The sequence below is a fragment of the Bos taurus genome, chromosome 18, assembly GCF_002263795.3.
Source record: "Bos taurus isolate L1 Dominette 01449 registration number 42190680 breed Hereford chromosome 18, ARS-UCD2.0, whole genome shotgun sequence".
In the NCBI taxonomy this organism is placed as follows: domain Eukaryota; kingdom Metazoa; phylum Chordata; class Mammalia; order Artiodactyla; family Bovidae; genus Bos; species Bos taurus.
In genome coordinates this window covers 19,082,549-19,370,906 of record NC_037345.1, presented here as the reverse complement: position 1 = coordinate 19,370,906, position 288,358 = coordinate 19,082,549, and the positions used below count along the sequence as shown (strand labels likewise).

The window sequence follows — 288,358 nt, the reverse complement described above, 5'->3', positions numbered from 1 at the left end:
CTTTTAATTCAAATTCTGTCTTATATGATAGACTTTTTAGACATTATCATTTAGGACAGCAACTGTCAAACCTTCTTGAAGGAGTAGTCTTCAAGGGAAGCATTTGGTGAAACTCTCATATATATTGGAGAGAGAGAACAGAACTGTGGTCACACTGGAGGCAGAAATGCAGAGCTCATCCCTGCCCCTCTCTGAGCTCAGAGGCATTTCTGAAAACTCTTAAAGGTGCCTTGAACCCAATTTGGAAACCATTCACCATTCCTTTGAATACTCATTAATACCCAAATAAGACAAATATTCATATTCTCACTCACCATAGATGACCCTTAACTCCATGGCCCAGGATGATCAAGGACACAGCAAGGGGTCTGCAAAGGTTATGGCAGATAGGTTAGTGGTAAGACTGGTATTGTAGGCATCTGTGAGAAGATGGGCTGTGAGAGCAGGCAAGCTGAAGAGGAGTTGGTGAGACAGAGAGGCCCACAACTTACAGGGGAGTTAGAGTCATACCAAATACACCTGTGGCTTGGCTTCTCCCCTTGGCTCCTGTGTGGCCTAGCAAAGCTCACTCAACCTCTCTGAACCTCAGTGAACACTGTGTAAAAAGGGGCACCAAGCCTTATTTAGGTTACTAGAACTTTTTTCTTGTTCAGATGAGTGGGAGTAAAGATGCTTTGTCCCTCTAAAGCAATGGTTCTCAACTGGGGATGATTCTGTCCACCCCTGGGGACATCTGGTAATGTCTAGAAACATTTGTGGTTGTCATAACTGGGAGAGGGGAGATGATGCTATTGGTATCTAGTGAGTGGAGGTCAAGGATGCTGCTTCAGTGAGTCATAGTCCCCAGGATATCCCCCTACAAGAAAGAATGATCCAGCCCAAAGTCAGTAGTGCTGAGATGGAGAAACCCTGCTCTAGAATCTTTGGAATGTGTGATCTAGATGGAGCCAGCTGTCAATAAACACCTGAGGCAGAGGATGGATGATGGTGCCCTGATCTTGCTTGAGTCAGGGGGTAGAGGGTGGGCGACAAGGAAAGATCCCCATGGCCAAAATTTCTTTGGAGTTTGAGCCCGAGAGAACCTGTTGGCTATGGGCAAAAGAAACATGGCCCCGGTCACTCAAAGAAATGCCTTCCCCAGGGCAGAGGCAGGACATGTAAACATGAAGAGCCTTCTGCAGAAATTCATTAATCACGGGGGATCTCATTACCCACACTTCCCCACTCAAATTCTCCCTCCTCCCTGGATGCCTACATACCTCACCGCTAAGTGTCATGGCTTCCCCTTCGAGTTTTGATTAGACCTTATCAGCCACATGGGGACCAATCAATGGCAGATCACTGGGAGATCAAGACCCCCGATACCTCATATGTCCTGTCCCCAGCCGCCCCACTTCTTGGCCACAAATCGAGCAGATCTGGCTTTGGGTGATATCATTCCATGCCCTCAACCAGAGACATTGAGATAATAACTTTCCAAATATTGTCTTACGAGATGCTTATCATTGTAAAACAATATTTTGTCACCGGGCAGTCAAGGGGCAGTATCGTTTTGCAGAAACACACAGCTTGGTGAGTGGGCGGGGGGAGATCACTGAACGGTGGGAAGGGTTAGAGGAATCATCAGGTGGGGTGAGATGGTGGGCTTCCAGGACCTTCTAAGGTCTTCAGAACAAGTAGGGGGGAGGGGCGGGCTTGGCCAGAGGAGCTGGTTTTCAGGCTGTAAATGATGAATGCCAAATCAGAGGGGAAATACAATTTTCTCTTAACTTAGGATACAGTGGGGAATGTGGATATGAAAGACCTCTCCCCTATTCTCAGGGAGTTTCCAGTCTAAAAGAGAAGACTAGATTATGAGCCAAAGCAAGCTTATCACGTAGACTTGTTTCATCGTCAGATTATTATCAACAGGTTTTCAGCAAAAATAAAGTAAATAGCATTGGTTACGAGGCACACTTTCCTTTGGCCTCTGACTTCCTATTGGTAGCAGATGAGTCTTGATGGAGGGGAGCCTCAGTCCATCCTGTGTCTGGATTCTGAGTCTGGAGGTGGGGAGAAGGGGCAGAGCAGGTAAATGATGATAGAAGATGGAAAGGAAAAAGGCAAACCTTCAGTCAATGTGGCCATAAACCTGCACCCAAGGCTGAAGTCATCAAACTCCTTTCCCCTGCACCCACCCCTACCATCAGACTCCCTTTAGGGAGTTCCATTCTTCTGTGGGATCATTTTTAGGGAGATCTCTGGCAGGCAAAGGCAGATGGAAGAGAAAGGGAAAGGGAAACTCAGTGTATATGTGTTTGTTTTGTTTTGCTTGGGGGTTGAGAGAAAGGTGGCATGAGGATCTAGTGCTGCTGTGACATAGTGAGCCAAGCCCTTCGTGCACCTGGAGTGAACGCCAAGTTATGAAGGGCAAGGCGTCTGGAGGCTGACTGGCTCAGTTCAAACTCCAGCTCTGCCTTCTTCTACTAGCTGTGTGATCTTGGACAAGTTCCTCAAACTCTCTGTGATTCAGTGTACTTATCTATAAAATGGGAAGATCCTTAGGGCTGCTGTGAGGATTAAGATAGAACCAAACCACCGTAACTGGTAGGTTTTGTTATTATCTCAGAGTCTTCATGAGGATTAAATGGAAAACTGCATGGAGTCTACAATATCTGTTTGATTGCCAGCACTATACACCAGGTCTAAGCAAAGACCCCTGTCAGCAGGAGCTTATATTCTAGTGGAGAAGACAAATACTGAACAATGCTTTAAAAATAATTTCAGGCAGTGATAAGGGCTAGGAAATGATAATGGCTATGGAAGAAGAAAAGCAAAAGGCTAATAGAGCTGCAAGCTGTTTTAGACAGGGTGGCTGGCAGAGGTCTCCGGCTAGGGCCGATACGTGAGCAGAGATTTGCAGGAGGCAAGGGAGCAGAATGTGAGCCCTAAGATAGCCGGGAGCAACAAGCACACACGCCTCAGGCAGGAAATAGGAACTGGAACTAGGAGCAGTGTGTCTGGATGGGAGGGAGAGGAAGGTTGCAGGAGTTACGTTGATAGGTGGGAAGGAGCCGATTCGTGAGATGAGGACTTCAGATTTATTCTGGGTCCATCAGTTCCCTAGAACTACCCTAACAATGTACCCCAAACTGGATGGCTTAAAACAATGGAAACTGATTCCCTTGTAATTCTGGAGATGAGAAATCTGACGTCAGGTGTCAGGTGGAACACAGTCCCTCTGAGACTGAGTTGCATCCTCCCTAGACTCTTCCCGATGGTGACCATCAGTTCCTGGTGTGCAACTGAACCACTGCCCACCCCTGTCTCTGTCAACACATGATGTTCACCTCGTGTGTCTGTGTCTTCTTGTAAGGACACCAGCCATATTGGATTAGGTGTTCCCCACTGCACAACGACCTCCTCTTAACTAATTACATCTGCAATCGCCCTATTTGTAAATAAGGTCCCATTCTGGAGTACCGGGGGAGTAGGACATCAACACAGATGAGGGGAGGGGAGATGGGAATACACCACAAAACTGGGTAACAGAGGAAACCAGTGAAGGGTTCTGAACAGTGTCCCAAAATAATCCGCTTTCTTTTGTAAGAAGATCGTTCCACTTGCTATGTGCAGAGAAAACTCTGGAAGGCAAGAATTGGTAGGATGACTCCTTGGTTTCTTTTTAATTTTTAAATTGATTTCACTTATTTACTTTTGGCTGTGCTGGGTCTTCGTCGTTGTGCAGGCTTTTCTCTAGTTGCGGTGCGCAGGTTTCTCATTGTGGTGCTTCTCTTGTTGGGCAGCACAGGCTCTAGGGTACATGCTGCTGCTGCTACTAAGTCACTTCAGTCGTGTCCGACTCTGTGCGACCCCATAGACAGCAGCCGCCCAGGCTCCCCCGTCCCTGGGATTCTCCAGGCAAGAACACTGGAGTGGGTTGCCATTTCCTTCTCCAATGCATGAAAGAGAAAAGTGAAAGTGAAGTCGCTCAGTCGTGTCCAACCCTCAGCGACCCCATGGACTGCAGCCTACCAAGCTCCTCCATCCATGGGATTTTCCAGGCAAGAGTACTGGAGTGGGGTGCCATTGCCTTCTCCATCTAGGGTACATAGGCTTCAGCAATTGTGGCTCCCAGGCTTTAGAGCACAGGCTCAATAGTTGCGGTACACAGGCTTAGCACGATCTTCCTGGATCAGGGATTGAACTCGTGTCTGCTGCATTGTCAGGTGGATTCTTTACCACTGAGCCACCAGGGAAGCCCGACTCATCAGTTTTTGCCCTGAGTATATGGGTAGAATTATGTGGCCACTTACTGAGATAGTGGCCAAAAGGGCAGGGGCATGTTCGTGGTGGGATGGGGGACTGTGATTCCAGAGTCCTGCTCAGTACAAGTTAAGTTGAAGCTGCCTTTAAGACATGAAGTGGATGTGCTGTGGACAGAATGAAACCCTCAAACTCAACACATCCAAGCCCAACCCATCACTTTCAGTCTCAAACCAGCTCCTTCTCTAGTTCCACATCTCATAACCAAGATGGTCCCACCATCATCCAGATACCCAGGCAAGATCATGTTGACTTCTAACGTGTCATCAAGTTCAGGGGATTCTGCCTGTTAAGTGTGCCTTCCACTGGTCTCTGGTCCGCGCCCCCATCCTCATCCCGCCAACTTCCTTTCATCCCCAGATGACCACCATGGCCTCCTTGACAGTCTCCATGCTCCGAGCCTTGCTCCCTTCTGACCAACTGCCCACCTTTCATCTGGAAGTTGTCACTAAAGATAAAAGGGGACATTTCTGAGTGTCTTCCTTCAGCTGATGGTGTCAGGTACAGAGGCTCACTCAAGGAAATTAGGTGGTATTTTCACATCCTCACATTGCTCAGAAGGAGTTCCACATTCATAGTGCAAAAGCCCTGGATCTTGAAAACCCACGGTCCCAGGTTCAAGTCCTGACTCCCAGCCACCTTGCTGATGACTGCAGCTGGGGTGATCACAGCATGTGTTGTCCTGACTGATGAGAGGGCTGCTCTGGATGGTGATGATAGAACAATGGGCAGGCATCTCAGTGGAGTGGGCTGATCACGATGTATAGCGATCCGAGAGGGTGGGCAAGTTACTAAATGTCTCTGAGCCTCAGTTTCCTCCGGGGTGAAGGAGGATAATGACACCTAACTAACCAAGTTGCTTGAGGGTGAAACAAGGCAATGTGCGGGCAGACACCTAGGACAGCATCTGATACAGAAAGAGATGCTCACAGCTAACCCCACAAAGAACTGCTTGAAAGACAATGTCACACACACCCATGCCCACTGTCCTCTTCACCATTTTCTATTGGAAGAAGAGCCATTCTGAAAACTACAGTCATTTGAAGTCCCCCTTCATTATTAATTTTATAGAGAGTTATTCTGTCTTTCTGGTTTTTTTTTTTTTTTGGTAATTAGATGCTGTAAAAAAAATTTAGTGATTTTCTCTTCTTTGTAATTAGAAATAGCGATTAGAGTATCTTTTATATTACATGGCATTTTTCCTTTAAACAATTGTATACATTTTGTATTCTTTGCTTTTCTCCATACAGACTTTAATGAGAATGGATTCATTGTGTACCATAATTTGCTATTATTATAGTGTGTCATGAAAATGAGTTATTTCCGTCACAGAAATATAATGCCCAGTGTAATGTATTTTTGCTGGTGGGTTTTTATTTTTTTTCCCTCTAGGGACAGGGGAAATGTGTGTGCCAAGTTTAGAACCCATTTGAACCTGAAAGGCTGGGGAATTGCAAGAGGAACTCAGGCTTTCCAGAGTCTGAAACCACTCTCCTTTCTCTTTCTCCACACAGAGGAAAGTGTGAGGCCCTGGGAAGATGGTTTTTCACATTTCAATAAAGAGCACACAGGACTCTAAACTGCTGATTCCCAGCAAATGGCATCTGTTCAAGCCAAGACACAGAGAAGCCAGGAGCAGGTCACTTCTTAGGACTTGTACATGCTAGGTAATTGCTGAGGTTTCACAGGAAATTCAAAAGCACCTCTGGGAATCTGCCTGTGTTTCTGCTGCCAATGCAGACCGCATATCGGGGAGATGCCTCATACTCCGTGTTACAGGTGACACAGCCTGCTGAACCCACAAAATGTGCCAGCGAGTTTCAGGCTGGGGATGATGGTCTGTCTGCTCTGGCCTTCCAGCTGCCTATGGGTGTCACAGCAGGAACGAGGAGGATGCTAGCCCTGCCTCTACAGTGAGATGGATGGTACCCAGCGGCTGGACTGCCTCTATGTTCCTGCCTACCAGTTAGAGCATGCTCCACTAGAGGTCACTCCCCAGGGCAAAGATGATATGATTCAGACATCACATCCAGATTTTAGGAAGGTGGGGGTAGACAGGAACAGACCAGCCGCATTTGTCCCAGAGGGCTTCCCTGGTGGCTCAGTGGTAAGGAACCCACCTGCCAATGGAGGACACGCAGATTCAAATCCTGGGTCAGGAAAATTCCTTGAAGAAGGAAATGGCAACCCACTCCAGTATTCTTGCCTGGGAAATCCCATGGACAGAAGAGCCTGGAGGGCTACAGTCCATGGATCTCGAGAATCAGACACAACTTAGTGAATAAAGAACAACAACAAAATTTGGCTCTGGGGAGTTCTCTGTGCTGTGACACCTCAGAGCCCTGGTTAGAGTGGGCACCATGGACCTGGAGCACGAGGGCCATGCCAACGGGCAGTGGGCGCCATCAGGAGGCACATTCCTAAAGGGTGACTGGAAAGCCTGTGACGGCCCTCCTCACACAGGTTTGGGAACCAGCAGTTCTGGGAGCACTCCAACCTCCAACATATCAGTGAAGCACTGAGCTTCTAGGGGCTCAATGTGGGTGTGGAAGAGGCAGCCCTTGGAGCTGGCCGTTTTCCTATGGAGCAACAGAACTCGCCTTTCCTTGGAGAGAAGCTGGCCCAGAGATGCTACATGATAACAGCCTGCCCTCTGCTCTAAGGTTTGCAAAGCCCTAGTTTCATCTCACCTCCTTCAACTCTTCCCAAAGCCCTAGGAGACAGCCCTCATGGAAAATTCTTCCGATTTTACAGAGAGGAGATGGGAGGGTCAATAACTGGCCTGACACCAGAGCTAAATGGAGGGTGGGGGTAGGAGCTGGCTCAGGGGGGTGGGAGGGGAGGAGCATGTGGTCAAGGGCTGCTGGTGGTTAGGGTGGATCCTCAGAGTTGCCTGTGTGCATGCATGCTCTGTCGCTCAGTCATGTCCATCTCTTTCAGATCCTGTGGACTGTAGTCCACCAGTCTCTTCTGTCTGTGGGATTCTCTAGGCAAGAATACTGGAGTGGGTTGCCACACCCTTCTCCAGGGGATCTTCCAGACCCAGGGATTGAACTCACGTCTCTTCTGTCTCCTGCATTGGCAGGTGGGTTCTTTACCACTAGTGCCACCTGAGAAGCCCAGAGTTGCCTACCTAATGCATTCATCCCCCAGGCAGCCCTGATCTGGTGCATCCTGGCTATGAGAACAGGATCTGACAGCCAATTGCCAGAGTTCAAGTTCCAACTCTGCTATCCGTGACCTGGGGCAAACTAGCTAACTCTGCGGTGCCTCAGCTTCCCCTCTGGAATCAGAGACAATCCCTGCATCCACCTCCCGGGACTATTATGAGAATTAAATGAGCTCTTTCCAGGAAAGCCGGGTGGATCACCCTCGGGTACAGTTGCCCCATTGGTGTGGAGCACTAAGTGCCTGATTCAGGGAGAGGGGGCTGTGAGTTTCTGAAAGCCTTGCACATGTGAGCCTGCATTGGCCCAGAGAAGGTGTCTTTGCTAATTCATCCACCTGGACCGGTGCCTTTGTCTAATTCCTAAGAAGATTTGCATTGGCTAGCAGTGGCCTGGAATGCCAATACATCCCAAGTGCTCAATTAATATGTTACTATGGTTTTTGGTCCTTCAGATGCTACTCTGCCTCCTGCTCAAGGTGTCCTCTGGGAAGGCAGGAGCAAAGCCACTTGCAGTTACTGATTCAGACGCTAAGGGTGGGAGGTGGCCCCTGCTGAGTCTTCCCAGTAAACCCCGGTAACTAGCCCAGAGCTTGGACCTGGGTTCCCTGACTCTCAGCTACCTGGGGTCCCACCTGGAGTGTCCTGATTTCCCACCCCTCCCCACAGGCAAGCAGAGCACAACACTTAGATCTCAGAACAATTCACTCCTGCTTCCCGTGTGGGTTTTGCCGCTCTTCTTCCCAGCTGAGGACTCGCACTTAAGCAGGGCAAAGTGACATTCCATCATTAATACCTAATGCAGTTGTATCGAGTAGTGTAAACACGCTTCCCGGTGCAGAGTCCTGCCCCCACCCCCTCTCGCCCGGTGCCCCCTCCCCAGTATAATTGTTTTCGCTCCCCTAAATTCAGATGTAATTCAAGCCAGAGAAATCGTGGCTGTATTACATCTCCAGCCAGGGAATTATTAGTATGACTTTTTGGCGGCGTGACAGTGATGTTTCGACAATCTATACATATTGATTTAGGTCGATAATAAACAATTTGATTAGCCTCCCCATCCATGGGCTGTCATTTCAATCACTGACAGGGCCCAGCAGAGTGGAAGGGAGGTGGCACACACAAGTGGCAAGAATTCTCAAAATAAGAAACTCCGTCCTGATTAGAGGCCTGGCTTCAGTGAATTGGACAAGACAGCTCAGCTGCCACGTTATTAACTCCCTGGGAAAATACTTGGTCGGTCCCCAGGGCCAGCCCGCGTATTCTGATGTGGATCGATAAGCAATCTCCGGTGTATATGGAATTCAGACTCGAATCATTTGTCTCTGGCTCCTTTCTCCAAAGGGAGCCCCGTGGTTGGACCTGGTCTGCCTTGCAAGGACCCCCCACCCCACCCCACCACACACTCCCTTTTTAACTAATGACCTGCTGTGGAGGAGGCCAGAGAGCAGACACCTCTTCCATCATCAAGAAAGGCTCTCTCAGGTGGGTCTAATGATGGTAATGGGCTCCTTTCAATTTTTTAAAAATGATCCCCAGCCTGACATCGTGGAGTTGAATTTGTGTAAGTGATGGGCACGCCCCTCAGTGGCAGATAGACAGATGGGTGATAATGAACACCCTCCCATCAGTGGCCACACCTGAGGGTGATGCTTTGACAGAGCAGGAAATTTCCCTCTTTCTGACAGGTCTTTGTGAGGGAGACAGAAGGGTGGGTGCCACCCAGGGGTGCTGACAGCCTGGACTGGAGATGGTTCAGGAGAGGAGAAGCTACACCCAGGAGGCTCCAGGCTTCCCTGTGAGCTGGCTTCTTTGGCTGCTGGTCACCAACTGATGGAGCTCCCTGGGCTGCAGGACCTCCTCCCGACCATCAGATGCCATGCCCTTTGCTTATAGGTGGAGACTCCAACGATGCTAAAGGCAGAGGACCTCGGGGGACCACATGGCAAGCCAGGTATTGGCAGGGACCCAGCTCCCCTCACTCCCCACAGCTGGAAAAGCAATGTGTTTAGTGCTTATGACAGTCTTTGGATCAGGCAAATCTCGAGGCCATGTCTGGTGCTTTGAATGTCAGTTTCTCCTTGGGTAAAATGAGGCTGCTAACACCTACCCTGCATACTGTGGAAAGAATTTAATGAAATAATATGGAGAGAGAGCCTAGCACAGTGCTTGTGGTAGAATAGATACTTGATAAATGTGGGCTTCCTAGCTGGTGCTAGTGGTAAAGAATCTGCCTGCCAATGCAGGAGATGCAAGTTTGATCCCTAGGTCAGGAAGATCCCCTGAAGGAGGAAATGGCACCCCATTCCAGTATTCTTGCCTAGAAAATTTCATGGACAGAAGAGCCTGGTGGGCTACAGCCCATGGGGCTGCAGAAAGTCAGATACGACTGAGCACACAAATAGTCATGAAGTTTAGAATCAACATGAGATAACAAGTGTAGAGAGTTTATACATTTTTATTTACAAGTTTTTGTGATTTTTATCATCAGATCCTCGCTTTTTCAAAAAATGAGGTCTTAGAAATCCCTGTTTCCCCCAGCTGCAAAGTAAGTGTGGGCGGGGCAACCCCCAGAGTGCACCTCACCTCCCAGATCCTGTACCCCCGGGGGAGGGAGAAGCTCTATAATCTGTAGAGCTCTGTAACACTGACTAGTTATAACACCAGAGCCACAGAGCTGTGGTGTTCGTCATGGGCTTCACACAGAAGTACCTCAAGGGCTTCCGGGGCTGGAGGAGGTCGGGGGAGGGCCCTGGGGCCCCTATCCCCACAGAGTACCTGGACCTCCACTCCGGGAGCCTGTGTCCCAAAGAAAAACAAGCAAAGAGTAGTATCAGAACTGGATTTGGCAGTGAGAAACAAAACCTGAAATAACATGACTTCAACACGATCAGACTTTATCTCTCTTCTACATGAAAGCTGGGAAGTTGGCTGTCCAAGCCTGGTGTGGCTGACTGCTCAGCTGGGTGACGTGCTCAGGGAGCCGGTTTCCTTCCAGCTCACTCTCCAGCATCCTTAGGGGCCCAGATGTTCCAAGATGTCAGCCCATAGATCCATATTCAAGGAAGGAAAATGGAGGAAGGGACAAAAGAGATTGGGGTAAACAATATAAACCAACTCTCTCTCTTTTTTTTTTAATTAACACAGTTTTAATTTTTAAATAGCTTCAGCTTTACAGAAAAATTGCAATGGTAATTCAGAGAGTTCTCATAACACTCACATCAAGTTTTCCCATTATTAACATCTTGTATAAGTATGGTATATTTGTCCAAATGAATAAACCAATATTGGTACATTATTATCAACCAAAGTCCACATACTTTATAAAATTTCCTTTGTTTTAACCTAATGTCATTTTCCTGTTCCAGGATCTCACCTAAGACACCACATCACGCTTAGTTGTCACGTCTCCTCCGGCTCTTCTTGGCTGTGACAGTTTCTCAGACATGCCTTGTTTTTTTCAGTTTGGGGGAGTGTTGGTTGGACATTTTACAGAATGACCCTCTATTGGAAACTGTCTGTTGCTTTTCTCATGATTAACTTAGATATATGAGTTTTGGGGAGGAAGACCACAGACATAAAGTGCCATTCTCATCCTATCCGAAAAACATCTTGGTTGCTTCCAAGTTTTAATGATCATGAATAAAGCTGCTATAAACATCTGTATATGAGTGCAACATATCAAGTCTTTTTTACAAACAGCTTTCAGAAACAGCTCTGCAAAATTTCACCTATACCGTAAGGTAAATTTAGTCACCTGGCACACCTACCTGCAAGGGAGGTTGGTAAAAGTAGGCTTCTGCACCCAGCTAAAATGGAAGAGTTCTATGGAAGAAGGGAGAGAAGAGACATGGCCGACTACCATCAGTCTCAGCCCAGGGATACAATCAAGGCCTCGGAAGCAGACAGGATGGAGGAAGTATAAAAACAGTGAACTTCTGGTACTCAAACGCTGTTACTGAGAGAATCAAGGAGAGGGAGGTCAGCTGCCACTGAACTATGAAAAAGAGTCTTGTGCTGGGGAAATGTTCAATAATTCACTCAAAAAATAATTCACTCCAACAAATGCATTGATGGTACATCCAAACAATGGGATATTATTCAGTACTGAAAAGGAAATGAGCTTGTAAGCCACAAAAAGTCTTGGAGGAAAGACACGAAGGAAACTTAAATGCATATTACTACATGGCAGACGTTTTTTCAGGCTCCAAAATCACTGCAGATGGTGACTGCAGCCATTAAATTAAAAGACGCTTACTCCTTGGAAGAAAAGTTATGACCAATCTAGATAAAATATTCAAAAGCAGAGACATTACTTTGCCAACAAAGGTCCGTCTAGTCAAGGCTATGGTTTTTCCTGTGGTCATGTATGGATGTGAGAGTTGGACTTTGAAGAAGGCTGAGGGCCGAAGAATTGATGCTTTTGAAGTGTGGTGTTGGAGAAGACTCTTGAGAGTCCCTTGGACTGCAAGGAGATCAGACCAGTCCATCCTAAAGGAGATCAGTCCTGAATATTCATTGGAAGGACTGATATTGAAGCTGAAACTCCAATACTTTGGCCACCTGATGCACAGAGCTGACTCATTTGAAAAGACCCTGATGCTGGGAAAGATTGAGGGCAGGAGGAGAAGGGGGTGACAGAGGATGGGATGGTTGGATGGCATCACCAACTCAATGGACATGAGTTTGAGTAAACTCTGGGAGTTGGTAATGGACAGGGAGGCCTGGCATGCTGCAGTCCATGAGGTTGCAAAGAGTTGGACACGACTTAGCAACTGAACTGAACTGAACTGAAGTGGAAGAAGCTAATCTGAAAAGACTATGGACAGTGTAATTCCAACTATACGACATTCTGGAAAAGGCAAAACTAGGGAGGCAGATAAAAACACCAGTTGTTGCCAGCCAGTGGGGGAGAGAAGGATGAACAGATGGAGCATAGATTATTTTTAGGGTAATGAAAATACTCTATGATGGTGGATAAACTTGTGATGCTCAAACCCATAGAATATACAACACCAAGACTGAGCTCTCATGTAAGCTATGGACTTGAGTGTTAATGGTGTGTCAGAGTAGGTTCATCACTCATAACAAATGTACCGTTCTGGTGGGGGATGTTGATAATAGCAAAATTTATGTATATGGGATATCATATTCCTCTCAGTTTTGCTGTGACCCTGAAGTCTAAAAAGCTAAAGTCTTTTTTGGGGGAAAAAAAAATGTATTAAACAATTCAGGAAACAAAGTGGGAAAGCGCCATGGCCCTCCTCAGGTTTACAACCCAGGGATAAGAGTTTAACAATATTTGGGGATAAGAAAAAGTGTGATGCCCTGAGATCTCTAACAGTCCAGTGAGACAGAGTGGAAGTCTGCTGAAGTGAAGTGACTCAGTCATGTCCAACTCTTCGCGACCCCATGGACTATAGCCTACCGGGCTCCTCTGTCCTTTGGATTTTCCAGGCAAGAGTACTGGAGTGGGTTGCCATTTCCCTACAAATTCCAAGATCCACGAATCATTGTCTAAGTTTGGTCGGATTTATAATTGCCGATTTCAGTGGCTAATTCTCTGTGAACTGTGATGGCACAGGGCAGCTCTTGGTTAATGAGGCTGTCCCGTGGTATCTAAGCTTCCCGCACAAGAAGCCATTTCCTTGGGCCTAAGAACCTGACCTTCAGCTCTTTGGGTTTGGGGAGAGGCTCTCATGGAGGTGACAGATCTCTTTTAGATGAGGTTCTGCCTCGTGTTTCCCTGGTTCATGAGAACTTCCAAGAATTTGCCTGGGAAATGTGTTTGATGCCAATTCTGAGACAGATGCAGATTACCTGCAATTACCTCCAAGTGAGGGCAAAGTTTTATGTAGAGTGAAATTAAGGACTTTGGATTATTTGTCTGTTTGTCGTCATTTATAAAGCCTGCCCGTGATGCCAAGTGGTATTTCTCAATAAAGGAATGAACAGGTTTGAGTCTTCCTAAAACCCCATGTTCAGAATGGCTGTAACGTAGATTATGACATCAGAGGAGTTTCTTCTAGAAGTCCAGGGCCCCGGGATGAAGATGCCCACCAATATAAAAAACAGATTGAGGATAGGCCCTCTCAGGCATGGCTCAGGGCTGAGGAGCATAGGGGGGGATGCCTCAGTTCTCAAAGGAGTTGGTAGCTCCACCATGTTGCGTATCAATACAAATAAACACATGCAGAGATTCTACTTAATGCCTGAAAAAGTTGGTGCCTAACTAGCTCTAGACAGTTCAAAAAATAATCTGATGTTTCTGACTCTCCATTCCCTAAGTTAAAGTTTATTCTCTCTGCCTCCTTTGTGTGCCGTAATAACTCCTGGCCCGCAGGATAATAGCACTTATGTCATGCTGCTTTGTCTCACTATGAACTGTGTACAGGCTTGCCTCCCAACTAGATGTAAGCTCATCCAGGGTTTGAATCTGGTCCCTTTGCCTTCTCCTGGATGCCCTGCATTGAGCACCTGGCTGTGGTGTGCAGCCCAAAGACCCAGCTTTCCTACTTATCCAGCCACGTGATCTGGGACCAGCTGCTGAATTCACCTGAGCCCTTACTTCCTCTTCTGTACAATAGGACTAACATCCTCCTAGGGTATGTCGAAGTGTGTGCTGTGTGCTTAGTCACTCTTCGAAATCCCATGGACTGTAACCCACCCGACTCCTCTGTCCATGGGGATTCTCCAGGCAAGAATACTGGAGTGAGTTGCCATTCCCTTCTCCAGGAGATCTTCCCAGCCCAGAGATCAAACCCAGGTCTCCCACATTGCAAGCAGATTCTTTATAGTCTGAGCCACCAAGGAAACCCATATCTAAGTACCAAATCAAATAGGGAATCAAAATGCCATGCCCCATGACTGTTCCATAACAAATGTCCAGAAAGCATTGGATAAAAATAAAAACAGATACTTCTGAGTGTTGAAGGGGTGAATTAATGAGTGTGAAAATGTTTCTCTCTGGGACCGTGCAGGCAGTTAACAAGAAAAGGCTGGCATTATGTTAATTCCCATTAATATCCTCTGAGGGTGCAGGGGAAGAAGATGGACTGGCTAGCCTTGAAACACAATCAGATCCCATTTTTATCTCCTTTGCTACAGCTTTATTGTAGTGAAATATGTTCACTTTAGCAGAGGGCAATCACCCTCAATAGACAATGCAAGAGGCATGAGGTGCCAGGGGGAATTTTCTGAGCGTCTGCCCTGGACGCCCAGCTCCAGGCTGTTATGGTTTATGTATTAAAACTGCCCAGAGATGTGATTGTGTGTAGCCCCTGATGGATATTTGCTGCGGTTAGGCTGCATTAGACTCGATTTATCCCCCAGCACTCATTGTTGCTATTGATTGATTTTTAAATTAGATGAAGGCAATCAGTAAATACCACCCAATCAAGTTCTAAAAACATACAGGAGATTAGACAATTTAGGGTAATCAATGGAAATATTCTTTGATTTGCTACCACTCAATTTTGACCATAAATTACAACTATAACTTGCAAGTTAGTAAGCTATAAAGCAAGTGGATGTGACAAGAAAAACTATAAGAAATGAATTAAGGGACTGAGGAAGAACCACTGATGTTGTTCTATAATGAGGCAAAATGACTCTTCATATCTGGGCATTCCTGTGGGACCTCATCACCCGTGTTAGGTCAGGACACCAGGGAGAGCTCAAGGTTTGCCCGGCTTTTTAAACAAAAAGTTGGGGAGGATAGGTGGAAAAATTTTGTGTGGTGGAAATAAAACACAGTAGTCATTCTTCTAACAGATGAGCTTGAACAATAACTGGTCAACCTAATTTTGTGGTTGCAAATACATGTCATATAATTTTAGGCTCAAACCCCACGGTTTGTGAAAACCCTCACCTACCTCACAGACACTTTCAAATGCTAATTTCAAAGTCACACTCCTGTACTGTGATTTCCTACAAAGTCTAAAATGTAACAATAATTAAATGTAATTTTAGACCAGAACTTCATACTCTTCAAAAGATATATTTGCCTGATTGTACAATCTGTACATCTTTCATACTTTTAAAAGAAGCACATTCAGACTCTAAATTTTCCTATTCTTTCTCTATCCAATGGGCATATGATGCAAAAGACATAAATTTGTTTTCATGAGTTCATGATTTCATAGCAAAGGCAAAGACCTCACAGCAGCTTGAGTTCATCCATCCATCCATCCATCCATTCATTCATTGGTTTACATGAACATTGAAGACAGGTTGCTTCAAGTTTTCTCATCTCTCTCTCTCTCTTCATTTTTTTTTTTTTTTTTTTGCTCCTTAGGGCTTTGTAGAATACACAGAAGAACAAAAAATATCTGAATGACCCAGATAGCCACGATGGTGTGATCACTCACCTAGAGCAAGACATCTTGGATTGAAAGTGGACCTTAGAAAGCATCACTATGAAAAAAACTAGTGGAAGTGATGGAATTCCAGCTGAACTCTTTCAAATCCTAAAGGATGATGCTGTGAAAGTGCTGTGCTCAGTATACCAGCAAATTTGGAAAACTCAGCAGTGGCCACAGGACTGGAAAAGGTCAGTTTTCATTCCAATCCCAAAGAAAGGAAACGCCAAAGAATGTTCAAAGTACTGCACAATTGCACTCATCTCACACGCTAGTAAAGTAATGCTCAAAATTCTCCAAGCGAGACTTCAACAGTATGTGAACCAAGAACTTCCCGATGTTCAAGCTTGATTTAGAAAAAAGGCAGAGGAACCAGAGATCAAATTGCCAACATCCATTGGATCACAGAAAAAGCAAGAGAGTTCGAGGAAAACATCTACTTCTGCTTTATTGACTATGCCAAAACCTTTGACTATGTGGATCACAACAAACTGTGGAACATTCTTAAAGAGATGGGAATACCAGACCACCTGACCTGCCTCCTAAGAAATCTGTATGCAGGTCAAGAAGCAACAGTTAGAACTGGACGTGGAACAGACTGGTTCCAAATTGGGAAAGGAGTATGTCAAGGCTGTATATTGTTACCCTGAAGGCAATGGCACCCCACTCCAGTACTCTTGCTTGGAAAATCCCATGGATGGAGGAGCCTGGTAGGCTGCATTCCATGGGGTCGCTAGGAATCGGACACGACTGAGCGACTTCACTTTCACTTTTCACTTTCCTGCATTGGAGAAGGAAATGGCAACCCACTCCAGTGTTCTTGCTTGGAGAATCCCAGGGACAGGGGAGCCTGGTGGGCTGCCATCTATGGGGTTGCACAGAGTCGGACATGACTGAAGCCACTTAGCAGCAGCAGCAGCAGCTTATTTAGCATATGGAGAGTACATCATGCGAAATGCCTGCTGGATGAAGCATAAGTTGGAATCAAGATTGTCAGGAGAATTATCAATAACCTCAGATTGGAAATGACACCACCATTATAGCAGAAAGTGAAGAGGAACTAAAGAGCCTCTTGATGAAGGTGAAAGAGGAGAGTGAAAAAGCTGGCTTAAATCTCAATGTTCAAAAAAATTAATATCATGGCATCTGGTCTCATCGCTTCATGAGAAGTAGATGGGAAAACAATGCAAACAGTGACAGACTTTATTTTCTTGGGCTCCAAAATCACAGCAGATGCTGACTGCAGCCATGAAATTGAAAGACTCTTGCTCCTTGAAAGAAAGCTACGACAAACCTAGACAGCATATTAAAAAGCAGAGACATTGCTTTGCCAACAAAGGTCCATCTAGTCAAAGCTATGATTTTTCCACTAGTCATGTACGGGTGTGAGAGTTGAACCATAAAGAAATCTGAGCACCAAAGAATTGCTGCTTTTGAACTGTGGTGTTGGAGAAGACTCTGGAGAGTCCCTTGGACTGCAAGGAGATCAAAAAAATCCTAAAGGAAATCAGTCCTGAATATTCATTGGAAGGACTGATGTTGAAGCTGAGACTCCAAAACTTTGGGCACCTGATGCAAAGAACTGACTCATTGGAAAAGACCCTGATGCTGGGAAAGATTGAAGGCAGGAGGAGAAGGGGACAGCAAAGGATGAGATGGTTGGATGGCATCACCGACCGGATGAACGTGAGTTTAAGCAAGCTCCTGGAGGTGGTGATGGACAGGGAAGCCTGGCATGCTGCAGTCCATGGGGTTGCAAAGAGTCAGACATGTTTGAGCAACCAAACTGACTGAGGGCTTTGTAGAAGTGGAAAATGAATGATCAAACTGTAGTAGCCTTCTTACACTGGCAAAATACCCGGGGACTTTCTGAGACATCAATCGGAATAAGCGGACCAATTCTCCTACCTCTGTCCTGGGTGGTCATTGGCCAGGAAGGGCCAGGGATGGGGCTTCTCTCTCTTCTGACTTGTGACAATCCTGGGCTCTCATTGGACCCAGTGACAGGAAAGAATGGTAGAGCTTGGGGATTGATTTGGGAGACACGGACTCTCCCTGCTGCTCAGGGATCCCAGAGGGGTCTATTCTTAAAACAGCCTTGGAAATTCAAGACAGAGGGGGACTTCTGAGCACAGGGGGTTCTCTAGAAAGCAGTTGAATTGGCAGAGCAAGAAAGTTTAAAGTGAAAATGTTTTTTCTGGAAGGTTGGGAACTTAATTTAAAAAAATAAGTTATCCTGCTCTGATTTATAAATTAATACATGCTGACTGTTAAAAAAAAACTTTTCAGAAAATTGGAACTACCCTGGTGGTCCAGTGCTCCCGCTGCAGGGGGCACAGCTTCAGTCCCTGGCCAGAGAACTAAAAACTCATGTGCCTCACAGACAAAAAAGAAAATTCAGAAAATTATACAGGAGAAAATTAAAATCACCTATAATCCCAGTATTCCAAATTACTATTGTTTTGATACATCTTTCCAGCCTTTAAGCCTATATATAGAAAAATAAAGCTACCCTCTCTGGTGCCTGCTTTTGTATATCATAGACATTGTCTCTTACCATTTAATTTTCCAAATAACACAATCTCCACAGATGCAGAATTCCCTTGATAGTGACAATACTTAGTGAGTGCTGTGAACAAGAACATAAGGGTATCCTCTCGGCATGTCCTTGCCACAGCCCTGGGATGTAGGCGCTATTTTCATCACTGTCTCCATTTTGCAGATGCACTAACCAAGACTAGTAGGATTTGAGAAATATGCTCCTGGTGGAGCAGCAGACGCAGGCTCCGGACCTGGCTTGTGAAGCTCTAGGCCTTGACTCCAACCAGCCATTATGGGATCTATGTTCAGAGCCTTGCAAAGACAGAGAGAGGAACTCTTCTCAATACCTAAAGGAATCTGAGCCCTAGTCCCCATTCTTTCCATTTTTCCTATTCACACCATGTTTGAGCTGCCAAACTTGCCCTTGCATCAGAGAATGCCCTTCACATAGCCCATCTCAGAGAGTTCATTGAGAGAATATTGGGTTGGCCAAAAATTTCATCCAGATCTTTCCCAAAATGTGTACCCAAATGAACTTTTTGGCCAACCCAATATTTAGTTGACAGTCTTCTTCTGAGGGTCATTATGAGCACCAAATGAGGTCTTTCCTGGGAAAATGTTGTACACATTGTAGAATCCTGTACACAAGCAATGCGTGCGTGTGTGCCAAGTTGCTTCAGTCGTGTTCGACTCTTTGCGATCCTATGGACTAGAGCCCACCAGGCTCCTCTGTCCATGGGATTCTCCAGGCAAGAATACTGGAGTGGGGTGCCATGGTCTCCTCCAGTGGATCTTCCTGACCCAGGGATTGAACGTGCATCTCTTATGGACCCTGCAATGGCAGGCAGGTTCTTTACCACTAGCACCATCTGGGAAGCCTATGAAGGGCCAGTCAATCAACTAACAGTGGTGTACAGTGATGCTCTAAATTAGAGATTGCTCTCTGCCAGACAGTGGTGCAGATCTAGCTAATAGATGGGTTTCACTTAACCTATGTTGTGTTGAAACTTTTTCCAATTAATGGCTAATATTTCAAGGTCAGGAGATTTTAAGGGAAAAGAAATCCAGATTTCCTCCCCATTATCTTGGAAAGTCCAAAGACGCAGCCAATGGGCCCACATTCTCACCCAGCAGCCGCTGGCTGGAACAAAGAAACAGCTGATAGACAGGAATGTGCTATCCGGGGCACCCCACTCCTCACCACTCCCTGTGTATCATGCCTACGGCTTCAGTCATTGATACTGCTTGCTTGCCTGTGGGGAGACTGTATTTACCACCCTCACACTAAGTATTTCTGTGAGATACAGGTCTGTTCCCTTCTCCTCTAAGCTCTGAAATACATGACTTATCTCTAGTTTTTTGTTGTTTACTCACTATATCTGACTCCTTACAACCCCATGGACTGTAGCCCGCCAGGCTCCTCTGCCCATGGAATTCTCCAGGCAAGAATACTGGAGTGGGTTGCCATTTCCTTCTCCAGGAGATCTTCCTGACCCAGGGAATGAACCCACATCTCCTGCATCGGCAGGTGGATTCTTTACCATTGAGCCACTTGGGAAGCCCCGATCTCTGTTTACTCTATTTGAGTGAAGTCGCTCAGTCATGTCCGACTCTTTGCAAACCCGTGGACTGTAGCCAACCAGGCTCCTCCATCCGTGGGATTCTCCAGGCAAGAATACTGGAGTGGGTGGCCATTTCCTCCTCCAGGGGATCTTCCCAACCCAGGGATCAAACCCAGGTCTCCTGCATTGCTGGCAGATGCTTTAACCTCTGAGCCACCAGGGAAGCCCCACCACTCAAATAGAAACTCGAGGACCAGGGTCCATTTTGTTGCATTCTTGCTGCATGCACTCTGGCCTGAGCAGGAGAAGGCACCCAGGAAGTGTTTGTTGAGTGGGTGAATGACTAAGAAGGAGGCTAACGAAGTCTGTGAGAGGCGGGCAGTTTTCAAGGTGACACAGGTGAGAGTCTGGCCAGCCAGGTAGTACCAACATGATGGCAGGTGAAGGCACCTGCATGAAGGTACATGTGGATGCCAGTCAGGTAGCCTGGGAGTCTGGGTCAGGTGGAAGATGGAATGGGCCAGGAGCCTGCTGCTCCCCAGGGCCTCTGCCTTTCAGGAACGAATTTCTCTAAGTTTTCTTGCAGCAGGAAGGAGGGTGGCTAGACTGCAGATAAGGTTCTCCCCAGACCCAGGGTGTCAGGGATAGTTAGTCTTACCTGGAATCTGCTCTTGTCTTTGCAGGTCACAAAGCGCCCTCTTGCCTTCTCTTATTACTGTTTTACCACCACTCTAGGGGGATGCAGAAGCATAGGCCAATGGCTTGCCTGGTCTCTCAGTGAGTAAGTGGCAAGGTTGAGCCTTCCACCTGGGTCTCCTGGCCCTGGTCTGGCCCACCGTGCCACCAGGTCACAGCCGTCTCCAAGATGAAGATCCGGGATGGCGGGGAGCTGGCCTTCAATGAACAAAAGGTGTCAACAGTGCAGTCTGAGTGCAGGCCCAGAGGCCCTTCCTGCCTCCGACTTTAGAATTGCCATCATCTATGACCAGAACTGGGCTTCCCTGGTGGCTCAGATGGTAAAGGATCCACCTGCAATGCAGCAGCCCTGGGTTCGATCCCTGGGTCAGGAAGATCCCCTGAGGAAGGGAATGGCTACCCATCCCAGTATTCTTGCCTGGAGAATCCCATGGACAGGGGAGTCTGGTGAGCTACAGTCCACAGGGTCACAAAGAGTTAGACACAACTAACACCCATGTGACCAGAACCAAAGCAGCCATTTCTTCCCAAGGAGATGGCAGTGGGGAGCCCATTGGTTGAAGGTTAGAGATCAACCTGTGTGTATTTAACCTTGATCCCACATTTTCACGGGCACATTAGCAATTTACTTAACTCTCTGTGCCTCATCTTTTCCCACCTGTGAAATGGGAAGATCAATGGTACCTACCCCTCAGGGCTGCTGAGTGTTGTCAACACAGCCAACACAGCAAGAGCTAATATTTACTGAATGTTTGTTTGGGACCTGTGCTGTTCTAAGCCCTGGACATGCATCCAAAGTGCCCAGTAAATGCCAAAAGCTCTTGTGAAACAAATCACCTTCCTTGGATCCTTCTATGACTTCATGAGGTAGGTCTCCTATAATCCCCCTTTTATCTATGAGGAAACTGAAGCATAAAGAACTTCTACAGCTTGCCCAAGATGGTACAGCTGTGAAACAAGGAGCAGCGATGCAAACTAGACAGCATGGCTGCACAGCAAAATTCCTCAGCACCACCCACCTCTGACTCACAAAGGCTTCTGCACACAGTATCGGGTTGAACTGTGTCAAACTTCAATCCTTGTCCAATATCAGCTGTTTCATGTGGATCAAAGCCCTAAGGGCTTGGCAGACTCCCTGGATAAAGATGATGCAGATGAGGACGAGGACAACTTGGGTCCATGAAAGAGGATATGAGGGCGTGTCCCAGGCTGCAGGTTGGACTCTTCCAGGGATGAGGGGGTGGTTGGGGAGGGGGGTCCATGGAGGGCCAGGGAACTTTAGAGGAATTGCCTGGGAGGTGACCAGGAGAAGTGAGCTTTACTTTATCATGGTACAGAACTAAAAGGGCAGACCAATTAATCATGGAAGTTTCTAAAAGTGCTTTTATTTTGCCATTTAGTATGCCAGCGAGATCATTTCCCTTAATGTATACTCCTGGTATTAACACGCCTTAATCCATCACAGGCTGTATTATGAAATTACTGTGTTTTACTCCCGGGTCCTGCGGAAGATCATTAACCCTACTCTTCTCTGGGCCATACATCATCGGAGGGATTACCTCATGGGTCCAGAGACCCCTCTCCTTGGGCTACACAGTGGGGCTGCCCCAGTCATTTTTCCTCACCTCGCCTGACAGACAGGGCTGTTTGCATTAGTGAGCAGATGGTTCCTGGGTGAGAAGCAGATGTCACCTCCCACTTGTCACCTCTCCTTCCAGTGACCCAGGTTTCCATGGAACACAGTGTTCACCCAAAGCTGCCCTTCCCCTACCTCTCCCGATGCCCTCAGGCAAGTCAGGGGCTGTGTTCTTCTGTCCTTAAGCCCATCAAGGACTTTGGCTGTCAGATCTCCCCATCCTGTGACTCATCTTCTAGGGAGCTCTGCTCTGGGCTCAGGGGGAAGCAGACGGTGGCCAAAGGTATCTGGCATGAACCAGTTCAAGGGACCATCTTATGTCATCCGACTGGATTGCCCCATGCCATCCCCCTTCTCTTTCCTTCCCCAGGCTGCCCCATGGCCACATGATCTACCATGTCCTTTCTTTTTTTTATATATACTGTGTATAGTTGATTAACAATGTTGTGTTAGTTTCAGGTATACAGCAAAGTGATTCAGTTATACATCTATCCATTCTTTTCCTGTATAGGTTATTACAGAATATGGAGGAGAATTCCCTGTGCTATACAGTAGGTTCATGGTGATTATTTCAGCAGTGTGTACGTGTCAATCCCAAACTCCCAGCCTATCCACATTCTTAAATCCAAAAACTGAGATGTCATCTCAATTCCTTTCTTGCTCTGACTCACCCTTGTCCCTCCAAGAGCAAATGTTGTTGATTCTTCTAACAAAAAGCATCCTGACTCTTGCAGCATTTTTCTGTTTCAATGTTATCTACCTTGATCCAAGCCTGGATGAATATGGTCACCTCTAAGGTCTCCCTCTTTTGACTCTCACCCCCACTGCAATGCATTCTCCACTGAGCAATAGAAGGATCTTTTAAAAACATAAATGCTTGGGGTTCTAGAACTACCCTGTATTTTTACAGGTGTGCATGTGAACATTCATTGAGACATTCACTAGGGTGTGTGCACACTGATGCACTCCCTGAATCCAGTTTATACCTCAATTTTTTAAAAAAACCAGATTAATCCCCCTGCTGAAAACCCTCCTGTGACACTTCCTTGTCCTCACATGAGTCTGTAGAACTCCCAGTCTCGGTCCTAAGTGACCCACCATGCTTCCTTCCTGACACCATGTCTGGCGGGGGCCTTTGATTCCCACCTCCAGACCTTCTGTCCTCCTCTCCAGACCAGGAGCACACGGAGCTCAGGCCAGCCTCACCCAGCCTGCTAATATAAAGCCTTTTTCCTTCACCAACACTTTCTCTCACATGACCCTGGCTTATCCTCTCTGTGGCACCCGCCACTACCTGATATTATCGTGAACATTTTCCTTTATTCCTTGGCTGCCCTGGGTCTTCGTTGCTGCACGCAGTCTTCCTCTAGTTGCGGTGAGCCAGGGCTACTCTTTGTTGCAGTGTACGGGCTTCTCACTGCGGTGGCTTCTTTTGTTTGGGAGCACAGGTTCAGTAGTTGTGGTGCACGGGCTTAGCTTTGTGGCATGTGGGATCCTCCTGGACAAGGAATTGAACCCCTGCCCCCGGCATTGGCAGGTGGATTCTTAGCCACTGAACTATCAGGGCAGGCCCATTTGTTTGTTCTGGACTCTCATTAGTCTACAAGCTCCATGAGAACAGGTAGCACATCTGTCTTGTATCCCTGACCTCCCAGGGCCCTGCCCATCACTTCCTGGGCTGGCAGAGGTGTGGCACCCTACCCACTCTGTGTCTGGGGTGATCATACCATTATGTTCAGATCCATAGAATAAAAGGGGGCGGTCTGTGGGCAACGCTGGCCATGGGAATAATCTTGGAGAGCAGCAGCTGGACCCACAGGTGTGGGCTCTTGCTACAGAAGTGAAAATGCAAGGCCCTTCCAGCTCTGGAAGCCTCAGTGTCCCCAAGCTAAGCCCTCCCGAGTAACGCGAGGCCTGGACTCTGCTAGGTGTGAATGTGGGAAAGAGGCAGCGGGGCTGAGGATAGCTCTGTGTGATTCAAAACACTTCACGTAGGCACGACTGTCCTTTAGAAACCCAGGATTTGGGGGCTTTTGAGACTCTGGTCTAATTACCGGAGGGAGGGAGAGGGCACAGGTCATCGAGGGGGCAGGGCATTGCCTTTGGCTGAGCCCTTCACCAGGAGAGGGCGGAAGACGCACCTCCCATCCGGGTATCTGCAAACTGCGTCAACACTTAGGAGCTCAGGCGAGTCATCTGCTGGCAGACGGGGCGGGGCGTGATGGGCTGGGGCGGGGCGTGGTGGGCTGGGGTGGGGGTCGAAGGTGAGGCATTCAGGCCTTCTCAGAGGAAGCGAGCAGACAGTGAGCCTCCGGCACAGCACACAGCTCACACGATGGTGACTTCAGAGCCCTCAGAGGAAGCAGGGCACACTGGGTCCCAGAAGCCGGAAGCAGATATTTAAGGTCAGTCTTCATCTGAAGTGAGGTTAGTCCTTCAGTCATGTCCGACTCTTTGTGACCCTATGGATTGTAGCCCACAAGACTTCTCTGTCCATGGGATTCTCCAGGCAAGAACAGTGGAGTAGGTTGCTGTTTCCTTCTCCAGGGGATCTTCCTAACTCAGGGACCTAACCCATGTCTCCTGTATTGCAGGCAGATTCTCTACCATCTGAGCCACCAGGGAAGCCTAAGAACAAATCCCAGCTGACACAGAGAGTGTATTAGGGGGCTGATCCTGGGAAGTACAAATGAGGCAGTGGAGAAGGAAAGAAAGCCAGTGTAGGCTTTGCCAGTGAGCTGGTACAGCCGTGGGCAGTGGAGACTCATTTCCACTGGGCCCTCTGAGCAGTCATGGGGAAGACACCTTTGACTAATCGCCCTAGGAGGATGGGGGCTGGGCCATTTACCCACTGAGTCTCATCCCGATTGACTGAAGGTGGTCCCAGGGCATGTGCACGTGTGCACACAAACTCTCTCTCTCTCTCTTACACACACACACGCACACACACTCCTGACTAGTTGTGCTGCCTTGCTGACAAGCAAGCTCCCTTGGCCTCTGAGAAAAAAAAAGAAAGAAAAAGATTGATGGTTGGGGTAGGAGGCTGCCAGCCTACCGGGAAAGTGAAAGTGTTAGTTGCTCAGTTGTGTCTGACTCTTTGCAACACCATGGACTGCAGCCCGCCAGGCTCCTCTGTCCATGGGGATTCTCCAGGGATCGAACCCACATCTCCTGCATCTTCTGCACTGCAGGAAGATATTTCATCACTGAGCCACCAGTGAAGCCCCTCCTTTGTACATGCTGCTGCTACTGCTGCTAAGTCGCTTCAGTCGTGTCCAACTCTGTGCGACCCCATGGACTGCAGCCTACCAGGCCCCTCCGTCCATGGGATTTTCCGGGCAACAGTACTGGAGTGGGGTGCCATTGCCTTCTCCCTCCTTTGTACATACATGAGAGTAATTGTGATAGCTCAGTTGGTAAAGAATCTGCCTATAATGCAGGAGACCCCGGTTCAATTCCTGGGTCAGAAAGATCCACTGAAGAAGGGAAAGGCTGCCCACTCCAGTAGTCTGACCTGGAGAATTCCATGGACTATGTAGTCCATGGGGTCGCAAAGAGTTGGACATGACTGAGCAACTTTCACTTTCACACATCACTAACAGGGCAGGAAAAGGAAAGGAGGCATTTATTCCTCTCAGGTGACATTCAGAGTGAATCTTTTATCCCCAAAAGGCGTCCAAACTGATCTTTTTTTTTGTCCAAGGTCACAGAAGTCTCTTAGTTTTGTGCAGGATACCCTGGAGCCATAGGGACCAGTCTTGATTTCCTGGCAGTGACCCAGCTGTGCAGCAGGGACCCAAGCTCAGACACTCTGGGCCATTTCCTGGCCCAGGGCCTTGAGCTCACATTTAACCTTCTGTGTGTGACAAGCAAAATCTAGCAGAGTAGCTCTGCCTCCAGGGGATTCCAAATGAATGGATGATGAAAGAAGGCAATCATCTGAGCTGTCCGCACTGCAGGGCCTTTGGGTGTGCTCTCCATTTGCTCCTTTGCCTGAAATCCCCTTCTTCGGGGTCCTCCCCTGGCTGACTTTTCTTGTTATCCTCAGAGAGGTCATTGTTGACCACCCTCTCCAAATGGGGCTTCTCCGTTGTTCTCTCTCCACACCCTGTTTATTTCTGTCACAAAACTTGCACCGTACCATAGCTATTTGATTGCCTCCTCACCTGCCTGTGATCTGTCTCTCTCCTGGGTCTCTAAGCTTTTAAATGTGAGCACTTTCTGCATGTTTTGCTCACTACCGTATAACTAGCTGGTGCCAATCACAAGATGGATGGATGGATGGATAGATAGATGGATGAACTGATGTTTGGACAGATGAGTGGTAGATGAATGGATGGACAGATGGATGGATAAAAAGTTACCATGAAAAGCAAATGAGACAGCATGTTTGGAAATGCTTTGGAAATAGTTAAGCATGATATAACATATCATTCTGAAATGCTAGCACCAGGCATTCTGATTGAGGCTTTACAAACGTCACCGTCACCAGTCATCTGACTGCTTCCTGGATGCTACGCTCCCATCTTTCGGGTGGAAAACAAGCTCTGTTATTAACCTGAGATCACAAGGCTGATGAGGGATAGGATTAAACCCTAATTAAGTCACCCTTGAAGCTTGCACTCCTTCCATTATATCCCAAATTTCTCATTATTAAAGAAAGTGACTGTGTAGTGTGGTCCCGTGGTTACCAGCAAGTAGACAGCTAGACACCTTAACCGAAATAGCCCCAAGGTGGTTCTTGAGTTACTTTGTCCTCTTTTGGAAACTGAATCTGCCTCCTCTCACTGTCCATTGTCCTTTCTCGCTGTTGTCCCCCAAGAACCTGCATCCATACCCATCCATCTCTAATGAACTACTTCCAATTACTTTTATTTTTTTGGTTTTGAATTTATTTATTTTTTAATTGAAGGATAATCACTTTACAAAATTTTGTTGTTTCTGTCAAACCTCAACATGAATCAGCCATAGGTATACATACATCCCCTCCCTCTTGAACTTCCCTCCCCCTCCCACCAATTACTTTTAATACAAAACCTGTTCTTGTGAAAATTACGTATAAAGTGGGAATGAAGAGTGCCTAAGCAAAGAAAGCTGTTTGCAATTTAGTCGCAATCTCTATTGATTCCTTTAGAGATTTTTTTTTTTTTTAATTCTCTTTCAGGAAGTTACTCCAGAAAGTTGAACTTCAGGGGATAAGTAGTATTTAAGCAGGCTACAAGTCCATGGGGTCTCAAAAGAGTCAGACACTACTTAGCGACTACACAAACACACACAGATAAACAAATACACTTGTGTATTTCATAGGGTTCTTAAAGAGAACCAAAGGAGAGGATCAATGTGGCAGTATGCTGGGGGAAAAATATGTCAACTTGAAGATGTAGATATTTAAGAAGATGCTACTGCTGGTTTTGCTTTCCAGCTTTATTATGATGCATATGACTATACTGCATTTTCTTCATTTATCCTCACATAACATTTTACAGAAATAAATCCAAGTCAGAGGAAATCTCCAGGCTGAGCAGCCATCACGTTGACCAGGAATATTGGAAAATGCAGATTCCTAGTCCCTAGTCTAGACTTACTGAACTATAATCTCTGGGTGGGACCTAAGAAATCTGTATTCTCAACAAGGTCCCAGGGGAAATGGGATAACTGGCCAATTTTAGAAAGTTACTGAAGAGGGAGAGAGAGAGCCAAGTTGGGGTCTGTACTGGATGGAATAGTATCCGCCTATCAAATCTACAACCACCCAGAACCTCAGAATGTGGCTTTATCCAGAAGTAGGGTCTTTGTATGTATAACTTCAGTCAGTTCCGTCAGTTTTGCTCTAAAAAAGTCACAATGAACACTGAATTCAAGAACACTGAACCACTGCTCCTGGGAATATAGGGTTAGATTCCCATGAGACTTTGGTCACGGTATTTTCATCAATCTAGCATGTATGTTTTTTGCGTCTTTCCATCTAAAGACAACTTATTTACTGTATATGAGTCAACAGTATACTGTTGACTCATTAACATTGAACCCAAGGCCCCCGCCCTATAACTGATTCCTGAACGAAGCTTGTCTAACACTCACATTTTCTGCATTTTCTCTGTAAGGTACATCACAGTCTTCTTGCTCATAGGAATGACTTGGTGCCATTTTATAGAGCAAAATCACCAACAAAAAACACAACACTGAGCAAAGTCAAAAAGACACCTGTTTAGGAGAGCGGAAACAAGAAGGCAGAGCTATGAAGCCTCAGCCAGGAATGGCAAATCAGGCAACTCACATTTTTCACCATTCTGTGCATATCTTTAATGACCGTGGGTATTGACTCAGGGGTCACAGATAAATTTTAGCAAGTAGGTAAATTTAGCCAATACAGATACATGAATAGTGAGTGTTAGTTGCTCAGTCATGTCCAACTCTTTGTGACCCCATGGACTGTAGCCTGCCAGGCTCCTCTGTCCACAGAATTCTCCAGGCCAGAATACTAAAGTAGGTTGCCATTTCCTTCTCCAGGGGATCTTCCTGACCCAGGGATTGAACACAAGTCTCTAACATTGCAGGTGGACTCTACCACCTGAACCACCAGGGAAGCCCAAATGAATAGTGAGAATCTACTATAATTAAGATGAAGTCTTTCTGGATTAGAGTGGGCACTAAATCCTAGCCAGGACATACAAACAACCTGAATGTCCATTGAAGGAGGAATGGATAAAGAAGATGTGGTACAGATATACAGTGGAATATTAGTCAGCCATAATAAGGAACTAAATTGGGTCATTTATAGAGACCTGGATGGACCTAGAGACTGTCATACAGAGTGAAATAAGTCAGGAAGAGAAAAAGAAATATATTAACACACATATGTGGAATCTGAAAAAAAAATGGTACAGATGATCTTATTTACAAAGTAGAAATAGTGACACAGATATAGAGATCAAATGTACAGATCCCAAGGGGGAAAAATGGGTGGGATGAATTGGGAGATTGGGATTGGCATATATACACTTCAGTTCAATTCAGTTCAGTCACTCAGTCGTGTCCGACTCTTTGCGACCCCATGAATCGCAGCACGCCAGGCCTCCCTGTCCATCACCAACTCCCGGAGTCACCCAAACCCACGTCCATCAAGTCAGTGATACCATCCAGCCATCTCATCCTCTGTCATCCCCTTCTCCTCCTGCCCCCAATCACTCCCAGTATCAGAGTCTTTTCCAATGAGTCAACTCTTCGCATGGGGTGGCCAAAGTATTGGAGTTTCAGCTTTAGCATCATTCCTTCCAAAGAACACCCAGGGCTCATCTCCTTCAGAATGGACTGGTTGGATCTCCTTGCAGTCTATGGGACTCTCAAGAGTCTTCTCCAACACCACAGTTCAAAAGCATCAATTCTTCGGTGCTCAGCTTTCTTCACAGTCCAACTCTCACATCCATACATGACCATTGGAAAAACCATAGCCTTGATTAGACAGACCTTTGTTGGCAAAGTTATGTCTCTGCTTTTGAATATGCTATCTAGGTTGGTCTTAACTTTCCTTCCAAGGAGTAAGTGTCTTTCAATTTCATGGCTGCAATCACCTTCTGCAGTGATTTTGGAGCCTCAAAAAATAAAGTCTGACATTGTTTCCACTGTTTCCCCATCTATTTACCATGAAGTGATGGGACCAGATGCCATGATCTTAATTTTCTGAATGTTGACTACTATGTATAAAATAGATTAACCAATGAAAGCCTTCTACTCAGTGCTCTGTAGTGACCTAAATGGGAAGAAAATCCAAAACAGAGGGGACATATGTATATGTATGGTTATTATTATTATTATTATTTTTGCTGTACAGTGGAAGCTAATGCAACCTTTTAAAGCAACTACACTCCAAAAAATATTTTTTAAAATAATGAGGTACTTATAAGAAGAGGAGAGGACACACAGATATAGACAGACACAGAGGGAAGGTCAGGAGACAATGAGAGCAGGAAGGCAAGGACTTGAAGCCATGACAAGGACTGCAGGTAGCTGCCCCAGCAGGAAGAGGCCAAGAAGCATTCTTCCCAGGAAGAGCGGTCCTGCCAACACCTTCCTTTCAGAGTCCTAGACTCCAGAACTGTAGAGGAATACATTTCTGTTGTCTTAAGCCACCCAGTTTGTGGCATTTTGTTCTGCCTGCCCTGGGAACGGGACTCAATGTGCTGGTATCAGCCGAGTTTCAGGACTGCAGGACCATGGGGTGCCGGGGAACCCCTTCCATTGGGCAGCCAGCCCAGATCTCAACGCTATAGCCTTAACTCGAATAAGAGGATGTTTGGGAAGACAACAGAGGACAAGAATGTGTTCCATCAGTTCAGCAGGTTATTATTTGAGTCCTCGGAGCCCTACATCACCTTCCAGCGGCCTTGTAGCTGCCTTTGCAAGCACTCTGGTCCCCAGCAGGACTAGACCCTTCCACCTTCCAGGAAAACATTTGGTGCAGGACCACACCCACATATTTGTTGGGTGTATTTTCCTACACCAGGAACCCCATCTTCAAAAGCTACATCTTTGAACTGCAAAGAAAGTGGCATTTTCCTCGTCTCTGAAAACTCAACAGCTTAGAGAATGCTTCTCCCTGACATCACATCAGTCTTGCCATCAATAATAATGTACATCCATGAAGCAATTAAAATCCTGCGAGGTGGGAAATTCATGGTCAAGGTGTCTTGCTCAGGCCTGGCACGTGATGGGTGCTTAATAGATAAGCTGGAGTTGTCCAGACACTCCAGAAGTAGACATCCCCCAGTAGATACACTGGGGGGTGATTCTCAAGGATAAGACTCTTTGGGCCAAAGGACCTTCAAGGTCCCTCCTTAGGACTCCAAGTATGTTGGATAAATGAAGGAGTGGTCAATTTCTAGCCCCTCCCACAACACATGAGAAAACAATGGCTCTGAGGCTTACCCAAGATCAGACAGCTCCAGAGCTCTGAAATCAAGAAGGAAGGAACTTGTTCTGATGCTGCTTCTGGAGGCTGGTTTGAGCCTCCTTGCGCACCTGCATCAAGGCCCTGGGATCCCCCTCAGCCTGTCCTGGTGATGCCAGTTTGTAGACCCATTGGAAGGGCAGGGATTCACAGCATTCATTCTGAACTTGGGTATTCTCCAAGTCCCTCGGCTGTGCATTCGTTCACAGGCTGGAGGAAAGTGAGCAAGGTGGCTGGGAGTCACTGAGCACCTCCGGGCATTGATGCCTCAGAAACCAGACTGAAGGAGTGGACAGCTGGACAGGTTCTCAGAAGGTTTGGGGCTGGATTAATCAGAGTTCTCCAAAACCAGTGGGCTAGAATTAAATAAAAATTATGTGTGCTCAATCAGTTTAGTCATGTCCAACTCTGTGCAACCCTGTGGACTGTAGCCCACAGGCTCCTCTGGCCGTGAGATTCTCCAGGCAAGAATACTGGAGTGGGTTGCCATGCCCTCCTCCAGGGGATCTTCCCAACCCAGGGATCAAACCCTCCTCTCCCGCATCTCCAGCATTGTAGTGGATTCTTTACCAGCTGAGCCACCTGGGAAGCCCAAGTATAACTAACAAAATACATATAAAAAGAAAGAAATACTGTGAGAAAGAGAGAGAAAAGGGGTGAAGAAGGAAGGGAAGGAGGGAGAGAGAAAGGCAGGCCATAAGATTGTGTAAGTCCCAAGGGGGGCAGGAGAACACTGATGTTCCAGCTTAAAGCATCAGACAGAGAGGACAAATTCCTCTTTCCTCCACTTTTTTGTTCTATTCAGGCCCCCAGTGGATTGCATGGTGCCCACCCACACTGGGAACCCTCAGAAATAAACCCCGAAATAGCGTCCTATCCGGGAGCTCCATGTCCCATCAAACTGATACAAAATTAATCATCCCAGGGGCTCTTCCCAGAAATAGAGCCCACTCTAGGGTGTCCACAGGTCCACAGCCCTCCCTTCCCCTTCCTAGATTCACAAGATGTCAGAGGAGGAAGGGCTCAGAGGGATGGCTAATCTGAGATCACACACTGAGGACCAGACAGGGAACCACTGTGGGTGGCTGGACCAGGTGGGGGCCTCCAGGGAGGTGATGACCTGTGGACCCACCCAGAGAGCAAGTGCATCAGTCATTGTCACCTTTAATGTTGCACCAAATACAAAACATCTGGAAGGCCAGACTCAGTCTTATATCCATCGAATCTGATTTTCGGGTTGTCCTGCTGGAAACTCTGACCCATAGAGAGAGGCGGGGCTGCTATGGGCCATGTGGTAAGAGATGAGCAGCATGAAGATGAGAACCAGGCTCCACCCCCACTCTGACTGCCACCTTTTGTTAATTCATCAAATCAGCAAACTCTCCACCAGCCAGGTGGGGACGAGATAGTTTCTGTTTCTGAGGAGCTCTGGAGATCTGAACTGAGCAGAGCTAGAAGGACCACAGAGAAAGCCCATTATACAGATAAGAAAACTGAGGTCCATGGAGGGGAAGAAACTCTCAGAAAAATGTACGGTGTCAGGCAGAACTAGGACTCATATAAGTCCTATATAAGTCCATATAAGTCACAGAAATGTGACTCATATAAGTACATACAAATGAGTGTGTGTGTGAGTGTGCTGGGAGTGGTTGTGCTAATTTCTTTCCAACCTTCTGTGAGGACAGAAGAGTACCTGGCCTAGAGCAGGTACTTGATCGGTATATGGTTTGAGGGTGATTACAAACTGAAGGATCCTGCTTTGGGAACTTGCAGGCTGAGAATGTGTTCTCCTGGCATCCATTTCTCCCAGAAGGCCTCTGAGCTATCTGCATTTCCCCCCAAATTCCTGAGCATTCCCTTTGGGCACCAAGTTTGACATGCCCTCTTCAAATTCATAATGAGTATGAAATAAACAGAAAGCAGCTCAAGGTGAATCATTCATTAATCATAAACAAAACAGTCCCTGATTGAGGATACATCAGCACAAACCATAAAAAGAAAGGGGGGAGGGTTGCCCAATCTCTTTATTTAATATTAACCACATTATGTTTTTTCATTTGAGTTCTAAGAAAGACTGCTCCCCACTCCCGGGTGCTGTATGAACCCAATCCAAAGTCAATTTTTCTTGACTACATGGATGCCTGCCTCACAGGTGCTGAGAGAGAGATGAGGGACTTTGGAGCCATGGTCACTCATGCTAGATGGATCCCCAACCAGCAGGACCATCTCCTTGGAGCATGGTAAGGTCTCATCCTCAAACCAGTTTCAGCATTGCCTGATATACATGGAGGGAACACAGCCACCTAGCTGAAGATCTGTCCTTGGGAGATGCACACATCACTAGGGTGGAAGCAATAAGCACCCAAGGCACTGGGCAAATAGCCATCTATTGACATGGCTGGGCTGTGGCCCAAAGGGGTATGGCCTTATCTGGGGGGTGAGGGAGATACATAAATATCAAGTGGCTACAGACTGCTCAGCTACAGTTACATTTTTTCTCTTTTGCTTCTGCTTCCATGATGGATATAGGTTAAGAGGTGTGATCCCATTTTATAGGTGGATAAACTGAGGCTCAAGGTGTGGAGTAATGTTCAGTGCAGGGCTCTTCCCCCTGCCAACACCACCTTCAAAGCAACATTGCAGGCTCCTAAGGGAAAGCTGTTACTTCATGACCGAGCATCTGTCCCTCCCAGGAGAGGAGGTGTCTTTTGACGGAGGTGGGAGACGTTGGGCCCTTGGCACTGGTGGTGATGCCCGAGTGTCTTCTCCCCTCTCTGGCACTTGCCACCTGCCAACCATCAGCTCCACTGCCTCCGTCTGGCTGGGGAAATGCCTGAGCTCTGCTGAGCTCTTCATGAGAGTGTGCAGTGCCTGGTGGGCGTGGGCACACCCCCCAGGCCATTTGCACAGCATGGGGGTACTGTGATCCAAAGGTGAAACTCAGGAGTTTACTTCCCAAAAAAGCCCAGAGATGGAGGGCAAGGATTGGGAAGTCAGAGTAAAATCTGACACAAATTACCTGGTGCTTGCTGGAGTGGAATCAGGCAGTGAAGCTTCCAGGGCCAGTCTGGTTTGGTGCCATCTCGGCGGAGCAGAGAGGCTGGCCAGGGAGGTGGGGTGCTGACGTGGACGTCGAGTGGGCTTCATGTGGAAATCCAAGGCCATCAGAACTGGACAAGTTCTGAGGGGTTTTCTTGCCTGGGAGTTCCAGACGCCAGGTGCCTAGCAGGCTGCAGTAGAATGGCTTGGAAGCTTTCTTTAAAAAGCAGATAATTGAACTTCACCTTCAGAGATTCCAAATAAAAAATTGGGGATAAAATAAATAAGTCCTTGGAATTTAAAGTACAGCATCCTGACATCATGACTATAGTTAATAATACTATGTTGCATGTTTGAAAGTTACTAATTAATTTACTAAGAGAGTAAATATTAAAACTTCTCATCACAAGAAAGACTGTAACTATGTGTGGTGAGGGAACTTAACTACACTTCTTGTGTTGAGCATTTCACAACACATACAAGTATTGAATCCATATGTTGTACACCTGTGTGCATGCTAAGTCACTTCAGGGTGTCCAACTCATTGCGACTGTATGGACTGTGGCCCACCAGGCTCCTCTGTTCATGGGATTCTCCAGGCAAGAATACTGGAGTGGGTTGCCATGCCTTCCTCCAGGGGATCTTCCCAACCCAGGGATGGAACCCACATCACTTATATTTCTTGCATTGACAGGCAGGTTCTTTATCACTAGCGCCACCTGGGAAATCTAATGTACACTCAAAACTCGTGTAATCAAAAAAAAGGACAATTTGGAGTGCAGCTAGGGTGTCCATATTATTGTTCAGTGCCAGACATGATCCTGATGCAAAGCCTACTGGTAAATCACTGTTTATTGATACCCCTCTCATTTGACAGGGGAAAAATTTCAGGCCAGAAATGAAAAGGGTCTTGGCCAAGGTCTCACAGAAAGTTAGAAGCACATCATTCTTTTTTTCATAATTTTATTTATTTACTTATGGCTGTGCTGGGTCTTAGTTCCTGTGCAGGCTTTTTTCTAGTTGCGGTTAGCAGAGGCTGCTCTCTTAGATGTGGTGCACGGGCTCCTCATTGCAGTAGCTTCTCTTGTTGCAGAGCTCAGGCTCTAGGGTATGTGGGCTTCAGAAGTTGTGGCTCCCAGGCTCTAGAGCACAGGCTCAATAATTGTGACCCATAGGGCTTAGTGACTCCCTGGCCTGTGGGACCTTCCTGGATCAGGGATTGAACCAGAGTCTCCTGATTGGCAGGCAAATTCTTTACCACTGAGCCACCAGGGAAACCCAGAAGCACATCTCTCAATGTCCTCTTGAGTCCTCCTTACCTCTGTTTCTTCCTTCCCCTTTTCATTCATGCAGTCATTAAACAAACGTTTGGTGCTTGCTATGTGGCAGATACTGTGTTAGGTGAAAAAACAGCCCTGATCCCTCCTCTGCTGAAGCAAAGACCCTATTGGGAAAGATTGGAATTAATCAAATAATCCCACACTGAAGTAAAATGACAACTACGATTAAGAGAGGCAGAGAGGCTGTGTCAGGGGCATGTAACACTGTCCAGTGTCCTCGTATGGAAAATGGAATTTCCTCCCTTGCCCTGTCCCCTTCTCTACCTATACAACTCACACAGGATCTTAGCAGAGAACAGATACTGCAAACATAAAAGTAACTGTTCAAATGCTTGGCCTATCCTGATTCTGATATTGGTGGTGGTTTAGTTGCTAAAAGAGAAGCAAATGGCAACTCACTCCAGTATTCTTGCCTGGAGAATTCCATGGGCAAAGCAGCCTGAGGGACTACGGTTCATGGGGGTCACAAAGAGTCAGATACAACTGAGTGACTAGTTGCTAAATTGTGTCTGACTCTTGCGACCCCATGAGCTGTACCTTGCCAGGCTCCTCTGTCCATGGGATTTTCCAGGCAAGAATACTGGAGGGGTTGCCATTTTGTCCTCCAGGGGATCCTCCCAAGCCAGGGATCAAACCTGCATCTCCTACATTGGAGGCAGATTCTTTAACACTGAGCCATCAGAGAAGCCCCTCCTGACTCTGGTAGGCACTCAATAAATATTTGTAGAATTGAACTGCTGAATTGAATTATCCTGCAAAAATAAAGCAAAGATTAGCAAGCATCCCCAGCACCAACCCAGGGTTCATTCAATTTTCCTGTTAGTGCTGACCAGACGCAAGCTAAGTTTTCCAGATCTGAACAAAGATGGCCTTCTGCAGATCCCTGAAATGTCCAAGCTGGTGGGACTCAGCTCTCACCTGATTCATCCTTGTCCTCAACTTCACAGAATGAGATACTGGGGCTCAGGGAGGGAAAAGGCTATTCAAAGTCACGCACAGGAAGAGTGACAGAGCCAGAGCCAGGCCTCCCAAATCCCAGGAAAGCTGAAGATGGACAAACAGAAAAGTGGATGTGTCTGGGGCACTCAGATGCTAGGCCTGTGACTCTGCGTGTGGAAAATGCCACAGTTAGGAACATCCTCCATGTATTAAGTAACGCTCTATGATGGGACCTGTCCCCAAGTGCCCACGACCATTTCTCCACAGGCCGCAGCCAGGAGTAAACATCTACATATGTTTGATAGACAATGATTGCTTCTTTGTTTTCTGTTCTGGTAAAACACTCATATTTCTCTTTGTGTAACCACCTGCTCCCTTCCTGCTCTCAGTTTATGAAGTCTAGGTAGAGTTGCCTCCATCTGCCTCCAGGGATGGTGAGCACATGTCTCAGACTTAGCCAATCACCTTATTTCATCTCCTGCGCCATAGTGATTGGTTCAGAAAAGGACATGTGATTCAAGGTGATCCAATAAGATTCAGCCCTGGGGTTTTGACCAGCACTCTCCCCATTGTTTTTGCTAAGCTGGTGAAATGTTATCCTGGAGCTTCTGGTTGACATCCTGCATTAAAGCTGAAGACCTTTTCTATAAATGAGTCAACAACATGGGGTGGGATGTTGCAGGGAGCCAAGAAGTTTAGGAGAAACAGGCTACATACATAGATGTAGTCATTCCTGTGACTGAATACTCTGCAGTTATGGAGGCAGTAAATTCCCTGTAACAAGTTAATCCAGAATGGCAGAGACCGCCACCAGAGATCTGGGAAGTTTCTGCTGAGAAACAATTACCCAGTGTGGAACTCTGCTTTGCATCCTTCTTTACAAGTCCCACACAGGTGAGTTCTGGCCAGTGAAATCAGAGACAGAATTAAAGAACACCACTACCACCAAAACCTTCCATGCCATCTTTCACACTCCTCTCTTTCTCCATCAAGGGCTAAATGGCAAAGCACCCAGGAAGATTTGGGAAACCATATACTGAAGATGGCATCAGGTAGGGTCCCTGAATGACAGTATGGATGAAGGTGCTTTCTCATTCCACTGCCAGTTGGACTGAGGTGAATGAGAAGTAACCTTCCATTGTGTTAAGCCACCAAATTCCTTGGACTTCTTTGTAATAATGGTTATGTCATCTTAATGCATTCATCTGGTGTTGCATGATAGACAATAGAAATCAACTCTAGCTAACTTAGACTAAAAACGATGTATTAAAAGGATGGTAGTTGCTCACAGACACTCATCAGGAAAAATAGAACCAGGACTCGGAGCTGTCCTGCTCAGAACTATGCCCAAATTCATGCCACAGAACTGGAGCCAGGAGGACACCACTGGGTGCCAGTCTCACGTTGCCTCCTGCCAGTCCTGATGCCAGACCTTAGTGCTGCCCTAGCAATACTCTCCTGCTGCCTTTGAGAATCTGATACAGCTGCCACCATAGCCATGATCTTTTTCAGCATGGATTCTGGTAAGTCCCTGCTTCTCCATGTCCAGTGGAAAGTCCAGGGCATGTATTGGTGGAGCCTGGATCATGTGACCGTACTGTAGCTGCAAGGGAGGCTGGAAAAATGGACAGATGGCATTTTCCCACCACAATAGTGCAAGATGGGCTCTGCTACAAAAGGTGGGGAATTCTCCAAACATGAGGAAATGCTTCAAATACAGGAGAGCCTGATGGATAGATAAATACATGCTGTAGCCAACTTGAGATGGATTTCTGCCATTGAGAGAGCCTAATAGCATAGTACTCAATAGTACTCATAGTACTTAATAGTACTCATATATGCTCCAAATTTTGTACGAAATAGAACATAGGGATTTTCTTGGTAGTCCAGTGGTTAAGAATTCACCGTGTAATCTAGAGGACACAGGTTTGATCCCTGGTTGGGGAACTAAGATCCCACATCCCACAGGGCAGAGCAACTAAGTCTGTGCACCTCAATGTCACATGACATCACTAAGATCTGATGCAGCAAATTAATAAAAAAAAATTTAAAAATAGAACATAGGTACGTTCTAGAGATTGTGTTACTAAGTATGTGATACATACTATCTTACATAATCCTCATAATGACCCAACAGAGATAGAAACTATTATTCTAATTTTGCTGATAAGGAAATGGAGTTGTGGGGAAGGAAATTACTTGCCCAAGGTCACACAGCAAAGATGTGATGAAATCTTCTAACTTAGACACCTGCATCACAGTTATATTTCCCAAAGATGCAAGTCTCTCAGCTTAAAACCACAGTGGAATTCAGATGAACTGGGAAAATGAGTGGGGTATTCATGGACAACTGCAAGAGTCCTTTTGGGTGCAAGACTCAGCCTCCTGGGACAGGCTACCCTGAAGAAGAAGCCCAGGTGTGGTCAACTTGGCCAAGGAAGAAAACCTTGGCTATAGGATGTTAGGGAAGGATTTGGAATCTGAATACAATGGAGGAGCAGTTGTTTCTGGTATGGTCAGCCTTGGGGACTATCATCAGAGTCCTGAGAACAAGAGAGATGAAGGTAAAAAGTGAGAAGGCAATTTCATTCAAAAACTTGACGCAAGATGCTTCAGTCCACGTCCTTGCTTTGGGACCCCTCTGATGGGGGCTGATCCTCTTCACTACCGTGAAGCTTTGCAGCACGAGGCTGCAATGCATCGTGGTGGTGTCCAGAGCAGCGCTCACACCCAGTGTCCTGGAGAAGACTTGTGAGCACCTGTGAGACTTACAGGAGCTGGGAAGTGCTGTGGCAGTGAGTGGGGACAAGAGACAGTGGAACGTGACATTTCAAGGTCAGGGTGGACCTCAGTGCTAACCCCCAGGCTGAGTCAGGGGCACATGTGCTGGCTGTCTTCCGCTTGCTGCTCCAGATCCTCTCTCCATCCTTTCTGCCCTGTTCTGCAGACCTGGATTATGAGCTACAGAAGGGGGATCCCTGGTCCTTTGGCTTTTGTTTGGGTTCAACCAACGGGATGCACTGGCAGGTCTGCCCCCAAGAGTCACCATGACTGACTGCCTCCTCCACCTCCCCCACCCTCCAAAGTCACGACTCCTCCTAGGGACCCTCTCCATACAGCCTTCTGTCTCCAGGATCTCTTCATTGACCCCATATTGGGCTGTTTTAGGCCTGCGTACATGCATGCTGAGCCACTTCAGTCTTGTCTGACTCTCTGAGACACGATGGACTGTAGCCTGCCAGGCTCCTCTGTCCGTGAGATTTTTCATGGCAGGAATACTGGAGTGGATTGCCATGCCCTCCTCCAGGGGATCATCCCAATCCAGGGATCAAGCCCATGTCACCTGCATCTCCTACACTGCAGGCTCATTCTTTACCACTTTTTAGGCCCAAAGGAAGGTTATACTACTGCTATTCGTAGCCCCCCAGGCTGCTCCATTGCAGGTGGATTTTCTACATCCTGTTCACATCGTTGTAGAGTCCCAGTATCAAACCTGCCTCTAGTTCCCCAGTGTGCAACACTCAAGTTTTGCATCTCTTTCCAGATAGGACTCCAACCAATATAAAGAAACTTTGATTCCACCGAAAGATAACCTGCATCATGATACTGAGGAACAGTATCATATAGAATTTTGCATCATCTTTTTTTTAAGATAAACACTCTTGTACAAGAATGTTGGTGGGGTTTTTGCAGTCCCCCATGCATCTGGTAGTCTTGTCACAGCATTCTTTTTACTTCCAGTTGGCCGCAGATCTGCCATTGTTGGGGAAAATGCCATAAACCAGGGAGTTCCTACAAATGGCTGAGGGAAGATGTCATGGAAACAGCTACTCCAGGGGCTCAAAAATAGAATGCTGAATCCTTAAAGACACCAAGATGATGAGCAGGCTAGGGCTGTCCTGTGGTGGAGCTTGGATTTGGAAAGAGCTTGTGATAAACTGGGGACTACAGATCCCTAAACACCTTCATAGGAGGGAGTCACCCATGTTTCTCCTGTTGACCATCCATTCTCCTTGGACCTTCACTTGGCCTAGTTGCAAACAGCCCAGCCTGAGATGAGCAAGAGCTAGCTTCTGATCTCACTCTGAACCCCCTTGCAGTGGGGCCTTCTCTGCAGAGTCCAGGTGGTTCAGAAAGCCCAGGCAGAACAGGGCAGGCAGCGGAGGAGACAGCCTGGGACCACTCACTACCTCCTATCAGGGAGCGGGAGGTACAGACGAGCTCCCAAATCCATGAGCTCACATTCACTGGACCTATTTTTAGGACGACAAATATACCCACTCAGGACTTCAGAAGAGTGACTCACTACGGCCCAGAATGGCCTCCCAAGCGAAGGCTGGCTTTCCTTCCTGCCACAGCTCCAACCCTGCCCATTTTCTCCCCCGGGAATGTCCTTCCAAGTTACCGTCTGAGGTGCCTGATTAGGGACTACGAACTTCCAGAGACAGCATTTGGGAGGGAAACCACTGTAGCCAGACCTTGCCTCCAAATAGCCACTCACATAACCCCTGAAGTCTTTCATGTTCTGAGTCACAGCTTCAGAAAAGAGGCCATTGGGGACTTTGCTGGTGGTCCAGTGGTTAAGAATCTGATTTGCAATGCAGGGAACAAGAGTTTGATCCCTAGTCGGGGAACTAAGATCCCACACACCACAAACCAACTAAGCTTGTGAGTGGCAACTGCTGAAGCTGGTACTCAAGAGTCGGAGAGCCACAACTGCTGAGCCCATGCCAGCAAGGAGCTTGCATGCCACAGCTAGAAAGTCTATGCACTGCAACAAAAGATTCTACATGCCAGACTAAGACCTGACACAGCCAAATAAATAGCTATTAAAAAAAGAAGAAGAAAGGGGAAAGGCCATTTGCTCCAGGATAAAGCCTAAACTTCCACCTGCTCAGGGATTTTTGACCCACCAGCTCTGTCAACTAGGCCAGAGTGGAGGTTAGACCCCAGACAGAAGTCATCTGAAGGAAAGAGCTTCATTTTGACTAATGGGTATCCCTGAAGCTTTCCATATTTGGCTGCACATGCTGCATTGCACAGTTGCAGGGAGCATCACCCACTGCCTGGTCATCTTGACCCGTCATCATTCTTGTAACTGCCCTCTGATAGATGGCAGTAAATAACAAAGCAAGGGGCATCTGTCTCCTCTTCACTCATTTCAGAGGGACTTAGGCCAGTTCCTGGTCAATCCTAAAGGAAATCAATCCTGAATACTCACTGGAAGGACTGATGCTGAAGCTGAAGCTCCAATACTTTGGCCACCTGATGCCAAGAGCCAACTCACTGGAAAAGACCCTGATGCTAGGAAAGATTGAAGGCAGGAGAAGGGGACAACAGAGGATGAGATGGTTGGATGGCGTCACCAACTCAATGGACTTGAGTTTGAGCAAGCCCCAGGAGATGGTAAAGGATAGGGAAGCCTGGTGTGCTATAGTCTATGGGGTTGCAAAGAGTTGGACATGACTTGGCGACTGAACAGCAACAAGGCCAGTTCCTGAGTTTCCAGATCACAAAGGCCATTAGAGGACAGTGGTGGGAAATGTCCCCTTCTCCATTCTTGGAAAGAATGGAACTCATTCCCTGGGGCATTTATGCCACCCTCTGTTGCCTCCCTCTCCCCATCTATCCCCACAAAGCCATATAGGCACGGTCTCAGGATACTTCTCCATAAATTCTCTTTTTGTTGGAGGCCCAGCAGATAATAATTTAAAGAACTAGTCACTGCTTGCAATTAAGCACAGAGGAAATAGATCAGGCCCATAATTTATGTCTGTGCAAGGTTGGACTGGATTCGTAATTAATGTTTGCTCCTTTTAATGAAATAATCCAAAGGTCTGCACTTCTGTCATTCATGAAGGTAATTTTTCAATTGATTAGTAAAATAATACTTGAAAAGTAAATGCACCTGCTTCTTCCCCGAAATGTCTCAGTCAACCGGACACTGGTTGAGACGCTAAAAAAATACCACTCCAGCCCAGTGGACACCGGGCTCCACACCATCAGCATGCAGAGCACCCGAGAAGGAGGCAAGGTGAAAAGTAATTAGAGCAGCCTCGGTGACCAGAATCCCTGTGTGGCCCTGGGTTGCAGAGCAGATTGGCCTTCCTGCCCGGCTCCTGCCTGCTATGAGGGGTTGGGCAGGACTAGGAAGGCGCAGAGGGGGCCCAAGCATTCTGGTTTTCCCAGTGGGGTCCCAAACCCAGGGTCACAGAGCACCAAGCTGCCCTGGGATGACCTTGGGGAAGATGCTTCAGAGGTCAAGCAGGTGCCAGGACCCAGCTGGAGGGCACTGTGGCCAGGGCAGGTGCAGGCTGGCCAGGGTACCTGGCAGAGAGCCAAACACAGAATAAATATTTTTTGCTAAGATCTCTATCAGCCCAGAGTTAAAGGCCACTGAAAAATGAGATCCAACACTTGTTAGTAGTCAGGAGATACAAGATTTGATGGGCAGTGGGGGTGGGGGTGGGGAGGAGGGCTTCACTTAAAAACTGAAACTAAAAGTTATGAATACAATTTCACTTTATGTTCCAGATGGTAAAGTTTAGGCCATAAAGTAATACAGCATCAACTCCTAGAATAACTCCATTATTGATTTGGGAGGGGGGTAGTTTTTATCCAAAATTGTTTAGTAGCTTGATGTAACATCCTTCCCCTCACAATAGATTTTCACAGTCCAGACATAACAAAGATGATCTGGGCAAAACTATTCAAAGACTGGAGCTGATTTTTCCCAAGTTGGTTCTTCATCTTTGACATTTGAAGGACTCAGCTATCAATTATTGAACAAGTACTGAAGTCCTCAGCCTGTCTGTGGTCATCCCTGCCAGTTGTTTTCTCCTCCTGGGTCATCATGTGCCAGTAGCTTGGCGGGGAGTCCAGCGGCTCTCCAATACCACTTCTGCAGATTTTAAGAAATCCAGCATCTTTGGAAGATGATTTATTTCTATCTGCAATCAACTAACATTTTAATGACCACCGCAGGTGTCACTGGTGAGGAGAGAAGGTGGCTGTTCCGGGAGCACTAACTTTACAAGGGGTTAGATCCTCAGGGAACACCTCCGTGGGTTCTAGGCATGCAGCCTTATCTCTGCAACCTCCTACTAGTGGGGCCTGGGAGGGCAAACAGTCAAATCACTGGACGCTCGTGGATCCCTCTCCTAATACTTGCTGGACAAAGTTGCTTGGATGGTGCCTGAAAGAAAAGTTTATCAGGGACTTTCCCAGCAGCCCAGTGGTTAAGAGTCTGTCTTGTAATGCAGGGGACGTGGGTTCAATCCCTGGTCGGGGAGCTTAGATCCCACATGCCACAAAGCAACTAAGCACGTGCACCGCAACTACCGAGCCCTTGTGCCTGAGCCTGGGCGCCACAACTAGAGAGCCTGCAGGCCCAGCATAAGACCCCGCATGACACAGTGAAGACCCCATGCACTGCAGCTAAGACCCAATGCAGCCAAACAAGTTCAACGTTTAAAAAAAGAAGAGTGTATCAGTTAGGATCTTAGCTGCAATAAACAGAAGTGGACTGGCTGATTTAAGCAGAAAGAGAAAGCAGGAAAGTGAATCCCTGGGAGAGCCCTGAGGGTTTCCTAAAAGCACCAGGGCCATTGCTTTCTCTAAATGAAAAATGGGCCAAGAGGGCAGCATGTGGCAAGGAAAATGTGAGATGGGATTTTTGTTTGTTGACTGAATAAGCTCACGGATGCCGATGTGCTGATATCACATGTACAGGCTCTGCAGAAGCTGGTCATCTAAAGCCCAGCATCTAGGACATGCCCTATTCTCCAAAGTTCAGAATGGGGCAACTAGTCACAGGTGACTGTTTGAATTTAAATATAAATTAAAGTTAATACAATTAAAATTCCAGGTCCTCAGTTACACTAGCCTCCTTTCACATGCCATAAAGTCACTTGTGGCTAGTGGCTACTGGGTTGGACAGCCCAATATATATGGGAGCCATCCATCGACATGTAAAGTTCTCCAGCACAGCGAAAGTCACTCAGTCATGTCCGACTCTTTGTGACTCCGTGGACTGTAGCCCACTAGGCTCCTACCAGGCAAGAACACTGGCGTGGGCTGCCATTCCTGTCTCCAGGGGATCTTCCCGACCCAGGGATTGAACCCAGGTCTCCCACATTGCAGGCAGATTCTCCTGCACAGCCCGGCTCTAAATTCCCACCCCAGTCCTGACACAGTGTCCCTTTCAACCAAGCAAGCAGCCTGTTGCAGCTTCTGAGCTACCAGGACACAATGACCCAGGGCTGGGCCCTCCTTCTCTGCTTCAGCCGGGCCTTCCACCTCCCTTCCGGGAGGAGACTAATCTGTATTTGCAGCTCCTATTCTTCCCACGAACAATGAGGCAGCTCCCCGGGAAATGGCTGGATCCCTTTCTCCAGCATCTCCTTTATGACTCCCTTAATAGGTGGAAATGCTTGATTATTATTTCAAATGAATATAATTACAAAATCCTCTACTTAGAGTAATCTTCCTCCTTTGTGGGAGCAGACGTCTCTTTTCTCTCGTTTTCTCCTTTTTGAGAGGCACTTTGCTGCTATGAAAAGTGAAATTCAATGGTTCCGGCAGGACGGTCTCTCCTCACACTACGAGGGGCAGAGTAACCCTGGGTCTTGCCGGCAGCCCGCAACTGCATTTCCACACTCATTCTCTGGGTGGACGTGAAGCTGCAAGAAAACACAAACTTGGAGGAAGAGCCACTGGCCCCTTAGCTCCTTGAAGCATTCTCACCCTTTTCCCAGCCCCAGACTGCCCTTCCCCATCTGGGCAAAGATGCCAGGTGTCTGCCCCCGCTAAACTCATTTGGCATTCCCTGCTCTTTCCTCTGCACCTCGGACTCAGGGAGCTGCTCTGGTGACTTCACAAGGGTCCCCTTCTGTCCAATGTAAAGCCTGTGTTCCCCATGAATTTGCATTCCTGGAAATATCTTCCATTATCGTAGAGACATCAAAGGCTCTGACTTGAGTTCAAACCCCAACTCTCCCACTCACTGACTATGTGATCTTTGATGAATGAATCACTTTCTCTGAGCCTTAACTGCTCCACCTGTAAAAAAGAAACACTAACCACTGTGTACAGCAAAGCTTCCACATTCTCACAATGGGACTCTGCCCTGGCCCTGAGTGATTGGTCCAGAAATGAGCACATGACTCCTTCCCGGGGGTCTTTGGATGTAAAATGAGAGAGCCTCGTGCAGCTGGGAGGTGTCCAGTAGTCTGCAGCCATGTTTTCCCTGCTTAGAGGAAGCTGGCCAAGGAGGAATGAGCAAGAAAGAAGCAAGGAACACAGGGAAGCCTGTCCTCAGCCTGTGAGGACAGAGGCCCCACTGGTTTGTTCACCCCTATCTATCCAGGTCCTGGAAGGATGCCCAGCACGTAATGGGCACCCACCCACTGATGGCTGCAATGCTGAAATAATGGGAGACAGAGAGTGGGAGACTCTGGCCCCATTATCCAGAAGTCCAGATGCTTTTCAATTCTTCAGTGTACTTGACCGTCTAGCCCTTCTGAGACTCGGCCCCTCTAGGCTTCTGCTGGTTTGACCTTAGTTTCTGCCACTTGCATCTCCCAGAGTTCTGATACCACAGCCCTGCGGACACCCATCCCCTCCTCAGCTTGTGCCTGCAGATGTGCCCAGGGTGAAGGGAGCCTTATGAACATCTGGTCTACCCTCCACTTTCCCATTTTAAAGAAGCAATTCAGGACTTGCCGGAGCCTTGTTGCATACTGGCAACAGCCTAAGGAGAGAACACAGCTCCTGAGGCTGGTCCCTTTGTACATTTGAAACCCTTCCTCTTTCTCTGCTCAGTCCCAGAGGTGAAGGCTCTCTGAATAGTGATATTCTCTCCCCAGCCAGAGGATTCTCCCTCTGGAGAAGATACAGCCTCCGGGAAAATGCAAGAAGCTCTGCTCCCATGTCCAAGTGTATTCATTACTGAGCTAGAGGTGCCCCCACACTCCACCCACTGCACGGCCTCCTCCTGGTGCATTCTGTATGGTAAAGGAGATGCCTTCAAATTCAAGGACATAGAATGGAAATGAGGCATGTTCACAGAGCTTTGAGCAAAGAGGTGGCCCAGCTCTCCAAGGCCAGGTACCAACCACACACACACAGACACCACTTAACCTCATGTCTCCCTTCCAGACAGCTGAGTGGACCCCTGTTTCCTTTTGCCATCAGCACCTCCCCTCACTATGGAATCTTGTAGACATTTCCAATGTGACGGCAGGGCCTGAAGGACATCTGCGGATGCTCTTGGTGTGGTTTTGGGCCTCAGGATCAATTTTGCTGTATGAGCAGTGCGACCTGGGGACAGATGTGAGCTCAGGTCCCAGTTCTGGAGTTCTGTGCCATCATCATTGGCTGTCCAGTTGCTGGTCCTAAGTACAATATTAACTGGGTCAGTCCCTGCGGGCATAGTTCTGGAGGGAGACAAACGGAGGGGACAGTGCCCCCTAGGTGAGCCCAGGCATCTGGCAGGTATGCTGGTAATGAAGTATCTCCTTCAGGTCAACATCAGCATGACCTGAGGATCAAGGAGGGCTTCCTGGAGGAAGTCATGTATCCAGTCAAGAATGAGGAAAGTTTGGATAGTTATGGATGAGGTGGAGGATGGGGTTTCCCAGCCAAAAGGAGCACTGGAGGCAAAGTAAAGGGACCCATCCTGCTTATTGAGACGACAAATCCAGGAACAAAAAGTAAGTCTTACGACCACAGTGTTTCTTGCTAGTAAACTGAGGTCAGCTACTCAGGATTATCATTCATGACTTCATTCATTCACTCACTCAGCACCTATTAATTGAGCCTGGTGAAACTGAACTTAATTGGAATAGAAATTGGAAACCAGATTCAGAACCTTTTTGTTCTTGATATAAGGATACAGAGGTAAATAAATCAGACAGTTCCTGACCTGGAAAAGAGAAGGAAGTGGAGGAAAAACAACCAAACGAATAAACACACCATTCCAAGCAGGAATTCCTGCTGGAATGTGCAAGGTGGATGAGGGGGTCCAGGTGGCCAGAGAAGGCCTCTCTGAGGTGGGAGCCTTGGAACCAAGACCTAAAATTGGAGAAGCAACCAGCCACCCCAGAGGGAGTCGGGAAGAGAATATTCCAGGCAGAAGAGAGAGCAAGTGCAAGTGCTGAAAAGGAAGCTGAGCACCAGACAGAAGGTCCACGTGGTCGAGGGCAGGGGCTCAGGCAGTGTGGTGGGCGGGGGAGGGAGAGGCCAGCGGGGCCGGTCATAGGTCACAGGTCATGGGGCCTCGGAGGCCAGACCATGGAGCTGTGGATTTCATCCGATGCCTCTGCCCTGACTACGAATCACACTGTTATGAAAGTTATGTAAGCACACGCTTCCCCTAGAAGAAGGATCTGCAAACAAATGGGGGTCGCCGCCTGGTTTTGTCCTGCCTGCAGGCCAAGGATAGCTTTTCCATTTTTAATGGTTCTTGTACAAGTGCCCACGTAGCCCTGCAGTGCCTTGATTTTGCCTCTTGACTTGCAAAACCCAAAATATTTGCTATGCGGTTATTTGCAGAAGAATGTAGTTGATCCTTTGCCTAGAAGGATGCCAGATAAGCAATCCCTCTCTAGGAATATGTTTATCATCACCAGTGGGTGGCTGGCCGAGGGTGGGGGATGTTCTTCTTTGGGGGGAAGAACAATAAGATAACCGAGTAATATCTAAAGAAAAGACACTCTCCTCAACTTTCCAACATGGGTGTTCTGGGTACAGAGAAGACTGGAGGACTTCCCCCATCACCTCATGTCTCCCCACAACTTTTCTCCCTCCCAGCTCCTGGAAATCCAATTTCCTAGTTATGGCCGTGCTTATTAAAAGCATGATTGTGGAGGCTGTTTACCCCAAGATCTATTTTTGTCATAACTGTTTGTAATGGTTAAGCCTCAACAACTTAAACACTTCATACAAAATAATGTATCTTCAATAAACTGAAATATTAACCAATCATATGTAATGGTTCCTTTCTAACAAATGCCCAGTTCAGGGTCCTCGGGGCATCATAGAAATTGAAAACCGTATTGATGGACTGGCCAGCTTTCAAATTACACTGCGTGGAGATGAAAAAGCATAGGAAAAGTTCTCATTATAGCTCTCTGACATTAATTTGAGCATTTTTATATGTGTGTCCTATTAAACACTTTAAGTGCTTTTTGATAATTGTGCTTTGTAGTTTTTACAGCACTTCAGCCTATTCCCAGTTCAATTTCCTCTTTTATCCGATGTTTGAAATATTGATTTCTGACAGATAAAAGCAAACCTTATAATCTCAGCAGCGAGTAATAAGTGAGTGGGACGAGGCTTCAGAATGCATCGGGGAACGGTCATATTTGAAACAGTCTTTGTTTTATTACATTTCGTCAACAGAATTTACTTACTGCTCGCTGATATTTATGTAAAAAGCCCGGCCGCTGAGAGGGCCGTGATATTGCCAATTTCAGGTCTAGTTTTTGCATTTAGTAAGATAAAAGAAGCTTCTCCCTGGGAGCCCGATGATTGCAGTGGCTTAAACTGCTGTCAGCCAGCTGCAAGTAACTGTGATTTATCTTCTTCAGATTGTGCCGTGGCGTGGCGTGGCTGCAAACTTTTCTTTCAGTTTTGCATTAAGAAACTGACAGCCCATTGGAGTGCTTAAAGCCTCGCCTCGCAGGCTGGCCCCAGCCCCAGTGGAAACGCTGGCCCTGGGAGACGCCTGGAGTTCATAGTGGAAGCTGGAAGTGAGTCAGAGATCATGCTGTCTGCCTCTCCCGTGAAGCTCAAGGACCGCCATGGGCATCGAGATTAGTTTGGGGGCTGCACAAAACGTCCCCCTTTAATGATGCTGTCTCCCATTCAGTCAGCACAAGTATTTTTTACCGGGTCATGTCCGGTTGCTAGGGCTACAGAGATGAACAAGGAAAGTAACTGCCTTGCTCTTAAAACACTCGCATTCATTCCAGTAGTGATTCTGGAATCAACCGGGGGTGATTTTGCCCACCCCCTCACGTGGGATACTTCTGGTTGTCCCAACTGGGGAAAGAGGGTGTTATTGGTCTCTTGCACGTGGACGCCAGGGAGGCTGCTAAATGTCCCGTGTGCACAGGAATCTCCCACCACAAAGAAGAATCCGGCCCCAAATGTCAATAAAACTGATGCTGAGAAACCCTGTTCTAGTGGAAAATACAATTAACCTCTAAATGGACAAGAAAATAGCAGGCAGTAATACCGGCAATAGGAAAATAGAACAGGGCAGCGACAGAGAGACCAGATGACATTTAAACTGGGGGCCATGAGAAGATCTGCAGAAGGCGTGTCGCTGGCAGAGAAAACAGCTCCTGCAAAGGCCGCACAGCAGGAGAGAGCTCACAACCTGAGTTGCAGGAAGAAGCCAGGGAGGCTGGAGGCGGGACCTAGGAGCCTGGGAGGAACAGCAGCAGCATTATTGAAGCAGTGTTGAGAGAACTTTGAGGCTGAATGTCGTGTAAGAAGACAGTAGATTTAGAATGATGCCAAAATTCTGTCCAGCTATATGTTTATTTTAATCTGGATTAAAAATATTGCTTAGGGTGAAGATAAAGTATGCAAGGGAAAAAAAAAAAACACTTAAGTAAATCATCACTAAAGTGACACAGCTATATTAACAGCTGTGAAGAAGAAACTGAAATGAGTTGAAACTGGGAGGGGGAAATAGAGACCAGGAGGGTCTTGTCCAAGGCCTCAGGGCATATGAGGAGCAGAACTGCACAAAATCATTTTCAGGAACGTCCCTGGTTTTCCAGTAGTCTCAGGGTTAAGAACACAGAATATGAAGTCAGGGCTTGTTTTTCCCAGAACCTTGGGAGTCATTTATAACCAAGGAAAGACCGTTCAGGGACCCAGCCGAGCTCCAACTACCAAAGACTACCATGGATTGCAGCCTCTTTTGGACATCATGACCACCCACCCCTGCTGCCGGAAACCCTCCCATGTGCTAATACTTTCAATCAGTTAACAAATATTTATTGAGCACCAACCATGTGCCAGACCCTGGAGACACAGCAGAGAACAAAGCAAACCAAACAGAGGGCTGCCCTTCCCCTCTGCTCCTGCTAGCAGTCCTCTGGGCTCTGGAAGACTGGCCGTGAAGCCCATAACTGGAGGTGAGATGGCAGTCAGGGGCAGCTAAGTTATCCTGCAGTGACAAACATACCTGGGACTCTCATTCACTCTACATGCCCATTGCAGGGCAGTAGAGGGTCTTGGGGGCCTATGGGGTAGCCAGTGTCTGAAGCAATACCAGTCATTTTGGTTGAGGAAGATAGAGAGTGGTGAAGCTTGTGCTTCTGCCCATATGGTATGTCTGCTCCCATTTTCTTGGCCAAAGGAAGTCACATGACCACATCTGAGTTCTGGAGGATGAAGAGAAGAAGCCAGATATCTGAGATCAACCCTAAGGAGCGGCGCAGCGCTCCAGGGATGGAGGGGTAGGCTGGAGGAGCCCGGGTTCGGGAACACAGTGAGGGCACTAGCCCTTGAAATGACTCCTGAGACGTCTAATGGGTAGAGCTGCAGGGCCAGAGTCTCCAACCACAGGCCTGCAGGCGGCATTCAGTCCGCAGCCATGTGATGTTTAAAAACCAGTAGCTGATATTTTTTAATGGGCAGATTTTGCATAAAAATCAGTTTCTCTTAAAAAAAAAAAACAAAAACTCAGAAGCACCAGCCCCATTGGGTTGGCATTCTCAGTGGTGACAGCTGTTCCTGGGAGCAGCTGGCCTCCAGACAGGGCCCTGTCTTTGTTCCCAGCACTTTAACTCACCTTCCCAGCCCTTAGGTTTGGACTTTGCAAACCCTGGTCTAATCTGTCACGCAGATGAGCCTTGCAGAGAGAAAATGACCAAATTCAGACCCGTTAGTGGCAGACTCGAATCGGAAGCCGTCTCAATCTCTGGCTTCAACAGGCTGCTGGGAGAGAAGGGGGTTTTGACAAAATGGGGGGGTGGGCATGGTGGGGAAGGACAGGGGTAGGAGAGAGCCAGGGCGGGCCGGGCCATGCACACAGTTGCAACAACGCTGCTGTCTGGGAATGTACACTTGTTCCCCGCCAGGCACCCAGCAGAGTTCTCAAAGCCCAGGCTTGGCCAGCATACCCAGCTCGCGGTCAGCCGGGCAGGGCCAGGCACTGCTCACTCCTCATAAGACAGTGGCCGCCTCCACTCCCAGACCTCTTCAGAGAATTGCCTGTAAGCTGGAACCAGACATGCTTAGAATTTCAAAGGGGATCGTTAGCATTTTCCATACTGGCCTGGTTATTTACAATTCATTAAGAGAATTAACTTTGAGACTGGGTTCCTCTGATAAACCACCAAAAAGGAAATGGAAGGCTAAGGGATAGAGTAGGGAGGGGATCGAGGCCAGGGGCTTGGGTGTGGGGGGGGGGGTGGGGGGTGGGGGCAGTGGTTTTTGTAGAAATACAGATAGTCCTGCCTCCTCAACTTCCAGGTGACAGAGTAGGACACCGGCCCAGGGGAGACTTGGGAAGTCTCCTAGCTCCCATGAGTGGGGCCATGGGGACGGCTACATACCCAGGCACAGCGGCCAGTCCAGAATGGGACCCCGTACTTGTCCCGGAGGGCCATCTTACTCCAAAGTTCTTCAAGCTTGTGTAAACAGAAACTGCTGGAACAGCGGAGGCCCTAACACACTATGTACCAAAGACAGTGGGCTTCCCAAGGCACTCAGCAGTAAGGAATCCGCCTGCCAGTGCAGGAGATTCAGGTTCGATCCCTGGGTTGGGAAGATCCCCTGGAGGAGGGCATGGCAACCCATTCCAGTACTCTGGCCTGGAGAATCCCCTGGACGGAGGAGCCCAGCGGGCTACAGTCCATGGAGCTGCAAAGAGTCGGACACGACTGAACAACTGAGACACCAATGCCAGTACAATTCCACCTTGGAAAGGGGACAACCGGATGGAAAGGATGAAGATATCAGTCCCTCGGCCCTGAGGGAGCACCACCTGTCGGGACTCAGAGAAACAAAGATCCAGTCTAACTGAAGGAAGGACCTTCTTGGCCTCCTGGGGCCCTGCCAAATGCCTGCCATTAGCACCTCTTCCAAATAGGCTTTTGAAAAGTTTGCTAATGCATGACTTCAAAGCTCAGCAGTTTCATGAGACCTCATCCCCTCTACCTGAGGGCTAGTGGCCTCCTCCTTCCTGAGGACCTCAGGGGTATTAGATTTAACTATTTAACTATGTATAAAAGAAGGTTTATAGCATTGATAAATTGAGGATCTGGTGAGAGCTTGCCGCCTGCCTTCCAACTGTGTGGTTCCTATGGACAATAAAGTCCTATTTGTAAATTCTGAATGTAGGGTCTAATATTCTTCTACTTTTACGGTTACGGAGTCTTCTCTAGTTCCTCATATTTAATGCAAGGGACACAGATTTCTTTCTAAAGGTAGTTGTAGGAAACCTGCTTTTAAAAATAAACATACAAAAAAGGAAATTTTAAAAGATTAAAAGCCAACTTAAAGAATGATGTTAAGTGAGGAAATTCTTTGGCAGTCCAATGGTTAGGACTACACAGTTTCACTGCTGAGGGCTGAAGTTCAATCCCTGATCATGGAACAAAAGTGTCACAGGCCGTACAGTATGGTCCCCCCGAGAAAGAATAATGCTAAGTGAATAGCAGTACAGGGGTCTGCAGATGTGACCAAAAGTGTAGTGATGGCACATGAGTGCCCTAAACCAGACAGTGACTCTCGAGTGCAGGATTCCCAAGAGTCCTGGCAGAAGAGCCCGTGAGTGACTTCACAACCGGTATGATGCCTTACTCCTGGTTCCTCAGTACGTGGTACATAGGTATTTCAAATTGCACCATCAAAGCAATGAATGGGTAAAGAATCTAGAGACACTAAGGCAGAAATCTGAGTAATGCCTGGGGTCAGGGAAAAGGGTTTGAACCATATTGAGAGTGCCAAGTTCTTGACACACGCATATCACATCAGGATTTCAAGACCACGGTGGGCATTCCTCAACCACACATTTCACTTCCCCTGAAGCAGAATGCAGCCTCAGAATCCTTCTCAACGCTGCACTCCAGGCACCTAATCAGAAGTAATGGGGACAGAGTACCTTGGAAATATACATTACCATATGTAAAAACAGATAGCCAGTGGGAATTTGCTGTATCACGCAGGTAACTCAAACCAAGGCTCTGTAACAACCTAGAGGGGTGGGATGGGGAGGGAGATGGGAGGGAGCTTCAAAAGGGAGGGGATATATGTATATCCAGCGCGGATTCGCACTGATGTTTGGCAGAAACCAACACAATACTGTAAGGCAATTATCCTTCAATCAAAAATGAATAAATTTTAAAAAGAATAAATCACAAAATGAACTCTGTCCTTCTTGGACCATATGACCCTTTTTTGGTTGAGGGGAGGTGACATAGAAAAGTATAGATTTGTTGCTTTTCCAGGCAAAGGAAGACACACTGGGCTTCTGCCTCAAAAAAGTATGTGTCCCCCATCCCAAGAGGATTGGATAAAGGGTTTTATAACAATGAGTCCGAGTGGGGTCTCTGAAGAGATTAGTGTGTGTGTAGGGCTCCAGTCCAAGGGGTCGCTAAGAGTCGGGCACGACTGAGTGACTTCACTTTCACTTTTCACTTCCCTGCATTGGAGAAGGAAATGGCAACCCACTCCAGTGTTCTTGCCTGGAGAATCCCAGGGACAGAGGAGCCTAGTGGGCTGCCGTCTATGGGGTCACACAGAGTCGGACACAACTGAAGTGACTTAGCAGCATCAGCAGCAGGGCTTACACTCCTGAATGACCATTTGAGCTTCATTCCAGCCCCTAAAATTGCAAGCGGGTGTGAGACACTTGAACAGCTAAGCTTATAATGTTATTCCTCAAACCACCAAGCGGTCCAAACAGCTGCCTCTGAGTTGAGGCCAAAAGTCTCGAGAGGTGTTCTGTTTTCTTGTGGAGCCAGACATTCCCACAAGCCTCAGAGTCCCTGTTTGGTGTAAGGGGTACAACGGGTGATCTGGAGGCCTCTTGGCTATGATGTTGCCAGGAGGCAGTGACAAAAGTGTGATTCACAGTCTCCAGGGCTTCCACACACCTGGCACCTGCCAGGCCTCAGGGGACAGACTCTGGAGAGAGGACAGTGACTGCAGTGGGAGCTGCCCGATTTGACCAAGTGAAGGACAGGGAAGCCTGGTGTGCTGCAGTCCATGGGGTTGCAAAGAGTCGGATACAACTGAGCGACTGCACAGCAGCAACAAATTCCCCAAGCCCTGCACACTTCCACCCACCACAGGATTCCCTTCCACAGCATCTCTGACTGGTAGCTTGAAGATCCTGCTCATATCCCTCCAGGGCTGGGGAGGTCACTGCTTGCCATCCACCACAGTTCTGGAGGGTCTTTATTTTTATACAATCATGAAGAATAATGTCCATGAGGAATCTTTAACAACCTGGGAAAAAGCCTTGCAATGAAACATTAAATGGGGGAAAAGCAAGATATCAAAATATGTCACTATGGTTTTTTTTTTTCCCCCAGTTTTGTTGAGGTGTAACTGGCAAATTCAATCGTATATATTTAAGGTGTACATGACGATTTGATAAATACATATATACATTATGAAATCATTACCACAATCAAGTTAATTATGTATGTCATTGTGTTTATACGTAAGTTTAAAATGCATTAAAAGGGAAGAAGGAGGTGGGTGGCATTCAATTTAAAATATTATCCACAGTTGAACTTCAGTGATAAGGTAAGAGGTGAATATTTTTGTTTTTCCTTTTCCAAAGTTTTCTGTAATGTCACATCATTTTCATGATGTGTGTAGTGGGTTCCTGTGGTTTATGGCCAACTTATCAGCCTCATCTTTTGGTAAAGATATGTCGGTTTTCCTTTCAAAACCATCCCTTCTCACTACAATCTGCAAAATCGAGTGGGACTAAGCCCACACCCACTCGTTCCAGGGAAGGGCACATGCCCCAAGCATTCCCTTCCCCCTGGCTCCAGTGATTGGTTATGGGTAGATTCACTTCTGGAACATCTGGAGCAATTAGAGAAGAGATGAAAGTTGTGAGGATAAGTGTGCAGAGCTACCGGCAACCATTTTACCACTTCAAAGAGAGAAACTGTCTGAAACCGAAGCTGGACAAAAGGGAAACGGAGGAAAGATGGAGGTGCTGAGAGAGAGAGCGTACCAGCTCCGGTGAGCACCTGTATCCAGCCGTTCCTGAAGTCCACATCCCCCTGTAGTTAGAAAAACAATAAGCTCTTTTTATGCTTAAGTCAACCTGAGTTGCAAAACTGTCACTTGCAACTCTGAGTGTCCCGACTAACTCAGAGGGAAAAAATTAAAAAACAAAGCACCAAGCCTGCATACCCACCCTTTTGGTCTTAGTTTTGAGTGGGGGGAAGAAAGGGCCCTTTTCTCCTTTTAGTCATTTGACGGTAACTTCTCAGCTTTCTGCCCGCCTTCCCCTACCACTGTTCAACACACAGGCACAGCAAGGTGAAGGTAAGGCCTGGCACTGTGGTTGGCATCCCTTCTGATGTGGTACCATCCCAGCTAAATCAGTTATTAATACGTAGCCTCTCACCCTTGAAAACACTCCCTTATTATTTTATTTTTGGTTCCCCTTGAAGCAGACCCTGAGATAAAGATTAGGGCACAGATCATTTATTTGTACATGATCCTAAGAAGGGTTTCCAGGTGGCTCAGTGGTAAAGAATCTGCCTGTCTCTGTGGGAGACATGAGTTTGATCCCTGGGTCAGGAAGATTCCCTGGAGAAGGAAATGGCAACCCACTCCAGTATTCTTGCCTGGGAAATTCCATGGACAGAGGAGTCTGGTGGGGTATAGTCCAGGGGGTCGCAAAAGAGTCGGACACAGCTTAGTGACTGAGCGTGAGCACAATCTTGAGAAGCAGCCATGGAGAATAGGGAAGGCAGTTCACCGTGCATTAATGAGGCAACAGGAACTCAAGCCTGGGGTCCTCCAGGAGACTGCAGAGAACACACCTCAGAGTTGTGCACTGAGATGGGAGGGAGCTGAGAGCACAAACACTGACTCCCATGTGTCTGGTAGAATGCTGCTCTGGGGGCAGTAACTCTCTGGCACTTCTGGTCTGCCCTGGGCTCAGCTGAGAAAGGTTGCCAGGGAGGCAGAGAGATGCTTCAGCAGGAAGTTAGAGCGTGCACTGAGCAATTCATTGAAAGGACTGATGCTGAAGCTGAAGCTCCGAGAGTTTGGTCACCTGATGCAAAGAGACGACTCATTGGTAAAGACCCTGACGTTGGGAAAGATTGAGGGTAAGAGGAGAAGGAGCCAACAGTGAATGAGATGGTTGGATGGCATCACTGACTCATCATGGACACGAATCTGAGCAAATTCCTGGAGTTGGTGAAGGATGGGGAAGCCTGGTGTGCTGCAGTCCATGGGGTTGCAAAGAGTCACACACGACTGAGCGACTGAACAACTGAACAAATCACTGTGGGTAAGCAGATGCCAACAGAGTCTGCCTCAGCAGAGAAAAATCAGTGCTCGGGATGGGACAATTATCTACCAGGTGGTTGGGGATCTCCAATCATAGAGGTTTATTGGCAGGACACGCTGGCTGTGTTTTCTCTGGATGGTTTGTTTGGGTGAGCTTCTATGACTTTCCAGTTCCTAGATTGCTCACTTACAGAGTGACTGAAGCATTTTCCTAGCGAAAAAAAAAAAAAAGGGAATGTGGAGAAACTTCAACATTCTAAGAAAATTCGACTCATTGCCTGCTTTGTGTTAATCTAGCCATTTTCAAGTTCCCCCTTTGCAATTACTGCAATCAAGTTATTATCAATCATACTATCAATTGCTTGCCCCACTCTAGGATGTAGGTTAAATATTCTTGTGTCGGTGGGATGCTGCATCCTAGATTTTCATTGAAATCTAATGACTTTCATCTTCAAAGAAACCATTTGGAGCTAACGCTTCGTCCCCACCCCTGCTGGTTTAATCACAGCGCTTCATACATCTCACATTCTGAAGATAACACCCCGTTCAGTGTTTATCCCAGTAAGATGCTTTTCAAGGGGGAATGTGACGATAGTGCCCACTGCAGCGAAACGATGGCTCATCACCCTGACCTTAAGAACTTGTATCTAGCTTTGGATGAGATGCAGCTAGGATACTTCTGTGTCTGCCTGTACTGGGACTGGGCATCTGCTCCAAACAACCTCAGTGAAAGTCTCCAATGACCAGCATTGGAAATAACCCCAGGTCACAAGCAGGCACTTCTGAAAAAATGGAATATTTAGTATTCGCCAAAGCATTTTTATAGGTTTAATGCTGCTTCAATTTTCCCATCACCTATTAAGCATTCATTTAACAAGTATCTATAGAATATCTGTCACATGCCAGGCACTGGGGCATCACAGTGAACTCTACAAAGATCCTTCAAAGCACGTCACCTGCAGGCATTTCACAGTCCAGAGGGAGAGGCAGCCCATGAACAAGCACCTTCCAATATAAAGCATCACACATTCAGATCAGTCCCATGAAAGAGCAAAATGAGAAGCCCAGAATGCAGAAATATAGAAGAGACCATGTTTAAGGCAGGATGGCCAGAAAAGGCATGTCGACTGGGTCTGCCAAGAAGCGGACAAGAGTGGGGATTTACTGGGCATAGTGCTGGAGCAGGAGGAAGTGGGGAACCTTTTGTGATGCGGGTCTGACACCCATGAAAGGAGAGTGGGAAGGAGGGCTTGTGTACGAAGAGTCACAGCCTGAAGTGGAGTTCTGAGAAAGTTCTAGAAAGTCTCAGTCAGGTCCAAGGGTAGGAGTTGCACAAAGCAGCATGTACATGGGGTAGAAATGGTCCAGTTCTAGAACCCAAGACACGCTCCATCACAGCAAGTCTGAGTTAGCCTGGGCTCAACATGAGAGCCATAGTGGATCTTACCAAGTGACAGCTAGAGGGCCCCTCATGGAGAGAGCTGAACAAGCCACCTCCACGGCCAGCACTGCCCCCACTGGTGATCCATTTCTCCATGCATGTTCAGAGAGCAGCTCCCCCAGAGGTGCCATGGACCTCTGTTCCCAAGGGGACGCTTAGAAGGGGGAAGAAAGTAGGATGAACTACAGCAGCAGTCTCCAGTGTTTTGGGGACCAGGGACTGGTTTCATGGAAGACAATTTTTCCATGGACTGAGGGGATGGGGGATGTTTCAGAATGAATCAAGAGCATCACATTTACTGTGTACTTTATTTCTATTATTATAATATCAGCTCCACCTCAGATCATCAGGCATTAGATCCCAGAGGTTGTGGACCCTTGAACTACAGTCCTGACCACTGGGGTTGGTCTCAAGTCTGTAAATGGCACTGACTCTCTCCCTCCTTCACCATGCTGGCATGTGTGTGCTAAGTGGCTTCAGTCATGTCCAACCCTATGGACTGTAGCCCACCAGGCTCATCTGTCTATGGGAGCCTCCAAGCAAGAATACTGGAGTGGGTTGCCATGCCCTCCTCCAGGGGATCTTCTTCACCCAGAGATCAAACCCAAGTCTCTTATGGTCTCCTGCATTAGTAGGCAGGTTCTTTACCACCTCCTCCACCATCCTTTCCAAATTCCCTCCATCCTTGGCAGTTCTGAGACTTACTCAGTGGTGTGCCTCCACCCTTTGTTGCTGAGGAGTCTGGGCTCTTGGTAATCATGCATTTCTCATGCTGGGGTTGCTGCTCGTGTCACTCACAGCTACAGTGGGGCAAGGGCATAATGAGAGGCACAGAAGTTGGGTCACCTGTGTCCGCACACATTCTTCTCTGCCCCCACGGTATAATAGCAGCCCTCACCCTTCTTAGTGACAAGGTCAAGTTCCCCAACAGCCCTGGACAAAAGGTGTCCAAAGTACCCTTCTGGCAGTTACAGCTTGTAATTCAGTGGAACTCTTGCTGTATCCCTTGGCAAGAGTGTATCCCTTGGGGAGTCAGAACCTTGAATTCCACAAAGTCCAGAGTTCGGGGGATGACAAGCACGAGGTCCCCTGGTGGGTCATTGGGAGTGATGCTCAGTGAAGTCCCTCTTGCCTCCATCCCTTGCTTCCTGGGTGGGTGTATTTTCCCTGTAGAGGACCCAACGTCATATAAACATCTCTGACATGATGCATATGTTGCATCCAAGAGGACCAGGAGGGCACCCCATCCTCGCCTCCAAGCTGCCACTCTAGTTGTGCATTTAGAGGGCCATGCTAACAATCTGTAAGGCAGCTATTTCTGTGGTATGAGACACAACCAGTCGATACCACAGTTACAGGCACAGTCTCTCACCTTCTCCACTAGGAAGTGTGTCCATCCCCAGGGAAGATGCTACTGTATGTGGGATTCCATGCCTATAGATCAGGGCTTTCTCGAGTCCCTGGACAGTTGTGCTGGTTGAGATACTGCAGGCAGAGAAGGCAGACTCACCCCTGGACTAGGAATTCACCCCTGTAAATACCCATGACTGGTGTGGTCAGCTTGTGTCTGCAATGCCCCTGCCCCTTGGCCTTCCCAAAACTGACTCCCTTCTCTCCACTGGATTTGGGGCTTCCAGTCAATATCATCCCTCCCAACCATCACAGCAGCTTACTCCTGTGTTCCAGGTGGGGCCTACCTGGCCTCCCAGGGGTGTGCACATCTCCAGACTTGACCAATCAGATGACTCTGCCTCACTGAGCTATCAAGAAGAACCTGCTCCCAGGGTGCTCCAATGGTGTTTTCTTAGATTTTGTATGTATCTGCTAGGCATCCATCCATTGTGTGTGCTAATATGTCCTCTGCTGAACACTTTCTTTAGTATTCACGTAGTATTTGGAAAGTGAGTCTTTCTATTAATCTCTGGAGTTTTCCCTCTGTGTAGCTCTCTCTTCTCCAATACTCAGTCCTGCAAACTCTAGGTGGCTTTGTCTTCCAGACTCTGCCTTTTCAACTCAGGGGTCTATTTGACTTCACCCTTCCTGCGCCATGACCTGGAAACTCTCCCTAGATAGGTAAATGGGGCAATCATAGGGCTCACCTCATTTCATTCCCCTTTTTCTTCCAGGGTGGCTCTTCTTCATTGCTTAAAGTTCATTGCCTTGCAAATTATTGTTTCATATATTCTATCCACTTTTGATTGTTTCACATACAAGAGCAAATCTGAAACTTGCAAGTCCATCCTGGCTGGAAGCAGACCTCCAGATCTTTCCTCCATTTTACCTTCTTCTGTTTGCAGACACTAAGAAGCAGCCTTAGAGGACAGAGGAGCCTGGCAGTCTACAGTTCATGAGGTCGCAAAGAGTCAGACACGACTGAGTGACTGAGCATAAGAAGCAGGCTTATTAGTGGCCTGACTGCTATGCCTCTAAGGACACCACGTTCTACGGTTCACCTTCTCACTGTTCTGCAGATCAAGCCACATGGCTGCCCTTCTGAATTTGCAAGTCACAGTGATAACTGCAGCCTCCTGGCTTCTAGTCCTTCAGGAGCCCGCCATCCTCATGACTACTAACAAGCCCGATTCTGCAGCCACCTCTCCTGCCAGCAGCCTTGCTCTGCAGAGAAGACCCACCACCAAGTTTCTCAGTGCTGTTGGCATCTGCCTCGCTCAGAAGTGTGTTCTTAATGTCATTGATGAAGGGTGTGTCCTCTGAATCCTCCAGGGCAACACAGTTCTCTCGTGGGTCTTCTGGCTTCACATAATACTGCCTGCTTATCTCCCTCAGCCTTTTCCTTCTTCTGTCATCTTCCAGAGCAACTCAGGTATTTCAGCTTCACTTCAGCATGTTCAGTTCAGTTCAGTTCAGTCGCTCAGTCGTGTCTGACTCTTTGCGACCCCATGAATTGCAGCACGCCAGGCCTCCCTGTCCATCACCAACTCCCAGAGTTCACTCAGACTCACATCTATCAAGTCGGTGATGCCATCCAGCCATCTCATCCTCTGTCGTCCCCTTCTCCTCCTGCCCCCAATCCCTCCCAGTATCAGAGTCTTTTCCAATGAGTCAACTCTTCGCATGAGGTGGCCAAAGTACTGGAGTTTCAGCTTTAGCATCCATCCTTCCAAAGAATACCCAGGGCTGATCTCCTTTAGAATGGACTGGTTGGATCTCCTTGCAGTCCAAGGGACTCTCAAGAGTCTTCTCCAACACAACATTTCAAAAGCATCAATTCTTATGCACTCAGCTTTCTTCACAGTCCAACTCTCACATCCATACATGACCACTGGAAAAACCATAACCTTGACTAAATGGACCTTTGTTGGCAAAGTAATGTCTATATGCTATCTAGGTTGATCATAACTTTCCTTCCAAGGAGTAAGTGTCTTTTAATTTCATGGCTGCAGTCACCATCTGTAGTGATTTTGGAGCCCAGAAAAATAAAGTCTGACACTGTTTCTACTGTTTCCCCATCTATTTTCCCATGAAGTGATGGGACCGGATGCCATGATCTTAGTTTTCTGAATGTTGAGCTTTAAGCCAACTTTTTCCCTCTCCTCTTTCACTTTCATCAAGAGGCTCTTTAATTCCTCTTCACTTTCTGCCATAAGGGTGGTGTCATCTGCATATCTGGGGTTGGGCCATTGCCATCTCTAGGTTTCTAAAAGCCCTCTTGGCATTGAGTTTGCCCCATATGCTGGAGCCTTTGCCAGGGTATTAACCCCTGTGTTCCAAGAAAGTGCCCCAATTTGATGAATTCTTGCTTATTCAGTCTTCTGTTCTGATCCCCTCTATTGAACAACCAGAAATTGTATCTCAGGTGACTCCTGCTAGTAAATGCTGGCTAATTCAGGCAGCTCCTTCACAATGTAAACTCTTTCCTTCCCTATCAAGCTCAGCATGTCCTCAGCAGATTTCTATTGGGATGGTGTCATCACATTTATAGAGAAATTGAGGTGTATCATACATAATGCTGCTGCTACTGCTGCTGCTAAGTCGCTTCAGTCGTGTCCGACTCTGTGCGACCCCATAGACAGCACCCCACCAGGCTCCCCCATCCCTGGGATTCTCCAGGCAAGAACACTGGAGTGGGTTGCCATTTCCTTCTCCAATGCATGAAAGTGAAAAGTGAAAGTGAAGTCACTCAGTCGTGTCCGACTCTTAGCGATCCCATGGACTGCAGCCCACCAGGCTCCTCCATCCATGGGATTTTCCAGGCAAGAGTACTGGAGTGGGGTGCCATTGCCTTCTCCGATCATACATAATAGAGGGACATAAATCCTAAAGGTAGAGAGAGATTACTTTTCATGACATGAACACGCTCAGCCACCCAGCCTCCAGATTAAGAAAGAGAACACAACCAGCTCTCCAAAGAGCTCCCCTGGTAGCCCGTTCCAGGCCCTGCCCCATCCCTTTCAAAGACTAGCATGAGCCTGAATTCACCACGGGTTAATTTGGTCTGGTCTTGGGCATTGCACAAGTGGAATCACGCAGTAGGTCTCCCCTTGTGTCTGTTGGACCTTCTGTCAACACTGTGTCTGTGAGTTTGAATTTCATCCATGTTGTCAAGCGAGTTTGTAGTTTACTGGTTCTTGCTGCCGTGTAGTATCCCACTATATGCTTACACCACAAGGTAGTTACCTTTCCCCCCACTGTTTATGGATGTTGGTTTCCTTCCAGTTTTGCACTATTTTTGGAATAGTCCTGCCATGGACATTCTTGTGCGTGTCTTCTGGCAAACACGTGATCACATTTCTTTTGGGAACGCACCCAGTGGTGGGACCGCCAGGTTATATGGAAGTTGTAGGTCCGTCAGTTATACTTCGGTTTGTCAATTTTCTTTACCCTTTCAAAGAGCCAGCTCTTGGTTTTATTGATATTTTTCTATTGTTTTTTCTCACCTCTATTTTATTTATTTCCTCTCTGATCTTTATTTCTGCTGACTTTAGGCTTTGTTTTTCCCTTTCTAATTCTTTTAGGTGGTAGGTTCAGTTCAGTCACTCAGTCTGACTCTTTGTGACCCCATGAACTGCAGCAAGCCAGGCCTCTCTGTCCATCACCAACTCCCAGAGTCCACCCAGAGGGAGGTGGGTTAGGCTGTTTATTTGAGATTTTTCCTTGTTTTTTGAGGAAAATGTACATCACTATGAACTTTCCTCTGAGAACTGCTTTTGCTGCATCCCAGAGATTTTGTGTGGTTGTGTTTTCATTGTCATTTGTCTCAAGTATTTTTTTTATTTCCCTTTTTGATTTCCTCATTGACTCATCGGTTTTTTAGTAGCATGTTTTTTAGTCTCCATGTAATCATTTTTTTCTCATCTCTTTTCCTGTAGTTAATTTCTAGTTTCAGGCCATTATGGTCAAAGAAACGTCAGCTATACTTTGAAACAAGCTGGCAAAGGGGACTTTCCTCCCTGACTGAAGCCCCAGAGCTAAGCTATCACACACTAGGTGATCAGGACCTCCATAATCTATAGAAGAGTAGAGTATGCTCTTCTTCTTCTAGAATCTCCAGACTCCTTATGAGGTGACTGAATAAGTCCTATGAGTATCACACATCACCCACTCCAGTCTATAAGAGATGAGGAAACGCTGGAGAGGAACATGGAGAAGTGAGAAAACTGTCAGCTTTGAGAGTCATCACCCTGAGCAGAGAGTGCTCTGACTCATGAGGAGGGAAGAAAAGGAATGAGACACGGAAGACCTACCATTCCCCAAGCCACGGAGTGTGCACAAGAGACCGGGTGTAGCAGCTGGCCTGAGGCCGCCAGCTGGCTGCTGGCTGAGCCATGGAGTCTGAGGGCCCCACCCCAAGCCTGCTCCCTGGAATGAGATGAGAAGCACCCTGGGAGTTTAGGCGCATGTGTCTTAGGCTGGGTTGCTCCCATAAGCCGCCCCGTGCTAAAAATTTGAGTGCAAGCAGTTAAAGAGATGAACCCAGGAAGCACTGGGAGGGGAAGGGGGGACTGGCAAAAGGATCGGAAGGGAGCCAGTTCCAATGTGGCAGGAGCAAGCTGCTGCTGTGTGGGGCATGCACCTGTGGGCATGGGAGTTGGGGTGTTCATGCACCACCTCCTATTCATCTTGGCTTGAGGGCTACTCCCAGCCTCATTTGTTATCAAGAAAAAACTGCTCCACTCACAGAGAACAAACTAGTGGTTGCCCATGTGGAGGGGAGAGAGGGGCAATACAGGGACTGGGGAGCGGCAGGCACGAAACACTGTGTATAAGACAGGCTGTGGGAATGCATTGTGTAACACACGGAATATAGCCAATGTTTTGTAATAACTATAAAATGAAACCTTTAAAATTGTTTTAAAGTATTTTTAAAAATTTGAAAAGGAGCTGCTCCCAACTATGTTTTCTTAAATTCTATACTTGACTATTTGGTATCCATTCATTATAAGGCCAACCATATTAACTATATATGCTTATTTTCTGTACTCTTGATACTCCGGCATTGAATACATCTGGCCTCGTTGACTGTGGAGGGACTGTCCCTCCCAAGGCTAGATAATTCCTAGAGGTAATAAACAACTCACCTGTGGACATGTACTGAAATATACACCCAACCAATCCCAACCCCATACCCTCCAACCACCTCCTTCATCTAACTCTCACCCACGAAGGCAACATTACCCTTGCCCTAAAACAACCCAGGGCCAAATCCCAGAAACCAGGGACCACTCCCACACCGCAAAGTCACAAGGATTATTCAGACTAGCCAGTCCCAAACCGTTTCCCTGCCCTACCTTTCCTGAAAAATCCCAGTCAAAGTTCTGGCCTGGACTTGCCCCGACTCCTGACTCCCAATCAAAATAGTGCTTTGCTCTGTGGCTGTGTAGTGAGGCATGCTCCTCTTCTTGGGAATTGTAAGTAATAAACATCTTCTTCAGCAGCAAAGACCTCTTCATGCTGTCACTCGGTCACCTCCATAAATTAAAATCCCATGGGGACATTTCCAGACACAAGGTACAAGGGCCTTGCAACCTGGAGCTACCAGGGGCACCTTTCCGGTCCCATGCGGGCAGCTGCTAAACAATGATATCAACCCAGAGTGATGCAAAGCTAAGAAATGGACAGATAGAGCTCAGACCACATTGTTGGAGCACCTGGGTCCATATGCTTTACTCTGAGCTTCTGGATTATATGAACCACCTCCACCACCAATTTTTTTTTTTTTCTTAAATTTTGCTTTAATGAGATTTCTGACCTTTACAGCTCAGAGTCTTGGCTAACATACTCTCTCCTCTGAGGTCCTGATTAAGTCTCACCATCCCCAGGAAGCCCTCCCAGATTACTCCGACTTCCAGTCTCTTTCTCTTCACAATGCCAGTTGTGTCTAGGATTTCATAACATTTTATATTATTCCTGCATATACCTTTCAGAATACTCTCTAACCACTCCATGGCTTCTCCTTGCTCCTAGTCTCTGGAGGGCAGGGACGCTCTCTGATAACTTCTCTTATGCCCCTACTTCTTCTGGGCACGTTCAGAGCTGCCATTTGCGATCAAATTGTCAGTGGCCTAACGACAGAGGACCTTCCTGCTCCCGGATGTTCAGGCACTGCCCCTCCGAGAGAACCGACAAACTCAGCTCCAACTTTCTCCCCAGTCTTTTCTAGAATTCAGACACATCCCAAGTTCCCTCTAGACTCCTAGAACCATCAAGAACCACATCTGTCAAGCATTCACCCACCTGGCTCACTGGCAGATATTAGTGGGAAACCCTGAGCGGGCTGAGGTGAATGCAGACCCCTTGCTGGTGCCTCATTCAGCTTTGCTGTTCACCTCACCCTCCAGCTGGTTCACCAGGGAGAGGCGGGGAGTGAGGATCCCGCTTCCCGAGTGGACTGATCCCGTCACAGCCACAGCGCTTTGGAGTCATGCGTTTCTGGGTTTGTGTTTGGGTTCACCACCACCCGGCTAGATGTCTTCAAGAAAGTTTCATCCTCGCTCTGATTCTTAAGAACTTTCCAAGACAGACGTAATAATAACCCTGCAAGGAGGAGTTCCCTGGCAGTTCACTGGTTAAGACTCCGTGCTTCCACTGCAGAGGGCACAGAAGAAGAGTTATCTCTTGAATTTCACATTCATCTGTTTAATACTCTGGTCTTCCTGTGACGTTTCTTTTCAACCCCTGTAATGGGGCCAGAGGAGGGATGTTCCCAGGATGAATAAATTCTTTGGTGCAGGAGAAGGAAGGTCAGCAGTCTGGGAGCCACATCAGTTTGACCCATTTTATAGACAGATAAGCTGAGGCTGAGAAATTCTAAGTCCCTGCTGACCGAATCTGCTGATTCTTCTCTGGACCCTCTCTCCCCAAGATCAGTGTGTTCCAGTATTTGCACACCTGGGCTGCTCCAAATGTGGCCAACGATCACTGCAGGGCCATGAACTCTTTCTTATTGATTGATGTCAAGTATAGAAACTGAAGGTAAATATTGAGAAAATGTTTTTGGAATTGTCAGTAACTTTGGAAATGACACAATATCCAAGTTCCTGGTCTGTGGACTCATTTCTACAAACAAGATAAAACCTGTTCTGGTGGCAAGGGAACTGCATGGTAGCCTCGTGAAGTGGACCGTGCCTCCACCAAAGTGAGCTGAAAGAAGAGAAACTACTCCTCCGGCACCACTAGTTTGGCAAACATCATCATGTGGGTTTGAAATTTCACGAACAGTATGTTTAATGATAATAGATATTTCTTGTCATCTGTTTTAGAAAATACACTACTAGCCCATAAAAATCTCTGAGTTCATGGATGTTTGCCTTGGCATAAATTTAGCCGAGGAATTTAAGTAAAAAATGTTTAAAAGATGTTCTAAAGAATACTGTCAAAGACTTAGGAAACAAACTTAAGGTTGCCAAGGTCAAAGACAGAGGGAAGGGATAATTAGGGAGTTTGAGATGGACAGGTACTCCCTGCTATATTTAAAATGGATAACCAACAACGACCTACTGTATAGCACATAGAACTCTGCCCAGTGTTATGTGGCAGCCTGGATGGGAGGCGAGTTTGGGGGAGAATTGCTGTTGTTTAGTCGTTAAGTTGTGCTTGACTCCTTACTACCCCTATGGACTGTGGCCCCCCAGTCTCCTCCATCCATGGAATTTCCCAGCAAGAATACTGGAGTAGGTTGCAATTTCCTTTACCAGGGGATCTTCCCTACCCAGAGATTGAATCTGCTCTCCTACATTGGCAGGTGAATTTTTTTACCACTGAGCCATCAGAGAAGCTCTCTTGGAGGAGGAGAATGGATACATGTGTTTGTATGGCTGAGTTCCTTTGCTGTCCACCTGAAAGTATCTCAATACTGCTAATCAGCTATACTCCATAACAAAGTTAGAAGTTTTAAAAAATAAAAAAGACTGTCAACAAGACATTTGGTCCAGGAGAAGATACAGCAAAGCATAATAAAGGTAATATGTGATAAGAGTGAAGAGTAATACTCAATGCTAGATATATTTGCAAATAATTAAAAGCAATTTTCAGAGTAAAAGCTTGGAAAGTGTAATAGCAAGCAATACCAGATTTCATTTTAATGGGCAAAGCACTTTCCCATCTATGATAGACTGGGCTGTTATAACTTTATGAGGTGAATGTTCTTGCTCCCCATGTTATGAGGAAAGAAAAAAGTGAGGCAAAGCCAAGAATGTGAGTCAGATTGATCTGGGCACTATTTGGAACTAACCTCCACCCACCCTAATTCTGGGAGAAACGGGCAGCCTCTCATCTCAGCATCTTCAGTTCTGAAGACAAACCCCAAAGGTAGCAAGGCCCATTCCCCTGGGACAAAGCTGGGCACATGCTCCAGGTCTTAGATTAAAATGTATCAGCCTTGTAAAATCCTATTGACTGGCTGCTTCCAATCTTGGATCTCTTCTCCATCCGTCCCCTTCCTCCCTCACCCTGGGCCCCTGACACCCCACTGGGGTGGCGACTCTTTCAAGGATGCTAAAAATTGCTTTTTTTCCCCCACTAATTTGCCAACAAGCTCAGCCGTCAGTCCAGTTGGCCCGAAATGAAATTCTATAATTACACAAAAGCCTGGGTCAGCGACCTCCTGATTGCAATATCTTGTCTTTTTTGTCCCTCCCTTCCAGCACCTCGCCCATGGGACAAAATTGCTTCGGCTTCTCCGGCAGCCTCCCGGATGAGGTGGTATTGGAAACTAGTGAGGCGTGGCCCTGCGGAGGTGTTCATAGCTTTGCAATAATTTACCCATTTTCATTTTGTTTGATTTCATTAACACCTGGGTCTCAGGGGAGAGGCCAGTTGGGAAGGAGGAAAAAACAAATGATTTCCATTGAAGTCGAGTGGTTACCGCTGCCCTCTCTGGCAATACCCAGGGAGTGTGAGACACCAAGGGAGTAGTCCAGTCTGATCTTTGGGAGGAAGGAGATCTTTCCTTAGAGGCAGCCTGAATGGCCAAGTCTCTCCTTTCGTGCTCCACAGCCCTCCAGGGCTCCCTGTCGGGCTCACTCAGTTGGCATCAAGCTGGTGCCCCACACTGGTCCTTCTTTCTCAAGGAGTCAGTCTCAACTGCCCAATGGACCAAGGTCACTGGGATGGCTGCATCCAGACAGCAATGCTCAGGGATTAAAAGCACGGACACCCAGAATTAAGTTCAATCCTGGCTCTGCCTACTGCTTTTCTGGTAGCCCTGAAAATGGAGCTTCAATTCTACAGGCCTCGGTTCCCTTTTAAATAAAGTGGAGGTGATAGTCCCTGCCTTGTGGGATTCCTGCAGAGATTGGCTAGGACTGTGGGTGTGGAGCACTGTACGGGTCTCTCACACACTGTGAGTGCCCAGAAACCAGAGATGCAATAGTAATTATGGTCATCCTCTTCATCATTTTCTCTTTCCCCTGTCTCCTCCTTCTCTTCCTCTTTACCTTCATCATTATCAGACCCTCTCCTGCCATCTCAGTGTCTACAGGCTCTCCTCAAATAGAACACAGTCTCAGAATGAACCAGAAGTGCTTGCCAGGGGTGTTTATGGATTGAGGAGCTTACAGTCCCCAGATGCAGAGCCCTCCAGAAAAGATTCTCACCTGATTCAAGCCATGCCACTGAGCTGCATGGCACACTTCCTCAAAGGCCTGAGAATTCTGGGTAACTCGGTGATGTTCCAGTGATGGGGAAAGCACTCGATGACAAATTGCAACCAGATGCTGAGAGAGCCCACCATGGCTGAGCTGAGCCTAAATACTGGGTCTCCCTGTTTATCCTCCCAGTTCCCTAGGAGACACCCCAGAGAGAGGCCATAACTGGAAGGCAAAGCCACCACCATTTTGACCCATGACAGTAGCAGGCAGACGGAAACCTCGTTTTCAGGTGGAAGGCTCTTCCAGATGCCCCTCAGATCAACAGGTTGATCAGTCTACGAAGGCAAGCCCTTCCATTCACAGTCGTAAGAACATAATGCCAACTGCAGCTGGCATCTGTTGAATGCTTGCTGTGTGCAATGTAGCACTGTCCCTGTATTAACTCACTTCATATTCATGAGAGGCTGCTATCATTGTCCCCATTTTATGGATGAGAAAGCTTAGGCAGCAGGAGGCTAATCTCTGGTTCAAGATCTGACAGTCAGGAGCTAAGATGACACCCTGGTCTGCGTGGCCCTGAAGTCCACCTCTCTAGCTGTTGCAAGATTCTTCACTGTCTTGAACTAAAACTTCCTGGAACTGGGGCCCTTTGGTCCTGTTTTGCACTTAGGGGTCTCTGCACTGAAGCTGGGGCTTCCCAGGTGCCTGCCAATGCAGGAGACATAAGAGATGCAAGTTTGATCCATGGGTTGGGAAGGAAGATCCCCTGAAGGAGGGCCTGGCAACCCACTCCAGTATTCTTACCTGGAGAATCCCATGGACAGAGGAGCCTGGTGGGTTATGGTTCACAGAGTGGCAAAGAGTTGGACACAACTGAAGCAACTGAGCTCACAGGCACTGAAGTCAGCTCCTCTCTGGTGACCGAGCCTTGCAGGTGGTACCTTCAGCTCAGAGTGTCCCCACTCCAGCTCCTCAGCTCTGGACTAAAACCACCATCAATCCCGGCTCACCGGTCATGTGGTAAGGAGCCCCTCTACCCAGCATGTGAAAGGCCCCTCTCAGCAGGGGCACCTCGTAGCAGGAAGCCCTGAACAGCTCTGAGGTTCCAGAGGGAGAGTCTCACCTCCCTCCTTGGATATTTGGTCTCTAGTCAGGAATTCTTGGTTCCCCAGCTCTCAAATTCCCATGTGCTCCAGAATCCTCTAGGTCAACCTGTAGGCTCCTGGACTCTATGTCGAGACATGTGGCCTTAAGAGGATACAGTGAACCCAAGAATCTGTATATGTAATAAGAACTGCAAGAAATTCCTAAGTGGAAAAGGTCAGGGGCAAGGGGAGATGTCCTTCAACTCTACTTTAGAAACCCAGACTGGGGCGGGGGTGAGGGGGCGTCTAGAAGGGACAGATTGGGAGTTTGTGATTAGCAGATGCAAACTATTATTTAGAACAGATAAACAAGGCCCTACTGTACAGCAGTCAGAAGTACATTTAATGCGTACTCAGTCACTCAGTCCTGTCCGACTCTCTGTGGCCCCATGGACTGTAGCCCGCCAGGCTCCTCTGTCCATGGGATTTCCCAGGTAAGAATACAGGAGTGAGTTGCCATTTCCTTCTCCAGGGGATCTTCCCAACCCAGGGATTGAGCCCACATCTCCTGCATCTCTTGCATTGGCCAACAGATTCTTTACCACTGCGCCACCTGGGAAGCCATCACTATATTCAGTATCCTATGATAAACCATAATGGAAAAGAATATGAAAAAGAAGGTAAACGTATGTATAACTGAAATCACTTTGCTGTACAGCAGTAATTAACACAGCACTGTAAATCAACTATACTTCAGTAAAATAATTCTTTTTCAATGAACACAGCCTGAAGCACCTCCTTGATCAGCCCCCCACATGTGAGGGACAATTCAAATACCCAGTTCTTTCCACTTGCCTCCACCCATCCCCCTACTTCTGGCCTATGCAGCTGGGGGCCCCAGCACATAACTATCCCTAGGCCATTGGAAAGTCCAGGGCCAGAGGGCATTCGGTTTCCTCAGCAAAACCACACACGCTCCCTCTGTTCCAGCCTCCTTCTTTCTGTTTCTTTACTCACCACATGGCTATTTCCACGTCAGGGCCTTGGCACTTGCTCTTCTCTTCCCAAAATCTTTCTGGGGTTGGCTCCTTTTCACCACCACCATCTCACTGAGGACTTCGCTGACCATCTAGCTTCTCCAGGGCCTTCTCCATCGCCTGACTTTGCTCCACTTTTTTCACAACACTGAAATTTCCCATTTGTTGTCTGTCTCCCTTATCAAGGAAGCTCGGGTCTCTTGTTTCTCCCTGTGCCTCAGTTTCCACGTCTGTAAAATGGGGATAACTTGACCTCACAGGACTACTGGGATGATCAAAGGAGGTACTACGTAGAACACTCAGAACAGTGCACAGTGATGGTTTTTACTGTTCATATTAATACCATCATTCATTGCTTTTTTCTCAGCTTGCAGAACTGCATCTCATACAAAGCAGGCCCCCAGTACATATGTTTGAATGAATATACACATGGATCCCAAGAGCCTTGACACGGAGGATCTGAAAAGTCCCACCCTGTCTGCTTCCCAAGACCCAGGCCACCCCCTCCTCATGGGCTGTAATTACCCATTAACGAGAATCCCAGCCCCTGAGGGCTTCACATAGGGCGCCTTCCCCAAAGATGAAAAGCTCATTTGTTAATAACTACATTTACAATATCTAAAATTTTGGTTGTATTGTGAGGCCGGGTGCCTTCCCCATTCACCAATAATGACAGACCACTTAAAAAATAAATAACACATATAATTTAAGCAACGAAAACAAATAGCAGTGTTGGCTTTCCCTGGGAAAATATTTTCACTATTTCCTCAAGACGTCCTCACGGGTGCCCCTGCCTTGGCCTCCCCTGCTGAGACGCCTTCTCAGCAGGCGGCCTGGGAGTGGAGCACAGAGCTGCAGCAGGGAGGAGATCCCAGCCTCAGCCTCTCTGGAGGCTGGGGTCGTTTTCTCCAGAGCCAAGAAGGGGCAACTACTTTCTCCTTTCATCCCCACCCCCCCCTGTACTTCCTAGCACCCTCTCCCCATCAGGGGTCACATACTCAAGTGCCTATAGGGGCAGACAGGCAACATTCATAAGCAAAGCAGGGGGTGGTGTGGGGCAATAGGGACAGGTGGGGCTTGTGGTAAATTGAAGAGCAGAGTTTCCTCCAATAAGGGCCAAAGCTGGCCAAAGGTTGCCAAGCAGATAGGGAAGCATGGAGACCCAGTTTTGCCAAATCTCCTGACATAACAAAAGAAGCCACCATTTTTTATTTTAAATGTTGGTCCTTTTAATGATCTCAAAGGTCCTAATTCAAGCTCCCATTGTCTCTGCTTTCATCTCTTACCTCACTCATCCTGCTCTGGCCACACTGGTCTCTTTACTGTTTGGGAGCCACACCAGATACATTCCTACCTCAGGACCTTTGCACTAGCTGTTCCACCCACCCAGAGCATTCCTCACTCAGAGTACAAGGCCAGTGTGGCTGGAGTACAGTAGGTAAGGAGGGACATGGCAGAAAAGGAACCTGGAGAAGAACCCAGGGTAGCCTGATTACAGATGGTGGTGGGGAGGTTAAAATCATACAGGGATGTTTTTGCTTGTCACAAAGATTGGAGTATGCTAACAGCATTTAGTAGGTAAAGACCTGCATGCCAGATCCCCTTGCAAAGTGTGGACAGCTCTTCACACAAAGAGTTTATCCACTAAATGTCAAGGCAGGTGAAAAACTTAGATATAATGCTTAGTGCCTAGACTCTCACTTGATTTCATATTTAATATCAAAGGTTTTTATCTTTGGTACAATATTATTTAACACTGAACTTTCTAGGATTGTTGTTTGTGTGTAAATCAAGGGGAAGTTATACTGTTCTCTTGGGAGCTTTATCAGGAATTGGTCCTCTTTATGGGAACCTCATCATTGAATGGGGCTTCCCAGGTGGCTCTAGTGGTAAAGAATCTGCCTGCCAATGCAAGAGACCCAAGGGATGTTGGTTCGATCTCTGGGTCAGGAAGATGCCCTGGAGTAGGAAATGGCAACCCACTCCAGTATTCTTGCCTGGAAACTTCCATGGACAGAGAAGCCTGGCAGGCTACAGTCCATGGGGTCACAAAAACACGACTGATCGACTGAACACATACACACATCACTGAAAGCCAAACTGCTTGTAGAGCTTGAGTCACCGGCACAGCATCAGTCTGTGTCGACAGGATCACATTCATGAAAAGTCTGCCTACGTCTGCTGCAGGCTCTGACGCCTTCACTGTGTCTTGCAGGAGAGTTGGGCTGGAATATTTATGTTCTGAGGTAATTGTTATTTTATTATAAATTAGTTGCCTTTTAATTCACCTCTAGAGTATACTTAGACATTATATGGCTTATATGGATTTATTTGAATGATGTGTATAACTAGGTTATGTTATCTATGAATTCCATTTCAGCACAGTGTAAAGAGCATGGCAATGCATTTGTTATTTAATAAAGAAAAAGAAGAAAAGGAAACCATACCTGACATGCCGGAGGCCCCAGATGTGAACGCTTGCAGGATGCAGAAAGGGACTTGGGCCCTTTGTTGGTCAAGCTGGGAGTCCTGGGAAGGCCTCTAGAGAGGCAGGGACACCAGCGAGGGTCTGCTCAGCCAACCAGGAGAAATACTAGGAACAGCAGTGCAGCAGGTGGCAAGAGGTGGGGCTGAGAGATTTGCTGATGCATCAGATGTGGGATGTGAGAGATGACCCCACAGTTTGGTTCTGAGTTACTCAGGGAAAGGAAAGAGGACAATTTCTGAGCTAGGAACATCTGTGTCTTGATATGGATGCAATCTGTGGTGAGGGAATAGAAAAAGCCTACTGGCAAACGCTAGGAGGCAACCTTCTTCCTGCCACCCCACCCCACCCGCACCCATTGCAGCCTCACCTTATGGAATGAACATAAGATTTCGAGTCAGGACACCTGTGCTTGAGTCCTGGCTCCAACATGGACCGGCTGTGTGCTGCTGAATGGATCACTTGACTTCGAGACTTGGTTTCTCCACCCCAAGGATTGGTTGATAATGTTCACTTTAGAGTGTGATTATGAAGACAAAACTAGATGCAAGTAAAATGGGGCGGTGAAGAGGATTATCTCCTTTGCCACTAATGGCTCCATTGCTCTCAAGTTTCTAGACATCCTTGTGTCCCCTTGGAGGCTGTCCTCATGTCCATTGGGTCAGTGATGCCATCCAACCATCTCATCCTCTCGTCATCCCCTTCTACTCCTGGCTTCACTCTTCCCAGCATCAGGGTCTTTTCCACTGAATCAGCTCTTTGCATCAGGTGGCCAAAGTATTGGAGCTTCAGCTTCAGCATCAGTCCTTCCAATGAATATTCAGAGTTGATTTTCTTTAGGATTGACTGGTTTGATCTCTTTGCTGTCCAAAGGCCAGGCAAATAATTTTTATTAAAAAATGGTTTTTATAAATAACAACCAATCATAAATAAATACAGTACAGGTAGCATGTGTGCTGTGCTTAGTCACTCAGTCGTGTCTGACTCTTTGCAGCCCCATGGACTGTAGCCTGTCAGGCTCCTCTGTCCATGGGGATTCTCCAGGCAACAATACTAAAGTGGGTTGCCATGCTCTCCTTCAGGGAATCTTCCAAAGCCAGGGATCAAACCCAGGTCTCCCACATTGCAGATGGTTTCTTTACCATCTGAGCCACCAGGGAAGCCCACCGATATTGTGTGGCCACAGTAAAACTCCTAAAGATACAGACAGTGCGCTGCAACTTGGAAAATACATTCAAGGATCTCTTCATCCTGAGATGCTACTGTCATTTCCGTTTTGAAGATAGGGAAACTGAGGACAGATGGGGCCCACAGAGGCTGAGCTCCAAGATGCTGCCAGATGTATGACCCTGCCTGGAAAGACCACGGGCGAGAGCTCCCGTGTGGCCTGTAATAAGAAGCCTGGCACATAGCAGAGGCCTGCGGCAGCATCTGTCCCCAAATGAGACCTCTGGGGCTCCCTGTCCCCGCCTCCCACCGTTCCTGACTTCTGAGCATAACGAGGACGGCAAGCTAGGGCCCTGCCAAGACACACTCTCCGAATTTGAATCAAACGGAATTTGAATCAGAAAGTTCCCCAGAGACCCGAGTGAGGCTCCACGTTGAAATTTCCAGGAGAGGTGAGTGAGAGTACAGTGCATGTAAACTGAAATCGCCTTGCACCCAAGCGGCTGAGCGCACAGGGCACAGCTGAATAAATCAGGAGAAAACCGACACGATCGTGGAAGGGGAGTCTAGAGGTCCCTCTTGGCTTGCGTCAGGGGCCATCCTGAGGCCAGGAACTGAGCCCAGCGAGGGGCAGAAGTGGTAGGGGGATATGACAAAGCTCTCCCTGGCTCCACACCCCGGGATTCTGGCCCCACAGGTATCCAGCTCCCATTCAGGGCCCCGGTGTTTAATAGTACTTGGAAGTTCTACCTGGTGTCTAGCTGTTTCTCTCTCTCTTCTTCAAACATTACCTCCTACCCTGGCAGGGAGGAAAAGGTGACCACTTCTTATGGAACACTCATGCCGGATCACCCTTCAAGCAAGGGCCAACATCAAGATGCCACAGATGTCCCCAAAGCTAAAGGGTATCCAGGGAGAGGCCTGCGGATGGTAGGTGGAGCCAGAAGTCTGGTGGGAAAGTGATTTCTGTTCTCTCATTCATTCATTCACATGCTCATTCATTCACATGGTGGCCTAGCCCTATGTTTGAGGAGTTCGGGGAAGCCTTTGGTTTTCACTCCCACCCACCTCTGAGGGCAGAGAAGAGCAGGGCTGAGTGAGGCCAGATGGTCAGCAGCCTGGCATTGACATTTGATCCTGCCTTTATGGGCTGTGTGGCCTTGGCACACCCTACAACATCCAGAGCCTTGGTTTCCTTACCTGTGAGAGGAGAATAGTAGTCAAATCTCAGAGGATTAAATGAGATGGCAAGTAGAGGGCTTAGGAAACACGTGGCACATGGTCAGCCTTCAAAAACAAGGCAGGGGGGAGGAGCTAAGATGGCAGAGGAGTAGGATGGGCAGAACACTTTCTCCCCCACAAATTCATCAAAAGAACATTTAAATGTGGAGTAAATTCCACAAAACAACTTCTGAATGCCAGCAGAGGACATCAGGCACCCAGAAAAGCAACCCATGTCTTCAAAAGGAAGTAGGAAAAAATATGTAAGACAAAAAAGAGACGAAAGAGGGAGGGACGGAGCTCCGTCCCGGGAAGGGAGTCTTAAAAAGAGAGAAGTTTCCAAACACCAGGAAACCTTCTCACTGCCGAATCTGTGCCGAGCCTTGGAAGCACAGAGGGCAACATAACAGGGAGGAAAAATAAATAAACAATTAAAACCCGCAGATTACGAGCCCTACGGTAACTCTCCCAGCGGAGAAGCAGCGCAGACGCCTGCATCCGCCATTAGCAAGCGGGGCTGGGCAGCGAGGTGCAGCGCGGGCTACATCGCTTAGAATAAGGATCTGGCCTGAATACCCCGAGCACTATCTGAGCGAAATAATTTGGGCTAGCAAACCAGACTGTGGGATATCTACCACGCGAAAAGCCAGCCCTAACCTAAGACATCGCCAGGCCTGCACACGGAACAAAGGACTGTACAGAGATAGCCGGCTGCAGACCGTCCCCCTCTGGTGACAGGCAGCCAGAGCCGGAAGGGGGCAGTCGCAGCCCCAGAGAGACATTATCTATAAAACTGTAAGCAGGCTTCTTTGCTAACTAAGACTTCTTGGGGGTCTGGACGGTCAACATCTGCCTGAGAAGGTGCGCCAGTTGTACACCTAGATAACCGAGCGGCGGGGAGGCAATAAGTCGCAGCAATCGCACTCGCCAAACACCTCATCACCTGAGCTGCTTGGACCTGGGAAGGGCACAAAACGCAGGCCCAACCGATTTTGCGCCTCTGAGGACTACCCAAATGCCTGAACCTGAGCAGCTTAGACCTGGGAGGTGCAAGCAGCCCAGGGCCGGCCACGGATGGTTCCCGGCGGAGCAGCCTAGAGTCTGAGCAGTGTGGGCAGGGAGGCTACATGCGCCGTGAGCGGGGGCAGACCCTGTGTGGCTGAGGCACTGCGAGCGCACGCCAGTGTTATTTGTTTGCAGCATCCCTCCATCCCTCCCCACAGTGCGACTGAACAAGAGAGCCTTAAAAAAAAAAAAGTGTCCTCCACCGTCCCCTTTGTGTCAGGGCGGAAACCAGACACTGAAGAGACCAGCAAACAGAAGAAGCTACAACAGAGGGAACCGCCTTGGAAGCTACAGGCAATAGATTAAAACCCTATGGTTAGAACTGAATACATAGGAAGGGGCATATAGATCTTGAGAAATATAAGTCGGACCAAGGAACTAGCCGAAAATAAACTGACCCCACAATACCCAAAACAAAACCAGAGAAATCCTAAATATATTTTTACTATTTTTATGATCATTCTTTCTTCTTTTTTTTTTTAATTTTTAAAAAAAATTTTGAGTCCTCTATTATTTCTTTAATTTTCACTTTTATAACCTACTATTACTTTGCAAAAAAAAAGACCCTATTTTTTTTAAAAAAGCAAACTTCATATATATATTTTTTATAATTTTTGTGACCTTGTTTTTTTTTCTTCTTTTCTTTAACATTGTATTTTTGAAATTCCAAACTCTACTCTAGATTTTTAATTTTAGCTTTTTGGTATTTGTTATCAATTTTATACATATATATATATATATATATATATATATATAAAATAATTTTTGTGACTTTTTTTTCTCTCTTTCTTTCTCTTCTTCTTTTATATAACATTGTATATCTGAAATTCCAAACTCTAGATCTTTAATTTATGCTTTTTGGTATTTGTTATCAATTTTGTACCTATATTTTCTTTATAATTTTTGTGACTTGGTTTGTTTTTGTTTGTTTTTCCTCTCTTTCTTTTTCTTCTTCTTTTTTTTTTTAACATTGTATTTTTGAAATTCCAGGCTCTAAATTTTTAACTTTTGCTTTTTGTTATTTGTTATCAATTTTGTACCTATATTTTCTTTATAATTTTTGTGACTTGGTTTGTTTTTGTTTGTTTTTCTCTCTTTCTTTTCCTTCTTCTTTTCTTTAACATTGTATTTTTGAAATTCCAAACTCTACTCTAGATTTTTAATTTTTGCTTTTATGTATTTGTTACCAATTTTGTACCTTTAAGAACCCAATCTTCAGTACCCATTTTTCACTAGGGAGCAAGATTACTGGCTTGACTGCTCTCTCCCTCTTTGGACTCTCATTTTTCTCCACCAGGTCACCTGGTGTCTCCTCCCTAACCCCTCTCTACTCTATGCAACTCTGTGAATTTCTGTGTGTTCCAACGGTGGAGAACACTTAGGGAACTGATTACTGGCTGGATCTGTCTCCCTCCTTTTCATTCCCCCTTTTATCCTCCTGGCCACCTCTGTCTCCTTCCTCCTTCTTCTCTTCTCTGTATAACTCCGTGAACATCCTGAGCGGTCCAATTGTGGAGTGCACATAAGGAAGTGATTACTGGCTAGCCTGCTCTCTCCTCTATTGATTCCACCTCATCTCATTCAGGTCAGCTCTAACTCCCTCCTCCCTCTTCTCTTCTCCATGTAATGCTGTGAACCTCTCTGGGTGGCCCTCACGGTGGAGAAACTTTTAATCCTTAACACAGATGTTTTATCAATGGTGCTGTATAGAAGGAGAAGTTTTGAAACTACTGTACAAATAAGACCGATTACTGGAAGCAGGAGGCTTAAGTCCAACCCCTAACTCCAGGGAACTCCTGACTCCAGGGAACATTAATTGACAGAAGCTCATCAAACGCCTCCATAGCTACACTGAAACCGAGCACCACACAAGGGCCAACAAGTTCCAGGGCAAGACATACCAAGCAAATTCTCCAGCAACACAGGAACATAGCCCTGAGTTCTAAGATACAGGCTGCCCAAAGTCACCCCAAAACCATAGACATCTCATAACTCATTACTGGACACTTCATTGCACTCCAGAGAGAAAAAATACAGCTCCACCCACCAGAACACTGACACAAGCTTCCCTAACCAAGAAACCTTGACAAGCCACCTGTACAAACCCACACACAGTGAGGAAATGCCACAATAAAGAGAACTCCACAAACTGCCAGAATACAGAAAGGACAACCCAAACTCAGCAATTTAAACAAGATGAAGAGACAGAGGAATACCCAGCAGGTAAAGGAACAGGATAAATGCCCACCAAACCAAACAAAAGAGGAAGAGATAGGGAATCTACCTGATAAAGAATTCCGAATAATGATAGTGAAATTGATCCAAAATCTTGAAATCAAAATGGAATCACAGATTAATAGCCTGGAGACAAGGATTGAGAAGATGCAAGAAAGGTTTAACAAGGACCTAGAAGAAACAAAAAAGAGTCAATATATAATGAATAATGCAATAAATGAAATCAAAAACACTCTGGAGGCAACAAATAGTAGAATAACAGAGGCAGAAGATAGGATTAGTGAATTAGAAGATAGAATGATAGAAATAAATGAATCAAAGAGGATAAAAGAAAAACAAATTAAAAGAAATGAGGACAATCTCAGAGACCTCCAGGACAATATTAAACGCTACAACATTCGAATCATAGGGGTCCCAGAAGAAGAAGACAAACAGAAAGACCATGAGAAAATACTTGAGATAATAGTTGAAAACTTCCCTAAAATGGGGAAAGAAATGATCACTCAAGTCCAAGAAACCCAGAGAGTCCCAAACAGGATAAACCCAAGGCGAAACACCTCAAGACACATATTAATCAAATTAACAAAGATCAAACACAAAGAACAAGTATTAAAAGCAGCAAGGGAAAAACAACAAATAACACACAAGGGAATTCCCATAAGGATAACAGCTGATCTTTCAATAGAAACTCTCCAAGCCAGGAGGGAATGGCAAGACATACTTAAAGCGATGAAAGAAAATAACCTGCAGCCCAGATTATTGTACCCAGCAAGGATCTCATTCAAATATGAAGGAGAAATCAAAAGCTTTACAGACAAGCAAAAGCTAAGAGAATTCAGCACCATCAAACCAGCTCTCCAACAAATACTAAAGGATATTCTCTAGACAGGAAACACAAAAAACGGTGTATAAATTCGAACCCAAAACAATAAAGTAAATGACAACGGGATCATACTTATCAATAATTACCTTAAACGTAAATGGGTTGAACACCCCAACCAAAAGACAAAGACTGGCTGAATGGATACAAAAACAAGACCCCTACATATGCTGTCTACAAGAGACCCACCTCAAAACAGGGGACACATACAGACTGAAAGTGAAGGGCTGGAAAAAGATTTTCCATGCAAATAGGGACCAAAAGAAAGCAGGAGTAGCAATACTCATATCAGACAAAATAGACTTTAAAACAAAGGCTGTGAAAAGAGACAAAGACGGTCACTACATAATGATCAAAGGATCAATCCAAGAAGAAGATAAAACAATTATAAATATATATGCACCCAACACGGGAGCACCACAATATGTAAGGCAAATGCTAACAAGTATGAAAGGAGAAATTAACAATAACACAGTAATAGTGGGAGACTTTAATACCCCACTCACACCTACGGATAGATCAACTAAACAGAAAATTAACAAGGAAACACAAACTTTAAACGATACAATAGACCAGTTAGACCTAATTGATATCTATAGGACATTTCATCCCAAAACAATGAATTTCACCTTTTTCTCAAGTGCACATGGAACCTTCTCCAGGATAGATCACATCCTGGGCCATAAATCTAGCCTTGGTAAATTCAAAAAAATTGAAATCATTCCAAGCATCTTTTCTGACCACAATGCAGTAAGATTAGATCTCAATTACAGGAGAAAAACTATTAAAAATTCCAACATATGGAGGTTGAACAACACGCTGCTGAATAACCAACAAATCACAGAAGAAATCAAAAGAGAAATCAAAATTTGCATAGAAATGAATGAAAATGAAAACACAACAACCCCAAACCTGTGGGACACTGTAAAAGCAGTCCTAAGGGGAAAGTACATGGCAATACAGGCATACCTCAAGAAACAAGAAAAAAGTCAAATAAATAACCTAACCCTACACCTAAAGCAACTAGAAAAGGAAGAAATGAAGAACCCCAGGGTTAGTAGAAGGAAAGAAATCTTAAAAATTAGGGCAGAAATAAATGCAAAAGAAACAAAAGAGACCATAGCAAAAATTAACAAAGCCAAAAGCTGGTTCTTTGAAAGGATAAATAAAATTGACAAACCATTAGCCAGACTCATCAAGAAACAAAGGTAGAAAAATCAAATCAATAAAATTAGAAATGAAAATGGAGAGATCACAACAGACAACACAGAAATACAAAGGATCATAAGAGACTACCATCAACAATTATATGCCAATAAAATGGACAACGTGGAAGAAATGGACAAATTCTTAGAAAAGTACAACTTTCCAAAACTGAACCAGGAAGAAATAGAAAATCTTAACATACCCATCACAAGCACGGAAATTGAAACTGTAATCAAAAATCTTCCAGCAAACAAAAGCCCAGGTCCAGACGGCTTCACAGCTGAATTCTACCAAAAATTTAGAGAAGAGCTAACACCTATCCTACTCAAACTCTTCCAGAAAATTGCAGAGGAAGGTAAACTTCTAAACTCATTCTATGAGGCCACCATCACCCAAATACCAAAATCTGACAAAGATGCCACAAAAAAGAAAATTACAGGCCAATATCACTGATGAACGTAGATGCAAAAATCCTTAACAAAATTCTAGCAATCAGAATCCAACAACACATTAAAAAGTTCATACACCATGACCAAGTGGGCTTTATCCCAGGGATGCAAGGATTCTTCAATATCTGCAAATCAATCAATGTAATACACCACATTAACAAATTGAAAAATAAAAACCATATGATTATCTCAATAGATGCAGAGAAAGCCTTTGACAAAATTCAACATCCATTTGTGATAAGAACTCTCCAGAAAGCAGGAATAGAAGGAACATACCTCAACATAATAAAAGCTATATATGACAAACCCACAGCAAACATTATCCTCAATGGTGAAAAATTGAAAGCATTTCCTCTAAAGTCATGAACAAGACAAGGGTGCCCACTTTCACCATTACTATTCAACATAGTTTTGGAAGTTTTGGCCACAGCAATCAGAGCAGAAAAAGAAATAAAAGGAATCCAAATTGGAAAAGAAGAAGTAAAACTCTCACTATTTGCAGATGACATGATCCTCTACATAGAAAACCCTAAAGACTCCATCAGAAAATTACTAGAACTAATCAATGACTATAGTAAAGTTGCAGGATATAAAATCAACACACAGAAATCCCTTGCATTCCTATACACTAATAATGAGAAAACAGAAAGAGAAATTAAGGAAACAATTCCATTCACCATTGCAACGAAAAGAATAAAATACTTAGGAATATATCTACCTAAAGAAACTAAAGACCTATATATAGAAAACTATAAAACACTGGTGAAAGAAATCAAAGAGGACACTAATAGATGGAGAAATATGCCATGTTCATGGATTGGAGGAATCAATATAGTGAAAATGAGTATACTACCCAAAGCAATTTATAGATTCAATGCAATCCCTATCAAGCTAACAACGGTATTCTTCACAGAGCTAGAACAAATAATTTCACAATTTGTATGGAAATACAAAAAAACCTCGAATAGCCAAAGCTATCTTGAGAAAGAAGAATGGAACTGGAGGAATCAACCTGCCTGACTTCAGGCTCTACTACAAAGCCATAGTCATCAAGACAGTATGGTACTGGCACAAAGACAGAAATATAGATCAATGGAACAAAATAGAAAGCCCAGAGATAAATCCACGCACATATGAACACCTTATCTTTGACAAAGGAGGCAAGAATATACAATGGATTAAAGACAATCTCTTTAACAAGTGGTGCTGGGTAAACTGGCCAACCACTTGTAAAAGAATGAAACTAGACCACTTTCTAACACCATACACAAAAATAAACTCAAAATGGATTAAAGATCTAAACGTTAAGACCAGAAACCATAAAACTCCTAGAGGAGAACATAGGCAAAACACTCTCCGACATACATCACAGCAGGATCCTCCAGGACCCACCTCCCCAAATATTGGAAATAAAAGCAAAAATAAACAAATGGGACCTAATTAAACTTAAAAGCTTCTGCACAACAAAGGAAACCATAAGCAAGGTGAAAAGACAGACTTCAGAATGGGAGAAAATAATAGCAAATGAAGCAACTGACAAACAACTAATCTCAAAAATATACAAGCAACTCCTACAGCTCAACTCCAAAAAAATAAATGACCCAATCAAAAAATGGGCCAAAGAACTAAACAGACATTTCTCCAAAGAAGACATACAGATGGCTGACAAACACATGAAAAGATGCTCAACATCACTCATTATCAGAGAAATGCAAATCAAAACCACTATGAGGTACCATTTCACGCCAGTCAGAATGGCTGCGATCCAAAAGTCTACAAGCAATAAATGCTGGAGAGGGTGTGGAGAAAAGGGAACCCTCTTACACTGTTGGTGGGAATGCAAACTAGTACAGCCACTATGGAAAACAGTGTGGAGATTCCTTAAAAAACTGGGAATAGAACTGCCTTATGATCCAGCAATCCCACTGCTGGGCATACACACTGAGGAAACCAGAAGGGAAAGAGACACGTGTACCCCAATGTTCATCGCAGCACTGTTTATAATAGCCAGGACATGGAAGCAACCTAGATGTCCATCAGCAGATGAATGGATAAGAAAGCTGTGGTACATATACACAATGGAGATTACTCAGCCATTAAAAAGAATACATTTGAATCAGTTCTAATGAGGTAGATGAAACTGGAGCCTATTATACAGAGTGAAGTAAGCCAGAAAGAAAAACACCAATACAGTATACTAACATATATATATGGAATTTAGAAAGATGGTAACAATAACCCTGTATACGAGACAGCAAAAGAGACACTGATGTATAGAACAGTCTTTTGGACTCTGTGGAAGAGGGAGAGGGTGAGATGATTTGGGAGAATGGCATTGAAATATGTATAATATCATATATGAAACGAGTCGCCAGTCCAGGTTCGATGCACGATACTGGATGCTTGGGGCTGGTGCACTGGGATGACCCAGAGGGATGGTATGGGGAGGGAGGAGGGAAGAGGGTTCAGGATGGGGAATACGTGTATGCCTGTGGCGGATTCATTTCGATATATGGCAGAACCAATACAATATTGTAAAGTTTAAAAATAAAATAAAATTAAAAACAAGGCAGCTGTGTGCTGCTTTTATTGTTATGTCCACTCCCTCCACTAACAGGGCCCAGGCTTGTCTTCACACTGTCCCACACGCATTTCATGCCCCAGGGCCTTTGCTCAGGCTTTCTCCATCACCTGGAATGTCCCCTCTGCTCTACTTCCTAATGCAGCCCACTTCTGGGGCTATCCGGCTTCCACATCACCTCCCATGCAGCCTGCTGGGGCATTCACAATGACTGTCCCTTATCACTTCCCCAGGGTGCTCATCTCTGTGCACTGGAGGGACCCTCTTTGGCCAGGTCTAGGCCCTCCCCTTTCTCATCCCCTCCAGCAGCCTTGCCCGGGTGTTCTTCCTGGCTGTCTGATGGGATCTATTCCGGGAAACCACTCCAAGTGTCATCCTCTAAGGCAGTGGTTCTCAACTGGGGTGATTTTGCGCCCCACCACCCCCTCCAAGCCCCGGGCTGGGGGGAGCATTTCGCTCTGTCTGGAGACATTTTTGTTTGTCACAACTGGAGGGGTGGTAGCGTCACTACTCTCATCTAGTGTGTGGCGGCCAGGGAGGGTGCCAGTCACCGCTCAGCGCACAGGATGCTACCCTCAATGACCGATCAGCTTCAAAATGTCCATCAAGGGCTGAGGGCGAGAAACCCTGCTTTCAGGAAACACCTGTTCTCCTTCCGCGAGTGAGAACGTGGGGAATTCGGTTCTTAGGACCGCACACCTCGCAGCTGGGCTGCCGGCCGGTTTTTACAGCCTCGGGCACCTGGAGCTGTGTCTGCAGGGGAAATGGGATCTCGCACATCCCGCCCCTTGTCAGAGCATCCGCGAGTCCCTGCAGATTTGTACGAAGTAATTGACCAAGGCCAGCTGAGCTCGCTTTGTTCCCGCCGGGCAGGGACAATGTCCCATTACCAGGAGGCCGGGTCCCAGCCCGTAGCAGCTTGGAGTGTGGCTGGAGAGGGAGAGAGAGGGAAACGGGGCAGGGCCAGAGAAGTCCTAGGATGAGAGGGCAGAGAGACCCTGGTATGAATGGTTACAAACAGGACAGCACCAGATGTCAGTATCTCCTTCTAAATGCCCAGTCCGTGAGGGCTTAAGCTTTATTCACAGCCCTGATGAGATGTCTCTTCCTGCCAACTTACTTCCAGGGGTGTCGTTCGTTGTCCTTACAACCAACCAGGTGAAGAAACTGAGGCTGAGAAAAATCAGGTGCTTTGCCAAGGTCACCCAGCTGGTAAGTGGAGAAATAGAGCCCAGAATTCGGATTATCTGAATTATGGATTTTATAAAGGATCTATTTTGTGCTAAGCACAGTGAAAGTGCCAGGTGGAGAGTTGGTCACCTCAGTAGGGCAGAGAACTCGGAAGAACCTGGTGAAAACCCCACGGCTACCTTCCTACCGCCCAACTCCTACCTACCAAGAGGCTCCGCCTCCGCTATCATTGATTGGACTGGAAGAGGGTGCGGCCCAGTGTGAGCCAATCAGAACCCCTCTCCAAGGAATCCGACATCAGAACAGACCACCTGGGGGTCAGAGCCAAGTGGCCTGGGAAAATGTTAATGAAGATCCAGAGAAAGCAGCGTTCTTCTGATATAGGTGTTCAAAGCCAAGAGCAGGCAGAAACGAGGGAAGGACAAACCCTGCAAACTTCTACGTGTGTCGTTGGAAGTTCTCAGTCTATGGAGAGGCAGGCAACTTTCACACAGGAAGCAGCTGACCCGCCACGCAGCCCTGGAGGCAGAGGTGGTCTCTGCAATCACTGGTCCTCCAAGTGCCTGCGTCTGGATTCAAAGGAAGCTAGACTAGAATGTGGTTTTTCTCTTCGCCTCTAAATCTTAAGTTGACAAACTTTTCCTGTAAAGGACCAGATAGTGTTTTTGGCTTCGAGGGCTACACGGTCTACATCCCAATGCTCAACTCTGCCATTGCAGGAAAAGCAGCCATAAACAGCAAGGAAATGGAACGTGGCTGGGTTCCAGTAAAGCTTTAAATACCGTGATGCAAGAGGGCAGAATATGGCCCACAGGCTGGAGTTTGCTGACTGTTGTTCCAAATAAAGCCTGAGGTCCCGTGCACAGCATTTGTCTAAACCACAAGTTCGTGTCTCAGGAGATGGCATGGCCATTTATACAATTGTCTGGCTGAAAACCTGGTGTAACTGAGCAGACAATGCCTCATCCCATCCAATCCCATCCCCTGGGCACTAGCCTCTACACCTGAAGCTGCTTGCTTGCTACAAAGTCCTATGACTCTGGGGGACAGCATACAGTGTGACGGATGGGGACTCAGCCCCTCACCCCTTGTGTCTCAGATGTGTGCCCCTGACTCCCCCCAGTCCCCAGCCAAACTAAGCTGAGGATCCATGGATAGAGGAGCCTGGCAGGAGGTCCATGGGGTCACAAAAAGTCAGACATGACATCACAACTAAACAACAACAGCAAAGCCCACAGTGGTAATCTCTCATTTCGGTATCTTTATTGTCTGTGTTCCTTTCTCAACTCAGCTCTCTCCCCGCCGGGTGCTCCCTGGAAGCACTTCTCAAATAACTTCCTTGCTCTGGAATCCTGCTCTCAGGATCTCCTAACCCAGACTAAGACTGCCAGGACTCATCAATGGCCATGCCTATTCTCTCTCACCCCACACCCAGACTGTCATCAAATCAGTCTTTCAAAACATATGGAGAATCAAGCTCACCACTGCCACTGCTTTCCCCTTGGCCTGAGTCAGTCATCTCTGGGACCCTCACAGTCCATTTTCCACATACACAGCAACCAAATAAAACCGATGTAAGGCCAATTCCCACCTCTGCTCAAAACCCTCCTAGGGCTTTCCATACATTTAGAATAAAATGCCACGACTTTAACCTCATCTATAAGACTTTATAGGATCTGACTTCTTACCACTTCTCTGATCTTTCCTTGCAACTCTCTCCCTCTCACTGAGTCTAGTTCATCCCTCTGGCCTTCTTTTGAGTACACTACATGTGCTCCTGCCTCAGGACCTTTGCACTGGCTCTTGTGTTTACTTAAACCACTGTTCCCTGAAATATCTACGTGGCTTCTCCTCTCACTACAATCAAGTCTCTTCTCAAATTTGACACGATTAATGATGTCCTCACTGTCTATCCTCCTTAAGATAGAACTCTTCCTGGGACTTCCCTGGTGGTCCTGTGGCTAAGACACTGTACTCCCAATACAGGGGCCTTGGTTTGATCCCTGTCAGGGAACTAAATCCTATATGGCCTCAACTAAAGAGCCTGTGTGTGGCAACCAAGATTTGGTGCAACCAAATAAATAAATTTCAAAATAATAATAATAAATAAATATCAAGATAGAAGCTTTACCTATTCATCCTCTTGCCCTACTATCCTGAATATATCCTAAATATTATATATTTATTTGCTAATTTGATTTTGTTTTGTCTTTCCCAACTAGAGTATAATCTGCTTGGTCTGTGCCTGGCACATTCTTGTTATTTAAAACATGTTAGTTAAGGAAGAGAAAAAGATATTAGGCTGCTTGGGTACAAATCTCAGCTTTGACATGAACAGCTGTATGACCTTGGGCAAGTCATTTTTCCTCCCCATGCCTCTGTTTCTCATCTGTATTATGGGAATAAATAAGAAAAATGATAATAAAATATATATAATGGGATTATTGTGGAGATAAGATGAGATAGGGCTTCCCTGGTGGCTCAGATAGTAAAGAATCTGCCTGCAGTGTGGGAGACTTGGGTTTGATCCCTGGGTTGGGATGATCCCCTGGAGAAGGGAATGGCTGCCCACTCCAGTATTCTGGCCTGGAGAATTCCATGGACTGTATGGTCCATAGGGTCACAAAGAGTTGGACACAACTGAGCAACTTTGACTTTCACTTTCAAGGTGAGATAATCCAAGTATAGTGCCTGGCAGATATTACAGCGCTTAATAAATGGCAACTGTGTTTGCCATTGGGATGATCATAGGGCCTCAATTTCCCAATCTGTGAAATGGGACTGTTGCAAGATTTAAATGAGGTGAAGAATGGACATTGCTTGGCACACACTCTTCTATTAAAATTAGTGATTTTTTAAAATAAATACACACACACACATCCAGTCAATGAAGCGCCATTCATGTTCGCCTTCCCTAAACAGATTCCCTGAGGACTGGGAATTAGCATGACCATAAGACCGTGAATTCAATGGCTGAAGAAGGGTGGCTTCTGTTCAGCCACATCCACACTGGTTGCCTCTGAGCTGATGCCAGCACATTCTTTCTGGGAGTTTTCTCTTCCCGCACACTCTGCAACCCTGGTCTCCAGCAGACAGGCAGCCCGGCGTCCCTGTTAAAGCCCCACACAGGCATCAGAACCCCAGCTGCTCCCCCTCCACAGCCCAGACCACCAGGCTGAGCAGCCACCGCGCCTCTGTGTGGTGTTGCTCCTTATTAGGCATCATTAGGTACACAGTAATTATAATAATTATGTGCACTGCTTAGGCGACCATCCTCAGTAACAACCACTGCTATTCAGAAGTCATAATTGCTGCATCAAAACTTAAAATGAAGGCTAATTCGATGTCAGCTGCTCCCCCCACCCCAGCTCACAACCCTCAACATAATCTCTATACCCAAAGTGCCCCATGACCCCCGGCCATCCTTGATTAATCTGCAGAACCCCAAACAAAGAATCTGGTCCACAGGAGAGCATGACTCTGCCAGTGGGATTACAAGGAAGCATGAGGAGGCTTGAGGATGACTTTGTGGGGGTGTTGAATCATTTAAAAAGAAAAGAATTTGAGGGCAAGAGGTGATTGCAGAGCCTGGGTGGTGGCAGCGGGGGGAAGGGAACACGGTCAGGAGAGGGGGTTTGAATCCAGGTTATGTCAAAGGCTTCCATGAAGTTGAGCAGGTCACCCCTTCCCCATCAGTGAAGTAGGAGGGGTTGACTTGGGGAAGCACAATAAGGGCTTTGCTTCTAATAATATTTTATAGGGAAGCAACAAATAAAGAGATGCAAGCAGAGCTACTTTGAGAAAGGAGAAACAAAAGGGTCTGAAGACGCCCTGCCCTGTGCCATCACACAGTACCTCTGAAATATCTCTGTGAACCCCTAGGTTTCAGGGCATGTCAATGCCCTCTGAAGCACAGGGGAATCACTGGGGAGATTTTAAAACTGCTAATGCCCAGGTCTTACTCCCAAGGTTCTGACTTTACTGTTCTGGATGCAGCCCAGACACCAGGATTTTTAAAGATTCCCCAGGTGATACTCGGAGAAGGCAATGGCACCCCACTCCAGTACTCTTGCCTGGAAAATCCCATGGAAGGAGGAGCCTGATAGGCTGCAGTCCATGGGGTCGCAAAGAGTCAGACACGACTGAGCGACTTCACTTTCACTTTTCACTTTCATGCATTGGAGAAGGAAACGGCAACCCACTCCAGTGTTCTTGCCTGGAGAATCCCAGAGACGGGGGAGCCTGGCGGGCTGCCGTCTATGGGGTCGCACAGAGTCGGACACGACTGAAGTGACTTAGCAGCAGCAGCAGCAGTAGCAGGTGGTGCTAAAATGCAGCATCATCTGAGAAGCACTCAGGCATAAGCTTATACCTGGACATTATACCTGGGCTTCCCTGGTGGCTCAAACAGTAAAGAATCTGCCCACAATGTGGGAGACCCAGGTTAGATCCCTGGGTCAGGAAGACCCCCTGAAGAAAGAAATGGCAACCCACTCCAGTGTTCTTACCTGGAGAATCCCATGGAGAGAGGAGCCTGGTGGGCTACAGTCCATGGGGTTGCAAAGTGTTGGACATGACCAAGTGACTAACACACACTCACACTTGGACATTCAAAGGGTCTCAATTCCGCCCAGCCTGGTACAAGCATCCCCTTCCTGGGCCTCAGTTTCCCCACTTTCCAAGTGAAAGTGTTGAATGCAATGGCTTCTGCGGGCCTCCCAGTTCTCATTTCCCTCAGGTGGGGAATCACTCCCAAGCTCGGCATGATGGGACTACTTAAAGCAGGAGGTAAAATATGGCTATTTGTGTCCCTTTTTTTCTGCTGAATGTTTGTATCCATTTCTATTATGCAGGCCTGGCTTCAGTGCTATAGAACAAAAAATCATAAAAAGACTACTGAGTATTCCTTGCCCTCCAAGCACTTTAGGAACCAGCAGAGAACCATTTATTGAAAATAAAAGGGCTAAACAGGAATATACACATATACATTAGTCATTAGCATTCCCCCAAAGTAAACTATGGTTCTTGTGACTCAAATCCAGCATTTCTCCAAGTAGGCTGGGCAGGGCACTAATCCCACGAGAAGATGCTCACTGAAATCTGGACACATGACGAAACACTAATCCTGCATACGAGTCACAGTGCAAGTGAGCCGAGTAAGAAGAACCCTGCAATAAAGAATCCTGTTCCATTCTTTTTAGCCTATAGTTCCCAGACCTTCTTTGACTAGAGAACTCCACTCAGGGTCTTTGGAACTAGCGGTCATCTGAGCACAGACAGAAACAAAGACCCAGGCATGGACACCCAGTTAATGCAGCCTAAGGAATGGAGGTCTAATTTTGAGCAGCTTTGGGCAGAACATTGGTAAAATTGCCACCAATTTGTCTGACTTTGGCTTCAGGAAAGACAATGTTCTGAAAGAAATGGAGACAAGCCATGGGTGCATTTCAGGAATCGAGGGGCAGCACAGGTCAGGCCTGTCCATACAAGCCTGAACATGGATCCAGAACATAAGTCAGCAAGAGGCATCCAGAGGGGATTCAGACAGAAGGTCCTACGCTAGCCCCATTAGAAGAGATGGGTAGTTGACAGCCCTCATTTGGAGAGGTCAGTTATTCACAGGGAAACTTTCTGTTGCCTTTATAAAATTTCAGGTTTTAAAAAACACGAATTTTCAGATAAGCAAGAAATGGATTGGACATCAGTAGTACCTCAAGAGGAGGAATTTCTTGAGACTGCAGTGGCTGCCAAGTACCCCCAAAGTACCTAGATGCCTCAAGTAAACCCTGTAATTCCATCCTAAGTAATCCCTGAGTCTATAGAATCATAGCCGGTTTAACAGAGGCAGTGGCAATGAGGAGAGCTTTTGCGAATGGTGACTGCAAAAGAACCTAGCTGGTGCCTAGGAGGAATCTATTCTCCAGAGTGGATTCTTCTAGAGTGTGATTACCTTCCTGATCTATGGATAATCCAAAGATCTTCTCATGCAGCTCAGGAAAAGGGCCTAGAATATTCCTCTTTCATCATGAAGCCTTGAATTCTAGGGGTTGTCACTGTGTGCTTGAGCCATAAATGAGCTCTGTGGGGCCAGGAGGAAAAAAGCAGATAATTCTTACATAGTACCCACTACATGCTAAGCACTGCTCCAAGTACTTTACATGTATTATCTCATTTAATCCTCAATATAACCCTATCTGTTGTTACTGCTATCATTCCCATTTTGCAGATGAAACTGAAGCAATGAGAAATTAGGCAAGTTGCCCTAAGGTCCTCATCATAGCTGCACATGGTAAGAAACACAAGTGTACGAGTGTTCTCTTTTTCTCAACTTTTTCCCTTGGGCACTTCATTAGCCTGAATTCCTCCAGGTTTTCAAGGCAGGGCACTGAGGTAGAGGGGCTGTTTACAAGCTGAGAACCAGAAACTTCTTTTGGGATTCCCTGAAGATCCTTGGCCAATAGAGGTGCTATGCATGTGCAGAACAAGACTCTGCAAGGCTAGTTGAGAGCTAGTGATGAAGGCTGATGGCTAGACATCAGAAGTTACATCAGGTAGGGAGTTCTGGCCCAGTGAGAGTGAGAAGGCTCCCAATGAACACCTCAGGCATAAAACTGAGAAACTAGAAAGTCTATGCAGTGGAAGAACCACATTGTAAAGTAAGGGCCACGTCCTAAGACTGAAGACAAAAATCGACATAGATGCAGCATAACAAAAAAGATAAAATCAAACCTAACAAAATCAAGAGAATCCACCAGTAGTTTAACCAATTGCCAGAGCAAACATCAACACCAAATTATCCAAAATATCAATGCAATAAACAGTTCCTACATGTGCAAAAAGCAAAGCAAAACAAACAAAAAGTGACTCCAAATTAAGTGGAAAATAGAAACGGATCTTGAGCTATTTAGAATTTATAATTGACAACCAAGGACATTTAAACAGGCATATATAAATGTTAAAGAACTTAAAGGAAAAAAAAAAAGAAAGGAAAAAAAAACATGGAGAATTAAAAATGGGGACCTTCAAATACAAATCATAAAAGAGAATCAAATGGAAAGTCTGGAGCTGAAAAGTTCCATAACTGAAATGAAATATTCTCTGGATGGTTTTAAAATCAGAATGGAAGTGGCAGAAGAAAGCCAGGAAACTTGAAGACAGATCAGCACAAATTACCCAATTTGAAGAACAGAAGCAGCCAAAAATCTTTAAAAAATGAACTGAGCCTCAGCTACTGTAGAACAATATAAAGTAGTCTAAAACAGATGTTATTGGCACTCCAAAAGGATAAGAGAGAAAGAGAGAAATATTTGAAAGAATATTTTCCAAGTTTGAGGAAAAGTACCAGCTGAGAGATCCAAGAAGCTCAGGAGATCCCACCATAAATATAAATATAAGAAAGCCATACACAGGCATCTCATAGTCAAAACACTAACAAAGTAAAGATGTATCTAAAAAGTAGAGAAAAATACAATACATGAAAGTAATAATTATATAGCTGATAAGTAATCTCATCAGAAAACATGCAGATAAAAAATAGAAGCTATGTCTTTAAGATCTTGAAAGATAAAAACTATCAATCCAGAGTTAATATCTGTCAATCTAGATATTAATATATCTGGCAAAAATATCCTTCAAAAATAAGAGTGCAATAAAGATACTTTCAGATAAACAAAAGCATAGAGAATTCATTGTCAGGAGACCTACATTACAAAAAAGAAATGCTTTAAAAAAATTTTTTAAGCAGAGGGGTAATTAAATCAGATGGCAACTCAGACTTTGGGGAAGAAATGAAGCGTACTGGAAATGGTAAACATGTGAATACATTTTAAAAGATTCCCTTTTCCTTCTCTTGGCTTTGTAATAGACAACTGACTACTCAGAGCAAAAATAGTAGCACTGCGTTGTGACGTTTATAACATGTAGAAGAGAGAATGGCGATGATGATGATGATGGTGGTGGTGATGGAGACAGATAGAGCTCAGACAGATGTACATGGATAGAGATATATGAAAATAACAGCACAATGAATAGGGAAGAATAAATGAAAATGATAGCATTTAAGATTCTTATATTTTAGATGAAGTGGTAGAATATTAACTCTCAGTAGAGTTAAAATAAAAAGAAATATATCTGAAAAAAAAGAATAGAAAGAAAAATGGGATCAAAAAGTTTTTATATTCCAAAATAGAGAAAGCCAAAACAGAAAGAAAAAGAGATCAAATAGAGAATAAATAGTACGGTGACATGATTTAAACCCAACTGTATTAAGAACATGAAATGGCAATGTTCTAAACACTCCAATTAAAAAGCAAATATTATTATTCTGATTCAGACAAGCAAGGTTAACTTTATTCCAACAAAAGAAATATTTAAAATAGTAAGACTAATTAAAAGGGGAGAAAATGTATACCCTGTATGCAGTAAAAGTTTGGTGTAGTTACATCAATATTAAAAAAAAATAGACTTTGAGACAAAGAGTATTCCAGATAAAAGTAGGTGTATTTTTTATTGAAGTATAGTAGCTTTTGAACTGTGGTGTTGGAGAAGACTCTTGAGAGTCCCTTGGAATGCAAGAAGATCCAACCAGTCCATTCTGAAGGAGATCAGCCCTGGGATTTCTTTGGAAGGAATGATACTGAAGCTGAAACTCCAGTACTTTGGCCACCTCATGCGAAGAGTTGACTCATTGGAAAAGACTCTGATGCTGGGAGGGATTGGGGGCAGGAGGAGAAGGGGACAACAGAGGATGAGATGGCTGGATGGCATCACTGACTCGATGGACATGAGTCTGAGTGAACTCCAGGGGTTGGTGATGGACAGGGAAGCCTGGCGTGCTGCGATTCATGGGGTCGCAAAGAGTTGGACACGACTGAGTGACTGAACTGAACTGAACTGATAGTTGATGTACAATGTTGTGTTAATTGCTATTGTACAGCAAAGTGATTCATATGTAAATATATATATATATATCTTTTCCTATTATTTTCCATTATGGTTTATCCATATATATATATGGTTAAATGGATACGGATATATATATAATTCCCTGTGCTATACAATAGAACTTTGGTTTTTTATCCATCCTATTTATATTAAAAACTCACTTTATATCCAGAAGAACAAATAGGTTAAAAGTGAAAGGATGCAGGAAAAATTATGCATGAAAATAATCAAAAGAGAACTAAGGTAGCCTAACTAATATCAGACAAAATGGGCTTTAAGACAACAAACTTCCCAAGAGACAAAGAAGGAACTTACACATTGATAAAAGAGTCAATCCATCAAGAAGCCATTATATATAGCAATTCTATACATATATATGCTTAACAACAGAGTCCCCAAATATGTGAAGACAAAATTGACAAAATTGAAGAGAGAAATAGACAGTTCCACAATAATAGTTGGAAACTTCAATACCAAACATTCAATAATAAGTAGAACTAGATGGAAGATTGATTAAGAAAGTAGATTTGAACAACACTAAAAGTCAATTCAATCTTATAGAAGCATATAGAACACTTCATCCAACAACAACAGAATATACATCTTTTAAAGTGTATGCAAAACATTCTCCAGTACAGACCATATGTGCAGCCACAAAAGCAGTCTCAATATATTTTAAAAGGTTTAAATCATACAAAGTAACTCCTTTGGTCACACGTAATTAAATAACAAATAAATAACAGAGGCAAAGTGGACAATTCAGACATCTTAAAATTAAACAACACACTCTTAAATAACTAATGGATGAAAGAAGAAATTGCAAGGGTAGAAAATATTTTGAAACAAAAAATGAAAACACAAAATACAGAAAGCTATGGGATGTAGCAAAAGCAGTGTCAAGGAAATATTGTAGCTTTAGATGCCTACATTTAAAAAGAAGAAAGATCTCAAATCAAAAACTTTAACCTGACATAAGAAGTAGAAAAAGAAGAGGAAAATAAACCCAAAGCTAGCAAAGGAAGAAAATGATAAATATTAGAGTCAGTTAAGTAGAATCAAAAATAGAAAAATGGAGACTCAAAAAATCAAAAGCTGGTTCTTTTAGGAGATCAACAAAATTCACAAACTTTTTGCAAATATTTGGGCTTTTACAAATCGAAGGTTTTGGTATTGTCAGATGATGGTTAATATTTTTCAGCAATAGAGTTATTTAAAGTATGTACATTGTATATAATATCGTTATTATATCCTTAATAAACTACAATACAATGTAAACACAACTTTTAAATGTATTGAGAAACCAAAAAAAAATTGTGTGACTCACTTTATAGTGATATTCACTTTATTATGGTGATTTGGAACTGAGCCCACAATATCTCTGAGTTATACCTGCAAAGAGAGTTAATCAGTAATCAAAACTTCCCAACAAAAAAAGTCCAGGACCAGATGGATTCACTGGTGAATTATACCAAACATTTAAAGAAGAATTAATACCAATCTTCTCAGACTCTTCCAAAAATTTGAAGAAGAAGAAGCATTTCTGAATGCATTTTATGAGGTCAGCATGACCCTAATACCAAAGCCAATCAAAAATAATACAAGAAAACAACTGACTAATACAACTTATAAATACAGATATGAAAATCCTCAACAAAATACTAGCAAACAAAACCCAGCAACATATTTAAAGGATTATGTACCATAACCATGTGAAATTTAACATAGAAACACAAAGTTGGTTCAACCTTCAAAAAATGATATAATACATCACATTAATAGAATGAAAGAAAAGATATTCATAATAATTCCAATTGATGCAGAAAAAAAAAAATTGACATAAGCCCACACCCTTTAATGATACAAACTAAGGAGAAGGGAACTCCCTCAACATGATAAAGACCATTTATGAAAAACCCACAACCAACATCATAATCAAAGGTGAAAGTCTGAAAGCTTTCCCACTAACAAACAAGACAAGGATTTTGCTTTCGGTATTTCTATTCAACATTGAAATAGTTCCAGCCAGAGTTACTAGGCAAGATAGCATTTAAAATTGAAAAGAAGACATAAAACTATCTCTATTTACAGGTAGACTCCACAAAAATAGACTCCAAAAGACTCCACAAAAATACAAGAAAATTTTATCCATCAAAGAACACCATCAAAAGAATAAAAAAACATAACTACAAAATGGAAGAAAACATTTATAAATCATATCTCTGATAAAGGTTTGGTAATCCAGTAAGTATTATCTTGTAACTCACTGACCAAAAGATAAACAATCCAATTAAAGTGTGGGCAAAAGACTTGAATAGATATTTTTCTAAAGAGATATAAATTACCTATAAGCACAAAAGACAAAGCTCAATGTCATTAGTCATCAGGGAAGCTCAAGTCAAAATCACAATAAAACAGTACTTCACACCCACTAGCTTGGTTATAATTAAGAACAACAACAAAGGAAACTGGAAAAGAACAAGCGATGGTGGCGATCTGGCATCTCCATACATTGCTGGTGGGAATATAAAATGATGTCATCGCTTCGGAAATCAGTGTGGCAGTTCCTCAGTAAGTTAAACATATTATTAAACCATATGACCCATGATTTCCATTCCTAAGTATGTGCCTAAAAGAACTGAAAATGAATGTTCAAACAAAAACTCGTCCACAAATGTTCATGGTAGCACTATTTGTGACAGCCTGAAGGTGGAAATAGCCAAAAATCTATAACCTAATGGGTACATAAACCAAATACAGTATATCCATACGATGAGATATTATTTAGCCAAGAAAAATGAAGTACACAATACAATTTAGATGAATTTTGAAAACATTATGCTAAGTGAGAGAAGCCCAACACACATACACACACACACACACAGTTTTACTGTGTAATTCATTCATATGAAATATCTAGAATAAACATATCCACAGAGACACAAAACAGATCACCAGTTGCGCGGGCCAGAAAACAGGAGGGGGTGGGATGTTAAGTTGCTTCAGTCGTGTTCAACACTTTGCAAACCCATGGACTGTAGCCCATCAGGCTCCTCTTTCCATGAAATCTTCCAGGCAAGAATACTGGAGTGGGTTGCCATTTCCTTCTTCAGGGGATCTTCCCCATTCAGGGATCCAACCAGGGTCTCTCAAAATCTCCCGCACTGGCAAGTGGGTTCTTTACTGGATGCTTAATGTATAAGAAAGCTGAGCACTGAAGAATTGATGCTTTTGAAGTGTGGTGTTGAAGAAGATTCTTGAGAGTCCCTTGAACTGCAAAGAGATCAAACCAGTCAATCCTAAAGGAAATCAGTCCTGAATATTCATTGGAAGGACTGATGCTAAAGCTGAAACTCCAATACTTTGGCCACCTGATGAAAAGAACTGACTCATTGGAAAAGACCCTGATGCTGGGAAAGATTGAAGGCAGGAGGAGAAGAGGACGAAAGAGGATGAGATGGTTGGATGGCATCACTGACTCAATGGATGTGAGTTTGAGCAAGCTCTGGCGTTGGTGATGGGCAGGGAAGCCTGGTGTGCTGCAGTCCATAGGGTCACAAAGAGTTGGACATGACTGAGCAACTGAATTGAACTGAATGTATATGGGGTTTTCTCGAGGGCGATGAAATGTTCTGAAACTCCGTAGTAGTAATGGTCACAGGACATTGTATATGTACTCAATGCCACTGAATTATACACTTTAAAATTTAAAATGCTGAATTTTATGCTACGTGTATTTTAACACAATAAAAACAATAAGATACCACCAAAAAAACCCAGACTCAGATGTTAAATAGAAGTGTGCAATGTGTACAATCTCCCTCTTCTACACTAAAATAATTCACAAAATATTAGCAAATAGAACCCAGCAGTATGTAAAAAGATAATACATCATGGCAACAAAGTATGATTTATCTTTATATGCAGGACCGATTTAATATTTGAAAGGCATACAATATAACTTATCACAGTAACAAAGGAGAAAAAGCATTGGGTCATCTTAATAGATTCATCAAACGCATTTGAAAAAATTTAACATTCATTCAAAAACTAGCTAAATGTCTCTCCCACTCTCATCTCATGGCTGGGAAAACTGGAGCCCAGAAGGATCCCGTGGGGTTCAGCAAATGGAACAAGGGTTCCTCATGATGGTTCACCTGTAGCTTCATTTCGACCCACTCTGGGTGTGGCATCTTCCAGCCAGCCACCATTCCCAGGCCACTGAACCCAGTGAAATGTTCATAGGTACGTGGTCAAACATATATATGCACATATCCGTACATGTTTACACACATCTAGACAGTCCCAGAAATTCACACATGACACAAGGACAGAGATGCACAGTGGCAGCACAATTCACACTGACCCAGGCCACGCTAGGCATACACCACACCAGGCATCCCAGACATATACCTATCAGACACCCGGCCCCACGCACAAATATACTGATGTCTACACAACAGGCTCACACACAGTGCCCCAGGCAGAGACAGCTGTTGAGGTTCCTGCTCAGATATGTACACCCACAAACAAAGACACACACACATCAGAGACACACACTGTCCACCACGGCCGGGAGACTCACACAGGCACCACGATCACAGGCACGAGCACTCCTACACAAGCAGACAGACCTGCAGAGACAGCACAAACACACACCCACAGGTTCACACCCGTTCTGCCGCAGGAGCACAGATGTGTTGACACACTCCGACACCAGCACACGTTGCACGTGTGCTGAGAAACAGCGTGCTCTCCCACGCACGTGCACACACACACGCAGACACAGGGGCGCGCCCAGCACACAGGCAGCGTCTCCAGCCCGCGGTTCCCGGGCCCGTGCTGCCACACAGTGGAGACGCAGCATCCTCCCCGGGGGCCCCCGCCCCCCTCCCCACCTCGGCCCGGGCAGTCACGTGGATGAAAAGACAAAAATATGGATGGGGCGGGGGAGGCGGGTAGTGAGGAAGGGAAGGGGCAGAAGATGAAATAATAATACTGCTGGGTTTGTTCATTTCGGTGATAATTAGCGGTGCATTCACGCCGCCTCACCGGCCGCTCCCGGCTGATCCCGCGTGATGGATGCCTGGTGGTGCTGAATGCAAATTAGCATAATTTCATTACCGAGGGACCCGTGAAAAGGTTCAATTATAGAGCAATCTCATTAATACCAGGGCTTGTTAAACTAATAGAAAGAGACAGGCCCCGCAGCTCCAAGAGGTAGGCATGTGTTCGGAATGCAATTAATGCTGGAACCCCTAGTACCTGGGCCACGCCTCACCCCCTAGAACCGACCCCTAGTGCCCTGCAGACTTGAGCTCCCAGGGAGACAAGGGGCCCCCGAACTCGGTGGCCCAGAGCCTGATAAATAGACACCCATCGGAGAAGTAAAGCATCCAGGCTGGATCAGCCTTTCCAAATCTAGCCTGAGCCTACAGATGGGGAGACTGAGGTCCACAGAGTGGTGACCCAAGGTCAGGGACATCGGAGGCAGCACGGCAACAGAAGGGAACATTCAGGAGAGGGGAAGTGATGCTCACCCCTGTTTTAGGCACTGGTCTACATAACAACCTCCCAGGGGCCTCTCCCACTCTGACTCAGTTTCTCCATCAGCACTTGGAAGCAGAAATGAAGCTTTCCAGGGGGCTTTCTCTTACGAAATTATCTGGCTTCATTATGTCATGAGAAAAAGAGAGGGTTGCTTGGCATTCCTTCCTGTCCTCATGAATCTTATCAAAGCAAAAGGACCAGCTTCAGCCCTTCCCCCACCAGAGCCAGCCACTTGAGCCCCCAGCATCTCAAGAAGAGGGGCTGTGTCAGAGCACCGCTTTCCGAAGCCTCGGACCTTTGGAAGAAGCAGAACTCCAGCACTGTTTCCTCCATCCCCACTTCCATCCAATCCCTCCCACCTGCACACCCAGCCTAAAGACCAGAAGCCCCAGCTCTCTTTGAGGGAGGAACCACCGCTTTCTTCTCCAACACTCAGGACTTGGATCCAGAGGCCAGCACATTCTGCCTTCGGCATCAGAAAGTTTCTTAGGGATGTCATCTTTGCCCCTTTCTTCAATTTCAGCAAAAAGGGGTCATGCTTGACATTCAACTTTCCCCACACTCCCCACCCCCCGCACCATCAAAAACCCTTCACAATGACCTCAGGCACAGCTAGCTCCCTTCCCAGCCCTGGCATTGTGAACACACCAAGTTGGGTCATATGAATTTGCTGTATTTTTTATCACCTCCATAATATTTGATTTTTTTCCTGCAATTGTAAGTAAAACAGCACAAGTCCCAAAATACCCCCAAGCTGGAGAATGACTCACACTGTATATTACTGAACACATAAAAATATGCAGTGACTCAGAAGGGCCCAGCAGAAGCGACAACCCCCACAAAAGGCCCCATTGTTCAGATTCTAAAGGTAGAGGAGGGGGGCTCCCCAATCACCAACCCTGGCTCTGGCTGCTGACACTTGTCAAACGCCTGGCAGTCTGTGGTGTGTTTGGATTCTCTCTTTTTCTCATGACATAATGAAGCCAGATAATTTCATAAGAGAAAGCCCCCTGGAGACCTTCGTTTCTGTTTCAAAATGCTGATTGGGAAAGATGAGGAGGCAACCTCAGAGACCATCTGGCCATAGGACCCCAAGAAGCTGAATGTCCAAAGGAGGGACTTCTGGTCACGCTGATATCCACCCCCTCTTAGGGGACCCTAGCAGAGCCTGGGATGGGGGACTAAACACAAGAGGAAGGACAGAGTGATGGGAAGAGGAACACAGGCCCAGGATCCCAGGTCAGCCGTGATCGCTGGTCCCACAGGCTCGTGATTGGACCTTGGAAGGGGCCTGTGGAGCTGCAGGCAAGGCCGGGTCCTGGAGAGCCGCCTCTGACCAAGAAGGGCTTGGGAGCTACAGGAGGGGCAGCCAGCCCTGCAGAACCAAGAAACAGAAGGGGAGATAGCATCTTCAAAGTTAGGAAGGTAAGCACCGGAAGCGCTGGAAATTAATACCAGGATGCTGTGTGAGTGGAGTAGGCGTGAGTGTGAGCGTGGTCCTCCTGTGAGCACAGTCCTCATCCATCATAGCAGAAAGTCGATAGATAATGTCTAAAACTGATGAATCAGGAAATAGTGGCAGACGTACATTATTGAGAGATATGGGCAGTGCTCAGGAGGCCAGGCTGGGAGTGAGCCTGGAGGCTCTGGGAAGAAGGCCTGCGCCACCAGGAAAGGAGGGAGACTGGGCTTTGCGTAGGAAGCCGACCAGCACTATTTCATTGTTTGAAATATTGTCTTAAATGTCTGTTGTTTATGCTCCTGGCAGTGGCTCTGCTTCATCACCATCACCCTGAGTGGTTGTAGTCACTCCCTGGGCACGTAAATGAGAGGGGCCGTTGCCTGTGTGTGTGTGTGTGTGTGTGCACACACATACACGTTCGCACCCGTTCCATGCATCACATAAATCACCACTCTCCTAGGCAGACATCCACCCAGTCTCTTTCTTATCTGCATCTCAGTCTCTCTTATCTACATCTTTGGAAGCCTTTCCTTTCTGATGCTCTGAGGTTTTGTAAGGATGAAGTTTAAAGCCAGAAGACCCAGTTGCATCCCGGTTCTGCCACTTTCTACCTGTGTGACCTTTGAACAAGACACTCACCCTCTCTGTGTCAGGTTTTTCTCCTCTCTTAAAACAAGCAGGCTAGGGACTTCCCTTGTAGTCCAGTGGTTAAAAAAAGAATTCGCCTTCCAGTGCAGGGGACACAGGTTCCATCCCTAGTCAGGGAACTATGATCCCACATGCCACAGGGCAACTAAGCCCAAGCACTGCAAGTAGGGAGCCCATGCACCACAACTGGAGAATCCTGCGCACTGCAGCGAAGTGCTGGCATCCCACAGTGAAGATCCGGTGAAGCCAAAAATAAAGAAATAAGCAGGGTAATTGCAGAGTCACCACAGGGATCCAGTAGGTATCAAAGTGGCTTGTTAGCTTCACAAATCCAAGGGGGTGTGGAAATCTGTGGGGTTGCTGCAGGTGGATCCTCATTCCTTCGGCTCTCTTGACTCAAATGGTATATTGCTGCCTCTGTTCCATTTTCTCCTTCCACTGTGTCTTCCTTTCTCTCATTTCATCCCCTACTTTGAGGGATCATTGGAAAGAAGTAGGTTAAAAGCTTAAACTACACTGAAAGACCAGGGGATGGAGAGAAGCAAGATTAAGGAGGGAGATGACCCTGGAGGATGACTGGTGTATGGATGGAGGAGGAAGGGGCACCAAGTGTGACTCTATGCTAATTGGGACTCTTTGGGCTGAGTCACAGAATCTAATCCAATCTGGCTCAGATGAAAAGGATAAGTTGATTGGCTTATCTAACTGGGAACCTGATGCGATCTTCAGGCATGGCTGGATCCAGAGGTTCTATCCTTTAGAACCTGTGTCTCTCTCCAGGTCTCAGTTCTGCTCTCCTCTGTGGCAGTTAAAATACCAAGGAGGCTTGTTCCAAGTGATGGGGAGGATAGTCTTTGTTGAACTTACAGCTTCTAATTTCACAAGAGCCTTCCTCTCCCACTGCCACTAGCACTTTCCCCCAGAGGAACTCTGATTGGCCCTTCCTGAATCACGTGCCCAGTTCTGGGCCAATTACTGTTTCCAGGCAGATGGGATTTCCTGATTAGCTGGCTGGAATCACATGGTCTGCCCTGGGGGCAGAAAGGCAGGGCCCTTGATTGGCAGTCCTACCAGAATCACCTGGAAAGGGAGAAAGAGACAAAAGGGGAGAGGGCAGCGAGGGACATACCTGAAGGCCACTCCCAGTGTCAGGGTTCTTAGCCCGGGAATGAGGTTAGGGGAAGACAGGCAAAGGGTCCCTGATGTTCCAGTGGGACACTTCCCACCAGCAAACACCTGATGCTCTGCTGACAAGGGCTGCAGCTCTTGCTGCCCTTGGCCCAGTGGACCTGTCATTGGGTGCTCACTGTCTGCTGGGCATTTTAGCTACACAATGTCTTTTTTTAATTCTCTTCTTTCATTGGAATATAATTGCTTTACAATGTTGTGTTCAGTTTCTGCTGTACAGTGAAGTGAATCAGCCATATGCATATACACATCCCCTAGGGCCCTCTTGGAGCTCCCACACACCCCACCCCATCCCACCCATCTAGATCACCACAGAGGGGCAAGTTGACCACCCTGTGCTTTATAGCAGGTTCCCACTCATTATTCCAAATCTCACTTAACACTATTTGGGGGAAATCAAAGCTCAGAGAGGCAAAATGACATACCTGGGAGCACAGAGTTAAGGAAACAGTGAGTGTGCGTCAAACTCTAAACCCTATGCTTTAACCAACAGGTTCAACTGTGTGTAAGATGTTATACTTATTTACAATTACCTATGTAGTTTGTGGTTGGGGCCAGGAAGTCTCCAGGATACTCACTCTACATGCACCATCCCATTTAATCCTCACGTAATTCCATAAAGTGGATACTTCTGTCACTCCCATTTTACAGATGAAGAAACAGAGGCACAGAGGAATTAAGCAATGTATACCAATGCCCGGCCAGACTCCTTAGGGGATGCACCTAATTGCCCTCCAAGCCAGGGCTAGCCCAGGCAAGTATTGTGAGTTTTTGCTGAATGGCATTCCCTCTGGCAGCAGAAAGCCCTGCAGAGGATTCAGTACACCAACTGCCCCCAAAGCCCTGACATCAAATTTTCTGAAGAAACCTCTCTCAGTGCCTCAGCTTCTTCATCTGTAAAGGGGCTCAGACTTGGGGCAAAGACATGTTAATGCATGAGGGTAGGGAAAAGGAGATGAGAGCCATAAAGGAAAATAGAGACACAGTCCCAAAGAGCAACTTACAAAAAGGAGAGAGAACCATGCGGAACCTGGGTGGTCGCACACAGCCCTGCAGCCAACCCCAGAGCCAGTGAGTGGGACCGGGGCCTCCCAGCTGAGAGGGGAAGGAGGAAACCCCTGGTGGGGTCCCCGCAGCCCAGCTCACTGTGCTTTCCCTGCTGGCCCGCTGCCCAGCTGGCCTTCAGTGGGTCACTGAGGGTAGAGATCTCTCCCTAGGACCGAGAAAGGGTGAAGTGGGGGAGGGGTTGCTTGAAAAGAAAGAGACTTCAGCCAGGGGTCTGGAACAGAAAAGCCCTCCTTGCCATCCTGCTTACTCTCACACCTGCCATAGCTCCCCAGTCCCCAGCCAACCTTATGGCCCTCCACCATTTCTCCCCAACATCCCACCCCTCCCTCTACCCCTGGACATCTGTCTACTCATCACAGGACGTCTGACCTGCAGGCCTTTGATTCAGCCTGTGCTCTTAAACATAGATCACCCTTCCGACCGCGCCTGCTGCCCCTAATCCAGTCCAGCCCTCGAAGCCTGGCCCAAACTGGAACCCCAAGGACATACCCATCACTCTTATCCCAGACCCCGCCCAGCAGGCTTTCTCTCCTCCCCAAGCCTAGCATCCATCACCGAGTCTGCTTCTTCAGAGATCTTTTCCCCCAAACCCAGCGATTATCTGAGCCTCAGTTTCCACCTAAGTTTCATTTCTGTGTCCATATGCAAATGTAAATAATGATAGTAACTGTATCCTAGGGTGAGTGTGAGGGTTCAAATAAGATGATGCCCTTGAATTGGTTAGAACAGAGCAAGACACTTCGTAAGAACTCAAAGAAGACCACCATTATTGCTATTGCTGTTTGTGACTGTGGTTATGACTACTACTATCTAGGAGGAGATGGTTGGCTGTATTTTTCAAAATATTTTTAGTCCCATGGGCTCTTGAATAACCTGTCACTTCCCACCAAGGGTTGGAGGGGAGAAAATGATGCCATATGACTGTTAAGTCTAGGATATAAAAATGATATAGCTTCTGTCTCTTTTAGTCTTTGTCTCTCTTGTCTCTGTCTCTTTCTCTGTTTCTCTGTCTATCTCTCTCGTCTCTCATTCCATTCACCCTCATGGTGTTGTGAGGATGCCCAGGCCACATGAAGAGACCATATGGGAATGTCCCAGCTGACTGCCCCAGTTACATCTTAGCCAACAGGCAGCATCAACAAGCAGCCATGAGTGTAAATGAGCCTTCAGCTGAGACCAAGTCCCAGCAGGAGAATGGCTCCCCAGAGATTTCTATGTGCTAGTCCCCAAAGCCTGTGAGTATTCTCCATTTCACAGCAGAAGAACTACACATGGAATTAGGGTTGTGGACTTTGAGAGGGAGAGACAGCAGCCTGGGTTACACAGGTGCGCCCCCCATCTAATCACACAGGTCTGTATAAGCAAAGATTCTTTCCCCAGAGGCTGGAGGGACCAACAGGGAGAGACTGGCAGAGACATGCAGCAGAGGAAGAGGCAGGAGCGGTTTAAGCAAGGCCAGGATTTAAGCAAGGCCTGCTGTTGCTACCTTTGGAAATGGAGAAAAGGGCTACCCTCTAGGAATAGCAGAAGGGAAAGGCTACCCACTCCAGTATTCTAGCCTAGAGAAATCCATGGACTGTATCTAGTCCATGGGGTCACAAAGAGTCAGACACGACTGAGCAGCTTTCACTTCACTAGGAATTGAGGCTGCCTCTAGAAGCTGAAACTTCCATCCCAGTAAAGAAACGGGGACTTCAGTCCGACCATCACAAGGAACTGAATTCTGCCAACCACCTGAATGAGCAAGAAAATAGATTCTCCCCTAGAGGCTCTTAAGGAGCACAGACAGCCCTGTTGTCCCCTTGATTTCAGCTTTGGGACACTCTAAGCAGAGACTTAGCTGTCCCCACCAGAATTCTGACTGATAAGAAGGTAAGAAGATCAGTTGGTATGGTTTTAAGCCTCTGCATTTGGGATAATTTGTTGTGGCAGCAGCAGAAAATAAAGCAGCCTTGAAGATCTCCTCCTGAGGCTGGAGCAGAGGCAAAGGCCCCCATTCCTGTAAGTGAGGGCATGTTCTGCGCCAGCGCTGGAGGACAGGCTGTTACCACCCAGCCCCAGTAACTGACACAGCGTCTGCCCCACCCCTCCCCGGAGGAGTCTGCTCTCTTCTTCGAACTCCCCAAGCCGTGGTTTATTCATGTGAAACATGAGAATAGTAATAATAAAGAGGCACCTGGCATATGCTGCCATAAAAAGGTACCATGCTGTGTTTCTAGGTGAATGTTTGGTAACCAATTTGCATTATATGATACCATCGTTGTGAAATTAAAACCTATGGACATCATAAAGAGATGTCTCATCACACCCATTAGCATAGCTATTATCCAAAAAACAAAACCAGAAGATGGGTGAGCAAGGATGTGGAGAAATTGGAATCCTTGGGCATCACTGGTGAGGATGTCAAATGGTATAGCCACTGTGGGAAATGATATGGCGGCTCCTCAAAATAATTAAACATAGAACCACCAACTGATTCACCAATTCCACCTCTGCATATATACCCAAGAGAACTGAAAGAGGAATTGGAATAGATGTTTGTAGACTCATGTTCATAGCCGCATTATTTAGAATAGCTAACACCTGGAACCAACCCAAACGTCCATTGGTGAATGAATAGATAAACAGGATGTGGTCTGTGCATACAGTGGAATATTACTCAGTCTTAAAATGGAAGGAAACTCTGACACACGCTACAATGTGATCAAACTTCAGATAGTATGTTAAGTGAATTAAGCTAGTCACAAATACTGTATGATTCCATGTAAATGAATTATGAATTACCTGTAATAAATATAATATAGTAGGAATGTGTGTGCATGCATGCTAAGTCGCTTCAGTTGTATCTGACTCTTTGCAACCCCATGGACCGTAGCCTTCCAGGCTCCTCTGTCCATGGGATTCTCCAGGCAATAATGGAATGGGTTGCCATGCCCTGTTCCAGGGGATCTTCCCAACCCAGGGATCGAACCCAAAGAATAATATTAGTCAAATTCATAGAGACAGGAAGTAGGATACTGGTTGCCAGGGGCGAGGGCAAGGAGGCATGTGGTGTTACCATGTAATGGAATGGATACAAGAGTTTCTGTTTGGGATGATGAAAAAGTTCTGGAAATGGGATGATGGTGATAGTTACACCACAATGCAAAAGGATTTAATGTTACTGAACTGTACACTCAAATTAGGTTAAAACAGCAAATTTTATGTTGGATATATTCTACAAAATTTTTTTAAAACTTTATGCATGTATGTTTGTACCTGTATTATCTGTGGATGCTCAGTCGTGTCCAACTCTTTGCAATCCCATGGACTGTAGCCCACCAGGATCCTCTGTCCATGGAATTTTCCAGGTAAGAATATGGGAGTGGGTTGCCATTTCCTTCTCCAGGGGATCTTCCCTACCCAGGGATCGAACCTGGGTCTCTTGCATTGGCAGGCAGATTCTTTACCGTCTGAGCCACAAGGGAAGCCCCCACCTTTAAGCTTTATGGAAAGCTTAAAGGATACATTCTATATCATCAAGGATGGGAATAAAGTGTGGGAGCATAGTATGGGAAGCATGTATTTCATCTTTTACTTAATATACCTATATATTGCTTAACCAAATTATATAAGGAATGAGTTAAGCTTGCAATAATAATAATACAAACAAATATGTATTTTATTTTTTTAAAAATGTTTATTTATTTAGCTGTGTTGGGTCTTAGTTGCAGCATGCAGGATCTTAGTTCTTGGACCAAGAATGGAACTCTGGGCCCCCTGAATCATATGCATTTTTAAATGGTGCCAGCAACACCCACTTCAAAGGCATGATGTGAGGATTAACATCCTTGCTGTAGGAAAGGCACCTACCTACCCTGGGCCTGTTTTGGAGTTCTCACTGGAGGAACGTAAAACCCTCCCCCTCCCTTTTCCCAGTCCTGAGCCTTTTCTCATTACTAGGGTTGGCCCTAGAATTGAAGGACCCGAGCCCAGCACAGCTCTGTGCCCATCTCACTGTCCAGCAGAGCAGCCAAGACTAAGGAAGGATCCACCCCAAAAGGCCTACCCACAGCCTGGTGATCCACCCAATCGTGAGGCTGGGAAACTGTCTCCACCTCGGGAATGAGCAGGAGGGTTGAGTATTAAACACTAGGAGGAAAAACATGATCCTTTATGGGTGGCCACATCATTAAGTGCAACAATTGCTGCCTTCTGGATCATTCTCAGAGACCACCCTCTGGGCACCTGTTTTCTGTTAGTCAGAATCTACTTCTAGGCCTGTACAGACTCAAGCTTGCTACATAGCTAGGTGCCCAGCGGTCATGAGCATAGGCTCCAGAGCAGGCTAGTGGGGGAGCAAAGGGGCGGGAATTTGGAGGCCAGCTCTGCCACTTTCCTGCTTTGTAATCTTAAGGTACTACTTGGCCACACTGTACCTCTGATTCCTTACTATAAATTGGAAATAATGATGGCACCACATCACAGAATGTTTCAGAGTCAGTGAATAATACATGTATGGTTCTATGGAAACTGATAAATAGCAAGCCCTGAATAAAAACTTACAGAATGAATTATACTATCTTTGAATTGGTCCTAACAGGCCTAAATGGTTTGGTGGCTCCTGACAGTTTTACATAACAAACCCAGAAGTACACTATTGCACTGGTCTTTTGAGCCACTCCAAAAATAAATATAGGTGATTTTCTGAAGTCTAAAACCCCAAAGTGCTAAAAGAAAAGTAATTTTTTGTCATCAAAATATTCTGATGATATAAAAATTAAAACTTTGGTTTTTGGCATCAGATAACAAATAGATGGGGAAACAGTGGAAACAGTGACAGACTTTATTTTGAGGGGCTCTAAAATCACTGCAGATGGTGACTGCAGCCATGAAATTAAAAGACACTTACTCCTTGGAAGGAAAGTTATGACCAACCTAGACAGCATATTAAAAAGCAGAGACATTACTTTGCCAACAAAGGTCCGTCTAGCCAAGGCTATGGTTTTTCCAGTAGTCATGTATGGAGAGTTGGACTATAAAGAAAGCTGAGTGCTGAAGAATTGATGCTTTTGAACTGTGGTATTGGAGAAGACTTGAGAGTCGCTTGGACTGCAAGGAGATCAAATCGTCAATCCTAAAGGCAATCAATCCTGAATATTCATTGGAAGGACTGATGTTGAAGCTGAAACTCCAACACTTTAGCCACCTGATGCGAAGAACTGACTCATTGGAAAAGACCCTGATGCTGGGAAAGATTGAAGGTGGGAGGAGAAGGGGAGGACAGAGGATGAGATGGCTGGATGGCATCACTGACTCGATGGATGTGAGTTTGAGTGAACTCCAGGAGTTGGTGATAGACAGGGAGGCCTGGCATGCTGCAGTCCATGGGGTCGCAAAGAGTCAGACATGACTGAGCGACTGAACTGAATTGAACTGAACTGAACAAACAAAATCAACTTAGACAAGTAATAGATTTGGGGAAATACTTGCAACATAGAAAATTGAAGGTTAATATTTATAATATGCCAATGAGGTTAAAAATAGAAGGAATTAAATTTCAAATTGGGATAAGTACATGAATAAGCAAATCACAGCAGAACAAGTCCAAAAGGTCAATAAACAACATATGTGAAACGAATCGCTAGTCCAAGTCCGATGCATGAGACAGGGTGCTCGGGGCTGGTGCACTGGGATGACCCAGAGGGATGGGATGGGGAGGGGGTGGGAGGGGGTTCAGGATGGGGAACACGGGTACACCCGTGGCAGATTCAAGTCAATGTATGGCAAAACCAATACAATATTGTAAAGTAAAATAAATAAACAGAAAAAAAAATAAAAAGAAAAGATTCAAACTCTGGGCTATGTAAATTGAAATAATAAGAGGATACTATTTTTCAACCAACAGTTTGGATTATATATAATATTTTAAGTTACATAACATCTACTACCAGGAAGTTGTGATAAACTGGGTTCTTTTGTTCAAATCTAGAAAATGAGAATTATTTCAGCTTTATGAGAATTACTTCCAGAAATAGTCATTAACATGTAAAAATACATATATTCTTTGACCTGGCACTCTCTTTCTAAGAAATATATCTTACAAAATAAAAACACTGGTACCTAATACATATGCTTGTCACACACCTCTTCACCATGACAAGACGCAAGCCACCCATCAAATCATTCATGGATAAATATATTCATATTACACAGCCATAAAAAAGAATGGATTAGAGCAATGGCAAAATTAGAAGGATTTCTTCAAGACATTGAAGAGTAAGAAAAACAGAAAGCAGGAAAATATGTATGAAAATAATCCCATTTCTGGTAAAAATAAATAAAAACTCCAAATTGATGCAGTTATGTAAATATTTGGGCTTATGAAATAAAAATTATTAAAAACGTAGCTGCAAAAATGTATGTGCTATTGTTGGATACACATTTACACGTGGAAAACACAAAAATGCTCTGTCTAGAAGATTAACCATGAAAATAGTGAGGATCATGGTCTCTGGGGAGGAGGAAGTGAGTGAGTGAAGGCGCTCAGTCGTGTCCGACTCTTTGCGACCCCATGGACTGTAGCCTCCAGGCTCTGAGGAGCCTCTCAGTCCGTGGAATTTTCCAGGCAAGACTACTGGAGTGGGTTGCCATTTCCTTCTCCAGGGGATCTTCCCAACCCAGGGATCGAACCCGGGTCTCCCGCACTGCAGGCAGACGCTTTACCTTCTGAGCCACCAGGGAAGCCAGGGGAGGAAGGAGAGGGTGGTTAAATGATAATTAGTTTTATTTGTAATACCTTATTTCTTTAATGAAAAGCACACTGTCAGCAAATATGAGAAATGGTTAATAGCTGAGTCGTAGGAGTAGGGATGTTTGTTACATTATTCTTTAAAATAAAAATAAGAAAAGTAAAATAAATCTAACTATACATTCTGTCTCAGTTGATTCAGTCTGGTGTGACAGAATACCATAAACTGCATGACTTATAAATAGTACAGATTTATTTCTTACAGTTTGGGAAGCTGGAAGTCCAAGCTCAAAGCACCAGCAGATTCAGTCTGGTAAAAGCCCCCTTCCTGGTCCATTGACCACTGTGCTCTCACTGTGATCTCACGTGGCAGAAGGGCAGGAGAGTTCTCTGGGGCCTCTTCTATGGGGCATGATTTGCATTCATAGGGGCTCCACTCTCATGACCTAATCACTTCCCGAAGGCCTCACCTCCTAAAATCAGTACCTTGGAAGCTAGGCTTTCAGTATATAAATTTACAGAGGGGCATAAACATTCAGTTCATTCCACATTCATTATATAATGAGAAATCATCAAAAGCATCTGTTATGGAGTCTATAGATTTACCCCATACAGTTTCCCCATCTATACAATAAGTAATAATACTCATAATAGGTTGCTGAGAAGTTCAAATGAAAGAATACTTACAAAAGGGCCCAGCACTCAGCCAGCATCAGTGAGCCCTATCTCCTTAGGAACTTGTGTAGATATTGGCAAAATACTTTGGCGCCCCTCCCAGGGGCTGATAATCTGGCCCAAGCATGGGGGCCTTGATGGCTAATCTGAACTCTTGGGCATTTCCAGAAGCCAGGGGCAGAAGGAATACCACAAGAAAGGAAAACTACAGATAATATCTCTTACGAACATAAATCTGAAAATCTTCAAGAAAAATATTGGCAAACTAAATATAGCAACATATAAAAAGAGTTATACACCGTGACCAACTTGGAGTTATCACAGGAATGCAAGTTTGGTTCAGCATCTGAAAATTAACTAATGTAATAAATCATATCAATAAAATAAAAAACAAAAATCACATGATCATCTCAATTGACATAAAATATGCTTTTGCCCATCTGAATAGAGAGTTCCAAAGAATAGCAAGGAGAGATAAGAAAGCCTTCCTAAGTGAACAGTGCAAAGAAATAGAGGAGAACAAGGAATGGGAAAGACTAGAGAGCTCTTCAAGAAAATTACAAATACCAAGGGAACATTTCAAGCAAAGATGAGCACAGTAAAGGACAGAAATGGTATGGACCTAACAGAAGCAGAAGAGATTAAGAAGAGGTGGCAAGAATACACAGGAAAACTATACAGAAAAGATCTTCATGACCCAGATAATCACGATGGTGTGATCACTCACCTAGAGCCAGACATCTTGGAGTGCAAAGTCAAGTGGGCCTTAGGAAGCATCACTATGAACAAAGCTAGAGGAGGTGATGGAATTCCAGCTGAGCTCTTTCAAATCTTAAAATATGATGCTGTGAAAGTGCTGCATTCAATATGCCAGCAAATTTGGAAAACTCAGCAGTGGCCACAGGACTGGAAAAGGTCAGTTTTCATTCCAACCCAAAAAAAGGCAATGCCAAAGAATGCTCAAACTACCACACAATCGCACTCATCTCACACGCTAGAAAAGTAATGCTCAAAATTCTCCAAGCCAGTACGTGAACCGAGAACTCCCAGATGTTCAAGTTGGATTTGAAAAGGCAGAGGAACCAGAGATCAAATTGCCAACATCTGCTGGATCATAGAAAAAGCAAGAGAGTTCCAGAAAAACATCTGCTTCATTGACTATGCTAAAGCCTTTGACTATGTGGATCACAACAAATTATGGAAAATTCTTTAAAATATGGGAATACCAGATCACCTTACCTGCCTCCTGAGAAACCTGTATGCAGGTCAAGAAGCAACAGTTAGAACCGGACATGGAACAATGGACTGGTTCCAAATTGGGAAAAGAGTACATCAAGCCTATATATTGTCACCCTGCTTATTTAATTTATATGCAGAGTATATCATGTGAAATGCCAAGCTGGATGAAACACAAGCCAGAATCAAGATTGCCAGGAGAAATATCAATGATCTTATCAGATATGCAGATGATACCACCCTTATGGCAGAAAGTAAAGAGGTACTAAAGAACCTCTTGATGAAGGTGAAAGAGGAAAATGAAAAAGCTGGCTTAAAGCTCAACATTCAAAAAACTAAGATCTGGTCGCATCACTTCATGGCAAACAGAGGGGAAACAATGGAAACAATGACAGACTTTATTTTCTTGGGTTCCAAAATCACTGCAGATGATGACTGCAGCCATGAAATTAAAAGGCGCTCCTTGAAAGAAAAGCGATGACAAACCTAGACAGCGTATTAAAAAAGCAGAGACATTACTTTGCCAACAAAGGTCCATCTAGTCAAAGCTATGGTTTTTCCAATAGTCATGTGCAGATGTGAGAGTTGGATCATAAAGAAGGCTGAGCACCAAAGAATTGATGCTTTTTAACTATGATATTAAAGAAGACTCTTGAGAGTCCCTTGGACTGCTTTGACTGGATTCAAACCAGTCAATCCTAAAGGAAATCAATCCTGAATATTCATTGGAAGGACTGATGTTGAAGCTGAAATTCCAATACTTTGGTCACCTGATGCGAAGAGCTGACTCATTAGAAAAGACCCTAATGCTGGGAAAGATTGAAGGCAGGAGGAGAAGGGGATGACATAGGACGAGATAGTTGGATGGCATCACTGACTCAATAGACATGAGTTTGAGCAAGATCCAGGAGATGGTGAAGGAAAGGGATGCCTGGCATGCTACGGTGTGTGGGGTTGCAAAGAGTCAGACATGACTGAGCGACTGAACAGCATGCTTTTGACAAAATCCCACAACTTTTCATGGTAGAAACACTCAACAAACAGGTAATAGACAGGAACTTCCTCAACCTATTAAAGGGCATCTACAAAAGGCCCACTGTTTAACATCATATATAATTGTAAAAGATTGGATGCATTCCTGGTAAGATCAAGAATAAGGCGAGGATGTTCGTTTTCACTCCTTCTATTCAATGTTGTACTACAGGCTCTAGCCAAGGCAACTAGGCAAGTAAAAGAAATAAAAGGCACTCAGATTGGAAAGGAAGAAGTAAAAACTATCTCTATTCACTGATGACATTATCTTGTACTTAGAAAATCCTAAGGAATCCACTAAAACTACTAGAAATAGTAAAAGAGTTCATTAGGTTGCAGGACATAAGATCAATGTATAAATATCAATTGTCTTACTATATACTTGCAATAAATAATCCAAAGTGAAAATTTTTTAAAAATCATATTAACAATTGCATTAAAATGAATAAAATCATTAGGAATAAGTTAACAAAAGAAGTACAAGACTTGGACACTGAAAACTGCAAAACATTGTTGAAAGACATTTTAAAAGATCTAAATAATTGGAAAAACAACCTATGTTTATGGTTTGCAAGACTTAACATTGTTAAGACAGCAGTCTGCCAACCTGATCTGCAGATTGAGTACAATCCCCATCAGAATCCCAGATGACTTCTTTATGGAAATTAACAAACTGATTCTAAAATTTATAGAGAATTTCAAAGGACCATGGTGGATAGCAAAAAAAAAAAATAATAATAATAATCTTGAGCCAAGAAGAACAAAATAGGAAGACTCACATTCCCTGATTTCAAAACCTAGTACAAAGCTACAGTAATCAAGACAATCATGGTACTGGCACACAGATAGACATTTAAGTCAATGGGCTAGAATTGAGAGTCCAGAAATAATCCATCACATCTACAATCAACTGATATTTAACATGGGTGCCAAGACCATCCACCATCTTTTCAACAGATGGTGCTAGAACAACTAGACAGTCACAGAAAAAAAGAATGAAGTTAGACCCTTACCTATCACTGATGCTAACGCTAAGTCGCTTCAGTCGTGTCTGACTCTGTGCGACCCCATAGACGGCAGCCCACCAGGCTCCCCCATCCCTGGGATTCTCCAGGCAACAACACTGGAGTGGGTTGCCATTTCCTTCTCCAATGCAGGAAAGTGAAAAGTAAAAGTGAAGTCACTCAGTCGTGTCCAACTCTTAGCGACCCCATGGACTGCGGCCCACCAGGCTCCTCCATCCATGGGATTTTCCAGGCAAGAGTACTGGAGTGGGGTGTCATTGCCCTCTTCGTACCTATCACTATATATAACAATTAGTTCAAAATGGATCAAAATCTTAATGTAAGGGCAAAACTGTCAATACAAAATTCAGAAGAAAACCAGGGGTAAATAGTCACAACCCTGAATTTGGCAATTCCTGCTCTTTTTCACTCTTTCCTCTCTTGTGCCTCTGTACAATGCATGGCATGGGGTAAGTACAGAGAGAATTATCATTGAATGAATAGCATGTCCCCTCCATGAGCAAGATGAATAAATAGAATCCATAGTGTGCAAGCCTTGACTTACATGCAACTTGCATGTCTGATTTCAGACAGTCTTCACAAGAGCCCCTAAGACAGAGGCTCCCATTAGACCCATTTTACAGATAAGAATACTGAGGATCAGAGGAGTTCAGCAGCTTGCCCTGAGTCACACAGCTTTGACAGCTGGAATTTGACTCCAGGCTATCTGGCTCTGGAGCCCATGCTCACCATCATCATACTCTATCACCCCTCACAAAAATATGAGTCTGCACAGCCTGTGTAGATGCTTGTCCTCTGAGCAGAGAGAGGAGATCAGGGTTCTGACCCCAGGCTGCCCTTTACATGTTGTACATACAGAGGAATGTACAAGGAAGTACATTCTCTTCTGTAAGAGGAAGTCCTATCTCCTCCTTGGACCTCAGTTTCCCCATCCCAACAGGGAGCAGGTTGGACTGGATGGTCTCAGGAGGCCTTTCCAACTCAGACCTTCTGTGAAGTGGACATGAGCCCATGTGAGCCTCCAGGGCCACAAAGATGTGTGTTAGCAGCATTGTTTCTGGTGGCTCAGTGGTAAAGAATCTGTCTGGCAAACAGGAGACATGAGCTCAATCCCTGGGTCAGGAAGATCCCCTGGAGAAGGAAATAGCAACCCACTCCAGTATCCTTGCCTGAGAAACCCCATGGACAGAGGAGCTTGGCAGGCCACAGTCCATGTGGTCCTAAGAGGAACAAAGATTAGTTGGCAGGAGGGCCCATGGGGAAGGAAGAGTACAGACTGGGTGGGGGTTTGGGCAAACAGACCCTCTGGGTACAGGAGGAAATTAAGGCAGTCTGTTTGGAGTACAGTTTTGCAGCGTGTATCAAAAATGCAATTCCCCTGCTCAAATCTAGTAATTCCCCTTCTAAGTCTCCATCCTACAATGCTCTCCCCATCCACCAAAACACACCCAAGGATTCTCCCTGCACCAGCATCTGTGATCTCAACAGGCTGGAAACAGATGGAAGGTCCCTCCGTGCAGAAGTGGTTGAATCCATCACAGACATCCCTCCTCTGAAATCCTCTGCAGCACTTCACAAGATGGGGTGGGTGGTATGTTCTGACATGAAAAGAAGATCCTCGAAATATTGCTGAGGGAACAAAAAGCAAGAGCAATATATTTAATATAATCACACGAGTGCTGGAAGAAAAACCAAGACATGAATGTGTAAATGAGTGTTGATATAAATGCAGAGAGAAAGATCTGGAAGAATGGGCCCTCTGGGGCAGAGAGCAGTTTGGGACAGGGTGTTGGCAAACACTTTCCCCTGATTCCCTCCATACTATTCCTGTTTAAGGAAGTTTAAGGCAGTTTAAGGAAGCAAAGCATAAGTTGTATGAATTTCTTACTGTGAAGACGTATTCATATTTTCCTGCGTCACTTTTAAAACAAACTAAATTGCCAAAGAGAAAACAAAGCAAGAAGTGTGAGCATGGCTGGTGCCTGCTTCTTTTTCTCCATGGCGTTTTTCCTCACTTAGAATGTGCTGTGTGGAACTTTTTCTTGCCTTAGTTACTGTCTGTCCCCCCAGGAGAATGTCAGCCTCATGCGGGCTGGAACTTCTGCCTAGGATAAATCCAGGTATATATCAGGCACTTAAATAATATTTGATGAATGAATGAATGGTCTCTCTATTCAATCTCAAATGGAACTGAAACCAAGAAACACAGCCGCACACCCAGCAGTGATGTGGGCTGAACAAGGTCCCCTCTGAAAATAGCTTTCTCTCTTCAATCTCCCTTTTTCCATTCCCCAGACTCCAAGATCCAGTGCAGATGCTCCTTCCAGAAGCCTTTTCCTCTCATCCAATGATTTATTCCACAATCAGTCACTGAGCATCAGCTCCAGGCCAGGCCCTGAGCTGAGTGTTGGGGACACAGCCGTTTGCCTGGGACACAAAGAGACCTCCTGGGTCACCCAGCACAGAGCAGGAGGTAACAGCCCAGCACCCCCAAGACACACATCCTGGTTGCAGCTACTCATTTATCCATACGGGATAATTCTAGTGAAAAGATAAAAGTCCATTTCTCCATAATAACAAGTCCCAAGCTAAAAAGCCAGCTGCTAATGCTGGGGTGGAAACGAAGACCGAGAAGCAGTTTAAGAAAGCAAAGCATGGGGTAAGTCAACAGGCACAAAGTTACATGAATCTAGGCAGGAAGCAGTGCCGAGCCCACCCTTGCTTCAAGTGAAAACAGGAAATAGCCAATTGCAAGACTCTTTGGGTGAAGGGCTCCGAAGATGGGGAAACAGCTCATCAAATGAGAAAGAAAACTTGAGGCAGTTTAAAGTGGCAGAACTTATTTTAATACCATTATTCAATCATGTTGTGGCTGAGCAGTCACTGAAATGACTCTGTGATATTTCTTTTATGGAGGAGGGGGGCATCCCTAATTTACTAGAATGTTGTGCTCATATGATGCACCCTTCCTGAAGATATAGGGGGTGAGAGGGAAGAGCCCACAGAACAGATGTTCATAGCAGTGCCAGCTGAAACAGCAAAGAATTGGAGAATGTTTAAATGTCAAAAAAGCAAAAGCCCCTCTAAACCACTGGAGGTTCATCCACTCCATGGAATATATGCAACTCTAGAATAAAGGTCTTATAAATTTGTGGAAAGTGTCTTCCTGATAGTATTCTATAAGGAGAAAGAAGCAGGAGGCTTTTTTCTTGTCTGGAAAAAATGCTGTCTGGCTGAAAGATCAACTTTAAAAACCATGCATTCACAAGGACAAACAAGAGCACAGAAAGACCCTTAAAATGTGAGAGATTGTAAATGAATTTTGTCTTTTATTTTTATGACTGGTGCTACACTCTTGTTTGTGCAATTAGAAATGCTGAAATCAAAACAAAGCCAGTTAAAGGCTACTTATAACTCAGATTTAAACACTCACACACCGAACACTGAATGGAAAGTGACTGACTGGTCCTGAGCTGGGATTTTAGGGCCTTGGAGACAGAAGGATATGGAGCCAGTGCTTGAGAAACTCACAGATGGAGATGGGAAGGGAGATCATCATAACATAGTAGCAAGGCTCTGAGCGAGATGGGCACAAGAAATAATAATGTCAGTATTAAGAATAATGATGGGGATGACATCTAACATCAATGTAGTACTGTATTAGTCAGGATAAACTAGCATATGCTGCAGTAACAAACAAGCCCACAATCTCAGTGGCCAAGGCCTGTTGCTTATTCATGCTTGTTCATTGCCAGTCGGCTTGTTCATTGCCAGTCGGCTTGTTCATTGCAGAAGGAAGAGATGCTGCTTATTCTAGTTTGTAAAAGACTTGGGCAAGTGAAGCAGCCTCCATCCATTCAAAAGTTGCCAGTCACTGTGCAGAGAGAAAGAGTTCAGGGGAGTCTTACACCAGCAGTTAAATACTCTGGCCCAGGAAGTGACACCCATCTTTCCTGCAAATAGTTCATTGGCCAGAGCTACTTCTGTGCACCCAACTTCAAGGGGACAGGAAGTGTAATTCTACCAAGCTTCCGCAAAGCAAGGGCCAGAAATCTTTACTATTTTTAACTGCCATCAACACGATTTTAGGTGCTGTCCAAATGCATTACATGTATTGGCATTTTTAATTCAGATAACAAGTATAAGAGGTAGGGACTATTATCTCCATTATAAAATAGAGGAAAGTGAAGCCCAGAGAGGTGAAGTAACATACTCAAGGTCACAGTGGACGTGTTCCAACTGGACTTTGAGCCCAGGACCCTGGCTCCAGAATTGGGCCTCTTAGCTACATTACTCTACTGACTGCACTCAAAGGAAGAATAGCTCTTGGGGGCCTGGGGCCAGAAAGCAGTCTGGGCGAGTGATGTTTGAGCTGATGATCAAAAAGCCTGACCATTGCCAACACCCCACAGCCTTGAAGGATGCTCTCACACCATATCAGGTATCCAGCTTCTTGCCAAAAGTGCATAACCTGAATAGAATCAGGAGGAAACAATAGGACCCAAATGGAGGGGTGTTCTACAAAGCAGCTGTCCTGAAAGCCTCAGCCTCATGGTTGTGAAAAACAAAAGGCGCAGGGAAGGTGGGGGCTGAGGCACTGTCTGGATTCAGGGAGACACACACGTGAATGCAAGCCTTGCTTCTCGGCTGGGTATTGTATATGGACACAGAGAATGTTGAATAGGGACAGTGTCAGATAACACTATGGTGTCAGCATTAACTTCCTAAATTTGATTATTATACTTGGATATGTAAAGAGAGTGCCTGTGTTCAGATATCCCCTGAAATATGGAGTCGTGTGAAGGGTCCTAACACCTGTACTTTCTCTCACAGGAGCCAGCAATAATCATAAGGATGTTGCAGGCAGGGGCACCCCTTCCAGGGCCAGAGTGTGGACTCTTGTCTACTTGAAAACGAATTGTCCCAGGAGACTCATGTGCTGACCAAGCAAGAGACTTGATTGGGAAGGCGCGCCCAGGCAGAGAGCAGGAGGGTAAGGGAAACCAGGAGGACTGCTCTATCAGGTGGCTCCCAGTCTTGGTTCTTATGCTGATGGGATTAATTTTCAGGTTGTCTCTGGCCAATCATTCTGACGCAGCCTCCTTCCTGGAGACACACCCATCATTCAGCCAAGATGGCTGCCAGCGAGGAGGATTCTGGGAGGTTGATAGGACGTGTGGACTGGTGTCTCCTGTCTCCTTTTGAGCTTTCTGGAATTCTTGGGGCTTGTTAGTTCTGTGCTCCTTACCAGGACCTCCTGTTATAAAATAACTCACACAAATGGCTACTGTGGTACCTGGTCAGGGTGGGAGTTTCAATCAGTACTTCCTCTAACAAGAATACTATACACCGATAGAAGGAGAGAGAAAGCAAATGTAGCAACATGTTGCTGCTGCTAAGTCCTTTCAGTCGTGTCCAACTCTGTGCGACCCCATAGACGGCAGCCCACCAGGCTCCCCCGTCCCTGGGATTCTCCAGGCAAGAACACTGGAATGGGCTGCCATTTCCTTCTCCAATGCATGAAAGTGAAAAGTGAAAGTAAATTCACTCTGTCGTGTCTGACTCTTAGCGACTCCATGGACTGCAGCCTACCAGGCTCCTCTGTCCATGGGATTTTCCAGGCTAGAGTACTGGAGTGGGGTGCCATCGCCTTTTCCGAGCAACATGTTAGCAATTGGTAAATACAGGTGACAGTAAACAGGCATTCACTGGACATTCTTGCAACTTTATACAGGCAGGAAACTTCCCCTTCAAAAAAAAAACCAGTGCCATCTGCCTTCTGTCCTGTTCTTGCTCTATGCGTGTGTGTATGTGTGTGTGTGTGTGTGTGTGTGTGTGTGTGTGGTATTCACCATCTGGTTGGTGACACGGGCCATCCTTACCCACTGGTTACCCCTTTGAGGACTGACTCAGTCTGTCCCAGTCTGTCTGAGCAGGTGCTGAGGGTGTGGCCACCAAGCTCTGACCTTGTTACTTGTCACAGTGAAAGGAGGAGTTGCAAAAATCACATGGCCAGGATGGAGGAGAAAGGGGGCCAGTGTTGCAAGTAATTGATCCAAAAGTGTGCACGCCCCTGGGTCTGTCCTTACGTGCATGTGAAGGAGTGGGCCTGTGTGAAGCACACGCACATGAGAACTGCACAAAGTGTTTGTACTGAATGGCAGGCTTCCCACACTCTGAGACTGTTCATGCCACCCTTCTGTCTTCCCAAACGCCTCTTGGAGACAGAGCTCGTGGCTGGTGGCAGCTCTACCTGGAAACTCCTTGCAAAGTCCCTGCCCAGACCCAGTGCTTAGCCTGGTTGTAGAATGATTAAACTCCAGTTATCCTGCTTGTCCTGGTGGCTCAGTGGTAAAGAACCCTCCTGCAATGCAGAAGATGTAGGTTTGATCCCTGGGTCAGGAAGATCCCCTAGAGAAGGAAGTGGCTACCCACTCCAGTATTCTTGCCTGTGAAATCCTGTGGACAGAGGAACCTGGTGGGCTATGGTCCATGGGATCGCAGAAGAGTCAGATACAACTTAGCAACTAAATAGCAACAACAAGAGCCCTGCCTGCAGGATTGGCTCCATAATTTCTGGGGCCTGTGAAAAATGCAAACACAGAGTCCCTTACCCCAAGATTATTTTAAAAAATTTACTACAGCAACAGCAGAGCATTAACCCGAGCATGGAGCCCTGCTAAGCGTGGGTCCTGCACAGGTCACACGTTTGTAATCCTGGCCCTGCCTGCCAAGCTTCCTCTTCTGGTCTGACCCTGGCTATCCCACCAGACAGCCTCTGCTGCGTCCACCTTCATTCATTCATTCAATACAAGTTTCTTGAGTGCCCACTACACCCCCAGGGACCATTCTACGTGCTGAGGATACAGCAGTGAACAGATTGGTCCATGCCTTTATGGAGCTTACGTTCTAGAGAAAGAGACAAACAAATAAGATAAATAAACATGTCCTACGTCAGACATTGAGCAGGGCTATGGTGAGAAGGGCTTCCCAGGTGGCTCAGTGGTGGGTTCTATCCCTGGGTCAGGAAGATCCTCTGGAGGAGGGAATGGCAACCAACTCCGGTATTCTTGTCTAGAGAACCCCATGGACAACAGAGGAGCCTGGCGGGCTACAGTCCATGGGGTCCCAAAGAGTAGAACACAACTGAGTGACTAAGCACATGAAGAAGAAACAACGCAGGAAGGGACACAGGAAATATGAGGCACCACAGGGAAGTTGGATGCTGGTAAGGAGACAGGATAATAACTAGAGTGGGCAAGGAAAGCTTCGCCAAGTAGGTGACTTCTGATTAAGGATCTGAAAGAAGTGAGGGACTGATCCAGGCACAAGGACCTAGGAGTTAAGGGACATTCCAGGGAAGGAGAACAGCCAGTGCAAAGGCCCTGAGGCAGGAACATGGCTGGAGTATTCAAACAACAGGAGGATGGTGCCTCTGCAGAGGAAGGACCAAGGCGGCTGAAGCAGGAGGCGAGGTCAGAGAGGAAAGGGGGTAGGGCACAGGAACCAGGCCTTGCTGGCCACGACCAGGAGTTTGGTTTGGATTTCAAAAAAAGGGAGGCCAGGGGAAGGTTTTGAGCAGAGAAATGAGCTGGCCTGATGAATATTTCAAAAAGATGGAACTGGCTTATGAGTGGAGAGTAGATGGGGTTTGGGGAGGCCAGGACAGAAGCAGGGAGGCAGGTTCAGAGATCCTGCCCTTCCCCCACCACGGGCAATTCTAGTCCTGGCTGTCAGCCCAGTGACAACACCTGTGACCTTCTGTGGCTTCTGCTGCCAGCACTTAGAGGGCAGGAGGCACTGGGAATGACCCAAAAAGCAGCCTTAAAAAGAAAAAAAAAAAGCAGGCTCAGCCAGTGACAAATGAGACAAACAAGCCAGCTTCCTCACCTTCAAGGGAGACACCCCGAAACAGGTGCTACAGCTTTGCTCCCGGTGCCCCCGCAGGAATGTGTCCCTGGTGCCCATGGAGGTCACTTGCTTGATAAGATAACCCCAGAGTCTTCCAGATGACAGTGGTAGCTCAGGCCATAAAGCATCTGCCTGCAATGCAGGAGACCCGGTTTGATCTGGGAGATCCGCTGGAGAAGGAAATGGGAACCCACTCCAGTATTCTTGCCTGGAGAATTCCATGGACAGAGGAGCCTGGCGGGCTACAGTCCATGGGGTCGCTAAAAGTCTGACATGAACTAACGCACCTTCCTTCCCTACCATTGCTTCCTGGATTACCTCCCAAAGAACCACTTGCCGCCAAACCTTTGCCTGATATATGCCTCTGGGAGACCTAAGAGGGAAGGATGGCAGGACCCCAGTGAGAGCAGAAGGTGGTTGGGAAAGCCAGGACATCACAGATGGTGAGAAGGGGTCAGACTCTGGCTACTACTTTCAGACAAAGGGGCTGTGGGTCTGTAGACTCAAAGCACCTGTCTTCATTCACCCCTGCTTGTGTGTCTTGGTGGTGGTGGTCTAGTCGCTGAGTCGTGTCCTGCTCTTGCCTCCCCATGGACTGTAGGCCGCCAGGCTCCTCTGTCCATGGGATTCTCCAGGCAAGAATACTAGAGTGGGTTGCCATTTCCTTCGCCAGGGGATCTTCCCGACCCAGGAATCGAACCCGGATCTCCCGCACTGAGGGCTTGACGCGGGGGTTGGGAGGGTCTGGACACAGGCCCTCGGTGCCCAGCCGCCAGTCCGTGTCCTGCAGGGCGGAGGGGCTGAGGCTGGGGGAGTTAATGAGGTCCCAGGCTGCAGCGCACCCCGCTGAAAATGACAAACGAACAGCATTAGAGGCCGTTCCCACAATTACTATCAGTTGGCTGTAATATAAATATGCAAATTCCCTGGGCTTGAACTTTAACACCCTCTGTAGAGACCATTCATCTCTTTAAAGTATTAATTTAAGTTGTAAAAGGGCCCATACATCACCGCGTGTCATTTTGAAAACAAATATTAATCAATTTTACCCTCGGAATTGCGGGCGGTGGAGGCGGCCCCCCGTTACTGCGGCACCAGGCGACGGCGGGGAGAGATTTACATATTCATCCGAGCTTAAGGAAGCCGGCGATAATGCAAGAACAACCCCCGAAACTTGGGCTTCCAGACCTTATCTGCGCGCCCCGCCGCCCGGCGCTGCTTGGGCATTCGCGGCACCGCCCCGCCATGCAAATGAGCCCCGAGCTATCTGATAACCTTGAAAGCCGGACCGCAAGCACGCGGGGCCGCTCCCGCTTCTCTCCTCCCAGAAACGACAAAGTATTGGGAAAAGGTTGGATTCGCCCGCCCTCCCCAAGCAGTGCAGGAACTACTTTGGCTTGTGGGATGCTGGTTAGGACTGGTAAGGGCGCGAAGTTTTCTCTTCTGCCAATCTTAGAACTAGAAACAGCAGGAGGGGCTGTTTCTAGTTGTAAGAAACAGAACTTCGGCACTGCGTTCGGCAGTGGGGAGCATCTCAAGGGTGGGCTTCTTCTGGGGACAGAAAAGAGCTGCGGAGTCCTAGAGTCCTGGGTTTCAGCACTGATTCTGTGTGTCCACGCTGCATAAACTTTCATGGGTTGATTTGGCGTCTCTGAGCCGCAATTACATCATCTGAAAATTGAATCCGGATGGATGCTAAAGATACCGACTCACAGAGTGGCTGTCAAGATTAGAAATTATCTCTCAGAAGCACCTAGCACAGAAATGGATATATAGTCAGCTCTCAAATTGCATTATGGACAAGTATTATCCCCAAATATTGTCATATCCCCATCAGCCCCTGCTTCCACTTCTCCATCCTTGCCTTGGAAGTGGGTGTAGAGGGACAGGAGCCCCCGCATCCCCAATTTCCACAGTGTGTGTCTAAGAAAATCTCCGGCCACCTGCCTGAATATCAGCCACTTCTTTACCAAAAAAGACAGGGCCCCCACAAAGTCCCTTGAGTGAAATGCCAGGCCTGGTGAAGTTACCGACCCCGTCCCCCTCCCCCCCCCCCCACCTCCCCGCCAAGGCTCTGACCCACCTCGGCTTCCCCAAGGAGATAGCGCTGTTCCTCCAGGCAACCTCTTGAGGCGGGGGCTTGCGGGCACGTTAGGACTCCAGTTCAGCTCGAGGCTGCCGCTGTTCCCTGGCCCAGCCAGCAGAGGGCGCATCACACCTGGACAGGTGTAGGAAAGAAAACCTACGCTTGTCCCCTCTTCCCTTCCCAAGGTGTCCCTTAGTGGCCTGCACACGTGTGTGGGCACCCACTGCATCGCGTGAGTGTACACGCACATTCTGGCACAAGGGACATCCAATATGCGATCCACCTCCATATCATACCCCAGAAAATCCCACCTCCCTTCACCCCCACCCCCACCTAAAAGGCTGGGACTCACTGGGTGGAACTCTGCACAGCCCAAGTGTTCTCTGGGGAATGTTATATTGACCACTAAGTATTTTCCACCGCCCTCTGGGAATGTTGCTTATCAGCCAACACCAGACATTCTCTGGGGGAGCTGAAGATGCTGGCTCAGGTGAGGAACAGGACAAGCTCCCTACCCTCTTCCCTCTGCAACAGACGCTTATTGCATCACTTCTAAGCCTGGGCAGGATTCGGGCTCACTCAGGGATACAATCGGAGAAGGCAATGGCACCCCACTTTAGTACTCTTGCCTGGCAAATCCCATGGATGGAGGAGCCTGGTGGGCTGCAGTCCATGGGGTCGCTAAGAGTCGGACACCACTGAGCGACTTCCCTTTCACTTTTCACTTTCATGCATCGGAGAAGGAAATGACAACCCACTCCAGTGTTCTTGCCTGGAGAATTCCATGGACAGAGGAGCCTGGTGCGTCCCAGTCCATGGCGTCACCAAGAGTTGGACACGATGGAGACTGAGTCTCCGTCTCACGACTTTCACACGTAAGCTCTGCGTCTGCATCTGCTTGGGTGTGTGTTGAAGCACAAATAAGTGAATGGACTTGTGCGTGTTGGTCTGTGAGAGTAGGTCCAAAGAATGACAATCAGAGATAATGACAGGAAAAAATTAAGCACAGTCAGAAGCCAAAAAATAAAAAGAAATTCTTGTTCAAAACACTCTACATTCAAATTTTGAATTCACCACCCATCCATCCCAGGATCTAGTAAATTTCAGGTAAACATCCACTCAGGATTTCCAAGAGCTGCATTATGAGGAGCAGAGCAGGCAGCTGGAGTTTTCATCAAACCTGAGGAGGAGCTTTAGGCTATGAATCAAAGTATGTCTTGATAAAGTCAGGAAATCACAAACACATCCTTTAACCTCTGCCCTGAAACTTCGAAATTAACATGGTTATCCCCTGTTACTTAATGAAATCTCAGGATTTTGGAAGACAGTGATAATACTGAGGTGGAAAATTCCAGAAAAGAGGATTTGTTTTATTTTTTTAAGGACAACATAGGTTTTTTGGGTTTTGTTTTTCTAAATGCAACATTGAAATAAGTCGTCCTCTGCCAGGAAATCTATCCTCAGACACAAGCCATATTTCCACACAGGCCCAGTGTCCCTTGTCAGTAGATCTCCAAATTCCTGGAAGTGAATTACCTGATAAGCTGGACAGCAAGGATAGTGACCTTGGACAAGTTACTTATGGAGCTTCCACTTCCTCACCTGTAAAACAGGGATAGCATCAGTACCTGTCTCACAGCATTGTTGTAAGGATGAAACCTGCCTCAAACAGACCCTGGTACGTGACAAGGACTCAACAATATTAATGTCAACTGTCATTCATCACCATCACCGTACTTAATCAGAACCAGCAGATATTCTACTTTATCAATGGAGTGGGGTTTCTCAATTTATTTTAATTCAGTGCCAACACTAAAAGTTAAAACAGTTGACCTAAAAATTCAGAATTCCAGGGACTTTTCTGGTGGTCCAGTGGTTAAGACTCAATGCTTCCGCTGACTGCAGGGGGCACAGGTTCAATCCCTGGTCAGAGAACTAAGATCCTGCATGCCACAGGTTGTGGCCAAAAAATAAACTCAGAATTCCAGTTCCTCTGTAAAAATCTAAACCTCTAGGTCTGACAGGCTTGCGTTCACCCCAGCAATATACAACCTGCTGGTGACCCAGTGGTGGCGGTGCCCTCCAGCCTGCCACAGTCCCCTCCCGGCCCACTTGCTCATCTCCACTGCTGCCTGGCGCCAGTGTGAACCTGAGTATAAGAGCCTTGACGTCCTGCTCACTTCCCATCTACTGAAGATGGGAAGACCAAGGCCACAGTGGGCCCCAGCAGGCAAGGGCACCCACCCAACCCCTGGCCAAGAACCCTTTTCACCCTCCCCTCCTAAATTTCCTGGACCACAAAACCAGAGGTAGACTGAAATCTCAGCTCCGGTTTTTCCAAGCTCTAAGAGACAGATTCCCTCCATTCCTCAGAATAATGAGATTTCCAAAGATGGATTGGGGCCTTGAGTTTAGGGTGGAGCTGGGGTGGTTACAGGAGTATGTGGCTTGTCTCGACTTTAATGTTTTGCCTGTCTTGTGCCTTCTTTTGCATCTAACGTATTACCAATATTAAGACAAAGTCAATCTATTAGACGATTACACCAGGGAGCCCAGCTGCTACCACGAAGCCAATGAAGTTATGACAGCAGGGCCCAGGAGGAATCAAAGCTGAGTAAAACCTGTCGAGGTTGCTGACAAATGATGATAAAGTGATCGCTCGTGCCAGCACTCAATGGAAATTGACAAGGTGAGCCTCCTCACCTAATGAACAGATGCAACCCTTGCTTTCGATGAAATGCACGGCAAGTTTAATCTCCGTGAGCATCAAAAGAAATTTGCTCCCACGTTTAGAAAGGACACAGACACGTGGGTAGGAGGCATGGCCTTCGTAGAAGGGACCCCAGTGTGTGATGTCGGGGTAGCAGCAGAGGTGCTGGGGGCTTCCCCATATGCGGTATCCCCCATGCACCTGCCTAAAAATAAGTCCATTGCCCACCTGTCCTGCTCCCAGAACAGACACTCGGGCTCAGATGGCACCTACGTCACAGGGACCCGAACCGCTCAGAGAGCGATTGTCTCCATGACTCCTATTAAATGTACTCAGTTCTGGATTCTTATAAAGTAATGTCAGTTACAGAACAATACCAGCCTGCCAGACAAGACACATTAGAGGAACAAGGCGGATGGTGAGGGGGTGGGGGGAGACACCCCCCACCACCAACCCTCAGAATACAATGCACCAGCTGCACATTAATAAATATGTAATGTTTGATTAGAAATATGTATAGTATTTTTCCCTCCCCAAATGCCGGCTCGCCCTCAGGCGGAAGACGGGATCTGGCCCACACTGACGGGTTTCTTTCTTGCTTGCTTTGAAAATACAAACTCAAATGTTTTCCTGTCCCAGCTGTTTCCCATTGTTGCTGTTTATCAGCTTGAAGGATGAACAGTGGAATAAAAAAAACAGGCTTGCATTTCAAATGTGCCAGTCAGTCACTCCATTGTTCAAAGAAGAAAGCTTAATTGTCTGTGCTGGCAAACTTATTTTTGGTGAATGTCCAGGTTTTAAGAAAAGCTATTCAGCTGTGCAATTTGTTTAATACATGCAGAGAAAAGCATATAAAATCACACGTTTTCTGGAAAAAAATGAAATACGGGGAAAAGAGGAATCTGGGGGAAAGAACAAGTCATACACTGAAGTTTTCCAACTTGCCTGCACTGGGCGCAGTTTTACTCTTCTTCTAGGGAAGTCTTAGCTCCTAAACCCCACCTTCCCCGCCAATTACACCAGCTTCTGTTGGAACACTTTCTGCTTTCTAGGAGTGAATGAGGTACAGACACAGCCCACGTTGCTCCTGACTCACCTGGAAAGGTGATTCTGGAGCCCTCTCCAGATAAAACTACGGTGAGAAACGATTTCTACGGATAAGGTTGCGTGCGTGCATGCTAAGTCACTTCGGTTGTGTCCGACTCTTTGAGACCCTGTGGACTATAGCCTGCCAGGTTCTTCTGTCCATGGGGAGTCTCCAGGCAACAATACTGGAGCGAGTTGCCATGCCCTCCTTCAAGGGATCTTCCCAGCTGAGGGATCAAATCTGTGTCTCCTATAGCTTCTGCACTGCAGGCAGATTGTTGACCACTGAGCCACCGGGGAAGCCCATGGATAAGGTCACTTATGCCCAAAGCAGATGAAGCCCTATCACTACAGCTCAGCCAGATCCTGTCCAGTGGGCACACAGGCATGCCCTCTAGGGGCTGGCAGAATCTACAGTTGCCTGTGGAGAGAACCCACCCTGTCTCAAACAGAAATGCCATTTACAAGCAGCATGGCCTTCTGCTTGGGTGGAAATTTCTCAACTTATCTTCCAAAGGAACCTGGCCCTGAGAGGCTTTCACATTAAAGATGGATGCCAGGGATAGGAGAGTGATTAGAGTATCAGAATCGGCAGGAAGACCTTCTGCGTCCCTTCCAGACCCAGTGTCTAAGAAACTGCTTCAAAGCAGTTTAGATGACTTAGATGACTGATGTGTGAATGGAAGATGGAAGAGTTGGACATGATGGAGTTGAGGGGATACCAAGGAATTGGGGGAAAGGGCCTCAAAGTAGGTGGAAATAAGAGTCAGTGTCACAATTTAACCAGAGGGTGGCATTATCAGCCATCTCGATCTTTCTCTTCCCAAATTTGACCTCAGCAATATTTTTTTTTTATTCTAGAAAAGTATGTGCCAAACCAGAAGAGATAAGAGATGCAGGTTCAATCCCTGGGTGTAGAGGAGGGCATGGCAACCCACTCCAGTATTCTTGCCTGGAGAATCCCATGGACAGAGGAGCCTGGCGGGCTACAGTCCACAGGGTCACAAAGAGCTGGGCATGACTGAAGTAACTTAGCACACTTGCATAGTATAGACATAAGTATCATTACAGCCCAATTCAGTACAATGTTCCCAGAATTTCTGAACATGCCATTTTTATGCCCAGTGTCACTCACAGCCACCCTATGAGGTCAGTGTCACCATGACCTCTGAAGAAAAAGAAGGGCTCCAAAGGGAGGCAGTGTTCCCAGGGTCTCACAGCTTACAAGAAGTCACAGGAGGATTTGAACCCAGACCTTCTGGGTCCTGGACCTCCTGGGTCTGTGAAGAAAATCACAGGTGGAAAAGATTAACCAGATCCCACCCAAGTTCTCCTGATCTGCCTCTTGAGAAACCTGTATGCAGGTCAGGAATCAACAGTTAGAACTGGACATGGAACAACAGACTGGTTCCAAATAGGAAAAGGAGTCTGTCAAGGCTGTATATTGTCACCCTGCTTATTTAACTTATATGCAGAGTACATCATGAGAAACACTGAGCTGGAGGAAGCACAAGCTGGAATCAAGATTGCCAGGAGAAATATCAATAACCTCAGATATGCAGATGACACCACCCTTATGGCAGAAAGTGAAGAAGAACTAAGTGAAGAGCCTCTTGATGAAAGTGAAAGAGGAGAGTGGAAAAATTGGCTTAAAGCTCAACATTCAGAAAACTAAGATCATGGCATCTGGTCCCATCACTTCATGGGAAATAGATGGGGAAACAATGAAACAGTGGCAGACTTTATTTTTGGGGGCTCCAAGATCACTGCAGATGGTGACTGCAGCCATGAAATTAAAAGACACTTTCTCCTTGGAAGGAAAGTTATGACCAACCTAGACAGCATATTAAAAAGCAGAGACATTACTTTGTCAACAAAGATCCGTCTAGTCAAGGCTATGGTTTTTCCAGTAGTCATGTATAGATGTGAGAGTTGGACCAAAAAGAAAGCTGAGCGCAGAAGATTTGCTGCTTTTGAACTGTTGTGTTGGAGAAGACTCTTGGGAGCCCCTTGGACTGCAAGGAGATCCAGTCAGTCCACCCTAAAGGAGATCAGTCCTGGGTGTTCATTGGAAGGACTGATGTTGAAGCTGAAACTCCAATACTTTGGCCACCTCATGCGAAGAGCTGACTCATTTGAAAAGATTCTGATGCTGGGAAAGATTGAGGGCAGGAGGAGAAGGGGACAACAGAGGATGAGATGGTTGGATGGCATCACCGACTCAAAGGACATGAGTTTGGGAAAATTCTGGGAGTTGGTGATGGACAGGGAGGCCTGGCATGCTGCAGTTCATGGGATCACAAAGAGTCGGACACGACTGAGCGACTGAACTGAACTGAACCCAAGTTCTCCAGCTTCCAAACCAGCACCCTCTTCAGAGTGGCTAAGGACTGGCTGGGGGCAGTGCCTGTGGGCTGCACCTCTGACCCAAGGGCTGGCTTCCAGCGCAACCCAGGAAGCCTATTTCCCTGTGTGGCTCACTCTTATGCTCTCCATGGTAAAGATTTTGTTTCTCTCCAGAAACTCTTGGCTCCTCTCTGCAACCATCTCCCTCTCCCCATGGTAACCTCACATCCTGCTCTCACAAAATACAGAAGGAATCAACAAGAATACGGCTCATCTTCTACCATCAAACCCGCAGGCACAGCTACACCTCTGCCTGCCCTTGACCCATGCTGCCTGTCTGAAATCAACCCTGACCTTTGAGTTCAGCCCCGCAAGGTGCCCAGGGGACTGCACTCCATCAGTCATCACTGCTTCCCTGCATCTTCACCTTTCCCTGCTTTGTTGGCCTCTGTGCCACCATGAAAGCATATCTCAGGGTCTCCTGACTTTGAACACACAAAACAACAAGATCCAGGAGACAAGATCCATTAAGCATTCCTGTCTCCCTGCCCTCCTGCCTCGAATCCCTGAAAAGTCATATTTTAAAAAGAAAGAGTGGGGCTTCCCTGGTGGCTCATTGGTAAAGAATCTACTTGATGATGCAGGAGACACTGGTTCGACCCTGATCCAGGAGGATCCCACATGACGCCAAGCAACTAAGCCCCCAATGCCATAACCACAGAGCCTGTGCTCCAGAGCCTGGGATCCGCCGCTACTGAAGCCCGAGCGCTCTAGAGCTGGTACTCTGCAATGGAAGAAGCCACCACAATGAGAAGCCCTCACACCACAGCTAGAGAGCAGCCTCTGCTCGCCTCAACCAGAGAAATCCTTGTGCAACAATGACCCAGCCCAGCCAATAATTACCTAATTAATCAAACTATAAAAAAAGAAAAAGGAAGAGTGAGTCCATCACTAGGTTGGACAAAGAGGAAAGTGTCTACAATTCCTAGAAGACGAGAAGCAGACTGTGTAGGGTAGAGAGGAGTGGACAAAACCACAGTGAAAAACACCATAGCCAGAGCCACTGAGACAGGGGAAAAGACCCAAAGGAACCTTGTGTTCAGAGGAAACAAATACAGAAAGCCAGGGGCGGAGGGATCAGGAGAGAAACTAGTAGAATAACCACATTAGGAACCTGCATTGCAGCCAGTAGAGCCCACCTGTCCCTGTACATTATCTAGAAGGCTGCAGCGGCATTTCAGGTCAAAACCCAGGGACTGCGCATGCAGAAAGTGACCCAACTCCCACAGAGAGTCTCACCCTCTGATCTGCCAAGTGGAGGTATAGTCACCTTCACTCAGGAGCTAGAGACATTTCACCAAACCTAAAGAATCTTGTCCTGACAAAAGTACAATCCCAGAAACCCTCCAGGTTCATTCACAATGAAAACCAAAAATATAAAATAGCTGAGACTAAACCTACCAAGAAATGTTCAGGACCTCTGAGAAGAAAACTATAAAAATTTACTGTGGGACATAAAAGAAGACCTAAGTAAGTGGAAAGGCACAACCATGGACTGGATGGGAACACTCGATATTGTAAAGATGTCAGGCCTCCTCCAATTAAACTGTAAATTCACTACCATCCCAATCACTACCCCTACAGGAATTTTTATGGAACTGGACAAACCCAAACTAAACTTCATTTGAAAGAGAAAACGCAAGAGGATAACCAGGAAAAGCCTGAAAAGGAAACAAAATTGTTTGGGCATTTGTTCTACCAAAAATGAAAACAGACCACGAAGTATTCAAAAGAGCATGAAGCAGATGGGATTAGACAAACCAAAGAAAGAGAATAGAAAGTCCAGAAATGTACACATGAATATAGAGAAAATCAGGAAAATGATGGAGTTTTCAAATAAATGAGATCATGATATCTGGCTCTTCGTTTGAAGGAGAAAAAAAGTCAGATCCCTACCTCACATCATGTATAAAAGTAAACTCCTACCAGATTAAGACGTGAAAGACAAATACAGAAAAGCATCAGGCAAAACCACATGTTGTATTTGATGTGAATTAGAATGACCCCATGGACTGTAGCCCGTCAGGCTCCTCTGTCCATGGGATTCTCCAGGCAAGAATACTGGGGGTGGGTTGCCATGCCCTCCTACAGAGCATCTTCCCGACCCAGGGTTCGAACCCGTGTCTCTTACATCTCCTGCATTGGCAGGCAGGTTCTTTACCACATTCTTTACCACAGAATGATGTCATTTTGAAATCGTGTAATATAAAAAATTCTACACACAAAATCTGAAATTGCCCTCATGTGAAACAATTGTATGGTCAGGCCACTCAAGATGTCTGTTCTCTTGCTCTCTGTATACCTCCTGCTCGGCCAGGCCCTGCTTCACTCACAGAACTCTCTAATCCTCTTAATTATAGGGCTTCATCAGTAACTGCCTGTGTGCTTGCCCCTGCCCCAGCCTCTGGTTTCCATGGTAACTGATGAGCCAACCTGACGTCAGATCCCCCTATAAATGGGTATAAATAAATATACCCCTTCTCCCCGGGGGTAGTAAAGACTGCTGCCTCGTTCTGCCTGCTGTCTGCTGTGCATGGTAGGGTGTGGCTCCAGGACAGGAGCCCTGCTTCAGACACCCTGTTAAATCAACTTTTGCTGCCTCTGTCCCTGTTTCTGGACTCTTTTCTTCGGTCTCCAGACTGGGCATTTACAAACCCTGCAGGTCTGTGGGGTGCAGCCCAGCAACTAATCAGGAATTGTGGAATCTCAAAACTAGGGCAAAGAAAACTGAAACTACACTTACATGAATACAACTTGGCACTGCCTCTTCAGCAGGCGGAAAAAAGGACCTGCTGTCCTTTGTCATTACTGTGGTAACCTGAGCAGTGGTTCTCCCATCACAACCTCCAACAGGAAGTTTGATGACTAATGTGCTTTAACATTGACTGATTTTGTGATTCAAAGTCTAGCTTAGGGACTTCCCTGGAGGTCCAGTGGTTAAGACATCATCTTCCAATGCAGGGGATGCAAGTTCGATCCCTGGTCAGGGAGCTAAGATCACACATGCCTTGTGGCAAAAAAAAAAAAAAACAGAACCAATATTGTAAAAAATCCAATAAAGATTTTTTTTTAAATTACTGCAAAAAATTATATAGTTTAATCTCTTAATGACATCCCCCAAGCATTTATTAGGATGGTAGCACTACGTTTGTAGCTAAAATACCCCCAACATACATACAAGTAAACATAGAAAACTCTAGGGTAGAGAACAGAGGCAATAAAATTATTTTGAGGACCAAACAGTTACCATGATGTGCTACTAACTTAGGAGTGTGTGCTCTGTAAACTATGGGAAACATTGCTGGAAAAATTTCACTATCGTGATAGAGTTGCACTCCAGAAGACAGTACATCCACCTCAGGAAACAATTCATCTTGAATGATGCTAACTTTGAATTAGCTGAGCTCTCTGGGATGCTTTGGTGTTCTCCCAGAGCTCCTTTCTGGACCCCAGCTGCTATGAAGTAGGCTGGGAATGGCCCCCAGCAGCCCCTTTTCTGGAGAATTGTCCTCAGCTGATGGCAAGTCCTTTGTCCTGGAAGTTAGCAGCACGCAGCAAAGGCAGTCCATAGCCCTGCGAAGGGACAGCTGCAGTGCGGTTTATGCCCAGAGCTCCCTCCCATCACCGTGACTCAGACAAGGCTGAGCTTTTCTGAGGGTACCTCCTCGTGCGGCTCTTTCAGCTTCTCCTGCTTGATCCCTCCCTTACAGGATTTTCCGGAAGAGAACCCTCTCTGTTAATCCTGTGCTCCTGAGTTCTCATCTCAGGCTCTGCTTCTAGGGAACCTGAGCTAACGGAATTGGGACTGAGTCGTCCTTGGAAACAGACTTAGGGAATGCAATTCTAAATCTGCTAGGCAGCTAGCATGACAACCCTATTAAGAGTCTCCGCTGGTGAGAGTAGAGAATTGTCTGGGACATGTAGTATCAGCAGTTACCAGGGCTCCCACCTGCGGGGCTCCTGGGGCCTGGGATCCATGTGGATGGCATGCACTGCCTCATGCAAGAACTCTGAGGTTGGAGCGGTATGGGGGTAAAATGGACATAGACTGCGGGACTGGGAGCCCATTGATGAACACCATCAATGCCTTCCAGGAAAAATCAGGCTCGGGGGGATCAGTCACAAGGTGGAGCACACCATGAGAGAGAGAGAGCCCTCGTGACAGCATCACAGGCAGATGGAGCTGACCTCTAGGAACCAAATCGCAGAGAAATCTCAACTGCCAACCTAAGCAAGTTTTCTACACCAGAGACGGGACCCTGATGAGGACGGGGTAGGACTCTGAAACTTGGGCGAGGGTCATCGGAATACATGCACCAGAAAATTTTGAAGCCTCTGAGTCTGCAGAAGTGGCCCACTCCCTGGATAGCGATGAGGAGACTATGCGAAAAGCCTCTCTTAAATGGGGCTTACAAGACAGTGCTGGTCCTCTTCACAGTCTTCTCCCACCTCCCTCACTGACCACCAGAAGACTTCTAGGGTTGGATCTGAGCGTGAGTCAACTGCACCAGGCCTGCAAAGGGACCGGGGGGTTGAAAAGCCAAGGAGCTGCAGGAGCCCATGAGCAGGACTGGCAGAGTGTGCCCAGGAATGGGTTTGGGGGATGCTGGTCACGATGATGGGAGGAATACACAGAAGATAAAGCTGGATATAGAGGGAATGTTTGTTGATAAATGAACCCTCTCCTTTGACACAGGAAATGGGACTTTCCATTAAAGCATCAGAAAGTTCAGAAAGAGACTTCCCTGATGGTTCAGTGGTTAAGAATCTGCCTGCGAATGCAGAGGACACAGGTTCAATCCCTGGTCTGGGAAGATCCCACATGCCTGAGAGCAACTAAAGCCCAGGCCTCACAACTACTACAGCTCTAGAGCTCTCGTGCTCTAGAGCCTGCAAGCCGCAACTACTGAAAACCCAGGCACCTAGAGCCAGTGCTTCGCAGCAAGAGAAGCCACCGCAAAGAGAAGCCTGCAGCGACAAAGAGTAGCCCCTGCTTCTGCTCACGGCAACTAGAAAAAGCTCGCAGGCAGCAATGAAGACCCAGCACAGCCAATAAATAAATAAATACAATTTAAAAAAATTTTTAAAAGCTCAGAAAAAGTGATGGCTCACATTAAATGAAGTAGAGATGCCAGAACTATCTTTCCAGATGGTGGGAGAAAAATTGAACCAAGGAATAGCTGAAACGCAGTTCCTGTGTCAAACGGGGTGTATTTACTAGGGCAGCTTAGCACAGTGTCACGTACATGGCTTGCAGTCTCTGATCTAGCAAAACATCTCCTCCATCATCATCCTTTCCACAGGATGTTAGTTTCCTGGGGCTGCCCTAACAATTTATCACAAAGTTGGTGCCTTGAAAGAATAGAAACTTATTCACTTACAGTTCTGGAGGAGAGAGGTCTGAAATCAAGGTGTTAGTAGGGCTGTCGGAGAAGGCAATGGCACCCCACCCCAGTACTCTTGCCTGGAAAATCCCATGGATGGAGGAGCCTGGTAGGCTGCAGTCCATGGGGTCGCTAAGAGTCAGGCACGACTGAGCGACTTCACTTTCACTTTTCACTTTCATGCATTGGAGAAGGAAATGGCAACCCACTCCACTGTTCTTGCCTGGAGAATCCCAGGGACAGAGGAGCCTAGTGGGCTGCCGTCTATGGGGTCGCACAAAGTCGGACACGACTGAATCGACTTAGCAGCAGCAGCAGGGCTGTGCTCACTCTGAAAGCTGCAGGGAGGAAGCCTTCCTCGCCTCTTTCAGTTTCTGGTAGCTGCCAGCAACCCTTGGCTTGTAGACACATCACTTCAGCCGCTGCCTCCATCTTCACATCACCTTCTCTCTAATGTATATTCCCTTCTCATCTCAGGACACTTATTTTTGGATTTAGGGCCCACCCTAACCCAAAATGATCTTATCTTGAAACTTTAATTATATCTGCAAAGATCTTTATTCCAAATGAGGTCATGTACCTACATTCCAAGTGGATGTATCTTTTGGGCAGGGGCAGAAAGGGACCACCATTCAACCCATGACACCTACCTATCACAAATGAGGATGCCTATATATCCAGTGAAAAATAGCACACATTTTGATTCTGGCCCTGGAAAATGGTAACTCTGATTTCTGTCATCAGTTCAGTTCAGTCACTTAGTCGTGTCTGAATCTTTGCAAATCCATGGACTGCAGCACACCAGGACTCCCTGTCCATCACCAACTCCCGGAGTTTACTCAAACTCATATCCATTGAGTTGGTGATGCCATCCAACCATCTCATCTTCTGTCATCCCCTTCTCCTGCCTTCAATCTTTCCCAGCATCAAGGTCTTTTCAAATGAGTCAGCTCTTCGCATCAGGCGGCCAAAGTATTGGAGTTTCAGCTTCAACATCAGTCCTTCCAATGAATATTCAGGACTGATTTCCTTTATGATGTACTGGTTGGATCTCTTGCAGTCCAAGGGACTCTCAAGGGTCTTCTCCAACACCACAGTTCAAAAGCATCAATTCTTCGGCAATCAGCCTTCTTCACAGTCCAACTCTCACATCCATACATGACCACAGGAAAAACCATAGCCTTGACTAGACGGACCTTTGTTGGCAAAGTAATGTCTCTGCTTTTTTATATGCTGTCTAGGTTGGTCATAACTTTTCTCCCAAGGAGTAAGCATCTTTTAATCTCATGGCTGCAGTCACCATGTGCAGTAATTTTGGAGCCCCCCAAAAAATAAAGTCTGCCACTGTTTCATTGTTTCCCCATCTATTTGCCATGAAGTGATGGAACCAGATGCCTTGATCTTAGTTTTCTGAATGTTGAACTTTAAGCCAACTTTTTCACTCTCCTCTTGCACTTTCATCAAGAGGCTCTTCAGTTCTTCTTCACTTTCTGCCATAAGGGTGGTGTCATCTGCATATCTGAGGTTATTGATACTTCTCCCAGCAGTCTTATTTCCAGCTTGTGCTTCATCCAGCCCAGCGTTTCTCATGATGTACTCTGCGTATAAGTTAAATAAGCAGGGTGACAATATACAGCCTTGACAGACTCCTTTTCCTATTTGGAACCAGTCTGTTGTTTCATGTCCAGTTCTAACTGTTTCTTCCTGACCTGCATACAGATTTCTCAAGAGGCAGGTCGGGTGGTCTGGTATTCCCATTTCTTTAAGAATTTTCCACAGTTTTTGGTGATCCACACAGTCAAAGGCTTTGGCATAGTCAATAAAGCAGAAGTAGATGTTTTTCTGGAACTCATTTGCTTTATTGATAATCCAACGGATGTTGGCAATTTGATCTCTGGTTCCTCTGCCTTTTCTAAAACCAGCTTTAACATCTGGAAGTTCACACTTCACGTATTGTTGAAGCCTGGCTTGGAGAATTTTGAGCATTACTTTACTAGCGTGTGAGATGAGTGTAATTGTGCAGTAGTTTGAGCATTCTTTGGCATTGCCTTTCTTTGGGATTGGAATGAAAACTGACCTTTCTAGTCCTGTGGCCGCTGCTGAGTTTTCCAAATTTGCTGGCATATTGAGTGCAGCACTTTCACACATTATCTTTTAGGATTTGAAACAGTTCAACTGGAATTCCATCACCTCCACTAGCTTTGTTGGTGGTGATGCTTCCTAAAGTGAAGTCACTCAGTCGTTTCCAGCTCTTTTCGACCTCGTGGACTGTAGCTCACTAGGCTCCTCCATCCACGGGATTCTCCAGGCAAGAATACTGGAGTGGGTTGCCATTTCCTTCTCCTGCTTCCTAAGGCCCACTTGATTTTGCATTCCAGGATGTCTGGTTCTAGGTGAGTGATCATACTATTGTGATTATCTGGGTCATGAAGATCTTTTTTGTACAGTTCTCCTGTGTATTCTTGCCACCTCTTCTTAATATCTTCTGCTTCTGTTTAGGTCCATACTATTTCTGTCCTTTATTATATAGTCTAAAGTGACCTAATGACACCCCACTCCAGTACTCTTGCCTGGAAAATCCAATGGATGGAGGAGCCTGGTAGGCTGCAGTCCGTGGGGTCGCACAGAGTCGGACACGACTGAAGCAACATAGCAGCAGCAAAGTGACCTAAATCATTAGGACACCTCCCAGAACCTGACATTAGTTCCTTGTCTCAATGATGTCAAGGCAGTTGGATCAGATGAGAAAAAGGAGGCAAGTCTTCTGGATGCCTCATAAGATATGTGCTCTCTAAAGGGTGAGAAGGAAAGGATTCTAAGGTCTGCATCAGCAAAGTTTTTGAAGGTTGTCTGAATATTCCTTCTAAAGAAAAGGAAATAGGAGGGTACTATGGAGAAGGAAATGGCAACCCACTCCAGTGTTCCCGCCTGGAGAATCCCAGGGACGGAGGAGCCTGGTGGGCTGCTGTTTCTGGGGTTGCACAGAGTCGGACACGACTGAAGCGACTTAGCAGCAGCAGCATGTAATTCCTTGGGGGCTTCCCTGGTGGTTCAGATGATAAACCATCTGCCTGTAATGCAGGAGTCCTGGGTTCAATCCCTGGGTTGGGAAGATCCCCTGGAGAAGGGAATGGCAACCCACTGCAGTATTCTTGCCTGGAGAATTCCATGGACAGAGGAGCCTGGAGGGCTACAGTCTAACGGGTCAAAAGAGTCGGACACAACTGAGTGACTAACTCTTTCTTTTGTGTACTTCCTACTACTGAGAAAGAAGCCCAGTGCTTGGAGGACCTGTTTGAATTTTGGAAGCACTGTACTCCCACACTTGGGAAGACTGCTCCTGCCCATCCACTGGGTTATGTGGAAGGTTGCTCATCTTACATGTGGTCCAAAGTAAAAGGGGCCCAACCACAGGACTGGTTGTGCATCTTGGATCATATGACCTGATGGACCCCAGGGTGCTGACGTTAAAAAATAAGAAATGTCTCAAATTAAGGGCCTCAGCTTCTATTTTAAAAAACCTAGAAATATGAGAGAAAATTAAACCAAAACAGAAGAAAGGAAATAATAAAGATTATAGCAGAAATCAATATAATAGAAAACAGGAAAACAATTTTTAGGGAATCAAGGAAACATAAATCTGGTTCTTTAAAAACATCTATAAAACCAATAAACCTCTGGGCAGAATAATCAAGAATAAAGAAACTGAAAATCACCAATATTAGAAATGAAAGCAGGTATCTAACTAGAGATCCCATGGAAATTAAAATGATAAATTGATATTAAGAGTGAATTTATGGCAATAAAGTTGATAGGTACAGATGCCTTAAAAAACACAAACTAGCAAAGCTTATTTGGAAATAAATAGATAATGTTCCATGAAGGAGCCTGATTTATAGTTTTAAATCTTTCCATAAACAAAATTCCAGGCCCAGATGACTTCCCTGGTGAATTTGGCTAACCATTTAAGGAAGAATTAATACCCCTCCAGAAAACAGAAGAGAAAATAGTTTCCAATTCGTCTCCTGAAGCCAGCATTATCCTGATACCAAAACCAGATAAAGATCTTACAAGAAAACTATATGTTTTACATATATGTTTTACATAGAAACTTACAAGAAAACTGTATGTTTTACATAGAAAACTAATGATCAATGTCCATCATTACCATAACCTTTAAAAATACTTTTAAAATATGAGTAAATAAAATTCAGCAATATATGAAAAGAAGACTGCATGATGACTATGCAGGGTTTATGTGAGAGAGGCAAAATTGGATTAGCATTCAAAAATATGTAAATTCACCGCACCCTCAGACTGAAAAAAGAAAAATGAAATGTTCATCCCTATAGATCTTACAAAAGAAATTCAAAGAATGCCCACTGGTACCACCTCTATTCAACATTGTAGTGGAGGTCCTAACCAGTGCAATAAGAAAAGCAAAGGAAATATACAGCATATATATTAGAAAGTAAGAGATTCAATATGACCATCCACATTTTTTAAAATCTACAATAAAGCTTTTTCTACCATAAAATCTACCACATAGCTGTTAGAATTAGTATGTGAGTTTAGCATGGTCACAGGATACAAGATATATATACAAAAATCAATTATTATTTCTATGTGCTGGCAATGAACAACTGGAAATTGAAATTTTAAAATAGAATGTATGATAGCTTAAAAGACATAGAATAGTTACGGATGAATCTAACAATATAAGTGTAGGATTTGCAGGCTAAAAACTATTTTAAAAAACCACTTTAAACCAAAATGCTGCTGCTGCTAAGTCTACTCAGTCGTGTCCAACTCTGTGCGACCCCATGGACGGCAGCCCACCAAGCTCCCCTGTCCCTGGGATTCTCTAGGCAAGAACACTGGAGTGGGTTGCCATTTCCTTCTCCAGTGCATGAAAGTGAAAAATGAAAGTGAAGTCGCTCAGTTGTGTCCGACTCCTAGCGACCTCAAGGACTGCAGCCTACCAGGCTCCTCGTCCATGGGATTTGCCAGGCAAGAGTACTGGAGTGGGTTGCCATTGCCTAAAAGCATTTTAAACCAAAATAAATGCAGAGACAAACTATATTCATGGATCAGAAGAATCAATATTGTTAAAATATGAATTCTCCCCCAAGAATTTCTATGGACCCAATTCAGTTGCAATCAAAATTACAGCAGGTTTTTGTGGAAATTGTCAAGATGATTTTATATTTAGATTTAAAATGAAGGACCTAGAATCACCAAAACAGCCTTGAAAAAGAAGAGCAAGCCTGGAGGAATCATGGTCATTTCAGACTTACTATAAAGCTATCTACTGATACGATCGCCGGAACCCCGCGCTCCCGACTTCTGCTTCCGGGTCAGAGGCATGGCGGTGGCAAATTCAAGCCCTGTCAATCCCGTGGTATTCTTTGATGTCAGCATTGGCGGCCAGGAAGTTGGTCGTATGAAGATTGAGCTCTTTGCAGACGTTGTGCCTAAGACGGCGGAGAATTTTAGGCAGTTCTGCACAGGAGAATTCAGAAAAGATGGGGTTCCGATAGGATACAAGGGGAGCACCTTCCACAGGGTCATAAAAGATTTCATGATTCAGGGTGGAGATTTAAAAAAAATAAATAAATAAAGCTATCTACTATAATCAAGATGACATAGTATTTGCATAATGATATCAGAGAGATCAGTGGAACAGAACTGAGAGTCCAGAAATAGACCCACACAAAATAATCAATTTACTTTTGACAAAGGATCAGAGGTAATGAAATAGGGAAATAATAGTATTTTCAAATTTCATGCTTGCGTGCTAAGTCGCTTTAGTCAGCTCCGACTCTTTGTGACCCTGTGGACTGTAGCCTGCCAGGCTCCTCTGTCCAATGGGATTCTCCAGGCAAGAATACTGGAGTGGGTTGCCATGCCCTCCTCCAGGGGATCTTCCCGACCCAGGGATTGAACCCACATCTCTGCATTAGCACTCGGGTTCTTTACCACTAGCGCCATCTGGGAAGCCCATTTTCAACATATGATACCTGAAATGTGGACATCCATCTCAAAAGCAAAGAACCTTGACTATTATGTTGTACCATATACAAAAATGTAACTTGAAATGGGTCATAAACCTAGATATAAAAGATGAACACATAAGACTTCTGGAAGAAAATATAGGAGAAATGTTTTTGACCCGGGTTTAGACAAATACTTTTTAGATAGAAAAGAAAAAGCTCAAACTGCAAAAGAAACAGATTTCATCAAAATTTAAAACTCTGCTCTACAAAAGATAGTGTTAAGAACATGTAAAGTCATGCCACAAATGGAGAGTAAATATTTGTAAAACACTTATCTGATTAAAGTATACAGTCTCAGTGAAGGCTACATCACCCTACATCACCCTGGGATCTTCCCAACCCAGGGATCGAACCTGTGTATGCTGTGGCCCCTGCATTGGCAGGGGGATTCTTTACCCTGCGTCACCTGGGAAGCCTTATTAGTCATTAAAGAAATACAAATTAAAACCACAACAAGATACTAATACATCAGCATAAGAATAACTAAATTTTTAAAAAAGATTAAAAATCCAAGTGATGGTGAAAATGGGACACAGCCAGAACTCTCTTGGAAGACATTTTGCCAGTCTTTGATAAAATCATAACATATACTCACCTTAGGACCCAGCAGTTCCACTCCTAGGTGGAAATAATTTATGTGAGGACAAGGCCCTACATTCCAGTGTTGTGGCTGCATTATTTACGTTAGACTAAACTAGAAACAACCAAATATCTATTAGCCAGTGAACAGATGTGATGCAATACTGCTTATCAAGAAAAAGAAGGAATCGCTAATATGGGCAACAATACAAATGAATCTCAAAAGCATCATGGTAGGTGAAAGAATATCATTTATGTGATATTCAAGAAAAGGCAAAACTATAAGAACAGAAATCAACTCAGTGGTTGCCAGCAACTAGGGGGTCAGAAGGAAATTGACTAAAAGGGACATAAAGGAAGTTTTGTGGTCTGGGAAACATTCTATATCCTGATTGTGCCTATGGCATGATTGCGTATATTGTCAAAACTCATCGAACTGTGCACTTTTTAAAGTGATTTTTTACTCTATGTAAATTACACCTCAATAAAACTGACAAAAATAAAACATTTAAGGAGTTTCAACTGCTTGCCAAGCATTGAGCAGACGCTCTTCTCACAAAGCTTATGGTCACTTAGCGATTTACTCTGCAGGGTCCCAAGACCAGCACCGGACTCAGCTGCTGGGAGAGGGTGAGGAATGCAGAAACCAGCTCAGCACAGCTGTCCCTCCAGGCACCTCTCCTAAGCCTCCCTCCACACTGTACAATTTAGTGACTGTTGGCCGCAGCTGAAAGGCTGCTCTGTCTGCCTGGCTCCCCAACGTGTGGTCCCCAGACCAGCAGGCTCAGCATCGCCTGTTGGGAACCAAGTGGGGCTGGGGGGAGCGATGTTAGAAATGCAGGATCTCACACCCCAGCCTGGACTTCCTGATGACTCAGCAGATAAAGAATCCACCTGCAATGCAGGAGACACAGGTTCAATCCCTGGGTCAGGAAGATCCCTGGAGGAGGAAAATGGCAACCCATTCCAGTATTCTTGCCTGAAAAGTCCCATTGATGGGGGAGCCTGGTAGGCTACAGTCCATGGAGTCACAAATAGACGTGACTGACATATACACAGACGTATACACACACATGCACACATCCCAGCTCAGGGCTGCAGAGTCAGAACCTGCATTTCCACCAGACTCCAAATGATTCCTGTGCATATTAACACTTGAGAAGCTTCGAGTCTGATCACAGATTGAGTTGGATGGTGATGACTGTGTATATTCTCCCATACATGTATGTCCAAGTTGCTGTAATAGGAGTTAAATATTATTCAACCCATGAAATTTGAGCAGGAAAAATTGTTTCAAGTAATTTGAATGTATCTAATTTGAAGATTCCGTGACAGTAGTTTGCTTTAAACATTGTTGTAGAAATAGGTGTGTAGGTAAGGCAATTGTAAAAAATGAAGATAAAATATAGAAATCTAGGTTTTCATATTCAGATCGCTCCACAAGGGTCTTTAAGTCTGTCTGCACTGACTATTCATGATAACCAAGACAAAGAAACAGCCTAAATGTTCATCAACAGAGGAATGGATAAAGAAGATGTGGTGCATATACAATGGAATATTGCTGTTGCTAAGTCGCTTCAGTTGTGTCCAACTCTGTGCAACCCCATAGATGGCAGCCCACCAGGCTCCCCTGTCCCTGGGATTCTCTAAGCAAGAACACTGGAGTGGGTTGCCATTTCCTTCTCCAATGCATGAAAGTGGAAAGTGAAAGTGAAGTCGCTCAGTCGTGTCTGACTCTTAGCGACCCCATGGACTGTAGCCCACCAGGCTCCTCCATCCATGGGATTTTCCAGGCAAGAGTACTAGAGTGGGGTGCCATTGCCTTCTCCCAATGGAATATTACTCAGCTGTAAAAAGGAATGAATAATAACACTTACAGCAACAGAGATACAACTAGAGATTATAACAATAAGTGAAATGTCAAAGACAAATATCATATGGTATCGCTTACATGTGGAATCTAAAACATGACGCTGGATCATAAGGCAGTTCTATTTCCAGTTTTTTAAGGAATCTCCACACTGTTCTCCATAGTGGCTGTACTAGTTTGCATTCCCACCAACAGTGTAAGAGGGTTCCCTTTTCTCCACACCCTCTCCAGCATTTATTGCTTGTAGACTTTTGGATCGCAGCCATTCTGACTGGCGTGAAATGGTACCTCATAGTGGTTTTGATTTGCATTTCTCTGATAATGAGTGATGTTGAGCATCTTGTACCCCAATGTTCATCACAGCACTGTTTATAATAGCCAGGACATGGAAGCAACCTAGATGTCCATCAACAGATGAATGGATAAGAAAGCTGTGGTACATATACACAATGGAGTATTAGCCATTAAAAAGAATACATTTGAATCAGTTCTAATAAGGTGGATGAAACTGGAGCCTATTATACAAGTGAAGTAAGCCAGAAAGAAAAACACCAATACAGTATACTAACCAAATATATGGAATTTAGAAAGATGGTAACAATAACCCCCTGTATGCTAATGCTAATGCTAAGTCACTTCAGTCGTGTCCAACTCTGTGCGATCCCATAGACGACAGTCTACCAGGCTCCCCCGTCCCTGGGATTCTCCAGGCAAGAACACTGGAGTGGGTTGCCATTTCCCTTCTCCAGGGGATCTTCCAACCCAGGGATTGAACCCAGGTCACCTTCATTGGCCAGGTGATTCTTTACCACTGAGTCACCAGGGAAGCCCTAACTAACACACTGCTGCTGCTGCTGCTGCTGCTGCTGCTGCTGCTTCTGCTAAGTCGCTTCAATCGTGTCCAACTCTGTGTGACCCCATAGACGGCAGCCCACCAGGCTCCCCCATCCCTGGGATTCTCCAGGCAAGAACACTGGAGTGGGTTGCCATTTCCTTCTCCAAAGCATGAAAGTGAAAAATGAAAGTGAAGTCGCTCAGTCGTGTCCGACTCTTAGCGACCCCATGGACTGCAGCCCACCAGGCTCCTCTGTCCATGGGATTTTCCAGGCAAGAGTACTGGAGTGGGGTGCCATTGCCTTCTCTGATAACGAACACACTACCTATCCTTAAAAAAAAGAAAAAGAATCTTCCATCTTTCATGGTCCTAGCATACCCTTATTAGCAAAATGATTAACAATATTAACTATGGGGTCAAATACATCTGGCTATGAGGTTTCTGCTCCAACCTTACTAATTACAAATATGAACAAGAAACAGTCAAGTAGTTCATTTCTGGGACCCAGTTTCCTCAACTGTAAAATGATATTAATCATACCTGGCTCATAGAATAATGATTTATACAAAATGGGAATTATGTATAAAGCATTATTAATAGGGCAAAGATTTATCCAGTTACAGCTTCTTCACTGGACAGGAATCAGAGTTTCCCCTTGTCTGAAGTGCCCAACCCTTTAAACTTGAACCATGGAAGTCAGAAGCCATCACCATCTTCTTTAACCATTTATCTGCTGATGGACATTTAGGTTGCTTCCATGTCTTGGTTATCATGAATAGGTATGGTGAGACTTAAAGACACCTGTGGAGCAATCTGAATACACAAACCTAGATTTCTATGATATTTTCTCTTCAATTTTGTAGTTGTCTAACATACTGCTATTCATGGGGTCTCAAAGAGTCGGACATGACTGAGTGACTAAACTGAACTGAACTGAACCTACAACTATTTCCACAACAATGTTTAAAGCAAAGGCAAATCCATCAGCTGGCAGAGGACCCAAGGAGCCAGAATCACCACTAACACCTCAACAGCATCAGATTACCTGGCAACCCACCAAAGCCCAAGAAGGGTGGGAAACCAGTATGGGGAGAGGGCTATTTAGGCTGGAAGAGTTCTGGTTAAGACTCAAGAGCAAACTCGCCCACTCCACATGGCACACCCCCTCCCCACTCACAGAGTTTGATAGTCATGTGTTCAACTGTCACACAATTCACACTCAGTCACTCAGAAATTCAGTCATTCATTCATTTGCTCATGCATTCATCCAGAAAAATATCTATTAAGGAGCCAGACCCCACACCAGATATCAGGTATACTGTCTTGATCTCTCTGAGGCTCTGTTTTCCCATCTGTAAAATGGGCTGTTGGCAAAATTTGTTATGTGTCCATGAAGGGTCCTGTATGGTGATTGGCTCAGAAAATGCCACTGCTGTGCTCCCTTCTCTTCCTGTTAGTACACCAGGCTCTGAAATTTCCTTTTCCTTAAAATGAGACTGGTGTTCATCTTTCCTGGGAGATAGGACAGGCCTGTGGACTCTGGCAACCACTCTCTTTATGCCAAGGGTTGCAAACTCAATTATCTCTGGTGACCAGGCCTTGGGAAATGTGACCAGTTTGGGGCAGAGCACAGAGCTTGTTCTAGGTGCTCAGCTCCAGCCCCTGGTTGCCCTTCCATTTAAATATGCCAGAGGTCCCAGTTTTCCAAGAAAAGCTGGAGGTCCAGAAAGCTTCCATTTTTTTTTTGGAACACAGGCAACTTTTCACATTTATTTTCAAACACGCAGACTTTGAGGAAGTGGCAACCCGCTCCAGTATTCTTGCTGGGAAAATCCCATGGATAGAGGAGCCTGGAAGGCTACAGTCCACTGGGTCACAAAGAGTCAGACAGGACTGAACATGCATGAAACTTAACCTTATGGTTATATTAGCGATTCTTTTAAACAAAGTTTTCATTTGAGAATATTTTTAAATTCACTGATTTGCAAAGAAAACACAGTTCCCATATGCCCTTGACTCGGTTTCCCTTAAGGTCCACGTAACTGCGGTACATTCGTCCAAGCTAAAAGCCTGCCAGTGGGACCGTCTCATAGACTTTACTTAGATCCACTGATCTTTACACAAATGTCCTCTTTCTGACCCAGGCTCCCATCCAAGGTCCCTGTCACATTAGGCATCACGTCTCCTTAGATTCAGTGTGACAATTTCTCAGACTTACCTTGTCTTCATGAACGGGAACGTTTTTGAAGAACTGTGGTCAGATATCCTGTCCAGCGGCCCTCGGTTTGGGTTTCCTCTGTTTCCTCATGGTCGGTCTGGGTTGTCGGTGTGGGAGACAAATGGCCTGGAGGTGACGTGCTCTACTTGTCACACCGCATCAGGTTCCGTGATGCGACGTTTACCCCTGGTGGGGTCAGCCTTGGGCAGCTGGTCAGTCTGTCTGCCGGTTCCCCCGCTAGCATGGTTGGTCTCTCCTGTCCATACTCTGTTCTTCTGATGGGACTCCCGGAGTCCAGCCCGCAGGCAGGGAGGGGAGATGCTCCGCTCCTGGGCTGCCAGCAGCTACACGTGTTATTTGCCATTTTCTGAGAGACTTGTCCCTTTCCCCCATGTTTTAATGTAGTCAGTCATTTATTTGTATCACTGTGGATTCATGTATATTTATTTTATTTGGGGGATTATAATCCAATACTGCAGCTATTTATTTTGTCATCCAAATTATTCCAGTTTGGGTTACATTTGTTTTTTAATGGTTTTTGATGATAAAAACTCATAGTCATTTTAAAAGTCTGTGATCAAGGATAAGGTTGCATGAGATCATGAGAAATTATTCCCAGGTCTCAATCTTCCATGGCAGAGGGGGAAGTCCTGGGCAAGCATGATGAGTTCAGGCCCCAGAGTGAGACCAGGGTTCAAATCCCAGCTTTGACACTTACAAGCTGTGCAGCTTCTGGCAAGGGGTTAACCTCTCTGTGCCTTAGGTGAAATACCCCAAGACTGGGAGGTTTGTGCTATATAATGCTTCCTAATCCTCAACTCTTGTGAGGATCAATTACAACAGGGTCTGGGAAGCATTCAGAATCTCGCTTGACACCAGTAAAGCAGGCAGTAACCATCAGCTGTGGTTGCCATTGGCACAGTGTGGGGTGCTTGGGGGGCACGGGGTTGGGGTCCCTGTGCACTCACCCCTCACCACACCAGCAGTCCAGGTCATCAACATTAGTGGGCAGAGGGCTGACCACATGCAGTGGGAGGGGAAAGGCCTGGCAGAGATGGAAGGTCAGAGGCAGGAGACCTGACTTCCAGTGTAGCCCACCTCCAGCTCTGCTGCTGGGGACAAGCTGTGTTGCCCCTCTAGGGCTGAGTTTTCTCATCTTTGGGGAAGGGCCTCGTGAAGCTGGACTGCCTTTCTCAGTGGTGGATACCCAACAGCTTTGGAAACTGCCGAGTTCAGGGGACCTGATGAAGTTGCATGCAGTTGAATCTCCAATCTGTCTCCCCAGGCAGGGATCCAGTCGAGGCTTCTCCTAGCCTGGGCACCTTAGCCTGTTCAAGGCGGTCCTCTTTCAGGCTTCAGCAGACTTGAAAGACCCCAGTCTGCCTGCCTCCTCTGCCCTGCCCCCAGGGGCCCAAGCAGCAGCTAAAGTGCAAGATGTCCATTGCCCACACTGAATTCACTTGACCTGCCTGGCCAGGGAGACAGAGGCAGGGCTGCCTTCCAGGCCCTTCCTCTGAGTGCTGCATGGCTGGGAACCCATTTCACAGCCCTGGAAACTGAGGCCAGAGTGAATTGCCTGCATCAGCATGATGAATACATTTCCAGCCAAGGACCTGCAGCGGGTCTAGACCTTCCCCAGGAATTCTACCCTGCCCATCATCTCACTGCTGTCATCATCACTCTGGGCTTGGAAAGTTGCAGGAGGCCACTGGAATGAACCATCACTTTCCTCCACATCTGTTCCTGCCCTGATCTCGTTCCCTCAGGAGTTAGCCTAGAGCATCCGCCCAGCCCCCTCCAGGAGTCCAGACCCTTCTTCAAGGCTCTCCACACTACCTCCTACAGGAAGCCCTCCTGACCAGATGAAAATTCCAGAAAGGACCCTGGATTCTCTTGGACTTGAGTTTGAACTCTGGCTCTGTATTGCTTAGCTGAGACACTTTGGATGAATTACCTGCTTTGTGAAACGGAGGTACCCCTGCCCACCTTGTGGGAATATCCCCAAAACTAGCTGGCTGTATATAAAGCACTTGGCTTTGGTAAGCGTTCAGAAAGTGGTAGACAGTACTCTCCTCTCTTTCCAGCAGAATTTACAGGCTAGTACAACCTTGTCCTGCATCATCCATCCCGCTGTTCATTCAGCAAGTCCTCCTGGAGTTCCTGTTCTGGGTCGGAATCTGGGAACCCAGTGCAAAACAATATGATGGTTCCCACAGAGCTTGCAAGGAGTCAGATACCATCAGAGTATCACATGATTTAAAATGACGGCTGGGGCAGGTACCTTGTTGTCCCAAGAACCCATACTTGGGGGACTTGGTGGAGCCTGGTGAGGGCAGGGGATCAACTGAAGTCTCCCCCGAGCCAGTGGTGCTTAAGTGAAACCTGAGGGGTGAGTAGTGAAGAGCAGGCCAAGGGCCAGCCTCCCAGCTCCTGGAGGAAGTCCAAGGGCCTGAGAGAGGGACCTGGAGGGGCCCAGGGGCCAGTGAGCCAGGTGAATTCACAGAGTGGGTGACTGAGGGAGCTGGGGAGCCCTGTGCTCAGGTTGGGGAAAGGGAAGCCATGAGGTGGTGAGTCGCCGCTTACCGTCCAGAACATTCTACCCCTGTCCACCCCAGCTGCCAGAGGGGCATCCCCCTGCTCCCTATTCATTACCTGACATAACTAATTGCCTGGTGACATTTCCCATATTATAGACAAGTGTGAATTATGGGCCCAGCTGTTCCCCTGCTCGTCACCGAGAATCGGTTGATAAATATGTTTATTCGAGGTCAGCCCGGCCTCATCCATTAGAAATATTGTTTTTCTAAACATTACATTGATTTAATTTAACTCTAATCAATTTAAAATGGTTCTGACAATTAACAAAAGCTTCAAATATGACCTTAAAGTAATAGGATTCATTAGCTATGTTTAGGATTAAACTTACCCTAATAGAGCAATTTTTCTTCTGAGGGTATTTGGTGAGCGACTAGTGGTCAGTCAAAATGAAATCAATTATTATAAATTATACAGTTAAACTTGATTATGTATCCCCTGCTAATTTGTATAAATTAGGGTCTCTGACAATGGGAGTAATTTATTAATAACTATCTCTACCCCAACCCGGTATCACACTTCATGTAACAGCTGCCGGGGCATCTGTAACCCATGAAGTATTATTTTCCAGGGCTGCTCTCGATGTATGCTAATTAAACCCATAATTAATTGGAACAGTTATAGTTAAGACACAATGCTGGCGCCCTTTGCCCTACTATTCATGACAGTCAACTCATTCAAAAGGCAATCTGATCAAAAATTCATATGCTAGCTCCGGCGCCCCAAAAGGAAGGCGATCTTCCTACAAAGGGTGCTTGTGATATGACAGCTGGTGTGCTGGGGTGGGGGGAGACGCAGGCAGTCAGAAACTCGGTCCCCAGAGCTTGGGCTTCCCACCCCACTACCGCCAGCCAACGCCCCGTGCAGAAGGAATGGAGACTCAGAGTGGCAGAATAGAGGGCCTGGAATAGGATGTCTTGGCCAGAGCTCATGAATTGGTGGCCAGATTTTTAACAAAGTTGGCCAGATTTTTAACAAATTTGGGAAATCTCACTTCTCTTGGAAATTCCTAACTTCGAGAAAAACCGGACTCCTCCGGGCCTGCTTCTCCCATCCCGTTTATCACCTCAACACTTCTTTCATTACCTGTCTGGTCTCCATAGGCAGTGAACCTGACTGCCAAGGTCTAGGAGAGCTCCCCCATTCTACAGGTGAAGAAACTGAAGCCCAGAGGGATAGGTCATCAAGGAGCACATGGTGACCAGGCTCCAAGCAGGCTGGGTGTGGCTGGTTTCACAAGCATCTAGGCAGAGCCTGGGGCCCAAGGGCAGTGGGCCTGTCCCTGAGTGGACCCTCTCCCTGCTATAGGCTAGATGGGCCAACACCACCATGTTGGATGTTTGCAATGGGAAACACAGAACAAGTCCCGCTAATCCCAGATTCTTCTGGTGGAGCTGGGGAAGGGTGGGGGAAATTCTTCCTAACCCTGACATTTGAGGGGACCAGAGGAGAAAAGTTCTGACAACTAAAACAGCATGTGTACAAAAGAACAGTCAGCTTGGAGATGCCCGTGAAAAGGACCTCACGTGAACCATCCAAGCCTCCAGGGGACGTCACGTGCTTCCCATTGGGTTCTCCTGGGAGGGACACTGAGAAGGCAGGGACAAGAAGGCTGTCGCCCTCTGGTCGCCCTCCTACTGGAGCCAACAGATGAGAACAAAGCTTGGCTAAGTCCCAGGAGTCTTGGGGGTGCCTGGGGAGGGAGCCCCTTGACAATAAGGGAGGAAGAAGCTCTAGAGGTGAGGCTCAGCCTTCCTCTGTGCTCGGGCAGGTGAGAAGAGCATTTCCATAGGGAAAGTCTTGAATTCTCCCTGTGCCAACCTGAGGCAGGAAGTGGTAGGTGGATGAGAAGTGAGAGGCGTGAGAGGAAGGAGGCCTTGTTAGTGGGGAAACTGAGAAGTCTCATAGAACAACCCAGGAGCTAGAGGTGGGCATCTGAGAAGCATCGCTTCTGTCAAAAAGTCAGCCTTTGGACCAACTCACTCCCTGAGCAGGGCTTCCCTGGTGGTTTAGATGGTAAAGAACCTGCCTGCAATGCAGGAGACCCGGGTTCAATCCCTGGGTCAGGAAGATCCCCTGGAGAAGGAAATGGCCACCCACTCCAGTACTCTTGCCTAGAGAATTTCATAGACAGGCCATGGGGCCACAAAGAGTCGGACACAAGTGAGTGACTAACACACACACACACACACACACACACTCCCTGCAACTTAGGGAAGGCCCAGCAAGCATGGCAGAAGCAAGCCCACCTCCCCCAAGGTCTGCAGAGTTGGGGACCCAGTACAACCCCCACTCAGCTGCTCCCCACAACTCAGCTCAGCTCAGCAGACAGTGACCCACCCAGGGGGGAGGGGGGAGGACTGGCCCAGACCTGGGGTCCAACCCAGCTCTGTCCTAATTCATCACATGACCCTGGGCATGCCCTTTCTTTGAAGGCTTCAGGGCACCCAACTACAAAATGAAGGGTCTGATCTATTCCTCATCACACCAGTGACCCAGGTCCCGGTGGCCGGCAGACTGCAGGAAAGACCTGCTCGCAGACCTGACCTTGTGGTAAAGTTACTGAACTTTAATGAAAAAATGTTTGTCAAAACTCATCCAAGTGTTTACTGAAAGTTTTTGTATGTAAATTAGACTTCGGTGAAGTTGGTTTTAAGAGGCAAACTGAGGCATGTGAAAAAATTTTTCGGCTCATTTGAGCATTGGGATCAGTATCAAACCAAAAGGGGTTAGGAGCTGGGAACAGGATTCTACAGAGAAGCCTGGGAAGCAAAGAAATTTGATTGATTACAGCATCACAGGTGCCTTGTTTGGGAAAGCCAAGCTCGTTGGCTATTTTTGATTGGTGGTCCTTACCGGCTGTTTGTGATTGGTGGTCCTTGCTGGCTGTTTCTGATTGGTCGTCCTTGTTGGCTGTTTGTGATTGGTGGTTTTTGCTGGCTGTTTGTGATTGGCTGTCCTTGGCTTTCATCTTCTGACTTAGAGCTCACCACTCTGGCTTAGATTTGTTTAGGTACCAGAGCAGAAGAGCCGCCCCAGACCAATGGCCTCCTTGTTTAATTACATTTACACTGGTTTTATAAAGAAAACAAGGAGGGAGTGGAAATCAAAACCGCTTTGGAAACAGTCTGAAGTTCAGCTCGCACCTCTCTTATGACCCAGCAGGCCTGTTCCTCGGTGTTCCCAGGAGAGGGGATTCCAAGCACACACCAAAAACATGCTCAAGAGGCTCATAGCAGCGTTATTCATAGCATCCCCAAATTGGAAACAACCCAAACATCCATGAGCTGGAGAACCAATAAACAAATTATGGTGTATTTACGCAAAGAGCCCTACAGGGCCATGACAGAGAACTGTGGATACACACAAAGGGGTGAAAATCACAGGCACTACACTGAGTGTACAGGATCCTGTCTCCCTTTAGGTGGAGTCCCAAACCTGGCAAAACGAATCAGGGTGACAGCAGTTAAAACAGAGGTTGTTGCTGGGCAAGTGGGCAGGAACAGCCTGGGACGGGCAAAGCGACCGCATGCTAGAAAACCCCGGGAGATTGACCTGACGCCTGTATGGATGCTTGAAATCCGTGGAGCCCTGCACAGAAGACATGTGCTTAAACAAGGTGCATCTCAATAAGAAAGAAGAAAAAAGGCGCCAGCCGGATGTGGTCATGCCCACGGTGGGCAAGGCATCCTCAGCCTCCCTCCATCATCAGATCCTCCAATAAATCCTAAATCTCAGCTCCGTGCCCCCAAGCACCCCCCCCGTGGAGGGGATGATGGCATCCTTTCTGCAGGCAGGCCGGAGCAGGACTCCAAATGCTGGGCCACACCTGCCTCCGAAGCCAGGCAGCCCTGAATTCAGGTCCCACTGGCTCTCTCTGGGTCTCAGTTTCCTCATTCGGGAACTGGGGATAAGATTCTTATTAGAATGGGAGAGTACCAATAGGAAGCACCTAACCCAGGACCTGATGTTCACCAGATAGGGAAACTGAGACTCAGGGAGCAGACAGACTCGTCTCGATGGGGGTGTCCAGACTCCGTGGCTGCGGAGCTCTATGGCGGTTCCTTCTCCAGCCCCAACTCCCCCCAGCCTGTTCTGCCACCAACAGGGACACGTCCAGTCCTTGTGGTTCTTTCCCGTCCACCACTGCCCTTCGTGTTGGCCCAAACGACCCCCTCTCAGCCTCCCCCAGCCTCCCCAGCCCTGCCGGTCCAGACCCCAGCTCCGGAGGCCAGAAGGGGCGTGGCTTTGGGGAGGGCGGGGCTCCCTTCTTCTCCCCTCCCCTTCTCCAACTTGACCAGGCAGCAGGCTCTGCGAAGGGACTCAGCCCGCCGGCACCTGCTCCTGCAGGTCCTGGGAGAAGCTAGCTTATATTTTCAGGAGCACCGCAGTAGAAGTCTACTTTAACCTGTAACTCCTACCAAATCTCTAGCTTCTTGGGCCTCAGATTCTCCACGGGTAAAGTGAACCTCTCCATCCTGTGCATTTAGGTGATGAAGATGAAGGCTATGAGTGTCCTGGCACCAGCATGAAGGACTGAACACTAAGCAGAGAATGGAGTGAAAAGGGCGGGGCCCGGTTTCAGCCAAGTCTGTTTACACCAAGCCACCCTGAACACTGTTTTCTTCCTCAGCCACCTAATGCCTGAGTGGCTGCCTCGGTGTCCCCAGTGTGATCCTCGCAGTTCCTTGTCTTCCCTTCAAGATCCCCTGGCCCAGAATGGTCCTCCTGGTCTGGGAATAGCTTCTGTTTTGATCTGGTCATTGGCCTATTGCTGCCTCACACTGTGTGGGGCCCTAACGCCTTTGGACCTCCACGGCCCCTCCAGCCTCCCTTCCCATTCCCCAAGAGCAGTCTTTTCTCTCCAGGACTGCCAGAAGAGAACTTGAAAACTGGTGGACACGCAAGTATCTTCATCACACCACATGCGTGTTCTCAGTCGTGTCCAACTTTTTGCAACCCTATGGACTGTAGCCCACCAGCCTTCTTGGTCTGTAGAATTTAACAGGCAAGGATACAGAAGCAGGTTGCCATTTCCTACTCCAGAGGATCTTCCCGACCCAGAAATCAAACTCATGTCTCCTGCATGTCTCTGGCATTGCAGGCAGATTCTTTACCACTGAGCCAATGACTTCCAGAATCACCACCCAAGCTCCCAAATGCCCCAGCAGTATCTGATTGACAGCTCACAGATGTTTTCACGCCTGTTATCTCCTGATATGTGGCCCTTCCTAGCCACCTCCCTGCGTATCCTGTCATTCAGTCAAACACGGGTTTTGATGTGTATGATACTGATAAAGGAAAAAGATGAAAATGTCAGAATCTTTTGCGGTCATGGTAATCTATGCAGTCAGTATATTCACTGCTAACAAACTTTTCAGTACGTTCATACAGACTTTTGAAGGAACAGAATTAGATCTATTACGAAACATGTTTCATCATCTACTTTTTTCTCCTAATACATTGTGGAATTTGGCTCATGTCATTAAAAAAAAAAAAAATGTCCTAGAAGCATCATCAACGACTGCCAAATACTCCAAACATCTATCCCAGAAATTGATCAGAGCCCTACACACTTAAGCATCTCAAGTGTAGCCACATTATAAACAGAGCATTTGTGGTCTTACAGCGAATCTCCTGGTGATCACATCCTGAGAAAAATGGCTGAGCAATAGAATTGCCAGGTAGAAGAAAACATTCAGGCTTTCGAAAAATTAAGCACATGTGGATGGAACCCCCACATGACTCACAACCTGTGTGTACTTGTTCAGGGCCAAGGGACTGAAGAGGAAATAAAGCAAGAGAAGTCACTGGGCTGAGGAGAGATCTTTGCATGCAGCAGACCTGGACATCCTTAGATGTGAGCATGGGGTGGGGCTTGGAAAGTTGCGGAGCCCCTGCGTGTCAGAGGACAGCATAGACCGCAGCCCATATTGAGGAAAGGAGAAGCAGGCCAGAGAAAGGCAACCAGGGAGGGGGCGACCCCCGGTTCTGGAATCTTTCCAACACAGGCCTGGGCTTCCTGTAAAGTGACCCGCTGGGGAACAGCAGGTCAAGGTGATAGGGCTGCACCTGAGTGAGGGAGTGTGGAGCAGTCTTATCCCACCTGGCAAGCAGAGCTGGAGAGACGGTGGGTGCTACCTCGGGAGTTGGGACTTACAGCAGCATGCCGCGAGTTGGTTCAGGCCTCTGGGTCTGTGACCACTAAACCCACGTGACAAACTGAAGGAAGGAGCTACAATTTTGCAAGCGATTCCCCCTCTCACTCACACAAAAAGCAGTTTATGCAAGACGTCATCTAAATGCAAACCTTTTCTGGATTTTGCTGGGGAAAAAAGTCTTTCCCACAGGGGCAGAATCTAGGGTGTTATTTCTCAAACACAATCAAAGCGAGTACAAGACTCACTTAGTGGGGCGGAGGGGGAGGTGTTCAAGTGCGGCTTCCAGGGCCACCCGCCGAGAGTGTGATCCTGTAGTTCTGTGCGGGCCCTATGCACCTGCATTCTTAAGGCCCCGGACGACTCCGATGCAGTGGTTCACAAACCACTCTTAGGAAACACTGATGAGAGCGTGGTTGATTTTCATGCTGAGACGCTGACAACTTCCACTGTCGCAAAGTTAGTTCAGTAGCTGTGCGGCTCACCCTGACAGTCTTTCCTCCGCACTCCGGACTCCCAGAGAAGAATGTTTCTAACAAAAAGAGACGGAGAAGGCAATGGCAACCCACGCCCGTACTCTTTCGGGGAAAATCCCATGCGCGGAGGAGCCTGGAAGGCTGCAGTCCATGGGGTCGCTAAGAGTCGGACGCGACTGAGCGACTTCACTTTCATTTTTCACTTTCATGCATTGGAGAAGGAAATGGCAACCCCACTCCAGTGTTCTTGCCTGGAGAATCCCAGGGACGGGGGAGCCTGGTGGGCTGCCGTCTATGGGGTCGCACAGAGTCAGACACGACTGAAGCGACTTCGCAGCAGCAGCTGCAGCAACAAAAAGAGAAACACATACCAATCTAGGGGCTTGACATCAGGACCCTATGATTTACTTACTTTCTTCACATTAAGCCAGAGATTGATTGGTAGGCTATTTCTCGGCCGGTCCCCTAGAGAAGCGCTCACACCAGACCTTACGTCGTTCCCCCAGCAGATGGCACTAACTCATTTTAAATACCATTTGTAAAAGGAGACTGAACGCTCAAGATAGATGGAGAGGCAAAGTAAAGGCAAGACCGAGACAGAGGACAGTCACAAGAAGAAACATCACAGAGAGAGCTTAGACCCTACTGGATGTAATTTGTAATCTAATGTGTAGCCTTGACTAACTGACACATTTGTTTAAACAAACAAACAAAAAATCACCTGCTGCTTCCCAAACCTGGGAGCTGGCTGCGGAGTTCAGTTCAGTTCAGTTCAGTCTCTCAGTCGTGTCCGACTCTTTGCGATCCCATGAATTGCAGCAGGCCAGGCCTCCCTGTCCATCACCAACTCCTGGAGATCACCCAAACTCTAAAGCTGGGAGTTAAGATCTAGGACGTTCACATAACCTACTATGACCACAAGATGGCAGTGCTGCGCCAGGAGGACCAGATGCATAGGAACAGTTAAATCTTAAAAGGCAATAAAAAGACTTGAAAATATGTCGTGAAAATAAGATCGTGGAGGGAAAAGAGAGGAAGAGACATGTTGGTTAGATTGCAACTTGTCTCTCAAGTTCACTGTTATGATAATCATCACTACAGCTGCTGCTACCAGTGGCTGCCGTTTGCTGAGGGGTTACCGCGTACCAGGCTGTGATAGGCAGTCTGCATGTATACACAGTTTCGAGTTCATTAAGCCTTATGAGGGAAGTTTCACGATGTCTCCACTTCTGAGAGGAAGCATTATGTGGGGAACCAGAAGCCAAGACCTCTTGTATTTTCTCAAAAGAGACGAAGACACTGATCTGATTCTGGCCACATCAACAATAGTGAATGGAATGGCTTCTATACATAAAAAGCTGTAGAAAGTTCCTTCTTTCATTGAGCAAATAGCTGAGTACCTACTCGTGTCATGCCCTGTTCAAGGTGCTAAGGAAAGAGAACTGAAAGAAAGAAAGCCCGGATCTGTAGTGTTTGCCAATTTTGAGGTGTAAATACTCTCAGTTTGCTTCTAGTGCAAAAACAGACCTTGATAAACCACTAGGTACCAGGAGAGGTGCCTCAGGGGCAAAAAGTGCCTGCAGGGGCATTTTAGAGGATGTTGGTGCTGAGCTGGACCTGGGTCCCACCGGCCCACAGAACCAGTCATTCAATTTTCAGGAATTCCAGGAGTCAATTTTTTTTTTTTAATTGAAGGATAGTTGCTTTACAGAATTTTATTTCCTGTCAAACATCAACATGAATCGGCCATAGGGATATAAATATCCCCTCCCTCTTGAACTTCCCTCCCATTTCCCTCCCCATCCCACCCCTCTAGGTTGATACAGAGCCCCTGTTGGAGTTCCCTGAGTCATACAGCAAATTCCCATTGCCTGTGTGTTTTACATACGGTATTGTAAGTTTCCATGTTACTCTTCCCATACATCTCACCCTCTCATAACACACCCATTATTAGTGTTAAGTTATGTAAACTTACAATTAAGTTATATTTTAAACTTACCATTAAGTCATATTTAAAACTCATTCCTTCCTAATTATTTTACATGTAACAGTTATCTATTGATAAGCACAGTCATGTCTGACTCTTTGTGACCCCATGGATGGTAGTCTACCAGGCTCCGCGGTCCATGGGATTTTCCAGGCAAGAATACTGGATTGGGCTGCCATTTCCTTCTCCAGGGGAATCTTCCCAACCCAGGGATCGAACCCGGGTCTCCTGCATTGCAGACAGACGCTTTACCGTCTGAGCCACTAGGGAAGCCCATTGATAAGCACACTTCTTCCCTAAAGGACCAGATAGTAAATATTTCAGACTGTGAGGCATACAGGGCCTATCATAACTACTGAAGTCTACCACTGGAGCATGAACACAGCCATAAGTATGTCATAAGAATGGGCATAACTGTCTTGCAATAAAATGTTTTCAGAAACAGGCGATGGGAACTTCCCTGGTGGCTCAGCGGTGAGAGTCTGCCTGCCAGTGCAGGACACATGGGTCCGATCCCTCATCCAGGAAGATCCCACCTGCAACTAACCACATGAGCCACAACTACTGAGCCTGTTCTCTGGAGCCTGGAAGCCACAACTTCTGAGTCCACGTGCTGCAACTGCTGACGTCCAAGTACCCTGGAGACCATGCTCCGCAACAAGAGAAGCCACTGCAATGAGAAGCCAGCACACCGCAATTAGGGAGCAGCCTCCACTTGCAGCAACTAGAGAACAGCCCGAGCAGCCAGAGACCCAGCACAGCCAGGAAAAAGTAACAGGCAGGGAGCTGGGTTTGGTCCCCCCGCCATACTCAGCAGTCCCGAGGTCTGCACTCAGCTATTTCCGTCTACACGGTGGAAGCGCTGTGTACTTGTGTGCTAATCCCAGCTGCATCTCTTCTAAGCACCACCTTCAGGGATGTCACTGGCAGCTTGCAGTCAGCCACACTGAGAGTATTTACACCTCAAAATTGGCAAACACTACAGATCCGGGCTTTCTTTCTCCCTGGAGAGCTGGCTGTTAAACACTTACCAGCACACCAGAGGCCAGTGTGGTCTGAGAAGGCCTCTCAGGGGACGTGACCTCTTGCACAGGAACCTGAAACTGGGCTTAAGTCTTTCCTGCGGCTGCCTATCCCAGCCACCGGGGGTAACATACAGGGCGTAGCTTGGAAGTAGATCTCAACAAAACAGTCAAAATTTAGCAGAGGCCAGAAAGAATAAAACACACACTTGTTAAAAATACAGAGATTCCATTACTCAGCTATAAAAAAGAACACATTTGAATCAGTTCTGGTGGATGAACCTAGAGCCTATTATACAGAGTGAAGTAAGTCAGAAAGAGAATGACAAATACTGTATATTAATACATATACATGGAATCTAGATAGTACTGATAATTCTATTTGTGGGGTGGCAAGGAGACACGAACATAAAGAACAGACAAGGGAGGGAGACGGTGGGAGAGCTCCAGGGAGTAGTATTGAGCATATACATTACCATATGTAAAATAGATGGCCAGGGGGAATTTGCTATATGAGGCAGGGAACCGAGAGGTGTTCTCTGTGACAACCTAGAGGGATGGGATGGGGAGGAAGGTTGGAGGGAGTTTTAAAAGGGAAATGACATATGTATACCTATGGCTGTTTCATGTTAGTATATGGCAGAAACTCTCACAATATTGTAAGGCTCAATTCAGTTCAGTTGTTCAGTCGTGTCCAACTCTTTGCGACCCCATGGACTGCAGCACACCAGGCCTCCCTGTCCATCACCGACTCCCGGAGTTTACTCAAACTTATGTCCATTGAGTTGGTGATGCCATCCAACCATCTCATCCTCTGTCGTCACCTTCTCCTCCACCTTCAATCGTTCCCAGCATCAGGGTCTTTTCAAATGAGTCAGTTCTTCACATCAGGTGACCAAAGTACTGTAGTTTCAGCTTCAGCATCAGTCCTTCCAATGAACACCCAGGACTGATCTCCTTTAGGATGGACTGGTTGGATCTCCTTGCAGTCCAAGGCACTCTCAAGAGTCTTCTCCAACACCACAGTTCAAAAGCATCAATTCTTCTGCACTCAGCTTTCTTTATAGTCCAACTCTCACAACCATACATGACCACTGGAAAAACCATAGCCTTGACTAGACGGACCTTTGTTGGCAAAGTAATGTCTCTGCTTTTATGCTGTCTAGGTTGGTCATAACTTTCCTTCCAAGGAGTAAGCGTCTTTTAATTTCATGGCTGCAATCACCATCTGCAGTGATTTTGGAGCCCAGAAAAATAAAGTCAGCCACCGTTTCCACTGTTTCCCCATCTATTTGCCATGAAGTGATCGGACTGGCAGAAAGTGAAGAGGAACTAAAAAGCCTCTTGATGAAAGTGAAAGTGGAGAGTGAAAAAGTTGGCTTAAAGCTCAACATTCAGAAAACGAAGATCATGGCATCCGGTCTCATCACTTCATGGGCTCCAAAATCACTGCAGATGGTGACTGCAGCCATGAAATTAAAAGGCGCTTGCTCCTTGGAAGGAAAGTTATGACCAACCTAGATAGCATATTCAAAAGCAAAGACATTACTTTGCCGACAAAGGTTCGTCTAGTCAAGGCTATGGTTTTTCCTGTGGTCATGTATGGATGTGAGAGTTGGACTGTGAAGAAGGCTGAGCGCCGAAGAATTGATGCTTTTGAACTGTGGTGTTGGAGAAGACTCTTGAGAGTCCCTTGGACTGCAAGGAGATCCAACCAGTCCATTCTGAAGGAGATCAGCCCTGGGATTTCTTTGGAAGGAATGATGCTAAAGCTGAAACTCCAGTACTTTGGCCACCTCATTCGAAGAGTTGACTCATTGGAAAAGACTCTGATACTGGGAGGGATTGGGTGCAGGAGGAGAAGGGGACGATAGAGGATGAGATGGCTGGATGGCATCACTGACTTGATGGACGTGAGTCTAAGTGAACTCCGGGAGTTGGTGATGGACAGGGAGGCCTGGCGTGCTGCGATTCATGGGGTTGCAAAGAGTTGGACATGACTGAGTGACTGATCTGATCTGATCTGATGGGACTGGATGCCATGATCTTAGTTTTCTGAATGTTGAGCTTTAAGCCAACTTTTTCACTCTCTTTCACTTTCATCAAGAGACTCTAGTTCTTCTTCACTTTCTGCCATAAGGGTGGTGTCATCTGCATATCTGAGGTTATTGATATTTATCCCGGCAATCTTGATTTCAGCTTGTGCTTCCTCCAGCCCAGCGTTTCTCATGATGTACTCTGCATATAAGTTAAATAAGCAGGGTGACAATATTGACGTATTCCTTTTCCTATTTGGAACCAGTCTGTTGTTCCATGTCCAGTTCTAATTGTTGCTTCTTGACCTAGACACAAATTTCTCAGAAGGCAGGTCAGGTGGTCTGGTACTCCCATTTCTTTAAGAATTTTCCACAGTTTGTTGTGATCTACACAGTAAAAGGCTTTGGTGTAGTCAATAAAGCAGAAGTAGATGTTTTTCTGGAACTCTCTCACTTTTTCGGAGATCCAACAGATGTTAGCAATTTGATATCTGGTTCCTCTGCCTTTTCTAAATCCAGCTTGAACATTTGGAAGTTCACAGTTCACATACTGTTGAAGTGTGGCTTGGAGAATTTTGAGCATTACTTTGCCAGCATGTGCTGCTGCTGCTGCTGCTAAGTCGCTTCACTCATGTCCGACTCTGTGCGACCCCATAGACAGCAGCCCACCAGGTTTCTCCATCCATGGGATTTTCCAGGCAAGAGTACTGGAGTGGGGTGCCATTGCCTTCTCTGTGCTAGCGTGTGAGATGAGTGCAATTGTGTGGTAGTTTAAGCATTCTTTGGCATTGCCTTTCTTTGGGATTATAAAGTTATTATCCTCCAATTAAAAATTACATTAAAACAAATGAAATATAGAGATTCCAATATCAATAACCCCATCAAGGCACACTCTATGGAGCAGCCTCGCCTATCTGTCTTCAAGTGTGTAGGACACGTGGCCAAGAAACCATACATCATGGCCAAGGCCTGGCCTCATTTATTCCACAGGCTGGGGGGACTGCCTGCCTCAAAAGGGACCTCCAAGGTTTGACCTCAGAGGTCACATTCAGTGTCTCACAAGTAGGGCAAGATGGCAGAGAGGAACTCAGGAGTCCTCCCTGGGGAAGTCAGTTTCCATCCAACTCTTAAAACCTGAGTTCAACCTCAAATTGCTTTGGAAAATGCAGTATTTGAAACAAACCTGAGTCCTATTTCTAAGGGAGTGGTTTGATGCATAGAATTAAGAGTTTTCATAAACTCCTAGGCAAGGGGTAAAGCAGTTGGACCCACCCTGCAAATTTCAGTGGCGCTTTTGAGATGGAGGTCACTGCTGGGTGAATTATTCTATGTTTATGATGTCCAGTTCAATATTCACACACTGAATTACTTCAGTTTGATCTCAAACTACTTCCCCCTTCCAATAAAATCCATCCCTTCAAAAGTGGCAACTCACACAGACCTGACTGTCCACAGTGTGAAGGCAGTACCCACCCCACCCCCCCAAAATAAACTGAATCCGTTTCCAAGAACTCAGCCTCCTACCTAGTCAGACTGGCGGGTTTTCTTTTTTATGACATTTACACTTACAGACACCTTGGAATACTTCCTGAGCAGAACGGCATCTTCCTGATGCCTCTTGAAGGATATCTTCGTTCAAGCCCTCTTCAGGTACAGTGAGGTTCACCCTGTTTCCGAATCCTTTCTCTGGCCTCCAGAATACATCCCACGTAGAGTCCCAAGGCTCTTCCTCAACAGTCTAGGAGCTTTGGAACAGATTTCCTCCTTCCTCTTTGGAGCTTGTCCACATCCATAATCCCCTTTGTCAGAGCACAGGTTTCATCAGAGAATGACAAGTGGGTTATGTTTCCTCAGAAACCTCCACTGGCCCTGACAAGTGGCTGCAGATACCAGTGTTATGTTGGACTAATGTAAGGAGCTGTGAAAAAGACCATGTGCCTGGTGGTGGTGTCACTGAATAGGATCCTGTGGAAACTTCCTGGGACAGCCCCCTCCCCATATCCTCTGCTTTAGCTCCTCTATGAAGTACCCAGATAACAGTATCTGATGCATACTTTGAGTTTTTCAGATGCTAAAACCACTGCCAAGTGAAAAAAATTAACTGCTTGATGCTCATGAGCACATAGCCCCCAGACCTTCTGGTGCCTAAGGACTGATGATGTAATCCTCCCTGTTACCTCACTGTCACCCAATCAGAGAACTGTGCATGAGCTGATCGCACACCCTGTGACCTGCCCCTCATTTACATGGCTTTTAAAACCGCTTTGCTGAAACACTTCCAGGAGTTTGGGGTTTTGTGGGGGCACAAGCCACCCATTCTCCTTGCATGGCCCTGCAATGAACTTTTTTCTGCTCCAAACTCCTGTGTTTCGGTTTGTTTGGCCTCACTGTGCATCAGGCACAGGAACTTGGGTTCGGGAGCACCATCTGCAGATCCCAGTGGCTTGGGTGGGCACATGCTTGAGGCATCTGAAAAGCCTCCATCCATGAATGAATCCAGTGTGCAGCCAGAACCGAGAACTGCTGCTGTAGGCCACGTATCCCTTCCTCAGGAAGATGAGGGACAACTGGCCTCAGCGAGTCAGGAAAGGAGCAGGGACCAGGCCCCAGGAGAAGAGGCCTGGAGAGGCAATGTTCCTCTGCCAGCCCGTCAGCCCGCCTCCAACAAGGTCTGGTCTTGAATGCCCACATCCACAGGTGGGCACAAGTATATGAACAATTACTGTTGCACTGACACACCCACAGACAATTAGAAAGGATAGGATCTATGAAAAAGCATGCCAACCCTTGAGTTTGAACAAAGGAAAATCAGAGTGATGTTCAAATGGCCAAGTTTCATTATCACCAATACGTCATTTGGCTGTGGGTTTCTAAGTAGGAAAGTTCTTGAATGTACTGTATTAATATAAATATTGTCAGCTCGGACCATTCTAGCTTTCCTACCTTGGCATAACAAGAGACTGAAACTCTACAAGCAGTAATTCCTGAAGAAAACTTATTATTATCAGTTACCTAATATAGCATCATGTAATCATTTCTCTGGATTATACAGAAAAGTAGTGTTTTTAATTGTCTCCTTGGCAGCTGTGAGGGATCAAGACACACTATTCTATAGTCAACAGCTTTAGCCCAATTTAAGAGATGAACAACTCTTGGTTGGATTAGAGACTGGCAGAACTGAGCTTTAATTAGGATCAGAGCTTTGTGGTGCCAAGTTATTTCAAGAAACTACACAAAATCATGATGCCAGGAGGGAACCCAGAGACCACTGGCACATGTCCCAGGAAAAGTCTATGTTTTCTAAAACAAGCACAGAGATGATGATGACAGAGATTTGATGAAGACACAGGTGTGCCTGGTACCGCATTTTCCTAAAGCAATCTTCCTCAATTCCAGTCTTCCCATAACCCAAAACCCTTCCCCAAAGAAATCAAAGAAAAACAACCATAAAAATTTAATTTTAATGATACAGAAATAGTATATAGTACATTTCTTTCCACAGCAGCACTTCAATCATCTCTAAAAAATTTAACAAAATTAAGGCTAAATCAGAGCAATCTGATAATAAAGGGATATTTTATGTGGTTTTACTTTTAAAGAATGTCTTCATAAATATAGAATGTTCATCAGGCAAAAAAAAAAAAAAAAAAAAGTTGAACAAGATACCAAATATGGGAAATGCAATATAAAATGTGCTCCTTTATACCAACTTCCTAACCACCATGACTTCCCCGGGAAGTTCCAAATGGGATTTTTTTTTTTTTTTTAATGAATGTTTATGACAGGATACTAAGACTTTCTGGAGTACTACAGGCCATTTTTTAAAATAAAAAGAACAGTTGAGTCTCCCACACAATCTCCTGAAAAAATAAAAAGTGGAAGTGGACAGGGCTTTAAAGTGCAAGAGAATTACATCTGAGTCTGTGGAGCTCCAAAGGAGGATGCCTCTGGACCTGGCCTTTCCCCGCAACCTGTGTTATAAGAAGACTTTCAAATACAGTAAACAAAAATGGCATCGCTGACAAGACAGTCAGGAAAGCAAATGTATTTCTTGAATGATCTGCTCCAAATACTGACATTTATTGTGAGCAGGAAGAAGGAATGTCTTTCTTTTCCCTCTTTTCATTATCCTTGGCCATATGCGCTGGTTAGCTTTTTACCACCACTTTCAAACTCAAGAGAGACCCTTCAGCTGTTTGAGGATTTAGACTAAGATGAAGAGTCTTTTTTTCCCCCTCTTTTTCCTCCAATAAAGCTTCTGAAAGGAAACTAGACAATGCAATGCTGACTTGCTGCAAAGAAGCCTGGCTCTCTGAAGTCCCAGTCTCTGAGCAGTGACACAGCCTGGGAGGTAGAGGAGAACCCACTTTTACAGCCCCCAGCGGGTACCACACCTGCTGTCAGGGTGGCCTTCCATCCTCCACCCTCTCTCTCTTGCATCTTAGTATGCATCTGAATATTTCCATCTTAATATGCTCTCCTCCTTCTCCACCCTCACTTGCCTTGGGGAATTCAAGTATTATTTTCATTGAAGAATTGTGGGTGTGTTAACATCACCAACCCCCTAGAAAAGGCAGTCTTATTCTTCACTATGAACCTACAGTCCCCCTACTTGAACAAGGACATTTTACTTTATGACAAAAAATCTTCCCATATTAGGGTTAAGATTTTCATCATAAAATAGCAGCTAGTCTACTTTTTTTTAACTTTGCATAACAATTTCATTTTTCCATTTCTTTGGTTTCCAGAGCCTCAATTTCCCCTACAGAAATTAAATGAAGGGTAAATGTCCAGGTAAATAACATCCTCTTCAGTCTCAAGAGGGTTCCTAAGATGGCTAAAACCTCTAGGAAACAGTGGACTGAGGCATAGATACTAAAATGCATTTCTTATATGAATTCACATGTAAAAACAGAGAAACAATGTGACAAATATACAATTACCCACATGTATGTGGGTAATTGACACAATAACATTCTATGACCACACAACCACATAAAGAAAAGATATTTTCGAGATCTTTCAGTTCAGTGTTTTTCAAATCTGGTTGATGATCACTCTCAGGGTCACCTGTGGCAGGGTGGGGTTGGGGGTGGATGGACATTTCGGGTCTAGGAAATGGGGTCTACCATTTGTGAAGTCAGATCCAGCAGGCATGGCCGAGGACCCAGAAATTTGTCTTTCTTTCCTGTAAGATTCAATAGTCCCACCCCCTTGCTATACAGAGGAAGACACTGAGGCCCAGAGAAGTGAAGACGTTGCCCAAGACTAATAAAACAAGAAACAGAGAAAGGGCGGGACCAGCTCTTGTCCCCTAGTCTACCACTTCTGTCACATCTCACTGCCTCCCAGAGCCCCCCAACCCAGCGCCCTTACACTTAGGCTAAGAAGCCTCTAGTAGACATTCTGTTGTTAGAAGTAGGTGGTAAGCTGCTCGAGGACAGGTGCTATGTCTCATGTTCCTTTTGACACAATCTTCGGTAACAAGTGTCTAAGAAATACTTGTTGGCAGGCAGTCCCTCAGCTAAGGCCTAATTCTGTCTTCTCTCACATCTCTGTCTACAATCATCAACACAGATGCAAGGTCATCTAGCTGGATATCGAGATCCATCAGAAGACGACAGTAACATCTCTGAATTTATGAAGGTGCCATGTTCACACAACAGGAATTTGAATGACAATGCAAGTTCCTTAAGATAATTACGTCTTTCCCTTGTTCCTGAATTATGTGACTTGGGTGAAAAGAAAAAAAAAAGTGAATCCATGGGATAGAAAGAAGCTATTTACCTACAACTTTTGGCAAATATGAATTACAAAAATCCTAAACGCTTCTAAGGAAATTATCCTTAGCAACTGTAACAATTTTATATGTTATTGAGTTTTGTTTCTATCTCTCTTGGTTTGCAACGTGTATTTCCAGTTTTACAAAACATTCTTTTGTGGGTAGAGTCAAACTCCTTCGTAAAGCTGATAGCAACGGGCTGAACACATTATGAAATGGTTGCCCCCCCCCCATATATATAAATTTTCACACACAAACATACACGTGTGTATTCAATGGAGGTGGGGGAACATGACTTGTCTTATAAATAAGATGATTTTACTATATTGCCATCTTGATTGTACATATGATATAGAAGAAAAGATAACAGAACCATTTAAAAGACCAATAGAAAAATATGAAAGAAAATTTAAGGCTAGAAATTAAGTAAGTCAACAGGCACAGGGGTCACTGGTGCCACACAGCCCAGCCTGCCTGTGCCCACCTGACACAGGGCTCTGCGGGAGCAGCAACAAGAAAGGACTGCTGATGCGTGGGGCAGTGCTGGAGAGGGGACACCAGGGCCTGGAAGACCCTTACCGCTAGAGGAACCATCTAGTGGGCCCTGCATCCCTTTAGTGGGTGCTCCCTCCCCAGCTAATATTAAAAGAACAGGAAGCTCTTCTTGAAGAAACTGTCCTAGAAATGGTTTATGGAACAGGTCCCTCCCACTAGAAAGCGCCTCCACACCCTACCCATGGGGAAATAAACATACAACCCCACAAGTCCTCTTCAAATCTTCTGCCACGAGGAGCTGAGCAGGACTAACCTTCAACTTGTGTTTTAATTTTTACAGGAAAGGAACGGTCTTCTCTTTTTTAACTGTTAAATCCAATCTTACCTAGATATAGAGTCCTAATCATTTCTCTAGAGAGCCTTTTAAAATCACATTGATAAGCTCCTACATCCATGTATTCATCCAACACGTACTGATTAAGGGGTGACTGGACTTGTGGAAAGTCGGGGCTAGAGGGAACCTTAGGCATCTTGCTCCCCAGGCTCCTCATTAACCCCAGGGTGATGGGGTGGGGCTGGTCCCAATCTCTCTGGACCTAGTATCCAGATCACCAGTCACCCAGGTACTGAGCAAAACTTCATGCAAAAGTTATGTACTTTTTTCATTTCAAAAATGAAAAAATTATGACAAAATTTTCTGTAGATTATGATTCATAATAATGAATCCTAGCTAATAAATACCAGGAAAATGGAGTGACAAAACCAAAGGGTAAATGCGACTTTAAAAAGAAAAAATTGCAGGGTTTGCAAAGATTCTTTCCCTTCTTTTGGACATTCAGTATTTTATGAAGTTATATGCTAGACACACAATGACAACCTCTGCCTTTCCATGCAGTTAGGAAGTCATTCCACAGAGACACCATCGCCACGCAACACGTCCCACAGCACTGACGCGGACAACCTATGCTGCTAGTCTACAACAGACACACACTACAGGTATTAGCTAGGAAAACATCCATTTTCTACTTATTGAATCAGGAGGAAGGCAAAGCTGCTACTAACAGTTCAATAAAATATCTGGTTCGTAACTGTCATTATCTCAAGGGATATCAGACTGAACTTAATGCAGGAACTGATCTAAGTTCTAGACAGTCTTATCTAAGATAGTAGAGGTTGAGACAGCCAATACATCTCTTCAGGGAAATTTCAATGAGTGATTCTATATGACCAATTCATTTTCCTATTAACCTTATATTTGTATAGGAATATATTTATCACCCCAACTCTTTAATAAAATTTATTGTGCCCCACTGCATAAGAGAGTCTTTAAAAAAGAAAAGAAAGCTGTTAGCTGACAGTTACTACTATGAATGGAGAGCTTCAATTGCTGTATATGTGAATCCCCCAGGAAAACTACATCAAAAATGGACATTTCATGACAAAAATCACTCATTTATCTTAAAACCAGAACAAATAGAAAACACCATTGAGGAAATTTAAATACTTTTGTGACCACTACCACAGAAACACAGAAACTCAGATTGCAGACATGCAGGAATCGGCACTAGAAAGGGAAGAATTAACAAATCAAACTCAAAACAACTTTAATCACTGGATTGAAAATAGACTCAATAAAACCAAAGTATATCCTCCTCAAGGCAACAATTAGCTACAAAGGAAAAATGATTTCATAACCTTGGTCCATAAAGAAGACACATTTATTTACATTCTCAATGGACTAAAAGAGGTTTTAAACTGTCACAATTAAAATTTTATGCTTCCAAAAATATCTTATGATCAATGCACTTAACTTAAAGCTTCAGGTATTAATAACTTCATTTAGACTTCTTAAAAAACCAACACAAACATACTCTCTAGAGTGCAAAATGCTTATTAAATACTTTAGTAACACAAAAGCAATTTGTTTTTAAACGCAGGAATCCTGCGTTGAAGGATCATCACCACAAAGACATCCATTGCCGGCAATGGACGCTGAACAGAACTGCCAGCTCAAGTGAGATGCAACACGAAAACTGTGTGTTTGATTTCTGCACCCGTCCAGATGATCCTGTTTATTTGTATAGACTCATGGTTGGACTCTGGTACATGCACATGTATGCATCACAGAGAAGTCTTCGTGCACAGCCTTGGATTCTTCTGGAGTCCAAGGAATGCAGATCATCGAGAGACATTTTCAAGTACTCTCCTACTTCTGGGCATGGGGTAACTTGAGGAATGTTGAAGCCATTCTGACCACCTATGGAGAAGAGAAAGAGGCGTATTGAGGGCAGTGAAGTTATAAACACTTTTGCTGCCCTGCCCCACCAAAGTAACTTTACAATTCCGTAATTTAGTTAACATTAATTTCCAGGATCAGAAAGACCTCATTTTACTTCTGATTTCTAGAAGTCCTCTGTTTAACTCTTGACAGTCTCACTTCTTGGTTTCTGAAAGGATTCTGGGACCAACAGTGAATATAATTGGTCAAAAGATATATATCCTGAGCAAAGTCCAAAATCTACTTCCCAGGTTTCTCGGTGCATTCAGTCAAGGAATAGTGTCACCTACACGTGTGCACACACGTTCAACTCTTCACATTCCCAAACCCCTTCCTGGACACAAGCACCCCTGTTTGCTTTACCATAAGCCTGGCCAGTTTAGAGCAGATCTAGTAGCTTAAAGTAGATCTAGTAAAATGAATACTATTTTATTCCCCTAAGTTTAAAAAACATATTTGTGTAACTCTAACAAGGTTCTGTTTTACATTTCATTAGACAGCATGAAGATATAAGGCATGGTCTTAGGGACCCCAGGAAAGGTTCTTCTGCTTTAGCCTCCCCATGGCTTTTCTAAAAATATCTGGAACCCCTGTGCTTTTGAATTTCATGCTTATATGCAAATTTTAACTGGGCTAGGGACATATTTACAGATGGAGCTGTGCTATATCAAATGTCTGAATACTAAGAAAATGTTGAGAACCCATGAGGCAGACCTTGGGCATCTGATCAAGAGTCTGCCACAAGGGGGTGTCCTAGGTCACTAGGGGACCACACCAGAAGACTTGGGTCCTGGAGTGTGAGAGAGTGGCTAAAGGAAAAACGGGGTATGGAGGAACTGGAGGGATATGGAAGTCATATTCCCACAACTGTGCCTAGGGCTGATCCTAATCTGTAAACTCTATACAGGCAGGAGTACAGCCGTTTCGACAACTGCTTCATTTTTGAAACCTACTAGAGCCCTGGGCACTTCACATGCACTCATTAGGTATTTGTTAAATAATGACTAAACATCCTAGAAAGCAGCCTAGAAGGTGCAGTATATTCCCCAGTTCAGGAAGAAAGACATTATACATAGAATAAGATATTTTTCCAAAGAAGACATTTACTTCTATTCTTAGCTTTGTCATTTAGAAGACACATGGTTTAGTATATAAAAGAACATAAGCACTGAATTTAGAAAGACTGAATTAAATACAATCTCTGAGACCTTAGGCACCTTAAATCTCAGCTTTAGTAAGACAAAAATAGGAACCACTCCCATTTTGCAGGGATTTAGGTAAATGACCTAAAGTCCCTCCCAGAAAGCTTGGCACAGAAGTACTTAAGAAATGATGACTACAGTACAGAAAATGAGAGGAGCTCAAAAGTCAAGGACAACAAAGTAGAAATAAAAACTCTCAGCCTTAAAGGAAAAAAATCTGATTCCTTTTTTTTTTTTTTAAAAGACTCTATGCATGTCAAACTATCACAACAATACTATTCCTTAGTTTCATAGCAAGGTTGTTAAAGCATCACCAAGATAATCCTGAACAGCTTTTCCCAACACTGTTTTGTTACTCAGACCAGGCTAGCCCACTACAACTATCCCACTACAAACTCAACTATAGCCACATGTGGAAGAAAGGTCTGTAAAGTACCATCCCGATCAGCCATGCTGTCGAAGAAGAGCCAGGCAGAGTCGTCTTTCCCATACTTCACAAAAGCGACATAGTGGCTTGTTTCTATGCAGAGGACAGCAAATAACTCCATCTTCTGGCAGGGGATGCAGCCGTGTCTCCAGTCCCAGTCAGGCAGATCTTTGGGAAGTGACACTGGGTTGTATTTATGATTCAGCCTCTTAGGATGAAGGTGGACCTATAACAGAACATAAAAGAAAAAGCCATTAAGGAACCAAACTCAATGTTTGAAGGGAATGGACTCCACTTACTCTAATGGAATATGTCCCTATAAATAGTAACTGAGTACCCCATGGAAATCCATCAAATAAACAGAAGAAGCATATCCCTTAATTATGAATTTTTTAAGTTAATCATGATTTTGAAAACTTTTTAAAACCTGAAATCTGGTTCAACTACAAATGATTTACTATTTATTAAGAGAATATCCATTAAGTGAAGTCAAACTTACTTGAGCATTGCAGGTTTTACAAAACTGCTTGATTTTGCCAGCTGAGATGTCAGGGTCATCATAGCATTCTCTACACTCATACATTGCAAGCCCTCCACATATCCGGCACTGCCTGGGGGCTGAAAAGGGTGGGGTGTGGGGGAGGTAAAGGGTCTTTTACAATGCATTCTTTTATTTTAAAAGATTAAAAAGAAAAATTAAGTTTTAAAAAGGATAATGCTCATGGACTCAATAAAGTCTATCCCTCCCCACCCCTCAAAGTTTAAATTGGATTTCCTTGGATTCAGAATATTTTTAAAGACATTTTCTCTGACCAAATGACTTTAAAAAAATAATACACTCAGAGTGTTCCTCCTGATTATAAAACTTCTACTGATGAATGTGCTAAGATACAAGAGAACATACAGAAGAAAACTGAAAGCATCTACAATTTCAGTTAGCAGGAGATAACCATTCTTGTAATTTCTCTTATAACTTTATATCTGCATACTTAACATAACTCAGTGTGTGTGTGTGTGCGCGCGTAGCTCCTCTTGTAGACAATATCAACATACCTTTTCACTTAACATTACATCATGACCACTTTCATATAACACTGGTCTTCAAAAACATTAATTTGAATAGCAGTACTTATGCTGTACAGATACACTGCAATTCACTTAACTACTCTCCTCTAGTTAACATATAGAGTGCTTCTAATTTCTTATTCATAAACCTATTTGCATATGAAATCTTGATTTACATGTCTGATTTTTTCAGAACAAATTTCTAGTGTAATATTTCCAAGCTCTTCAGACAGCAAATTGTCTTTAAGAAAACTTGTATCCTGTTAGACTCTTATTCACAATTAATGTGAATGACCTGATAGACTATTGCTGAAAAACAAACTAAAAAATCTTATACTTACTGTCTTCAAGTAAATCTGTTATATTTAGTTCCAGAGAAGGAAAAATTTTTTTAAAGAGTTTAAAGTCTTTTCCAAATCGAGGCATCTGAATAATCAGACATGATGGTGCCTTAAAAAAAAAAGATACATAATTTTAGAATCAAAACACTGAAAAATTTCCCTGAAATTCCCCCAAAATAGTCATGGTTGTCAAACCAAGCAGTGGTTCCACTATAACATGGATGGCCTGTATAATGGGATCTGCATGTGAACACAGAGTATGAAGGCAGAGCACCAAAGAGCCACAAGCCTCAAGTAGTCCAAGATGTATGGACACATGGACACACAGGTCAGGCAGTTCAACCACCTGGGATCTCAAAGAATATGATGACTGTACAGAGTAACATTCCACTTTGAGTTTATATTTTTCAAAAGGTTTCAGAAAAATTGTTTTTGCAAGTATAATTAAGAAATTCATCACTGAAGGACACTATTCCTTATATTTCAATTACCAATTTATTTCATTACCAATAAATAATGGTAGCTATTAAGGTTTTATCAGAACATCTCTTTAAAAATAGATACAATGAAAATGAGCCACAGCCCGTGCTACTAAGATCATGAAGATACTCAGTAAAAGAAAAGTAAACTATATCACTTGTTCATTTACAATAAGTGAGTTTTGTCTTTCATTGAAGGAGGAAAAGTAAACATTCCTTTGGATGATATGCTTGAGCAAACTATTAAATTGGATAAAATGTGAAATTGGATGAAATGACAACAGAAACCTTCACAATCTTTTTTCCTCTAAGCTACTTAAATGTTTTCAAGTTACAAATCAGATTGATATTTTTTTTGGCACCAAAAATCTAAAAAGTTCAATCTTAGTATTTTCTACTAAGTTCAATTTAAAGTATTTCCTACAAGGACAAAGCTGAAGCATGGCATAATTTTTAAATTTGTGTTAACAGTTTGTGTTTATAACTGTTCTCAGTGGGTTAAAATTAATAGTTATTGAAGTTATAGTTTTCTTAAGAAGCCTAAGGACTTGAATATAAAATACAGTAATTATCACGTACCTCAGCAAATTTCAGGTTACTGTTGATAAAAGAACATTCTAATAATTGCTGAATTGTAGGAACTCCAACTTTCTCATTTTTTTCCATAAAAATTTGATAGAAGTAACAATCTTGTACTTTTTGACCTGCTGATCTAAAAATATGCAGAAAAAGCCAGATAATTTACTTATGAAATGCATCAGAAACTGAAGTGGTTCTAGGGGCATTTGAGAACACAAAAACTATTGAGAATAGAAATCTGCAACTCTGACAGTCAGAACAACAGGGACAAAGACAATCATTTAGATAAAATAATTAAATGTACTTGTGCATAAGAACTTAAAAATTATTTAGTTTTCATACTGAAAGTTTCCTTAGTGATTAGGAGAAAAATAATGCAATAACATCTGCAATCAAAAAGCATTTGTGAATAATAATAACCAGAAGCTAATATCATTGGTTCAACTTTATTGTCCAAAGCTAGAAAACAGTAAACTGCATTTAATGCCTTTAACAGGAAAGTCAGTTCATACATGGCTGAATGGGACAAACCCTTAGAGACCTTCCAGATGGTCTAAAGACCTTCTGGACCTTTAGAAATTTTTAATTTCTAAAATGAAGGCCCTGCAGGGCAAAGGATCATCCTTCCCAGCAAGTCAAAAGCAGAGCCAGGTGTAAAACCCAGGTGTCCTCTAACAACTGTTCGCTATTCTCTGCACTCAAGAATGTTCTCTTTAGATGGTCACTCGTTTATTCAACAAGCACCCAGTTAGGACCCACTGTATGCAAATATCAGTATTACCCTTACATATTTTCCCTTCTAAATATTTTACTAGAATGCATGAAAATTCAAGACTAACTGTACCAAAAGAATCAATAATCTTTAAATTTACTACTTACCCTTTTAAGCAGAATTTCTGGGCATAGAATCAGGCAATTTATAATTAGATTTATAAGTAGATTTCAAGATTTTTAGGGAAAAATATTAATACAGACACTAACCTCAGAAACCCTCAGTTTCCCAAAGCAACTTAAACCCTGAAATAAAGACAACTTATGTGGTAACAAAGCAGAAATTCTTGAGAACCCATGACAAAAAAAAAAAAAAAAAAAGATAACCAAAAAATCTGAAGGTTATGCTGTACCGATATTTTAATCTATTATTGATGACAATAAAATGCCAGCATTTTTCTGTGAAAGTCAAAAAGCATTAAAAAGAATCAACAGGTAACAGAAAAAATAAGACTGGAAACAAAGAAAACAGAAATAGTAGAGGTGAGCAGTTACAAAACTCAGAAATATTAATAGTGATAGAGAGAGATGGTGGTTGGAGGGAGCACAGAGAGGCAAACATGAGATGGGAATCAAAAATGAGGATGTAATACCAACAGCTTTGTGATATTTGGACAGAAAACAAGAGGGGGAGGGGAGCGGCAACCACTCACACCTCATAACTGAAGTTCTAGAAGGTTAATAATATCCTAGGGTGATTAGCTCCTTTGCTTTTCACTTCTCTTCTTTACACAGCTATTTGTAAGGCCTCCCCAGACAGCCATTTTGCTTTTTTGCATTTCTTTTCCACGGGGATGGTCTTGATCTCTGTCTCCTGTACAATGTCACACGAATCTCCAACCATAGTTCATCAGGCACTCTATCAATCAGATTTAGTCCCTTAAATCTATTTCTCACTTCCACTGTATAATCATAAGGGATTTGATTTAGGTCATACCTGAATGGTTTTCCCTACTTTCTTCAATTTAAGTCTGAATTTGGCAATAAGGAGTTCATAATCTGAGCCACAGTCAGCTCCTGGTCTTGTTTTTGTTGACTGTATAGAGCTTCTCCATCTTTGGCTGCAAAGAATATATTGATTAATCTGATTTTGGTGTTGACCATCTGGTGATGTTCATGTGTAGAGTCTTCTCTTGTGTTGTCGGAAGAGGGTGTTTGCTGTGACTAGTGCATTTTCTTGGCAAAACTCTATTAGTCTTTGCCCTGCTTCATTCCGTATTCCAAGGCCAAATTTGCCTGTTACTTCAGGTGTTTCTTGACTTCCTACTTTTGCATTCCAGTCTCCTATAATGAAAAGGACATCTTTTTTGGGTGTTAGTTATAAAAGGTCTTGTAGGTCTTCATAGAACTGTTCAATTTCAGCTTCTTCAGCATTACTGGTTGGGGCATAGACTTGGATTACTGTGATACTGAATGGTTTGCCTTGGAAACGAACGGAGATCATTCTGTCGTTTGAGATTGCATCCAAGTACTGCATTTCGGACTCTTTTGTTGACCATGATGGCTACTCCATTTCTTCTAAGGTACTCCAGTGCCCGCAGTAGTAGATATAATGGTCATCTGAGTTAAATCCACCCATTCCAGTCCATTTTAGTTAGCTGATTCCTAGAATGTCAACGTTCATTCTTGCTATCTCCTGTTTGACCACTTCCAATTTGCCTTGATTCATGGACCTGACATTCCAGGTTCCTATGCAGTACTGCTCTTTACAGCATCGGACCTTGCTTCTATCACCAGTCACATCCAAAAGCAAAGAAGAAAAGGAAAGATATAAGCATCTGAATGCAGAGTTCCAAAGAATGGCAAGAAGAGATAAGAAAGCCTTCCTCAGCCATCAATGCAAAGAAATAGAGGAAAACAACAGAATGGGAAAGACTAGAGATCTCTTCAAGAAAATTAGAGATACCAATGGAACATTTCATGCAAAGATGGGCTCAATAAAGGACAGAAATGGTATGGACCTAACAGAAGCAGAAGATATTAAGAAGAGGTGGCAGGAATACACAGAAGAACTATACAAAAAAGATCTTCACAACCAAGATAATCATGATGGTGTGATCACTCACCTAGAGCCAGACATCCTGGAATGTGAAGTCAAGTGGGCCTTAGGAAGCATCACTACAAACAAAGCTAGTGGAGGTGATGGAATTCCAGTTGAACTACTTCAAATCCTGAAAGATGATGCTGTGAAAGTGCTGCACTCAATATGCCAGCAAATTTGGAAAACTCAGCAGTGGCCACAGGACTAGAAAAGGTCAGTTTTCATTCCAATCCCAAAGAAAGGCAATGCCAAAGAATGCTCAAACTACCACACAATTGCCCTCATCTCACACGCTAGTAAAGTAATGCTCAAAATTCTCCAAGCCAGTCTTCAGCAATACATGAACCGTGAACTTCCAGATGTTCAAGCTGGTTTTAGAAAAGGCAGAGAAACCAGAGATCAAATTGCCAACACCTGCTGGATCATGGAGAAAGCAAGAGAGTTCCAGAAAAACATCTATTTCTGCTTTACTGACTATGCCAAAGCCTTTGACTGTGTGGATCACAGTAACTGTGGAAAATTCTGAAAGAGATGGGAATACCAGACCACCTGACCTGCCTCTGGAGAAACCTATATGCAGGTCAGGAAGCAACAGTTAGAACTGGACATGGAACAACAGACTGGTTCCAAATAGGAAAAGGAATACGTCAAGGCTATATATTCTCACCCTGCTTATTTAACTTATATGCAGAGTACATCATGAGAAACGCTGGGCCGGAAGAAGCACAAGCTGGAATCAAGATTGCCGGGAGAAATATCAATAACCTCAGATATGCAAATGACACCACCTTTATGGCAGAAAGTGAAGAAGAACTAAAAAGCCTCTTGATGAAAGTGAAAGTGGAGAGTGAAAATGTTGGCTTAAAGCTCAACATTCAGAAAACGAAGATCATGGCATCTGGTCCCATCACTTCATGGGAAATAGATGGGGAAACAGTGGAAACAGTATCAGACTTTATTTTTGGGGGGGCTCCAAAATCACTGCAGATGGTGACTGCAGCCATGAAATTAAAAGACACTTACTCCTTGGAAGAAAAGTTATGACCAACCTAGATAGCATATTGAAAAGCAAAGACATTACTTTGCCAACAAAGATCCGTCTAGTCAAGGCTATGGTTTTTCCAGTGGTCATGTATGGATGTGAGAGTTGGACTGTGAAGAAAGCTAAGCGCTGAAGAATTGATGCTTTTGAACTGTGGTGTTGGAGAAGACTCTTGAGAGTCCCTTGGACTGCAAGGAGATCCAACCGTCCATTCTGAAGAAGATCAGCCCTGGGATTTCTTTGGAAGGAATGATGCTAAAGCTGAAACTCCAATACTTTGGCCACCTCATGTGAAGAGTTGACTCATTGGAAAAGACTCTGATGCTGGGAGGGATTGGGGGCAGGAGGAGAAGGGGACGACAGAGGATGAGATGGCTGGATGGCATCACTGACTCGATGGATATGAGTCTGAGTCAACTCCGGGAGTTGGTGATGGACAGGGAGGCCTGGCGTGCTGTGATTCATGGGGTCGCAGAGTCAGACACGGCTGAGCGACTGAACTGAATTGAACTGAGGGTGATTAGCTCATCACTGAGAAACACATATATAAGAATTAGAGCAAAATTGATGGTATTGTACAAAACCACACACCTTACATTTCTGTTTATCACTGCCCTCCCCTCCCCAAAAAAACTAAGAGCAGAAGGATACAAATGTTGTATTAACTTTAAAAGAAAACAGATGTCTAGGGAGGAAATAAAAGTATTCATGGGTTTGTAGGTCTATCTTTGTAACACATAGTGGGTAGTTGACTAAAATTTTTTACAGATTCTGGATTATCTAGTAATATGGAATATAACATATCCATGTAATAAGAATTCCCAGTTCGGAAGTTGATGTATAATACAGGGAGCTCAACCTGATGTTCTGTGATGACTGAGAGGGGTGGGTGGTGGTGGAAAGAGTGGGAGGGAGACTCCAGGAGGGGATATATGTATACATATAGCTGATTATATAGGACGATCCCCTGGAGGAGGGCATGTCAACCCACTCCAGTATCTTGCCTGGAGAATCCCATGGACAGAAGAGACTGGTGGGCTACAGCCAATAGGCTCACAAAGAGTCAGACATGACTGAGTGACTTAGGACACACACACAGTTGATTCACGTTGTATGGCAGAAACCAACACAACACTGTAAAGCAATTATACTTCAATCAAACATTTAAAAAATAAAAGAAGAATCCCCAGTTCTATGGTTCTATAGTAAGAGGTACTCAATAGTACAACCTGAATATTCCCTTATATCTGCTTCCTGATACTGATTTTTTCCATTATTTTTCCTGGAGTGCTTCACCTCCATCCACTAGATTCTCCCCTTGGTGGCTATAACTTCAGTTTCATGCTAGCACTCCCAACACAATTAGTCATTGCTGCTGTTTTTAAGTATGAAAGCTTGATATACCTACATTTACCAATTTCTTGCTTGACTTCCTTGTTTCTTGCATAACATTCCCTTATTCTAAATTTGGTTTTATGTAATAAGTCTCTGACTGGTAATTTAGTCCTGGTTCTTTCTGCTCAGGAATTTTGTGCATCTTTTTTCTTATAATTTAAGTTTGTCAGAAGTTCTGTAAAATCTTCAGTTATTATCTCTCAAACTATTGCTGCTTCCCTAATCTCTAGTGATTCCTGTGAGAACTACAATTGGAATTTGTCTTTCATGTCTCTTTTGTTCCTTGTTATCCTTTATTTTTTATAACTCTGTCCCTTTGGGCTACATTCTAGGTAATTTCTTCAGATCTATCTTGTAAATGAGCAATTCTCTCCTTAGTTGTGCATACTGCATTCAGTGAGGTATCCTCTCCCAGCCATATCTATATGGCTATACTCAAGTAGGAAATGGCAACCCACTCCAGTTTTCATGCCTGGAAAATTCCATGGATAAAGGAGTCTGGTGGGCTATAGTCCATGGAGTTGCAGAGTCAGACATGACTGAACACAAACACACACACATATGTATAAACCATACATATATAAACTACACACACACATATATATATACACACATATATAAACTATATAGTTTTTTTATTCTATTTATGATAATTTCATCTTTTTTTATTTTTCTTTGTTATTAAATCTATACTTGTCCTCCATAGGTATCTAATTCCTTCTTTATTCTCTTCACCATTTAAAAATATTTCATACTAAGAGTATCATTTTAGAATAGTCTCTAAGGTACTCATCTGTTGTATCAGCTGACTCTCCCTCATTCAGAAAGATGGGTCTATGGAGGTGAAGAATGACACTCGGGAGAAAACTGCTAACCTTTAAAGTATCTTTTTTCATATTTTTATAATCTTAAGTGATTCTCAATATGAAGGGGCTGCTGAAGGGGGAGGAGAGGCAGAGCTTCCCAGGGCCCTCTTGAAACTCCACAATACCTTAGACACTGAAATATATTTCTATATGTACCTGACCCCTCCTCACCCACTCTGAGAATCACTGCAGTATTCATCCTGTGTTATTACCAGGAATGTATTACCTCCCCAATGGGCTATGGGGGAAAAAAAAAAAAAAAACTGTTTTAATCATCTGAACCTTAACTCTTCAAGATGAAAAACAAAAGTGATTTTTTTTCCTCCCAAATTGCCTGCTAAATTTCCTACATTATGTATTAAACATATTTCCTTCCTAATTTGTATTTGAAGGTTGACATACTGAAATACCACATACAGTTAATTCTACATCTGGGCTTTGTCTTCAGTTCTATCTATTCAGTTTCTAATTGTGTGCCAGTATCATACTGCTTTAATGTCTGTTGTGCTATCTTTATAGCTTATAATAGAATTGTTTTTTTAAAAACACTACAATGTTTTCACATCTTGTAGAGATTTCTAAAATTGTTTTACAGCATTCCAAAGTGGGGGAAAAGTTAAGATCTTGATGATGTACAAATTATTTTGTAAAAATTAACATGTTAAACTTATTTAATCTTTCTACTTAAATATAATCTTTCTCATTAATTAATCAAATCACTTTTTATTTTATTTTTTTTTTTCAAATCACTTTTTAGCTCTGGACAACTTTTTAAAAAATCTATCTCAATAAAGTTGATTTCTTAGAATTTTATACTTTCATGAAGCATGAAATTATCCCTTCTTCATATTTGCTACTGATAAACAAATACAATTGATTTCTCCATGATTTTATTCTACATGGCCAAATTACAAATTTTTGTATTAATACTACAGTTTCTAAACAATTCTCTAGGATTTTCTAGGTATACATATGTGCAGGTTAAGTCACTTCAGTCATGTCCTACTCTTGTGACCTTATGGACTCTAGTCTGCCAGGCTCCTCTGTCCATGGGATTCTCCAGGCAAGAATACTGGAGTGGGTTGCCATGCCCCCCTCCAGGGGATCTTCCCAAGCCAGGGGTCAAACCTGCATCTCTTATATATTCTGCATTGGCAGGCAGGTTCTTTACCACTAGCACCACCTGGGAAGCCCAGGTATACATATAGTTATCACCATATTTGAAGAGATGATAAATATATCCTGTCTTATTTCATTAGCCAGAACTTCAAAAACATTATCAAATTATAACTGCAGTATTGTCCATCAACCCTTCCTTCCTTTCTTTTTCTCATTAACTCAATATTGGCATCAAAGAAAATCACTTGAGACATTGAGATGAGTAAGAATCCTTGTCTGTGTTAGCTTTTAAGGAAGTGCAACCTCAAAAATGACAGAATGATCTCAGCTTATTTCCAAGGCAAACTATTTAACATCACAGTAATCCAAGTCTATGCCCCAAGCAGTAATGCCAAAGAGGCTGAAGTCGAACGGTTCAATGAAGACCTACAAGACCTTCTAGAACTAACACCAAAAAAAGATGTCCTTTTCATCATAGGCAATTGGAATGCAAAAGGAGAAAGTCAAGAGACAGCTTAGAGTTAACAGGCAAGTTTGGCATTAGGGTACAAGATGAAGCAGGGCAAAGGCTAACAGAGTTTTGTCAAGGGAACACACTAGTTACAGCAAACACCCTTTTCCAACAACACAAGAGATGACTCTACACATGGACATCATCAGATGGTCAATACTGAAATCAGACTGATTAAATTCTTTGCAGCCGAAGATGGAGAAGCTCTACGCTGTCAGCAAAAACAAGACCTGGAGCTGACTATGGCTCTGATCACCAGCTCCTTATTGCAAAATTCAGGCTTAAACTGAAGAAAAGTAGGGAAAACCACTAGGTCATTCAAGTATGACCAAAGTCAAATCCATTATGATTATATAGTGGAGGTGACGATTTAAGGGATTAGATCTGGTAAACAGAATGCCTGAAGAACTATGGATGGAGTTTGTGACACTGTACACGAAGTGGTGACCAAAACCATCCCAAAGAAGAACTATACAAAAGGTCTTAATGACCTGGACAACCAAGATGGTGTGATCACTCACCTATAGCCAGACATCTGGAGTGTGAAATCATGTGGATCTTAGATAGTGTTTGTACAATCAAAGCTAATAGAAGTGATGGATTCCAGCTGAGCTATTTCAAATCCCAAAAGATGATGCTGTTAAAGTGCTGCACTCAATATGCCAGCAAATTTGGAAAATTCAGCAGTGGCCACAGGACTGGAAAAGGTCAGTTTTCATTCCAGTCCCAAAGAAAGGCAATGCCAAAGAATGTTCAAACTACTTATAATTGCACTCATTTCACATGCTGGTAAGGTTATGCTCAAAATCCTTCAAGCAGTTTCAACAGTATGTGAACCAAGAACTTCAACATGTACAAGCTGGATTTAGAAAAGGCAGAAGAACCAGAGATCAAAATGCCAACATTTGCTGGCCCATAGAGAAAGCAAGGGAATTCCAGAAAAACATTTATGTCTGCTTCATTGACCATGCTAAAACCTGTGACTGTGTGGATCACAACAAACTGTGAAAAATTCTCAAACAGATGGATATATCAGACCACTTTACCCCTCTCCTGAGAAACCTGTATGCAGGTCAAGAAGCAATAGTTAGAACTGAATATGGAACAACAGACTGGCTTAAATAGAGAAAGGAGTACAAGGCTGTATATTGTCCCCTACTTATTTAACTTATATGCAGAGTACATTATGCAAAATACTGAGCTAGATGAATCACAAGTTGGAATCAAGATTGTCAGAAGTATCAACAACCTCAGTTCAGTTCAGTCGCTCAGTAGTGTCCAATTCTGCGACCCCAGGGACTGTAGCATGCTAGGCCTCCCTGTCCATCACCAACTCCTGGAGCTTACTCAAATTCATATCCATTGAGTCGGTGATGCCATCCAACCATCTCATCCTCTGTTGCTCCCTTTTCCTCCTGCCTCCAATCTTTCCCAGCATCAGGGTCTTTTTAAATGAATCAGTTCTCTGCATCAGGTGGCCAAAGTATTGGAGTTTCAGCTTCAGCATCAGTCCTTCCAATGAATATTCAGGACTGATTTCCTTTAGGATGGACTGGTTGGATCTCCTTGTAGTCCAAGGGACTCTCAAGAGTCTTCTCCAACAGTTCAAAAGCATCAATCAACAACCTCAGATATGCAGGTAATATCAATCTATTGATAGAAAGTAATGAGGGACTAAAGACTCTCTTGATGACGGTGAAACAGGAGAGTGAAAAAGCTGGCTTAAAACTCAATATTCAAAAAACTAAGATCATGGCATCCGATCCCATCACTTCATAGCAAACAGAGGGGAAAATGTGGAAGCTGTTACAGATTTTCTTTTCTTGGGCTCCAAAATCACTGAAGATAGTGACTGCAACCACGAAATTAAAAGATGCTTGTTCCCTGAAGGAAAGCTATGACAAACCTAGACAGTGTAATGAAAAGCAGAGACATCACTTTACTGACAGTGGTCCATACAGTCAAAGTTATGGTTTTTCCAGTAATCATGTACAGATGTGAAATCTGAACCACAAAGAAAGCTGAGCACTGAAGAATTGATGCTTTTGAGATGATTCTGAACTGTGGTGCTGAGAAGACTCCTGAAGAGTCCCCTGGACAGCAAGGAGATCAAAACAGTCAATTCTAAAGGAAATCAACCCTGAATATTCACTGGAAGGACTAATGCTGAAGCCGAAACTCCAATATTTTGACCACCTGATGAGAAGAGTCGACTCACTGGAAAAGACCCCGAGGCTGGGAAAGGCTGAGGCAAAAGGAGAAGAGGGCAGCAGAGAGATGGTTAGATAGCACCACCAAACTCAATGGACATGAATTTGAGCATACTCCAGGAGACAGTGGGGGACAGGGAAGTCTGGTGTGCTGCAGTTATGCGGTTCCAGAGTCAGACATGACTTAGCAACTGAAATAGCATATTAGCAAGATTCTTCAACAAAATAACCCAGACTAAAATGTCAAAAGGTCCAGCATTCAACCTGGAAAATTCATCCACTTAGAATATCTCATGAAGAACTTCACTGCATGAGATTCAAGACTTTCATTCAAGATGCCAGGGAAAAGACCAAGCTATAAAACTGGGAACAAAAGAGCTGATTTAAAGCTAAATTCATTGAGTGGTGTAGCCAGAAACAGTGCTCCCATCATGTTTGACTGAATTCAAATAAGATTCTCTTTAAAGGGTTCATTAATTTAAATTACAAATATATCTATATACAGTTTTATAAGAAAATGACTTACAATAGTATTTATTACTGGGGTTAAAATTAAAAGCATAAATTTATATTGGATTTGATCTTCCAGTTAAGTATGATACTATTGAGAAGACTGATTTAAATTAATTTGCAGTGTAGGAACCTAGCATATTAGGATCATTAAACAAATACAATATTAAGTAATCACTAAGAAAATCAATTCTACTGAATGATGGCAGTGGAAATGAGGATTGTTCTTTTTTTCCAATGTTTATGTAACAATTTAAAATTACCTGATTTTTAACAATGGTTCTACTCTTAAAATATGATGAAACAGGATATTCAGGAATTCTTCAGGATCTAGTAGAAGATAAAAAATCAAATAAATCACAGACAAAATTTTTAAACCATTCTATTTTTATTTAAAACAGTTATATTCCTATATAGAATTCAATTTCATAATCAATATTATTTCAATTAAAAGAATAGTTCTCAAGTTTTCCTAACAAAAAAAATACAAAGGATATTTAAATGTTATGAGAAAGTATTATGTGCCAAGTTTGTTATAACTTTATTGCATTTTAAATAATAATTCATATATAGGGAAATAATTATAGGGGAACTTAAGTATGATCTTATTTTTTCTGTTATTTAAATAATTATCAAGACTGTAAATATTATAGTTGGTTACAATATACTGTTAACACATTCAAAGTCAGTAGTTGAACCTCTGAGGAAATTCATTAGCTAATGAAGAGATTAAACATTGTCTCTGACCATAATCTTAAATCCTAATCAGTCATTTGTAACTCACCTAATAACAAGGAAAGCTAAGTGGGAATTGTGGGTAATTCAGCACAACTCTTCACCACCGAAAAGAAAAAAACTCTGAGTATCACTGCTGGAAGGAAACTCTCTGTATGTATTCATAATATACTAAAACAAGTCAACTTATTAAAGGGGTTCATTATTTCACATATCACTAATTTTAGAAGAGACAAAGTATTTATAAATAGGGAAGAAAATTGTATATCACAAAGAAAAAATTATATTTTAAAATAAAACCCCCAAAACGACACAGACATAACATTTCAGCCAATAATTTAGCATTTATGCCTTCAAGTTATTTTTAAAGCAAATCCTATAAATTAAAACAGTCACCTTTTTCTTCAGAGGTAAATCCTGATGCAGCCTCAACTTTTTCAAGTATCTTCCTCAGTTTCATAATCTTTGTTGCACATACATAACCATATCTGTTAGTAAAAAACTATTAATTCTAGCATACATATTAATATAACATTTTATTGAAGTATATTGTTGGTTTACAATGGACATAACACATTTTAATAATCATGTATTTCTTATATAAACTAGTGTCATAAATCAACATGCTTATAAGTATTTTTAAAAAATACAATTATAAGCTTCTTCTTGAGGTTTAAAAATTTTTGATATAACTATTATACAGTAATAAAAGAAAAAATAATTTTAATTTATGATGACTGTTTTCTCTATGTCCTTAAGGAATTAAAATATTTATTTTACAAAATAGAATATACAATTTTGAGAGAAGGTCCTTTTAATACTAAAGGATGAAACAGCTACCAGGGGAAATGGAAAAGGGCAATGATAAGAAACTGAAATTCTAAAATCTGCAGTCAAACCAATTATCATAATTACATTTTCTCTCATCTTTGTCTGAATACAGGAAACTCACTCATTAGCTCTTTGCAGCCAACACATATGAGCACCTACCACTTACACAGTAATCTAACCTTTTGGTCACCAAGAATACAAAAATGAGTAAGATTAAAAAAAACAGGGTATCTGCCTGTGAGAAGCTTGAAATGGAGAAGGCACAGGTTCAGTCCCAAGTAAAACTAGTCAGCTATAACCTAGATTTGACTGCTGTAGACAAAAAGAATCTTGATCAAAACAGGGCATTTGACAAGTCTCTTGCTGTGGACAGGGTGACAAAGTTTAATTAACCATGATTCTTAACGAGTTGGACAACAGTATTCGAAGAACGTTTATTAATGGATTTATGGTGTTTTAGAAGGAAATAAGGAAGTGGTCACATGCCTTAATTTTGGATTTAATCTGTCTTGTTCTAGTATCAATCACTGGGGAAAGCAATAGATAGTATTTTAAAAATTTGTATTTATACAAATATAATATAAAATGATGTAAAAATCAAGACTCATAATTATCTTAAGTGAAAACTACAGTTTTTTTATCATAATAGAATTTAAGGTAAACAAAAGATACAAGTGGAAAAATTATTCACCTATAAATATACTTCCTAGTCATGTTATATAATAGGTCTTTCTGAATGCTCATTATATTTCAGTGTTCTGCATTTTGCAATCTTATATCAAGATATTTATTAATTTCCATTGTTAAGAAAAATATGTCACAAAATTTAAGTGTAGCTTAATATGGACTTTACATAGCTTTCTCTCTGTGTTCCTGAAAGAACAGATTTATTTTGTGATCTACAGCCCTGATTCTTCATAGTTTAAATTTTATAATGTGACATCATCTCACCTTCCTCCTACCGCTTTCAAAAGCTCTTACTAGACGTCTTGTACTTCTACCACTACAAATTGCTCTTGTGGCCAAAGAAAGACATATTTTTAATTCTTAAACTAGGAAACGATCAAAAACATCACCTTTTTAAGGGAGGTGGAGGGAGATCCAAATATCTTCCTTTAACCAAGAAATATGTCAGTAAAATATATCTATTTTACATACAAAACTATTAAATATTCACTACTGCATAAATAAACTACTTCCCTTGCTGCTATTCATTCAGATAAAATTAAGTTTAAGAAGCCAGATCATACCAAGTAGTCTAATAAGTATGACTGTGCTCAGTCACTCAGTCGTGTCTGACTCTGTGCAATCCCATGGACTATAGCCCACCAGGCTCCTCTGTCAATGGGGATTCTCCAGACAAGAATATTGGAGTGGGTTGCCATGCCCTTCTTCAGGGGATCTTCCCAACCCAGAGATCAAACCCATGTCTCCTGCATTGCAGGCAGATTCTTTACCATCTGAGCCACCAGGAAAGCCCATGAATACTGGAGTGGGAAGCCTATCCCTTCAGGGGATCTTCCCAACCCAGGAATTGAACCAGGGTCTCCTACATTGCAGATAGATTCTTCACCAGCTGAGCTATCAGGGAACTTTTTAGGAATTGTGTTGGAGAAGGTAAAAGTCCCAGGTGCCTTTTAGCACCTTTACTGAGTGTATACTACCAAATGGTTTCAACATTTCATGGCATGCACTATGTGCCACACTTTGGTCAGATGTTAAAGAAGGGCCAAAAGTCTTTTTAAAAGTTAATACTTCATCAAGAGAAGTAATTCTCTCCCATTTATCATTAAATGAAGGCAGAGGATAAATTAATTACTGTACCAAGAAGCAGCCAATAAGACACCATCTAAAGGGAAAAATAACTACATATCTTCTACTTACATTCTCAGAGGATTAACGATTTCTGTCCTCAGGAGTTCTTGAGTTTCACTATAGTATTCTACGTCATTCTTTTCTTTAGGTCTAAGTAACACAGTATCCAGAACGGAACTAAAAGCAAATAAGCTGCAAAATAAAAAAGAATACTTTTCCTCATGCTGGAAGTATACTCGTTTTTGAGAAACACATACTAAAAAGAAAATGAAGAGAAAAATCACAAGAGAGAACACATAACATACAAATCAGTATTTTTCATTAATACAGGCAAACAAAACTGTCAGGTTTCCTATGGCTCACTCATTAGGGCCTAGAAATCCTCCCAGGATAAGGAGAATACTAATATCAAGAAGGTAAACTATAGTGCTTCCCTGGTCCAGTAGTTAAGAATCCACCTTGCAGTGCAGGGGATGCCGGTTTGATCCGTGGTCTAGGAGGATCCCATATGCGGTGGAATAACTAAGCCACTCTGCCACAACTCTTGAGCCTGTACTCTAGAGCTCTCAAGCCAACGCTACTGAGCACACACACTGCAGCTACAGAAGCCTGTGCACCTAGAGTCTGTGCTCCACAACAAGAGAAGCCACCACAATGAGAAACCCATGCACTGCAATGAGCCCCTGCTTGTCACAACTAGAGAAAGCCTGCAAGCAGCAGCAAAGACCCACCACAGCCACAATATAAAATAAATAAATAAATCTTTAAGAAAGAAATACTGCTGCTTAGTTTAAAAAAAAAAGAGAGAGAGAGAGGGAAGAAGAAGGTAAACTATTGATTGGCAGTGTTAAAGGATAAAAATATACCTACTGGGAAAAAGTTCTTTGCAAAAACTGAAAGAAAGCCTACAAATCTGAGTTAACAAATAGACAACAGAGAAGAAAGTCTGGAAACTAACCTCCCAGGGTAAAAACATTGCCAATACGCAACCCATTCTAGATATTATACTATATATATATATATATATTATTAAGAATAATATATATATTCTTTCTTGTCACACCCTTTTGCAGAGACCTAAATTACTTTAAATGTCAAAATCAATTGGGACTAACAGCAGTTATATGCTAACATCAAAGAAAAAAGAAAATTTGGCTAACACAGAGTTTTATCAGAAAATCTGAAGAATATTACATCAATTCTTGCTTTTGTCAACACTTCAGTGAGACTGAAAATATTCTGCCCCCAAAATGGCCCTCCACTTTTATTCTTCTTCCTGCCTTTGAAATTTTAACATCTTATTAACTTCCTACTTCTTACAACATGGCTGTACCAAGCTGGCAGGTTATTCTCAATTTAACTAGCAGTGTACTTGGTTCAATCTTCAGAGCACAAAAATTTTTGCCATGTTAAATTGTTCAACTTTGAAATAAACTACATATACAAGGGCAACTGCTTCTACTGAAAATAATTCTTTAAAGCAGATTTATGATTGCCTCTACTTAGTAAAACAAACACGCAAATCAGTCAATGACTTATGGCAAGTCCTGTTATTTAATTTGTGCACAAAGATCCTGTACTTATTCTCTTCAGTCCTTTGCTTTCCCACATACACTCAGAATATCTGCTCCACCGGTAACACCACCATTTCCTCTTACCCATCATTCACTGCATGACTTCTTGTACTCATTTTTTGGATACAGGCACATAAGACAATACTCAGTAGTTTCCCAGGAGCATATAGTGAAATGCAAATCTCCCTTTCTGTCCTGAACCCCAGAGCCCCCAGTTTCTCCACTCAGAGCCAGCTGGCAGCTCCTCCGTTTCTCTCCCTCCTTCTACCTCCCTCTCTCACATACACACATACCCGTCCCCATGGCATTATATTCCTAGTGCATTAATTTTAAACTTACCAGAATAAGGTAGAGTCTAAGTAACAAGAATTGTAATGACCCTGGATACCTTTCTTCTTTCCAATCATTATCTCAAAACCTTCTTTTTCCATTTTTGGTGGAGTATTTTCTTCTACTACTTCACTTAAGTACCCTCCAAATGCTGCAAAGATAAAAATGAAAACAACTCTTTCAAGCTAATATAGTATATATTCCCATACATATTCCCTCACTTAAAAATATCTTTTTGTATTTTGACACACAATTTATTACCCAATTTAAAACTAAGCTAAAGGTAGGTTTTGGTTAATTATTATTCAGCCTGGCTTATAAAAAATGCTAACATTCATTTTCAACCTTACTTCTTCCACCATTTAAAAAACACTTTAGAGTATCAAGCAATGTAAAAAAGCATCTTTGCCAAGCAAAATATTTTGTTTCCCAAATATTTTGTCTGAAGATGTTTCATTTTTCAAGTTGGAAAAGAAAACAAAAAATTTTAAAGCATTATTTCTACTGTAAGAAAACATGTTTTCCATAAAAATAATTTTCCTATTTTTACCTGTTTAACCCTCAAGATGCTTCACCATGATGATACAAAACTGGAAAGGGTTAGTATGAGGAAACTGCCACCTACTATAAGTGATGAGAGGATCAGCCCTTCATCAAGCAATTAAAACTACTTTTTCTAATAATGCTGACTTCTTGATAAGATATGATTATTGAGGTACTTAGACAATACACTGAGAAGAAAGTCATTCTTGATAAGATATGCTGACTAATGTACTTGAACAATACAGAGAGACGAAAATCAGTGCCATACAAAAGGCCACATTTCCATCTCTACCTCCTGAGCTGTTGAAAATTAAATGTCTGTAATAAACAGAAAGGGAAAAATAAATCCCACTATTTCTCAATTTTTAAGGTCTCAAGCACAGTTTCCTGGCTATTACTTTTTCTTAAATGGCCCCTCTTAGAATAAATGTAACTTTCTTATAGACCAAATAATCATTTTTTTTTTTCTGATTTAAAAGCCTGGTGAACACTGGCAAGAAACAAAGAAACACTGTTACTACTATCTACTGCAAAATGATATGAGATTAGAACTAGAGTCATTTCAGATTAGTAAATAAATGAAAGGCAGGCAAATACCTAAAGAGTTACAGCGTTCGATCTGATTGGAAACTGGCTGCAGGGACGCAAACCTCGAGTCGGGTCTGCAGCTCTTCAGTTTAACAAACAGCGCCTTCTTAAGGGCACAGGTGAAATAGCGAGTGCCCCTGAATGTTCCATCTGTACAACCCGCACATTCATCTTCCTGGAAAAAAAAGAAGCTTAGACATGCATTATTCTGCATCTTGCAAAGACATATACAAAGAACTAAGACCTATTTACCTTAGGGTTAACTAAGTTAACGCTTCCTTAGAACTCCCTTGTCACACCTGTCCTGAGAACTTGATCACAAAAAGGGGGTTGACTAATTAGTGTTTCAGCCCTTTCAATTTGAGAAATTAATGCCTTATTCCAGCATAAAATCCTCAATGTATTTCTCTTTCGAATACATGCTTAAACCTTCCCTGGTTCACTGACTTTCCTGCACCATTTCCAAAAGCATTAAAACTAGTAGGGAGAGAAGGGCAAAAGAAGCTATTTATTTTAACCACTCAAAAAGAAAAATTAGCATTCACTAGCCTGCAAACCAACAAATTAAAAAATAATTTTTTTTCTAATTTTATTTTATTTTTAAACTTTACATAATTGTATTAGTTTTGCCAAATATCAAAATGAATCCGCCACAGGTATACAAGTGTTCCCCATCCCGAACCCTCCTCCCTCCTCCCTCCCCATACCATCCCTCTGGGCCATCCCAGTGCACCAGCCCCAAGCATCCAGCATCGTGCATCGAACCTGGACTGGCAACTCGTTTCCTACATGATATTTTACATGTTTCATTGCCATTCTCCCAAATCTTCCCACCCTCTCCCTCTCCCACAGAGTCCATAAGACTGTTCTATACATCAGTGTCTCTTTTGCTGTCTCGTACACCGGGTTATTGTTACCATCTTTCTAAATTCCATATATATGCGTTAGTATACTGTATTTATGTTTTTCCTTCTGGCTTACTTCACTCTGTATAATAGGCTCCAGTTTCATCCACCTCATTAGAACTGATTCAAATGTATTCTTTTTAATGGCTGAGTAATACTCCATTGTGTATATGTACCACAGCTTTCTTATCCATTCATCTGCTGATGGACATCTAGGTTGCTTCCATGTCTTGGCTATTATAAACAGTGCTGTGATGAACATTGGGGTACACGTGTCTCTTTCCCTTCTGGTTTCCTCAGTGTGTATGCCCATTTGAGTACTCTTAGGTTTTATTTAAAAATATTTATTTTTTTAGACTGAACAAGTAAGCCTAAAAAAATAAATATTTTTAAATAAAACCTAAGAGTACTCAAATTCTCTTTCCTGATTATGAAATGTCAAGCAATATTCTAATTTCCAAAATCTTTCCCACAACCAAAGATTTCAAAATGTCACTAAAAATGGTGATTAATCTTAAAGTCAATGATATAAACATTGGAACTGATTGTATAAGGAAGGTTAAGAAAAAAAAGAAAAAGAAAAACTGATTAAAATTTGCTTTCCTTACCGTATTCTGTTTAATATAATGAGCCTAAACCCATTAGCCTAAAAATCTATTTTCATTCCTTGAACATACATCAAACTAACATATGGAACAAGATGATCAGATGCTTAACAGGTGGCAAAGGAAGTCAGGCAATTCGTAATAAAATTTTTCTCTAGTGATGGCTTTTTGACAAATAAAATATTTCACCAAAAAAAAATATAATAAGGAAAAATCTGTACAAAACCCCAGATGGAAAAGAAATATAATTTTTAGGTCAAATTAAATTACCAGTTCCAGTCCGGCTAGTACTTCATTGAGGCCTGGTGGCTGACCAATCCAGCGGATTACCCCGTAGAAAGGAGGATTCTCCTTGACCTCAGCCAACGAGCCCACTTCCAGGCCATGTGAGTTACCAGAAGATACGGCCAAGGGTGGACTCTCCTGCACAGGGGCATTGTTCAGCTCGCCCATCACAGATTGAACTGACAGAGAGAGTGGACTGTGGCTAATACTTCCATTGGTGTTGGGCATCTTTGTCAGACTAAACGGTAAAGAATGAAATCTGTTCTCGCTGGAGAGTGAGTTCATGGAAGGAGGTTGCAGTGGTGGTGAAGCATGCCCAAAGTCTGGAGGAATCTCTGTAAGCGATTTTGCAGGGTCTTCAGCAACTATAAAAAATTATTCTTAATTAGATAAATGTATTCAAGAATATTAAATATGCCCTACATCTTTAAATGTACATACATAAGTCCAACTGCCCACCAGACCTCTTCTAGTATGATTCTCATAAGCATTGCAAACTTACTGTCTCTAAGACAGTGCTCTTGATTCTCCTTCCCCGCCTCCAAATTTTTCTGCCTCAGTGAATGGTTCCCAATTACTCAAACCAAAAAAATATATCATTGATTGGAACTGTATAAGTTACATTCTTTGTCCAAAATATAATCAAGTTACAAAAACTAATATAAAAGACAGCAAAAAATTTAAGAAAGGTGCTTCTAACTAATGAATCAGAGAAGAAAGAATAAAGTAAGTTTTTAAAATAAAGGAAAAAAGGAAGAGAAAAAATGAACACTGGTGGAATACAACTAAAGTAATACTTATAAATGAAGTGTATAAACTTAGTTCATTTTAGCAAAAAGGTAAGGTAATTTTAATAAACTCAGCATAGAACCTAGGAAGTTAGATAAACAACAGAATAACCTCCCAAAAAGTAGTCAAGGAGAAAGAATAAACACAAAAACAGAAATCAATGAATTAAAAGACCAAAGTCAAAAGCTGCTTCACTAAAATAACTAACGTAATTGCCAAGCAGGCACTGCCAATCAGTGTTGAAAGAACAAACATCTTAATAAACAGTGCTGAGATTATCAATTATCCATATTTTTAAAAAAATTAAATTGAAACTCCTCTGTCATACTCTACACAAAAACCATTTCCAAATGGCTTAAAGACATCAAAGGCAAAACTACAAACTTTGGAAGAGAATAAAGAAGAATGTTCTTTGTGACTTTAGGGTAGAGAAAAATATCTTAACCGTGAGTATACAAAATCATAAAGGGAAAGACTGACAAGTATGACCACAATAATATTGAGAGCTACCTGTTCAATAAAAAGCACTGTAGCATGAATAAAAATAAGAGCCACAAATAAGGAGAAAATATTTGTAATCCTTATTTCTGACAAAGAATTAGTACTTGAAAAGGGTCTATAAATCAATTTTTTTAAGAAAGACCAGAAAAAATTTCTCTTTCCAAGAAAGACTCGTAAAGGCAACTCATAGAAAAAGAAACTTAAATCACCAACAAATCAATGAGAAGATTTTTGTTATTAGGAAACACAATAAAAGAAAGTCAAAACCAACACAAGGTATCATTTCAAAAGGCAAAGATCTTAGAACATTAACTGTTGGTGAGAATGACAAGTAAATGATACCCTTATACAAAGCTGATGTGAGTGTGAATTGGCATAACTATGCTGGGAAACACTTTGGCATTATTTAGTAAAGGAAAGATGTGCATATTCCATGTACATATAGTAATTCCACTCCTAGGAACATACCCTAGACATGGATAAGAATGTTAATAGCAGAGTTGTTAATATAGCAAGAAAATAAAATCAATCCAAAAGTCCATCAATGGCTGAATAGATAATTACATTGTGGTATATTTAAATATTTCATAGCAATGAAATGGAATGGAATGATATACAGCAATGAAAATTAATAAATCATAATCACATACTACAACTTGGATGACTCTTAAGAACATAATGTTGAGGAAGACAATAACATGATATCCATGCAGTCTGATTCCTTGCATATAAACTCAAAACCATGCAGAACTAACAGTATGCTATTTAGATAGACAAACTCATAAAGAGATCATGAAAACCAAGAGAATGATAAACACTAAATTAAAGATGATGGTAGCTCAGAGGAGAGTGCAGGGGGTGACACTAGGAAGAGGTGCCAAGGGGATTTCAAAGGGAATGACACTGTGTTCTTTTTCTTAAAGTGAGTAGAGACCACGAGGGTGTTTACTATACTTAACACTTTAACTCATTTAAGATTCTTTACTCATGATATTTAATCTATTTTAAAGTTATTCTTTTCTTTTCCAAACTCTCAACCCTCCAAGCCCAACACTCAGTTCCATAAAGCAAAGTCTTGTTTCTGTCTCCAAAATATATACCCAGTGTGTCCAACACTCTTACCCTCTACCACCATCTCCATAGTCGAGGCCACCATCATCTCTCACACTGCAGCCAGTGTTACCTGGTCTCTCGGCCCTCTACTTACCAATCTAATTACCACACAACAACTACTGAGATCTTTTTAAAATTTAAAGATCTTACGTGATCTTGTGTCATTCCCCTGTTTAAAACCTTCAATGGCTTTCCAGTATTCTTTTAATAAACACTAAGCCTCTCACCAATGCTTATTAGGTTCTAGATGATCTGGCTCCTACCTCCTCTCCAGATTCGTTTCATACACCTCTTCTCCTTGCTTACCCTGCCTGCCCCTACTTCCTGTGCCCCAAATATAAAAATGTCTCACTTCAGGTCCTTTGCTATTTCCTCTGCCTAGAATGCTCCTCTCAAGCTCTTTCTCTGGTAGGTTCATTCATACCATCCAGATCTCACGTAAATATCATTTCCTCAAAGAATCTTTTCCAAACCACCCTCTGGGAGCCGGCTGCCTACCAGCCACTATCACCTCGTGTGTCTCCTTCATGGCACATGTCACAGTTGATTATTATCTTATGTGTCTATACATTTATTGTCTATCATACCAACTAGAATATAAGCTGCCTATAACCAGGAACTTTGTTAGTCTTTTCCATGGCTGGATTCACAGCCACTAAGAAAATACTCAGTATTTGCTTTGTTTTTTTTTTTTTTTTAAATAAATGAATCAAATGTTGCAGAGAATAGCTTTTAAACTATATAAGTAAAACAATGATAGAAACAATGTTCTTTTACAACTAAATTATTTCTATTTTCTAATTTAAGGATGCACCATATGCTTTTATTATGCTCATCAAAATTGAAATTCTACATCTGTTTCTGGAACACAGAAAGCATTCAACAAATATTTGTTGAACAGATGCACAACAACAACAACAACAAAAGAATAAACCAGAAGAAAGTGATGTCCTGGAACCAAGGGAAAGTAGGGTTTTTTAAAAGCAGTGTTTAAGAATATCAAGACAGCAAGAAGTCTTTAAACAATTCAATTGATTCTAGAGATCTTCTACCTTAAACAGATGAGTGAAGTGAAGAAAACACGCTGCTGATACATTTTCTAAATATTGCAATAACCTTAATAGCAGTGTCATTCAAACTGTGTACAGTATTTTAACTCAGCACTATCAATAAAGAAAGTTTTATGGTCTACTCATTTTGTTTCCAAAAACTACATATATTGGTGAAAAGCTATTTTTTATCTGGTAAGTTAAAAGGACAGAATCATTAAAAAAAAAAAAAAAAACTAAAATTATAGATTACCTTCATCAATGTACCATGAATTTTTTGATTTGGATTGTGGTTGTGAGTCAACAGAAGACCCATTTAAGGTATAAAATAATTCAGATCTGTTTCTAGTTCCAGGGTCTGAGGTAGATCCTATGGAACAAGAAAAGTTTCTTTTAAAAATAAAGCCAATATGGTGTGAAAGTTTTTCCATAAGAGAAATTAATATGCATATGGTGTCACAATTATACAACCAACAAATGTATGCAAACACAATATATCTTATTAGTGACTTCAGCTTTGAAAAAGTTGGTAACCATTTTTGCAACATCAAAAAGATTGTTCAGTGCAGGAGACAATATAAGAGTAGACGATATAAAAGAAAAGCCTACCTTTAAAAAAAAAATTACTTAAAAAAAAAATCACCTCATGTACTATGGCTTTTTTCCAAATGTCAAAAATCATCATTCCCCAGTTTCATCTGACAAATCTCTTCGTTCACAAATATAACCTCTTATTCTAAAACAGCTGCCCTCAAAAGTTCTTCAAATGTATATAAATCAATTGCACTTACTAAGTTTAAAGATTTAAGATTTAACTATTTTGGAATTGTTAGTCAACAAATCCCTTGCTGGGTTTCTTCATGTCTCTGGAAAAGTGAAGCAGTATTATTGCTTATGCATTAGACTTACTAAATGTAAGAAAACATTAGTACAGCTATGTTACAGACAAGGCAAGACATTCCCCTGTCCTAGTACTAAGAGGACATGCTATAGTTGAGAGCAGTGGTGTCTTTAGAACCCATATAAATCTGATTGCTTTTTCAATTTAAAGCAGATAACTCTATACTTCATTCCTATAACTAAAATCTGCTGCAACAAAAGTAGCACATGTGTCTTAAAATCTTTAGACTATTTACATTTAAGTGAGAGCAGCAAGTTGAACTACCTATCTAGATTCATAAGTTAACATAAAAAATACTACAGACTATGTATTTTATTTAATTCAAAGTCTCTCAGGGTCCAATGGCACATAAAATATTTCTTAGCGTAAAATTTCTTTTTATTGAACTGAAACCAAGGAAAAAATAATATTTTCCTAATCTATATCTGGGTTTAGAACAGTTCTTGCCACCTTTTAAATGAGCTGTTTGGCTTGTATAACTATCACCTAATAAATCTATGACCTATGTGGAAGCTAAACAAAAAACAACTAAGAACTCTACATGTAAAAAAAAAAAAATTAAAAAAAAAAAAGAACTCTACATGTACTGTGAGGGAGTTTCTGGGAGAAAGACAAAGACTTTTGCTTAGCAGTTTGGAATTTAACTTGTGCCAATTCTATTAGCAAAATCCACATAATCTCTAGTATACTTTATCCTACATAACATTACCCATAAAAGATTATTTTGTACAGTGAAACTATAAACTATATATAGGGGCTTCCCTGGTGGCTCAAATAGTAAAGAATCCACCTGCAATGCAGGAGACCGGGGTTTGATCCCTGGGTCAGAAAGATCCCATGGAGAACGGAAATGTATTCTTGCCTGAAGAATTCCATGCACGGAAAAGCCTGGAGGGCTACAGTCCATAAGGGTTGCAAAGAGTCAGACATGACTAAGTGACTGAGCCAAACATAAGCTATATATACAAATGTTGCAAGTAGGGAATTCCAAAAATCAGCTTATATGAACCAGAAAAAGATACAGGTCCCCACAGGAAATTTTTTATTAATTAAAAAAGGTTGGGAAGTCTTGGCTTAAGCAACCATCTATAAACTTGTTTAGTAAACTACTAAAAATATCTGAAAGAAGAAAATATACATATACCTTAAGAAGTAATACTTTTCAACATTTTTTAATCTATGCCAAATCAAAAATCATATAAATAACTAAGAACTGTATTTTATTAACCCATACCTGTAGCCTTTGGTTTATTATGACTGAATGAACCTTTGTCCCCAACACCTCTTGACATAAATGCAAGTTTGGGAGGCCTCCTTTCCTGTGTCACACTCTCTGAAACAGTAAACATATTTTTAAAAAAAGATAAAAGGAAATTCTTATAAAAGAGAAACAATCAAGCAAATAATGACAGCAATAACAACAATCCCTTTCCAACAAAAAAGCAGCATTTTCACAGTAGTCTTACAAATTCATTAAGGCCATAGAAAGTAGAAAGCCTCTTGATGAAAGTGAAAGAGAAGAGTGAAAAGCTGGCTTAAAACTCAACATTCAAAAAACTAAGATCACGGCATCCGGTCCCATCACTTCATGGCAAATGGATGGGGAAACATGGAAACAGTGACAGAATTGATTTTGGGGGGGGGCTCCAAAATCACTGCAGATGGTGACTGCAGTCATGAAATTAAAAGACACTTGCTCCTTGGAAGAAAAGTTATGATCAACCTAGATAGCATATTAAAAAGCAGAGACATTACTTTGCTGACAAAGGTCCATCCAGTCAAAGCTATGGTTTTTTCAACAGTCATGTATGGATGTGAGAGTGGGGCTATAAAGACACCTGAGCACCGAAGAACTGATGCTTTTGAACAGTGGTGTTAGAGAAGACTCTTGAGAGTCTCTTGGACAGCAAGGAGATCCAACCAGTCCATCCTAAAGGAAATCAGTCCTGAATATTCATTGGAAGGACTGATGCTGAAGCTGAAACTCCAAAACTTTGGCCGTCTAATAAGAACTGACTCATTTCAAAAGACCCCGATGCTGAGAAAGATTGAAGGCAGGAGGAGAAGGGGACGACAGAGGATGAGATGGTTGGATGGCATCACTGATTCAATGACATGAGTTTGAGTAAGCTCCGGGAGTTGGTGATGGACAGGGAAGCTTGGCGTGCTGCAGTCCGTGGGGTCACAAAGAGTTGGACATGACTGAGCGACTGAACTGAACTGATGTATGGATGTGAGAGTTGGACTATAAAGAAAGCTGAGTGCCAAAGAATTGATGCTTTTGAACTATGGTATTGGAGAAAACTCTTGAGAGTCCCATGGTCTGAATGAGAACAAACCAGTCAATCCCAAAGGACATCAGTCCTGAATATTCATTGGTAGGACTGATGCTGAAGCTGAACTCCAATATTCTGGTCACTTGATGCAAAGAACTTACTCATTGGAAAAGACCCTGATGCTTAGAAAGACTGAAAGCAGGAGGAGAAGGGGTAACAGAGGATGAGATGGTTGATGGCATTACTGACTCAACTGACATGAGTTTGAGCAAGCTCCAGGAGTTGGTGATGGACAGGGTAGCCTGGCATGTTGCAGTCCATGGGGTTGCAAACAGTCAGACACAACCGAGCAACTGAACAGACAGAAAGTAGAAAGATCATACCAAAACCAAATTATTGTTATATTTCAAAATGTAATTTCTGCAAAATAATACACTCTCAAATACAGTCCCACTAAGTGCTTTAAATTCTTGAAAATTTAACCACTTTTAATCATATGTCAAGAAAACTTAGTACTGAGTTTTTTTGCAGGATTTCCCAGATTGGTATCCCCGGAACACCCCTGTGTGTGGGGAAGTGTCCTAGACTTATTTACTGCATCACCCCAGAATCTTTATATGCTAATATGCAATGTGATCTCTCAAAGAGAAATACAGTAAATTTACTTGATAACATCTTTTATGTCACTCTACTTAGCATCCCAGATCAATATATTTCATGGAACACATATTGGAAAAAGTCTGGTTAGGTATATGTATCAGTTTTTAAAAACATATATATGTTCATTTAACACATATATACAAAGAAAAAAAACAGAGAAAGCTATAGACAAATGAATGATGCAGAAAGCCAGAGATAAATAGCAATAATATTAGTGAAGCAAACACTTAAAACATTTTTGAAATATAAATGCAATAATCCTGGCATACTTGTTGATACAAAGACTACTTTAAATCTTACAGTCAGTGATTTTCATAAGATATTCACAGACAATGATCAAGCAAATGTAGAATAAAGTCAGTCTGGAAAGTGTTTTGATGGGAAGTTCAATGCATCCATGGAAGCCAACAAGACACTCAGGAGTCCTACCTGATAAAGCTATGTATTAGCAGAAGCAATGTACCCAGAGTGGATTTTTTAGAAACCAAAGTAGAAAATAAGAAAAGTTTTACATTGTATGCACAAAGAAAGGGTCCTTTTTATTTTTTAAGAAAGAAGGAAATAATACTGAATTAATTACATATAAATGATGCTTTGTAACTTTTTTTCACAGTTGGAGAGGGAGAAGACTGCATTATAAAAACTATATCTTAACTGTCTCATAATGTGATCAAATGGAATATTTTAATTCAAAATTAAACTGAATAACCGTGTGTTTAACCAAGTCATATAGTAAAAGAAAGGCTATTTACTAGTATTTTTTATTATGTTGCCATTCAAATATCTCCAAATACCACATATGAGAGCTACTGTGAAAGGTAAAACTTCTTAGTCACTCGCAAAAGTTTCCAAACTACAACATACACATCGACTACAGAAAACTAATTCTAATATTACAGTTCAGTTCAGTCACTCAGTTGTGTCCGACTCTTTGTGACCCCACAGACTGCAGCACGCCAGGCCTCCCTGTCCATCACCAACTCCTGCAGTTGACTCAAACTCATGTCCATCGAGTCGGTGATGCCATCCAACCATCTCATCCTCTGTCGTCCCCTTCTCCTGCCTTCAATCTTTCCCAGCATCTGGGTCTTTTCCAATGAGTCAGTTCTTTGCATCAAGTGGCCAAAGTATTGGAGTTTCAGCTTCAACATCAGTCCTTCCAATGAATATTCCGGACTGATTTCCTTTAGGATGGACTGGTTGGATCTCCTTGCTGTCCAAGGGACTCTCAAGAGTCTTCTCCAACACCACAGTTCAAAAGTATCAATTCTTTGGCACTCAGCCTTCTTTATAGTCCAAATCTCATACTCATACATGACTACTGGAAAAACCATAGCTTTGACTAGATGGACCTTTGTCGGTAAAGTAACATCTCTGCTTTTTAATGTGCTGTCTAGGTTGGTCATAGTTTTTCTTCCAAAGAACAAGTGTCTTTTGATTTCACGGCTGCAGTCACCATCTGTAGTGATTTTGGAACTCAAGAAAATAAAGCCTGCCTCTGTTTCATTGTTTCCCCATCCATTTGCCATGAAGTGATGGGACCACATACCGTGATCTTAATTTTTTGAATGTTGAGTTTTAAGCCAGCTTTTTTACTCTCCTCTTTCACTTTCATCAAGAGGCTCTTTAGTTCTTCTTCGCTTTCTACCATAAGGGTGGTGTCTTCTGCATATCTGAGGTTATTGATATTTCTCCCAGCAATCTTGATTCTAGCTTGTGCTTCATCCAGCCCGGCATTCTGCATGATGTACTTGCAAATAAATTAAATAAGCAGGGTGATAATATACAGCCTTAATGTACTCCTTTCCCAATTTGGAACCAGTCTCTGTTTCTGGTTTGGTTCTAACTGTTGCTTCTTGACCTGCATACAGATTTCTCAGCAGGTAGGTAAGGTGCTCTGGTATTCCCATCTCTTGAAGAATTTCCCACAGTTTATTGTGATCCACACAGTCAAAGGCTTTGGTGTAGTCAATAAAGAAGAAGTAAATGTTTTTCTGGAACTCTCTTGCTTTTTTGATGATCCAGCAGATGTTGGCAATTTGATCTCTGGTTCCTCTTTTTCTAAAACCAGCTTGAACATCCGAAAGTTCATGGTTCATATACTGTTGAAGTCTGGCTTGGAGAATTTTCAGCATTACTTTGCTAGTGTGTGAGATGAATACAATTGTGCAGTAGTTTGAACATTGTTTGGCATTGACTTTCTTTGGGATTGGAATGAAAACTGACCTTTTCCAGTCCTGTGGCCACTATGGAGTTTTCCAAATTTGCTAGCAGATTGAGTGTAGCACTTTCACAGCATCCTCTTTTAGGATTTGAAAGAGCTCAGCTGGAATTCCTTCACCTCCTCTAGCTTTGTTCATAGTGATTCTCCTAAGGCCCACTTGATTTCACAATTCCAGGATGTCTGGCTCTAGGTGAGTGATCACACCATCATGGTTATCTGGGTCATGAAGATCTTTTTTGTATGGTTCTTCTGTGTATTCTTGCCACCTCCTCTTAATATCTTCTGCTTCTGTTAGGTCCATACCTTTTCTGTCCTTTATTATGCCCATCTTTGCATGAAATGTTCCCTTGTATCTCTAATTTTTTTGAATAGATCTCTAGTCTTTCCCATTCTATTCTTTTCCTCTATTTCTTTGCACTGATCACTGAGGAAGGGTTTTTTTAATCTCTCCTTGCTACTTTTTGGAACTCTGCATTCAAATGGGTACATCTTTCCTTTTCTCCTTTGCCTTTAGCTTCTCTTCTTTTCTCAGCTATATATAAAGATATATCCATATTAACTGTAATTATTAAATAATTGCATGCAAATTCATTTTAAAAGATATTCACGTGTATACCATTATCTATCTAATCTATATACAGTTACCAGTGATAATAACAAAAACAGAAAATGGCCTTAACTAAGGCTGCCTGGCAGTACTGAAGGGCCAAACGGAAGAGCCGCTGTGACAACTCTGCTGGTGATGCTAGGAGAGGGCTCCAAAGATTAGAATATGCAGGGCACTGGAATTGGAAATAATGGTTATCTTCTGTCAAAGACTTTGGGGGGAGGGAGTTCAAATATCAATTTTTAGGAATAGGACAATCCTATATAATTCTATGCAGATAAAGGATACATGCCATATTTAGCAACTGACCTCCAGCAATCACATACCAACTAACATCATGCCATATGCCAGGCTAGAATCAAGATTGCCAGGAGAATATCAATAACCTCAAATACACAGATGACACCACCCTTATGGCAGAAAGTGAAGAGGAACTAAAGAGCCTCTTGATGAAGGTAAAAGAAGAGAGTGAAAAAGCAGGCTTAAAGCTCAACATTCAAAAAACTAAGATCATGGCATCCAGTCCCATCACTTCATGACAAACAGATGGGGAAACAATGGATACAGTGACAGACTTTATTTCCTAGGGCTCCAAAATCACTGCATATGGTGATTGAAGCCATGAAATTAAAAGACACTTGCTCCTTGGAAGAAAAGCTATGACAAACCTAGACAGTGTATTAAAAAGCAGAGACATCACTTTGCCAACAAAGGTCCATATGGTCAAAGCTATAGGTTCTTCTAGTCGTCATGTACGAATGTGAGAGTTTGACCATAAAGAAGGCTGAGTGCTGAAGAATTGATGCCTTCGAACTGTGGTGTTGGAGAGGACTCTTGAGAGTCTCTTGGACAGCAAGGAGATCAAACCAGTCAATCCTAAAGAAACTCAACCCTGAATATTCACTGGAATATTGGATGCTAAAGCTCCAATACTTTGGCCACCTGATGTGAGGAGCTGACTCACTGAAAAAGACTCTGATGCTGGAAAAGAGTGAAGACCAGAGGAGAAGGGGGCAACAAGAGGATGAGATGGCTGGATGGCATTACCAACTCAGTGGACATGAGTTTGAGCAAACTCTGAAGGATAGTGAAGCACAAGGAAGCCTGGCATGGTGCAGTCCATGGGGTCACAAAGTGTCAGACACAACTGAGCAAGTGAACAACAAACAACAAATTCTGATTTCTTTGTCACAATTATATTCATGATCCAAAATAAAAGCCATTTACCTTAAATAAATTTTAAGAGATTATCATCTCAGGAAAAGGTAAGTATGAAAAGGTGAATAAAGTGAGGAATAAATTTGGCACACAATTTTGAGAGATTAATATAATCTTGATTAAAAGATATTAAAAGAGATAGAACAATATGTTCACCAAATGGCACGTATAAAATGTTCATAGGAGCCTTATTCATAATAACCTAAAACTGGAACAATGCATTCTACAGAATAGATAAACTAGTCTGTTCATACAGTGGAATATTACACAGCAATAAAAAAGAATACACAACAACATGGACATTGTGTTGAGCAAAGAAATGAAGCCAAAAGTACCCATTTTATATATGTATATATGTATGTATGTGTATATGTGTGTGTGTGTGTGTGTATATACATGCATGTATATACACATACACACAGCAGGAGTGCATTCAGAATGATAAAATTAGTAGCCTGCCTATCACTCTTGTTGATTTATCAGAAAAAGAAAAATCCCTTGGGGGAAACTTGGGTTGACAATCATAACAATCAACTAGTGAACAATAACAACCAAAGCACAAGAAATGTCTGTGAATTTGAATGACCCACTAAATTAAGAAAAACTGCTTAACTGATGTACTGCTTAACATCAGCAGCCACAAGAGCATAATTTAAAAAAAAAAGAGCATAATTTAAACCCAAATGAGAATTTAACATAGACAGAAAAGTCTACTGAAGAAAATTTTAATTTACTTGGGTAGAATGAAGAATTATAAAACCCAATTACCAAACATATTAATACCATACACAAGAACTACACAAAAACTTCCTTAAGGTAAGATTACTTATCAAAATACTTTCCTTATACTTTAGATAATTTTTTACAAAAAACTGTTCTTGAAATCCTGGAAGGTATATAAGATAACATCAGAGTTGCATGCTATGATCTAGTTCTTCAAAATAACCTTTCAGGCTCTAATTGTCTCGTATGAGAGGAGTCCTGCCTGTGCAGACAATATTCAGGATGATTCAGACTGACAATCTCTACAGAAGGCCACTTAGCAATAACTATCAAATGTAAAGTACATATACCCTCAGATCCAGGCAAATTTACTTCCAGGAAGTTATCTTTTTTAAAGATTTTATGAATATTTTTATGTAAATCTAAATATAACATATGCCACTTAAATACTCAGATCATTGGCAGCACACAAGCACTACAGATGACATGATACTGAGAGACAAAACACGAAAGAACAGAATTAGTATCCGAAACGATATGAAAATGTTGGAAGACTGGATAGCTCTAATGACATGAAGTCAAACAGGGACAAATGTAAAGTCCTGCCATCTATCCCCCAAATTAAACAAACAAGTATAGAATCAGAAACAGAAGTAAATGTGAACAAAATTGGGGATTTAAGTCAAGCATGAGTTCAGGAATCATTAACTCATTAGTTTATAGTACATTCATTCAGTTAAGAAATACTACCAACTCCAGGCAAGGAAGGCACTATGGTTATGTTTGAAAATATAATTCAAACTATGACAGGGCTGTCCCCAAATCTTTCCTGCATAAGTCCTGTTCTATTGCAACAGTTAGTCCACATACAGATGATGGTATTTTGTTCGCCTCTAGCTGTCCAAGTGTGAGGGAGGGTATCTTCAATTTAGGCTGGAGAACAAAAGATGTAGGTGTCAAAGACATTCATCTTTGAATATCTGAGGGTTGTTATAAGGAGAGGGAGCTGGATTTGTCCTAACTTCATCCCCAGTTAGAACTAGAATTCACCAGGGAAATTGTAGGAAGACAGACGTAGCATGTATCATACAAAGGGTGACTTTTTCACACTTAGACCTGTCTAAAATGAAAAACTCTAATTCCCTCCAGGACAAAGTGACTTCTATCAAATGAACACATAGCTTCCTAAGATGATATGGATGATGAGTTATCTTATAGCTATAGCGGATACATGCAATCTGATACATAAATGTGATATACATATGACATTATTCACTGAAGCACTATGTATATACGCAAAAGACTGAAAACAGCATTAATGCCCATCAGGAGGGGACTGGTTTAAAAATTATGATACATTTATAAAATGAAATATAATGCAATAATTTAAGCAAAATATTAAGCATGCAATTGATGTACTAATGTGAAATAATCCCTAAATTCTACTGTTAGCTTTTTTTTTTTAAGGTGCAATTTGCTCTTCTGGAAAGATAAGTAGATGGACTTTTTTCTATTTCTCCTGATAAGTACAACTAAAAATTCTGGATGTAACATATAAAACAAAACTGAGAAGACTCTGAAAGGTGAAGAAGAGAAGGCAGATCAGTTAGGCAGGACAGGACCTAAGAAATGACATAAGATTTCCCTGGGTTTTCTTATTGTCTCATACATCTCAGACTTAGAGCTGAAGAAGCCAGCAACCTGGAAATGCCAACAGGCACAGACAAAAAAAAAACAACCAGCAAAGATGTACTCCCTTTAGTCAAAGAATGAAAAAAGACAAATCCTAGTAAGACAGAAACTTACAGACAATAATCACTGCACTGCAGCCAAATACAGTGGCCCCACCCACTCCAACAAAGGCCAAGCGGGGAATCTGGACTTCTGCCTCTACCTGACTATAAGAAGAAGACACGTGTAAACTGAAGCAGCAAAAACAAAGATTAAATATGATCTAGGCACTCAGAATATAATACCCAACTGTCCAAGTTTCGAATAAAAATCATTCAATATACCAAGAACCAGGAAGATGCAAAGAAGAATTTGAAAAGAGTGTAAATAAAACCCAACACTGAGATGACAGATGATCATCTGACAAAGATCTGTAAAGCAATCATGATATAAATGCTTCAATAAGAAATTACAAACACACTTGGGAAAAAAAATGAAAAACAGAAACCTCTTATTACCATACCACTAAGCAAAGTCATCAAACCACAAAGGAAGAGAGCAAGAGAAGAAGAAAGGAACAGGGAAGAAATTAAAATAACAGCCAGAAACACCAGACTTCACAGAAATCAAAATATTTTTGCTTTGTGAAAGACTCTACTAAGAGGATGAAAAGATAAGCTACAGACTGGGGAAAAATATGCAAACCACATATCTAACAAAGAACTAGTATCTAGAATATATAAAGTAGTCTCAAAATTCAACAGTGAAAAAGCAAAAATCCAATGAAAACATGGACAAGAGATGAAAACACAATTCACTAAAGATACATAGATGGCAATTGATACAGGAAAGTAGATAATCAACGATCATAAGCCATTCAATTAAAACCACAGTGAGATATGATTAGACACATCTCAGAATCACTAAAATAAAAAATAATGACAACACCAGACACTCATGAAAAACTGGGTAACTCATAGATTGTTGGGTGTGAAATGGTACAGGCACGCTAGAAAAAAAAAAACATGTAAATACCACAGGACCAGTAGTTGCACACCTGGACATCATACAAGAGAAATGAAGACTTTATGTTTACTTGTGTTCCCTCTACACAAATATTCATAAGCATTATTTATAACTGCTAAAAACTGGAAACAAATCAGATGTTCTTCAATAGGAAAACTGTTAAACAAACAGTGGTATAACCATAACATGGAATATAACTCAGCAATAAAAAGGAATAAGTCAGTGATACACACAACATGGCTGAATCCCTAGAAAATTATATTGAGTGAAAAAAGCCAACCTCAAAAGGTTAATACTGTACAACTCTATTTATGTAATATTCTTGGAATTGACAGAACTGTAGAAATGAAGAACAAATTAGCAGATCCCAGAATTAAGGAGAGGGTGAAAACAAGGGAGACAGAGTGACAATAAAAAAGCAATATAAAGGATCCCTGTGGTAATGGGAATGTTCTGTATCTTGACTATATCAGTGTCAACACCCTGGTTGCGATCTCTAATTCTATAAAATGTTACCTTCGGGGAAAACTGTGTAAGGGGTACACAAGATCCTTCTGTATTATGTCTTAAAACTGCATGTAAATCTGTAGTAATCTGAAATGCAGATCTATAATAATCTGAAATATTTTCAAATCATGTATCTGACAAAGGGCTTATATTCTGATTTATAAGAATTCTCAAAGCCCCAAAATTAAATAAATGAGAAACTGGTCAAAGATTTGCACAGATATTCTACCAAGGAAGATAAATAAATGACAAACAAGCACATGAAAAGAAGTTCAACATCACTCGTCATCAGAAAAATGCAAATTGAAGCTACAATTAGTGCCACTACATACCTATTAGAATAGCTAAAATTTATATTACTGGCCATACCAAGTGCTGGCAAAGACATACCAAAGCTGGAGTTCTCATACACTGCTGCTGGGCATATAAAATAGTACAACCACTTCAGAAAGAAGGTTTGGCAGGTTCCTGTTGTTTCATTTTATTTTTAAAGTTAAACAATCACCTAGGATAATACCAGCCATTTCACATCTGGATATTTACCCAAGAAAAATGTATGCCTATATCCATACAAAGAACTTACATGTGAATTTTCATAGCAGCATTATTTACAATAGCCACAAAATATAAACAAGCCAAATATTCATCAACAAGTGAATGAAGAAACAAATTGGTATATCCTTATGCTATTAGGGAAAACATATCATCTTTCCCTTTGCTCTCATTCTCACAATTTTGACACTTTTGGCCACCAAATGTGTGAGGAGTTTTCTCACACTAAGCTGTGACACCAGCTAGGTGTCCTACAATTCAATTTGGTTCTGACACGATCCACCTGGTGCTTACTCAGTTGTGTCCGACTCTTTGCGACCCTATGAACTGTAGCCAGCCGGGCTCCTCTGTCCATAGGGATCCTCCAGGCAAGAATACTGGAGTGGGTTGCTATGCCCTCCTCCAGCGTGTCTTCCCAATCCAAGGATTGAACCCAGGTCTCCCACATTGCAGGCAGATTCTTTACAGTAGTAGCAAATCCCACAAGTTAAGGACTCAATACCAGAAGACTGCCCCCAATTTAGACACAAATCGCAAGTAACACATTGTCCCCAGTAATGTTGACCCACCAGCTATAAATCAGGGTTCCCATAAGCCCTTCCTTGAGTTCAACAATTTGCTAGAATGGGTCACAGAACTCAGGAAAATACATTCACCAGTTTATTAAAAAGAATCTAATGAATGATATGGCTTCCCAGGTAGCTCAGCTGGTAAAGAATCCACCTGCAATACAGGAGACCCCAGTTCGATTCCTGAGTCAGGAAGATCCCCTGGAGAAGGGATAGGCTACCCACTCCAGTAATCTTGGGCTTCCCTGGTGGCTCAGTCAGTAAAGAATCCACCTACAATGTGGGAGACCTGTGTTCGATCCCTGGGTTGGGAAACACATTCATCAGTTTATTATAAAGGGTATAATAAATGATATAGGTGAACATCCAGATGAAGATACACACAGACAAAAAATAGGGAAAAGGCAGAAAGCTGCCATGCCCTCTTTAGGCATGCCACCCTCCCAGACCTCTATGGGTTCAGTAACCTACAAGCTCTCAAAACCCCATACTATGGGGATGCTTGTAGAGACTTCATCAGATAGGCATGCCTGATTATTTACTCAGTTTCCAGCTTATCTCCCCTCTCCAGAGGATGGGGTTCTAGCTGAAAGTTCTAAACACAGCTTCACCTCTGCAGTGACCAGTCCCCCGTCTAGAAGCCTACCAAAAATCACTTCATAAGAATAAAAGACACTTCTATCACCCAGGAAATTCCAAAGGATTTTAGAAGCTCTGTGTCAGACACTCCTACCAGTCAGGAAATTAAAGGAGCTTTAGGAGCTCTGTGTAAGGAACCTGGGTCAAAGACCAAACATTAGCAAGAATCAGGGGCCCAGAAAAAAATATATATCCTATTTTACATCATAGAATGGAATACTTCTCAGCATCAAGAAAGACATATGGATGAGTCAATAAATAATTGCACTGAATGAAATAAGTCAGACCAAAAAAAAAAAAAGAGAGAGAGAGTACATCCTGAATTCTCCATCTATATAAAATTCTAGGAAATGTGACAAATGCATACCGACAGAAAACAGATCCTATGATTACATGGATTTTGGAGGAGGGAACAGGCAGAGGAGGGAGGAAGCAAAGGGGCACCTTGGGGTGATGGACATGCTCACTATCTTGATTGTGGTAAAGGTATCACAGGTCTACATATAGAGAAAAACATATCAAACTATATACTTAAAGTATGTGCACTTTATTTTATGTCAATTAAAACTCATTAAAATTGTTAAGATAATAAAAACAAGGTACCCCAAAATGCATAAAATATGCAAATACTGAACAACAAAGAAACAAATTAACCAAGAAGCATATAGAAGAAAAATAGGTAGTTGGGGAGCAATGTTAAGAGGAAAAAGTTTTATACACTCTTTGAAACTTCAGTGCAAATGTGAATGTACTACATAATCTAAAAAATAAAATTAGCCTTACATTCCCAACCCCCAAAACTAAAAAAGACAACACAGACTGGACTAGAAAAAGCAGAAATTTAGGGGAGGCTCTAATTGATATTGATTAGCACTAACTGACTAATATTCTTAGAACCAGACATGGAAAAACAGACTGGTTCCAAATTGGGAAAGGAGTACATCAAGGCTGTACACTATCACCCTGCTTATTTAACTTATATGCAGAGTACATCATGCGAAATGCCGGACTGAATGAAGCACAAGCTGGAATCAAGATTGTCAAGGGAAATATTAATAACCTCAGATATGCAGATGACACCACCATTATGGCAGAAAGCAAAGAAGAACTAAAGAGCCTCTTGATGAAAGTAAAAGAGGAGAATGAAAAAGGTGTCTTAAAACTCAACATTCCAAAAACTAAGATCATGGCATCTGATCCCATCACTTCATGGAAAATGATGGGGAAACAATGGAAACAGTGACAGACTTCATTTTGGGGGGCTCCAAAATCATGCAGAGTACATCATGAGAAATGCTGGGCTGGAAGAAGCACAAGCTGGAATCAAGATTGCCGGGAGAAATATCAATAACCTCAGATATGCAGATAACACCACCTTTATGGCAGAAAGTGAAGAGGAACTAAAAAGCCTCTTGATGAAGGTGAAAGAGGAGAGTGAAGTTGGCTTAAAGCTCAACATTCAGAAAACTAGGATCATGGGATCCGGTCCCATCACTTCATGGGAAATACATGGGGGAACAGTGGAAACAGTGTCAGACTTTATTTTGGGGGGCTCCAAAATCACTGCAGATGGTGACTGTAGCCGTGAAATTAAAAGACACTTAGTCCTTGGAAGGAAAGTTATGACCAACCTAGACAGTATATTCAAAAGCAGAGATATTACTTTGCCAACAAAGGTCCATCTAGTCAAGGCTATGGTTTTTCCAGTGGTCATCTATGGATGTGAGAGTTGGATTGTGAAGAAAGCTGAGAGCCAAAGAAGTTGATGTTTTTGAACTGTGGCATTGGAGAAGACTCTTGAGAGTCCCTTGGACTGCAAGGAGATCCAACCAGTCCATCCTAAAGGAAATCAGTCCTGAATATTCACTGGAAGGACTGATGTTGAAGCTGAAACTCCAATACTTTGGCCACCTGATATGAAGAACTGACTCAATGAAAAAGACCCTGATGCTGGGAAAGATTGAAGGCAGGAAAAGAAAGGGGATAACAGAGGATGAGATGGTTGGATGGCAGCACCAACTCTATGGACATGAGTTTCAGCAAGCTCTGGGAGTTGGTGATGGACAGGGAAGCCTGGTGTGCTGCAGTCCATGGGGTCACAAAGAGTCAGACATGACTGAGCAGCTGGACTGAACTGAACTAATTGATATGCTTCATCACAACAGATTTAAGAACCTGAATACAAAATCAAATTAGATATGTTAGAGGTTTTCAACATTTAAAACAGTAACAGAGAGAGGAAAAGCTCTACAAGTTGAAGACGCCTGCATTTTTAGTCGAAGATATTTTTCAGAAGCCTACTGTAACAAGCAATTGAATTGGATGAATTCTTTCCTAATCTCATCAACTGTTAAACTGCTTGCAAAAACTTTTTTTAAGGCTGAAAATAACTTTGTCCTACAAATGAAGGTAATTGGGCAAGAAAAAAATAAGGAACTAAATGAGACATTATGACTATTTTTTTCTCTCTAAAGAAATGGGTGTTAACGATGACATGAAATACAGATGAAGACCTATTTAAATAAATGAAACTAATTCTCATTTAGCCAACTTTGCTTTTTAAAGTCTATTTGCAGGCTTTATTTTGTTGGCAAAAAAGTATAATTGGTGTATTATATAATAAAAGCTGGTATCATTCTCAATTATCTTCTATTCAGGGTTCATGAAAACCAAGCTTTAAAAGGGGAAAAAAGCATTATTTGCCTTGCTTGTCACTGCTCTGAGAGCCAGTAACAATGACAATGATAGCCACCGATCTGTAAGATTAGAGTTTGCCTAACAAGTGATTTCCAAGAGATTCATGTAAGCAATTTTGATTATTTTAATCCTACATCACTAATTAAATAAAATATAATTGTAAATGCTTTTGAAGATAAATACTACTAAAGATTAATTCCTTGTCAGCTTATACATAATTCCATCACATGAAAAATAGAAATGGTAGCTTTTTTTCTTTTCTTCTTAAGTACTACTATAGAACCCAAGTTCATTTACATTTCAAACCAAATCAAGATATGGAAAATGTATACAGAAAGAAATACAGCTCTAGAGTTTAAAAAAGGGGGGTAGGGGCATTTCAAATCTTTATTCCACAGCAAACAGAAAAACACAATCAATTATACATAAGCCAATGTCATATTTCAGATACTTTTTCTTTCTTAAATTATAATACTAAACTAATGATTTCCCTAGCTTCCCAACTTACTTGATTTAATGGATTATATTTAGTTGTAAAATATAAAATTCAAAGAAATTCAATAAAGTAGGTAAAAAGGATGGTTATACTAATATGATTTTGAGCTCTCAAATGTAATCTTTGGAAATTAAAGAAAAAAAGGAAGAAAGAACAAGAAAACCTATGGAGATATTTGATTTGGTAAGATAAGTTTAAATTACATTTATCCATGTGGTTCTGGAAAAACAATATTAGCACAGAATTGGTTATCCCTGTAAGAATAAACAATGAAAGAAAATTGATTTTACAAGGGATTCCCCTTAGCTATTCAGCAAGCTAACATTATAAAATTAGCATCACTCAATGAATTTCTTTAGGACAGGGTTTCTCAACCTGAGCAAAGCTGACTTTTTGGACCAGACTTTTTTTGTGAGGATCAGAGGTGCTACTCTTTGCATCGTAGGATGTTTGGCAGCGTCTCTGTCTCTACCCTCTAGATTCAAGCAGTATTCCTACTCCAGATGTGACGACCATAAACGTCTCCAGACAGAGCAAAATGTCTTCTGGAGGTGAAGGCTTTGTACTAACTCTAAAAGTAAAACAAAAAGCTTTAAAAATTACTTAACATACCGGCGGGGTGGGGGCGGTGGGGGGGTGGGGTGGGAAGGAACCCATGACAGTCTCAAAAGAAAAAAACTGCAATGGATACCAATCCATAGATGATTCTGATGTTGGAACTGGCAGAAAAGAATTTTAAAGAGGCTATTAAAACCATGCCTATTGAAGTAAAGAAAAATATGCTTACAGTGAAGGAGAAGACAGGACTATCTCATCAGAGAACTAAAACAAGGAACTAGACAGAAGAGCCTTAAAATTCTTTTAAAAACTTAAAAATACAAGTGTCTCAATAAATAGTGTATTGAATATGCCGGAAAACAATGGGGATAAACGAAGGGGAACTGAATAAAACTGAAGGTAGAACAACAGAACTGTCTAAAGAACAAAGGGACTAAGATTTGAAAAAAAAAATTAACAGAAACTCAAGCATAAGGGTCAGTATCAAAAATTATGACATATATCTAACTGAAGGTACAGAAAGGAAGAGGAGTAAAAGGAACAGAAAAAAAACATTTGAAGGAAAAATGGCTAGATGTTTCCTACTTTGTTAAAAAATATAAATTTACAAATCTAAGTTTAGCAAATGCCAACCAAAATAGAGATGAATAAAACCATGCTAGGTACATCACAGTTAAATACTGTAAGCCAAACATAAAGTCTTCAGAATACCCAGAGAAAAATAACATACTATACTACATACAGAGGCACAATGATTCAAGCTAGTGATGATTTTCATCAGAAACTGTGGAGGCTAGAAAATCAAATTTAAAGCAGAATTATATATATACCCAAAATATCCTTCAATATGAAGGCAAGATAAAGATATTCTCAGACAAAAGAAAATTAAGAAAAATTCATTTCTAGAAAACTTCACTTCAACAAACACCACAAGGAAGTTCTTCAGGATGAATGAAAATGACAAACAGATACACACATCTTTTAACTCTTTAAAATATAAGTGATTATTTCAACAAAAACTGTTTCCTGTGCATTTTTAAAATACATAGTTATGATGTACAAGATGATTAGTAACACAAAGAATAAGAGGTAACTAGATTTACATGGTTACAAGGTTTCTACATCTTATATAAGTATATATAAGTGACACAATATTACCTGTAACTAGACTTAAACATTAAGAATGTATATTATAATCCTTGGAGAAACCACTAAAAGCAATATGACAATGAAGTATAGCTTAAAGGCCAAGATAATTAATCTTATAATTCTTAAAATTTTTCAAATAATCTACTAAAAAGGTAGAAAATTACTATAAGAAGAATGAAAAATAGAGGGACAAATAGAAAACAGATAATAAAATATTGGATTTGAAACCCATAACAACAATAGTTACTTTAAGTTTTAATAGATTAACCACAACAACGAAAAGATAGAGATCATCAGACTGGATTTTTTAAAAAACAACATGCATAAAAACCAACCAAGTGGGATAGAGTGAGAAAGTGAAGTAAAGCAGGTGGGGTGGGGGAAACATCTTGATCCAAAAACACATGTTAGGGGTAGGGCAGACAAAGTAGGACCAACACAAAACACACAAGGCAGCAGAAATAAATCCAACTGTCATGATGATAAATATTAATAGATTAAAATCTTCCATTAAAATATAAAAACTGTCAAACTATATTAAGGAATCAACTATATGTGGTTATAAGAGACATACCAAAAAAAGGAACATATCTGGAAAATACTCACCAAAAGAAAACCTATCCATATCACACAAAACAGAATTTAAGTCAAAAGAAAAAACTTACTAGAGATGGAAATGGTCACCACATAATGAGAAATAGCTCAAATTACCTGGAATGTGTAAAACTCCTAAATTCTAGGTACCTACAAATCCTCAACTTGTATGCAGCTAATAACAATTTCAAAACTAAAGCAAACACTCAGAATTAAGAAGAAATTAACAAATCCATCATCATATTTAGAAGTTTTAACATGCCTTGTTCTGTAATTGTCAGACTTCACAATTTAAAACTCAGTAATGATACATAAAATTTGAATGGCATAATAAATTAGCTTGACCTAAGGGACACATAAAATATGCATGAAATACATGCAACTACAATTGAAGAAAACACATTCTTTTCAAGTACACAGAGAACATTTCTGAAACTTGGGATCATGTACCAGTCCATAAAGTCAGCCTCAACAAATGTTAAAGTATCGGTATCATATTCTCTTACCATATGCAATCAAATTGAAAATGAATAACAATGAAAACAAAAAGCAAGACATCTGAAAATTTTTAAAGTACATTTTAAAAGAGTTCATGAATTACATTAAAAAATCATGAAGGAAATTACAAAATACTTCAAATTTAATGGTAACAAGATAACTACATATCAAATTTTATGGAATGTAGGTAGCTGGGTACAAAGAATCTATTGCCTTAGATGCTTTATACTAAAAATTAATAAGCTAAGCATTTGAATGTAATGCTTTAGAAAAATTGAATAAATCCACAAAAAGTCAAAGAAAAAATAATTTTTAAAACTACTAAAATGGAAAATCAACATATCTAGAAAGGATTGAAAGTGAAAGTGTCAGTCGCTCAGTCACGTCCAACTCTTTGTGACCCCATCCATGTACTGTGTAGCCCACCAGGCTCCTCTGCCCATGGAATTCTTTAGGCAAGAATACTGGAGTGGGTTGCCATTTTCTTCTCCAGAGGATCTTCTCAACCCAGGGATTGAACCCAGGTCTCTTGCATTTCTGGCAGAACATTTACCATGTGAGCCACCAGGGAAGCCCCAGGGAGCCGCACTTGGCCCCAGTGCAGGGTGGGGCCAAGGAGAGGAAGAGGGGGGTTCTGCCCACGTGCTGTGGCAGTTGCCACAGTGGCCACTTGGGAGTGGCAGCGGCTGGCGTGTCTGGCAAAACACGGCTTTCTGAGTAAATGCTAGTGAGAACCCTCCGTTAAGACTTTTTTCTCTGCCTTATTTCACTTAGCATAATACCCTCAACAGTCCATTCACATTGTCCTAAATGGCAGGGTTTCCTTCCTTCTTCTGACCAAATAATATTCCACAACATCTTTTTCATCCATTTATCTGCTGATGAACATTTAGGTTGTTTCCAAATCTTGGCTACTGTGAATAATGTTGTAATGAATACAGAAGTGTAGTTATCTTTTTGAGATTCTGTTTCATTTCCTTCGGATATACCTCTAGAAGTGGGCTTGCTGGATTGTATGGTAATTCTATTTTTAACTTTTTGAAGAGAAAAGCAAATACTGTATGATTTCATTTATATATGGAATCTGAAAAGGACAAACTAAGAAAAACAGAGAGCAGAGCGGTAGTTACCACAGAGTGGGAGGGTGGAGTGACCAATCATTAAAAGTCAAATACTGTATGATTCCATTTAAATGAGGGGTACTTAGAGAAGTCCAAATCATAGAGACAGAAAGAAGAAAAGCAGCTGCCAGAGGCTAAGGGTAGGGGAGAGATGGGGGTCTATTGTTTAATAGGCATAGAGTTTTACAAGATGAAAAGTGTTAAGGAGACAGATGGTGATAAATGTTACACAAAATTATGAATGCATTTAATACCACTGAACTGTACAGGTAAAAATGGTTAAGATGGTAATTTTATCAAACAAAATTTTTTTTAATTTAAATGTGCATTTAAAATTTTTTTTTAATTTTACCCCAACACTTTCCAAGGAACAGGTCCTTCTTGGCACAAGCCTATTCCATGGCACCATGTAAAAAAAGTTTTAAACATGCAATGCAAATATTTAAAAAATTTTAAAGCATGCAAAAATTAGCAAACTGGAAATTAGCTGATTAAAAGAAAAGAAACATAAGACTATCTCAATAGATAAAGAAAAAAGTTTGATAAAATTTAATATCCCCTCATGATAAAACTCTTGGGGAATCATGGGTAACTTCTATAACCTGATAAATGACAGTAACAACAATAAAATCCTATGATAAGCATCATACTTCACAGTGAAATGCTGGAAGCATTCACTTTAAGATCAAGAGCAAGGTGAAGATGCCATTCAATATTGTATTGAGAGGGATACTAGAATAACAAACCACATTTAAAAAATGAAAGATATAAGGATTAAAAGGAAGAGGTAAAACAGTATTTGCAGATGACTTACTACTAAAATATTAATCTACAGATAAATTGTGAAAAAAAGATCTTGATAACACTGTTTATAACAAAACTCTGCACACAAAAGTCATCTGAGATACTACTTCACAAGCAATGGGATGGCTAGAATCAAAAGGTCAAATAATAACAAAGACATGAAGAAATCAGAATCCTCCTGTGTGCTGTGCTTAGTCGCTCAGTTGTGTCTGACTCTTTGCGACCCTACAGACTGCAGCCCACCAGGCTCCTCTGTCCATGGGGATTCTCCAGGCAAGAATATTGGAGTGGGTTTCATGCCCTCCACCAGGGGATCTTCCCAACCCAGGGATCGAACCCAGGTCTCCCACACTGCAGGCAAATTCTTTAATGACTGAGCCACCAGGGAAGCCGTCATGCAAATCTTCATACAACACTATAAATTGTAAAATGGTGTGGCCACTTTGGAAAACAGTCTGGCAATTACATACATGATTAAACATGAGCTACACATGCCCCAGCAATTCCATTCCTAGATATATACCCAGGAGAAATAAAAGCATACATCCACACAAAAACCTGTACAGGAATGTGTGTAGCAACATCATACCGATACATTATAGCCAAAAGATGGAGGGAACCCAAATGTCCATGACAGATGAATGGATAAACTGTGATATATCAATACAATGGAATATTACTCAGGCATTAAGAAGAATGAAATACTGATATATGCTATAACATGGATGAACCCTGAAAATATTATGCTAAGTGAACAAAGTCACATCTTATGTTAACATAAGAGCACATCTTAAGTTATTCTGTTTATATGAAATGTCTACAATAGGCAAACATACAAAGACAGAAAGCAGACTGGCAGCTGCTTAGGACAGAGGAGGATGGAGAGATAGGGAATTATAACTAAAACGTACAAGGTTTCTTTGTAAGCTGATGAAAACGTTCCCTTATTGATTGCTATGATAACTGCACACATCTGTAAATACACTAAAATACACTGAGTTGTATGGTTAAAACTAGTGAATTATATCTCAATACAACCGTTTTTATACCTAATTTCTACATATCATCAAAAAACTATTATAAAGTATGTTTTACTTGATCATGTATCAGCATACATGCAAGAAATGGAGAAATTTTTTACTAAAAAGATTAAATAAATGAAAGGCTATACAGTGTTCATGTATCAAGTTTCAATATAACAGAAATGTCGATTTTCCTCAAATTGTTCCACAGTTTAAGTGCAACTCCAATCAAAAACCCAACAGAACTCTCTTGTAATATTTGAGAAGCTGACTGTTAAATTTACATTGAAGACTCAAGGACCAAAAACAACCAAGACACTCATTAAGAAAAGGAACAAAAAGGGAAACGTACTCTTACTGCTATTGGATTTCTTCTAAAGCTATGACACAGAAAGATTCATATATACATGATAAACTTCATTTATACTCAGCAAGCACAGTAGAGAAAATTAGGAATACAAACCTCATATCCTATACAAGATCATATCTAAGTATATTATCAACTTAAATGTGAAAAGAAAAATTATTAAACTTTTAGAAGACAATCTAGAAAACTCAGAAGAGTAATGAAAATATAAAGAATCATTAAAACAATGTGGTGCTGAAGCATTAACAGACAGAATAGAAAGTATAGCTCAGTGGTTAGACTGAGAAAAAGCTTCACAGCACTTTGCAAAGCCAAATTGCACCCAAAAAAGGTCAAGGTCAATGTTTGGTGGTCTGCTATGGGTCTGATCCACTACAGCTTTCTGAATCCCAGCAAAACAATTACATCTGAGAAGTAGGCTCAGCAAATCAATGAGATGCACAAAAAATACAATGTCTGCGGCCAGCACTGGTCAACAGAAAGGGCCCAGTTCTTCTCCACAACACCTGACCGCATATCACACAACCAATGCTTCAAAAGTTGAACCAATTGGGCTACGAAGTTTTGCCTCATCTGCCATATACACCTGACTTCTCGCCAACTGACTACCACTTTTTCAATCATCTCGACAACATTTTGCAGGCAAAATGCTTCCACAACCAGCAAGAGACAGAAAATGCTTTCCAAGAATTCCTCAAATCCTGAAGCTCAGATTTTTATGCTACAGGAATAAACAAACTTACTTCTTGTTGGCAAAAATGTGTTGATTGTAAAGGTTCCTACTTTGATTAATAGAGATGTGTTTGAGGCTAGTTATAATGATTTGAAATTCACAGTCTGAAACCTCAATTACTTTTGTATCAACCTAACAAATCAGAAAGAAAAAGACACCTATGATATGGTATCACTTATACACAGAATCTAAAATATGACACAAATGAATTTACTTGCAAAACAGAAACAGACCCACAGACATAGAAAACAAACTTATGGTTACCAAAGGGGAAAGAGGGTGAGAAAGGGATAAATTAGGAGTTTGGGATTAACATATACATACTACTACATAAAACAGATAAAAAACAAGGTCCTACTGTAGAGCACAGAGAACTATATTCATTATCCTGTAATAATACATAATGAAAAGAATATGAGTGTGTACACACACACATATACACACACAAACATACGTAAAACTGAATCATTCTGCTGTACTCCAGAAATACAACGCTGTAAATCAACTATTCAGTAAAAAATAAATAAATAAAAAGCAAAATAAAAAATAAATCACTCTTACACTCTGCTGGCAGGAATACAAATTGTTATACCAACTACCAAAAGCAATTTAGCAGTATCTAGAACAATACAAATGCATGCAGCTTTTCATCAAACAAACCCACTTCTGGGAATTTATCCTACATATATATTTCTACATATAGAAAATATATATGTATGAGGTTAGTGCAGCATTGTGCATAATAGTAAAAATTTAGAAACAATACAAATATCTATTAGTAAGAATCAATAAATTAGGGAACCACAATAACAATGGAAAATATGTACTATAAATAATGAGAACCTCAGATACACAAAGACTTCCAAGATAAAAAGTAAAGAGAATAAAGCACATGCAGAATAAATATTATTCTTCATGGCTAAAAAGGGAAGAAAGAATATGCACCTATACTGTATGAAGAAACTCTAAAAAGATATACAAGAAACTAATAAAAATAGCTACTGGTGGGTGGCAAGGAGTGGAGTGAGGGGGCAACTAGAGCAGAAGAGATAGAATGGAAACAAGACATCCTACTATACTGTTTCATTATTTTGATTTGAGATATGCAAATGCATTTCTTATTAAAAATTATTTTAGTAACTTGATAGTTACTAAACTCAAGGGTTTTTGCATTGGTCAAAATTCCAAAGATACAATGTATATTTTATTACCATATGCTCTTTCATCTCAAAAGGAAAAACACCTTAAATACTTATCTCTAGTTAATTATATGCATAATGAAGTATTTAGGATGAAGTGTACTGAGGTCTGTAACTTATTTTGCAATGCATTACAAAAAAAAAAAGATGGAGATGTGCATGGATAGAGGGATGGATAATATGATAAAGCAAGTATTATACAAAAATGTTAATTGTAGAAACTAGGTGGTAGGAATAGGGATGTTCAGTATAAAATTCTTCCAACTTTTCTATGTTTGAAATTGCATAATAAAATGTTGAAAACATACTTCATTAAAATTTTAAAATAAAGAACTCACAAATCAATAAACAGACAAATCAACAGAAAACTGAGGAAAGACACAACCAGGTATTTATTAGAGGACATAAATTTTCCATAAACATATGAAAATTATTCAACCCTACTTGTGATGAGGGAACTACGATTAAAACCACCCTGAGATACCGTTTCTCAAAGGTATCAGATTGGCAAAAAATTTAATGGGTACCAAGCGTTGACGAGGATATGGAAATACTCAAAACCCAAACAACCACTGACATTAGAATGGGTTATTAAATCATGAAGTATTCACACAATGAAATATACTATGAAGCAGTAAAGGTAAACTAATACCATCATTCACCAGAAAGAATCTCAAAATATACTTTAAGTAAATAACGCAATCATTAGAGAATACAATCACTATGATTCTATTTATTATAAGTTTTAAAACAGGCTAAACTAAACAAGCTATTACACACCAATCCAATTCAAGCCACCATCTTCTGTCTCTCATATGGATAACTGCAACAGTCCCCCTCCTGATTTCCCTGTTTCTGCCTTCTAACTTGCAGCCAGGGCCGTCATTTTTAAACGGAAGTTACATAAGTTGTCCTTTGTGCAAAATCCACATTAGCTCCCCAACTCCCTAGAGTAAAGCCAAGAATCCATACACCAGCCATTTGGCCCTGCATGGTCCAGCTTCACTACCTCTCCTATTACTGTCCCTCACTCAAGCTACAATGAACCCCTTGCTATTCCTCAAGCTGGCCAAGCCCTCAAATCACCTTCATGTTAAGAGCTCAAATGTCAACACATTAGAGAGGCTCACTGGGACTAACCTCAGTTCAGTTCAGTTGCTCAGTCGTGTCTGACTCTTTGTGACCCATGGACTAAAACACACCAGGCCTCTCGGTCCATTACCAACTCCTGGAGTTTACCCCAACTCATGTCCATTGAGTCGGTAATGCCATCCAACCATCTCACCCTCTGTCATCCCCTTCTCCTCCTGCCTTCAATCTTTCCCAGCATCAGGGTCTTTTCAAATGAGTTAGCTCTTCACATCAGGTGGCCAAAGTATTGGAGTGTCAGCTTCAACATCAGTCCCTCCAATGAACACCCAGGACTGATCTCCTTTAGGATGGACTGGTTGGATCTCCTTGCAGTCCAAGGCACTCTCAAGAGTCTTCTCCAACACCACAGTTAAGAAGCATCAATTCTTTGGTACTCACCTTTCTTTATAGTCCAACTCTCACATCCATACACGACCACTGGAAAAACCATAGCCTTGACTAGACAGACCTTTGTTGGCAAAGTAATGTCTCTGCTTTTTAATATGCTGTCTAGGTTGGTCGTAACTTTTCTTCCAAGGAGCAAATGTCTTTTAATTTCATGGCTGCAGTCACCATCTGCAGTGATTTTGGAGCCCCAAAAAATAAAGTCAGCCACTGTTTCCACTGTTTCCCCATCCATTTGCTATGAAGTGATGGGACCGGATGCCATGATGTTAGTTTTCTGAATGTTGAGCTTTAAGCAAGCTTTTTCGCTCTCCTCTTTCACTTTCATCAAGAGGCTCTTTAGTTCTTCACTTTCTGCCATAAGGGTGGTGTCATCTGCATATCTGAGGTTACTGATATTTCTCCCGGCAATCTTGATTCCAGCTTGTGCTTCTTCCAGTCCAGTGTTTCTCAGATTGTACTCTGCATATAAGTTAAATAAGCAGGGTGACAATATACAGCCTTGACTCCTTTTCCTATTTGGAACCAGTCTGTTGTTCCATGTCCAGTTCTAACTGTTGCTTCCTGACCTGCATAAATATTTCTCAAGAGGTCAGGTGGTCTGGTATTCCCATCTCTTTCAGACTTTTCCACAGTTTATTGTGATCCACACAGTCAAAGGCTTTGGCATAGTTTTTCTGGAACTCTCTTGCTTGTTCCATGATTCAGTGGATGTTGGCAATTTGATCTCTGGTTCCTCTGCCTTTTCTAAAACGAGCTCGAACATCTGGAAGTTCACAGTTCACATATTGCTGAAGCCTGGCTTGAAGAATTTTGAGCATTACTTTGCTAGTATGTGAGATGAGTGCAATTGTGCGATAGTTTGAGCATTCTTTGGCACTGCCTTTCTTTGAGACTGGAATGAAAACTGACTGAGTTTTCCACTGCTGAGTTTTCCAAATTTGCTGGCATATTGAGTGCAGCACTTTCACAGCATCATCTTTTAGGATTTGAAATAGCTCAACTGGAATTCCATCACCTCCACTAGCTTTGTTTGTAGTGATGCTTCCTAAGGCCCACTTGACTTCACATTCCAGGACATCTGGCTCTAGGTGAGTGATCACACCATTGTGATTATCTGGGTCGTGAAGATCTTTTTCATACAGTTCTTCTGTGTATTTTTGCCGCCTCTTCTTAATATCTTCTGCTTCTGCTAGGTCCATACCATTTCTGTCCTTTATTGAGCCCATCTTTGAATGAAATGTTCCTTTGGTATCTCTAATTTTCCTGAAGAGATCTCCAGTCTTTCCCATTCTATTATTCTCCTCTATTTCTTTGCACTGATCACTGAAGAAGGCTTTCTTATCTCTCCTTGCTTTTCTTTGGTCCAAGGTCAGGAGCGGAGGACATGAGGAGATATCCCATGTCCAAGGTAAGGAGCAGCGGCTGCCCTTTGCTGGAGCAGCCATGAAGAGATACCCCAAGCCAAGGGACTACTCTACATAAAGTAAAACCAAATCCCACCCTTCACACCCCAGCACACCCTTTCCCCTTACCTTGCTTACCACTCTCCACTCAATCAGCATCTAACTGACCACTGTGGTTATTTAGTCACTAAGTCGTGTCTGAAACTTTGTGACCCCATCGACTGTAGCCTACCAGGCTCCTCTACCATGGGATTTCCCAGGCAAGAATACTTCAGTGGGTTGCCATTTCCTTCTCCAGGGGATCTTCCTGACCCAGCCATGGAATCCACATCTCCAGCATCTCCTGCGTTTGCAGGTGGATTCTTTACCCCTGAGCCACCTGGGAAGCTCCTAATTGACCATATATCTCATTCATTATCTGTCTTCACTCTCTAGAATAAAAGCTCCATTTCTGAACTTTTATCTGTTTTGTTTCCTACTATATCCTCAACACCAAAAAAAAAACAAAAACCCTAAGTAAGAGTTTAATAACATCTGATGAAGGAACAAGCCTTAGGAAAACTGCTTTTTAGACAATAAACATTTATTGTAACATCAAAAGGTATTTCAAATTATATCACAAACTATGTTTTTCCATAAGCAGACATGAAAAGGTAAATTAAATATTACTAGATAAAATATCAAGCACATGTATGCTTCCCCTTGAATATAAAGCATTCATTTCCAAAGGGAAGCAAAGAAATAGCTAAGAACCCAATGTGTAAGAAATTAAAACCTGATTTTAAAGAAATCAAGGAAAATAAAGTATGTCAGACTTTTACAAAGCAAAATTGAAACAAATTTATCATTTGAATCTCATTTCTCCAACTAATTAATGTATTCTTGCTGCAAGGCTAAAAGCTAACGTAGAAAGCATTTCCTAAGTCAGCAAAACAAGCATTTATTACTTGCCAAGTCAACAGGGAATTAGGAATGGCAAAGAATACAGGCTAGAAGGAATCTTAAGAATCATCTAGTATTAATTAACCCTTTCATTTTTACAAAAAAGGAACTGAGGACTTGAAATGACCTGTGGGGTACTCAAAAGTGTCCTATGTCAAAATCAGCAATAACACTGATAGCAAAAAAAAACCAAACCATTTTGTTCAGTTGCGATTCTTGATATAGCAAAAGTCAGCTTTTAGAGACTCAGAAACAAAACACATCCCCATAGAAACAATATTCCCAAGTATACATGTGAGGCTTCTATACAGGTCTTCATATCCCAAGTCAACACACAGGACTTGGGGTGAGGAGGTACCGAAAAGGGCAGAGCTTTATAATCAGACAAGCCTGGATTTGAATTCTGGCTCTACCAAAATCAAGTAGGATCTTAGTTGATCCTAGCAAATCTTATCCCTATCTAAGCCCCAGTTTTTTTTCATCAGCAAAATGGGGATAATTAAGACCTACCTTAGTGCTGGCTGGAGGAAGCACAAGCTGGAATCAAGATTGCTGGAAAAAATATCAATAACCTCAGATATGCAGATGACACCACCCTTATGGCAGAAAGTGAAGAGGAACTAAAGAGCCTCTTGATGAAGGTAAAAGAGGAGAGGGAAAAAGTTGGCTTAAAGCTCAACATTCAGAAAACTAAGATCATGGCATCTGGTCCCATCACTTCATGGCAAATAGATGGGGAACAGTGGCTGACTTTATTTTTTGGGGCTCCAAAATCACTGCAGATGGTGACTGCAGCCATGAAATTAAAAGACACTTACTCCTTGGAAGAAAAGTTATGACCAACCTAGATAGCATATTAAAAAGCAGAGACATTACTTGGCCAACAAGGGTCCATCTAGTCAGGGCTATGGTTTTTCCAGTGGTCATGTATGGATGTGAGAGTTGGACTATAAAGAAAGCTGAGTGCCGAAGAATTTATGCTTCTGAACTGTGATATTGGAGAAGACTCTTGAGAGTCCTTTGGACTGCAAGGAGATCCAACCAGTCCATCCTAAAGGAGATCAGTCCTGGGTGTTCATTGGAGGGACTGATGTTGAAGCTGACACTCCAATACTTTGGCCACCTGATGTGGAGAGCTGACTCATTTGAAAAGACCCTGATGCTGGGAAAGATTGAAGGCAGGAGGAGAAGGGGACGACAGAGGATGAGATGGTTGGATGGCATCACCAACACAATGGACATGGGTTTGGGTGAACTCCGGGAGTTAGTGATGGACAGGGAGGCCTGGCGTGCTGCGGTTCATGGGGTCGCAAAGAGTCAGACACGACTGAGCGACTGAACTAAACTTAAGACCTACCTTATAACTTTGTCAAGAATGTAGAAGTCATCTAATTAAGAAATTCATAATTTGTGGCTATTGAATGCAGGCTTTCTGACAATTCATAGCTGCATAATGTTCAATGAGAATCGCCAAGTTTGATTGCCTCTGTATGTTTCATGATTAACATACTACCAGTAGACTAGCTTCTAACTGCAATTCTACTAAGAGCAGGGAGAAGGTGATGCTGATGCTGCTAACTATAAGAATTTATCAATTAGTTGACATCAGCCATTAGGTGCTACTTCTTTGAGGTAAAATAAAGGTTGCTTAAGATTATTTTTAAGATGTAAAAGTTGAATGATCTGTTTCTGATTACAGAGTCATGAAGTTAGATCAATTATACCACCTTAAAACTGGAAGAGATCTCATGAGGTATCCAGCAAGAATCCTCTCCACAATATATTAGATTATATTAAAATGACCAACTTTTACTAAAAGGCTTCTAGTTGAAACCAGGCTCTCACTCAAACAGGTAGCAGTTTATTATACTTTCTGACTCTTGCAATTATTAGAAAGGGTTAAAATAGACAAGTAATGAAAAAGTGAATGATAATAAAAGGTACCCCATACTCATATATTTCTAGAAATGAAAATCTTTAAGTATTTTTATTTGGGGGTAAGGAAAGATATCCTATTAATAACAATTCCATAATATAAAAATCAAGTTCCAAAAACGCATCTTGAAGCTTATATTTATATCCTCATAACTGAATATGTCTTAGAAGCTCTGCCTTAACAATATATAAAACACAAAGAAAACCTACCTGGGATGATGTCATTGATATGCAAGAGAATTGTACTTTCAACACTTGCAAAACTACAAAGCTGCACTCCATCAAATCTTCCATCCCAGTTGCCAATAGGATTATCCTAGAAATTAACAGAATAAACTTTAAAATCCTCCTCAATAAAACAAATATGAAGGCATATTTTCCACAAGAGGATCCTCTAAAAAATGATATCCAAGAATAATCAAGCCACAGAAACCCACCTGGGGAGCAAAGGATCAAAAGTGTTCATCATACTTGACTAGACAATAAATAGTCTATATATACATCTGCACTGGTAGATGCAGTAATCATACACCGTTTCACCCAGAAAGTGGCCCCTAATTAACCCTAGCTTGCTCTATTCACTCCTTCACATTCCCTGAGCACTTACATAAATGTTCAATTTGAATTCCTGTATAGATAGGAAATTTTTTCTATAGACAGAAAGTCTATTTTTTTCTTTTGTCATTGAATGTCACTGGGTATGCAAGAATTCTCTTCAAAATGGAGATCTTCATATTAATTACTTTATATTCCAGTCTAGCACCAACTTGTCCAGTGCTGTTCATGGAGCTAGATTAAGAAGACAGTCCAGTCAGACAACTGCCCTGAGCGCCAATGTGGACAGCATTCTAAATAGCACTGGAAATAGAAGGAGATGAACACTATTGCATTAGCCAGAACTTTCCTTTCAAGGACTACACTAGAGGGGTTTGGAATGAATGCTTGCATAAGCCAACTGGAAGACAGAGGCGGGGGAGAAGCTGGTAGTGCAATGGCTCGGCAGACGCCCCAAGTAAACAAGATGCTACCTACACTGCCATCTAAGGAGAAGAAGGCCTAAATGGCTTTTGCCAAGTTTGAGGCCTAAATGACCTAAAGCAAAAGGAAACTAACTCCAATGACCTATGGCCCTCTTTCTCCAATGCTCCCCCTGCTCAGCCCACACTCTCTTTTCTAAATAAGTTCTGAATATTTAAAGAATAATGGTTTAAAATGTGTTTTTATTTCTAGCTATCCCGAGGGACCTACGTATTTAACTCTGGCTCTAACTTTTCACATGGTAAATGTTCAGTAAGTGTTTACCTAAACGACAGAGTGAGGTTTATCTAACTAATGGGTATCAAATAGAATTTCCTTGGATTTCCAAGCAAAGTGTAAGAGAAACTTACACTAGAGCATTCATATCCTACCCAAAGTATAACTGAATAGATAAAAATAATCACTAAAAACACCATGAACACAAAAGTCTATTACTCACAACCTCTCCCAATTCTTGCTGGTGTTTAATAATTCCATATGAATTTTCTTCATTATACCTAACAAATTCTTGTTCATATTTTCAATCTATGATAAAAAATGTTCTCAAGCCTTTTTCTTCTCCTCCTCTTAATCCCACATGTACTGTCCAATTTGCCATATTGAGATGTATTCATTATTAACAATTATGACTGTAAGGTAACATTAACAATGAGTGACACAAATGAAAATACAAATACTGTATGATTCCACTTATATGAGGCACAGAGAATAAGCAAATACACAAAGACAGAAAGAATTCTGCTTGTCAGAAGAACACTGGCTGAGAGGAGTGAGTAATAGGGTGTTATTGTTTAATAAGTACAGAGTTTCATTTTGGGTTGAAGAAAATGTTCTGGAGATGAATAGCGGTGATGGGTGCACAACAATGTGAAAGTACTTAATGTCACTTTAAAATGGCTAAATTGGTAAATTTTATGTTTCATAAATTTTACCACAATAAAAAAAAAAAAACTTTTTTGAGTGAAATACACTCTATGAAGGCACTGAATTGTCTTTCCTCTAAAGCAATGTGCTGTTCCTCTATTCAGGCATTTTCCGTAAGTGACTTTTACACTAAATCATTAAAATCAGAGCAGTCAGTAAAATTCAGCAAAATATTACAAAAAGAGAAACACAGATTACAAAAAAAAAAAAAAGCCTTTTCAAAATAAAGAAAACTAAGACATAATGCAATATATTCTGGTGGGGTTTTTTTCTGTTTATTACACAGCAAATTTGGCAAAACTAATACAATTATGTAAAGTTTAAAAATAAAATAAAATAAAAAATAATAATAATAATAATAAATAAATAAATAAATAAAATAGGAACTTCAAAAAATAAAAATAAAAATGCTTTCTTAAAAAAAAAAATAAAATAAAATAAAGACTGAAAACATTATTTTCGTTTATTCAGACTGGAAAAATGAATAACTATAATTCTACAACTAGACTCCTATCCCGTATCAACATTCCTTTACGAAAGATAAATTAGAACGAGGTCTTTAAATTACTCCAAAGTAGTCTATTTTAAGTATTCAAAGTGTTTAATCTGTACCTAAATTGGTTATAAAACTAACAGATATATACAACAAAGACAATATAATTCAAAATTTCTTACCATGTCCACACCAACAAAATATCCTAAGCTTTCTTTGCCTGGCAAAACATCACAGAATATAACCGTTCCAGATTCTATAGTTTCTCCAAGCTTCAAAGAAACTCTGGAGTTTATTTCCAGAGGGGGAAGTTCAACCTGCATTGTATCCACTGGACCTGCATAATCACTTTCCAATCCAGTGTCATCATCTTCTATGAGTTCTAGCTTGTCCAACGCAACAAATACTCCACAATCTTCATCACATTGAAAAAGCTGCTTCCCTTGATATACGCCATCAGTGAAACCTTGGCCACGACCTTCTTCCTAGTTTTTAAATGAGAGAAAAAAAAAGTGAGTGACTAATAGAGAAAGATGATCCCTAAGAAAAAAGATGCATTCTTTGGACTTCAGAGAAATCACTGAACAAATTCTAAGTGACACATATAAGAAATATAATTATTAGCAGTTACCATTGAATATAGGGTGTTCAAAAAATAAGGAAGAAACTGTATCGGATGCTGAAATAAAATTACATGATAATTTTAAATGATAACTCTACTGTGAGAGAGCTTGGGCTGGATTTCACATTGTGGTTTTAACAAAAATTTTGTCATAAAAAGAAAAACTTACTTTAACAGTAGTGTTGTCTCCATTTATTGAGCACATACTATGTGCCAGTCACCATGTTAAATCCTGAATCAATATATCACAAAAACACTGCAAGTTGTGTATTAATATCACTATTTCACAGATGAGGATGCAGATTTAGAAAACAGTTTGGTTACTCAGCTAGTAAATGGCATAGCTGGGATTCAATTCTCCAATTGTTTTACAATTGCTGCTTAAAAAACTTAAAAAGCAAACGAGGCATGAAATTGTATTTGCAAGAATGTCAAAATGTAACTAACATTTAAATTCTTGAGAATGTTAATTTTGGAAACATTATCACAGAGTTCTTGGTTTTCTTTTCAGTGCAAACAAATGTCAACATGATTTTCACATATATTATCAGGGACAACTATAAGCTGGTTGAAATTGCTACAACTTATATATCCAAATTTTGTTACTTAATAGTATACTTTAAGAAAAGCAAAGAAACCTACCATGATAATGTCACAGGATAATTAACAATTTTAAGTAATTTGTTTACAATTGCTAAGAGTTCATTTTTAATATTCAAAGATAGGAAAGTCTTCAATAACTACATGATCTATTTGTGTATTTCCTACTATACGTAGTTTTTCAAAGTTTTCAAAGCATCATCTTTGTATCATCTTAATCTACCATTAGAAAGTAAATCCTCAGGATTACGAACATTAAAAAATATAGAATTCTGGGAAAACTTATTTTGCATTCAAAAAAGGAAAAAGAAAAACGTATGTGCACACAGACACAGACACACATAAATACACAGCCCACTAAAATGACTTATCAAACTTACCAGTAATTCTACTCCAAAGAATATTCCCGATACTGTCCTCTCTGCTAATAAAGGTCCTCTGAAGCGCACAACTCCAGGAAATTTTTCTTCCCCAGATCTCAGCTGGACTTTCACAGGGCAGCCCACATCTATTTGGAGGCCTTTACTTAGTCTGTTTCTGTTTTTAAACAAGCTGAACCTCTCTTCACAATTGGTAATTGCCAAAAGTAACTCTGTGAATTTCTCATTTATTTCTACAACATCCTTTTCATCAACAAACAGAACTGCATGTGGTTGCTCTAGAATTTTTAATCCAATCTGATTTTTCTTGCCTTTGGCAGAAGGAATCCTCGAAAGCCCCACAGAACGGTCTTGGATATTCTGTCCTATACTTCCCTTTGGTACTTTAAGGAGTTTTTGTGTTTGTTTGTCTGTAACACTGCATTCTTGAAGAAGCAAATAAAAAATCCGCTCTTCCCAGTAGGGTGAAGTAACTTTTTCTTGGCTCCATAAGCCCGAACTCATTGTGATATTAACTCCAAAATATTAACTCAAAAAAAAGGGAATTACTAAGTGTGTAGTAAAACCACAAGAGATAAATTCATTGGCAGTCCCAAAGCATGTTTTTAGCAATTTGGTGTCCATGCTGTAAAAAGACAGCAAATCAAAATGCCTGGAGGACAAGCAAAGAGAAACTTTACACTTCACTCTACATGAGCTAAAATTAAGGTCAAAGACTTTTTAAATTCTTCATTCAGCTAGTGAAAACACACACACATACACATAATGATATACTTTCAAAAATATCTGGAGAGGTTAAAAGACATACTATATTACTTATATCTACTGTAATACTGCATATTTAATAAAGGAGATTCAATTGTAAATTATCTCCAAAGACAATACAATAATGTTTGTTTCCAAGGCACTGAAATTTATGAACTCAGATTCTAGTAAAATATAATCTTATATAAATATTCTGACATTTTTAAAGTTTAAAAAGTAAAATTAATAGACTCTGCCTAACTTAAATGAATAAGCTGCTGTATTTGGGCAAAACACACAAATCAAAAAGGCTATTATTTCTATACAAGTAGTTTAAGTAAAAAGTTACCCATCACAATTATGTTGAACATTTTTATCAATAAAAATATCATCAAATCACATTCTAAAACTTCAACCACAATTCATTTATCTGTGTGCCATGTTTTGATAATGGAACATTTTATCTAACTCAGCTTCATTTTCTTATCTTACACATTTTATCCTTAATAAGCAAATGTTAATCATATTAATCATAGCTATCATTTAATCTCTCTCAATCATAAAGATCAGATATTATAAATCTGCTTTTATTAACAATGTCTTAAAAATCAATTTTGTAGCCATCAAAACTTGGACTACTACATAAGGAAGAAATATAACTGCAGTATAGTATCAAGCATAAAATGTTTTTATACCACAAGTTTAACTATGTAGACAAGGAAAAAAAGATTGTTTCTTTCTCACTTTCAAATTTTCATTTGAAATTTTTACAAGGATATTCATTTTTCACAATTAAAATAGCCTTCTCAACCCTACTTGAATCACAGGTTTAAAACTATACAATTTCATCAATTCAAGTAGACTATAATTCATTATGTTAATTCATTATCTTACTGAAAACAATGGTTCTTAGGTATTCTCTGTCACATGCATGTGGCTATTTGCTTTCTAAATACAGTATTTATTCCATCCTCCTGTGAGGAGGTGATATTCATTTCCATTATTTGGGCTAACAGCAGCAGGTGACAGCAATATCATATTCATCTATTTTATTCTTGGAGTTAAAAAATAAATATTCCTAAAACTAAAGAACCAAATTTAAAGTTTAGCCATTTAACTTAATGATTAAATACATAACCTGGCAAATCTACACACAGAATAGTATTTCTTTTATAACACATTGGTAGTTGATGAGGTTTTCCTATAATGTAAAGTTTTTATTAATAAAAAGGCCCTCTACAAGCTAGAATGAGGCATGAAGACTGCCCGAGACAGGGTAAAGGGCTTTGCTGTTCTTCAAATCAACATCACTGAAATATATGCACAACATTTAGTGAGGGCGGGTAGCATAAAGTGGTTTTCTCTTTTTCTATAATGTGTTTGCCTTAATTCCACTTGAGGGCACTACTTCAGCAGAAACAGGATCAATTTACATTTGCCACTTATATAAGACACCTGTGGAAACCCTTGGCGCCATATAAACAAAACTCCTGCGGTGAGCTACCCAAACAGTGACCCAAACCTTAATTTGGCTCTATTCCTTAAAAGTTCCCAAATGCAGTATTTGTTATTGCAGACTAAAATTCTTTTTAAATGTCAGCATTTTCAACAAGGAAATAGTCTCAATTTTATCTTGAGCACTGAGTTACCAACATAAATGTAAATCATTGTATGTGGCTGTCACTATGAAAAGATGTTTGTCTCTTTGCTAAGAGGTTTTATATTACGGTTTTTCTGAGTTCCTGCTTCTTCCTTCCTTAGATTTACACTCTACCATTTTCCCTTGCCATCAGCCATCTTCTGTGGTTTCCTGCAACATGCACTTGACTTCTTGTACAGCCTTCCAGCTTACTATTTCTAATCAGTTCTGAGAAGCCAGGTAATGAAATATGGTTGTGTGTTTAAAAAGATAAAACAGTAACAAAAAGAGGAATACATAAATTCTGAACAGGTCTTTAGCAGTAAAGCACATAGGCTTTATTTCACAGGCATTATTTCTGTTGCTCCAGGTAGGATGAGATGGTCAAAAAGCAACTCCTAAAAAAGTGAAGTTGCATTGTTCTTTTTCAAATATATTTAAATTTTTTTGGTCAAAATTATTTTTAAAGTATGGCAATTCTGTTTTGAAAGGAATTTTTTTTAGTTCTAACAAATTATGCCTTCAAATATTAAAATTCTTTGAATCTTAATAATTAGTATATGCCAACAATTCTTGTTGGATTGATTCTCCAGCTTCATAATCCATGTCACAATTTAAAATAAAAACTACCAGTGCTAATGGAATATTCCAAGACAAAACTAAACTACTATATGGAAGGCATTAGGACACCCTATTTCAAATCAATTTGATTACAAAAGGTTTTTTGCAAATCATTTCAGAGACAGTACACAGTTAAACCAACTACTTTGGTTTATAAGAAGGTTGTGGGCAATTTAACAACAGTTATTATGAACCATATTTTAAAGTGAACTACACAAGGAGCAGTAACTTTTTTCTGACTTGCATTAGCATAAGTAAGAGTGAACAAACTCATTAATAGTAGTTGTCATGTTAGACAACCAGACCAGCCAAAGTGAAAGTTATAAAATATTTAAAAAGCATTATCCAAAAACCACATTATCCCAAAATGTGGTTTTTCCTCTTTTAAAGAATACATGAAGAAAGAATAGGTTTGGAACTATCATATTAAAAACTAATTCTGATTGTAACTGATAAAGTTAAACGGAAAATTTTATGGCTCTACTAGAGGTATATAAGACAAATTTAATGATCATTAATATCTCAGTAAACTGGCATTACTGGAGAAGGAAATGGCAACCCACTCCAGAATTCTTTCCTGGGAAATCCCATGGACAGAGGAGTCTGGCAGACTGTGGTCTACGGGATATCACAGAGAGTCAGACACAACTGAGCAGGAGCGTGATACTGGCCTTACAGCAGAATATGCTAATAGAGACTGTTCTCCCACTGAAGGAATGAACACGATGCCCACATTCTTCTTTCACTGGGACAAGCACGACACTGAACCCCAAGCAGTAAAAACTGACTCAAGACGGCATAAGATTTAAATCACATTGTCAGTGAGTTCTTTATCAATCAAGGTTTGTTAGCTTAGTATTTTTATGCACTCAGCACAGCGGTCGAAACTGAAAAATACAGAAGATTCAAGATATGACGGCTGCCCTCATTTTTGTTCTTATTACTTTTCAGGCCTAACTGTTTAAAAATTACCTCTAACAATATACTGTACTTCACTTTGAAACAATTCATCTTAATACCATTGTACTTATTTCAGGCTGGAAAACTGAGTAATACTATAAGTGCTGAATGAACATTCTCAAAGAGTTGTAATACAGTAATATTTTTAACCCTGAAGCCATACTGAATAGGACTTTCTTTTGACATTTCAGAAGAGGTTCAGGTCACACAGATTTGAAAATATACATGGTTACCTAAGCTTGTTGATGGGCCTGGATCCTGAGCAGAGGAAAATTTAATTGTATTACAATAAAGTCATTAAACCAAGACGATGGTGGAAAGGCACAAATATCAGCTTCCTATCAAGTGCAACGAAAAGATGATCAAGAAATAAGTTTTACATGAATATACTAAAGGTCCAAATTAGTTCTAAAAGATAATATACAGCACAGATGAACAACAATAACTACATAAAACTGACAACAGCTAATTTATCTAGAAGAAACAATGTCATTTTGAGTCTGAAGTTATCAGGTTACTGTTCAAAGAACTCCACTAAAGAAAACAAAAACATACAATTCAATAACATTCTGCATCTCCTGAGATATCTGGACTTGTTTTAAAAACAAGGGGCTATATAAATCAGAATAAAAATTACAATACCAAAAGCTGCCCATAATTATAAATGGCAAAGAAGCATGGAGGTTAGTGTGAATACCCTCCAAAAAAGAAGATATACAGGACTTTTTCCAAATTCTTCTAGATAACTAGAATAATTATCATTTTAAAAGAGAATATTTCTCACTGAAAGACCAAGTTTATACATTCCTAAACAGCAGAGATTGCAGAAAAGTGACCAGGCCAAAGAAGAGTCAGTTTTCCTCAGAGTTTAACTTGTGATCCAAGAACACACATATTCAGTCCCTAAAACAAGTGGGATTTATGAGCTTTAAAACAAAGTCTGCCTCCCACATCTACATATTCATATCAAAAGAACCAGGGACACTCTGGTCTCACCAGAGTTAAACCTGGCCACTGCACTTCCAAACTGTGAATTCCCAAAGTCCTTCATCTTTATATTTCCACTGCCCAAACAAGGGCCTGACAGTATGTTAGACATTCAGTACAGGAGAAATGAATGAATGATTTGGTTAACTCAGGTGATAATAGTGAAAGCCAAATTTCCATTTCCTCATCCTAATCATTTAAGTGATAAAAAGCTTCTTTAAAAAGAAGACTCAGGAGTTGAGTATTTAACAGTTTTTACCTAATCTCCTAAATAAATAATAATTCTAATTCTCTGACTCTTTATGCCACTTCATTGTTATACACTTAAGTGGAAATAAATAAGGAAAATTTCACAAACAGAACTTGTTTTGAGGTTCATTTGAAACTGGGTTCCTAGATCCTCACACCATGTCGGATGTCTACGTGTGGTTGTAGAATTCTGTAAAACCAAAGACAATACCCTGACAAATTTAAGATTACCTAGTGAAAACAAGGAACAAAATACTGAAAGTTTGATGAATAGAATAATTACTCCTGTCTTCTTATGTAGACTTCCTTAAACAAAATCACAATTCAAGCAGTCCAGATCAAACAAGCGCCCTGATCTTACCAGCTCTTCACAAAAGTTACCCTCCAAAGAAAGGCTTCTTCCAAAGAGTACTGTACAATTTTGTAGCCGAACATTAGAGAATGTTCTGGGTATTATCAACATTCACAGTATATGAATTTCCACAAGAATTTTCAGCAAATCATTTTCACCTAATATTGTGCTAGTTCAAATCCACCCACTACCCAGTAGGGAACTGGCAAGCTAAATTCTTAAACCATTCAGTCTCCTCGGGGCGTGAGGGGGTGTGCAGAAAACCAACGCTTGAATGAACACCCTCTCTCAAGGCCTGGATTTTTCTCCAGGAGCCAATGACTGCAAAAGGAACAATCTTATTAAGATCCCTATTAGCTCTAAATCAAAAGCAAAGCAGGCAATGCTCCTTAGTTAAGCTAGCCATATAACTTTCCAGGGAGCATGGGGAGAGGATGGGGGCAGGCGGGATGGGGGTTGAGAGATTGAAAGGCTTGGTGGCTGGAAGACGACAATCATCCTAAAACATGCAAATGCCACGGGGCGGAATAGAAAAGATGCCAAGTACATGAATAACTGGGCAGCTGACCCGGCTGAGAACCAAACCCAGGAACACCATCGTCCGTCAGGACTTCACGATTTCCCCAGAGATCGTTAAAATGACAATAAGGCGGGGGGCGGGGGGGGGGGGGGCGGGGGGCGGGGGGCGGTTGGGGAGGAGGAGGAAAAGAATGAATACCTTGCTTCAACAGAGCGCACCTTTCAACTAAAGAACTCCAGGTTGTTGTGTAAAAGCATTCTCACCCTGGAAAGGGGGAAACTGAAAGAAAAAGCATAACACGCCATTAACGAGGCCAGAACCCCGACTGCTCTTCCTGGACGGGAGCCACACACTCCAAAACCGATCAACCGATACACCCCCAAGGCACCGATGGTAAGATTACAACCCCGCGCTCTCGATGCCAACCCGGGCCGTCGGATGCCTCAGTTTCCCGATCTGTAAATGGGGGGCTCAAAAAGATAGATTTCTGCGTTGCTCCCACACCAAGTCCTCGCTTCTCGTGAGGTCCCGGCGGCGGTGACCACGCTCCCACGACTCAGGAGCCCTTTCAGGAAGGCCTGGGGAGGTGGGGAAGCCCAGGCTGACGTCAGCTGGCTCAGCACCCCGCGGGCCTGGCCGGCTAAGGGCCGGGGCAGGTAACGGGTCGGCGACCAGGGCCCGACGGCCGCGGTGGCAGCTCGAGGCGCCCAGAGGCCAGAGAAGGACGCCCGAGGGGCAGGGTCACCCGTCGCTCGGCCGCTCGCTCACTCACTCACCTCGCGGGGCGGGGCGTCGCCCCTTCCCCAGTCTCTCTAGCCCGCTTCCCCGGCTGGCCCTGCCGTCCCACACCCACCGCCCTAGTATTTACCTCAGACGCGAGGGCCCCCGCGCAGCCAAACCTGCTACCTGGGCCCGCCCCCACTTGCCCCGCCTCTGAACCGCCCAGGGAGGGAGGGAGTGAGCGGGGGCGGAGGGGCAACAGCCGCCCCAACCAATCGCAGCCCGGGCTGCATTCCGGCGCACGCCCTGATTGGGCCGCCCTATGGTAGACCTTCCTCCAATGGCTGCCGGCCCGGGGCGGACTGAAGGGACTTTCCGCTCCGTCAAGCTCGGTCGAGCCAAAGGGAAAGTGGAGGGGCGGGGAAGAGAAGAGAGGGGATGCGGGCGGGGACCTCTGACTGATTGGACGAAAGAAATCTGGGGCCGCAGCACCATTGGCTGGCACTGGAGCCGGGGCGGGGTGCTGGGCATCTCTCTGCTCCACCTCCCAGGCCTGGGTCTTGGCTTTGGCTTAGCTGTCAAAACTCCTATAGCTTGAGTTTGTAGCTGGAGTGGGAAGCAGCACAGAAGCGAGCTAGGAATAGGATTTCAAGATTCCATGAAAAAGCAAAGCTTTAGAATGAGACCTAAGTTTGAATCCTTTGCGCTTTCAGTTAGTAGCCGCTTGATTTGGGGAACTCATAACCACTCTGAGCCTCAATTTCCCCATCTGTAAAATGGAGACAATCGGATTGCCTGTCTTACAGGATGGTTGTGAAAAATCGTATGTAAAGTTCCTGACGCAGCAGGAACTCAGTAATGTTAAACCTTTTCCTCTCAGATTCTGCCTGCGGCCCCTGCTGTTTCTGAACCTCCATTGCGACCTATCCTAGTATGGAGGGAGGTCTCCCTGAGGTGATGGAGAAAGAATTTCCACACGCGGCCTCCTGTGGCTCTGCACCCCTGGCCACCAGCCAGGACTTGGGGTGTAGTTAAAGATCCTTCAATTAGAAGGGAGGTTTCTGAATCCCAAAAGTGCTCAAAATATTTAAGGAAGTGCTTTTTATAATCAGTCCCAGAGCTTTGCAGCATGCCTTGCTGTACTGGATACTCCTGTTAATTAATTTCTTCTCCTTTGACATTTTAAGTACCAATTATAGGAGAAGGTGATTAATACTGAGGAAGGAAGACATGTGGGGTGTGTGTTTGTGTGTGTGTGTGTGTGTGTGTGTGTGTATTTAATCATGAGAGGGAAAACTTCCTCAGTGGAAAGTGACATTTCTGAAGATCTGGGGAATTTAAACCAGTTAGTCCCTAAAATAAGTCACATGAGTGACTTATTATTAACAGTCCTGGCAAACAGGCCACCCATCTCTCTTGCCATAAGCACCCAGAATGAAATGGACATCTTTTTAAAACCTCAATCCACTCTTGTCCCTCCTTGGTCCATCCTTATTTGTCCACATGATCACAAAGAAGAAGAAAGCAATAAAATGGAAATCTAGAGGTTTAACTCTTAAGTGTGGCTTCAGGCAACACTGTTCCCTAGATCGAGATTCTCAAAAAAAAAAAAAAGTCAACAGGACTCAGAAATCACAGTCTGGCTGTCTGGAAGAAAAGTACAGCCTGAGGGCTGTTTTTGCTTTATCCATACAGTGAGGAGGAGGCAGTGGAGTGGGGGATAAAGACTTAACCCTTTTAGACAGGACAAGCACTGGCACTTCTCCAGTTTGCCACACTCCTCACCACTCCCTATTTGATCCTCCTGGCACTTACACTGTCTGCCAGCTCCTAAAGGCATTTGGATTTGCTGCTGTTGACCTAGAACATTTTTGTGTCCTTTTTTTTTTTTTAATTGTATTTATTTTTGGCTGTGCAAAGTCTACATTGCTGTGTGGGCTTTCCTCTAGTTGCAGAGAGCAGGGGCTACCCCCTAGTCGCGGTACACAAGTTTCTCCCTGTGGTGGCCTCTTTTGTTGTGGAGCATGGGCTCTAGGGCATGCCAGTCTCAGCAGCTGCAGCTCCTGGACTCTAGAACACAGGCTCAATAGTTGTGGCACAAGGGTTTAGTTGTTCTTTGACAAGTGGGATATGCCCTACCAGTGATCGAACTCATGTCTCCTGAATTAGCAGGCGAATTTTTTAACCACTGAGTCATCAGGGAAACCCTTCACGTCCTGATGATGGCAGTTAATGCTGCTGAGCCCTAGGAGGCTTCAGGAAGGCTTTCTTCCCTACCAGCAGTGGTCAGCCCTCCTATCACAGATTCCCTGAATCAGACACTGGCAGAGCTCAAATTCATCCAAGAGACAGTCTTCTAAGCCAGACCAGATAAATAGGGCTTATCCCAGTTACCATTTTCCATCAATTGGTAATGACCCCTAGAATATTGTGTTGAAAATAATTCTTAAGCTGTATTCAGGCTCACAGGGAAGAGAAAGGCCGCCAGGGGATGAAATGAATAGTGTCACGGTGCTATTATTTGCAGTCCTTGCTAAGCCAGCCTCTCATTTTGCAAATGGGAGAAAACATGTCAACAGTCACCCATGAGATGAGCTGGGACCCTGATTCTCCTAATTGCAAGCCAGGGCTCTATCTCTATTTAAATAGATTCTCCAACTGATATGCCCATCCTCTCTGCCTTCCAAACCCTCCTTCATTTAAGGCTTAGTCAGAATCCACCTGCTTCCCAGGGTCTTTGCCAATGGCTCCAGGCCCCACTGATCCCCTCTGTTATCTACCCACCACCCACAGCCTCTTCCATTCAGCCTGGCCCTGGCTTCAGGCAACTGGTGGTTGAGTTACTGAGCCAGTAGCCGGAGACACAGTGGTGTAAGAGAGAGATGCCAGCCTCGCTTGCCCTTTGGCAAGGAAGACAGACCTTAAAGTAATAATTACACAATCACTTAATTGGGGAGACTAGAAGAAACCTCAGAAGGAGAACTGCTCTAAGCACACGTCAAAGGTGACTGGGCATTCAGGGAAAACCTGTTTGAGGAAGTCATCTTTAAGACGAGGTGGGGGACTTTCCTGGTGGTGCAGTGGGTAAGACTCCGCCTGCCAATGCAGCGGACACGGATTCGATCCCTGGTCCAGGAAGATTCTGCAGACAGCAGAGTAACTAGACCCGTGTGCCACACTACTGAGCCCACATTCTAGAGCCCGAGAGCTGCAACTACCGAAGCCCTCAGGCCTAAAGCCTGTGCTCTGCAACAAGAGAAGCCCCCACAGTGAGAAGCTCCCACATCGCAACAAAGACCAGTGTAGCCAAAAATAAAAATAAACAATTCTAAAAAGACAAAGTAGGAATGGTGACTGGTAGTCAAGGTGAGGGGAGCGCCCCAAGCAAAGGAACCATGTACATGACATATTAGAGGAACTGGGGGAAGGGGAGGCAGAGCACAGAAAGTGTGGACAAGAAAGAGCCAGTCAGGCAGGACCTAGTGAGCCATGACCAAGAGGTAGCTAGTCTTTAACTCAAGAGCACTGGGAGCTCTCTGAAGGGTGTTAAACAGGGTGGTAACTGTAATTGGAAAAGACCCTGATGCTGCGAAAGATTGAAGGCAGGAAAAGGGGACGACAAAGGATGAGATAGTTGGATGGCATCACCGATTCAATGGACATGAGTTTGAGCAAGCTCCGAGAGATAGTGAAGGACAGGGAAGCCTGGCGTGCTGTTGTTTATGGGGTCACAAAGAGTCAACATGACTTAGCAACTGAACAACAACAACTGTAATTCTACACTGTCTTGCACACTTCTCTATTGTGCACAGCAGGACCCAACAATAAACCACTGAATTGAATGGAGCTCTCTCCCCCAGGAGCTGGGACCCCCCTGGTCACCAGGTAGGGACCTATGACTAAGAGTAACACCCAGTCAGGACTCAACAAAACCTTCTCACAGCACTGGTCATGGTGATTCATGAGACCTGCCCCAAACTGCTGCCCACAGGCTACCCTCTACTTCCAGCCTCACCAAGTTCAGTGTAAACTTTACAGTCTATTTGCACAACCCAAGGCGAACTCTTGATATTCCACACTGCCACGGTAATCCTTCCATCTCCCCCATCTCAGTAAATGGAAACTTCCAGTTTTTTGTCCAGCCTCCCATGGGTCCAGTCATTTCCCCACTACTCCTGTGAACATGTGCAAGAGACATCACTTTGCCAACAAAGGTCCATATAGTCAAAGCTATGGTTTTTCCAGTAGTCATGTATAGATGTAAGAGTTGGACCATAAAGAAAGCTGAACACTGAAGAATTGATGCTTTTGAACTGTGGTGTTGGAAAAGACTCTTAAGAGTCCCTTGGACTGCAAGGAGATCAAAGCAGTCAATCCTAAAGGAAATCAACCCTGAGTATTCATTGGAAGGATTGATGCTGAAGCTGACACTCCAATACTTTGGCCACCTAATGCAAAGAGCCAACTCATTGGAATAGATCCTGATGCTGGGAAAGGTTGAGGGCAAGAGAAGAAGTGGGCAACAGAGGATGAGATGGTTGGATGGCATCACCGACTCAATGGACATGAGTTTGAGAAAACCTCAGAAGATACTGAAGGACAGAAAAGCCTGGCGTGCTGCAGTCCACGGGGTCACAAAGAGTCGGACATGACTGACAGAACAGCGACAGCAACAAACCATGAGGCTAAGCGGGACAAGGTGTCCCCACAGGCAAAGACACCCTACCAGTGCTTTTTCCTTGATAAACCAGCATGGTGTTGCAATCATGGCTGAGTCAAGAGCCCTCCATCTCAGGGATGTGCTTCTCTCTTAGTGAGGGCAGACTCTAGACATAACTGAGTAGGGGTCCCCAACCCAAGTACGGGCCTGTGGCCTGTTAGGAACTGGGCCGCACAGCAGGAGATGAGTGGTGGGAGAGCAAGCAAAGCTTCATCTGAACATAAGCAACACACTTAGGGTGTCACTGTCTCCCATCACCCCCAGGTGGGACTGTCTAGTTGCAGGAAAACCAAGCCCAGGGTTCCCACTGATTCTGCGGTATTGTGAGGTATGTCATTATTTCATTATATATCACAGTGTAGTAATAATAATAAAAATAAAGTACACAATAAATGTAATGCCCTTGAATCATCCTGAAACCAGCCCCCACCATTCCTGCTGCTGCTGCTAAGTCACTTCAGTTGTGTCCTACTTTGTGCGACCCCACAGACGGCAGCCCACCAGGCTCCGCTGTCCCTGGGATTCTCCAGGCAAGAACACTGGAGTGGGTTGCCATTTCCTTCTCCAATGCATGAAAGTGAAAAGTGAAAGTGAAGTCTCAGTCATGTCCGACTCTTAGCGACCCCATGGACTGCAGCCCACCAGGCTTCTCTGTCCGTGGGATTTTCCAGGCAAGAGTACTGGAGTGGGGTGCCATTGCCTTCTCCACCCCACCACTCCAGTTGTGGAAATATCGTCTCCCACAAAACCAGTCCCTGGTGCCAAAAAAGGTTGGGGACCGCTGCAACTGAACATTCTCTCTGGGGGCTTTTACTCCCATTACCTAAAAGCTCTCTCATAAAATAAAAGGGATTAAAATGCTTTAATCATCTTTAAACGAATCCAACTGAACTATAAATCCATGCTTCCCATCAGAGTTATTTGCTGTTATTGATAACAAATGAGTTCTGTGTGATTTAGAAAGCACACAGAGAGTGAAAGGGTTTCATGCTCTCCACTGAGATCTTTGTGCTGCATCTGGAGTCTCATTTTGAGCAGCAGACACATCAGGAATAATCCCAGGTCCCAGGCAGCCTTCCTCTCCTCAGGAAAAAGATACTAGAAGTGTCGGGGGAAAAAGTGACTCATTATGATGATCTACCTTTTATTTCTGCTTCTTTTCAGCAAATGAATTCTCCCCTCATTCAACACATATTTGAGGACTTCCCTGGTGGCTGAGTGGTAAAGAATCACCTGCCAATGCAGGAGACATAGGTTCCATCCCTGGGCCAGGAAGATCCCCACATGCCACAGAAGAGCTAAGCCCATGTGCTACAACTATTGAGCCCATGCTCTAGAGCCCAAGAGTCGCAACTACTGAACCCACATGCCAAGCTACTGAAGCCTGAGTGCCCTAGAACCGGTGCTCCACAACAAGAGAAGCCACCGCAGTGAGAAACCCTCGCGCTGCAACTGGAGAGTAGCCCACACTCGCTGCAACTACAGAAAGCCCGAACACAGCAACGAAGACCCGGCACAACTGGAAATAAACGAAATATCTGAGCACCTACAATGTGCTAGCCATCATTCTGGATTCTGTGGACGCTGCAGTGAGCATGGCCTGAGTTCTCAAGGAGCTGACATCCTAGAGGAAGGAAGAAACCACGGTGATGAGCTAGTCATGCTAAGAAGACAGGGTTAAGCAGAACAGGGGAGAAGAGGGGGTCGGGGACTGCTATTTTAGGTAGATTGTTCAGGGAACAGCTCCCTTGATGAGGTGGCATGCGAACAAAGACAAGAAGTAAATGAGGAAGCCAGCCATGCTGCTGTCTAGGGAAGAATGTTCCCATAGTGGGGAACAGGCAAGCGTGAAGGTCTGGGAGCCGCAGTGCACTTGGCATTGTCAGGGAACAGTTGAGAGGCCATTGTGGCTGGAGTGCAGAGAATAGGGGTGTGAGTGATGGGGGTGAGGCCAGAGAAAGCTCAGGGGTGGTCCGGGCCATCAGAAGACCTTGACTTTCACCCAGCACTCAGTGGGAAGCCCTGAGGAGTTTAGATGAGAGCCCTGGCTCCCCTAACTTATGTTTTAATGGCTCACTCCAAGGGACAAGGGTCAAAGCAGAGAGACCAGTGAGTGATCAGGCAAAGGTGGGCCCCGAAGAAGCCCCTTGCTGCCTAGGGGTGGGGAGAGCAGGTGGGGAGGAGGAAGATGAGGAACTAATGGTGTCAAGAAAGAAGATCCAGATAAAGAAGAAGTGAAGTGAAGTCGCTCAGTCGTGTCCGACTCTTCACAACCCCATGGACTGTAGCCTATCAGGCTCTTCAGTCCATGGGATTTTCCAGACAAGAGTACTGGAGTGGGGTGCCATTTCCTTCTCCAGGGATCTTCCCCACTCAGGGATCGAAGCCGGGTCTCCCGTGTTGTAGGCAGATGCTTTTACCGTCTGAGTCTCCAAAGAAGAGATGCAGGGAATTCCCTTTCAGTCCAGTGGTCAGGACTCTGCACTTCTACTGCCAGGGGGCGGATTGCAACCGTCCAGAGAGGAAGGATTTTCAGATAATTGACAGGGGGACAGGCAGCACTTAGGGGTTGGATCTGTGGATTGTTCTGGACGTAATGATAAGTAGGATTAAATTTAGGGAGAAACAGGGAAATCTTGGGGACTCCAAAGAGCTTGGATTGCCAGCATGGCCAACTGTAGTCTCCTGCCATGTAATTCTTGGAGGGCAACTGCTCAGGTCAGTCCCTGTCTTGTTAACGACCTTGCTGCTTGCTGCCACCCAGGGCCCGAGGCCCCGAGTCCTCTCTGGTGCAGGCTGTACCCAGATATGTGCCCAACCGCCATGTGCCTCACGCACTGGGCTGCACCAATCTCCCAAGCAGGAAAGGAGGCGTGAAGATGTTGGTGCAATAATGACGCTGTATGTAATCTCAACTCAGCCCTCTTGGAATGGGATTCCGCCTCCCACATTTCTGTGGGGTGTATTCATTTCAGCATCTGGTTTTTGGCACTATAGATTTTGGGGGGGGGGGAAACACTCAGATTGACATTTTTTTTTTTCCTTCTAAGTTGATAGTGAATCTAATTAAAGTCTCAAGCTCTTTAAAAAATTCTGTTGCTCTGGTTCCTTTTTTTTCTGCATGGAAGAATTATATATTCTGAGCTATAAATCTGGAATCTGTCTGCTCAAGGATAAGCCAATGGCCACAAGCACACATCTTTCAGGTAACCTCCCTGTTGGAGAATTTTGAGTCCTACTTTGCAAGCTGTCTGGCCTAGAATGCTTTGGATGGATCTACTGGCCTTTTGTAAGTTAGGAAACATCAACTCTGAGCTTTGATAGTAGTCACATGTCAAGATTTCAGTACCACCCTTACCTGGCTTTCTTGATCTCTTCTCTTCCCATAATCCCTCCCTGGGTTATGTCATCCGAGCCCAGTGAGCCGTGTTCATCTGTTGATGTTGAGGCCCCCCATGCTGTTATATCTGGTGGTGATCACTCCCACAGGCTCCAGACCCATGCTCTAACTTGGCGTCTCCATTTGACTTCTCCACCTAGATTCCTCACACTGGAAAATCCAAAACATAAGTCTCTCTTGCTTCCAAACTCGTTTCCTACCTGTCTTCCCCAGGTCCCTAGTTACTCAAGTCAGAAATCTAGGAGTCTTGACAGAGTGGCACTGACGTATATACATGTGACATATACACACTGCCTTGTGTAACACAGGGACCTGGTGGGAACCTACTGTAAAGAACAGGGGACTCAGCTCGGAGCTCTGTGATGACCTAGAGAGGTGGGATGGGGGAGGGGAGGGAGGCACAAGAGGGAAGGGATATATGATATACATAGCTGATTCATATTATTGTACAGTAGAAATTAACACAGCATTGTAAACCAATTATACTCCAATAAAAGAATCATTGGGATGCTGGGAAAGATTGAGGGCAGGAGGAGAAGGGGACATCAGAGGATGAAATGGTTGGATGGTATCATCAACTCAACGGATATGAGTTTGAGCAAACTCCAACATGAGTTTGAGCAAACTTTCCTCAGACTTTGCTCCCTTCACACCAGGGAAGCCTGGTGTGCTGCAGTCCATGGAGTCGCAAAAAGTCAGACCCAGCTGAGCAACTGAACAACGTGCAACAACAACAAAGGAACCTAGGCACCATCCTTCAGTCCTCGCTTTCCCTCAGCCCTCTCCTCCATTCCATCTGTAAACGTCTCTGGAATCCATCGTCTCTCCACCTCCACTGATGCCCCCGGTGGCTGCCCAGTGTTCCCTCCCCTGCAATAGCTCCTGGATGGTCTCTCTACTTCCTCTTCCCCTCACCCCTACCCCTGTGCATTCCAGTCCCTTCTCCACTCAGAAACAAGAGAGACATTCTTTAAATGGGTCACTTAGAACTCCTTAGAACTCTCTAATAGCCCACCATAATTCTTGCCCATGGTCAACTAGGCCCTTCATGAATTGGCCCTACCTATCTCTGCAGACCCACATGGTGGACTCTCCCCTTAGCTTGCCTCAAATACACTGTATTAGTGTCCTGTGGCTGCTGTAACAAATGATCCCAAACTTGGTGGCTTCAAAATGACAAAAACTGGACTTCCCTCAGTCCAGACGGCTTCCCTGGTGGCTCAGACAGTAAAGAATCTGCCTGTAGTACAGAAGATTGGAGTTCAATCCTTGGGTTGGGAAGATTCCCTGGAGAAGGGAATGGCAACCCACTTCAGCATTCTTGCCTGAAGAATTCCATGGACAGAGGAACCTGGCGAACTATAGTCCATAGGGCTGCAAAGAGGCAGACACGACTGAGTGACTAACACACACGTGGTCCAGTGGTTAAGAATTTGCTTTCCAATGCAGGGACACAAGTTCAAACCCTGGTGGAGAATCCCACATGCCACAGGGCAACTAAGCCTGCATACCAGTACTGAGCCTGTGCTCCCTAGAGCCCGTGCTCTGCAACAAGAGAGACCACCACAATGAGAAGCCCACACACTAAAACAGAGAGTAACCCCTGCTCGCCACAACTAGAGAAAGCCCATGTCCCGCAATGAAGACCCAGTACAGGCAAAAAAAAATATCAGTCTTTAAAAAGAAGACACAAATTAACTCTGTTTAATCCTGGAGGTCACATAGCTCAGTTGGTAAATCATCTGCCTGCAATGCAGGAGACCTGGGTTCAATTCCTGGGTCAGGAAGATGCCCTGGAGAAGGAAATGGCAACCCACTCCAGTATTCTTGCCTGGAGAATCCCATGGACAGAGGAGCCTGGCAGGCTACAGTCCACAAGATCACAAGAGGCGGACAAGACTTAGCGACTAAACCACCACCACCAATCCTGGAGGTCAGAAGTTCAAAATGGGGCTAGAACCAAGGTGGCTGCATGACCACACTCCCTTCAGAGGTTCTGGGGGGAAATGTGCGTCCTTGTCTTTTCCTAGGAGCTTCCCTGGTGGCTCAGATGGTAAAGAATCTGCCTGCAAAGCAGGAGACCAGGGTTCGATCCCTGGGTCAGGAAGATCCCCTGGAGAAGGGAATGGCTACCCACTCCAGTATTCTTGCCTGGAGAATTCCATGGACAGAGGAGCCTGGCGGGCTACCGTTCATGGGGTCACAAAGAGTTGGACATGACTGAATGACTAACACTTTCACTTACTCACTCTTGTCTTTTCCAGCTTCTTGAGCTGCAATCCTTGGCCCATGAGGCCCTTTCCTCCATCTTCAAAGCCAGCAGTATAGCATCTTCCTTCAGTGGTCACCTTGCCTTCTTCTGGGTCAAGTCTGCCTTTGCGTCTCATATGAAGACACTTGCGGATGCATCTAGGGCCTAGCCAGATAATCCAGGATAATCACTCTATCTCAAGATCTGTAACTTAATGACATTTTTAAAGTCCCTTTGCCACATAAAGCAACATTTTCAGGTTCTGGGGATTAGGACCTGGCTATTGGGGGAGGCGGAGAAGGCAATGGCACCCCACTCCAGTACTCTTGCCTGGCAAATCCCATGGACAGAGGAGCCTGGTAGGCTGCAGTCCATGGGGTCACTCAGAGTCAGACACAACTGAGCGACTTCACTTTCACTTTTCACTTTCATGCACTGGAGAAGGAAATGGCAACCCACTCCAGTGTTCTTGCCTGGAGAATCCCAGGGACGGGGGAGCCTGGTGGGCTGCCATCTATGGGGTCACACAGAGTCGGACACGACTGAGGCGACTTAGCAGCAGCAGCAGCAGCAGCAGCATTGCGGGAGGGGCATTATTCAGCCTACCACACTACAAGCTGTCTCCCATGACAGGGTCTTTGTACGGCTTGTTCCCTGTGACTGGAATGCTCCCCCTGACCCCTTCCCTCTTTGCATAGCCAGTTTCTTCTTATCTGGGGGCCTGTCACCTTACCTGTCACCTCCTCACAGGGCCTGTCTCTGACCAAACCCCCAATCTGAAGGGTTCCCTGTATCCTGAACCTCTTCCCTCACACTTGCCACAGTAAACCTTCTTTTACATATTTTCCAGCTTATTTGTTTTCCGCCTGCCTCTCCCTTTCCCCTCCCCATCAGTACCTAGAGGATAGGCATGGTGTCTGTCTGTTTTGTTCAGATGAATCTGTAATCCAAGATGGTGACATGCAAACAGGCTGCTCTGTCTAATCCTCTGAGAAAGCAGACTCCCTCCATCTTCCTCCTGACCTTCTCTATTCGAAAGAATGGTCTGGGCAAAACCTGATGCCACCAACGAAGAGAACCCACCTCTATGTTCACAGCAGCACTGTGAACAATAGTCAAGATGAGGGAACAACCTCAGTGTCCATTGACAGATGAATGGATAAAGAAAATGTGATATATATACACAGTGGAATATTAGCCATAACAAAGAATGAAATAATGCCATTTGCAGCAACATGGATGGATCTAGAAATTATCATAGTAAGTCAGAAAGACAAATACCATATGATATCACTTATTAATGGAATCTAGAATGTAACACAAAGGAACATATCTACAAAACATAAACAGACAAAGGACACAGAGACCAGACTTGTGGTTGGCAAGTGGGCAGAGGGTGGGGCAGGGATGGAGTAAGAGATTGAGGCTAGCAAATGTATTATGAGGTTAGCAAATGTATTATATATTGAATGGATACATAAAAAAGTCCTAATGTATAGCACAAGGAACTATGAGTAGTTTATCCTGTGAAAAAGCATAATGGAAAAAGAGTATGTACACATATGTATAACAGAATCATTCAGCTGTATAGAAATTAACACAACGCTGTAAATCAACCATACCTCAATAAAATAAATTCAAACAAATGAAGAGAACCCACACACATGCCCTTACTGGGGAGGCGCCCAGGGAGATGCCACAGTATTTAACCAACCAGACACACAGGAAACCATTCAAGGAAGCCGATTCTACCTTGATGAGCAGCCACCTGAGTCCTTGCTAATTAAATTCAGCTAAGAATTATTTCACCAAGGCCTACCCACGAGGCTGCTTGCAGAGGAGAACTGTTCCCCAGTCTTCTCCATCCTTCTCCCCTGGAGACACTTGGAGAGAATGGAGGGAGGCCCAGGGGCCTGCTTGCGTCTCTCTCATCTGTGTTTCTGCCGGGACACTGAGGTTCCTCTATAACTTACAACTCCACGCTGGGCTAGACTTCTCTAAACTGAAGCCAAATGTGTTTTGATTGCGAGGCTATTTCTAAACACTGCTTGTGCCTTAAGCAATCAATTATCTGGTTGAAACATCATGTCTCCTCCCTTCAAGGAGAATATTGTGCTTTAATATGTGATAATGTTCAGAGTATTTTTAAATACTTCATTGTGTTTGGTCACAATGAAGATAGTTCTGGTGACTCAATAGTTTTATCTTCTGTGATTATTTACAGCATAACATTCATGGTCATTTTTTTTTTTTTATAAAATCATGAACTAGGGAGAATAAAACAAAGTGGTTTATAAACATTAACCAGTTTTTCACAAATAACAGTGTTGAAATAATAACACTTGCACAGTACCTGACAGTTTACAGAAGCTTCTGAAAAATTCAGAGAAAAACATTTGTTTTGTAAGGAAGGGCCTTTGATTTTGCCCTGTAAACTTTTGATCTATAACTTTATATCCTAAAGTGGCCTGGCACAAACAAAACCAAACCATCTCTTATGAATATATTTTGGAAGTCTGCTGCCAGAGTTCAGTTCACAGGCTTCAGAGACCTGGTGGGGCTGTTCAAAATTCTGGCCTAGGTTAGTTTTAAAAGTTGCATTTGGATACAGAGTTGTTCCCAAAGGTTTAACTGAAGAGTAATTGATTTCACTGGAAATAAAAGTCCAGTTGCTGGGCAGTCATATTTTTCTTGAAACTCTAGAATGTCTTGAGGAACACATGTATGTCACCTGTCCCCTTTCAATACTGTCCTAAGTACCAGAAGGAGAGCAGGGTGAGTTGTAGCCCCTCCCACCCTGGATGGGGGGAGGGTTGAGGCGGATGGGAGGGTGGGAGCAGGGCCAGGGTACAAGGGAAAGATCAAAGGTGAGAATGCCTACATTCCGAATCTCAACCACAGAGGAAGTGCCATGTGTAGGGTCCAGGATGAGTGGACGAACCACTCAACCTGATGGATGACCATGAGCTAAGACAAAGCAAACAGTTACTTCCCGAGCATCCCTCCTCGTGGGGAGCTCTCCACACCCATAAATACTCAGTGGCATCCATGGGCCTCCCTGACGCATGTCAGCTTGACTTGAGACCAGCCCCATCCTGTACAGGCAGGCTGCCCCTCTTCAACATCCCAGGATTGAATCTTGGCAAGAAGTTGATGGCAAAGTTGGGATTCAGTGAAGTCTACTCCACAGGGCACTGATGTGCTTTCCTGTGCCAGAACAAAGGTGACCTATTGGGTTGGCCCTGGGCAGATCCAGGTTCCATCTGAGTGGGCTGTGCTCAGATGTCGTCCCATCCTGGGATCCAAACCAATGGCCTCCTCCCAAACACACTGAGCTGAACACTGGCCTGGAAACATCAGAGCAAGAGTCTGGTATCCTGGTGGCTGAGTTTCTCAATTTCCTCCGGAGAGAAAGTGTTTCCTCGGAGCCTGAAGGGGATAAAGCAAAGAGAGATTTGAGTGAGGACTGGACCAGAGCTGTGCTTTAGATCAGGAAGATGCTGCTTTGTAAACCTGTGCCTGGATGGCCTGCCCCTCCCCACCCCCACCCCCACCACCTCCCAGCTGCAGCTCTCCTGGGAGAGCTGTCTGTGCAGGTTTTACCCTCTGTCAGCCAGGGCAGCTCATGAATCACCGTGCATGATTTAACAAGCCTCCATGACTCTGCAGAGTCCACACTGGGCCCAGCCAGCCCTGACTCTTCAAGGCCGGCCATTCTTTTTAAGGCAACAGCAGAAGCTGTCAAGAATGCAATGAGCAAGTCCCATTGTCCTCCCAAGCTCTGCCAGTAACATCAGAACCCTTAAAATACCAACCTGATGTCGGTTTGCTCCCCCTGGACACAGAATGTGACATTTCTCAGAATTGTGCAATGGTTTAAAAAAAAAAAAAAATCCACTCTCTACCCAAGATCGAGGCCCTCACAGCCTAGAGGGATTACACAATTGCATAGAAAAGAAAATCTCTCTATCGCAGGACAGATTTTTAGAAGCCTTTATTTTTAACTTCATCATTTGATAGCTACAGTTGCTACTGCCTTGATCTGCTTTTTCAGAGAGGGACAAATCTGCATATTTAAAGCAGGGTTCAGGAGCTCTCAGGGATGAGGCACGTACTATACAGCAGCCAAAGGGGACTGGCCTGAGACAATCAACTCAATGGGGTTGGGGTGAGCCTGAGAAGGTCTACCTGGCTGAATGGGGTCAGCTTGTCTCTACTCTGCTTAATTACTGCCATTCTAAATCAGGGCCCAGGGTTGCCAGCTTTTTTGAGAAACCTCTGAAAGACTGTAGGCAAATGTCTTCATTTTTAAATATTGATTTCTAGCTCAGTGCCTGAAACATATATAGCGACATTCACTCATAAAATGTTAAATCAGGGGAAATCTTTCTATTATCTGAGCGATAAATAGATCCCTGGGAAGAAGAAGGAGAAATCTTTGAAGTTGTGATGCAATACCTTTTTCAAATACATGAAGGAACATGGCTTTCTGTTACAAACAAAAGGCTTGGAAACACTGTGTAACATCCACCTAAAACTGCAGAGAGTCTCATACAGCTGCCCTGACCCATGAAGTCAGATGTAATGGCCGGTGGGGGGCAGGAACGGAGTTCCTTTCTGTTTCCCTTTTTAACCACACTGCCAATCCCACACGATTGCCAAGAACAGAGATGTTTCTGAACAAACACAATTTAAAAACGAGACAGTTGGTCCCTGCTTAAAAACAACAAGACATTTTTCCCAGGGAACCAGATTCATCCCATGCAGAACAGGACTAGAGGTCTGAGCCATAAGGGATCTTAGAAATTCTAAAGTTCCTCTCTCCCTTCACCTCAAGTTATACGTTGGAAAACTGAGGCTCAGAGAGGTTAAAGAGGCCTGCCCAGGATCTTACCAGACTTCCAGAATGGTGTCATTCTTTTCAAGGGCCCGCAGGAGGGCCTCTGCCCCTAGGGAGCTGATGTGGTTGTTAGACAGCCTAGAGAGGAAGATAGAATGGTGAACTTTGAGGATGCTTGGTTTTGGGCTAGTCTATTCAATTAAAGGAGACTTTGGGAGCTGGACTCCTGAAGCCCACCTGCCCTTTCAGCATGTCCCTTTCCTGTCTGAGATTCCCAATGAATTCATCCACAAAGTGAAATGTACCCCTCTCTCCTCCATTCACCAGATGGGTATTAAGTAGTTGCTCTCTTAGGAAGGAGCTAACACAGGAATAAAAATACGTGCATTTTAGTGCCAGGGCTCAAATCCACCTTACACTACTACTTTTTTTCATTTCAAGCAGATGAGTCCCAATTTCCTCACCTGTAGAAGGGACCTAAAAGAGTACCCACCTCATGAAGTATAAGAATTAAACAGATGGCTAAGTGGGAAGCTGGTATATAGCACAGGGAGCTTAGCTCAGGGCTCTGTGATGACCTAGAGGGGTGGGATTGGGGAGCGGAGGGAGGCTCAAGGGGAGGGGAACTACATGTATACATAGGCTATGCTGTGGAGCCCCTGGTGGCTCAGTTGGTAAAAAGCCTACCTGCAGTTCGGGAGACCTGGGTTCAATCCCTGTGTTGGAAAGTTTCCCCTGGAGTACAAAATGGCAACCCACTCCAGTATTCTTGCCTGGAGAATCCCGTGGACGGAGGAGCCTAGCAGGCTACAGTCCCTGGGGTCGAAAAGAGGTGGACACGACTGAGCAGCTTCACATGCTGTGCTGGGCTTAGTTGTTCAGTCATGTCTGACTCTTTGTGACCCCATGGACTGCAGCCCACCAGGCTCCTCTGTCCAGGGGGATTCTCCAGGCAAGAACACAGGAGTGGGTTGCCATGCCCTCCTCCAGGGGATCTTCCCAACCCAGGGATCAAACCCAGGTCTCCTGCATTGCAGGTAGATTCTTTACCAGCTGAGCTACCAGGGAAGCCCTGTATACAAACAGCTGACTCACACTGTTGTACAGCAGAGACTTACATAGCATTGTTAAAGCAACTATGGAGTACAAGAACTAAACAGACAGCTAGCAGGACGCTGCTGTATCGCACAGAGAGCTCAAGGGTCCCTGCCCCGTCTTCTTGCTCATAGCTGTTCTTCCAGATAATCTGCACTACCTGGCTTCCCCCTCGACTTCTGAGGGGGAAGGCACTTCCGAGACACTGACCTAAGGCAGGGCTAATAATAACATCAGCCAATATCTGTTGAGCTCTTACTATGCACCGCTCATAACCTACATCACCTCTGTGCATGCTCGGAACCCTGTGAGGAGGGTTCAATTATTACCCTGTCTACACTTGAGGCAACTGAGTTACCAGTCCAAGTAGGAACAGTTGGTAATGGTGGAGCTGGGGCCAAACCCCAGCCATTAGGTTCCAGAACCTGTGCTCTTAACCAACGCTTGGCAGAGACTACGCCTAGAAGAAGAAGGATGTAGGCTTTGCTTTTCTTTTTTTAAGATCAGTGAGAAGCTCAATTTTTATGGGGAAACAGTGGAGGAGGATACAGTTTAGCGTTGCTGAATTATAAGACTCCCACCGAGGCAGCGTGGGGCCTGGCGGCTGCCATTGCCTGCCACCTGTGGGGGTCAAGCGGGGTAAGCCTGTGACAGTGACGGAGGACAAGTTTGCCTCATCTGCACCTGGTCAATCATCAACCAGGTATCGCCAAGGGCCCCTCACCGTGTGCAAAGCCTGGCATCCAGCTCAGATAAACCCAGGTTTCACCTGGGCCCCCCGAGCCCCAGCGTCACCCACGTGATGAGTGGAAGTGTTTTCCCCAAACATTTGGCAATTTCCTAGCCCCTGTGGAACAACACAAACAAGAGCTGCCAGAGTGGATGGCAGGCTGGCAGCGAAGCAGCCGCCCTCCCAGAGGCAGCTGTCTGCCTGTCTCGGGAGGCGAGTGTTTCCCCCGGGCCATGTCTGCCAGGGCAGGGGCCATTCTCCTCTAGAGAAAGGAGCCATCTGTTGGTGCCCTGATGTCCCTGGGAAATGAGAGCTTTGGCAGCATGGCTGGTGTGGTGTCCCATGAGCCTGTGGTGACCACTGGCCGGGCTCCTGCTCACATCTGCCATCCCTCTCCCTGTGCCATGCGTCTCTGCCCACCGAGTTCACCACCAGTGGTCCTGCCACCACTCCCCCGGTCCCCCAAGGGAGCTTCCCAAGCTCCTGTGCCCTGCTTCCCTCCCTCACCCTGACCCAGGCTCCATCTCTGGCCTGGAAGACTGCAGGGGTCTCCGGGCTGATCTCCCTGCTTCCATCTTACCTTCCCTGCACCTGTTCTGCACAAAGCAACAAGCATGATCTTTGGATGATATGAATCAGATTACATGACTGCCCTCATTAAAACCCCCCGAAGGCTCCTCAACACCCTCAGAATAAACTCTGAGCTCTTTCCCAGGGCTCTAAGGCTGCTGTGGCCAGCTCCTCCCATCTCTGCCTCACTCCACCATCCACTATAGTCCAACCTCACAAGTCCTCCTTCCGTTCTCAAAACCACCAAGCCTGTTTCTGCCACAGGGCCTTTGCACTTGCTGTTCTGCCCACCTAGAATGCATATCCCTAAGATCTCAGCATGGCAGGCCCCTTCTTATTATTCAGGTTTCAAGTCCTATGTCACCTTCTCAGAGGCCCTGCCCAGCAGCAGCTACCTTGTCCTCTCCTGTCATCTCTCTCTTGAATTCTCTTGAGAGAGCATATTACTAAGAGAAATGTATTTGTTTACTTGCTCATTATCTGTGTCTCCTTTTCAAATTTAAGAGCTGTGTGAGCAGGGCCTTTTTATCCCTCTATCCTCAGCGCCTCAAACAGAGCTTGGCACAGAGTGGGTGTTCCAGAAACATTTCTTGGATCAATATATAAATGGATGCATGCGCATATGAGTAAAAGCAAAAAATGCCTGTCTATATATTAATCACACACCAAGAGGAACCACTGGAGATGACCATCAGAAATCTCCTGTCTGAGTAAGGGAAGACCCCTGGAGAGGCAAAAGGGCATGTCCTATAAGCCACAGAGCAGATGCTGTGGGCAGCCCACCCATATTCCCTCAGCTCTCACCTCTAACTCTGAGGGCTGCTTGCTGGGGAGACTGCCACCCTCTGTAGGAGATCTTTCTGTGGACCCCCGGAGCATGCTTAACCATGGTCAGGGCAAGCCAGAAGCACCGGAAAACAAATATCCTCACAAGTATGCCTCAATACATGAAGGAGAGACAGTTGGTAGATAAATACCCCTGTTGCCTCGTGCCCACAGGATTGCACCCCAGTGGTCCCCAGTGATCACCAGCTTGATGACACACTTTTCTGGTTACTCTCCCTCCCTAGCTTCACTTCACTACCCCCTGCCTGCATTTGGGAGGACCCCGAAAGATTGTTTTCTAGGGGGCCACCTTGTGTGAATTAGCCAGGCTGGGAAACCACCCAGATTTCTTACTCAGAAACATCCCCTCTCAAGGCCAATCATTACTGTCTAGCTCTTGCTTACAGATTCCTTACTTCAGGACTTTCAGACTTGAGTTTCTTGCAAGTCCTTTGGCGAGGAAACACACACCTTCATCCTGGACGTGGTTCTCCTCCAGGCTGGCAAGAATAAAGGAGAAAACCCAGTTGACTGGCAACATTTATTATATAAGATGATGCCAGTAAAGATGAACCCATGTGCCCCACCCCTGCCAATTAAGAATATCCAACATCTGAAAACCAATAAAGTAAAAACAGGTCAAGCAAAGTGTAAGGGTCCTCAATTTCTGGGACATCTCTGGGAGAGAATTTGCCCCAGGGCTCCTCCACAGAAGTTCCCTTATGTCATAGTGACTCAAGATCCATTTTCTGCTTCTTTCTTCTTAATGGAAGCTTAATTTCATTTGGAGCAGCCATGTGCTTGGTGAAAGAACTACACTTCCCACTCTCCACCACAGCCAGAGTCGGCTAAGGGACATCCACATGGCCGTCAACACATAAGGACAGGTTGACAGATGGGGACTCTGAATGCTTTTTAAAGTGGAGAGACCCAGGCTGTTGCCCTTCCTAGATACAGAGGCTGAAACTGAAATACAGGAGTGCTGCAGGTGCTGCAGCAGCCACCTTGTAACCACGAGGCAACCAACCATGAGAACAAAGCCACATGCTGAGGATGTAACAGATCAAAATGAGAGAGTCCAGATTCCCGCTGGCCATATGTAGCTGCCGTAACAGCCGTATGCTGCCTACGTTCAAACTGCATGTACATTTTTTTAAAAAGTCAATTCTTTACTGATTTAAGTCACTTTAGATGGAGGTTTTCCATCTCATACAACCTAATGTAGTCATAACCAATACATTCGCAGTGAGGCAATTCTCTAACAAGGATTTCCAAGCTAATCAGGATATACTCAATGGTACATTGGCCAAGCTAGTGAGCCCTACTGACAGTCAAGGACCATCAGCAATATCCATTTTGTGGCAGTGCTCAATAGGTTTCAGTACCTTTATGCTTCCTGGAAAAAAAATCAAACATTCAGCATTTTATCTCCTTGATACAATTTGGAACTGCCCAGAATATGTCATAAGAAGCCTAGACTAGTGGCATCTAAAGGATGGAAAGCTTGGAATCAGGATAAATATGATTTATGGCTCATCTTTTAACCTCCCCCAAACTACTCCGCCTTGCCCATGACCCTGACTCTCATATCCAGCGTTCTTAAGCACTCACATTCACATTGAAACAACAAAACACTAGTAGCAGCAGCAGCAGCAATCATTGTAGCAGTAGCAGCAAGAGTAGTAGAAATATCTGTGTTGATCAGTTGCTAAGTCGGGTCTGACTCTCTACGACCCCATGGACTGCAGCATGCCAGGCTTCCCTGTCCTTCACTATCTCCTGGAGTTTGCTCAAGTTCATGTCCGTTGAGACACTATCCTATTACAATTTCACATTTATGGAGCGCTTCCACATATGCCAGACACTGTACGAAGCTACTTACAGGTGTTATCTCATTAAATTCTTACAGAAGTATTTAATAGTTGAAAGCATCCATACTCTCATTTTACAGGTAAGAAGCCTGAGATTCAGAGCCTGTTACTTAACTTGCTTAAGATCACAGCAGGACTTGAAGCTCAGCCTGCTGGATTCCAGACTCTGTGCTCTGAACCATTATAAGCCATGGAGGAAGCACACAAACCAACAAACCAATCATATTGGCTTGAAAAATTCAATGAAAAGAATTAGCCAGGCTCTATCAGCTTCATGCCACTTAGGACAAAGACAAACACAATCACCCAATCACGCAGTCATCCATCTTGGTCTTACACACACATCAGCTTCCACAGATGAGGCCAGAGAATGAAAAAAGGCTAGTGTCTGCCTCCCTAGAGAGATGAATCCCCTAAACTCACCAGAGTTCTTCCAGGGCCATATTCTTTTCCAACATCAATGCTAAGGCTTGAGCACCCACGCTGCCAATGTTGTTCCCCACCAGGCTGGATGTCGTCAAAAAACAAAAATATGTCAGAGCAGTGAGGGACTTCAAAGATAACTCAAGAAGGGCAAAATGCATGGCACACATTGCCACAAGTCCTGGCCTGCTCCATTTCAGACTAATCGTTTACAGGGCTCTTTTTCATTAAGTCCAGAAGCAGTTTTTTAGAATAAGCAGCTCCCACTATCAGACTGGAATTGACTCTGGAGATAAAGTGTAGCTGATCCAAGGCTTCCCTGGTGGCTCAGTGCTAAAGACTCCACCAGCCAACGCAGGAGACACGGGTTCAATGCCTGGTCTAGGGAGATCCCATATGCCCTTGTGCCGCTACTGAGGTTGCGCTCTAGAGCCCGGGAGCCACAACCACTGAGCCCACGTGCAGCAACTACTGAAGCCCATGTGCCCTAGAGCCCGTGCTCCATGACAAGAGAAGCCACCGCAACGAGAAGCCCACGCACTGCAACTAGAGAGCAGCACCCGCTCTTTACACTAGAGAAAAGCAACAAAGATCCAGGACAGTCTAAATTAAAAAATGATCTTTAAAAAGTGTATCTGATTCAGGGCTTCCCCAATGGCTCCGTGGATAAAGAATCCGCCTGCAATGCAGGAGACACAGGAGGTGTGGGAGACCCAGGTTCCATTCCTGGGTTGGGAAGATCCCCTGGAGGAGGAAATGGCAACCCATTCCAGTATTCTTGCCTGGAGAATCCCATGGTCAGAGGAGCCTGGCGGACTACAGTCCACGGGATCAAAAACAGTAGGAGACAACTGAGCAACTAAACTATCCTATCTAGCCCAAGATCTTCTGAGTACAGACTGGAAACAAGACCCCTGAGAGGAAAAGGGATCCAAAGACACCCAGAAAGACTCAGGTGTCCTGACTTCAACTCCAGTGCTCTTTCCTTCTCATCCCATTGTCTAACACAGCGGGTGAAAATAAAGTTCACAGACCTTCATAACTGGCCCAAGCTCCTCCCTCCTCACACTGGCTTCCCCCACCAACTGCGGGACGAACACTGAGGCTTACCTGAGCCACCTCAAGCTCTGGTGATCACCCAAGGCTGCAGCCAAGGCCTGGGCCCCCTCGTCACCCACCTGGTTGCCCCAGAACCTGAAAGTTTCAACAGAGTAAACAGTGTCAGTGAGAACCTGCTTTGTGTTCGAGACACATGCCCCTCCTCTCTGCAGCCCCAGGCAGAGGGGCAGGACTCCCCAGTCCCAGAAAGGCCTCAGGGGGACTCAGGTCCCAGCAAAGTGAGCCTGCCTCCATCTTTTTGGAGGGATGGCCAAACTTCAATTAGACTTTTTAGTTTCTTTAAATCAGACTTTCAAAATAGTTAAGAGGTCCACCCAGTGCATAGTCTCAGGGACGGGGAACTCATTCTCAATGCCAATTCACAGTTGTGACATTTTCCCTGGCATTGGGTTAGACCTGCTTCTGCTCACTGCCACCCACGAGTCCCTAGCCACCTCTAGGACCACCCAGAACAAGGCGAACTCTTCTTCCACACACCGGTTCTTCATCTCTTGCTCCTTTGTCACATCCCCATTCCTTCGCAGCCTCCAGCCTCCTTCACCTTCTGGCTCCTCCCCCTCAGACCCACCCTAATTGGGAAACACCCCCTTCCAAGATGGAGCCCAGCTCATACTTTGGCACCTGGCTATTTCCCATGTGGGAAGTTACGAAGGACCTGGAGGTGCCCACATGGGCAGAGAGGGCTGGGATGCTCGCTGCACTTTCACTCATAAGGTGAACACTTAATGAGCTCTGGCCCCATGCCAGCACCACTCTGCACTCCAGGGTGCGACACTGTAATAGCAAAAACCCTGCCCACAACCTAAAGTGTGCATGAAACCAACTAAACACTTCACGACATCAAACCACTGGAATACTAAGCAGTTATTCTTTTTAAAAGTGAGGTCATGTGATATGAACAAAATATGTGTAAAAATACAATGTTAAGAAAAAAAAAAAGCAAGTTACATAATAGTTTGTATCACGTGAGAGTGCTTGGGGGTTTTAGCACAAGACCAAGCCCAGACAGGTACCTTCATCAATAGGTGTTGAAAGCTAAACACCCCAGATGTGATCTCAAGAAGGAAGGAGCTCAGTGGGGCCGAGGCCACCCTCTCCTAGACTCTGTGATGCTACTGATACATTTTGGACACGGTCTTATCTCTCCAGCAACACAGTCCCACTCGGGGCTCAAACAGAGCTGGTGGGCAACTTGCCTGCCTGTAAAATGGGTTGGAACACCCAGGTCCTAAAGTCATTCTTCCTACAGTCTTGGGTTCTAAAATCCCCATTTTTTTGTTTGTTTGCTTGTTTTGTTTTGTTTTCAAATAGACCCTGGTTTACACCAGGGCAAAACAGGACAGGAAAGAGCCTCCAGGGGACTAGATAGGTACAACCCTGTCTGCCCAGCAAACAGAGAAAACCCCACTCGGGGGCTCTGAGGTCTGCGGACTGCCCTTCCCTCCTGTGTCTGACCCCTCTCCCCTGCCTGGCATGACCCCACAGGAAGCCAGGGCTCTGTAGGACCTGGTGCAGCCTCCTCCCATCCAAGGTCCAGGGTCCAAACTTCCCTACTTCCTGCTCTTTCCTTGGCTCTCACCCCAAGCTACACATCATCTGGGGAGCTTTTTTACATTACTGATTCCAGACCTTGCATGTAGATAATTCATTTAATTAGCCTGGGGCAGAAAGTGGCCTTCTTCAGGAGCTCCCCAGTGGTTCCCACATATAGACCAAGGTAAGAAACACAGCTCCAGCGCTCTGGAGGACCAGAGGGCTTCCTGCCACTGCTCGTGGGCTCTGCCCTCCCCCAACCCTGACATCCTGAGCTTCCTGTTTATTGAGCAAAAAGCAAGGCAGAGGCAACAAGGGCCGCCCACGCTCTCCCTCCCCATTGCAGCCTGGGCCGGGGGTGGAGGCGGGGGCTGGGGGGTTGTCTCAGAGATCTTGGGGCTGAAGAATTGGTTTCACCCGCTCCTAAATCCTCGCAAGCCCCCAACCCCTGCATGCTGCCCCTCTGCCCCAGAATCCCACCTACCCCAAAAACTGCAAGGAGTTGTTAGTTCTGAGCCCCTGGGCAAGCACCTCGGCTCCCGCAGCCGTGATGTGGTTGTTTCCTAGCCTGGAAGGGAAGAGAGAGGAGAGACTGAGACAGAGGGCAGGGCAGGAGGACCCTTACTGCTCCCCCAGACCTGGGTCTGGGGAGTGGGGTGCACAGGGAGTGTGGCCCGGACGGAGAAACAGGGACCAGTCCTCCAATTCCAGCTGGAGACGCGGTGTGTGCTGCTGCAGCTCAGGGGGCTCACTGAATGCTCCTGCGACTTCATTTTCCACCAGCAAAGGGAGAGGCATGGAAGGGCCTGTTTTGCAAAGCAGTGTGACAGGTAGGAGCAGGAACCACAACAGTCCAGGGAGGCGGCTTTCCCAGGGAGGGAGTGACTCACTCTTCCACCGTCTCCTCAGACTGTGGGCGGGCGCTGGACCCTGCTTTCCTCCCGCAGCCTGCCCCATCCATGGTGGCTGCAGGTGGCATCTACCTGTTTTGAAAGTGCCTGAGGGGTAGGGGGGCTCTGGTGGCTAAAAGAAAGAAAAGGATCCTGCTAAGCCTTCGGGCAGGGGTGGAGGAGGGGGTTTCAGCAAAATTTGGGCACCTCAGAGAGTTTCAGGGAGGTCCCCGGAACTCTCACCCACAGCTCCAGGCTTCCTGGAATAATACTGCCAGTTTCATCTTTCAGAGAAGTTTCATTCACTTTAAGCTGACAGACCTCTGCCCTTCCTGGGTAACCAAAGGCCCCAGTTGCTGTGCTGGCAAGTCCAGTGCCCCCTCTGCCCCAAGGCCTGCTTCCCACGGGCTGCTGCCAGCCAAGGACTGGGAGACCTGAGCCTCCTCTGTCGGGCACACTGGCTGGAGGACTCCCCAGCAGCCTCTGTCTTCTCCCCAAGCTGCACTGGGGTCTATGATGCTTCCTCCTAACAACCCTTCCTTTCCTCTCTCCCTCCCTCAGGGTCAGACCTGCGGCTCTCCCAGCCTCCCCCTCCAGCTCCCTTCCCCAATTTCCCCCCATAGGCATTTCCCCCAGCAAATTTGTTGAGTATCTAATCCCTCCTTGGAGGACTGGACAAACAGGATCAACATGCTGAGAACTTATATGATTTATCCACCATCTCTCGGGCACTAAGTTCACTATGGAAAGAACCTGAGATACTGTGCCAGCTTTCTATGTATATTAACTTGCTTAATCGTCACAGGGCTTCCCTGGTAGCTCAGCTGGTAAAGAATCTGCCTACAGTGCAGGAGACTCTGGTTCGATTCCTGGGTCGGGAAGATCCCCTGGAGAAGGAATAGGCTACCCACTCCAGTATTCTTGGGCTTCCCTGATAGCTCAGCTGTTAAAGAATTCGCCTACAATGCAGGAGAGCCTGGTTCGATCCCTGGGTTGGGAAGATCCCCTGGAGAAAGGAAAGGCTACCCACTCCAGTATTCTGGCCTGGAGAAGTCCATGACCTACAGTCCATGGCATCAGAAAGAGTTGGGCATGACTGAGCAACTTTCACTTTCTAATCATCACAACTACCTATGAGCTATGAGCTATAATTACTTTCTCCATTTTATAGAAGGGAAAACAGAGACACAGAAAACAGAAGTGACTGTGTGACCCAAGGTCACACAGCTAATGAGGATTCAAGTCTCAGGGATGCTGGATCCAAACCTTGGTCAGTCTGGCTGCAGAGTCCTGTGTTCTCACTGAGATGCTATATTAACCCAAAACACAGATCTCTCAAGTTCTGGGAGCAGCACCTTTTGTTACCCTACAGCCCTCCCTGGAGGCTGCACCAGCCCAGCTCTGGCCACAGCCGCTCTTGGCTTCCTGAGCTGAGGGTAGCAGGTGGTGGAGGCAGAAGAGAGTCCTCAGTACAGAATGGTGCCTCTGGTGTTGGCCTCAGTGGCCCTGCCTGAGACTGAGTCAACAATTTTAAAATGGCAGCTCATCCCCAAATGCATGGAAGCAATTCTTCACTTTGAAGCTGAAACTCCAATACTTTGGCCACTGGATGTGAAGAGCTGACTCACTGGAAAAGACCCTGATGCTGGGAAAGATTGAGGGCGGGAGGAAAAGGGGGTGACAGAGGATGAGATGGTTGGATGGCATCACAGACTCAATGGACATGAGTTTGAGCAAACTCCAAGAGATGGTGAAGGACAGGGAAGCCTGGCGTGCTGCAGTCCATGGGGTCACAAAGAGTTGGACACAGCTTAGCAAACGAACAACAACAACCCTGCCTCATAAACCCAGGAGGCAAGAACATCTCAAAGGGAAAAAGAAGCCAGGCCAACCCATGGACCAGCTGGGGGGATGATGCAATGGTGTCAGATGGGAAAGAGATTCCACTTGAGGCTGAGAGGGTGGGGAACAGCAGAAACTCAGCCTTTCCAGGCTAGAAAGTGAAAGTGTTAGTTGCTCAGTCCTGTCCAACTCTTTGCGATCCCACAGACTGTAGCAGACTCCTCTGTCCACGGAATTTTCCAGGCAAGAATTCTGGAGTAGACAGCCATTTCCTACTCCAGGAGACATTTCCAACACAGGGACTGGAGCCATGTCTCCTGCATTGCAGGCATATTCTTTACTGTGTCAGCCACCAGGGAAGCTCAGCACTGGACCCACCAATAAAGGGACTTTCTGAGAGCTTTTTGGCAACCGTCTGCCTCTGTGGTGGCAAGTGACTGCTGCATTCCTACCCCGACCCAACGCGTGCTCAGTGTACCAATCAGGGAATGGATCGCCCCAGAGAGCCAGTGATACTCTGAGACACAAGGAAGAAAAAAGGTCCTGGAAACCCTCTTCAGTCCTGGGAGCTAAAGGTCAAAGGGCAGGAAGCCTCAGCAGCATTGGTCCAGAGTTTGCTGGGGAGGTCACAGCATCAGTGAAGCCCTGTTCAGAATGAGACACTGTCCTTGTTTTCAGCGAGGTGAGGTCATATGCGCATTATGGGGCGAGACCAGACCAAACTGACTCAGTTGTGGGGACGAAAGTCTCCAGGAGTAGGGAAGCCCCAGGCTCACCTCAAAGCCAAGAAGTTCTGCTTGCACGCAAGGAGCCTGGCCATGGAGTGTGCACAGCCATCGGTCAACTTGTTGTTGAAAAGACTGGAAAGTTCCGAGAGAGAAGAGACATGGAGATAAAGCATAGTGGACAGTGACCACCCCAACCCTGGGTCACTGGCTCCCTCAGGAGTCCCCTGTGCCCTCTGGCCATGCAAACATCCCAGCCCATCACTCGCTCACAATTGCTGCCCAGGCGGCATGGCTTGGGCTGAGTCTGGGGACATGGGGCCCAATGTCCACAGCCTGACTTACGCTAACTTCTGCAGCTGCTCACAGCGAAGAGCATGTTCAACCAACTTGCAGATGCCTCGGTCTGAGATGTTGTTATCTCGCAAGCTAAACAAAGACAAAATAAAGAAATCTGAACACAGAGCCAATGAGAGAGGGGAAAAAAATGGACAAAACCCCCACAGAGACTTTTGCTTAACCCCGAAGTGCCAGCCTCTAAGCTTCTGAGAAATGCCACAAGGACAGAGCACCCCAGAAAAGTGGACACCCTCCCTGTGCCTGGCCAGGGTACTAATGTCATACGCTCGGTGGGGTGGAGGGCTTTGGAATTGGGGACCCAGAGTCTCTACTAAAGAACACTGGAATCCTTAGGAAGGCCCTACCTAATCGCTGGCACTGTTTCCAGCTCTGTAAAAGAGAAAGGAGCATCGCGAAAGTTCCGAGGTGAGAAGGAACATGGGGAAAGCACGGGGAACTAGACAGGCCACCGCTGGGGGTTATGGTGGTTACCACCATCCAGGCGACCAGATGGAAATTCAGACAAGAATGGCTAAGACTTTGGAAGTGAGCACACACCCTATGTCAATACTCCTGCAAGCCAGCCTCTGCCTGGCAGGTCCCTTCCAACATTTCTCTTTGGGAACGGTGTTCCCCAAAGCTCACCTGGTCACAAGATCAGTCATATAGTGCTCCTAAAATAGACTCTCTGGCCCCTTCCCCAGAGCTGGTGAGTCTGCAAGTGTGAGGCGGGGCTCAGGGATCCGTGTATTTTATTCACTGTACCCGTGATTCTGCATCTTTTGGTCAGCTTGGGGCCTGACTTAAAGGTTAACACCTCAGGCTCTCTGGAGTCCTTCAAAGAAAGTTCTGATCCTGGACAGTCAGGAAGGTAAAGCAGCCTCACTGGGCTCTGGTGGGGATTTAAAGAGACAGTGCACATAAAGCCCTGGGAGCACCCGGCACAGAGTGAAAGCTACCTGTAATCTGATCGCTCATCCGTATGGAGCACTGCCCAATAGTACTGATGTTTAATCCTCTTTAATCTGATGAAGTAGGTACTATTATGATGCTCATGAGAGAGAAGAAAACTTGCTGAGGCCCAGCAAGCGAAGTGACTTCACCAAGGTTGCACAGGGGCTAAAAGATTGGAGCCTAGGTGTTCCAGCTCCGTGTGTGTGTGTGTGTGTGTGTGTGTGTGTGTGTGTGTGTGTTGTGTTCAGTCGCTCTGGCTCCACAGTCTCCTGTAAACCACAACGTCACGTGGCCTCTCCCTTACAGCCTGCTCAGGGCTCTCAGGTCAGATTCATGCATGGGTGGGTCATGAAATCAACTCTGAAGGTCTGGAGCAGCCTTCTTAAACTGGAAACAGAACAGGAAGGAAAAAGAGAGCAAAGTGTGCCAGGGTTAGTAAGAGAAAGTCATTTTGTGAAATTTCAGTTTGACATGTCTGGGTGCTCGCTTACACTCTCCTTCACCGTGGGGTCGTGGTCCAAAAACTTTGAAAGCCATGGCCCTAGAGTCAGAACTGGTTCTCAAGAAATCTGCATGCACGGGGCACCTTGTGTAGGGGCTTCTTGGAGCCTGAGGGTTTCGGTTGGCATGGAAACAACTTGGAGTGGGAGAGACACAGTTTGGCGCCGTGGGAGAGAAACCTCCCTCTCTCATCCTTTCTCTCTCTTCCCCACTTCCTTCCCTCCTGTCTCTGTCTCTTTTTCCCTCTCTGCCCGCCTCCCTCACTCCCTCTCTGTCTCTGTCTGTCCCTCTACACACAGGAAATGCCCACTCAGCAGGCTCACGGTTGCTACCCGCCTCTCCCCCATGACGATGGCAGTTTCAGTACTTAAGTGTGTGCAGGGCAAAGTGTGGTGGAACTTGCTCAGGGACTTTCACTGCTAATGGAAATTCAAGCTGGTTCCCACAGACCTGCAGTCTTCATAGTATGGCCTTGAAGCTCTTGTAGCAGAATCACTTTGTTAAAAACTTAAACTCCAGGGCCCCACCTCAGACCTACAGAATGAGAATTCTGGGAACAGGCCCAAGAACTTGCATTGCCACAAGCCCCCTTTGCACACTCTGGTCTGAACACTAGAACCAGCCCACCCTCACATTTCTCTGAAAATAGAGGCAGGCGCCCTGTCTCTACCCAACCCTTCCAGGCCATGTGGGAGTCACATTTCCCAGCCAAGGAGAAGGGGTCCATTCATCCTAGGGATCCATCTACTGTGGATCATCCAGACCAGAGGTTCTTGACCTCTTGGGGGTCCAAGGACCCCTTCAAGAACTATGGGTCCACTATCCAAATGCTCATTCATATTTCTATCAGGAAAACAGCTCCCACAGACAGGTCTCAAAATTCCTGAGTGAAAAAAAAATTATGATTCCTCCTTCCTGAGGAACTAGAGAATTGTGCTGTCATGATCCATCTACACAGCCAGACCCACTCTCCCTTTCTCCACCTGGCTGTTAGTCCTGGGGGGCTGATTCCTATAGACACCCTGACTGGGGGTTCCCTGTGGGTTAAAGCAAGAGTGAGGAGGAGAGGAAGGTCCAGGGTTTACCTGCAGCCCTCACCGTTCCAGGCTGCTGCAGCCTCCATCCTTCCAGGCAGCCCTCTCCACACCCACCTCTCAGCCAATAACCACTCACCCACCCCCACCCCTTCAGGCCTTGTTGCTGGTGTTCAGTCGCTCAGTTGTGTCCGACTCTTTGCAACCCCATGGACTGCAGCACGCCAGGCTTCCCTGTTCATCACCAACTCCCGGAGCTTGCTCAAACTCATGTCCATCAAATTGGAGATGCCATCCAACCATCTCATCCTCTGTTGTCCCCTTCTCCTCCTGCCCTCAATCTTTCCCAGCATCAGGGTCTTTTCTAATGAGTCGGCTCTTCACATTCAGGCCTAAGGAGGCTAACAGCCCTATCCCTACCCCACCCCCAGCCCCAGGAGCCTGAATCATCCCTCTCTGCTCTTCCTAACTCCTGCCCAAGCTTTTGTAAGCTTCCCTTTATTAAACTCTCCTCAAATCACCCAACAGCTTCCTCCCTATATATTCATATTTATCACATATGTTAACTGTATCACATACATATTAGGGGCTTCCCAGGTGGTGCTAGTGATTAAAAAAAAAAAAAAAAAAAAACCTGCTTGCCCAATGAAGGAGACTTAAGAGACATGGCTTCAATCCCTGGGTTGGGAAGATCCCCTGGAAGAGGGCATGACAACCCATTTCAGTATTTCTGCCTGGAGAATCTCATGGACAGAGGAGGCTGGTGGGCTACAGAGAGCCAAAAAGAGTCAGACATGGCTGAACAGACTGAGAACCGCACAGCACATACACATATCAACTCTCTGTGATATGTTATATGCTACATTATTATTATATTTAGAAATATGTCCTGATAACAAAAGCCACCACACAGTTTCTAATACATATCTAGGTACTTGCTCCACAGAGAAAAAAGTCTCCCTGCTTTAGTCCAGGGAAAGGTATGCCACCGTAATATAGTCAAGGAGAGGATTGTTCCTTGCTCAAGGTAAATATAAGGTACCCCACAGTAGACATAAAGCCCTGGAGAGGCTGCGAGTCGATTTTAAGTTTAAGCTACAACTTCTGCTTTCTCAGAGGTTTAAAACAGGGAGCAGAAATCCCCTTTCAGGGCTGGAAGGGAAGTTGGGAGCCTGCAGCAAGCTGGCCACCTGACCTGGGCACCTCTCTGCCCTCGTCTGGCCCGTGGATGGAGAGAGGCCCACGGGGGCGGGGCACAGACGTTCCTAAGCGGGAAAGCTCACAACTTCAGACGGGGGCTGAGAGCAGCAGGGCCAGGTTAGAATGTCTCCACTACATAAAGAAGTAAAAAGCTGGTGGAACTCTGTGGCCACTGTCTATCTCTTGGGTCTCCAAATTTCCATCTCACTGGGACTTGGAAGACTCTCAAGGGAGTATGGGATTAACAGGTGTGCTGCGCTGGGTGCTGTGCTTAGTCGCTCAGTCGTGCCCAGCTCTTTGCAACTCCATGGACGGTAGCCCACCAGGATCCTCTGTCCATGGGATTCTCCAGGCAGGAAAACTAAAGTCGGTTGCCATGCCTTCCTCCAGGGAATCTTCCCAAGCCAGGGATTGAACCTGGGTTTCCTGCATTCTAGGTGGATTCTTTATCATCTGAGCCACCAGGGAAGTACCCTACCAAATATAAAATAAACAATAAGGATTTACTGTATACCACAGAGAACTATATTCAATATCTTATAACAAACTAGAATGGAAAAAAATAGGAAAATATATAGACATATATATATGTGTGTGTGTATATAACTAATTACTTCGCTGTATACCTAAAACAAATACAATATTGTAAATCAACTATACTTCAATTAAGAATAAATTAATAAATAACTTTTTAAAAATCAAAATGCAATCTCTCATGGGGTGTAGTCACCTCTGATTTGAGGGTAGCTCCTAATACAGACACATATTACACCAAACTTTGCCTGTGACTTCAAGGCTGCCATGGCGCCCCTGAAGCCCATCCATAACACAGGTTGCTTGTGGGGAGCAGAGACTGGTAACGAGAAAGCTATCAATTGTGAATCTCAGTTCTGCCATTTCCTGTGTGATCTTGGACAAGTTACCTTGCTTCTCAGAGCCTCAAATCAAGGACACTGGGGAAAATAAGGGCTTCCCAGGTGGCATCAGTGCCAATGCAGGAGACATAAGACGTGGGTTCAACCCCTGGGTCGGGAAGATCCCCTGGAGGAGGGCATGGCAACCCACTCCAGTATTCCTGCCTGGAGAATCCCATGGACAGAGGAGTCTGGCCCGCTACAGTTCATGGGTCACAGAATCAGACACAGCTGAACCAACTAAGGATGCATAGCACGGGGATAATACCATCCCTTCCTAGAGCCCAGGGTGGCTGTGGGGATTAAAAGGTAATTCTGGAACTTCCCTGGCGGTCCCATGGTTAAGACCCTGTGCTTTTTATGCAGGTGATGTGGGTTCGATCCCTGATCAGGGAACTAAGATCCCACTTGCCTCACAGAGCAAAAAATATTTTAAAATAAATTAAAGGAGGCAATTCTGGGGAAAGTGTAGTACAGTGCCTGGCACACGGGCCATTCCATGAATTTCAACTATCCTTATCATAAGTTGAATCTAAGGTGCAGACTGATGAGGGATCTCCGCTAGGTCTTTGTAGAAAAGGGGCTGGGCCTGGACTCCTGGCTCCCAGCATAAAGGGGGCTCCCCTACCTGCACCAGGATGGCAGCATTCCCACAGTGCCCAGCCAGCATCACCCAGCATCACTCACTAAAGAGCTTTGCAGACGCCCAGGCAAGGCAGCAGCTGCTCCACGCCGATGTCGCCCACAGAGTTGTGGTCCAGCTGCAGGGCCACAGGCCGCCGGAGGTGGCGCAGCACGAAGGCCAGGGCAGCACACTCGGCCGGGCCCACACCGCAGAAGGTCAGCTTGAGGTGCCCAACGTTCAGCCTGCAAACGGCCTCCCGCGCCAGTCGCTCCTCCTGCATCTCATACAGGCTCCGGATGAGCCAGAGGAAGCCAGGCAGGGCGTGCATGCTCTTGGCCTCACCCGGCAAGGCGGGTGGGATGGAGCGGAAATGCTCGCGGAGGCTGCGGGTCAGACACCGCCGGACACAATCCCAGCGCCGGAGCAGGGCCGTCTCAGAGGCCTGGCACTCCGCCAGCAAGCTCCGGTGCTCCTGTGACAACAGCCCCGCCAGGAAGGCCCCTGTGATCTGGAGGTTGTGCGGCTCGGCCCCCTGCAGCAAAGCAGCCACGCTGCCCTCTCTGCATCGGGAGCCCCGCAGGAACAATTTGGGCAGCACCCTGGCCAGTGGCGAGCTTTCAGGCCTGTGATCTTGGAAGAGATGTCTGAGCGAGGATGGCGGGGTGTCGGCACTGAGGGCGAGGTAGAATGCAGCAAAGAAGCACTGAAAAGTGATATGCAAAAATTCCAGGGGGGCTGTACTCCCAGGTACAACCCTCTTGGCAAGCACCAGGAAGCCAAGAGAAAGGTCCTCACTGTCGACATGTGCCGCCTGCAGCTGTTTGGCTGAGAACACGTAGCAGCATGTGCCCAGGCCCCAGAGAGCCAGGCGGCCAAGATGCAGGAGTGTGGGGAGCCTGCCCTGAATCAGGCTGGGTCCCAGGCCATGGGTGGCTAAGGGTAGCGGGGAGGCGTGCAGCAGAAAGTGCCGCAGGATCAGCAGGTACATATCCGTGGTGGTCTTTGGGGACCCCCGGCCCTGCAGCAACAGCTCCTCGTGGCACTTGGACACCATCCAGGAGAAGACAGGCAGGTGGCACAGACCGTGCAGGGCCGAGGTGGCTCTGAGCAGGCAGAGGAGGCGGTCGGCCACCCCAGGCTCGCGATGCCGCTTCCTCAGGTACAGTTCGATGCCCTCTTCCGAGAAGCCCTTGAGGCTGAGTTCCGTGCGCACGTGCTTTCGGAGGCTCGCCGATACCGCGCTGGGGCGGCTGGTCAACACCTTGCGGGCATTCTTTAGCAGGTTGCCCTGCAGAAGGTTGAAGAGCAGACTCTGGACTGACGTGGGGGCGGTCGGACAGCAGTGACGCTCCTGATCCGTGAACCTGAACCTGAACTCATCAAAGCCATCAAAGGTTAAGAGGATGCGCTCAGGGTGGTCAAGGAGGACCTGGAAGACGTCCTGGGGGCCAAGGTCGGGCCAACAGCAGTGTTCGAAGAGCAGCGTCCGCATGGACAGCGGTTTCACCAGGCACTGCAGCTGCCGGCAGCTAAATGGGAAGACGAAGAGAAATTCCTGGAAGGCCCGCCCGGAAGCCCAGAGCAGGTGCAGCTGCTGCAAGAGCGTGCTCTTGCCGCTGCCCGCCTCGCCCACCACCAGCACAGTGTCTGCCTCTTTGTTGAAATGGTCACGGGTGCTGAAGAGCTCCTCCAGGCCTAGGGTGGTAGGGCTCTGCTGCGAAGGTCCAGCCATGCCCACCTCCATCTGGATTTCCAGAACATTCTCTGTATATACTTCTTCCAGGCAAAGATTCTCTGCTCCATCGTAGGTGCTCAGGAAACGAGACTGAGCTGATATAACGGTCCTCAGCTTGGACACGTACTTCTTACAGGCAGCATCTGGAAGACAGAAGAAGAAACTGAGGAGCTGGGACCATGGTGAAAATGGGACCTGATGAGGGGTGGGCTGCCTCGAGGAAATGAGATGTGATGCATGGGCAGTGCCTGTCCTGGCTCTCCACTAACAAGCCATGGACTTGCGACTTAGCAGCAGCAGCAGCAGCAGCAGCATGTAACCTTCCTGAGACTCAGTTTTCTCCTCTATGGGACAGAGAAGTGGTGGTCCCTACGTTTTGCAGGTAGGAACCCATGTAAAAACTTGCGGATCAATGAAGATAATGTTCTTTGTTCAGTGTCCAACACGAAGTGCTCAAAAGACATTGCCTAGCACCATTATCGTTACTGACATTGCAAAGAGCTCTGGAGAAGATCAGGAGCACTGTGCTGGGATCAGAAGACCTGCATTTTGATGTCTCTCCCACCATGTTGGTTCAGTAGACTTAGATAAGTCTCCTCACCACTCAGCCTCAGCTGTTCTTTCTAAAGGGAAACAGAAGCCTTGAGGACACAGAAGCTCAGTTTCTGAAGTCAGATACACCTGAGTTTGAAATCTGGGTCTACCATCAACTTGGGCAAGTGTCTCATCCTTTCTGGCTTTAGCATTCTTATCTTTAAAACTGGGAACAAACCACACCTTGAAGGATTGTTTTAGGAAGAAATGAGAAAAAGAAGAGTTTAGAAGAATGGTGACATACAGTTCACCCTCACAGAATGCTGTTTATTATCATTATGATTACTGGAAGCAGCAGGCACATCAGTGGCCCCTCTAAGGCACCCACATTCTAACTCACAGCATGTGTGAATATGTTAACTTACTTGCAAAAGGGATTAGACAGATGTGATTAAACTAAAGACCTTGAGATGGGAAGCTTATCCTAGTTTATGTGAGTAGAGCCAGCGGTGGATGGTACTTGGGCCACTGGGGCGCCCAGATCAAGGACCTGGACAATATTCCCTAATCAAGACCTACTTCCCCATCCTCTTCATACAACTGTCTGCAATACAAGTTCTCATGTCTAGGATGTGTCCACAGGGGTGCTGTTTTTCCTTTTGTTGTTGTTGTTCAGCCACTAAGTTATATCTGTCTTTTGGGGACCCCATGCAGTCAACACGCCAGGCTTCCCTGTCCTTCACTATCTCCCAGAGTTTGCTCATAGTCATGTCCACTGTGTTGGTGATGCATTTCATCTTCTGCTGGCCTCTTCGCCTTTTGCCTTCATCGTCCTCATATTATACCAACATGAGCAAACCACTCCCAGGGTCAGGGGTTAGTTCTTTTTATAGGAAATTGAGAAGTGATGGTCCAGAGCCCCAGGTGGTAGGACCACAGAGTATCACAGATTCACTGCCCCCAACCAGGTACTGACCCATTTGTTCTCAACTCAAAGCCTAAAAGGTAATTCTCACAGAGCGCTCTGAGCACACTGAAGCTGTATTTATGGTCATTCAAAGGACAGGCCCTGTGATTGTTGTTTCCTCTTCTGTTCCCAAAGCTGATGACTGTCTTTGCCCTTAATGCCACCTGGATAAACTAGGAGCATTGAATAGAGACTGCAAAATATATATATTTTCCTAATACTTTGATTTTGCATGCAGGATTTCCAGCTGCCAACAATCATATCAAAATTCTCTAGGGGAAAAAATGTTCTACTTTTAAAAACAAACACATATCAATTGTCACCTTTGGAATTGTCACCTTTGGGAATCTTGCACCATGGCACAGTGTTAACCATGCATGAACAGCCAGCTGAGGTTGATGATACCAATAGCAAATATTAACCAAGGGCTAAGCAGGGTACCACGCTCGGAGCTATGCATCCCCTGGTGTGTACTGATGCCTGCGCTCTGTTCTCAGGTGAGAGGGTGCAGACCCAGATGCCAAGCACAGGCTTCCAGGCATCCTTCCTTCAGGAGGCAGAGCCCGAGGTGGTAAATCCATCTGTCAGCATCATGCACAAGTCAGGGGGCCTTGATGGTAACGAGCTTTCCTGACGGTGATACAGGATTAAGACACACGAGGCTTGCATCCTCTCTTTACAACCAATGAGCTCTTCTCCCAAGAAAAGAGGAAGTATGGGTGCAGATGGTCTAAAACCAGATCCATCCTCCCCTACCTTGTTACTCAACCTCCCTGCCCCAGTTTCCATATCTGCAAAGTGGAGGAAATAATACCTGCTTCTCAGGGTTGTTGCCAAGGACAGACATCATAAATAAAGCACTTGGCAGGATGCCTGGGATGTTCGAGCTGTGCTATCCGAGCCTCTCCCATTCCTGAGTTGGGTCGGTGACCATGTGAGATGAGAGATATCACATTATCTAAATCCATTTGGCTCCTAAGTTTCTGATGAGTAGCTAAACTGCAGAGATCAAGAGATACCAGCCATCAAAAAGTGTTTCTGTATCTTTCCAATACATGTAAAGAGAGAAGGGCCAGTAAGAAAGACCAGTATTAGCCCTCAAGACAAAGTTGCTCCAGTGATCACTCTGCAGGGTAAAAAGAAGTAAAAGCAAACCCTAATAGTACACACATTAATTCTCCCAACATCCCAATGAGACAGTGTTGGTATTGTTATTGTTGTTTAGTCACTAAGTCATGTCTAACTCTTTTGCAACCCCACAGACTGTAGCCTACCAGGCTCTTCTGTCCGTGGGATCGCCCAGGCAAGAATACTAGAGTGGGTAGCCATTTCCTTCAGGAGATCTTCCCATCCCAGGGATCAAACCTCCATCTCCTGCATTGGCAGGTGGATTATTCACCACCGGGCCACCAAGGAAGCCCCAAAACAGTAGTGATATTACCCTTAAAATGAGACGCTGAGTTTTACGGAGGTTTGCACAGCCAGTAAGTGAGATTCTAGCTGACAAGTCTCATGCTGATGTTTTTGCTCTTCACCATGAATCTGAAAGTCTTCCTTTCCTTTTCTGATAACTGAAAAGAACACATATATACCTTCAAAAGGCAGGGCCAATGGGACCGGTAATTCCTGAATACACTGTAGAAGAAAGGCAGCCAACCCATTCGCCTTCACTGTGGCGAGATCAAGGAGCCTTCTTGCCTGTGCGGAAAGCAAAAGTCATTATTTATCCAGAAAGGCAAATGGAGAGGTGTGAGAAGGTCTCTACCGACTATGGCAATGCCATGAGCCTCTCTCTTCCACCACAATAAAAGGCCAGAAAAACATCTGCATGGTAAGATGCATTTAAATAAGTCAATACAGTATCAGGTGGTGAAGTGAACACTTGAACACACATCCAATGTGGTTCCCTCTTAAGACTCATTGAAAGAGTGAACAACTTAAAAAAAGAAAAAGACATAACTCTATAAACCTGCAAGAATGGGAAAAATAATTCTTGGAAGATGGAAATCACTTGAGTGAGTAGTGATTTCTTCGAGTCTCTGAAATCCCCACAGGGACTACAGCACAAGGCGCAGCGGCAGGTTTCAGGCACTCTAGTGATGGAGGACCACAATGCAGCTGTTCTAAGACACTCGAACACAGATACTATGAACACTTCAAAGCAGCCTTGAGCAGGCTTTACCTAAACTCACCTGGACACCAAACACATACTTCAGAAACAGACAAAAATCAAAACTAGAAAGTCCCCTTGACATTTTGAGACCATACACATTCCTTTACTTAGAGCAGTCTTATGGCTCCTCCATCATCTGAAACATTGCTCAAACATCATCAATGATTTTGCTCTTCAAAGATGCTATCAATAAATTACACATGAGAGCTTCCCAAAAGAAGCAAAAATTGATGTGAAATAATTTTTCAAGCAAATGTTTAAAATTCAAATGAGAAAGCAGACAGCACTGTGAATGAACTATACTCCAATAAATCTTTTAAAATAACATTATTACAAAATAAAAAATGAAATAAACATCCTAACACTGCAATGTATTCCAGTGCATTCATTAATAATTCATTATTTCATCAACAAATATTTCTTGAGTGCCTACTGTGTACAAGGTTCTCAGCACAATAAGCTTTAAGACAGAAACTGGTACATAGTAGGCATCAAAATAGATTCATATGATTCTAATCAATTAATTAATTAAATTCTAATTAATTCAATTAATTAGTCAAAGCCCTGGGTTTAGCACTGGCCTTCTCATTAACTACTGTGAGCTTTTTCTCACTTTTCTGAGACTCAATTTCCCAATCCATAAAGTGGGCTGTTAATGACTGTTCCATCTGCATTACAGGAGACCTGAGGTCCACTCTTTGGGGGAAGACAAAACAAAGAGCTTCAGAAGTACCCCAAAGACATTTTTCTGTTCTTGTGGAATGGCATCTTCAGAGGCAGTTATCATAACCCTGAATGTTTATGAGCGAATGCAATTTCATATAGAAGTCCTATGTGGGCATTTAAACTACATAAGTACATCGTGTTTTGTATTAATTATTAAACACAGACTTAACTTAATAAATTTTTGTGATCTGTTGAGCTGTTAATTTACAGCGGACGGCACTAAAAGCTAACAAGCACAGAGCATCACCAGTTACCCAACTGATAGTAACAAATAGTGAGCTGGTGAGCGCTTACTGGTGGTTTAGTCGCTAAGTCATGTCCGACTCTGTGACCCCATGGCCTGTAGCCCGCCAGGATGCTCTGTCCATGGGATTTCCCAGGCAAGAATACCGGAGTGGGTTGCCATTTCCTTCTCCACAATGAGTGCTTACTGTGTGCTGGGTACTGTTCTAAGAGTTATACAGCTCACCTCATTGAATTCTCCCAAGACCTTACTAATGTTTCCCAGATGAGGAATCTGAGACAGGAGAGATGAAGTAATGAGAGCTTCCACAGAGAAATCTGAAGTCACAGGCCTTGAGCCTGCATCATCCTGACTTCAGAATCCGAGATGCTCACCACCACAGAACAGCATCTCGCATCAGAAGTGGCATGGCACCAAAAAGCCACAGCAACTTTCACCTTCCCAGATACCTTCATTTATTTATTTTTATTGATTAATTTTTGCCACAACATGTGGGATCTTGGTTCTCTGACCAGGGATCAAATTCTTGTGCCTGGCAGTGGAAACGTGGAGTCTTAACCGCTGGACGGCCAGGAAAGACTGCTGGCTCCCAGGTGACACAGCGGTAAAGAATCCCTATGTTAGTGCAGGAGACAAAGCAGACTTGGGTTCGATTCCTGGGTTGGAAAGATCCCCTAGAGAAGGAAATGGCAACCTGCTCCAGTATTCCTGCCTGAAAAATCCCACAGACAGAAGAGCCTGGTGGGCTACAGTCCATGGGGTCACAAAGAGTCTGACAAGACTGAGCACACACACACACACATGCATGCACACACCCACGCACCTTTAAAGGAGGAGGACTATGACCCACATCTCCCCACAGGCCTGATTTCATGAACTAGTCTCAGTAACTAAGCACACTTTTCCTCTGAAAAGTGCTTAGAGGGAAGTGCTTACCCGCTGGGATGAAGTGAAGATGGGCCGCCTGATTTCATCAGTTTCGTACTGGCTGATGAAACCCCGCTGCTGTGTCAGGTCCAGCACACCCTCCACGTGGCCGTAGAGTCTCCTGACAATGGCTGGTCGGTGACTCTGCAGGTCACGGGCTGGGTGGGGTGAGTGGGGGTCCCAGGAGCTGGGAAGCTCGGGGGGCTGGCTGTCGGCCTGGGCCTCCCGCACAGCTGCAGTCAGTTGTTCACAGCCCCAAGTACCCTTATTCCAGATGGTGTCCAGGAGGCGCCTGGCCAAGTGGGAGATGGGCTGCCCCACGAGGCTAAGCCCCTCATAGTCCTCCCAGGAGAGGACTTCCCGGGAAAGCAGCCGGTCCAGAATACTCTCAAAGCCCTCCAGGGACCCCGAGACCAGCAACTCCACCAGTTGGCTTCTCTGTGTCTGAAAAGCATCTTGTGCGCACATTTCACAATCTGGGAGGAGAATGAGGTCAGGGCAGGGCTTCTCAGAAAGCAGGCGGAGGGTAGTGGAGAGGGCAAGTCTGCCCCACCCTGAGACCAAGCCAGCCACGGCTGTACCCTCAGACACCAAGGCAAGCTCCCCATTGTACAGGTGTTCAAACTGAGGCCCAGAGAAGGCAAACTGGCTTGTGGTCTCACAGAGAGTCTGAAGCAGCCAGGAGTTAAATTAAGGCCCCTGGCTCCCACATCTATGCGTCATGCCTGGTTTAACAGGTTTATGACTTCCTTGGTGGTTCAGTGGTTAAGAATCTGCCTGCCAATGCAAGGGACACAGTTTGATCCCTGTTGCGGGAAGATTCCAAATGCTGCAGGGCAACTAAGCCTGTGTGCCACAGTTACTGAGCCCGCACCAAAGAGCCTGCATGCTGCAACTATTGAAGACCGTATGCCCTAAATAAAGCCTGTGCTCTGCAACAAGAGAAGCCACTGCACTGAGAAGCCCACATGCCACCACTACAAAATAGCCCCCTCTCACTACAACCAGAGAAACCCCATGGGCAGTAGTGAAGAACTTTTGGTGCTCTGTCAAAAATAAATACAAAGTTTTTTTTTTAATTTAAAAAGGATTCCGTTAATGTTAGGAGCAATGTCTCCCAAGGAATCAGGAAATCATTTCTCAACGAGAGGTCCCTTCTATGTTGGTTGGATTCACGCTACCATAGCTCTCTCTTCAATAATGGCTAATGTTTATTAACTGACCACATATAATGTGTCAGGCACCATCCTAAGTGCTTTCAATTAACCCTGCCAACCACTCTGAATTTGGTACTAGGATCAGCCCCACTTTACAGATGAAGAAACTGAGTCACAGAGAAGCTTGGTGACTTGTGCAAGGGTTGAAAGCTAGACGAGGCAGAGCTAGGATCTGAACCCCAGCAGAGCAACTCCAGACGGCATACCTTATTTGGGTTCCCTACAGAGGCTCGAGCCCAGACCTCTGTACATAACCCACGGCAACCCCCAGAGGCAGACCCAGAACACTGCTGTGAAGATGCCAACCCAGGTGAAGTGAAACTCGTGGTGCATTTCAAAGCCTATGGATGCACTGACTCCCATCTACTGCTCCCCTCCCCAAATGCCCAGGCCCTCCCCCCACCACCACACACTGTGTGCTGTCACCTCTGCCAATGGCTTACCCTGGGCTCAGCCCTCAGACTCTGGGTCCTGGGAGTCCGTGGGAAGCGATCTCACAGAGCTCCAAGCCCTGGCAGGGTCCCCACGCAGCAGAGGAAATCTCTCAGCAGGTTCCCTCCTGTGATGGTCACGGAGTCCAGAGACGTGGGCTGGTGCAGTGCCCACAGAAAGCGAAAGTAAAAGGACGTAGGCATGGGAACTGAAGAGGAACTCCAGCGTCTGTCTACAAAACAGGGACATTCCAGGAGACTGAAGGGAGCAGACGCCAAGGGGCTTGGAAAGTCTGCCTTTTCCCTATTGGTTCTTTATGTGCCTAACTCCCTTCTTGGCCCGAGTGGAAGCCTGGGTTTTACTCATCCTGGCATCTCTAAGCCTGGCATGGAGCTGGGCCATGGGGAAGTACAGTGAGAATGTTCATGAATCAAAAATCCACTGAGGGAAGGGGTGGGGCTGGAACATTCTGTACCCGTCTTCATATGCCAGCCAAAGGAAGGGAAAGGAGAGATCGCAGCTCAGAATGCTGCCAACATGTAGGCTGGAATTCCTGTGCTGGCCAGATGAGGAAACTGAGGCAGCCAGGTAGCCCACGAGTCTGGCAGCTTTGGGGGCTGTGAATCCCCAATGCGGAGGCCACTGTAAACCAGAAAGGAACACAGTTCTCTCTGGCCAAGCAGGCCTCCTTCCTGTGCCCAGTGCCAAGCAGAGGAGTCCAGAGGATAGAAGTGGGGAGAGGGGAGAAGAGAGAACAAGACGGGGTAGCACAGGCTCTGGGCTTGACGCTGGAGTGGTTCTCGGCTATGAAAACAGCAGGTCCATCACCACGCCTGCCCAGGTCCTCCACAAACAGCCCAGAAATGGGGTCTGCACTTCACCTCGAACCCAATGCCCAGAAGACCCATGTGCAGCCAGGAATTAAAGAAGCTGAAGAGTTCAGATGAGATAGGACATTGCCTGCCCCTCTCAACCAGAGGAGGCCTAAGGACAAACAGTGGCCCTCTCCTCTGCATCAGGAGAATCTGGATCACTCAACCCCCGACCCGCAAAGATCATTAGGTTTAGAGTGCATGCTCAGTCGCTTCAGTCGTGTCCCCCTCTTTACGACCCTACAGACTGCAGCCCTCCAGGCTCCTCAGTCTATGGCTTAGAGTAGGCATGGCCAAGTCACCTGCAGGCGGGACTTACGTGGCACAGGACTGGCAGGTCTCGATTTGCCCACAGACTCCACGTCTTTCCTGGGGAAACCCCCTACAGGATGGGCAGAGGCCAGAGCTGGCCAAGCAGATGTGAAGAATTACGTAATTCTCAGCAGTTCTGGCACAAAGCTTTTGGCCTCCACCATGACTAGCACAGAGAGACCCCACCAAGCCTAATGATCTTTGACACACCTACAAATACGTTCACCCACAAGCGGATGAGCTACAGCTAAGCCAGGACCCTCTGCAAGCCTGCCAAGTCTGGGTCAGTCGACAGATGCTTGAGGCATGCCTATCAGACTTGTGATGTCAGGGTACCCAGAGAAGGAGGCAAGCCCTAGCCAGAAGATTTGGCAGTCTATCCTCCCACCAAGAGCTGGAAAGTCCCATCTCTGTCCTAGCCTTCTTCCAGAAACCTCAGAGCTGGGAGAATCTCCAAGTATCAATCTTGCCAGCACTCTGTGTCTAAGAAGGCATTGTCCTTTCTCATCCTAAACATTCAGGGCAAAAGACCTGGCCCGTTGCTGCCCTCACTAACCAGTACAGGAAGTTCCTTATCATGTCTAACCAAAGTTTTCCCTGCTTCAGTTTAAATTGCGAACGATAGAAAACAGATGTCCACTCAACACCTATTTCATAAAAACTGTCCCTAAAATCCTACCTCTTGCCCCTTTATTCCCTGCCCAGACTTCCCCTCGTCAGACTAAACCAATCAGCCTCTCTCCATTACCTTTTCTTCTCCACTTTAATTACTGCAACTTTGAGGTCCTTATAGTCTTTTCTCGAGGAGGGTACGGTCTATGCAAAGAAAGGGGCACTTCCTTACTGAAACAGAGGGTCAAATGGAAGGGGCAACCCACACGGGGCCCCCGCTTATCCCCAAGCCTAGGGCAAGCCCTGATCCCTCCTTCCTTCCTGAGACACAGCCGGTCTGGTTTTTCTGGAGCCCTGAGCCATTTGATTTGCCTAAGTGCTGAAATCTCAGCCTGCTGGACAGCTGCAGATAGGAAAGAGAGGGAGGCCCCAGAAGTTCACCTTCTGAGCTGTCCAGCTCTTGTCAGGGGCCACGCCTCCCCTGGGGCACTGGACCTATCGCCCCCTCACTTACTGCAGCATGCTCCATTCTTGCCCCCTTCACCAAGCTTCTCACCGGGAGAGCTGTTCTCAGCAGCACAGACACATAATGTAATTTCTCCACCTAACCCCATTTCTCTGCTCCCTTCACAGCAGGACTCCTGAGCTGTCGTCTGTACTGCTCTCCTCAAGCTCTCCCCTCCTGTCCCCTCTGGCCTCCAGCTGCTTTTGTCATGGCCCCTGCTGACCTCCAGGTTGCTGGATTCTCAACGCTCACTTGTTGGCTCTGCCAAAGGCATTCGTCATCATCACTCCCTTTCTTCTCCCTGAAGCATCTTCTGTGTTCCCTCCAGAACACCCCCACTCTCTGATTTCTCCTCCCATCTCACTGGCTGTTCTTTTGTCTCCTTGGCTAATTCCTAATGCTACGAGCTACAGAACTCCCTGGTGGGACCTCTTTTCTCTGAATGACTCTTGCCCTAAGTGAGCTTGTGGCTTTAAATACCAGCTATCTGGTGATGATGCTCTAAATTTTATTTCCAGCCCCAATGTCCCCACTAAGCTTTTCCAACTGCCTAATGGGATGCCCAATGGGCATCTCAAACTTCACAAGCGTAAAACCAAACTCCAGATCTTCCCCCTAAACAGGTCCCATTTCAGTCACTCAGTCATGTCTGACTGACTCTTTGCGATCCCATGGACTATAGCCTACCAGCTCCCCTGTCCATGGGATTCTCCAGACAAGAATACTGGAGTGGGTTGCCGTGCCCTCCTCCAGGGGATCTTCCCAGAGACCCACGTCTCATGCGTTGGCAGGCGAGTTCTTTACCTCTAGCGCCACCTGGCCCCATACCTCATCCCTCTTGCCTGCTTTCTTTCTCTCTATAGCACTTATTACTACCTGACATGTCGTGTATTTACTTATTGACAGCTGTCCAACTCCTTTCCAGAAAACGAACCCCACGAGGGCAGGGAATTTTATCTGATGTTTTCTTTGCTGTACCCTCAGTGTCTCATCCAGTGAACTGATCGAGACTGTATGAACGAATTAAAAAATGGATTTCCTCTGCATGGTTCTAGGAGCCAGAAGTGGAGCCAAGGGGTGGAATCTGCAAGCCACAGACTTTTGACTAAATGAAGCCAGAGCTACAGGACGCTGAACAGTGTTTCTTAAGTAATGAGCTCCCCAACACTGAGCATATGTAGTTGAGGGATCGTGTACCGGGTGGGAGGTTAGCAGGCTAGATGGGGTCCCTTCCAGCCTCAGATCTCAGAATGCTGATTGGTGAAGGGGATCTGAGTAATCAGTCAATTTAGGAGCAGAGTGATTAGGAGAGTGAAGGAATGTCACTCTGGTCTTCACCAATGGGGTCTTCTCTCTATGGAACAGGACCCTGTGCCCAGAGAACAGCCTGTGGGGAGATGCAGCCCACCACTGGGAGAAGCCCAAGAGCTCAAAAAAGAAGGAGAGAAGCAAGAACAGACTGGGAGCCAAGGGTTCAGCTGGGGGAGCCCTCCTGGAGGAGATGGAGGAGGCGTTTGAGTTTGTTGCAAAGCAAGGAGGACCAGATGGCTGTTCCTCAACAGGAGGAGAAAACGCGAGGATGAACGGCACAAAAGATGCGGCGCTGGCAGGCCCTGGTGTGTGTGGGTCTGGGCAAAGATAGGATTGGGGATGGGCAGGGGTCTCCACACCCACCAGTGAGGAGGTGGAGGCAGGAAACTCCCAGGACAGTTACCAGGCAGGGTTAGAGAGCATCCGGGCACTCTCATTTATACCCATCCACTCACAAGCAAGGCGAAACTGGGTAAACTGAGGGAGAGAGGAGGAGGCTGGACAGAAAGTAGCTCCCGCTCAGAAATCTGAAGCCTGGCCGGCCGGCGCCTCACAACTTCATCGTGGGCTTTCTCCCTACACACAACCTCGACCCCCAAATCACACCTCTCTATAGAACTCAGAGGCTCGAGGGACGAAAGTTCTGCCCACGCCGCTCCCCCTCTAGCCTCTTCACAGACCGCCAGGAGGCTCCCCAACCTCCAGACGGCCCCTTTCCTTCTAGACTCCGGGACTCCCGAAGGGGAAACCGAGGCAGCTTCATCGAGAGCCTGGCGGCCTGGACGGCAGTCAGGTGTCCCAATCCCAGGAGCGGGACCCTCGGCGCCCGCTGTCCCTCGCGCTGGGCTCAGGAGCACTCACCCCTGGCAACCGGGTTCCTCGGTGCAGCTTGAGTCTCCACTAGCCTGCTCGGCACCGGCGAGACTAGGCGGCGCTGGTGTTCCGCCCCGCCCCCATCCCGCCTCCGCCCCGCCCCCACCCCGCACACACCCCTTCCCGGCCACGCGCCCAACTTGCCCCGCCCCCTCTGCCCGGCAGCCCCAGCGCTCCCGGCCCCGCCCCCCACCTCCTGGGAGTCGAGAGCCAGAGGGACCCAGGCGGCCTGAGCACACAGGGCACACACATACACACGCAGAGATATACTTTGAATTGAAAAGCTAGGTAAGCTGTTGGGGTCAGTATTGCCTGTCTCCGCTTTGAGGGTCAGTAAGTCAATAGTCGTCTTGTTGTTGTTTTTGTTCAGTCGCTCAGTGGTGTCTGACTCTGCCACCCCTTGGACTGCAGCACGCCAGGCTTCCCTGTCTTTCACCATCTCCCGAATCTTGATCAGACTCATGTCCATCAAGTTAGTGATGCCATCCAACCATCTCATCCTCTGTCGTCCCCTTCTCCTCCTGCCTTCAATCTTTCCCAGCATTAGAGTCTTTCCCAATGAGTCCAGTCTTCGCATCAGGTGGCCAAAGTATTGGAGTTTCAGCTTCAGCATCAGTCCTTCCAATGAATATTCAGGTCTGATTTCCTTTAGGATGGACTGGTTGGATCTCCTTGCAGTCCAAGAGACTCTCAAGAGTCTTCTCCAACACCACACTTCAAAAGCATCAATACTTCAGCTCAGCCTTCTTTATGGTCCAGTTCTCACATCCATACATGACTACTGGAAAAGCCATAGCTTTGACTACAGGGACCTTTATTGGCAAAGTAATGTCTCTGCTTTTTAATATGCTGTCTAGGTTTGTCATAGCTTTTCTTGCAAGGAGTAAGCATCTTTTAATTTTATGGCTGCAGTCACTGTCCACAGTGATTTGGGAGCCCAGGAGAATAAAGTCTGTCTTCGTTTCCATTGTTTCCCCATCTACTGGGGATGGGGAAGTGATGGGACTGGATGCCATGATCTTAGTTTTCTGAATGTTGAGTTTTAAGCCACCTTTTTCACTCTTCTCTTTCACCTTCATCAAGAGGCTCCTTAGTTCCTCTTTGCTTTCTGCACTAAGGGTGGAGTCATCTGCCTATCTGAGATTTAGTCATCTAAAGCCTTCCTATTGCGAAGTCCCAGGACAGAGTTCTCCCAAGTATGATGGTTACATGTTAGGTAACAGTGGACAGGGCATTTAAACTTCTTCTTTTTACATTTTTCTTTCAATTCTTCCAAGTTGAGGCAAACCATCTCAGTTTAGTAATAACAGGGCTTGAACACCTCTCTAACACTGCCTAGTCCGGTTGGCTCTGTGACATTACCTAACTAGAGTTTACCAGAATTCTTTTTTACATTAAATTTATTTTATTTTATGATTTCTTATTTCTGGGAAGTGATTGCTACTTTTTCATTGAACGTATCGCTTCACCCTGGTGGCTCAATGGCAAAGAACTTGCCTGGCAGTGAAGGAGATATGGGTTCGATCCCTGGGTCAGAAAGATCCCTTAGAGAAGGAAATGGCAACCCACTCCAGTATTCTTGCCAGAGAAATCCCATGGACAGAGTAGCCTGGCCGGCTACAGTCCATGGGGTCAGAAAGGAACTGGACACGACTTAGAGACTAAACAACAACAACAATTAGTATAAACAATCCCTTTAAAACATTTGTACTTGGAAATTTTTAAATGTGAAGTCAATTTCAAGGGAAAATAAACTGACACTGACGTAGTGCTTTATAGACATTGAGTTAATCCTACCTACAGGATATTTGCTCAGTTCAGTTCAGTCGCTCCTGTCCAGCTCTTTGTGACTCCATGAACTGCAGCACGTCAGGCTTTCCTGTCCATCACCAACTCCAGAGTTTACTCAAATTCATGTCCATCGAGTTGGTGATGCCATCCAACCATCTCATCCTCTGTCGTCCCCTTTCCTCTTGCCCCCAGTCCCTCCCAGCATAAGGGTCTTTTCCAATGAGTTGGGTCTTCGCATCAGGTGGCCAAAGTATTGGAGTTTCAGCTTCAGCATCAGTCCTTCCAATGAATATTCAGGGCTGATTTCTTTTAGGATGGACTTCTTGTATCTCCTTGCAGTCCAAGAGACTCTCAAGAGTCTTCTCCAACAGTACACTTCAAAAGCATCAATTCTTTGGCGCTCAGCTTTCTTTATAGTCCAACTCTCACATCCATACATGACTACTGGAAAAACCATAGCCTTGACTAGATGGACTTTTGTTGGTAAAGTAATGTCTCTGCTTTTTAATATGCTGTCTAGGTTTTTCATAGCTTTTCTTCCAAGGAGCAAGTGTCTTTTTAATTTCACGGCTGCAGTCACTATCTGCAGTGATTTTGGAGCCCAAGAAAATAAAGTTTGTCTCTGTTTCCATTGTTTCCCCATCTATTTGCCATGAAGCAATAGGACTGGATGCCATGATCTTAATTTTCTGAATGTTGAGTTTTAAGCCAACATTTTTACTCTCCTCTTTCACATTCATCAAGAGGCTCTTTAGTTCTTCTTCACTTTCTGCCATAAGCGTGGTGTCATCTGCATATCTGAGGTTACTGATATTTCTTCCAGCAATCTTGATCCCAGCTTGTGCTTCATCCAGCCCGGCATTTTGCATGACATAGGATATTGGCCATCATTACTCTGATCTATAGAGGAAGAAACTGAGGCACAGAAGTGTTGATCAATCGATCCAAGTCCTGACAGCAGAGCCCAGATTTGCTCCCAAATGTCTGATATCAAAGTTCATGCTCAAACCACCACCCCACTCTGCTTCCAGGTAAATGCCTGCACAGGTGGTGCACAGTTGGCTGAGTTAGAAGGACTGAATCTACCCCCAGGAAAATCCTTCCAGATGGTGTACAGATCCATCTACAAGGATGTTCATACCTGTGCTCAGTAGCTCAGTTGTGTCTGACTCTGCAACCCCTTGGACTGTAGCCCACCAGAGTCCTCTGTCCGTGGGATTTTCCAGACAAGAATACTGGAGTAGGTTGCCATTTCCTCCTCCAGAGGATCTGCCTGACCCATGGATTAAACATAAGTCTCCCGTGTCTCTTGCATTGGCAGGTGGATTCTTTTCCACTGTGTCCCCTGGAAAACCCTACAAGG

At 44.2% G+C, this 288,358-nt stretch overlaps 2 protein-coding genes and 2 long non-coding RNA genes across 25 annotated transcripts; 2 read left to right on the top strand and 2 right to left on the bottom strand.

Annotated features, from left to right (window-relative positions):
- Nucleotides 1-101,455: 101,455 nt before the first annotated feature.
- LOC132342801 (uncharacterized) lies at nucleotides 101,456-166,895 on the top strand. Its single transcript, XR_009491295.1, has 2 exons — nucleotides 101,456-102,054; nucleotides 160,490-166,895. It is a non-coding gene; the product is annotated as an uncharacterized lncRNA (long non-coding RNA).
- On the bottom strand, nucleotides 166,551-239,551 carry CYLD (CYLD lysine 63 deubiquitinase). Of its 15 annotated transcripts, none has more exons than XM_059876837.1 (18): nucleotides 239,070-239,551; nucleotides 238,842-238,922; nucleotides 232,572-233,223; nucleotides 231,152-231,454; nucleotides 228,725-228,830; nucleotides 200,020-200,118; nucleotides 198,138-198,254; nucleotides 194,418-194,797; nucleotides 192,647-192,812; nucleotides 191,516-191,657; nucleotides 189,672-189,794; nucleotides 187,353-187,444; nucleotides 186,485-186,551; nucleotides 175,757-175,889; nucleotides 174,699-174,807; nucleotides 173,792-173,910; nucleotides 173,302-173,518; nucleotides 166,551-171,642 (listed from the first exon to the last, which is right to left on the bottom strand). In XM_059876837.1, exons 3-18 carry the CDS (start codon nucleotides 233,073-233,075, stop codon nucleotides 171,458-171,460), a joined length of 2,862 nt encoding a protein of 953 aa, XP_059732820.1. In that variant the 5' UTR covers nucleotides 233,076-233,223; nucleotides 238,842-238,922; nucleotides 239,070-239,551; the 3' UTR covers nucleotides 166,551-171,457. The 15 variants fall into 15 exon arrangements, with proteins under 15 accessions (XP_059732820.1, XP_024834167.1, XP_059732821.1 ...); XM_024978399.2 differs by having other exon boundaries at nucleotides 239,420-239,551; XM_059876838.1 differs by having other exon boundaries at nucleotides 238,862-238,922; nucleotides 239,420-239,551.
- Nucleotides 238,928-247,049, top strand: LOC132342802 (uncharacterized). Its single transcript, XR_009491296.1, has 2 exons — nucleotides 238,928-239,036; nucleotides 245,248-247,049. It is a non-coding gene; the product is annotated as an uncharacterized lncRNA (long non-coding RNA).
- A 3,909-nt stretch (nucleotides 247,050-250,958) lies between these two features.
- On the bottom strand, nucleotides 250,959-285,334 carry NOD2 (nucleotide binding oligomerization domain containing 2). Of its 8 annotated transcripts, none has more exons than XM_010814422.4 (13): nucleotides 285,193-285,334; nucleotides 280,731-280,951; nucleotides 279,080-279,546; nucleotides 276,593-276,698; nucleotides 271,827-273,642; nucleotides 266,543-266,626; nucleotides 266,249-266,332; nucleotides 263,225-263,308; nucleotides 261,199-261,282; nucleotides 260,089-260,172; nucleotides 258,211-258,294; nucleotides 254,629-254,712; nucleotides 250,959-253,163 (listed from the first exon to the last, which is right to left on the bottom strand). In XM_010814422.4, exons 3-13 carry the CDS (start codon nucleotides 279,536-279,538, stop codon nucleotides 253,091-253,093), a joined length of 3,042 nt encoding a protein of 1,013 aa, XP_010812724.1. In that variant the 5' UTR covers nucleotides 279,539-279,546; nucleotides 280,731-280,951; nucleotides 285,193-285,334; the 3' UTR covers nucleotides 250,959-253,090.
- Nucleotides 285,335-288,358: the final 3,024 nt, after the last annotated feature.

Bases quoted from the DNA above. Each gene is read 5' to 3' on its own strand.
- CYLD (XM_059876837.1), bottom strand. From the start codon at position 233,075: ATGAGTTCGGGCTTATGGAGCCAAGAAAAAGTTACTTCACCCTACTGG. The intron at 198,255-200,019 runs GTATGGGTTAAT...CTTGTTCCATAG, and splicing joins TAATAAACCAAAGGCTACAG to GATCTACCTCAGACCCTGGA. The intron at 175,890-186,484 runs GTAATTTTAAAT...GCATATTTTTAG, and splicing joins GAACCATTGTTAAAAATCAG to ATCAGCAGGTCAAAAAGTAC.
- NOD2 (XM_010814422.4), bottom strand. From the start codon at position 279,538: ATGTGCGCACAAGATGCTTTTCAGACACAGAGAAGCCAACTGGTGGAG. The intron at 258,295-260,088 runs GTGAGTTTAGGG...TATTCTTGCCAG, and splicing joins ATGGCCCTGGAAGAACTCTG to CCTGGAGGAGAACCACGTCC. The intron at 254,713-258,210 runs GTAAGGAATCTG...CTTCCTCTCTAG, and splicing joins TCAAGTCTGAAAGTCCTGAA to GCTGTCTAACAACCACATCA.